Here is a 215,558-nt window from a genome sequence, read left to right on the forward strand (position 1 = left end):
ACTTAACTGACGGAGCCACCCAGGCGTCCCCTCTGCGTTTTCTTAAGTTGGGCATTTGGAGGCAAGCTCAGTAGCCAAATGCAAACACACCTGGAGTTTATAAGGATAACAGGGTGCTTCCAGTCCATTTTCAGGGACTTTTTTTCAAAAAGATTTGTTAATGTTTATTTTTGAGAGAAAGAGTGAGCAGGAGAGGGGCAGAGAGAAAGGGAGACAGAAGATCCAAAGTGGGCTGCACTGTCCGTGCAGGTCCCAGTGCAGGGCTTGAACTCATGAACCATGAGATCATGATCTGAGTCCAAACCAAGAGTCAGACACTTAACTGACTGAGTCACCCAGGTGCCCCTTCAGGGACCTTCTTGTTGAGACCCTGCAAGTTTCTGTGGGCAGGGACACTCAGAGAAAATGTGACCAGCAAATGCCCATAGAAATGTCCAGACTATCTCTCAGATCTGGCCTCAGCTCTTGAGCACTTTATTCAACACCTAACATTTTGGGTTTTTAAAAATCTCTAATAGCATGCTTTTTATTTGGCGATGGATGACTCCTTATTACCCACTAGCTCAGATCCATGAGCTTCCTTCCTTCCAGAAGGCTCTTCACTTCTCCAAGAATTTGCTATCATGGGGGATCCTGCCCCTAAAGCAGATACATAACATTCTTCTAGTCAATTGACTGTGGAAAGATCTATTTACCCAACACTTGAGTTCAAGCCCCATGTTGGGTGTAGAGATTACTTAAATAAATGAGAAAGAAGAAGAAGAAGAAGAAGAAGAAGAAGAAGAAGAAGAAGAAAGAGGAGAAGAGGGAGGAGGAGGAGGAGGAGGAGATGATAATTAAGAGGCATCACACCTCTTCCAGCCCAATGGTGACTCCATTTTTAAAAACTTTTGTGTAAAAGTGTGTTTAAGGCCTCAGAAGATGCCTTCGTAAGTTCCTCTTTGCCCTTTGTTCTGGTTACTATTGTTGTGTAAGAAATCACTCCAAAACTTCAGAGTTCCAATCACACATTTTATTTTGCTTATGATTTTTTTTTTCAGGAATTCAGGAAGGGCTTGGCCAGGCAGTTCTTACTTGGACTCTCTCATGTAGTTACATTTAGATGTTGGCCAGGGCTGCCACCTGAAGGCTCCATTGGGCTGGACACCCAAGATGGCACACTCACATGGCTAACAGTTGATGTTGGCTGTGGTCTGGAAGCTAGTCTATCTGTAGCTTCTCCAGCTAGGCAATCTCAGAGCTATATGGCCTTTTCCTGACCTAGCCTCTGGCCAGATTCAAAAGGAGAGGAAGTGTCAAACAATTTGTGGACATATTTTAACCATTGCCACTCCCACCATGGGATCCTCTCACAGCTTCTAGAACATTATTCCTCCAGTTCTTCCCTGGCCGGTTCTTGGCCACCCCAGCCCCATCAAATCTTTTAGGTTGAGGCTGGAAATGCCTTCTTCCCATTCCTCTAGGATTGATGACTCATCAGTTCCCACCTCCTTCAGTTTGCTGCTGCAGGGCTATCTGGGTTCTGGTCTGGACCCTGCTACTGTGTGACCTTGGGTAAGTAACTTCACTTCTCAGGGCCTCAGTTTCTTCTCTGTAAAGTAGGAATTAGAAACATCACTTCACAGGCTGTTAGGATTTTATTTTTTATAAGCTTTTTAAAAAGTTGAGAGAGAGAGAGAGAGAGAGCAGGGGAGGGGCAGAGAATGAGGGAGAGAGAATCCCAAGCAGGGCACGATCCCACCAGCCGTGAGATCATGACCTGAGCTGAAATCAAGAGTTGGATGCTCAACTGACTGAGCCACCCAGGTGCCCCCAGGCTGCTAGGATTCTAAAAGATAATGTAAATGGAAAACTTAGCACAACTGATGCTCTTAATTATGAAAGAAATAACTGTGGGCAAGGCATTTTCCCTCTTGGAGAATTTATTTCTGAAATGGGGATAATTCTCTCAACCCAATCTCCCATGCGGATGAGAGAGGGTCTTAAATGAACTGCAGGAAGGGTCAGCCCAGAGGTGGAGATTTCCTGACTCTAACCTGGCCAGGAAGCCCCCTGCGTCTATTCCCTTCTGGGGCCCCAAGCGATGTGCGTGCGTGCGAGGTGGCCGGGGTGTGGCTTGGGGTGGTGCAGCACACAGGGCGAGCCATTATCTGCCCCACCAGCCTTATCAGATCCGGGCTGGCCACAACTCAGCCCCATGGAACAAAGAGGCTTTGAGATCCAGGCTGGGGTGTGGGACATGGGGCCAAGCCCCAACAGGCACATTCCACTCAGGGGGCAGAGGGCACGGGGTAGGGGAGTCGCCGCCAACCCCTACCAGAGAGGTTTCCCCATGGAGGCAGGGCCCCCTCTGAGGTGGGGAGCAGGGGCCTCTACCCTCCACCATGAGCCACCATTCAGACTTCTTTGGGGCATTTCCTGCTCCAGCACTTTCCACCAGGCCCGCAGCTCCACCCCTTCCATGGGGCACAGTGTCCCCTACCCTCGCACCCCATCCCTTCACTCCCCACCCAGCTCCCGTTTCCCTTCCTGGCACCTTTAGTCCAAACCACACCGTCTCCCAGTTCCTGAGCATGCCCTGCACCTCTCCACGATCTGTTCCCAATAATCCGTCCATTTACCTTTGCCCCAGTCACTCGAGTCCAGAAGGCAGAAGCCCAAAACCACTTCCAGGAAGTCCCCGGTCATTGCCCTCATCTTGTCACTCATCCTGTCCCCACCCCCGTCTAGGCACTCTGCTCTGAGCTCCTGTGTGACACTGTAGGGAACTCCTCTCCAAACTTTAATCACTCTTGGAATCAGCTGAGCCTGGCAGAGGCTGTCGGAGTACATTACGTACAGGCTCTAGGCTGGGCAGGCAAGCCAGGGCTGAAATCCAGATGTGTTGGTACCCCAGTCTGCCCCCTGCACTAGGCTCTCTCTTAAATGGGCTTGCTGGCACCACACCAGAAGAGTTGCTGTTTCTAGTTGGATCTCTATGGGGGGCAGGGAGGGATTTGCTAAATTTTTTAATGGAGGGGCTCCTATTTCCAGTTCACACACACCGGCTGCAGAGGAACCAGTGCTAGCAACAGGCCTGGTTGCCTAAAGGATTGATGCGTTCAGCTCCAGCCTTCACAGCACAGCAATGCAGACTATCAGAAACCATCCCCAAGGCAGTGTCTTCAGGTGAGTGCAGTTCTGCGCTGCTTGGGAAGAGCCATGCCCAGGATGACTGGGTCTCTCCAAACAAGAGAGTGAAGGCTGCAGGGACAGCTAGGGAATGGGTGCCTGAGAGGGCACATCTGCACAGAGAAGTAGACCAGGGTGCAGTGGCTCTGTGTTGAGGGCAGTCTGTCCAGGCGGCTCTCTGGGCCTCCCAGCCAGGTTCCCCCACTTTGTCTCCTGTACCCCAACACTCCAGGTCTCCCTCTCTCCACGTCTCCCGGAGGACTTGTGGACTCAGGTGCCAGTGTTGCATTTGCTTAGACTGGGCTATAAGGGCTACTCTGAATCTCCTCCCTATGCACTCCTGATTGGGGGATGGGCAGGCAGAGACAGCAGGAGCCTGGAGGGTTCCTAGAACCTGGTTAGCCCAGCCTGGGGCATTGAGAAGAGAGGATATCTATATGGGATAGCCCTGGATATCTCCCTTACAGGTGCAGACACTGAGGCCAGAGAAGAGCCACGGTCAAGGGCTCTGGGCACGGGGGAAGCTAGATCTCATGTTTAAACACCTGAAGTTAACTTAAGCCCTTTCTTCAACCTCACGGCTCACCCAAACTGGCTTCAAGTCCTGGCCATTCTACTCCTAAAATCTACAATCCATCACCTTCTTTCTGACCCCCGAGCCACCTCTTCAACCCAGGTCACCAACTTCTCTCCCCAGTAAATGGACTCCCTGCTTCCACAGCTGCCTTCTCTGACCGTCCTCCACACTGCACCTGGGTGAGCTCTCTGAAACAATCTAGTTGTGAGCTTCCCCAGCTTCAAACCCTCAGGCCCTCCCCAAGCCCTCAGGATGAAGTCCAAATGTGTGACATACAAGGCTGTGTGTCATCTGATCCCCGCCTACCTCTCTACCTCAGTTTTGTCAAGCCCACATAGCTTTGTGAGGCTGACCTGGTGGCAGTTCCTCCAAGCCCCCAGGCTCACTCAAGCCCCCACGTTGTTGCATTTACTGTGTCCTCAGCTTGGATCCCTTCCTTTACTTGCCTGCCATGCAAACCCTCCTACCTACCTGCCCAGGAAATCTTCCTAGCCCTCAGCCTCTTCGTGGCATTCCCATAGCCCCTGTGAGAGGTCATCCAAAGCACTCAGCACACAGCATGGATATGTCTCCCCATGCTTCTTCCTCCCACCCAAGAATTCACTGATGGGGGGACTACTGCTTTCCCTCACTCTGGCACAGGACCTGACACAAGAATGTCTAGTAAACAATGACTGAACAGGTGAATGCAGGTCACAATTGTGGACACAGCAGCCTTGGGGATTGTACTTGACCCTGAGAAGAGAGGCAGGCATTGGGTCAGTAGATGCCTGGGCCTGGGAAGCACAGTTGACCCTCCTTTGGGCCTTGGCATTACAGACATCGGGGTGAGGTAGGCTCTGGTGGGAGGGATTGGGACTATGATACTGCAGTGCTGCAACATGACTTCCCTGGCTGTCTCCCCATGTCTCCCTGCTCACACAGTCTACTCAGATCTGGCCCCAGGGTTCCCAGAAAAGCCACTGGCCCCCCACTTCCACTCCAAGTTTGGTTTTTGAGGGTCTGAATTTGGATCAGTGTTGGGTTTTTTTCTGAGTCTTTGCAGCCTTCTCTATCTGAAGAATAAGTGTGTTTCCGAAGGAGGCCCATCTAGAACAGAAAGATTTGGGGACACCAAATGGTTCTGGGTCTGCAGGATGGAGAGTACTCAGGCTCAGTAGGAGAAGCAGCTGGACACCCATAGGGGAAAATCTCTCTCTCGTCTTCTCACTCACCAAATGTGTGGCATACAAGGGTCGGTGTCATCCTTCCCCTCCCTTCACCCCCTCCCCCACACCCATGAAGAATGTCATTAAGGGAGAGAATGTAAAAATGAATGGACAAAAGTATCTTGACCTTAATCTTCCATTTTTCTGTTTTTTACTGTAAAGGAGTTCACGGACATTCTGGTTCCTTCGAGCCTTGTCCATGAACCTCTGCCATGGGTCCATTCTAGATGTGCTGACAAAGCTGACTTCCAGGCCTGAAATGCTGAGAGTGCCTTCCAGGCCTGAAATGCTGAGAGGGCCCAAGTTCACCAAAGAAAAAGCCTTGTGGTCAAAACAGTGGGCCCAAAAGCCAGATGGAGGGGTGTGAATCCTGCCTCTTCACTAGCTGTGTAATCTCAGGCAAGTTACTTAACCTCCTCCAGCTTCTGTGTTCGTCTGGAACATGGCAATATGAAAACATACACCACATAGTGTTGTATGAGAATGAAATAATGCTCTAAATATAAAGCACTTAGAACAACATCTGGTGATAGTTGGTCTTCATTGAATGACAGCACTTGTCATTATAGCTTGTGGGGGCCTATTTCCTCCCAGATGACACAGTCTCCAGGGCAACTTCTCTGGAGTTTTCCTCCATGGAGGTGGGGGAAGGAGAAGGTAAGAGTCTGAGCAGTCATCCCTAACAGTAATCTCTGTAAGAGGACAGAAGCAGGGTAGTTGTATGTTTTAGCAACGGGCTGTTCACAGTCGGGAGAACTCTACTTTGTAGCATACACCAATTTTGACGGTGTGAATACTCCCACCATGCCCTGTATCAACTGGCTTATGAAATTTCTGAGAATTTAACAAGTATAACGCTGGACCTGGGACTCTCAGCTGATCTGTAGCAAGTACAGAAAAACCTGCCTTGGCATAGAGAGACCCAGAAAAAATGAAGAAGGGAGTCACCTTGTCTTGGCAATAAACTGGGCCTTTTCTAGACTAAGCAATGTTTCTCAAAGTGTGGTCCATGGACCATCCGCCATGTTCGGTATTTGTAAAAATTTCCTGGGCCTCGCTCTGGATCTATTAAAGCAGAATTGTTTGAATGGACCCAGGAATCACTTTTAAAGAAACTGCACAGGTGATTCTGAGGTTTGAGAACAGCTAGGTTAGGGACTCCTGAGTTCTCCAAGAAGTCAGAAGGGGCCACAAGGCAGATGTGAATTCTACAAAATCTTCTCGTACCATAGTCCGTTATTCACACTGAAGGATGAGAAACAGGCCCCGAGACAGACTTGAGTAAGCAGGAAAAGTGCCTCGACAGGCCCAGTGAGGTGGTTCTAGATGAGTGAAGTGACCATGGGCTAGTTACCTCCATTCTCTCTCTGGTCCAACAGTGTTTAGGGCAAACTTTGAGATCAGCATGGGAAGGCCTTGCCTGGCACAGAGCCCAGTTCTCTGTGGCAACTTTGCTGGGCTTCTGGGTGAAGAAGGGCCTGTAGTAAAGGTGGGAGCATGGGAGTTTCTGTTCTTGGAGGAAGGTGAGCACACCCCTGAACCGACCCACCCGTGGCTCCAGACTGTGTGTTGGCCCTGCTCAGCATCCTAGACTCTATGGCTCTAACAACTTAAATAATTTTTATTACAAAAGGAAGAAAAGACCAAAACATCCCCAAAATTCTCCCATGGGCTTCCCCCTCCGAGCCAATAAATAAGGTGGGGGAGACTGACCGGAGAGGGGGGTGAGGGTCATGGTTCAGCAGAACAGGGAGCGTAGCCTGGGCAGGGGCAGAAGGACATCCAGCCCGCTCCCCTGGTCCTGGGCACTATGATCACATTGGCTGGAACAAGGAACTCTGCTCACTGACAGCAACAGTCTCTGTCCCGAGGAGTGTGGCCAGGGAGGAAGGTCATGCCTCAGGATGGCCAGACTGGCTGCCCCACCCTGCGGCCTTCTCAGTTCTGGGCAGCAGGTGTTGAGTCCAGCCAGCTCCCTGCTGGCTCCCAGGGAATCTAGCAGCATCGACTGAGGTGCAAGCCCACGTACGAGGGGCCTCAGACAGATGGAATGGGCCCTCCCCATTGGGGGAGGCAGGTATGAAAAATCGAAGTGAGAGCTGGCCAGGTGGGGGAATCCACTGTGCCAGCCTCAAGAGGTCTCTAGAATAGAAAGATAGACCACTCCCTCCCAACCAGCTTAGCTTGTAGCTCTGTCCCTACATCGAGGTGGGGTGGTCAACACTGGCATTGCCCAGTCAAGTCTCCATGGTGTGTCTGGGAAAGAGGAGATGGTGGGAACCAGTGCCCCCCACTCGGGTCCCTTTCAGGGCCAGTGTCCTCTCGGCAGGAAGGCCTTTGGACCGCGTTAGGCAGCTGCAGGAGGGCAGTGAAGGGGTCTTCTCAGCTCCCCGGCCCAGCCATGCCCAGCGAGTGGAAGCTGCCCTCTTCCAACAAGAGCCGCCCCAGGCGGTAGAGCAGCTGGGGGTACCAGTGCACACCCTCCCCCGGGGTCCAGCTGCCCCACGCCAAGCTGGGAAACAGTCGCAGGGGCCAGAAGGCCAACTGAGCCAGACGGTGGTCAGCCACGGCCGCGAAGCAGGAGGCCACCACATCCTCCACCACCAGCGTCCCATGCCTTGTTAGTGGGGCATAGGCCCCCAGGGCCACGTGTGTGGAGACGGCTGCCACTCGGGCAGGTTGCAGGCCCGGCACCCCGGCCACCAGCACGTACTGGCCAGGTTGCACTTGGCTGGCAAATGTGGCCCGGAAGTGGGCCGCTGGTTCTGTGTGATTATTGGCGGTGAAGAGCAGGTGGGCAGGCGTGAGTGCCAGGCGGCGCGGGGGGTCCTGGGTCTCGATGACCCGGAAGGCCCTCAGCCTGTCTGGCTCGCGATCCAGGAAAATGAGCACGTCACTGAAGGTGGGGTTCCCATCCTCCCCCATGGCCAGCACCCGGTCTCCGGGTCTCACAGCTGACAAGGCCACACGTGCCCCGCTCTCTAGGCGCACCTGGGCTCCAGCAGGAAAGCAGCCACCTGTCTTGGCCGCAGCAGAGTGCTCTGTGGGAAGAAGGGACATGAAGGTGTTACTGCTGTGTCACAGCACCCCTCCCCAGAGCTCCTCTCGCTCCCAAAGAGCCCCCCCCCATCACCATATTCTGGCTCTACTCCCCCCTTCCCGTGCAGCCTTGAATACACCCCAACCCACGATGTGATCTGTCCTCCTCCCCCGTCTAATCCTTTGCCAGTGAGAGGAGCATATTGTGGCTCCAAGACCCATGAGTGAGAAAGAAAGGACCCTGCTGAAGCCCCGGCCAAGCCCCTGTCTGCTCGCTGTGAAGCAATGTTGTGGAGCAGTCAGAGAGGTCAGGGGTGAACTGAGCCAGGTGGTGGTCAGCTGTGACTTGAAACTCGAAAGCTACAGTCTCGTGGAGAAGGCACTTAGCTCCTCTGGGGTCTGGATGTCCTGTCATTTCTCACTCCTTGCTCAGACACTCCCCAAAAATTGCACTCTCAGGCTGACACCCCGAGTTCTGTCCCAGAGCTGGCCCTTGGAGTCCAGATAGAAGCGAGAGGAGGGCCAGCCGTGGGCAGCTATAGACTTCTGGGGAGCCTCAGAGTGAGTGGTCAGGCCAGGGCGTGACTCAGTGGCAAGGGTAAAGTCACCATCTTCAGTTCATGTGCTGGGTCCTTGTGCGGGGACAGGACACGGTGGCATTGGTGGGCGGGATGGTGAGCAGTGTTGTGGGTGGGAATAATGATGGAAGTGGCCACTCGGGGAGCTGGTGTCGGGCCAGTGTTCGCAGGTGAAGGGTGGACGTGACTTGAAGTAGATACAATTGGCAGGAAAGTGCTGGAGGGGAGGATGGGGGTGGGTCACCACAGTGTGCCCAGGTGGGTTCGGGAATAGTAAGCAGTGGGTCTGGTCTCATGTGTCAGGTCTTCGGGTGTGACTGCTACGTGGTGCCAGCATGGAGGGCTGTGCCCGAAGCCAGGTGGAGCCAGACTGGCAGTCACACGGGAACCATCTGAAGCATCCGTGATCAGGTTCAGTGTAGGTGACAGGGATGCTGACAAGATCTGAGGGAGGGGCAAGGCCCCAATGCCTGCCCATTCGGATCAACAAGGCGGCCAATCTGGGAAAATCCATTTTATTGAGTCCACTGTTTATTCTGCCCCTCGTGGCTGGCTTTGCCCCAAACTGTCCAGCTTCAGGGCCCTGAGGGAGAGGTTGGGGATGCCTGCACCCCCTGGAGGAGCATACAAAGTGCCCTAAAGGGCCTGACCTGCAGCAGGGTTGTGGGTTCTGAGTCTCTGGGCTCCCGGCTCCTGGTGAGGCATGCTGGTGTCTGGGCATAAGCTGGCCCTTGGCCCCTGGCCCCACCGCCCGCCTCCATTCTGAGTCATCTGAGCGGGAAAGCCATCTCTGTCCCAGCCTGGCTTCCTCCATCTCTCCAGCTTGCTCTGTCTTGCACCTCCTGCTGCAGGCTCTGGACTGTGGACCGCGAGGTCGGCCGCCAGCAGTGCTGGGACAGGGCCCTGTCTCCCTAGGCTCCTGCCATGACACTACCAGGCAGGGGGTGAGCAGGTGGTCACAAGCAGCAGTGGGGAGCGAGGCGGACGTCCTCTTCCCTGGGGTCCCCGCCTCCATCCCCTGGCGGGCCTCTTCACCTTCTGGGCAGCAGTGAGCCCTGTGCCTGCCCATGCCCTGCGGCCCCGGCCCCGGGCCCAGCCCCCAGGCAGCGGCTCACCGGACTTGACGGAGCAGTGCACGTGGGCCTTGGACTCATAATACACCCAGTCGAAGCCGGCCTCCACTGCCAAGCGCGCCAGCAGTCCATACTTATTGCGGTCGCGGTCCGAAGTGGTAATGTCCACCGCGCGGCCCTCATAGTGCAGCGACTCCTCAGAGTGGTGACCGTCCTCATCCCAGCCTTCAGTCACCCTCAGCTTCACGCCGGGCCACTGGTTCATCACGGAGATGGCCAGCGAGTTCAGGCGGTCCTTGCAGCGCTAGGAGGGGAAAGCCAGCAGAGTTAGGGGGAGATGCCGGCCTGCATGCGGGTGGAGGCGTGGCCCCGCCCCCGGCCTCTCCCAGAGCATCCGCTGGAGTTAGGAAACCAGGGAGGTTGTTCTGTCCCTCTCTTTTAGGAACAGAGAGCCCTAACTTGCTTCTTTCCCTTCTAGTGTCTGGCTGCTCCAGGGACCTGGACCGCACGGTGGCGCCACAAATCTGGAGGGCGCGTTGGGAGGTGCACCCTTGGGGCGACCTCCTCTGATAAGTGGTCCCTCCCTCCCACGCTCTTTCCCCTCAGATCGGGGTACCGATCCCTCCACAGACCCGGCTACACTTTTCCCGCGCCCAGTCCCTCTGTCCCACCAAGGCACCTGAAGGCCAGAAACCACCCTCTGCCCGCAGGGTTGGGGTGGTAGCGGAGCCGACTGCCTGCGGCTGGCCTGCTAGGCGTGCAAGGCCGGAGGTGCCCAGTAGGTGTCACCGTAGCCTCAGGGCTGAGGCCCCCGACTCGGTCTGGAGGCGCGGCAGGTGCAGAGCGCCCCAGCAACGTGGGGGCGTGTTGGGAGGGGAATCCCGGGCCGCCTGGATCTCTCCAGCGCCACAGAGTATTCCTGCTGGGACTTAAGATCCAAAAGTGACCCACACCCAATCCGAGGATGCAGAAGCCTGGAAACCAGAAGCCTGTGGAAATGCTAGCGCCCAGCCGGGCCAGATGGAGGGCGACCCGGAGCGTCCTCCGCAGCAAGGGGCGCACGCAAGGCTGATAATCCCAGGCAAGGTTCTCCCTCAGTCCAGAACCTTCAGCACCTCTGCGCCGCCCCTATCAGGGAAACGGCTGGAGAAACCGAGCCTCTGATCTCAGCGAGCCGGCTCCACGCTCTGTCTCACACGGGGTGGGAGTAGAGCCGCGCCTTGCGGGAAGGAGAGAGATCGACGGTCTGTGATGACTCCCCGCGTGCCTGCAGCCCAAAGGACCCTGCAGTTGGCTGGGGGGAGGGGACTGCGGGAGAGCCGACCCTTTCACAGTCCGTGACTCGGGTGCGAGGCGCCGCCAAATGTGGACAGCCCATGTCTCAACCTACCCCCATCCCGCACAAAGGGGGCCCCACAGACCCTTGGACTCCGTCTCCCAGGAGCCAACAGCGGCTACAGCCCAAGGCCTGGCCGTCCTCTGGGCGAGCAGCCTAGCTGGGGAGCACACTGCCCAGGAAGGGAGCTCGGTGTGCTCCTTGCCTCCAGGCTTCCAGCCGCCCCCCCCCCCCTCCAGCTAAGTCGGCCCCGTGGGCCCCTGCTCCCCGCCCCTCTCCCCCTCCCCCGGGTCCAGAGCTGGGGAGCGCTGTCAATGATTGCCCAGCCCGTGGCCCGGATCCTTATCTGCATTCCTCGGCGCCCGGCCCGGCCCGGCCACCAGCCAACCTTCGGCCCCGACACCGGCCGGCCAGCCCCGGCGCCAGGGCGCAGGCTGAGGGCTGTGGTGGAGCTGTTCTTCCCAAAGCACCTAGGGAGCAGGCTGCCTGCATGCGGGGGAAGCCCCGGGAGACCACCGAGGAAGGGGACGTAGGTTTCTGATCCCTTGGGACCCCAGATGCAGGGAAGAAAGTCTGCTCCCCAGTGCCTGGGTTGAGCGGGTCCTGTTCGGAGCTTGCAGAAACTAGCTAGCGTTAGTTCTGCTCCCTCCCTCTCCCGGCATCCTAGCTCTTCTCTTTCAACACTCCCCGTCCCTGCCACCAAGCCCAGGGGTCCCCCAAGTCCGGTCCCAGAGCCCGAAGTTCTCGGCACCCCACCCTTAACCGCAGCGGCGCGGCTCAGCTCTCCGGGACAGACACGTGGGCTCGCCGGGCAAGTTCCCTTTCCCACCTCCGCCTCCCGGCTCAGCTCTTCCCGGCTGTCCCTAACCCCAGACCCGGGAGGGGGGGTGGGGTGGGGTGGGGAACGCTGCTCCAGAGAGGGCAGCGCAGCGAACCAAGAGCGCGCGGGGAGGAACGGCCCTCTGCGCCCGCAGCTTCTTCGCCCTCAGGGGTGCCGAATGGAGAGGGGCGCAGCGGTGCGGAAGGTTAGGCCAGGAGGGACTGCGTGGGTCCCGAAGGCGCGGGAGGCGGCCGGGTCGAGGTACCTCCGGGTGCCGAGTCTGAGCTCAGCTGCCAGCGCTCTGGGGCAGTGGGGCTGCCGCCACCAGGCTCGGCCGTGGCGCTTGGCAGTGGGGCGCTCTTCTCCCACCTCCGGCGGGTCCGCGGGTGTCCGCACTGCCGCCGGGACCCCTGGCCGGCCCATCTTGGGCAGCAGGCGGCTGGGCTTGGCGAGAGGGGCAGGTGCCAGGGGGCGTGCCAGCCAGTCGAGAAAAGGTGCCAGGGGGGCGGGGAGGGCCGGGCAGGTGGCGGCGCTTCAGCGGCGGCGCCCTGCGAGGGCGGGTCGCGCTCACCTGGGTCATGAGGCGGTCGGCGCCCGTGTTCTCCTCGTCCTTGAAGATGATGTCGGGATTGTAGTTGGGGGTGAGCTCCTTGAAGCGCTCCGAGCTGCGCGCGATCTTGCCTTCATAGCGCCCGCTGGCGCCCAGCGTCTTCTCCGGCACGTTGGGGCTGAACTGCTTGTAGGCGAGCGGCACGAGCTTGCGCGGCGGCCGCCTCCGGCTGCCCACCACCCGGCCCGGCCCGCAGCCCCGCGCCGCCGGCACCAGCAGCAGCAGCAGGAGCAGGCAGAACCGCAGTCGGGGCCGGAGCCGGGCGGGAGACATGGCAGGGGAGCCCGGGCGAGGGGCGGGCGAGGGCGCCTGGTGGGCTGGTGGGTGGGCGAGTCGACGGGCGCGCTGCGGGGGCTCAGGCGTCCGGCTGGCTCCGGGGGGCTCCAGGTGGGGGCGCCATGGGCTGCGCGGCGCGGCGCAGGGCCGGCGGGACTCAGGTGCGGGGCGGGGGCCCGGGGCCCTGGCTGGTGGCGGCGCGCTGTCCCCCTCGGCGCCTCGACTCTGAGCTGCCCGGCTCGCCGGCCGCCAATAAATAGGCCGGCCCGTTTGTTTTGGCAACGCGGCGGCGGCGGGGGGCGGCGGGCGGCGGGGCTGCGGGCCGCCGGGCTGGGCTGGGCTGGCCGGGCCGGCGGGCTGGCGGGCCCCGCGGTTAGCACCCCGGCCCGGCGGTCAGGCGGCTCTGGCGGAGCGGGAGCTGCTGCCGTCTGCGGCGCAGCTCGGGGCCGAGTGAGAGGGGAAATGGAAGAGATCCGGGCTCGGGCCCCGCGCAGACCGCACCCTACCCATGTCCCTGCCTCCTGTGCGCTCGACAGCGAACCTGCAGCAAGGGCGGCACAGCCTCCTCCCCCTCGGGCGGGCGGCCCCGGCACCAGCCAGCCCTCGTCCCGCTCGCTCCTCCGCCGCGTCCGCCCGCCCGCTGCCCTCGGCGCCCCCTGCACTGCCTGAGTTCGCCCTCCCCGCCCGGACGCGCCCCACCCCGCCTGGGCCTCGCCTCTGGGCTCCCCGCGGCTCCGGGGTGCCCCGCCAGGCGCAAACCTCCCGGACAGGAGCTGCCACCCCCACAGAGACCGCAACCCACGGCGCGGCCGGACGCGAGGGGCGGGGGGCAGTGGCCGGACCGCACGGCCGCCTACGGTGTCCCCTGCGGGGAAGTAAAGCCAGAAGACGGGAGGCCGCCCCTAACCTGGTGCCCCACCCTGGCCCGGGAGACGCGCCCTCTCAGCGTGGTGGACTGAATTCTGTATCAACCCGGTGCACATCCCACGGCCACCGGGTGTGAAGCTGGGAGTGGGGCACCCAGCCTCATGAAGAGTCAAATCGGGCTTTTTGGTGGGTTTTGCTGTTTCTTTTGAGTTGGAAACACTATTAAAAAAGAGCAAAATGAAGTTACAAAGGGATGGGCCAAGGTGTGGAGAAGAGCAGCTAAATGATGACATCAGCTGGAGGAACTGACCACGTTAAAGACCCGGCAGCGCGGGTCTGGGGTTGGGGGGGGGGGGGGCAGGGGCTTGCTGAGAACCGCAACAACGACTCACAGCTGCTGGCGTGCAAGGGCTGCTACACAATTCCTCTGTTAATTCTGCTTTACAAATTCGAAACCAGAGAGAATACGTAGAGGCAGCTAGAGAAGTAAACACGGACGGTGTGTTTATTTTGATATGCCACTCAGGAAAGCTGAATGAATTAGGATTTATTCTGCTAAAACCAGAAAGGGCAAGGATGTTGAAAACAAATGCCGCCATCACAACAAATTATGTGATTTGGTCGCAGTATAGTCTACCAATTCAATAGAGATAGAAATAAAAGAATGAGAAATAGAACGATTTAAACATTTTTTTCATTCCAAGAATACTGACCCAGTTAAGTACCACTTTGTTGATTCTTACGTGCCTGGTACATGGGAGCTCTTCCATATGATTATACTAAGTATGCTACTTGCATTATCTAATTCAAACTCACAACCTCAGTTGAGCTCTTATTCCCGTTTTACAAATGGAGATTTTGAAGTTCAGAGAAGATAAACAACTAGCTTCGGGCTGGGGAGCAGAGAGAAAATTCAAATCCTCTACCCTCTACGGGGGTCTGACCCCAGAGCCCCAGCTCTCACCTATGCATCGGTTCCTTGGCCCTCTTTCCTGGGTTTTGAGCTGTGGTGGCTTTTCACAGATGTCCTCACGTTTTCTCTGGATGGATTTTGTGAACATAAGTTCGGAATTAGATGGGGACCTATGATAGTGCTTAATCCAAGCACTTCGTTTCCAGAAAAGGCAACTGAGGCCCACAGAAGGGAAGTTAGGATGATGCCACCAGGGGGAGAGTGTGGCATGTCACTTGGAAACACAGTGCACTGTTTCTTTTTTCCTCCCCGCCCCCCTACCATCCTGCCCCCCATGTTCTCCACTTTGGGTCTCTTCCTTCCTCAGTATTTGAATTCTATGTCTCCCAGTCACAGGTCTCTCCAACATTGTTTCTTTTCCTTGAGCTCTCAAAGAACTTCAAGGTACCTTTTCCAGGGTTCAAAAACTATTCCGGCACTATTCCCCACCGGCCTCCCTCTCTACTGCTCAGATTTCTGGAGCAGACCAGGTCAGTGCCTCTCCCAATCCAGACAAACGGGGGAGGGGAGGGCTCTTCTTAGGGAGCTCAAAAGAAGATAATCCCATAGGTTCCCAGGGTCATCTATTGCAGTGTGTTATAATAATCTTCTAGAGAAGTTTTGCCTTAATTTCAGTCTTTCTTCCTCCCTCTCTAATGCAAATTCGACTGCTTTCCTCTTCTTCTGGTCTTAGAAATTAGGGTAATTATCCTGCTTATTATCCCATGTGCACAGTCCTGAAGAGTTCTTTAAATTCACTTTCAATCTTCTTTTCTCCGAGTAAAAGACAATTTAAGATTATTTTAGGGGCTCTAACTTGTAACCATTTATTAACGTTGCCATTCTTTCATTTCTCTTCTTAAACTGTGACCCCGTTGAATGCAAATCTCTGGTAAAGATCTGATCCGTGTCAAATCAGCATTAGAGCAGCGCTAAGACCGCTTGGCATCAGGGGTGGTCCGACAGCAGTGTGACCTCGTTGGTTTAGATAGCGCTCCACCAAGTCTAGCCCCTCCTGGGCCTGGCTAACTTTGGAGCAGTGATCAGGGTGTGTTCTGGGAGAAGAACATAACACTTATGAAGTCTCTCCTCTATAACAGGTACTTTAAGCACTTAGTACAATCTTCACAATAACCCTCTGTACACAGCAATTACTATTCTCATTTTACAAATCTACAAATCCAAGGCTGTACGAGTACAGTAACTTGCCTGCGGTCCCCCAGTCAAGATTTGAACTCTGGAGCTTTTTCATTCCAAACGTATACTTTTTTCCCCCCCACTCAGGACACTTGGTGGTTCAAGATCTGAATCTCAAATTTAGATCTGCGTGAGTCCAGTCTCATTCAGTGCAGGAAGGGGGAGAAGAGGGCAGAACTGGAAGCATCATAATTTCCAGGGCAGTGACCCTGGAGCATTTTGAATCCAAATTGGGGCCTGAAACCTTGGGTCATTTCTTGCCTGCCTATATTCTTAGCTGTTCAGTAGCTATAGGGTAGATTTTGAGCTGGGCTAATCCATTAGAGCTATCAAACAAAGCCTAGTTCTTTTTCTAGTCACTTCCAGGCTCCTGCTGGCAGCAAACCTAGAGAACTGAGGTGTGCCACTCTGGGGGCACCAATGGCCTGGAGTTTGAGCAGCAGTGATAGAGTCTGATTGGTGGTGGTGGGGGGGGCACCTGACATCTGAGTCCTGGGCCTCTTGGTAAAATCACTTTTCTTCTCCCACCTCTAGACCCCTTCTACCCTCAATCATCTCTATTTTGAAGAGAACAAAGTAAGATCTATTTCTTTGGATAATATGATTCAGCTTTTGCACACTAGAGTAAACATTGGAAAAATAGGTGGAAAGGAAATGGGGGGAAGAAAATATACCATAGAACCTGATCATTAAATATCTGTTTATTAGACTACTATGTTAGTATATTTACTCAATCTTGATTTGAACACTACATAGTTCAAATAAAATGTACTTATAGTCATATGTGTGTGCATGTGTATACAGATATGTGTATATCTACAGACAAATACATGCATACATACTGTGCTGGTCCATACTTCTGTAATCAACTAATCTTTTTTCTCTTTATCCTGCCACTTGGCCAGATCAGTCCTGCTCTAAATCCATGGGTGCTGAGCCACAACCAGACAGGTTGTTGGAATGCAGTTAGCCAAATATCTTCCAATGACTCGGAGCACAGCAGCCTTGGCTCATAGAAAGAGCTCTAGGCCTGGAGTTGTCAGATCTATGCCTGAACATGGTCTTTGATACCTTCTACCTTTGTGGCCTTGGGCAAGTCACTTGACTTCTCTAAATTTTAGTTTTCTCATCTATAAGGCGAAAATATTATCACTTACCTCGTAGGGTTGTTGCGAGGGTTAAAAATATAAGCTGTGAAGTACAAAGCTTATGTGTAATTTGTTTTTTATCCTCCACTGGGCTCACTAGCAGCAGTGGTTCTATGATTCCTATCACCCGTCTCGGGGGAATAATATACAACAGGTTGCTCATGCATGTGTGCCCCAAGACAGTAGTGGGATTAGGAGGATCCTTTCTATTAGTGAGCATCTATCTTGTGAACAGTAGTGTGATAGGTGCGTAAGGATAGAGAATACAAACAGAAAGTAAAAAAACACAGTTGTTGTCCTCAAGAAATTCACTATTTAACCTTAAAAATAAATCATGAAAATAAAAGACAGTTGCGAAGCTGTGAATGCCATTTATGAGTGAGTACAGAATAATGCATGAATTCTGTAGATCATGTAGATAATTCTGTAGAATTCTGTAGAATCATGTAGATAAGATGAACTTGGCCTAGAAGGATATGGAATTAAGAAGAGATTAGCCTGGGATCTTTCTTCCCATTGAATTGTTCCCACTAGTTGTCCAAGTTACTTAACTGTTGAAATATTTTCCATCATCTTTAGATTTTTTTTAAGTTTATTGGTTTACCTTCAGAGGGAAAGGGGGAGGGGCAGAGAGAGAGGAAGAGAGAGAGAAAATCCCAAGTAGTCTCCGGACAGTCAGCGCAGAGCCCAACATGGGGCTCAAACTCATGAACCTGGAGATCTTGACCTGGGCCCAAATCAAGAGTTGGCTGACTAAGCCACCAAGATGCCCCCATCTTTAGGTCATTTTGACATCCGTTTCATATGTGCTTCAATTCCATCTGATGATGGGGTTAGACCTCTTGGAAGAAATCAGTTTTGAAGGAGGGAAAGGAATGCCTGAAAAGAATGAAGGGGATTCTCAGTGACGGGCAGTGGCCCAAGCAACGATGATGGCGCCAGTGATAATGAAAACCCAACCTGGATGATCTAGTAAAGGGGGAAACCCTGGTGTTATCTGATGTAACCTTCACAAAAGCCTTATGAAATTGACACCATTATTTTCACTTTATGGATGAGGAACTGAGGTTCAGAGCTTGTAAGTGAGGGAGTTGGAGTTGGAATCCAGGCCATTTTGACTCCATAATGACCCCATTTCTTTGTAAGTGATTCCTAGGGCAAGCATGCTGGGTTGTTGACCTCTGTTCAGGTCACTCATTTTCTCTCCAAATCTAGGGGACTCTTGTTACTTTCATCTTGGATTTTTAAGACCTCATACTCTTTAATTTACCATTTCCCCAGCTGATTGCAATCATTCTCACTTCTGTTGATTTTTGAGAGAGAGAGAGAGAGAGAGAGAGAGAGAGAGAGAGAGTCCCAAGCAGGCTCCACACTCAGCACAGAGCCTGACACAGGGCTCGATCCCATGAGATCATGACCTGAGCCAAAATCAAGAGTCGGATGCTCAACTGACTGAGCCACCTAGGTGCCTCTCTACTGTTGATTTTTTAATTCTTAATTTATTTTTTTAAAGTAGGCTCTGTGCTCAATGTGGGGGTTGAACTCACAATCCCAGGATCAAGAGTCTCACACTCCACCAGCTGAGCCAGCCAGATTTCCCTCTACTGTTGATTTTTTTAAGAGGTTAGCAACTCCACCAAATTTGGCCCATATTCAGAAATGGAAGCAGGCTGTCTTTCAAGCCTCAGATTAGTCCAGAACACATTTGGAGATCCAATTAGAGCCACTCAAATGCTTTGAAAGCTGGCTATTGATTAGAAATGGGAATGTCAAGTTACCTTTGCCCTAACAATAAGCTCATTACGAGGCACTTCAGAGAGATTCAGGCATTAAAGACCTTGTTTTGATGACTTTGAAAAGGTAGGAAAAAGTAGCCAGATTGTTACATAGAAGAGTTTTTGCCCTCAAATCAGAAACTAAAGATTGTGGGAAACTCTTATAGACAAAAAGACATATATACAAATATATTTTTTGTGTATGGTTAGTAACATGTTTACTAATACTAATGTGCTTTATTTCCACCCCAGCGTCTCTATTAGGAAAGAAATTAGTTGCTTAAAGAGAGTCTTGGAAAATATTAGTTCAATGAATGGTCAGTAAAGGGGAGGGTACTAATCTTTAATACTCAAGCCATGCTCCTCGGCTTTCTGTAACAGGGTCTGGATTGGTCCACCCACACCCTCTCACCAGTCTCTCTTGGTACGTAAAGCATCCTAAGGATGCTGTATAGCCAAAGAAAGCAAGAAGATATCCTGTCCCTTACTTTTAATAACTTGTATTCTTAGTTTCTGCAAAATGACATCATTCCATTATGGTTCTAGCTAACAAAATGGCATTTAACCACCACTCTTGCCTTACTACTGGTTGCTGTAAACAAAAAATATTACAGTAACTTGTGTCTACAAATTTCTAAAATCGCTTCAAGATACTGCCAGTGTGGAGGGTGTGTGTGTGTGTGTGTGTGTGTGTGTGTGTGTGATCCTCTTTCTTCATATATCCACTCACAAATATTTTTGAGCACCTATTAAGTGCCAAACACTGCACAAGATGCGTGGGATGTGACAGAACCCGAAAAACAAAAAAAAGATTCCTGCCCTGATGGAGCTTTAGTCTAGTGGGGAGGCATTAGGGAGACCAACAATTAAAGATAATGTAAAAATCAGGAAAATGCATAATGTGTTAGAAGGGGACCCGAAGCCCTATGAGCACAAAATGTGAAAAAGGGAAGGAAAGGATTGGGAGGGCAGCCACCTTGCGGGGAGGGTGTGAGGTTGGGAGGCAGGTTCTGGTAAGTGGGGTGGTGAGTGGAGATCTCATTGAGGTGTGACTTGAGCCAAGACCTGAAAGAGGTGAGGTCTTCAACCAAGAGGATATCTAGGGGAAGAACATTCTGGGAAGAGAAAAAGGCATAGAGCAAAGGCCTAATGTACTTGCATATTAAAGAAATAGCAAAGAGACGAGTGTGATGGAAGACGAAGCTGGGGAAAATGGAATAGGTTGGCTTTCTGCTTGCTGACCACGAGTATGATTTTCAAACTTTTTACAGAGCTCATAATGAAGATAATTTGCCCTTTAAAGAGATTTGTGTTTGACATGTAGATATGGACACAACATAGTCAAGTAAAAATAAAATCAGGGAACAAAACAGTATTTATACATAGGATTCTTTTAAACTTTTTAAAACAGACATAGGCATGGCTCTCGCTTTCTACTTTATACAGTTGGGAAAAAAATCTATCTTTTAACTATCATCTTGGGATTGCAGACTTCTTGAAAACAGAAGATATGTCTTCGTGGCCCTGTTGGTGGGGGTGCTGATGTGTAAGCTCTCAGTATGTACAGGATTTGAATTAATTCACGTTTAATTGTATTTGTTTCTTGTTGGATATGGGTTTTTCTGTTTCATTCCTGACACATTTCCTACAAACCTGTGCCTTTCTTTGAATTCCTTTGTGATGATCTGAAGCTTCCCTGTTGGACTTCCCCATTTATAGTTCAAGTCTATGTACAGCACAAGGTTTAACCCACCAACCTGGCTCCTTACATCCCCCTTCCTGGTCAGAATTTTCTGGAGCTTCCATTAGGGATCTTTCTTGCCATTGAATTCTTCCCGCACTGGTTGTCCAAGTTACTCAACTGTCGAAATGTTTCCCATCATCTTCAGATCATTTTGACATCCATTTCATAACCTGCTTCAACTCCGTTTGATGATGGCCGTTAAGGTGTTTTTAAGATTCTTGTCCAGAAGCATACGTATGTCTTAGATTCTCACTCCCAAGAACTATTTTCCAGATGTCTTTCTGGTGGTAAGGTCAGCTTCCATCAAGTGGTTTCTGCTTCAAAATGGTTTTGGTGAGGGGCGCCTGGGTGGCTCAGTCGGTTGAGCATCCAACTTCGGCTCAGGTCATGATCTTGCGGTCTGTGAGTTTGAGCCCCGCGTCGAGCTCTGTGCTGACAACTCAGAGCCTGGAACCTGCCTCAGATTCTGTGTCTCCCTCTCTCTGCCCCTCCCCCACTCATGCTCTGTCTCTCTCTCTCTCTCTCTCTGTCAAAAATAAACCTTAAAAAATAATAAAAATAAAAAAAACCAAAATGGTTTTGGTGACTAACCCACAGGAGCCATGGCCATCCCTGAATTATCACATGGCACCATCGGTGAGAAACAGCAAATGCTCTCTGGTATTGCTTCACCCTCACCCTACGTGAGTAGATTAAATATAGTTTCATTTGGCACGGTTCTGTTTTCATTCTTCAAATCCTAAAAATGCACATACACTTTGACCGTTCAATAGTCCAAGGTGCTGGAGCTGGGGCCTCCCTGTACTTCACCTCCCTGGTGACACCTCTGTAACCAGGGTGGCTGTGACTCGTGCCCAGTGCACCCTGGGTGCATGACGGCCAAGTACGAACTCGCAGTTGGCCGTTTCTCCAGCCAGGTGCTCTAGTGTCTGCAAGAGGAACGTCCTCTGCCTTTTGCTGAATGTATCACTCTGCTAGTTTTCCCTTTAGCCCAATCCAGACACTCCGTCTTCTTTTTGATTCCAAATGCCATTGTACGGGTTACCTGTTCCCTCTGTTCTACTCTTCTAATCGTGGAAATTATCCTGCCACACTGAACTGGTACTTATTAAAGACAGCAACGTGAAGGGCAACGTTTCTGAGTGGCAGAAAACCACTCAAGTTGGGGTATCAGTGTCACCTCCATACATCATCAGACTATTACTATTTACATTGCTGTTATATCAAGTTACTAGTGAAACAGACATACTTGTTACCGATTCCTCTTGCCCCACCCGGGGCCTCCCTGGTCCTTCCATACACGACAAGGACCCACTGGTTTTGCTCTGTGCTCTGGTAGTGCCAGGCAGCAGTCATAAATGAAACTGGCAGTCTTTCCTCCTCATGTGGCAGCCGTCTTTTTGTCTTGAATATGGGATCTCTTTACCCCCTCCCAGGACCCCCAACAGTACTGCTCTTGACCCCTGACCCCAGACCCAGACCCTGCAGGGCTCCCCCCCCACCCTAGCTCCAACTCTGCTCACCACCCTGCTCACCCTTCAAGGCCTGGGTGGGAGGGGAAGAACAGGATGGAGGGCTAGTCAGGAGGATTACCCTTCTCCTACTCCATTCTCTCTTCTCCTGTCACCGATTTCTGACTGGCTGTCGATCCTATCAGGGGTCCATAAAGCGAGGAGGACTCTGGCCTGGGAGAGGGGGGTAGGGGTTAGGCAAACAGGCCAGGGAGGCAGTTGGTTGAAGTTTAACCACAATATTCTTGGTCTCTATTGTTTTGAGTGAGGCCCAATATTTCCACAGCAGGATTATAGGATCTGATTAACCATGTTAGACAACAATGCCGAGCTGGGATGGGCTTCCCCTTCCAGCTGCCAATATGAAAAAGTAAATATAACACCCAGATTTCAGAAGGGACTCACAGAAGCCCCCAAGCCATACTCCCCAATTCTAACCCTGCTTCTGTTTTGGGCCCCCAAGTAAGGGGAGGAAGAGTGTGGTGCTGTATGCTCCTTTAACTCCTGGCCCTTGGCCCAGCAGGACAAGTAATCCTGGCACAATCTTCCCAGGTGAGTCAATGGCTGTGTGCTCCCCACACCCTGGAGTCCTTCCAGTGCCTCTTCCGGGTTCCCCTAAGCTGGCCCAGACTCTCAGGAACCCATGAGAGTTAGGTGCTGAGAGGCTCACAGCCATTCAAAGGTCCAGGAGTGTAGAAAGCACAGCAGAAGCTGCTGGGTTTCAGGATAGAGAAACTGAGGGCAGGTAGGAGTTAACAGCTTGGAAGAATGATCGAGCCTTTGCTGGAATGCTTTGGTGCCACCCGATGACTTCCCCTTGTGCCAGGGCAAAGTAACGTGACCGCAGAATTGAGGAGAAGCATAAGGGACCACCATAAAACAAAGTCTCAGGAGATGGAAAAGTATTCCTCCAAGGGTCTGGGATGAAAGACAGAGGATAGATGGGCTTCTAGGTCAAGTAGTGAAGGATTCCCAGGTCTCCTCACACACACACACACACACACACACACACACACACACACACACATACACACACACAAGCTACCTCATACTCTCCCTGTCTGGAGGTTTCCCCACAGGATGGGATCTTCTGAGGCCCTGTCCGACAGAACAGGGGGGAAAGATAGAGCAATAAGGAACACACAGCAAGAATAACTGGTAGCAGTTTCCAGAAGGTCATGGCAGTTAGGGAAAGCTCTCCCTTCAAAGTGGGGCTCCCTTCCCTTCTGGCATTCCTCTCTGTAACTGAGTGCCCAGCATAACCCATTGCAATTCGGTGAGCCCACGCATTTGCTGATGTTGGTAACAAGGACTAGGAACCCAGGGTCGTGGGCTCTGAGTCTGGAGGCCTCCCATAGTAAGGTCACCTCTCCTTTTGAACAGTTTCTGCATCAGGGAAACTAGAATAGAGAAAATACTTCAGGACAGAGCTTAGAAAAGCATACATCCTGGGGCTCCTGGCTGGTTCAGTCCATAGAGAATGCAACTCTTCATCTTGGAGTTGTGAGTTCGAGCTCCACATTGGGTGTAGAAGTTTACTTGAAAAAAGAAAAGAGGGGAGGGAAAGGAAGGGAAGGGAAGGGAAGGGAAGGGAAGGGAAGGCAAGGGAAGGGAAGGGAAGGCAAGGGAAGGCAAGGCAAGGCAAGGCAAGGCAAGGCAAGGCAAGGCAACGCAACGCAACGCAAGGCAAGGCAACGCAAGGCAACGCAAGGCAACGCAACGCAAGGCAAGGCAAGGCAAGGCAAGGAAACATCCTGATCCTATCAAAACCCAGTTAACATCAAGTTGCACCCTTTGGTAATATAATACCACCACGGTGATATTTTCTGAGTTAGGGTTAAAAACTGACCCTGTTCTCAAAGAGTATAATCTAATGAAAGGATGAGAAAACAAAAAGCACATAGGAAATGTGTATATAACACAGATAGTATTAATAGCACAAATAGTGAGGGAGTAGGCAGAACTGATAACATGACTTTATCACATCATGAGGAAGGGTTATCAAGAGGATCTTAGGTTTCCCCTATACTCTTTGGAGCAAATCTTCCTAGTTTTGTAAGTAGGAGAAAATGAAGGACAGAATGATTAGAGAGAAGGAGATGCCCCTAGTGACAATATCAAGAACAAGACTAAGTTGTTGCCTTTTCTGTTCTCCTTCCTCCTGCCATCTCAGTTGGGTACAGCTGGAAACCCATTCTCTGGAAACCCCAGAGAATGACACACGAGACTCCTGCTCATCTCCCAGCAGACCAGGGTGAGGGAAGGTAAGGGCCTGGGAAAATGGGAGTTTTCAATGAATAGGAAGGCAAGAAAAGGAGGCAAGAAATAGGAAGGCAAGAAATGTACCACCCGATAAGATTAAGAAGCAGTAGCACAGAGTATTCAGGAGAGTTGACCCTCATTCCTTCCCCCAAGTGTTCCCTGTAGGTGCACTGCATCAGACCTGTGGAAGGACCCTGGTCTGACGGGGACAGATTCTTTCCTGGGCCGGAGTGTAGGAACACAAGCCTCTCTCTTTGCTACCTTACACCCTAGGAATTCCAGGGCAAGTTCCTCGGGGTTCGGTAGGAACATGAAGACCAGAAGCTCCTTCCTTCCTTCCTTCTCAATCACTTTGCTAGCTTTTGGAAGCACTCCTTGATCTGGGAGACTGGCTGACCCATAGCAGAACAGAGAATGACCCCCATGGGATTTTTCTAGGAGGCGGCTGGGACTTTGCCTTAGAGGCTGCTGGGAAAGCCCTCAGTAAGGGCTAACTAAAGGAGATGCTGCCCAGCTGGAGTGCTGAGGGATGATTTCCCTTCTAGCAAAGAGCTTGCCTGTCCCAGCTGACTGTGGGGGGAGGGGAGCCAGCCAGCCCGGCCAAGTAGGTCTTGCAGCCTAGGTGGCGCTATTTCCCTATTTTTAGGTCAAGTTGCTGCAGGAACTTCCTCGAGGTCCCTAGTCCCGCTCCTGGTTTGCTGGCTTGCTCATGTAAACCACCTTATATTATTTTTTTTTCTAAAAATACTCCAAAGCAATTGAAAGAGTCCCTTCTCCCACCAGCCAGCCCTGGCCCCAGCCCCGGCCCCGGGGAGCGGGCGGGTAGGCGGGGAGGTGGGCCACTGCTTTATTAAACACAGGGAAAACTAATATTTACGGAATAAAATTTATGGAGCAGCCACGAGAATTCGACCCTTTTATGTGCATGTGGGGTGGGGGTTGGGCCGGGCTGGGGGCCTCGGGGAGGGGCCCAAGCCAGGGGGCAGGGCTGGAATACAGCCTGGCTAGGCCAATTTGTCCAGGCAGGGATTTCCCTGGTATTGCCCAGGGATTCTCAAACACCACCCCTCGTTCTGGGGGGCAAGAACTTCGGGGCAAGAATACCAGAAGCAGACCCTCTGGGAGCAATGTTTCTCTAAGGATATGTTCAGGCAATATCCCCATGGAGGCTGCCACCTTTGGGGTAGAGGGGGGCAGTGGCAGGGAGATCATTAGGCATACTCTTACTTAACCTTTTAAAAAAGTCATGCATTCTTTTGAGAACATGGAAAAGTTATGCTCTTAGAATTTTTCTTACAATTTTAGGGGGTTCACAAACCCCTGATTCCCCTCTGATTAAAAGTACATGCTCTTGAGACCATGGTCTTAGGGCAGAGGGATTATCCAGGGTGAAGAACCCTTATTTTCTCCCAGCTTGCTGGGGCAAATCTTCCCATTTTCCATGTGGTCTCATACCTTACAGATGCTGAAATATGGCTATCTAAATTATGCCAAAAAAATCCCTAAAGAACAAAGTGAGCCATCTGATAGATTGTTTTTACATAGTCCCCAATTTGCATCAGTGATAGTCACGACAGTGGGGCACTGTGATCTGGAGGTGAAGAGTTATCAACGGTGACTGGGAATGAGCCCCGGTGGAGCTCTCAGACTGGGCTAGTCAGTAAAAGCATGGGGGTCCTGAAGTCCTGAAAGGCTCCGGCTGTGAAGAGGTGATGGGAACTACAAGATCCTATTGAAAGGAAGCAGGGTCATAGGAGAAGGGCAGTTACAGTGGAAGATAGAAAAGGCCTAACACCCTTCCTGGAAAACGTTTTCTGTAATGTACATACGGATGCAGTGAAGAACTCAAAAGTCTGGGTTCAAATGCTGGCTGTTACTTATTAGCTGAATGACCTTTGATAAGTCACTTAATCACTTCAAGACTGTATTTCTTAATGGATTAACAGTATCTTCATCATACGATGCTATGAGGATTCAATGCCAGGTAGTTATTAGAGTACTTAGTATATATTAACTGCTCAGTAACTTTTAGCTGCCTATTATTATTGCTGTTCTTATTATAATTATTATTACTTTATCATTGCTTGGATTGTCCTCTTCCCCATGACTTGACATAAGGACAGAAACACCCATCCCAGACAGAGAAGACATGGGGATGAGGAGGCATTTGACCATCATAAGTAAATAAGCCCGAAAAGGCCCCCGTGGGTTCTGCCCCCATTCCTTCCTCTACCTAACAGCTCCCAGTAAACATCGGGGTTCTACTTTCCTTCCTGTCTCTCCTAAATAATGTTTCAGATGGTCTTACCCATAGAGGAAAACCTAGCAGAAAAGGCCATGGGACTTTGCCAATCCTGGTCTGCTAAATCTTTCCAGATCTGTCCAAAGAGTGGACTTTTTAACTAAGATTCTTCCTATCTCATACAAATTTTGCCTTTTTTCCTGCTAAGCACTATTCATTCCCTAGGCCAATTCAGTTGTCCCAGAGAACTCTGTGGCCATTCCTGTTCCCTGCTGTCCTATCTTCTCGAGTTCTTCTAGTTACCATGAAGTGGCATGAAGGACGGGAGAATAAAATTCCTTTCTCTCCCACTCCAGTGGGAAACTACCTCGGCCCTTGTGCTCGAAGCTCTTTATAATTTCAATCCCATATTGTGGTTTAGTCTGTTGTCTATGCCTTGGAAACAGACAAAAAAAAAAAAAAAAAACAAGGACAAAAAACAAAACAACACCCCATATGAAGTTGAGCAAAGGAGAACAGCAGCAATCTGTTCTGTCTGTGCCCACCACGGAAAGAGTTCTCAAGATCAAAGTTCCCAAATGGAGGCTTAGCGTAGGCCACATGAGAGAAGCATGAGAAGAATCTGAAGGAGCAGATTGAGGGCCTAAACTTCACCTAGAGACAACAATGGGTGGGGCCCAGTAAAGTGAAATAGGTTGGTCATGTTACATAGAATAAGCAATCTCGAAAGCAGGGGGGTGTGAGTGCTTTTTATTCCATGCTTAAGAGAGAAGTGGGTCTCTGAGGAGCACCTGGGACTGGCTAGAGACTCTTAAGAAAGGTAGATAGGCTTCCTGAGCATGTTGAGCTTTTTTGCTGGCTTGCCCTATGTATCTAAAGTCCACGGTAGGACCCTGGGTCTGGAGAACCTCTAACAAAAGAGAGGAAGGTATGGGATTCTCAGAAGCTGGCTTCCACTTGGATAGGGAAGGCCAATGGCCAACAGGCTAGAGCCAAGATTCCCTTGGTCAACAGTACCCATGCCTTTCAACATGGACTTCAGTTATCTTGCCCCTACAGTGGGGCCTCAGACTATATAACTCTGTGTCAGAGATACTCCTGCCATGGGAGTGCCTTTTAGGCTGACATTAGGGCACTATTCTCCAGGTCCATCCTCAGCAGTTGAGACAGTGACAGGTTAACTGAAGAGCCCCCTTAGCTTCTTCCTCTTGACCTTTGATAACTGAGGTCTCTTCACAGGGCCTGAAGGACCCTAGAAAGAAAAGGAATCCAAGTTAATAGAGGTTTCGAACAGTTCCACTTAGGTTAGGTTGCTCCCCCGACTCTGGGTGGGATGAGTGGCTGGCACAGGTGGTCTGAAGTCTGTGCTGGGCCATGAATGTGACACAAGACCCTATGCAATGTGTACATCCCTTCTCCTGCAGAGAACAACCTCATAGACTATCACTGGAAGTGGGGTAAGGGAGAGAAGGAGTCAAGGTCCCTCAGTCAGTACAGGAATTGCAGAGAGGAAATACCAAAGTAAGATGCACAAGACCATGATTCTCCATATAGAAATCCATAATCTAGAGGCCTGGTCACAAATACCCTCCAGTATTTGTTAAGGCAGCATCAACTAGGTGATAGCCGTGGGGTCTCTGGCTCAGGGGCTACAGGTGCATGACTCACTGTGGGGTCTTTCTCAGTCACTGGGAGGGATGGTGCTGAGGAGACCGGCTCTTCTGGCTGGCTCAGAAGTTGGTTTTCAGTTCCTTGTGGGGAGGTACTGCTTGAGGGCTGAGGATCTCCTGAAATCAGAAAGATCAAGAGAAGACAGTGATAAATGTCTTCTTCTTACCAGGAAGGCATTAGCATTTACCAAGCATTCTGATAAAGGCCAGGGTTTAGTACTAAGATATAAACAGACAGAAGTAGCCACAAATCCAACTTCCAGCTGACTTTTGGAAAGCTCTGTGTCTACTTTGAAGATTCCCCAGGCCCACTTTAACTAGGTAGGACAAGAGCTTCTTTGACTCAAAACAGCCAACTACTCTTCAATAGACATTTCCTACCATGTCTCAGGTAGAGAGATTAATCTTTCTCCTGGTCCTCTCACTAATTCTCCAAATACCTAGACCAGTTCCAATAGAAGTTTCTGCAGTGATGGAAATGTCTGCATCTTCACTGTCCGCCTTGGTAGCCGCTGGCCACATGTGGCCACACGTAGCTATTGAGCATTTGAAATGTGGCTACAGCAAAGGAGGACATGTATTTTTCATTTTATTTCATTTATTCATTTTTAATTTAAATTTAAATCATGACTACCATATTGGACAGCACAGACCTATACCTTAACTCTAACCCCAGGGAGACCAAGAACCTCCACAGCTACGGAGCTACTCACCAGTGCCTTGATGCTCCTGTCTCACTTGGATCTCTTGTCTGGTGACTGCCACATACAGATTCTGTAAATGCATGACAAAGGGTCTTCCGTCACCTACATGGCATGCCTCTGGTAGTTTCTAGAGGGGAGAGAAGATGTTGTCATTGGTTGTACTCTATTGCCAGAGAAAAGGAGTTTGATATTTCCACTGGCAGAAATGGCACCAAACCCAAAAGAATTTATGTAGGGAAGTTAGATCCAGTATAGGACATCCATATCCATATATTGTTGGGAACAATATAAGACCTCTTGTGAGCTCCTCTCCTCTGAAAGGCAACTCCAAATGTATATCTTTAATTCCCCCAATACTTAAAGTCTATTATGTTTTCCCATGAATACCCCTGGGGTACCCATGGGTCTCTGGGGTCTTTCTCCCAAAGGGATGACCTCTTAAAGGACTGTTTTAGGAAATCATCTTCCCTACATTGTCCCTGAGCTGTACAGATGACTGTTTTACTTAAATTCACTCCTACAATTCCACACTAGAGAGAGAAAAAAAAGATGAAATCCAGGGAAGGGGAGAAAGAGCAGAATGGGAATGACAGACTGAGAGATAAGACTATAAATTATGGAGCTGTGAAGTTCAGTTAGAGGAGATGGGAGAACTAAATTTTGCAAAGCTTTGGAGGCTTCCCTGCCATTTTACATTCCTTACTGCAATCCCATGGTGCTTTACTGTAATCCCTGAACCGACAAATGGGGTTCCCCCAGGAGAGGAGAAAAATTGATTCTTTAAAAAAATTTTTTTTAATGTTTATTTATTTTTGAGAGAGAGAGAGAAAGAAAGAGAGGCAGAGAAAGAGGGAGACACAGAATCCAAAGCAGGCTCCAGGCTCTGAGCTGTCAGCACAGAGCCCGACGCGGGCCTTGAACTCACGAAATGTGAGATCATGACCTGAGTGGAAGTCAGATGCTTAACCGACTGAGCCACCCAGGTGCCCTGAAAATTGATTCTTGAGGCATAAAAACATCTTACTCTTTTCAAGTATGAAAGATCAGGGCACCTAGGTGGCTCAGTTCATTACGTGTCCAACTCTCAATTTCAGCTCAGGTAGTGATCTCACTGTTCGTTGGGATCTAGCTTCACGTTGGGCTCTATGTTGACAGCATGGAGCCTGCTTGTGATTCTCTCTCTCTCTCTCTCTCTCTCTCTCTCTCTCTCTCTCTCTCTTTCTGCCCCTCCCGTGCTCATGTGTGTGCACACTCTTTCTCTCAAAATAAATAAGTAAACATTAAAAAAATTTTAAAGTATGAAAGATAACACATACCATATATAAACAGAATTTTGGTATGTCTGTGGATTAAAATTTCTTGAGAGGAAGTGATTAGAAAAAAGTGTCTTAAAAGGCTCCTTATGGGGTGCCTGGGTGGCTCAGTCAGTTGAGTGTCTAACTCTTGAATTCAGCTCAGGTCATGATCTAACGGTTCTTGGGATCGAGCCCCCCATGGGGCTCTGTGCTGAACTCGAGGAGCCTGCTTGGGATTCTTTCTCTCCCACTCTCCCTGCCCCTCCAGCCCTGTCCTCACCTTAAAAATAAATAAACAAACATTTAAAAAAGGTTCCTTAGCAAGGTGATAATGAGAAAAAAGTTGAGAAATACCACTATCATCACACTCTGTTTCCTTCCTTGTGAATGAACCATGGATTTACATCTACAGGAAAATGCTTTGCCTAGTTCAAGTTTCGTACACTTGGCTTAACTGAGTTGAAGTAATGGCTGAAGACGGAAGAAAGGCAATAAAAACGAGATGAAGGAGCATGGTATCCCGTGGTCCTAAGCCTGGCTGCACTCCGGAATCTTGGAAAGGACCCAGAGTAACTTCCCCTGTCCCTGTGCATGCAAACAGTCATGGTCCCAGCCAAGCTAGCAGGTCTCTGAGGGAAGCTGTGCCAGCAGCTCACATGGGCACCAATCCAAGCATCCTGGATCGACCCACATCTCGTGTCAAGGGCACTTGCTCTGTGCTATAAGGGCATTCGTTTCTGAAACCCACCATGGGAGAAGGCTGGAAGAAAGAAAGTGGGAGAAGCAGTGAAGTAGTTGCTGAACCACAGTCAGGATTATCTTTCCCTGAGTAGGGTGGTGGCTGGAAAACTTGTTGATGCCCAGGAAATGTAACACACATTTATACTCCAATCCCATTTCCCTAAGGACCACATCAGGCTTGGACTTCCACTGGAAACCACAGATAATGAATCAGGAGCCTTAAGTTGAAACTTTGCTTCTAGCCAATAATCACCCCAGGAGTAAAACAGCCCTGAGGAACAAACTGAAACAGGGAAGGCAAACTATCAGGCCACACACCTCTACCTCGCCTCACTCTCCTTCTTAGTGTCAGCTTCCCCAAGCCACCTCCTCCAGCAGAACGTCCTCTACTCTACAGCCAGAGAGCCCTGACAGTGGAGAGGTCAACAGCTGTTCTCCTTCCTTATGTCTCATGTTTCCAGACTGCTCAAGAAATGGGGGCTCTCAGGGCACCTGGGTGTCTCAGTCAGTTAAGCGTCTGACTCTTGATTTTGGCTCAGGTCATGATCTCAAGGTTCATGAGATCGAGCCCAGTGTCAGGGTCCCACGCTTGGAATTCTCTCTTTCCCTCTCTCTCTGTCCCTCACCCGCTCACATGTGTGCACGTGCTCTCTCTCTCTCTCTCTCTCAAAATAAATCTTTAAAAAAAGAAAAGAAAGATGGCCTCTCTTAAGGGTCCTCCACACACAGCTTGTTAGGCATGGTGCTGCCTGTACAAATGGGCTAGGCAGAATCTAGGCAGTCCCATGTCACCCCCTCCTGCCCTTTCTATGGAACTAAGCAGACTCATAAATTTTCTAGGGTGATTTTTAGCCAGCTCCTGCATTTAGTGTCAAAATGAAAGGCCACTAAAGCCAGTGCTGTCCTGGACCTAAGTTCAAATACAGAATCTGTATCTTAAACCTCTTCCATCCTTCCCTGTCTCAGGGACATCTGGTCTCGCAGCTGTTGTCAAAAGTCACCCCACCTGAGTATTCCCTGAAAAGTACTACAAAGAGAATATGGGTACATTTGCTGCATATTTACTATGTGCTAGATACTGTCAACGTATTAACCCATTTGCCTTGTTCACTGCTGTTTCCCTGGTACCTAGAACAACAATAACGACTTGTGAGTTGGGGCGCCTGAGCCGCGCAGTCAGTTAAGCTTCTGGCTCTTGATTTCAGCTCAGGGCATGATCTCACGGTTGTGGGATCAAGCCCCGTGTCGGGCTCTGCACTGACAGCATGGAGGCCGCTTCGGATTCTCTCTCTCTCCCCTTCTCTCTCTGCCTATCCCCATGCTGGCATTCTCTCTCTTTCAAAATAAATCAATAAACATTAAAAACAAAGTAACTATTTGTGAAGGAATGAACATGGCAGGCACTGGTAAGACCCCGTTTTCCCGAGGTGGTGCCTACTGGCAAGCAGTGGAGCAGGATTAGAACCCAGAGAGGTGGGCTTTAGTGCCCGTGCATACAATGACTACCCTGCTTACTTCCGGAAACAGAATTTTAGTCAAAAGGGCAACACAGCCTTTCCCAGGATCACAACGCTCTCTTGCTTCACATCACAGTTCACTTGCCTAAACTCCCATCCAGCTCAGGAACACACTCTCTCAGGGAACAAGGAAGGAATGAGCAGAGAAAATGGACGTTCTACCTGAAAAGCTGGCCCCACCTGGAACCCTCAGGGGGCTGAGGCCATCCCTCAATTCCATTCCAGCCATTCCCATCATCACTGACTCCGCAGGCATCATCCTCACAATATGCAAGGAGAAGGAGGTGGAGAGGCCCGGCTTGGGAAGGAGGAACATTAGCTCCATGCAGGACAATGGCAGGGGCGAGCTAGGGCAGGCGGCAGAGATCAAAGGGAGAACATTGGGGTCAGGACTAAGAAAAGCAAATAGCAGTGCCCCCTGCCATAAGTACAAAGGAGCCAGGAGCAAGGTGTACCAGCCACAAAGCAGGTCACTGCCCAGAGTGGGGAGGGGAAGAAGAGACAGGTCAGTCTACTGTATAATGTGTTCATCCGATTAACCCAGAATCAGTGCTACGCAGCAAAAAGCTATTAAGATTCTCCCACGTGCCAGGCACTGCAGGACTGGGGCGAGGGGGAAAGACGTATACCCTACCCTCCTCAGAACAGGACTGAGCTAGTCTAAGATTTAAAATAAGAGTCCCTGCCTCAAAGAGTATATTCAGGTGCAAGGAACGGGCAGTGTAGGGTTTTTTCAAAGTGTTGTGTTATCACAGAGTTATAAACAAAGAGTATTAAGAACCCAGAGAAGAAGAAAGAGGAGGAATTTGAGAGTCTCCCAAAAAGCCTGGGGTGGGGAGGGTGACACCTGGCTACCCATGCAAGGTTAGACTGTGAAGGTGGGGAGCTATGTGAGGCACAAAGGTGTGAAAAGACAAGACATGTTGATGTATCTCATGGGAAACAGGACCTGAAGGCGAAGTTCATACCCACCAGATTGCTAAGGGCTTCGTTTTTTGAATTAAGGGTATGCCCGTGGGAGTTTCCTTTTGTTTCACAAAGTGGCTTTCTCTACTACACCCGTGCTTGCCAAGGCTTGCTTGGCTCCAAACGAATACTGAATCAAGCGTGAGGGGTCAGAAGCATTCTCCAAGTTTGCCTCTGCAGGCTTTTGGCAACATTTAGCACCTCTTCACTAACCATTACACTGTGACTCTTCAGGAGTCCCACAGCGACACTTCTCTCCCATCTCCAGTTTGCTGGGACTTTGGCCCCTGCCATCTGGCCATATCAGAAGCTTTAGGAAAACCAAAGCTACAGATCCTCTAGGGCATTTTATTTCCCCTTCTTTTCCCTACTGCAGCTCATTTCAGTTCCCAGTGCCCAAACTCCCCTCTGTCGTGGAGCTGTGTCTGTAGCTCCCATCACTATGAGTCCTCAAACTCACTCCCAGGGGTCCAGAAATTCCAAGGCTCCCTCTTACTCTCTGACCCCAGCAGGATCTGCTGGAGAGATCCCAATTGTCTCTTTCCATTAGAAATAAGACGTTAGACAGGGGTGGGGTGCCTGGGTGGCTCAGTCGGTTGGGCGTCCAACTTCAGCTCAGGTCGTGATCTCAAGGTTAGTGAGTTCAAGCCCCAAATCAGGCTCTGTGCTAACAGCTCAGAGCCTGGAGCCTGCTTTGGATTCTGTGTCTCCCTCTCTTTGTACCCCTCCCCAGCTTTCTCTCTCTCTCTCTCTCTCTCTCTCTCTCTCTCTCTCTCTCTCAAAAATAAATAAAACATTAAAAAAAAAAAGAAATAAAAGGTCAGATTCCCAACCTCACTCTCCACCTCCCTACCCACCCTCACCCCGCCCCAACTCCATCCCTCCTTTCCTCTGAAGCTGTTTCAGAAAAGAAACTTTTAGAGTCCTGGGTAAAGAAAGGCTGGACCCTGACTGACAGTAGCTCACCCTACTCAATAGGGGCCCACAGCCGAGGAGACTGGGTGTAGGGGACAAAGGAGAAAAGGGAACAGACCAAGTGTCAGCCCTGAGCAGGTCTTTGGTGCCAGCACCAGGCCCAGAAGCCTGTGCAGCGCCCAGCCCCCAGGCCCCCACAGACTGTACTGTCACACACCAGGGCAGAGCCCCCAAAGCATGATTTCCTAAGGGTAGGAGTTCCTCTCCTCCCTCACACAACCTGGTAAACTCTGCTGGGATGTTCACAAACTTCCTCGCCTGGAGAAAGCAAGTCCCAGTTTAGGAAATCATGGTGATTTGCATCATTAGCTCCGTTTAGGGTTAAGGGCACATTGGAAAATTCTTCTAGGGTCCCACATTACCAAAGGGTTACCAAAATAGTGAAGAAGGAGAAAAACGGTTTAGGAAGATGACTAATTAGAAAGACTCTAACAAACAGAACTCCCCAGTGCTCCTCTCCACCTTCAATCCATTCACCCAACAAATATTTACTGACCATCTACGGTATTCGGGATGATTGAGATGCTGGGGATATAACAGATCGAACACAAGAGATAAGAAAAAAATCTCCTGCTCTCCTGAAGTCTACATGCTAGAGAGGGGGATCAACAACAAACATATAGCTAATTAAAACATACACTCTATCAGATGGTGACCACAGAGAAAAATAAATCAGCACAGGCGTTATGGGATTGGGGCAGGATTATGCTGCAATTTTTATCAGAGGCCAAAGAAGGCCTCACTGAGAGAGTTAATATTTTTTAACAACCCAAACAGAAGTGAGAGAATGATCCACATGGCTCTCTGGGTCAAGGGACTAGATTCCCAGTTTGCCTGGGTCCAGTCCCCGCTTATGCCTGTTGCCGTTCATTAATAGAGGTCCCTTTCTCCCTGATTCAGTCCTAGTTTGCACGATAAATTAGACAGTCACCCTGTACCAGAGGACGAGCATGGCAGCTATGTGCCTGTGTGTTTGTGTATTTTTTTGAAATCGGCAGTTAATGTAGTTTATTAGCTTTTGTTCTGGAGGATGGGAAGCCGTTAGAGTTTACAAAGGAGTGAAATGATCTGATTTACATTTTGAAAGCATCACTCTGAGTGTTGAAGGACCAGAGAAGAAGTAGGCAGATCTTGTAGAAGGCTGCTAGGATGACCAGGAGAGCCTGGGCCTGGGTGGTAGAGGGGAGGTGGCAACGAAGTGACCAGATTCTGGGTATGTCTGAGGGTATGGCCAACAGGATCTGCCGATGGAGTGGGTGTAGCATTCGTAAGGAGTCAAGGATCACCCCATTCCAGAACAGAAGGTGGATGTCACAGAGGGATGATCCAGAAACCGAAAATAAATCCCCAGACCAAAGGAAACCTGAAATGACCTCTAAGTCTGCAACACAGAGCCAGCTGTGGTAGCAAAAGGGTGAGACTAGAAGGAAAGGTGAATCCAATGCCCAGGGGAAGTATCACGGTATAAAAAGAGAAAGCCCAAAGCGGCTTCTCACTCAAAGAGGAAGCAGGAAGATTATCCAGGGATTAGAAAAATAAATTCTTAGAAGAAAAAAGAGAAGTAGAAGCAAGCTTTAAGGTCTGGCTTGAGAGTCCAAAGACTTGGATTTGTACCTTAGGTCTATTTGCTAGCAGGAACACTTAGGGCAAGTTATTATACTTAATCAATGTCTGATCTTGAGAGAGAGAGAGAAAGAGAGATGGAGGGATGGGTAGATGGGTGGGATGGGGGGGGTAACTAACAACAACTATGGTCATGGTTCATGGAAGGATTAAATGAGAGAGTAGAGTAAGAACCCAAGAAATGTCTGTCCCTTCCCTTTGCAAGGCACACCGAGACTTCTCTTGCCTGGAAAAGTCCAGTGCCAAGGAGGCTCAAGAAATGTCTTGATGCTCTAGTGCAGACAGAGAAACCAGGTCTGACTCAATTATTAACCCTTCCCCACTGCTCTTCCAACAGTTCAGTGAGAAGTCAAAGCCCAGAGCAGGGACACACTGTCATGGAAACCCTGGTTGGTAGCCCTCAGGGAGTTCACTGCCCACCATTGCCACACTAGCCCACTCCTCAGACTCTGGTCAGGACCAAGGCCAGATGGCTTCTGTACCAACAAGTCCTGGCTTTAAATCCTCACTTTGCCAGTCAGCATCTATGTTCCTAACCTCTTTTGGCTCTGTTCCCTCACCAGAAAAGCAAGGATACCTAGTGACACCTGTTCATATGAGACTGCTAGAAGGGTCACACGCAATAATGTAAAGGTTGCCAGCTCGGTATATATTATGTCTCCCAATCTACCCCAAACTGCTCTGTTGCTTCTCAAAGATCTTCTTTGATCTCCCAAGTTCAGGACCTACCCGAGAGGTCAAGATCTTGCTTTTCATCCTCCTCACCCTCTTTTTTTTCTGGTGGGGCAGGTGCGACCCTGGAGAGTAAAGCTACCCTCTCCAGAGGCACACAGAGCACAAGCAGCTTGCTCCCCAAAAAACTTCAGCAAAAGCATTCCAACCAGCCCAATTTGTCCAACGATGCTTCCGCCAGGAACCCTTTCCCACCACCCCTTCCTGCTCCCTAATGTGCCTGGTGCAAAAGGCTCTGCGACGCCATTTCCATTTTAAACCAACACATGCTCAATCAACAAAGGCTATTTGGAAAGTAGAAAAACATAAAACATGACCTGCAGATACATCATCCACAGTTGACAGACAAATGTATTTTGATGGGATTGATCTCTGTTTCTTCAGAGTCTGAGAGAAAAAAAAAAAACACGTTAATGGGACAGAAAAAAGAGACAGATGGCACTGACATCCAGGTTTTGCAAATACAACCGCTGGCTCTCCCTCCTCCGCACTTCAGTTACTCCACAGCAGCTCACTTGGATGAGCAGTTTTGGAGCTTCAAGCAAGATCCAGCCTCTGTCTTGTCCCTCACAGAGCACCCCTGTGAGTTCTCTCAGTTTGCTGATTGCAAATCTTGCTGATTTGGGAGAGAACACAGTACCCTGAGCACACAAGGCACGCTGCCCTTGAAGACGGCATGTGAAGTCCAGACGGCTGAGGCCGCTCCTGTGTTTGGTCTGGGTTAGCTTTGTTTGGGTCTGGGCCCCACCGGGCCTACCCTGACCACTCTGCCCGCCGCTGCTGACCTCACCGTGCTCTCCCGGCAGCCTCTAGCTCCTGAGCACCCGCCCACTCAGCGCTGGGCTCTGCTAAGGAGAGAGCACAGACAGGTCTGGACTTAATCTTGTGTTTGGGGGAAAAAAAAGTCTTGCACTGGGGACCCTGCAAATCAACTGCAGTCCATCTTGCCCCTCCCCACGTTAACGCGAGGTGGGAGAATGGCTGCGTGCATGCGTTCTTACATTCAGGCACGCAGGTATGCCGTCTAGTCAAATCAGTAAATCGCTTTGTGGCCTGCCCTTCTAATGGGATAATTTTGCTGCCTCTCTCTCACGGTGCTGGAAATGCAATGGAGATAAGATACGCGCATAGTTCAAAACAGTTCGAGATAAAGTCCAGTCCTACTTGTATCATTCAGATTTTTCTGGTTCCACTTGAGGCCTAGTGAGCTCCCTGAACTGCACAGCTAGAAGAGACGGGAGATGGGAAGAGAGACTATAAAAGAGATGTCCAAGTAGATGGCTTAAATAATATTAGTAAGATTAACATTTGGAGACACTTTTAATGTACTAGGCACTAGGCTAAGCATTTTAATGCATTATCTCAATTAATCTCCACAGTAACCCTATCAGCAAGGCACTAAAATCATTGTCATTTTATATATGAGAAAACAAGGGCCCAGAGAGGTTAAGTAACCTAACCAAGGCCACAGCTAGAAAGTGGTAGGGTGGGGAAGTAGAAGACCTGGGAAACCGGACTCCAGAACGTACCCCTGAACCACTATGCTCTAATACCTCTTAGAGACACCCCACGAGACACGCATGTCTCCCTTCTGCCCCCGCAACCCATTCCCCACAAGGAAGCTGGTCCCCATTCTGAGGTCCAGTACTAGAAGCTAGCCCTCACCTACTTCTTAACTCCCCAAATAGCCCAAGAGGCTGACAGAAGGAAAAGACAGAAGGCCCTCCAGAGAAGGAAAGCCTTACTCAAGCCCTGGCATGTCCTCCGATGGTACTAGAAAATCAGAAACAGGAGTCTCTGGTACAGGGAGGCTCTAGACTCTAAATCTCCTTTTAAAATAAGTACAGCCCCTCAAAGTCATAGCAGGAAGGCCCCTCAGCTCTGCCCCAAAAGAAAAATAATGGTAAAGGGAGTGGAAGTGAAGGGGGGGGGGCGGGGGCCGCCGCTCTCATAAGAGCCCTTTGTGGTGGCTGCCTCTGAAAGGAGGTTTTGCTAGACAAGGTGGAACTTCTCAAGGTGACAAGCAAATGGTACAGCCTAAGCTGTGACCCTTTGCTCGCTCCAGAGCCACCCCTCCCCTTTGCAGGGCCAAGCCTAAACTGTCCCAAAGCCCCACCCAGCCCCAGCACAAACCGCGGCTTTCTAGTCTGGGGAGCGCCTCACAAGCGGCAAAGGGGCTGGGGGACCAAAGTGGTTTCCTGGGGGGGAGGAATCCTCGGAGCCCCTCAGAAACTTCAGCAGCAGCTCCCACTCCTTCTCCAAGAACAAGCAGCTCCTGTCAGCTCTGGCTTAGGGAGGGGACTCCGGCCAGCCTGTGCTGGGGAGACAACCAGTCTGAATGACCATCAAGCACCTCTCTCAAGTTCAGCCGCCTCACCATCCTTTCCCCAAACGGAGATGAAACAATGTGGTAAAAATCAGAAAGAAAAAGCGTCATATTTAATAACAACAAAAATCACAGCTATAAGGCAGGCACCTGGCTTTGAAAGCTCTGGATCCCTGCCCTGTGCCACAAGCAACTGTTCAGAAGTGCAGATTTCATTTTCTTTCTTGTTCCAGTGGAGAAGAGAGGACAGTCAGCTGGGTCTACAAGACACAGAGGTGATTTAGAGGACCCGCTAGTATTCTCTGTAGGACCTCTACCACTAAAGGGATTCTCTTTCACTCCAGATTACACGCCTGACAGCTGGGAACACAGCCCATGGCGGCTGTCACCTCATGGGCTCCCTGCCCCCACCACCGCCGCGCCTTCTGCCTGCTCCCTGTAGGGTAACACAGTATCCTGTCTACCCTGCAGAATCTTACTCTAGAGGGTGATGCACCGCCTCCCCATATACACATAAGTACACACACACACACACACACACACACACACACACACTCATGAGAGGGGCCTGATCTTCATGACCTTAGGTAGGTAAAGATTTACTAGGACACAAATCACAAAGGAAAAGATTGATAAACTAGACTACACTAAAATTAGGAACTTCTGTTCACCAACAGATACCACCAAGAGCAAAACAGCAAGCTACAGAATGGGAGAAAATACCTGCAATACATACAAGCAATAACGGACTCATTTCTAGAATATATGAAGAATCTATGGAAAACTCTTAAAAATCAATATGAAAAAGACAAATCACTCAAGAGAAAATTGACAAAAGGCTTGGTCAAATCTAAATGACCAATAATTGCATGAAAATGTACAAAACCCCATTAGTTATTAGGGAAGTTAAAACCACAATAGGGTGCCGCTACATACTTACCGTAATGGCTAATAGGGAAAGGGCAGATGATATGTGTTGACAAGGATTTGGTACAACCAGAACTCTCAGACGCTGCTTGTGTGAGTACAAACTGAGAGTCACTTTGGAAGACTGGCAACATCTACTAAATCTAAACATATGTGTAACTATGAAGAGACCATTCCAATTCTATGTATGTATCCAGTGCAAATGGATAAATTGTGGAATGATCTTACAATGAAATATTATCCAGAAATGAAAATTAACAAAGCGCTGCTCTCCACAACACGGGTAAACTTCATAAACATTTTATTGGGTGAAAGAAGTCAGGTATAAAAGAGTATATATTATGTATATAGTTCCATGTATATGAAGTTCAAAACAGGCAAAAATAACCTATCGTATTAGAAGTCGGGACAGCGGCAACCCTTTAGAGATGGTATGTACTGAGCAGAACTGAAAGTTTCTGGTTCCTGATTTGGGTGCTGATTATATGGCCATGCTCACTTTGTAACGATTCTTCAAGCTATCTGCTTATCATATGGACACTTTTCTGTATATATCTTACACTTCAATTTAAAACGTTTATTAATAAAAGATAAACCACCATGGAAAGCAATCTGGCAGTTGCTCAAAGAGTTAAATGGAGAGTCACTATATGCCCCAGCAATTGTGCTCCTAGGTCTATACCAAGGAGAACTGAAAACTATGTTCATGCAAAAACTTTTACACGAATGTTCATAGCAGCATTATTCATAATAATCCCAAAGTGGAAACAACACGAGTGTCGACCAACTGATGAATGGATAAACAAAATGTGCCATACCCATATAATGGCAAATTATTCTGCCATAAAAAGGAACAAAGTACTGATACTTGCTTCAGAAGATGGATCTTGAAAACATCAAGTCAAGTGAAAGAAGCCAGATGCAAAATGCCCCATATTGTATAATTCCATTTGTGTAAAATATTCAGAATAGGCGAATCCACCTAGAGACAAAGTAGTTTAGCAATTTCCAGGAGCTGAGGGATGGGGGGGGGGGGGGAAATAAAGAGTGACTGCGGATCAGCACAGAGTTTCTTTTTTTAGGGTGATAAAAAGGTTCTGGAATCACAATAGCAGCTATGGCTGTACGACCCTGTGAGCATGCTAAAAACCACTGAATCGCACACTTCTGGTAAATGTTAAAGTATACAAATTGTAACTCAATTTTTAAAAGGATTTTTAAGAAAGATAAAGTCTCTGCTCTCCCCCCTCCTCTTGCCATTCTCCATTCTGTTTCCTCTTTTAGGAACAGACGCTTTGTGCTCGCTTCGGCAGCACCTATACTAAAATAGGAATAGACGCTTAGGCTCTCAACAGGCTTGGACAACTTTTAAAGGGCTTTAATATAGTCAGTGGAGCAGACTCCTGCCTAGTGACTGAGTGACCGGAGTTAGCACAGAACAGGGACAGAACACAGGATCCAGAGTCACACGCGCCCGACTCTGAAAATACGCCCCTCCCCATTTACATATCCATTTTATGATCTTAGCTAAGTGACTTAATCCCTTTGAGCCTCAATTTTCTCTCCATAAAATGAGAAAAATAATTCCTATCAATGAGGGTTGCCGAGAGGATTGTTAAATGAGATAATGTGTGAGACGTATTAATCACATTCCTTTGAGAGTTCCAAGCAATTTGTGTTCCTTGAAGGCAACCAGAAGAAGCACTTCAATCAGCTGAACAGTGTGGGCTTTGGAGTTGAAACGCTTACACTTGGATCCCCAATCCATCACTTTATCTTGCTAGTAGCCCTTTGTTTCTCCAACTGTAACCCCAGGAATAATAATACTACCTGCGTTACAGAGTTATCATGAGGATTAGATGAGATAATGCATGTGAAATGCTTGCTACGCTGCCTGGCACACAGAAAGCACTCAATAAATATTATATTAACTGTTATTAGCAATTCAATCATTCAACGAAATTGTTGAATATGCCACACAGTGTGCCATGTCCTAAGGATAAGATGGAGTTCACTGCCTTCAAGAAGCTCATATTTTGGTTGAGGAGTCAGACCCATAAACAAATAATTGTTCTTCGTGGCCAGCCACACACTAGAGCCTTTGATTCCCAGTCAATAACACCAGGTCTAAGGTATTATAAAACAAAGCTGGATATGTAAGGAACGGTGTGGGGTGGGGGCAGCGGCGAACACACTAACCATGAATCAACAGTAGACCCTCCTTTTTTTTTTCTATAAATAGCCTACAAGAATCTAGATAAATAGGCATGCAGACTTCCTCCTCGGCATTACTTCTAACTGGCTAGGGGTTTAACAGCATCTCTTATATATCTATCCCCTGCTGGCTTCAAAGCTGGTCCCTTCTCATCTTTTAGATGTCTGTTTAAATGTCACTTCTTCAGGCCCCTGGACCATATCATCTAAAGTATTTGTCCTTATAGAACTCTGTTCTTTTCCCTCCAAACAATTACAATAATTTTCAACTGTTCGTTTGTTTACTCATTTCCTGCCTCCCCAACCAGGCTGTGAGTTCCTAGAATTCAGGTTCATTCTGCAAATATTTACCAAGTGTCTACTATGTGCCAGGCTCTGAAGTATGTGCTGGGCGTTCAGTTTGGGGGTACAGACATGACTACTTCGCTCATGGAGCCTACAACCTATATTCACTGAGCTTTGGGATGGAAGTTTTTCCCAATCCTGGCTGAGGATCTTCTTTTGACTAGCTCAGTTAGATATGGGCCCTTGACTGCCAATCTCTCACTCAGTCCAAAAAACAAGAGGCTGGAACTCTGGGGACTTCTTAGTTCTTCCTTTTGCAGTCCTAGATTCCCATAACCCAGTAGAGTTTAAGTTAGGGCACACGGCACAACCTCAGAGCCATTTCTGCAAGTTCTTATTTAAAAAAGCTATTCAGGGGCGCCTGGGTGGCTCAGCCGGTTGAGTGTCCGACTTCGGCTCAGGTCATGATCTCACGGCTCGTGGGTCCAAGCCCTGCGTCGGGCTCTGTGCTGACAGCTCAGAGCCTGGAGCCTGGGTCCTGCTTTGGATTCTGTGTCTCCCTCTCTCTCTGCCCCTAACCCACTTGCATTCTGTCTCTGTCTCTTTCAAAAATAAATAAACATTAAAAAAAAAATTTAAAGCTATTCATATCAGTTTGCTAGGAGCAAAAACTGTTGGTATCAGCAAAGGATGTACTAATTGGGATAGGAGATGGGATGGGAGGTGGGGGAAGAGAGGCAAGGGTCTCCCTAAGTCCTGCGGAGAAGGAATAACTAGACCTAGAGGTTCTGAGCCCTTAGCACCTTTCAAATTCAATGCCCTGAGATTTTCTGATGGCAGCTTCCCACAGTCTGAGCTTCTCTATCACTGAGCCTGACTTCATCCCAAAGTCTGCTTCCTGCTAAAGCCAGTCTGAGGTCCAGGGATGCTGAATTAGACTCTAGTAAATATATTCTGCTGCAAGTTTTCTGGGAATAGGTAAAGGGAACACTGTTTTCCAGGTCTGGGGACTGGGAGATAATAAAATTCAAAGGGTTATTGAAAAAGCTGCTTTAAATTCTTTATTAAATAAACAAGGGTATACACGCATGTGCACGCACACGCACACATACACAGAATAAATCTTGCTTAATAGCAGGAGATAATTCCCGAAAGCAGGATCAAGGAAAAAAAATCTCAAGCTACAGAAACAAATAAATTTAGTCACTTACTTGGCACCTTCTGTGAGCCAGATTATGCTAGGTCCAAAGAAATAAATGAATGATTATGGGTTCAGCAAAGTATGTTCAGTTCTATGATACAGGTCTGTGCCCAGTCTGCCTTGAGAGAACAGCAGGAAGCAGGCAGGATTTTTCACCCTTGTCAGGGATTTCCAAACTCTGCCCCCAAACTCTCTGCTCTTAACCTACGCTGGAGACAAACGGAAGCAATGCCATGGGGTAGACCTGGAGGGTGGAGCTGGGGTAGATATATGTCCGTTAATTCAGAACAGCACACTGAATTGAAAATAGGGGGGAAATCTACAGGAACCAGCGAACTAATAGCCCCCAGCCCAAATCACTGTTGCCAGATTGATCAGAATTAGTGGCATGACTGAAGGAAGGCTAGCAAGGAAAAACAGTGTCATGTAGGGAATGAGATTTTGCAGCTACATCTGTGTGATATTGTCACAGGAAAATGAGATTCTCTGGAAATCTCTGCACTCAAATTCCTAACTCAGCCCCAGGTTAGAAGAATGCATGTCCTCAGCATTAGCCTCCCTTGCTCCTCTTTGAGCAGATAGTAAGTATCATGTTGTTTTCCTGGCATAAAGACTGCATATCCTAGATGAATACACTAAGCACATCTATGACAGATTAAACATGGAAGCTATAATTTGGAGAAAATGCATGTGGAAAGAATGGCTCTTCCAGGATCCATGATCCTGGCTGGGGGAAGAAGAGATTTTTTTTTTCACTCAGTATTAAAACTTTACTATTAATTCCAATTACAAACTGTGTTTTCTTGCCATACTAACATGATGCTACTACTTAGACGATCAGTAGATCTCTTTCTGGATTCATATTGATCTATCCACATTCTACTGGTTCCTTTGACAACCAACACTACATACTTTCTTTTCTTTTTTTTTTTTAAAGATTGTATTTTTAAGTAATCTCTACACCTAATGGGAGGCTCGAACTCACAATCTAGAGATTAAGAGTCGCATACTGCACCAATGGAGCCATTTTCCTAGATAGATGATACAATACAAGTAGGAAGAAAACTGTTCTCTATATCAAATACAAATGACTACAAAGTAAGTTAAGGTGGCCAGGTCACTTAAGCTCCCTTCTCTGGAGGTGTATTCTATTCACCCACATACCCCCATAAAAGGGCAAGATGAGGTGGTCAAATCTGTACTATGTGACCCAGATCTCCTGAACCCAGCTAATTAGACCAAGGGTGGACATCTGACCCAAGAGAACTCAATCCTTAGACCAATCAGATTCTCTCCATCCAATATGTGACCCAAAAGCCATAGAGCAGGCATTCTTTGCTTTTTTGTGTGTGCCATGGACTCCTATGAAGTCTGGTGAAGGCTGAGGACTCTTCCAAATATGTACAAAAAAACATACAAGAGGGGTGTCTGGATGGCTCAGTCGGTTAAGCATCCAACTCTTGATGTCAGCTCAGGTCATGATCTCCCAGTTTGTGAGTTCGAGCCCCACATCAGACTCTGTGCTGACAATGCAGAGCCTGCTTGGGATTCTTACTCTCTCCGCCCATCCCTTGTTCACAGTCTCTCTCTCTCTCTCTCTCTCAAAATAAATAAACATTTAAAAAAAATAAAAAATAAGACATATAAGACTACAAAGAAAACCGATGAATTAAAATGGTGTTTTTTAAAATATTTTTTAAAATGAGTAATACATTAATATGTATGCTTCTTTATTAATATATTAAACTACAAGATCTAGCCGTGGGCCTAATAACTTGTCATTTCAAACAGCAGTGAATATAAACTATATTTCTTGATAAAATTTCATATCTAAATTATTTCATATATAAAATGATATAAAAATATCTGTAATATCTATTGGTGACAAAAATTGTAGGTGCTGCTAATGCTGTAGTGGTTTCTGTTTATAAGAGAAAGAAATGACAAATTTCAATTACAGGTTAATGAAGATAAGGTTGCAATTTTCCCCTCCACCCGATTCACGAATCCCTGAATTCTAAGCATGGATTTTCAAGGGAACCATGGACCTTTGGGTAAAAAAAAAAACCCTGCTGTGGACTTTCACTGAACAACAGTGGATGCTTAGTTAGAACGGCCACGTAGAGTTAGTCCGAGTGAGCAACAAGTCAAACCAAAGCCCCGTGCCAGTCAGTAGTTTGTGGGAGCAGAAGCAAACTGGCCAGGGGGTGGGCATGAGGGATAAAAAGTGATTTGAGATCTCTGGGAAAGAAGCCACCTTTCCAGCCCCTGTGAGGCACAGTTAAGTGCCCTGAAATTAGGTACCAAGAGATCTCTCTGTGCCTTTTCAGTATATTCCCTTTTCACTTAAGCTAATTGATGAAATTTTCTTCCTGACAATTAATTGCTGAGATAATATTTAAACAAACAGGGGCACCTGGGTGGCTCAGTTGGTTAAGCATTTGACTCTTGATTTTGGCTCAGGTCATGATCTTGTGGCTTGTGAGTTTGAGCCCCGCATCAGGCTCTGAGCTGAGAGTGTGGAGCCTGCTTGGGATTCTCTCTCTCCTTCTCTCTCTGTCCCTCCCCTGCTTGTGCTCATGCTGTCTCTCTATAAATAAATAAACTTAAAAAGGAAAACAAATAAGCTTACTGAGAGTTGATAATACACTATGTATATTTGTGTATATTAATATTCCACTGGATTATGAATTCCTTAATAGTTGAAACTATGTATAATCTTAATTCTGTAAAACCTGTAGCTGCTGGTTTCTGTGAGCCTGCTGTAGAAGACACTAATAATGTCCAGTGGCTCGAGGGCTCAAAGGGAGGGGGAGAGCGGCCTGTCCTCTGTCTATGTGACCAACCCTGGCAGGCAAACCTGGGCAGTTTAGATATTTCACTTGTAGGAGCCAGACAAAATGAAGCAGGATGAAAAATCAATGAAGTCCTGGAACTATCTGGATCATTATAGATGTTTAGGTTTAGGGAGGGCAAGGGCAAGAGGGAGACATAAACAGCCAGAAGAAGAAACCAAAGCTGTCAGAGTTCTTCTTGGGAAATGCATCTTAAATAGATATTCCATTTTATTGGGGGCAGGGAGGGACTGAGAGGGATAAGCTGTGTCCTGATCAGCCTTCCTGTTAACGAAAATAACACTGATGGTCAATGTCTAAACTCCCATTAGACGAATGTAGGTCTGGGGCCACTTCTGTGGAGAAGGGAACAGAATGACCCTCAGGCTTCCCCAGCTGCTTTGCCCACTGTTTTCAACCCACTGAGGGTAAACAGGAAAGAGGGACAGGGGATGGAGGGGAATGGGGCTGAAAATTACCGTTAATTGCTTTAAAATGCAGTGACTGGTGGGTACACGGTATTTGCTTTATTATCCTTTATGCCTTATGTACATCATATATTTTCCTTTATATGTACCACTATTTTATAGTGAAAATACTTTATTATTATTTTTTTAATTTGAGAGAGTGCATGCACACAAGCAGGGATGAGGGAAAGAGGGAGAGAGAAGGAGAATCTCAAGCAGGCTCCACGCCCAGCATGGAGCTCAACGTGGGGCTCAATCTCATGACCCTGGGATCACGACCTGAGCCAAAATCAAGAGTTGGATGCTCAACTAATTATCTGAGCCACTCAGGTGCCCTATAGTGAAAATATTGTAAAAGACACAGTGAAAACCAGATCAAATCAAACATCAAAAACATGAAAAAGTGAAAATTATTTAACACAATATCTGCAGTAACTACCAAAGTCCAAGCATGGTGGTAAGTCCATTGAGGGACATGCTCTCCAGACCTGTGGCCAGTGCCTGGCCCCTCTGGTCTCTGAGTTTAAAGAAGGGCAAGGATTCCAAGGATTCTGAGATTCTAGAAATAAAAATTCTGGATACAAAGTCACTTTCCAGAAAGACAAGAAGACTGGCAGTTTGTGGGTTAGGAAGCTGAAGTGCTTGAAGGTCAACTGCTAGGCCCCAGTTACCTGCTACTAGTTTAACTCAAAATACTCATTCACAACAGGGCACCAGCTAACCCCCTGGCTGGGGTGGCAGTGGAGGGACGTGACCTAAATGTGTCCAATGATGCGCTAAAATCCAGTGCCTACCTAGGTTAGAGCAGGGCCTAACGAGGCATCAAAGAGATAGCAGAGGAGGATGGAGCAGAGACAGACGAAAGTGGGGGTTAAAAGATATGCTTCAAGTTAGACCTCAACTCAGAACAGGAGTGTGGTCGTGATGAGGGTGGGTGGTGGGAGAAGGGGGCTGGAGAAAGAGAGAAGCGTGAATCTGCACAGGAGTCAAGACAGGTCTGATGAGGAAATTTTCCTAAATGGATGTGATCAGTCCTGAGGCTAAAAGCTGCTTTCTGAGACTTCAGTCCCTCAGCCCAGGATTTCTACACTCCTTGTCCTCTCTCCTGGCTGCAGCCCAGGTACTCTAAGATCATTTCTAGGTATAGTACATCTCGTGCTCTCTTGGATCTAGGTTTCACTGAGGAGGAAGGATGCCCTGGTTACCTAATTTAGTGCTTCCTACTGATATACTCCTCACTTCCTTGCAGGAAGCCATAATCTTGTGGGTTTAAGATTCCCAGTGAGTTTGCTAAACCCCTAAACCCAGGCTCACTTAGGAGGCAAGAGCAGGCAGCCCTGACACCAGGCTGACCCTAGGGAACAGAAGAGCTACTTCAGGGTTCATCTCCAGGTGAGGGGATGAAAGAAGGACCAAACCTAGGCTCTGGTTACAGGGCATCTTGAACACCTGCTGACAATAAAACATTTTCTGTCAAGGCTTTGGCCCTCCAACCCACCAAAACAGAGGAAGAGGGTGGGAGAGGAATCTTATTCTCTCTGATTCCCACCCCAGGGAATAACAGCTCCCACCCCAATGTCACCCTAAAAGCCACTAGCCAGAGCACAAGGGCACCTAAGGGAGAATCTAAAGGAAGGACTGACCAAGGGTCAAGAGACCATATGGGTCCCTTCCTAATAAAGGGAAAGCAGATAGTAGACATGGGAGAAAGGCTAAGGAGACACTTGGCCAAGCCATCTTTCCTCCATTCCCATTTGTATTATCTCTAACAAGCAAGGTAGCTTTTGGAAGATCTGTTGGGAGAATAAAGCAGAGAAGGGAAAGGAAGTAAAAGCCAACCATGATAAAAAGAGACCATGTAGCGTGTAGACGTCTCCAGGTCTCCAGGTCTTGAGGAGCTTATCTTTCACCAACAGTCCTAAGTGTTAAAGGAGCTCACCACCAGTGCTTAGCACATGTTTTTATATCAGTAGAATGCTTTACACCTGGTGGTCACTTAACAACTGTCCCCTGCCCAGCTCTTTCCCCACATAATCAAAACCTTAGTTCATGCAGACCCTTAGCCTGTGCCCATTTCTTGTGCCCAGGACTGTCAGGAAGAGCCTTACCAGAGCAGCAAGAGCCAAGAGTGAATAGGAATGGCGCCATTGATAGCAGGAATTAGTTTCTCAATCAAATTCTTAATAACCTGGGATCTAGTTCAGGAAGAAGGGGCATGGGCACTATTATAAATGCAGCTGGAGAGGGAGCATCATCAGAAGAATGTTAAAAGAGCAAAGGGGCAGGTTTTAAGGCAGACAGGAAGTAAGAAACATTTTCACTGATGTCATAAGGGGCGCTGAAGACAAAAAACCAGAGGTATAGTCAGTTAGACTATATCTGGGTTGGGACCAAGAAGAGAAGCTTTGAGAAGCTGACAAAAAGTAAGAGGGTCAGTAAACCAAAACGTAGATTGGGGGAGAAAGGTGGAGACTCACTTACTGAGGGGCTCCTGATGCAAAGCATTTTGCCTCATCCAGAAACCCTTCCTAAAACTGGATCCCAAAGCCCAGAAATCAAAGAACCATATTGAGAGAGGGACACTTGGAGAAGAAGGAAACATGAAGTTCTAAGATTTCCTTCTTTCTAAATAATTCAGGGCAGGAGGAAAGTGAGAGGGCCAACTTCTTGCTATTTTGGTCTTTTTTTTTTTTTATGACTTTGAACTTTGTATTGCATAAAGTTGGTAGAATTTTGCAAGACTAGTCCCCCAGGAGGGGAACACCTGATGAGGGAGAAGAGTTGGTAATAAGCCAGGAAAGATTCTGTAAATATAAGGTGCTGCAGAGACACACAAAATTACTGCTCATTGGACTCAACTGGGCAGTCACCTGTGCTCTGTGATCATGCCTAAAACTAGATGGGCATTAATTCAACAGATATTTACTGGGACCCACTGTGTTCCAGGTACTGTTCTTGGTTAGTGAGACACAAAAATGAACAAAACATAAAACAATTCCAGCCCTTGTGGCACTTATATTTTAGTGGTAGAAGACCAGTAATATAAAATAGTAAGTATGTTGGCGGATGTTGCATTCTATAGGGAAAAAAAGAAAGAGTAGCGTAAGGAATTGAGAGTGTAGGGATGGAGGAGTGGATTGCTGTTTTATTTTATCTTATTTTATTTATTATTTTATTTTATTTATATGTGAGGGAGAGAGCGAGGGGGGGCAGAGGGAGAGAGGGAGAGAGACAGAGAAAGAGAGAGAGAGAGAGAGAGAGAGAGAGAGAGACCCAAGCAGGCTCCATGCTCAACGCAGATCCCAATGTGGGGCTCAATGTCATGACTCTGGGATCATGACCTGAGCCAAAATCAAGAGTTGGACACTCAACCAACTGAACCACCCAGGCACCCCAGATTGCTGTTTTAAAAAGGGTAGTCAGGGTGGGCTTTGAGGAGATGATATCTGAGCAAAAAACTTAAAGAACCTGAGAGATTTAGCTCATGGATATCTGAGGGACAAGTGTTGGAAACAGAGGGAACAGCTAGTGCAAAGGCCTAAGACGGGAGTGTGTACAGTGTATTGAAAGAATAATAAGATGGTCAATGTGTCTAGAGTGAAGTAAGGGAATAAGAGATTGTAGGAGAGGTCAGAGAGTAGTTATGGAGGTCAGATAATATAGGACCTTATCAGTCAAAGGACTGCTTTTAACTTGAAGTGAGATGGGTTTTGAGCAAAGAAGTGGCATCAACTGACTTAGAACGTTAAAGGATCCGTCCAGCTTCGAAGGTGAGAACAGACTATAGGAGAGCCAGGGTGGAAGCACAGAGTCCAGTTAGGAGGTTACTATAGTCATCTGAGCAAAAACTGAAGGTGGCTCAGATCAAGGTGGAAGAAGCAGTGGAAAGTTCTGTATCTATTTTGAAAGAGGAGCCAACAGAATCTCCTGATGGACTGGATGAGAGAAAAAAGGTAAGAGTTAAACATGATTCCAAGATTTTTAATTGAACAAGCAGAAGGACAGAGTTGCCATCAACTGAGAAGGAAAGGTTATAGGAGGCCCATGTTTGGCATATGCGTGCTGTGGAGACAGAGGGAAATCAGGGGTTCAATTTGAATGTGTTGAGTTTGAGCTGTCTAACAGACTTTCAATGGGAAATGTTGGACAAGCAGCTGGAAACACAAGTCTAGGGTCTGGGAAGATCTGGACTGGAGATACAGGAATAAAGATCGTATTTAAACCCATGAGATTGAATGTAATTACCAACAGAGTGAAATGTATGTAGAGATCAGAAGAGGACCAAGAACCAAGCCTTGGAGATAGTACAGGAAAAAAGAAATCATCAAAGGAGATTGTGAAGAAGTAACCAAGAAACAGAAAATAAGGCCAGGAGAGTGCACAGCTCTGGAAGTCAAGTGAAGAAAGTATATCAAGAAGGACTGGCTGACTAATTGTATGAAAGGCTGCTTGTACACCAAATAAGATGAGAACTAAGAACTAACTATTGGATTTTGCAATGAGAAAGTCAGCAGTGATCTTTTCAAGAACAACTTCAGTACAGTGATACGAGTCAAAACCCCAATGAAGTGGTTTTAAAAAGAGAGAACAGGAAGAGAGGGACTGAACACAATGTAAACAGACAGCTCTTGTAAAGAGTTTTGCAACAGAGTGGGCAAAGAAACAGACTAGTAACTGGTGGGCAAAGTAAGATATCAAGGGGAAGATTTTCCAGATGGGAAAAATAATAGCACATGTGTATGCTAATGTGATAAACCTAAAGAAAGCAATAGGTTAGAGAGAGGAGAATCGCTGGAACAATTTCCTTGATACGTGACATGGAATCTAATGCACAAATGGAGGAACCGCCTGTAGACGGGCAGATGGCAAACTTACCTATGCAAAAGGGTAGAAAGGCAGTGTATGAGAGCATATATGTTGGCAGTGAGTAGAAGTGGTGGTGGAAATCTGTTAAGTTCACTTCTGATGACTCTTCTTTTTTTTTCCCCCAGCAAAATAGGAAGCAGAGTGAAGGTGGCTTGGGGAAAGAGGAGGTGTAAAATGACGGGAGAGTGAATGGGTCAGGGAGACACAATATGACTGCCTGGCAGTATTAGGGTGCATTTGAAGTTCATGGCCAAGAATTTAAATTGAAACTAGTCAGCACAGATGTTATGTCTTGTTTTTGTTTTGTTTTTCTGACCATGTTTGGCTACATATGCAGGTATGGAAGAGGTCAAAAAGTCGGGTTTAACTGTACACAAGACAAGAGATGGGCAATAGAATCAAAACGTATGCAAGGAAGTGATTATAATGATTGACCACAGGAGCTGAGTAAAGAAGGGAAGCAGGACATCAAAGAAGCCAGGACAATAAAAAGGAGGGTAAGATCAATGGACTGCAAGTCCCTGCAGGATTAAAGGAAAGCTGAGTCAAGGTAGAGAAAGAGACCTGGAAGAGTAAAAGGAATGAGTGGCTAGAAAGTGAGATGTATAAAATTGAGATTATGGAGGGGCTGCATTTATTAGCCATGACAAGGTCTAGAGTAGGCTCTAGGGCAGAGTTTCTAAACAGCAGCACCATGGCCTGGACAGCTTCTTTGTTGTGGGGGGTGGGGGCATCCTGTGCACTATGGGTATTGAAGAGTCCTGGATACCACCCACTACTACCAGATGCCAGTAGTGCCTCTCAAGTTATGCAACCAAACATGTCTCCAGACACTGCCAAATGTTCCCTGTGGACAAAACCCCTCCTTGTTAAGAAGCACTGCTCTACAGTAGGACCACAGAAATCAGTGAATGAGATATAGCAGAGGTCAAAATAATTCAGGAAGACTGGAGAAAGTGGCAGTGAATCAGCAGCTCAAGTCCTCAAGAAACAGATAGGAATGAGTCAGAGTCACTGCACTATAGCAATAAAGAGTACTGGATGATAGAATCGTTTGTTTTGGTTTGGTTTGGGTTTTTTTTTTTGTTTGTTTGTTTGTTTGTTTGTTTGTTTAAGTAGGCTCCATGCCCAGTGTGAAGTCCAATGTGGGGCTCAAACTCACAACCCTGAGATCAGAACCAGAGCTGAGATCAAGAGTTGGACACTTAACTGACTCAGCCACCCAGGCGCCCCTGGATGATATAAACTGACAAGAGCGTGAAAACCGGGCTTTTTAGGGAAGGAAAAGGAGAATGGTCAGAGAGCAGCAATTAGAAGCATGAAGGATACACATCCCATCACCATACTCAGTGATAAGAGGACTGTAAGAAAAGAAATAGCCACCATGTGAGTGGGCTGCAGATAAAGAAGCATCCTCAGCAAAAGCCAGGTTTCTGAGCAAGGAGAAAGGAATGCTTAGAGAAGAGACTGAAGAGGAAGGACATTTTGCTGATGATGCACTATTGATTCCAGAAGGCATAGTGGAAGGGGTTCAGGAACCGGGGAAGGCTGGGAAAAGAGGACAGAGTGAAGAAGTGCAAGACACGCTCCTCCAACTGGAAGGTGGAATCCGGTGGGAGGTCCACTAAGGGCAGCGGTGGTTTGGCAGACACAGGTCTTCAAAACAAGAGAAGAAAAAAGCTTCCTGTTATTTTAGCAAGAAGGTGGACCTAAGGTAAGAATCTGCCGGGAACATGGCACGTGCCACTAGGAGTGACACTATAATTACCAACCCTAGGCTAGACCTGGTCTAGAATAAGAAGGTAATTTTCTAGGCTTCACTGAGGAGCAGCACCAGCTTTAATACACGGAGGCCAACCAGACAGACACACATCTATCGGGAGGTGAGAACAAGGGTTTCAAAAGTCTAGGAGCTGAGGAAATCTTCAAGAAGGGTAAAGCTTGAGTAAGATTAGTGCAGACAGGCCTAAAGCCCTAAGTGACATTCTTGGGGTCAGTTAGGGAAGTGCCTTCCTCACTAGGGGATTAGAAATTAGGGTGACCTAAGAGGGGCAAGTGGCTCTAAAGAAGCAATGGAATATGGCCAAGAACCCAGAGGACCTGACCTAGTGATTACACTGTGGAAGAGAAGCAGAATGTGAATTCCCAGATGAACCGAGAAGCCCCCTAAACCAGACAGGGTTGAGAAAAGGAACCTGGACTAGGGGGAAGCTAAATAAATCAAATTAAGAAATAGCAAAGAACGCTATCAGGATAAGGAACTGGTACTGGGTAAACTCATCCAGTACTTTCTCTTCCTCTAAGAAAAATTACAAAATGATATACTGACTTAACACTTAGATATACTTTTAACACTTCATTTTATTTAAAAAAAAATTTTTTTTTTACATTTATTTATTTTTGAGAAACAGAGTGAGACAAAGCATGAGCGGGGGAGGGGCAGAGAGAGAAGGAGACACAGAATCTGAAGCAGGCTCCAGGCTCTGAGCAAGCGGTCAGCACAGAGCCTGATGCGGGGCTTAAACCCACAAACTGTGAGATCATGACCTGAGCCGAAGTCGGACACTTAACCGACTGAGCCACCCAGGTGCCCCCATTTAACACTTCATTTTAAACACTACAGAAGTATAGAAGTAAAAGGCCCCCTCTCTTCATCCCCAACCCATTCTCAGAGGTAACCACTGAGAACAATTTGGTGTGTATCCTTAACCAGACTCTTTCCTATTCTTATATATAAACATACATACACAAAGGTGATTTCCCCCCACAAGCAGCCACATAGTATACATTCGTACGCATTTTGCTTTCTTCACTTACTAGTATAGGATGGCCATCTTTTCACGGTATATACAGGTCTACCTCATTCTTTTTAATGGCTTCATTGTATTTTGTTTTACGGATAAACCATAATTTTTTTCATATTTACATAACAGGCATCTAAACTGTTTCCAATTTTCCCCATTAGAAACAACGCTGCTTTGAACATACTCATGCACATGTGTTCACAAGTTAATAACCCTACAGATTACATTCCTACCTGCTGGATGAAAGGGTATATCTGGGTGGCTCAGTCAGTTGAGCGTCTGACTTCAGCTCAGGTCATGATCTCACAGTTCCGTGAGTTTGAAACCCACACCAGACTCGCTGCTGTCAGCACAGAGCCTGCTTTGGATCCTCTGTCCCCCCCCCTCTCTCTCTCTCTCTGCCCTTCCCCTGCTCACACTCTCTGTCTCTCAAAAATAAACACACATTAAAAAAGTTTTTAAAGGATATATCTGATACTGCCAAAAGACTGCCCTCCAAAAAGAATATATCAATCTATATTCCCACTAAAATTGCATGAAGAATGCCCAATTCCCCATAATCTTGCCAAAGATATAACAATCGATTTCAATTTTTGCCAACTGAAAGAAGAGGATCTCATTCTTGTTTTAACGTGAACTCTATTTTGTTCTGTTTGGTGGGGGACGATACATCAATTTGAGAACAATGAGGACTGTTTTCCGATTCGCTTATATACATCAACATTGAACCAAAAACAAAGTGTCTTTGTTAAATACACTGAATCCTAAATGGAAAGAAATAAGAGAATAACAATAATTAGACACATAACCAATACTTTTGATTGTTTATTATGTGCCACACCGTGAAATGCACTCAAATATGTATTATACTGAGCCCTCACAACTCCATGAGAACATGTATATGCCTATTTTCCACAAAAAGAAACTGGAGCCAGATAGGTTACGTAACTTTCTCAAAGTCACACATCTAGTAACTGAGTAGAACCAGGATTTGAACCCAGACCACCAGACTCTGGAGCCCCCATTTAGACAAGTTAAGAAACTTGCTCAGCAAAGTCCTGTAGCCAGTAGATGGTGCCATCAGGATTCAAAGCCAGGTCTGCCTAACTCCAGAGCACCCATATGCAAGGTGTTTGTTTGTTTAACAGAACTTACATCATCTATATGAATAATGTAATGATAGTGCAGGGAAAAATTTGTTCCTATCTAAGCTTTTTTTTTTTTCTTTTGGTTCTGGTTTTGGTATTTTTGGTTCTGTTTTGCCTAAGGTTAAAAAAAAAAGATACTGACATTGCCTTGGCTGGACTAAAGGCAGGGCCACTGCATCGCATGACTCAGAGGCATCCTACTTGACCTGAATGATGCTCACTGGAGCCGCTTGGTACCCAGCCTGCAGGGCTGAATGTGGTGGCCCTGGGCCAGATACAGACTGACTAAAGGAAATGGCAGATTTCCCCCCACAATTAGGCCAAAAGAGCTAAGGAAAACAGAGTGCCCCCTAGTGGCTGAGAACAGTGTGGCAACTGCAAACGTCTAGCTAGAGATCTCCAGAACTGACAGAATGAGGCTGGTTGCGGAAGTGAAATCAGGAGACATGAAAAACGAATCGCTACTGTATCCGGAGTGTGCAAGTGAATGCAAGATGTGTCAAGACTACTCTGGAGAGTCCATGGTTCCTCCAGGCAACAAAGGAGAACAGAAGAAAAGTATCACCCAGAACTCGGGCCTTGAGAATAAGATGCCCACACAGTAAATGAAGACAGGAAAGGGAAATTATTTTACTAAACCGGAGAAGGTGGGGATATACATAAATAGACTCAAGACTAGATAATCAGTCCTGGAAACTTCTGAGTAATCTTCCAAAAGGCACCTCCCCCACCCCCCCCAAAAAAGCACTAGAAAATTAGGAGAACCTTGAAAATGTTCTCAAGGGGGAAAATGATGCTAAAAGAAACCCAGATGTGGTGAATGGAAAATGAATGGAATTTTGGATTCATTCCTACTGTCAGCCTCTCTTAGAATTGAGGCAAAGGCAATTGCAGACTTGGGAAGAAAGGCTTAACTTGACCAAATTAAAATGGCTTAAAGCCATGAGGAGACCATGGGTAAAACAGAAACACACATCAGCTGGGCAGAAGATGGGCCCTGAGAATCAGCACAGTAAACGAAAGAGGCGGAGCAGATACAGCCAAGGTAAACATGATGAGAGCAAGTGCCAATCACTTGCTTGATGGGGAAGGAGATATTCTGGGTAAGCGCATTTTGTAGTTTCATGTTTACCATTTGTTACTTACATAGGTTATCAATCTTCAAAGAATTTACAAGTATGTTGTAAAATAAAAATAACACTAAAATACAAGACACCTCATCATCTTCCAGTGACGTTGGGTGTTTATCAAAAGTATCAATTTCACTACTGCCCAAGGTTGGTACAGAATCTGGTCTCAGTTACTGACCTGCCAAAAATCTGGCTAAGAGGAAAGAATCCAGAAAGATGGCACCAAATTAGGAGATGACAATATGCCCAGAGGGTTTAGTTCAAAGGACTTAGTACATTTAGAAGTATGGTGAACGATAATGGGGCACAGAAGAACAATGCCACGTTCACTCTGACAACTCACTTGACTGTATTTCTATGAGAGCAAAGACTTTGTTTCGGTAACTGCTCTATCCCTGCATCTAGAATAGTGACTGGCACATAGTAGGCACTCAAAAAATACTCAAAGGAAGAATAAGTGTTGTCCTGCTTAATGCCCTTTCCCATTCTCCACTCCCCCGCCCCGACAAAAAAAAAAAAGTATTTCTGGAAAGAAAGAATGAATGCTATTCACTCTAATATCCTTTTCCACATTCTCTACTTAGAGAAATTCTCATCGTTCAAGGTCCAGCTCAAATTTCTTTTCTTTCTTAAGGTCTTCCCCGAGATCCATTCCTGCTGCCCACCACCCAACCTTCTTCAAAAAGCCAGAATTAAACCTTTTTTATTCTTTGCTTCCAAAGCACATCACTTGGATCTATATTTGCTTTCATTTTGTTCTGCATCGTGTTGTAATTTAGTCTTCGCATGTCTGACCCTTCAGACATGGGTTATAAACTCCTTGAGGGCAAAGTTTTTGAGAGATTTGGTTATTCTGGAACCCCCACCTTCTAACATAATGCCTAACATAATGCCTAACGTAATTACTTAAATGGCTGCTAAGTTTAACAGAACAGAAGGACATCCTTGGTGTCTAATAGAAAGCCAGCATATAATAGGTGCTCAATAAATGTTTATTATATGAATGAACTGAAAGAAAGATACCAACAAAACTAAGTTCTGTGCCCCAAATCCCAACGCTGGAGGGCATACCTTGAAGATAGAGAAGAGGTCTCTTTCCCCTGGTTCTGAGAGACTTGCCTGGTTCACGTGCCCAGGATCAGGTGCTCCCGCAGCAGAGCTGCAGAGATAAGTCTCCGGGAGTGCCAGGAAGAGGACCATAACTGATGTGAAGTGGGGGGGGGGTGTGTGGAAGAATGAAAAAGGAGGGAGCGAGCGACAAGGGGTGCAAGGCAGATGGCCTAAGTGACGTCTGGGACTACATACGATAATCTTCTGCTAACACTGGGAGAGTGTAAACACCCAAGCAGGGAGGAATTGTTTAGCCTGGTCTGAAGAGCTAAAAGTAGGAGAAAGGATGAAACAAGGGATGGGTGATCAAAGCCCTGTGACAGGAAAGCCAACCAGGGGAGACACTGCTCTCCTTGGACTCGGAAAACAACGTGACATACACTTTCACGGATATCAACTAGCGTTATTATCCTCATCTTCAGGCATGAAGGAGGTCTACAAACAGACGGATTATTGAAATGGGAACAACTGAAACCTAAAACAAAGAGCCTATGCTTGCAACACGAAGTCCTTTTACCATTCTGCAAGATAGAGCCCCACACTCCAATGTTATTAGGCAGTGCCCAAAAGCACCACTAATTCAGACTGCACCGTTAAGAGAAAGCACCTTCAAGAGAAGAGGAAAGAAGGGAGAGAAAGGAATCAGTGCAGCAGTGGGACTGGCATCCCCCGGTTCCGTAAAACACATGAAATCTCCCTTCTGGGTCCTCGTTTGCTGCTTTCCATTTTAGTCTAACAAAGACACCTCTCAAAGTGGTGTTTGCTGAAAACATACTCATTTCTTCCTATTTCCCATTCCACTCCAAGCCGGGCTGCCCGCTCTCAGGAAGTTTTAGTGGGGGTCAATGGTGCCTACAACATTAATACTGAGTGCTGAGTGGTAGGAACAGAGAAGATAAGATTTCCCGCTTCAAAGAATTCGCAATCTACTTGAAGAGACAAAATATACATGTATGCGAATCGCAAGAAAATAATTGCAAAGAAACATGTGATATATGCAAGAAAAAATAGGATAAACTATACAACTGCAAATGGTCTGTGAAGTAAGAGGAAGATAAGACAGACCCAATAATTCAGGGAAGGCTTCCTGGCAGAGGTAAATTTTCTTCCTGATGAAGAAAAACTGAGGAGCACTTGGGGGGCTCAGTCAGTTAAGTGTCTGACTCTTGATTTTGGCTCAGGTCATGGTCTCACAGTTTGTGAGTTCCAGCCCTGCATCGGGTCCTGTGCTAACAGTGTGTAGCCTACTTGGGATTCTCATTCTCTCTCTCTCTCTCTCTCTCTCTCTCTCTCTCTCTCTCTCAAAATAAATAAATAAACTTAAAAAAAAAAGAAAAGAAAAACTGAAATGGACTGACTGAAATGACGTATGGGTTTATAAAAGCTAGAAGGAACGCTGGGGTGTATTCCATCAAAATTGCTCGTTGACAGATGAAGAAACAGAAGCCCAGGGAGCTTAAGTAATATGTCCAGTGACAAAGAGATAAGCAGAAGAAACGGAATGCAGATCAAAGTATTCTGTCTTCAAATCCAGGGCAGACAGGGGCACCTGGGTGGCTCAGTCGGTGAAGCATCCGACTTTGGCTCAGGTCATGATCTCACTGTTCGTGAGTTCGAGCCCCACATCAGGCTCCGTGCTGACGGTGCCGGGCCTGGAACCTGCTTCGAGTTCTGTCTCTCCCTCTCTCTCCCTTGCTCACACACACATTCTCTCTCTCAAAAAGAAATAAACGTTAAAAAAAAAAAAATCAAATCCAGGGCAGACAACAGGAGCTAGAGTTGGCAAATGCCTGTGAGGAAGAAGGTTCCCGCAGATGGGCTGGCTGTGACAGAGGGACTGTTTCATTGGGTCCTGAGAGGTAAGTCCCAGTCTACTGCCAAATGAGCTGAGTAGTTCCATGTGAGACTGCACTTTTGTCCCCTCCAGGAGCACCCATCACACCTTAGTGACAGGGGCCCTGCAGGACTTCTGCATTACCCATACCACGTGCCCTGCTCCTAGACTCAGCTCCTAGCAGCTACCATTTCTACTCCCAGATCCCATCTAGTCCTGAGGGCCCCCAAAGCTCCAAGATACAAACTAACCAAGAAGCTACTCCACATATGAACTTCTGGTTCTGCTCACAACCCCACCCTCCTCCTTTGCCCCCACCAACACGGAGGAAACCAGATGTACAAATGGTTAACAGAGAAAAAAGAAAAAATCCCACCCAGACCACTTGAAACGCGGCTAGTCTGGCTGGGCTTCGAGTCCGCTCAGCGACTGCTCCATGCCTGCTATTTATAGCCTCTGGGTGCCCAGCCCAGCTTCCAGGTCACTAATTGTGGCCCAGCCCCGAGCCAATCCCCCCATCTCCTCCCCCGCCTTGGCAACACAGGGAAAAAGAAGCAAATCCAGTTTTGTCTGGCCCAGGAAGAACAGCCAGGAGTGAGATCTGAATCCAAGACCCTATATTATATATCTTGTAGAACGTATCAAAACTGTCCAGAAAGGTCTGCCCTCACACTGTAAATCCTGGAGAGCTGCACTGTCCCTTCCTTCTATAGCAAGCATCCTTTCCTGAATTCTTCAAGTTCATCCAAACTTGAATCCTAATTTCAGGCTAACCCATTCAAATACTGGAGAGGGGAGGTATGGGTTTAGGCCACGAAGGACACCAGTAAACAGTCTAGTCAAGAGCGTATGTCTTTGAGTAAATGCTTAAGCACCCATAGATTGGTATCTTGCCCCTTCTTGGGGTCTATTTGCTAGATGACCTACCTGTTTATTTGTTTTACTACTCTACCACAAGAAAAGTACCCAGGGCGGAGCCTTGCTCAGTATTAAACCTCTCAGAATTCTTTTCTAGCACCCACCAAATACATTTGAAATCCCCCACATTCTTAGTTTCAGATAGAGGCCCTGAATATGATAGTTTTATTAGGGCACTACAAATAATTGCTTCTGATTCCAAGATGCTATTATTTGCATATTATTCTATAACATTGTTTTCCCCCTAAGTGTACAGACGACTCTGAGATGGGCAGTGACTTTTTTTTTTTTTTTAAACATATGAGACTTTGTGAAGTTATTCTGAGTAGAGAAAGGCTTTTTTTTTTCATAAAGGCATGGCGGGTGGGGGTGGGGGTGGGGAGCTTGGCAAAAAGACCCAGCGAAGCTTTCTCTGTCAGTTCTGTATCTATGCTACACCGGGGTGACCCCCAGCAGGCCATATACTTGACGATTAATTCTATATCTGAAGCCTTGTCTCCATCCTGGTGAAGCCCGCCCACTGTCAAGGATGTTCGTCTTCAGAGCAAAGGGCTGGGACCGGAGGTGTGGGGACAGTTACAGTTTACGGCAAAAGGGAGAAGTGCCCTTCCTTTCCCAGTGCGTAGCTAGGCTTACCTCTCTTTTCAGACAGTCCAACAAGCCCATAGGCCCCTACGTCCTTGACCACGACTGCCCAAGACTACGCATGCCAGTGTCAGTCTTCTCCTTCTTGTTTTGGGGTTCATCTGGGCCACTGGGTAACATGCCAAGGATTCTGGTTTACTGGAGCCAGAGCCAGAACGCTGCTGTGCTATCTCATCATCACCCACAAATACCAATTCCCAGCCCCAAATGGCCCCAAATCTTTCCTCCCAAGACCACAAGGGGAAAAAAAGTTTCCAAATTAAAAAACTAAAACTGGCAACAAAGGTGCCCCATGGCAGTAACCTTTAAAACTGGCCATTAAAGTTTATAAGTCAGACGGGCACCAACATGAACGATCAAGAAGAGAAAAACAGCCCCCTCCCTTGGGGACCCGGAGCCACAGCCTTCCCCCTAAAGCCACAGAGTTGATGTCACAAGAAGCGCTTACTGCCGTCAAGGGCTCTCTGTGTCCTGACTACAGCCATGCCGCCTCTGTGCGCAGGAGGTGGAGGTGGGTGGGTGTCTGGCTGAGAATGAAGGAAAGGGGAGGGGCAGGGAGGCATGGGCTGGGGGTATAGAGTAGGCAGGGGAAGGTGGGTAGGGAGTGAGAAAGAACAAATCTCCTCCTAGCCAGCACAGCTCTCTGCAAGTCACAAGCCAGGAGGGGACAGGCCTGTCGGGCTGCCGAGGACAGCGGTTCTCAACTTTTTTTTCCACCCAACACACATGAGGCATACCACATATTTTCATCAGTAACTATGGGTCATTATGCAGTGATTCTTAACCATCCTGGGGCAGAGGGAGTGCATATCAGAAATTTTTTGGTAAGGGTATGAATAGTCTGAAAAGACCTCCAAATCATTCTGACCACCTCCCCTAGGGGTTATGTACCCCCTGTGAAGAATCATCAGTTTAGGGAGCCTACTTCTCCTTCCCTCCCTTCCTTCCTTCCATGTATTCAACAAATACGTTTTGAGAGCTTACATGTGCCAGACATTGTTCTACGGGCACCGGGGAGACAGCAATGAACACACAGACAAAATTCCCTGCCCTCATTGAGAATCCATGCCTTCGCAGGGGAGAAAAACAACATAATAAAAAAGTAAGATCTGTGGCATGCTGGGTAATGATACGTGCTAAGGAGAAAAACAGAGTCCAGGGGGAAGGGACAGACAGTGCTGATGGGGGCGGGGAGGGAGGTGGGGATCAAATTTTAGATAGGGTAGCCAGGAAGTCCTCAACTTCCTGAAGGAAGAGAAAGAACGAGCCATGTGGATATCTGGGGAAAGAGCATTCTTAGCAAAGGGACGAGCAAGTGTGAAGGTCCTAGGGTGGGGTTCACATCTAATATGTTCATGGAAGAGCTGGGAGGTGGCCACCATAGCGGGAACTCACATACTCTCCTTCTGTTTCAGATCCCACGGCTCTGAGGAGTCAGGCGGATCATCTGCTGGGCTAAACTGTCCAAGCCAGGCACATGCTCACAAGCAGAAAAAGCATATATAGCTTGGTGCAAGGGGATACGGGTAGGTAAGATGAACTTAGTATTAAAGTACTTCTCTTTCTTTAAACAGCTCAGACTTCTTTTAAATAAAGTCTCTTCATTTGAGGATAAAAACGACTCGCTCAAGGACCAGTTTTTAACTGTTTTTAAAGCTAGAAGCTGGAATAGAATTTCCTCTTGACACGCAGTCCAATGCTTTATGCTTTTTCATAAAATCACAGGACAGTAAAACCTGGAGGAGGCACTAAAGAGATTATCTTATATACTCCCCTCGCCTTACTCGAGAAGCAGCTGGCGAAATTAGAGCCCAGGGTTCTTGGATAAGGGGCTAACACTCCTTAGAAAGCAAAGTAGGGGGATGGTGCAGATTATACAAGAGGGGACCATTTCTCTCCAATCCTGCATTCTAGAATCTCTCCTGTAAAGGCAGATATGGTGGTGATATTAGAATTCCCAAAGACCGAATAGTGTTCTCTGTCCCCTGACCCCAGGAAAAGGGCCATTTCCACATGCCAGGCCCACTGCCCTTTATCTAATACCCTTTAGCCCAAATGTCCTCCATGAGACAGAGGCTGGCCAAGCCAGTGGGCTGCAGGTTCGGAAGACCAGAACCAAGCCTCCAGTGTGAATCCAGATGCACACACACACACACACACACACACACAGACGCACACAGCCAGTGGGAAGGAGGGAAGGAAAGCACACACAACACAACACACCAGGGCAGCTGCAGAAAACAGCTGCTTGTTAAGTTAAAATTAAACTCTGCACAAATATTGACCTTTGGAGGGGACAGAAACCGGTCCCATATTTACCAGTTTTATAAATGGGACTGACCACAGCTGCCCCACGCGCTTGGCCAGCATGATGGCAGGATGGGGCGAGGCCATGCTTTGGGGGTGGGGGAATGAAGGAGAGGGGAAGGAGACATTTTAAACACTCTCTGAAATGCAGTTACTACAGGTAGGTCAAAGTTCCCAAAAGCCTTACAAGAGGAATTTCTAAGAAAGCAAATAAGGCAGTCTCTGAAAGGGGGGCGGGGGTTCAGGGAAGTAGGGAGAGAGAGGAAAAAGGAAGTGTCAGAAAGAAAAAGAATTGCTAAAAATAGTGAGAAATACGACAGAGATTAAAACAGAATGGAAGGAACACTGGGGAGCTTACCCTTTTGAACCCTGGCCCTTGGTCAAACCAAGAGTCATAAGGTAGAAGACCAGGTGACCAACTTAACCTAATGGAACAGTCTAAACTGACCTGGTTTGAGCCTTGGCTCTGCTGCCTACTTGCTGTGTAACCTTGGGAAACTCAGGACCCCAGTTTTCTCATTTATAAAATAGGGACAATGACACAAAAACACTGCTTGAATTCTCAAAGACAGAACCAAAAGGAGACAATGTAAGCAAAAGCGATTTGCCAACCATAAACGCCACACAGATACAGATCGTTATTTTTACTAATCCTATCCCAGCTAACTGTACACCTTTACACTCCAAACTGGCCAATAAACTTCAGTCTCTCTGAGAGCAAAGCCAGGGGTCAGAAGGGGAACTTGAGCTTCCCCCGAACTTGCTAAAAGCCTCCTGCAGGCATACAACTAAATCCTTCCCTGGCGGAAGGATAACAGGGAGGCCGATTTGCTGAAATAGGCCCCCAAAGCCATACCGCCAGCTTCAAAGGTCCAGATACCACGGGAGAGAAGGGACTCATCAATACTATTTCCCTGAAAGCTGATCTCTGGCAAACCACGTTTTTTCAGGAACAAACATCACAGGTGCTGGGCAACTCAGTTCTGTTCCAAACCTCTGATGCCTTCACTCTCTTTTTGCATTTTCCCTATACTGATGACTTCCACAATTAATAATAATAGACATAAAACAATCTGGATCCAGTCTCTATATAGAAGGGCACCTCTGTAGTTGTGCCACCAGGAATCATAATCTAAAAGTATTTCAAATAAAAACACTTCAAAAAAAATGTATGAAAAGATTTTGCCAAAATGATTCGCCCGGGTGCATGGAAAGCTCCTGTGCCTTTACATGATACATGGCTTACACTCTATACCTTAAAAGTACAGACCAGCGTCACTTACAGCTCAAGAAACAGGCAGTGATGAAGTTAAAGTCCTCTACCTCCTCACTGCTAACCAAACACACGTCGCTAGTGTCTTTTGACTCTGTTTCGCTTGTTCAATGTTTTACCTTAATATATTACAGTTTATATTGTTAAACGTGTGCCATAAAATATAAGCAACGTACAGCACAACCATGTCAGCAATTCAGGAAGAATTCCCAACGCTGCAGTCTCTGCGGTCACAAGGCAGGGAGATGTTTTGCATTTGGTGCACCAAATATGTGCTGAAGCATAGACTCCAAACAAATTGGGGAGGGGGAGACAGACAGGAAAGAAAAGGGGAAGAAAATGGGGAAATTATACTCCATGTGGGGAACCAGTTTCCTTGAATTCCGATCCAAGAATTTATTTTTAAAAAGTAATCACTGAATTTCTAGAACTCTCTTTCTATGACTTTGTGCTCGTACAGGGAAGTGCTGTGCCTCCAGGTTCTGCCACTCAGGGCTTCTGAGGGTTTTGTTTTTCTAACATGAATAACAGTCCGCTCCTCACTCCACCCCCATCTTCCCCAAGAGCAAGGGACTCCCCTCCCTAGGTCTTAGCTCCATCTTTTTTAAACAACAGAGAACCTGAGCTAGCTGACCTTCCCTGGATGAGCCTAAGATTCCCTGCCAAACCTGTTAAGTTGTAGCCAGAGCTGATAGTATTTTCAAGTATTCCATACTTCTAGAAAAAGGGAAATGAGAACTACCATAATTAAGACTGTCACCCATTTAATACTCCAAAAAAGTTCATTCTCTCCCTCTAAACACCCAAGCTCACAGGAGTAGCCCCGAATAGGACCAGTGAGTCAATCACTCCTCAAGATCTTTCTCCCATCATGTTCCTATCCAAATAAAATCAATGCCTCAGACAGGGAGGTTTCTAGGCTAGGAAAATAGCTCAGGAGCTGAAAACAAGCCCCTTCAAAAGCCAAACTTTCTTGGGGTGTCTGGCTGGTTCAGTTGGTAGAGCATACAACTCTTGGTCTTGGGGTTGTGAGTTTGGGCCTCACATTGGGTATAGAGATTACTTAAAAAGAAAATCTTTAAAAAAAAAAAAAGGCAAAATATTCTTAAGGAAAAACACACAGGGTTCAGTAGATCTCTGAAAAACAAAACAAAACAAAAAAAACAAAAACCAAACAATAAAGCCCACAGCAGGACAAGCAATTATCACCCAGCAATTAGAAGTCATGCTTCCAAGGATGCTTTGCCTATGAAGTCTCTCTTGACCCCCTACCTACAACTCTATCTATGAGACCCTGCTGATACCCTCCCAGACAAAATCCAAGCTGCCTAAGTTCAACAAAATGCAGTAAAATGCAGCCCCACATAGGATTTCTAGTTGAATACTGCTTGTTTCAGCAATCTCCTGCTGTCTTTTTGCCTAACTGGTAGATTGGTCTCTCAGAGAAGTCCCTAAGCAGATCATGTGACAGGGCTGATTTCTGTTTAGAATGCCTGGGCCCAAGCAAGTGACATGTCATTCCTGGGGGCTTCAAGACAGAAGGGCGCCTTAATATTTTGGACAACAGCAACGTAAGTGCTCCTAAGGCCTAAAAGAGGTAATGCTTATAAGGCCTGAGAAACAGTGAATGGAAGCCAGGGTCCCCAGAAATGCTCTGATGTCCCAACTAGGACAGCAAGGACAAGAAGGGGACTCTTCCACAGGGACTGGCTAAGGCAGGGAACAGAGTGCAGCAGAGAGACCTGGGGAACATCTCCACACACAAGTGCATGCCTATTTTATATCTGCAGCCCAGACACTGCAGAAGCTTTTGATGGTGTAGGAACTATGTCCATAATCCAGAAACAACTAAACTTCAAGCACACAAGGAAGCATCCCTCCACCGTAATCTTTAAAGCCCAGAGAGAAGCCAATAAGGAAACATTGCTACTGGGTACCAGTGACTGCTGCCGACTCACCAGCCCTAGGAAATGTCTGAACAGAGTCTTATTCAAGCCAAGGGAAAACGCTGTTAAAACACACAAAACTCCTTTGACTAATGTGAGAGGGGGAAAGAGCCTCTATAATTAACAGAAACTGTCACAGGCATTGGGGGCCTCCAACGTGTTCAACGCAAACCACTTGAAAAGACCTGGTCTTCTAGGAGAAGGCTGGGGTTTGTGAGTGGGGCTCCAACAGGCTGGGGACAGTTTTTCCAAAAGAATCCCACCATATTAAAAAAAAAAAAAAAAAAAGAAGAGGAAGGAGGAGGAGGAGGGGAGGAAGAGAAGAAGAAGAAGAAGAAGAAGAAGAAGAAGAAGAAGAGGAAGAGGAGGAGGAGGAGGAAGAAGAAGGAGGAGGAGAAGGAAGAAGGAGGAGGAGGAGGAGGAGAAAGAAAGGGGTTGGTGGGGGGAGAAAGGAAAAACCCAAAACTCAGCTGCATATTTTTCCACCACTGGAACTAAAAAGCAGAACAGAAGAAGAAAAGTCCAAATGCAACCAGTTTTCAATTAGGGCCTAATTAGAAAGGAAAGTGGCAGTGCTGTTATTACAGATCTGGGGAGGAAGAAATTCAGTCAATGACTTTAGTTTGGGCTGAGCCGTCCACTTGAAAGCTGTGATGATTAGGGGAACAATTTATGGTGAGAGATGCTGGAGGGGAGTAGGGAATAGGAGAAGAGGGCCTAGGGCTGGTTCAGCGTGCCTGTCACGAGCCAAAGCAGAGTCTGAAACATCTACTGATCCCCCACAATGTGCAAAGCATTACGTGAAGGGCTGAAAGGAGAAACAGAGATCCTAACAGACCCGAAGAGGCTTATAAACACTGTCCCTGCACTAAGTACCCACCTCTTAACACTCAGCTGCTATATACACATTGCACACATCTTCAGAGAGAATCTAACCTCGGCTTCTTTTTATACACAACGTCCAGTGTGACCACTCATGTGGCCTCTCTCTGCATTTCTCCCAGCTCCTTCCGCATCTCCATATGGGACACACAGAAGCCCTAGAGCAAAAGGAGCCATCATCAAGAATAATCCCCAAACGAAGCTATCTGGATTTGCCTCAGCCCTCAAAAGAAGCCAGTCAAGGTCTACCCCCTGGCGTGGATAGACTGAGACCCTACACCAAGATGGGGAATCTCAGAATAGTTGGAAGGGCCTTTTCTGCTTTCTTCATGATCCCAGAGGATTCCGGTCCATTTTCTAGGTAAAGGCCATACTCCCTGAGAACAAGCAGAAAGGCACTAAGGATGGGCACCCTTACACCTGGCTAGAGGAAGGAACGGGTCAGCTAGTTCCAGTCCCTATTTGCAATAAAACAAAGGAGTCTGATTGGTAGATACATGAAGGACTTTCTTCCCTTGCTCTGGGGTACCCTCTCCCTTGTTGATTTAGTTCAGGCAACTTGGAGGAGGGACAGGAAGGGCCAGGGCAAACATGTCACAGCCTGCAGTGAATAGGGCCAACAGAAAGGAGAGGCAAAGAAGAGAGCTGAGAGGAGAGGAAAAGAGAGGAGGCCTCCTTTCCCATCCCACAACCTGGGCTCCATCCAACACAAAGTTAATTCCTAACCTCGGCTCACCACCCTGCCCACTGCTTGCATGATTTATCCCCCTATCTGCCTGCATCGCCTTTACAAGCCTCCTAGCCCTGCATACCATTATAAAAGCTGTCTGTGCTGCTGGCTCGACCTGGCCTGGCCCGGGCTCCTGCCACAGTAACCCTTCCCCACCCCTGCATTTTACAAGCCTTCCGCCATCATGGAAATCTGAAATCCCACGAAAGAACAGTAAACATCGTAGGGAAAAGAAAATACCTAGCCAGGCCACTCTGGACAGCAGAGTCACAAACGGACTGAGGTCTCTGAGCCAGGGATGAAGGTGTCTAGGCAACAACAGGGAGCTGCCTTCTTGCCCGAGCTCCGCTGGGTAATAACAAAGAGACGCACGCTGCACAGATGTGCCAGTCCTTTATGGGGCACAGCCAAGCATCCGGTGCCCTGGGAATTCCCAGGCTCAAAGAAGCAGCCAAAACGTCAGGGAGACTCACAAGTAAACACAGGTGTCAGGTTTAGAGACCACGTGGAAATGTGAACGTTTTAAATAACGGAAAGAGACTAAACATTATTCAGACCACAAATTAAGTCAGAATCAGCTTTGTCACCTTCTTATGGGCTCTTTAGGGAGGTAGCACGGTGTCGTGGAAAGAGCAGGGGCTGTGGGTTTAGCTCAATGGCTTTGAAGCCTGGCTTCATCGTTTGCTGATTAGCTCCATGACTCTGGGCAACTTACATCCTCTGGATCTCAGGCTTGCTCTCCATCCCAGGGGAAAATACCAACTCCTAAAAATGTTGTGAACAATAAGAACAAGATTTACAGCCGGAGGGCCTGGGCTGGCACTCAATAGGTATTAAAAAATTATTGCTGCTATTGATTACTTGGGATATTAGACATCCCCAAATTGGTGGTGGGGGGGTGCTGTCTATTGCTTCCCTATGCAAATTTTAGCCCACTTAACAGGTTTCTCCTTTATTCTATGCAAACTTTCCCTTTCTAGACCAGATTTCACCTTTTTCTCTCCTGGCCAGAGAATGAGCCAAAAGGAGTCCCGGGGGCAGGGGGGCGACTATTCTTTCCTACCCACTGTCTTAGGTACACTTGTCCCCTCGCCACTTTCAACCATTCAATCCAGTTCTGCTCCTGACCCTCCTCATTAGGCCCCCATTGGCTCCTCCAGCCTCAGTTTATAAAGGCTCTTCTTTCTCTTCATTTGCCTCAAGAGAACCAGCCAGCACCCACTGGGTTCCATTCTTTTTGAGAAATGCCTGCATGCCCTCTGACAGCCAGAAGTCAGGGTTCATACCTTCCCCGCCTAGCTTAGTGGAGAAACGGACACTAAAGAATTCTCCACGAGTCTCTGGAGTTCCAAAATGCTCTGCCAACGAGGCTGAGTGCTCCCCAGAGCTCTGTTATTCACTTGGGGGTAGGTAGTGGGAGATGGAGGGGGAGGGACGGGGGAGGGCAGGAAGAGAAGAGAGCCTTGATTCAGGGGCCAGACTGAGTCCGCCACAGGCCAGGCTCCGCTGAGGTTTCTCGGGTGAAACACGCCTCTGTGATGGCTGTGCCTGTGAAGCGGATGGAAATGCCCATAAAGCCGTATCAAACCCTGTGCAGAGAAGGACAGGGATATATATAGAACCAGGAACCAAAGGGGCCACAGGGGATTCAGGCGGACAGCTCCGCCCAGCCCTTAAACCCGCCCTAGGGAAGGGGGGAGGCCCAAGGAACAAGCTCAAGGAATGAAGGTTGGAGACAGCCCGGCGGGTTTACGAAGGGAGTGGGGAAATTGGGGGCGTCAGGGACAATACTGGAAGAGAGCTAATGGCTCCGCGGTGGTGGGAATCAGTCAGGGTTGAGGGAGCTGTGCCTGCCCAGCGCGGCTGCAAAAGAGCCTCTGAGTTCTAGTCCATCCTGACGTGACTTTTAACACTGCTTCGGTGTCCTGCAGTCTGGACAGTGCTCTGCTTCCTTCTCAGAACCAGAGAGCCTCTAATGGACTGGCTTGCCCTGTCCTCCTCCGCTCTCCCGGCCAGCACCTCTAGTTTAAATTCATCTAGGGGCCAGTGTTCTCCATTCCCTACTCCCTGATCCCTACTTCCAGCACCACCCCCCACAGAGAAACTTGGGAAGGGGGGGACGTGAGAAAAAGAAATCTACCCATAAGGAGAGTGTCCTGAAACAAGAAAAGCATCTCAAGATAGACAACTGTCAAAATTTAGAAACAAATTCATAGAGAGGAAAAAGAGGCTGACAGTATGAGGCAAGAGCCTCAGAAACCATTGCACCTGGCAGAATCAGGCCCCAAAGGAGACACAGTGACAGAGACAGAAAGTGAATGGGCTCTTCTCCCACTCTGATCTGCTGGGACCTCTCCACCCCCACCCCAAACAATCTTCTTGCCAAAGAAGAACACTGTAGGTACAGATCCTGGATGATAAGGAACTGGCAGGCACCGAGCCCACAAAGATCTCTTACCTGAGCAACAGGGCCAAGATAGCCAGTCTCCCTCTCTGCCCCTAGTTCAAAAGAGAATCCTCTCCACCTGGAGTCTTTTCCCAAGCCAGCACAAGTATGACAATGTTTTGGCGCCACCTGCTGTCCTTTCCTGACAGTTGAGTAGAATAGATCCTAAAACCAGATGAACTTCAAATTTACCTTTAATTCATCATAAGCCTAAAAGGAATGGAACCCAAGAGAAGAGAAACCATAACTCCCACCAAAGGGACTATTCCAATGTAGCACAATGGACAGATCCAGTGTTCCACCCTTCCCAGGCTTCCTGGGACTGATGTCTTGAGAATCCAATTAGCCAAACCCCTGTCCCTGGTTTCTGGTTCCAGTCTTCACAGCCATTAGTCTGTGAAGTTCATTCTCCAAGCATCTTGCTGGCTTGAGAGCCATGAATATTTAAGAAAGCTTTTCTCTATTTAATAGATTCCCTATATTTCCCCCATATATTTTAAAATTATTTCTATATTGGGGTACCTGCATGGCTCAGTTGGTTGAGCGTCAGACTTTGGCTCAGGTCATGATCTCACAGCCCCGCGTCGGGCTCTGTGCTGACAGCTTGGAGCCTAGAGCCCGCTTTGGATTCCGTGTCTCCCTCTCACTCTGCCCCTTCCCTGTTATGGCTGTCTCTCTCTCTCTCTCAAAAATAAATATTAAAAACAAACAAACAAACTTAAAAAAATTATTTCTATACCACCCTGTTTTGGTTTTTCTTGGTTTTAGGTAGAAATTCTAATTTTGCACCAAAATGACATGATCCTTTGTCATTAAGCAGTAGAATGAAAACACTGTCACCCAACAGCAAGGGCTTAGACATTTTACACTGCTCTCCCATTCCTGTGGTCCTTAATATGGTCTGGGCAAACATTCTAATAAGCAAAACGCTCATTGAGAAGTCAGCTCATCTCACAAATATAAACATTTGTTCATCCATTTAACAAATATTTCTGTAGCACCTCCCATGAACCAGGAGCAAATTGGAGGTAGAGGGTGAATAAGACAAGGTTCCTATTCTCACACAGCCTCCACCCCAGCATCATCTGCCTGATTCGTGAAGGTAGTCTAGCAATTTCTCACCCATCTTAAAGAATACCTGTGTGAACAGCAATGATCAAGACAAAAAAACACGAACAGGCTTTGTAAAGAAACAGAAGGAAGAAATGTAAGAGGACAGAAGAGGAAAGATGTACAGAGGAAGTAACAACTGAGTGTGGAAAATAACAGGTTTTTTTAATTTAATTTTTTTTTTCATTTTATTTATTTGAGAGAGGGAGAGAGAGAGAGAGAGAGAGCAAGCATGGGGGAGGGGCAGAGAGAGAGATAGAGAGAGAATCCTAAGTGAGCTCCACACTGACAGCACAGAGCCCAATGTGGGGCTCGATATCACGACCCTGAGCCGAAACTAATAGTCAGATGCTCAACTGACCAAGCCACCCAGGGACCCTGAAAAAGAACTGTTAATATACTACACCTGTTGTGAGGGAAAGACGCAAAGAATTCTAGGAAAGGAGTTTCCAAGTTTCCCTGGTAACATTCAAGTAAAAAATATATATATATATTTTTTTCTCTCTCTCTACTTCAACTATATCCTTATCACTATAATTCAAGTTCATCCTTTCTTGCAGTATCTTAAATGAAATGTGGAAAAGTTCTTTACCATCGTACATGTACCAATATTCATATTTAAACGAATGAGCTACCAACCTACTTTCTGAATTAAATAATCCCATTTTCCTTGGATACTTTTTTGAAAATTCTGTTATACCCCTTTTGTTATTGTCCTGATTTTCCTATGGCACCAAGGCCCCATGTATCTTTCAAACATGACACAAAAATCCTAAGAAGCCAACTACCGCTAAATACAACGGGAGGGTGATGTGGCCTCTCATGCTCTTCTTTTAATTATACAATCTGGAATTATGTTCATCTTTTAAAATAGCCAAACTTGCCAAAGACTATATCACAGTTGGGAGCTCTTACTAGTTACATTTTTCAGAAGAAAAAAAAAAGAAAAAAGGTTAAAGTGTCCATCTAGGAAGTAGAAGGATACTTTATGGGAAAGAAGTTCTATTAAATAAGATATCAGAATAGCTAAAGCATCTGATAAAAGGATACAAAGGCAAGGTTGGTAAGCAGGAAGCCCCGGAGGGGCGTGTAAAGTAGCTTTATGCCTTACTGAAGGTTATGAAGAGTCACAGAAAATTCTCCTTTACTTCCCTTAGATTTGCCCTCTTTCAAGAGCTCCCTGGGAATCCTTCACTGCCTTCCCCACAGAGAAGGACTTCCTCATCCACCCCCACCTAAGTACCTGGTGTACATCTCTATTTAGCATGGCATTCTCACCTGGGATTAGAGGTATATACACACCTGTGTCCCCTTCTCTTCCATATGCTTCTTGGGGCAGGAATCATGTCAGGTATCACTGAAAACTTAGCAGTGCTAGCTTCCTACTCCCCACAGTGCCTCATACAAGAACCCAAACCCACTGGTATTCAATAAACACTGGATAAGGATGATAACATTAACAGCCATCCAGCCCAACTCCACTAAGTTGTCAGACCAGTTTAGGATATTGGCATGAAAACTCCTTTTTCTCTTGGCCCAGACATTTACTCTTAAGGTTTGTCTCCTCCTCAAGAGACTTCAGGAAATAGGGTTAGTTTTAAAGTTCTAGAAACTCTAATTATTCCTGTTTTCTCCGAGCTAAGGGCCTAAAGGAAGACTGTAGATACCTCATGAATATTAATGAGCCTCTGCGGTCACATGAATATTAACAACACCCTGTGGCTTTCGGGAACAGCAGCCCGGCTAGAAGGCCTAATATTAACCTTGGCTAGGCCCAAAATGTGGGAAGAGCATATACCCATAGGTCTCCATGGGGAGTAAAGAGTGCATGGCAGAGCCTAGTTTGGGGGTTGGCCCCTAGGCAAACACTGGGCACAGAGGCAGTGAAGAAAGGACTAAACATTGTGCCCCCTGTCCCTGGCACCGAGGGCTCTTGTAGCTGCTACCTGGGCAGAAATCCCCACTTCTCAAGCTTTGCAGAAGAAAGGATGCCGAAACTACATCCTACAGGGGGGTAAGGGAAGGTTCAAAATCAGTTCTCAGTGGACAAAAACCAGAATCAAATAATAAGACTCAATCAGACAATAAAATACACAGTTAACAGATCACATGTTGACAGTAATGAAAGAACTACAGAGTGTAGCATTTCCAGCCCCACACCTCCCATGAGGCTAGCAGACACAGAGACCAGTGACTCGGGTTTAAGAGGAGAGGTGTCCTAAGGTTGAAGCAGCAAGAGATGGGAGGGATCAGGTTCTTTTAGCACTTACATATTCTGGAACCAAGAGACATCAGAAAGAATGATGGGTGTTATGAAAAGTAAATATGGGGCGCCTGGGCGGCTCACTTGGTTAAGCGTCTGACTTCAGCTCACATCATGGGTGACATCATGGGTTCGAGCCCTGTATTGGGCTCTGTGCTGACAGCTCAGAGCCTGGAGCCTGCTTCAGATTCTGTGTCTCCCTCTCATGCTCTCTCAAAAATAAATAAATATTAAAAAAAAAAAAAGTAAATAAGGGCACCTGGGTGGCTCAGTCACTTAAGCATCCAACTCTTGGTTTCAGCTCAGGTCATGATCTCAGTTTATGGGTTGGAGCCCTGCGTCGGGCTCTGCAGCTGTCAGCTCAGAGCCAGCTTAGGATTCTCTCTCTCTCTCTCTCTCTCTCTCTCCCTGCCCCTCCCCCACTTGCATTGTCTCTCTCAAAATAATAAACTTAAAAAAAATGTAAATAAAAAAAAAGTACTGTGAACCAGAGCCGACCAAAGAAACTCATGCACCCTTGGCCCCGAGTCTCAGTTCAAAACCTACTTCTATGGATGAGCACATGACAACGCTATTAAAAGGAAAGGCAAGTTGAGGTGCCTGGGTGGCTCAGTCAGTTAAGTGTCCAGCTCTTGATCTCAGCTCAGGTCTTGATCTTAGGGTTGTGAGTTCAAACCCTACACTGGGCTCCATGCTGGGCATGGAGCCTATGTAATAAAAATTAAATTAAATTAAAAATAAAAGGATGGAGCGCCTGGGTGGCTCAGTCGGTTGAGCATCCGACTTCGGCTCAGGTCATGATCTCGTGGTTCATGAGTTCGAGCCCTGCGTCGGGCTCTGTGCTGACAGCTCGAAGCCTGGAGCCTGCTTCGGATTCCGTGTCTCCCTCTCTCTCTGCCCCTTGCCTGCTCATGCTCTGTCTCTATATCTCAAAAATAAACATTTAAAAAAAATTTTTAATAAAAAAATAATAATAAATAACTAAAAGGAAAGGCAGGCTGAGTGGCCTCGTGCGGCGACTGGAATCAATGCTAATAATAAGACCCCTGCTGAACTCATACACCAAGATACAGCTGAAAACTAGAAAAGCACCTCTTTACTCCTCTGGCCTAATCCTACCCAAAGGCCTTGACCCCTTACTTCTGTCTGAAAAGCTGTCCCCAGCCCCCTCTGCATACACTCAAGAGGAACAGAGAGGCCTGTGGGCCTAGCCCAAGCCGAGGCGGTGAGAGGCCACACCTAGGAAGAGGGTGGGGGCCGCTCACGGGAGCTGTGTTCTGTCACACAATTACCATATTATGTAGCTCTAATAAAAAGAAATACTTGAAGTTTTACTAGTGCCATATAATAAAGTATTTATAGAATCCGGGGGGTGGGGGTAGGCAGAGGTAGAGACCGGGAGGGAAAAGGAGGAATCAGAATTGTTAGCAGGAGCCCTGGCGAAGATAACTCCCGGGACTTATCACACAGGTAAACTTCAAAGCCGTCAGCCTGGGACATCAGGCTCGCGCTCACTAACCTAGATCAAGGTGGCTGACTGCTCACCCCCTCTCCGTAACAAACAGTCTGTCTCTGACTTCTTCCCGCTTGACAAAGAAAGAAATGAAGAGCTGGGGAGAAAAGAAGGCAGAACGAGGAAGGCAGAACTGTGTGGCGCCTAGGCCCGAAAAGGCTGGGGACCAGAGCAAAGGGGACACAGTTGAAAGAATGAATGGCACGTGAGCGCTAAAAGGTTCCATTCTGAGGCTAAACTTCTCCATCTCACCATCCTACATACCTGAGAGTTTTGAAAGTTGCCCAAATCGGGTTTTCCATCATTGCGCTAGCCCCTTCCGCACACCTTTCACCCCACTTCCAACCATGCTCTCCACTCGCCACCACCACGAGAGAAGTTCAGGCCACACCTACCGTGACCACACAGCGCGTACCCGCAGCTTCCCACACCTCCCCTCCGCACACATGGGCCCTGCAGCCACAGTGTCACACACACACACACACACAACACGCTCACCACAACACGCTCTTCCCCGAGGGCGCTCACTGGCTGCCTGGATTTCCTGGGGATCTTCCCAACCTCAGACACATCCTAGATAAAAACATTTTCTGAGTCTACAACCCTCTTTAACATTTCAAAATTTTCTATTACCCAGAAAATTCTCCCCAAAGAGAGAGAGCAATGAGGGCTGTGGCATTATTACAGAGGAGACTATAAACAGAACAAATATAGAGCTGCTTTATTACAAGGCAGTGTGGGGCTGGTGGCTGGCTGATTACAGGGACACTCCCCAGAGCTCTCTGCAGTCCCAGACCTCAATAAAGGCCAGACTAGAGCTGCGTTCAAACTGAGGGGGCAACTGGATCCAGGGGCCCCCTAGAATCTCTTCAGATTCCAGTCCAGGATATGATACCTGCCTCGAAGATAAGAAGAAAGCAGACACAATCTAAGAACAACCATGCTTGGCAAAGAGCCACCAGGCCATCTTCTCAAAGGCAAATACAATTAGAAGTACGGTTAGAGTTTCTTGAACTCAAAAGATTTCAAGCTTTAGATTAAAAAAAAAAAAACCAACTACAGAAATCTAGAACAAATTGATAGATTAAAATCCACGCACGTCAGGGATAGTGAAGATCGAGGAGGAAAAATGGGTTAGAAGACAGAAGGAGAAGCAGCGCGGCAGTCTGAGTGACTAAAGCAACTCGTATTACGCCTAAAATCATAGAAGGAAAGAGTGGGAAATCCACAAGTCCTCTCTTCTGGGCTCTGGGCACACGGCGTCCCTTCCTGGGTGACTCACTGCGGGATCACCTTCACCCCCTGCTTCATGTGGTAAGGGCCTCTTTATAAGGAGACACACGGCGAGCCTTCTCCTCCTCCATCCCTGCGAGCCAGGGGAGTTGCGTCACTGACCTCCACACACACTCACTCCCTCCTCTTTCCAGCCGGCCACCACACAAGGGATCTTGTCTTGTGGTCCCTGCGATCCTTTCATCTGGGCTCCAAACCCACTGTCACCTTGGCCCTGAATCACTCCCCAGGAGACACTGGGAAAACACTGACGGACAAAGAGCGTCTGGGTCCCGCGTGGCTTGATTTTACTGATCCCTGCTGGTGAGAGAAGCCAGGCCACGCTCTTCCCTGCCCGAAGGCCAGGGCTCAGGAGTAACTTTGAATCTGGCCTTGTGGCCAGCTCTGCCTACAGACTAGGTTTCCGTTGATCTGGGTGATACCAATTCCTTCCAGCTCCCAAGAGCTGAAGAATAAAAAGGGCTGAGAGGCAGCCTTAAACGCTCTAGCTCATCTACTTTACTTGTTCAGTGGCTGAGAAACTGGTGGCGATGGAAGAGGGCCAGCAAGTGTCCCCCCGAGCCCCTCAGTTCTGTCCTCATCCCACTTGGCTGTCCTGTTCTCAGGGCAGCCCCAAAGAAAACATGCTGGCAGCCGAAAATGTCAGTGTTTCTCAGATCCTTCTCCAAGATTGAGGATTCCCCTCCAACTGTGTGTGTCTCAGCTCATTTTCATGTCTCATGGTGTTGACATTTTTCCTCGACCTCCTATGTGATGATAATCTAATTTGGTGCTCAGCCATTTTTCGAGAATTTCAGACCTACGTTTCAATGGGAAGATTTAAGAAGAGTTACAGGAATGCTTTTTTTATTCTCTGGGTATCCTCCCTTCTCAAATATATTTCATTAGAACAGAGCCTCTGAGACAGGGTGAGAAACCAGGGGAGAAGGGGACAGGGGGTGGGAAGCTCTGTGCTAGAAAGTTGCAAGACGAGGTTCTGGTTTCGACTGCAATTACCTGTGGGACTCAGGGCCACATAATTTCTCCAAATGAAGCCATCGTATCTCCTCATCCTGAAGTGGCCCTTGTGGGGTTAAAAACATTTATGTGCATTTGTTTCTTCTTTTTATGTGAGTAGGTGATCAATAGATTTGTGTTGAATTTTATTCAGCAAAGCCTGCTCATTTCACCTGCTAGTTACAAGTGAATCAAATTAGGGGCACCTGGGTGGCTCAGTCAGTTGAGCCTCCAACTTTGGCTCAGGTCATGATCTCACGGTTTGTGAGTCCAGGCCTCGCACTGGGCTCTCTGCTGTCAGTGCAGAGCCTGCTTCAGATCCTCTATCCCTTGCTCTCTCTGCCCCTCCCACACTCACACTTTCTCTCTCAAAGATAAATAAAAACATGACTTAAAAAGAAAAGTAAGTGAATCAAATTAAATAACAAAGGCAAAATTTCTCTGAGTACCTACAATGGATCAGACAAGTTAAACAAGGCAGATCATACCCCTGCCCTTGGGGAACTTACCATCGGGGGCGGGGAGCCAGAAAAAAATAGCAATTACAATGCAGTGTGATAGGGCCTATGATACAGGCTTTCTAAAGAAAGGCAACTAAACTGAACTCAGAGGGCCAAGGAAAATTCCCTCAAGGAAGTGACATCTTCACTGAAATCCAAACAATGAACAGGAGTTATCCAGGTGAAAAGGTCTGTGGTGGCAGGGATTTTCCAGGGAGAACAACGCATGCCAAAGTCTAAGAGATAAGAGAGAAAATAATGGGCTCTGGGAGCTGACAGCAGGTCACTGTGCCTGAAGTGTAGATTTGGGATGGAAGGTAGAAGTGTGGGTGGGGAGCGTAAGTGTGGCCTAGCAGGAGAGTGGGAGAAGAAGCTGGGGAGGTAAACAGAGGCCAGATCATAAAGGGCCTTAATGGTTTTATTAAGGAGTTTGGACTTTATCCTAAGGTCAATAGGGAGCCACTGAGGAGTTTTAAGCAGGGACATGTGACCAGATTTAATCAGGAGCTTCCATCTGGTTTCTCTTCCTGATTGCAGATCCCTAGGGTTAGTGGGGTGTTAAAAAGAGAAAAGACACAGAGGTGAGTCTGGGCCGACTTCTCTCTTCCTTCTTCCCTTAACAAGGGTGGAACCCAGCAGGTTCCCACTCCCTCCCTCATGGAACTCTCCAGTCCTTTAAATTCCTGGCTTACTTTCCAGTCTTCTCTCTCAGTGCCCTATTCCTCTTTCTCTGGCAAAGACAAACCTTTCACTGTGTGGCCAGTCCCCTCTACCCAGCCGTCCTGCAGACCTGGGCTGTGAATCCCCACCCTCCAACTAGGGATGTTAAGTAACCCTGCCAGTAAGCCACAGTTCTAATCCAAGGCCCAGTTCTTATCTCTTACTTGAATTCCACCAACTCTGCCAATATTTACTTTTCTCCTCAATCCTAGATCTCTCAACCTCTGGAAACAATTTGGTGGCCTCCTAACAGAAGACAAAGATAATGCTGACCAAACACATGATCGATCTGTATAAGAAAGACCTCATATCTAGATGAAAATGACAGACTAGTAAATGAACCCTATGAAAAACATCCCCCTCCTTTTCTTTCTTTACCTTGGTAAGTCATCGAAAGCTACTCTTTTAAGATTCATCAAGACCATTAACTTTACCTCTTGGCCTTACCATTTAGCATTAGAATCACAGAACCTTGGCACCGGGAAAAGAAACCTTTAATCAGCTAAGTTCAAGCTTCCAGCTCAGTACCAGAGCTCTTTGGCATGACCTGGCAACTGAGATCAGATTGCTTCTTACTGCTGAAATTTCCTTAAGAATTTCTTTTTCTATCCATCCCCTACTGAACCCCTACTGAACATAAGGGTAGGACCTCTATGACCAATAGGAAATAGCTCAAACTCACTAGGTCTTACAGTTTTAGGACAATGCTATTCAAAGTGTGATCAGCAAACTGGTGCTGGCCCATGAACTCCTTGTAACTAGCCCATGATGGGGTAAGAATAGAAATCAAGTATAAGCATTTAAAAATTTTCATAGCCATCTGACATTGCCATGATATCCACACACTAGTTCAGAGGACTCATCTCAATGAACAGGGTATAAAATGGTTTGAGTACTGTTGAACTTATCATCACATGGGACACATGCTGCATATTAGCTACGCACAATAAGACCATGGGTCAGATCACTTTGAAAAGCACTGTTCTAGAAGGTTCCATGGGAAGAGAAGAGGATAGGTCTGGGGACAGGAGGGCTAACTCTTCCTTTTCTCAAACCCTTTCTGGGTACAATAGGGAGTGAATCTGCTGCCTGGGATGAGGAACAGGAAGCTGCTCCCACTAAGCCACTGGCTGCATGGGGTGAAGAGGAGGGCAGGAGTTGGTGGCCAGGTTATCAGGCAATAACAAACTCAGCATCCAAGCACGCGACTTCCAGCAATGCAAGGAGTTTCCTTTGTTTGGGGAAAACAAGAGCCGCAAGAAGCCTCTCCTTGACACGTTCTTGCCTGGCTTCGGGAGGAGCCCAACCACCCCTCACACACAAACAGGACAGTCCTGGCCAATGACAGACAAGCCAGTACCCTGACCACAACCCCTGTTTGCTTTTCCTTTTCCACCACTTCCTCAGTTGGAGGGCCACTGTGGGGCCATAGGTAGCTGCCAGCCTAGGTCACCATTCAAGAACTTCACCCCCAATGACCCAGTATCTACGCCATGCAAGTCTTCCGATGCTCTTTCCACAGCTTACTTTCTCTCCCCAGTATGGTGCTTTTGGTCTGAGACCACAGGCTCCTGGCCCCTTCCCTAGAGTTAACAGATAAAGCTAGGAAGAGCACTGTTCTCACACAGACCAGGGTGTGCTCTAATGAACTGTGCTGTCTTAACTCCAAAACTGAGAAGATCAGCATCAACTCAAGTGCCCCAAAAGAACAATATTTGAGGTTTGAACAGAATATTCTAAACACATTCTAAACAGAATATGTTACCTGAACAGAGTTGAGTTACGTTAGATCCTCAGCTTCAAGAACCCAGTTATCACCAAGACTAAGATATATATAAAACAATGTACCTCTTTGTGAGGCAGAATGTTGTCAAAAGTAAATGTCTAAGTAGCTAGCTAGGGAGCTTAGGACCAAAGACCAAAAAATCCAACAACACTTGGGAGCCAGCTCTTGGGGTTTTATAAACAGAGTAAGAGTGTCAACCTCTCAGATTCACACGAAAGTGCCTTCTAAGACTAAAGACTTCAGGGTATTTTCTCTGAGAGCTCTGAGAAGCAGGGCTAGTGAGTTCCACTTCTGACTTTACTGTGTTAAATCAAGAGCCTTCGCGACCAGAAACCTTCCTCCCTTTCCGATTAATCAAGAGAGCTTAGTCTTTACCCTAATGGCCCAAGAGCCCAGGTTTCTATGAAGACTCATTTGTCCAGAAAGGGGAGGGGTGTGGGGGCGGGACTCCCCCCACTCCAGGCCCCCTTCATGCCAGAGAAGGAGGAAACAGAATAAGCAAAATAAAATTCATAAAGCGAAGCAGTAATTATGGTGTGGTCAACAAGAGGCTGTCCTCAGGCCCATCATTATGTGGCTAAATTTAACGCCCTGCGCGGCCAGGGGAGCCGTGCGCCCCGGGCACCGTGTGTCCACACAGACGCCAGCTCTGCCACCTTCACCCGCTCGACAGCCGCCAGGGCTGCCAGAAAGCAGGTCACAATTTTTTTTTATAGTCTGTTTACCAAGATGCTGTTTTTACTGCCGAGGTTTCTCTCATTTTATCTCTTTTTCCCTTTTCCCCAAACAGACTGGCCTGTATTTTCTGTCCTGGTTTTTTTTTTTTTTTTTTCTTTCTCCCTCTCTGAGTACTATTTTCAGAACTCTAATTTTATATGGTATGTCCCTTTTTTTTTCTTTTCTTTTTTCTTTTTTTTTTTTTTTTTTTTGGTAAATATTTGCCATGACTAAGCCAGGCACATCCAGTTTAAAAGACTCCGTCCCACAAAACATCGGGTCTTTAATGATATGCATCTCATTAGCTTGCCCCATGAAAGGGGGTATAGAAAAAAAAAAAAAAGCAACTTAAAGACTCTCTCACTTTTTATATCTAGAGAGACCTATATTTATATACGAGGACAAGCGGCAAACTGACATTCTGAGCCCCGATACAAGATTGGTACAATGGTCACTTGATTCAGGCTTTGGAGGCCTGAGAAGCAGTTTCAGGTGAGACAGGTTACTGGTCTGAATATCACTGCTGGTTGATCCAAGAGGGTCTGACCAGTTCAGGGCCACTAGAACCAACCCTTGGACTGTGAAGAATTAGGACTCTCTAGACCCGGGGAACAAAACTCTGGGAAGTCCTCTGACACTAAATTTCCTCAAAACGGCTGTGAGAAAACAAAGAGAGCAAAAGGGCCAATCTTCCTCTGCACCACGGGCAGATGAAGTCAGAGAAAGTTTAAATTAGAGAGCTCTGAGAGAGTCCCCCTCCAAGGCAGAACTTCCACACTTTCACTCACCACCCAAAAGGGCTTCTCTAGCTGGGCAAAGCCCCAAAATGGATGGCACGTTTTCTGGAAGTACACGCTGAGTTTGATGAAAGGGGCGGCATGGCCGGGCCCACCTACTGCAATGACCAAGAGGGTCAGCGTCCAATAAGCACTACCTGAGGACTTAGCTGGGTGCTTTTAAACCCAGCGCGATCCTCTAAGATGGTTAGAGGAGCCCCAGGATTCAGCGTTTGCAGTAAGAAATGTTAGGGGAGGTAAACAGCCAGATACACAGATTGAGAGACCCTGAGAAGCTGTTGAAGCAGCATCTCATGGGAAGTCTATACTTTGTAGGGGTCACCAAAAGTCCAGAGTCCCCAACTTGGTTTTCATTAGTTCATTTAGGGATAATCAGATTCCAGAGGACTGACAAGTGCTAACTAAAATCATAGAACACTACTTTAGAAATTAAAATGCCAGTGTATTAGTTTATAAGGTGGGGGCTATACCATTCCAGTGACTGAACTATCTTCAGCTGATTTTTCCTGGGAAGCCAAATAAACACTGAGTGCTATTTGTCAAACACAGAAAAAAAGGCAGAAGACAGCAAATGACTTTATGGGAGACTTCGTATACACTGTGGAAAAAAACTAGACATTTGTCCCCATTCTATTTCACTGCTTTGGCACTGTGGTAGATAAATTAATAAATTGTTACTCCTTAGTTTCTCTTTTTTCAAATTCTATACAACTCTGCTCCTCTGCTAGAACATCTTCTCGGACCTCATGAATAAATTATATAAGTTTTTCTCTAATTGCTTACGAGAGCCCAGAGGTGTGCAAGACCAAGGGCTATAAGAAAGATGTGGAGGAAGAGAGGCGTACTCAGGCAGAGGACTCCAGCCACGGACCACTTTCCCATCTCTTACGTAAGCTAGGTCTCCATAATGCTCACAAATGGGTCTCAGTCCTGCCTACTGCCCACATAAAGTTCCAAGTGTCGCTGTGTAACACGTGGCAAGGCAATAGAATATGATGGAATAATACCGGACCTGAAGTTCAGAGCCATGGGTCCTGGTGCCAAAACCTACCCCTGCTGGTCTACAGGGGTAAAGTTGGTCTACAGGGGTAAAGATAAAGTTCTTTTATCTTTGCAGGCCCTAATTTCCCCAAAAGTAAAACAAAGAGATTTGATATATTCTTAGATCGATAAAGACCCTTCCAGCCCCCCAAATTCTATGGCTCTAATCTTCTCTGCACATACTGGAAACGCCATGATTTCCTTCATTAAGTTACTAGCCTACGTACGCCCTTGTTGAGACTTGTAACCTAGTCTCATAGGCAATATATTTACAAACAGTAGGGTAAATCATTTCTGTAGATAGCTAATCTCACCCATTTCATATCTCAAAGATCCTCCCCATTCCTAGCTTCACTCACACCAAATTGGAAGGGGTTCTGTGGAGTAAAAGATCCTAAGAGGACAGTGTACGGTTTCAGAGCTGCTCAAGCTTCAAGGATAAGAGTAACAGAAGCCAAAGTGTTTTTGAAGGATTCCCTCAAACCACCACACCTAGGGAGAGCCTCTCAGATTGTGTAACTGAATAAAATACCTAGTTGTGTCTTTCCTTCAGTAGCCATTCACCGCACGAAATCCCTACATTCTCTTAGCTCAAGATTTACCTCTCCGAAAGAGGTTAGAGTGGGAGAGAGCCAAAGCATAAGAGACTCTTAAAAACTGAGAACAAACTGAGGGTTGATGGGGGGTGGGAGGGAGGGGAGGGTGGGTGAGGGGCATTGAGGAGGGCACCTTTTGGGATGAGCACTGGGAGTTGTATGGAAACCAATTTGACAATAAATTTCATATATTGAAAAATAAATAAATAAAATATAAATAAATAAATAAATAAATAAATAAAAGATTTACCTCTCCGGAAATACCTCTTCCAAACTAGCTTGCTATGCAAATGAATCTGTTTCTTCTGTCTCTGAGGTGACATATATTTTAAGTATTTAGAATATCCTTTGTATATATGCAAATTCCAGTGGTCTGATCTCCCTCAAAAGTCCACCTTTCAAGGGCAGAAACCACGTTTTCACTTTTCCGCATGATTCCACAATGTTTAATATTTCCAATGGTGCTTAAAATGTACCATCTACATAGAGTTTAAACCTCTAAATATAAAAACAAATAAACTAGGGGCACCTGGGTCGCTCAGTTGGTTGAGTGTCTGACTCTTGATTTCAGCTCAGGTCATGATCCCGGGGTCATGGGATCGAACCCCTCATTGGGCTCTGCACTGAGTGTGGAGCCTACTTGAGGTTCTCTCTCTTTCCCTGTGCCCCACTCATACACACACACTCTCAAATAAAATTTTAAAAAATAGACTAAAGATTTCCCATACAAAATGAAAAAACTGTTTCTTGAGGTTTTTAACGGCAATCTCTCCCTTGACAATTCCTTTATGGGAGAAAGCAAAGATACCCATGAATCCTAACATCTTGCTCCCTACGCACTGGACTGCTCAACTGCTAACCTACAGGACTCAGTCTCTCACTTTTCAATGTGGCCCACCATCCAAAAGAAATATCACCCATGAGTAAAGGCTATAATAAGAGAACACTTTAGGCATAAGGCCAAAGGTAGGAAGCCGGGGTGCCTGGGTGGCTCAATCGGTTAAGCGTCCGACTTCGGCTCAGGTCATGATCTCATGGTTCGTGGGTTCAAGCAGCGTGTTGGGCTCTGTAGTGACAGCTCAGAGCCTGAAGCCTGCTTCGGATTCTGTGTCTCCCTCTCTCTCTGCCCCTCCCCTGCTCGTGTGCTATCTCTATCTCTTTCTCTCTCTCTCAGAAACAAAAAAACATTAAAAAAAAATTAAACTTAGGAAGCCAACACATCAGGAAAGTTTAAAGGTAAGTCATTTGATTCTTTTGTTTTTCCTCCACATTTCTATAACCGGAGACAACATTTACCCACGTGAGAGGATCTTCCAATGCCACGGCCTTTAAGCTATAACCACTCATCACTGTGTGCCTCCTATATACAAGGCACTACGGTGATGAGTGACACAGAAAAGACACAAAGTGACACAGGAGTTCAGAAGAGGGAAAGAATACAGCTGATACTTTCACTGCTGTCTGTTTCACTATTTTGGTCATTAACAGAAAAGTCATGGAACCATCTGATGCTAAAAGTCCTTGGGAAGGACTTTAAAATTCCTGAATGAACAGGCAACATCTCCCGGGGAAAGAGGATGGAAATAGGCCGAGATCAAGTCATCTGCTCAAAACATCACCTGCGCCTTCAGGCCATCCGCAAGTCTCAGAGGAAGGACTAATTCTCCCACTCTGCTCAACTCCACAGGTCCTTGCTTCCCTCTATCGTTTTCCCTTTATCAGCTTACGTTGTTGCTGTTCCAGTGGCTCCTCCTTTGCTTTCAAACACACGTGCATCTTCTCACCTTCAGAAGGGGTTCTGCTAAGCTACAGCTAACTCGGCAGCCAGCTCTCAATTCCTTTTCATTGTGAAATGAAATAATGAGAGTTCTATACCCATTGTGTCCATTGCCTTATCAACTGATCCTTCTTTAGCTGCCTGCAATCTGCTGATATTGCCCAAGATCACAAATTGCCTAATGGACTTTCCTCTGGCGGGCGGGCGGGCAGGCAGGCAGGCAGGCACTCGTTCAGTTTGGTCTCTCTCCCGCAGACGGCGCTCTGGATCACCCTCTGGGGTGATGGGAAGAGCACGGGATTTGAGTAAAGACAAATATGAGAAAATCAGGTGAGTTGACTTGAAACAAATTACTTAGCCCTTGAGCCTCTGCTTCTTTCTCTTTCAAATGAAAATAACCTCATAGGTTTGTTTAAGGATTGTAAGTTAGATAAACCACCTGGCACTGTGTTTGGCACATGTACGTATGTACTTGATAACTGTCTGTTCCCCTTTCTGGGTTAATTAACTACTGTGTTCAGATTCTCCTCCTATCTGCTCGCACTTCCTTCACTGGCTCCTACTACTCCTTCCAACTATGACTCTTCTCCAAATCTCAATCATTGGACTTTTGTTCTTTTCTTCATGCTCTTCCCAGCAAAACAGGCATCCACTCTCATGACTTCAGGTATCTCTCCTCTGCAGCAGACTCCCAGACCTATTTCTATAGATCTTTTCAACCTAAGCTTCAAACCCACTTTGTCAGTGCTTTCCTGAGCATTACCACTTATAGGTCCTACAATCAATTTAAATCCAACACGTATGTGAAAAAGACTTTCATCTTATATTTTTTCATTAACTCTGATCATATATAAGTCATCATTTTTTATAGACTAAAGCACTGTTTAATGGCCATAATGTAATGAATGGACTTTGATGAAACCTTTCCTCTACTGGGGAAAGAGGAGAGAGACTCAGCTGTGTGAATCATTGCCAAATGTCCCAGAGGTATGAGAAGCTTAGAGTTTAGGCCTAAGAAGGCTAGATGTTTGCCAGAAATAAGATATCCATCATCACTGCCTCACAACTCAATTCTCAACTAAGTGGATTTCGCAGACTGGAAATAAGAATGAAACCAAATTAAGAGGCTAATGGTGGATTCAGTGGAGCTAAACAAACAAACAAAAACAGTTTTCATTTTAGAAGAGTTGGTAACGTCCTCTGAATGAAGTACGATACACAATCCCCCAGAGCAGTGTCTGTTCAACTGTGCTAGCCTATCTGGGTCTAGACACAGGGGGCATGCGCAATTCAGTTTTCCACAGACCCCTACAAATCTCTGTTGTCTTCTCTCCAGCCTGATACGCGTATTTATGTTGCACGCCGGTCCCCTGTAGTCATCTGAGTTAGTAACACTTGATTATAAGGCTTTTGGATATGAGAATTTAGAGGCTGATGAAGTCGTTCACTATTAGGATTGCCACAATCAGAAACCTTCTCTTGGAAATGAGTGATTTTATTCCACTTGTATTTGTTATGTTGATTTCCTTTTTGCTTTCCCTCAGGTTTTTGATAAATTTTCTTTGGAAACTATCAACCCCTCTAAATGCTTTGTAAAAGGAAAATAAAGAAACAGGCCTTTTAATACATCCTTGGGCCCAAAAGAAAAGAGGTGGTGGCCGGTGGCAGCAGGGCTCAAGGGTGACTACGGGAACCACATTGGGAAAACCCCAGAGGAGGCAAAATTCCGAAGAAATGTAGCTGAGAAACGTATGCAGCCATTCCTTCCTCTCTGGAGATTTTCATTCCAGAGCTCAAATACTGGTGGATTTGTGTTTTAAATAAGGAAAACCATTCCTTTGTATGCCCAAGATTAGATTTAATTGAGCCCCACCCATGATTTTCCTAGTCTGTCAACAGTACCACTATTCTTGAGCTCACATAGGCATACCACGGACAGACTAATCTTCCCAGAGATCACTTTCCTATGTCAATTCTCCAGCCAAAACTTTCCACAGCTTCCCACTATCTACGACAGAAATGAGTAACTACAAGAAGGAAGTGCTCATCTCCTTCCTAGGAGATGTGCCGGTTTGAGAATCACTGCCTGTAATGATAGATGTTAATAACTGAACACAAACCGGCAAATAAATGGAATGCCGGCAGAAAAAAAAAAGCTGAAGCACATTTACCTTCAGAATGAAGTACCAATCTTCCAGAGCAGCATTTAAGGCCCCCCAACAACCTAGCCTGAAGTTATTATCTTGCTAACCTTTTTTTCTACTAATCCTCTCCCACTCATTATTATTTTACAGCCTTCACCCATGTGCTTCCCAGCTAAAATGTCTTCCACTGAGTTCCCTAGCAAAACCGAAACCGAAAACAAACATGGAAGTCCAGATCAAGTCCTGCCTTTTGCAGGAAGCTTCTTCCGATCACTCCACTACCGTGGCCCCTATCACCATTCATTAAGCACTTTGACGTGCAAAAGCTCTTTGACGATAATATTCTCATACCCTGCCCGCTCACAGAACCTGGCACGGTGCATATACATCACGGAGAATACTGGGAGAATGAATTAACCACAGGGTTCTCTCAATCAGAGAACTGACATGCATGCTGGTAGGGAGGACAGTCTCCTGCATCTAGACTTATCCTTCTTTACGATGCCCATGAAGGCATACCGGGTCCTGTGCCTTCCTCCACATACTGAATACCAGACATATGGTAGCAGGGCAGCCCTTCTAACTGCGGAGGGAGAGCCCAGAGAGAGGAAAATTTGAGGAAAGAGGAAACTTAAGAACTTACTTTTGGCTGTATGACTAATGTTCTTTCCAGGATTTTGGTAGGTTCTTATTCTTTTGGTTTTTGTGATATTTAATTTCTTAACTGGTCTAAAAAAGAGGTTCTGGGGTCACTCAGTAAGAAAAGATTCAAGGTTGATAGTTCATCCCAAAGTTGGGACTATCTCCCAATAAACAGGCAGGTGAGAGAATGGCAATCAGACAGCAATTCTTTCCTTAGGCTCCTCATCTATTTATAGTAGGGCTATCTAGATCTCGGGCTACCAACAGGTGATCATTTCACGGCCTATTCATAAGGTAGGGAAAATAAAGAGGAGTGGGAAGATAAGATTCATTCATCCATTCAACAAATATTTATCTCATGCCTACTGTGTGTAGAGGCACTGTTCTATGCACTTTGGATAAACCAGTGCACAAAACATATATACTTGTCTTTGCTGAGCTTACACATTCTAACAGGGGGAAGATACCATAAATGATGAATATAATGAAATAAGGAAATTTTATAATATGTTGAAAGTGAGTGCTATGGAAAAAATTAAAAGTAGAGCTTGGTAAAAATGAAATGGGAGTGCCATGTACAGAGGGGCAAGGATGTGGCTTACAATTTTAAATAGGATACTCAGGGTAAACTCCATTGTGAAGGTGACATTTGAACAAAACCATGTATTATATTTTTGAGACACCTCCCCTTAAGAGGTGGAACTTAATTACCCTCCCATTGAGTGTGGCCTGAACTTAGTGACTCACTTCTAATGAAGGGATTACAGTAAGATAGTGATGGGCTGTCACTTCTGAGATTAGGTTGTAAAAAGACTGCAGCTTCCATTTTGGTCTTAGTCTGTCTCTTGGATCACTTGCTCTGGAGGAAGCCAGGACCATGTAATGTGAGCAGCCCTATGGAGAGGCCATATGACAAGGCAATGGCACCTCCTGCCAACAGCCACATGAGAGAGCTTGGAAGTGAAATCTCCAGCCCCTTATGATAATGGCATTCCCAGCCAACACCTTGACTGCCACTTCATGGGAGACCCTGAGCCAGAAATCACCCAGCTTAAGCTGCTTCCAAATCCCTGACCCTCAACACTGTTTGTTGTTTTAAACTATGATATTTTGGAGTAATGTGTTATAAAGAAGTAGATCACTAAATTTTTTTTTTTTACATTTATTTATTTTTGAGAGACAGAGAGAGACAGAGTACAAGCGGAGGAGGGGCAGCGAGAAAGGGAGACACAGAATCGGAAGCAGGCTCCAGGCTCTGAGCCGTCAACACAGAGCTCAACGCAGGGCTCAAACCCATGAACCGTGAGATCATGACCTGAGCCGAAGTCGGTCGCCTAACCAACTGGGCCGCCCAGGCGCCCCAGTAGATAATTAATATAGACAAAAAGGAAGTGAGGGAGTTGGCCACACAAGTATCTGAAGAAAGAGCATTCCAGGCAGAGGAAACAGGCTGCAAAGAGGACTAAAAGCAGGTGGTAGTCAGAGAGAGTCAGAAAAACAGCACAAGGCCAGTGTGGATGCAGTGGAGTAAAAGAAGGAGAAAGTGGTAGGAGATGAGGTCAGAAAGGTAACAAGCAAAGTCCATGGGGTACCTGAGTGGCTCAGTCAGTTAAGCATCCAACTTCGGCTCAGGTCATGATCTTGTGGTTCGTGAGTCCGAGCCCCACATCGGGCTCTGTGCTGACAGCTCAGAGCCTGGAGCCTGCTTCCAATTCTGTGTCTCCTCTCTCTGCCCCTCCCTTGCTCATGCTCTGTCTCTCTCTCTCTCTCTCAAAAATAAACATTAAAAAAAAAAAAAGAAACGTAACAAGGTCCAGATCATGTAGGATTTTGCTCTATAAGTGTAATGTGAAGCCAATATGAAGGACTTTGAGCAGGGGAGTATCATGATGTGATCTGTGTTTTAATAAGATCGCTTTGTTGGTAATGGGCCAGAAGGAGGCATAGGTAGCAGCAGGGATACCAGTAAGGAGGTTACTGCAATAATGCAAGAAAGAGACAAACGTGGCTCAGACCAGAAGGGTAGCAGCAGAGGTGAAAGTATGCATGTGTTTTGAAGGAAGAGCCAACAGGAGATCCTGATGGACTAGAGGCAGGATGTGAGAGAAAGAAGTCAAGGATGACTCCAAAGTTTATGGCCCTAGCAAGTGAAAGAATGATGTTTCCATCAACTAAGATGTGAGGGGGCTGTTGGAAAAGCAAATTTGGGGGGTAAGATGAGGAGTTCAGTTTTGGACACATTGAGTTTGACACTCTGGGGGACTTCCGCGCGGATATGTTGAGCAGGCAGCCCAGAGTCTGGGGGGAAAGTCTAAGAATAAAAATTAAATTCGGGATTCATCAACAAGGTGGTCAAAGCCACGGACTACATGAGATCACTAAAGGAGTGAGTGAAAAAATATAAGAGCACCAAGGACTGAATGCTGGGCACTCCAACATGAAGAGGTAATAAGGGAGAAGAACCAGCAAGCGGTTTGGAGATGGAGCAACCAATGAAGTAGGATGAAGGACAGGACAGTATCATACTACGGAAGCCATGTGAAGAAAATCTTGAGAAGGAATTAACCAGCGTTATATTTAAACTTTTTTAATGTCTATTTAGTTTTGAGAGAGAGAGAGAGAGAGAGAAAATGCGTAATTGGGGGAGGGGCAGAGAGAGAGGGAGACGCAGAATCCGAAGGCTCCAGGCTCTGAGCTGTCAGCACAGAGCCTGACGTGGGGCTCATCCCCATGAACCACGAGATTATGACCTGAGCCAAAGTTGGACACGTAACCAACTGAGCCACCCAGGTGCCGCAGAATTAACAAGCATTATAAAGGAAAAGCCTAAATGAGAAAAGATCAGCGAACTCAATTTTCCCTGCCCCCCCATCCTTCTTTTTCATTTCCATATCCTCCCTTATGCCATATGCCATGGCAGAGATATGTACAAGAGGCTGTGGGAATAGCAGGATAGTGTCCCTGTGCCTGAAAGGAGAGCAGACTGTGGAAAGGAAAAACTGTCATGGAAAACACAAAAGAGATGATGTCTATGCAGAGTCAGGAAAGCTAAATAGGAATCTGCCACGAGGACGAGACGGAAAAGAATACCAGGCAAGTTGGTCAAGAGACGTATGGGCATTAAGACTTCAGTGTGGTAGGGGCCCCTGAGTGGCTTCGTCCGTTGAGTGTCTGACTTCGGCTTCGGCTCAGGTCATGATCTCACTGTTCGTAAGTTCAAGCCCCACATTGGGCTGGCTGCTGTCAGCTTGTCAGTGCAGAGCCCGCTTTGGATCCTGTCCCCCTTTCTCTGCCCCTCCCCTGCTTGCACTCTTCCAAAACTAAACAAATATTTTTAAAATTTTCTAAATAAAAAAAATAAAACAAAGACTTCAGTGTGGGAGAGTGACAGAGGATCAGACTGCAGAGGTCAAGAGGACCAAATCATATGCCATGACCTTGTGTGAATGACCTTGTGTGCCATGCAAGGAGTTTGAACTTTATCCTGTAGGCAACCGGGAACCCCTAAATGACTCTAAGCAATCTGGTTTTCCGTTTCCGTTTCAAAGAGATCACTCTGACAGAACGCAAATTCAACTGGAGGGGAATAAGGACTGACTGAGTGACAAGCTAGGACGCTACTGGAAGGTCAAACCAATAAAAGGGGGACGGGGGTGGGGGCGCTAATCTAAGGCAATGAACGCCGGAATAGAGTAGAGCAGATTCAAAAGAGAGTTGACAAGTTAGGCTTTGAAAGTAAGGACAAAGAGAAAAATGGGTAACTCTCAAGTTTCTAGCTTAGAAAGCTGAACGGATACTGGTACGATTCCCCAAGATAAGGAATATAGGAAGAGAAATGGGTTTAGGGGAGTAGATGGTTTCTTTTGGACAAGTTTAGGGCATTGCATGTGGGGCATCCAGGTGGACATGTCAAATGTGCAGAAAAAAATATGGGCTGCAGCATAGTAGAGACATAAGATTGGCACTCGCTGGTGTACTTGTGACAGTTGAAACTGGGGTCTGGATGAGATGCCCCAGAGAGGGAAGGGTGAGTGGATAAGGACGGGATCTTGAATAACACTAACATTTAAGGGGCAGGTAAAGAATGGAACGCTGGCCAAGGAAACCAAGCAGAGGCTATCTGTGAATGAACTCAACAGGACAGCAGATTCCAGGTTAAAAGATCATCTTCCCCAGGGATCACTGATATAACCTCTAGCTTTCTAAGAGCAGCAGTGAGTATCTTCACAACTTGAAGCATCTGCTCTAGCATCAGGCTGCAACCAGGCAGAGAATGAAGACAGTAGCTTAAAACTAGACAGGACACAAGGCTACATTTAGGACGCGGAGTCAAATCAATGCTACCTATAGGTACATAACTATAACCATATAATAGACATTGGTGAAGGCACTATACCGAACGGATTAATTTAAATCTTACAAGGCATGCAGCCTGCAGCAACGGGAATGACTGGCTATGCTGAATACTCTCCTCTGAAGATAGGGAAGGAGAGAATCCGTTAAGGCCCCCTCCCTAAGGAAGCCAACTTCACGCAACCGCTCAGGTTTTGGTGTTAAGGGCTGATTCCCCGCCAGGGGTTGCCAGCTGCAGAGGGCGGGGCTCTATTTTGGGCTGCCTGCTGTCCCTGAGCCTGGCCGCGTCTGGTTTGAGCAGCATGCAGCCCCAGTGACTCACACACCCATGCAAACCGCCTGTGGCTCAGTGGCACGGCCTCGGAATGCCAGCCTCAGGCCAGCTCCCTCCTCACCCCATTACACTGGGATAAATAAATAAAGAGCCCGCCAGCAGCCGCACAGCCTGATGGCAACCAGATGGAGAGAGCGAGGCATGGACAGGGCCAGGGGAAGGAACTCCCTCCAGTGGACTAGAGTGAGAGAGGGCCATGCCAGCCCCATCCTCCTAAACTTCTTTAACACAGTGCCTACTGCCATGTGGTAATAGTCCCCAGTTCCTGGACTCATCTTCCATTCCTGATGGTGCCTCCCAGCCCCCAGTCCTAGGAAATGCTCTTTATGGGGATCTTCCCTCTATGAAGATCATACCAGCAGCCACTCCATCCAGCCAACTTGAGGAACACTGCCAGTACTCCCCCTCCAATCAGGCCACCATCGATTGGCCCCCTGGGGCTCCCTGGAAATGCGAAATCGAAGGCTCTTGGCGGGAGAGGAAAAACAAAAGAACTAAATATGAAGATGTAACCCCTGTTCAACCCTTAAATATTTTTCCTGGCCTTAGTCTCCTAGAAACTTCCCTGCCCTACTGCCCTCTGTGCTCTATCTCTATGGCCTCTAGCCTAGAACTAGGAAAAACAGACCCTAGCCACTGACCGCATGGCCCTCTGACATCAGCCGTGGCCCCCCTCTACCTTCATCCCGAGCTCTCTGTCCCCGGTTTGTTTATCTTCCTATGTTGCTTATTTTGATGGCACATCCTTTCAGCTGTCTTGGGTGACCCCATGACCCTTCTGTGTCCTGTTTGTAGGACCCCAGGCAAGAAGAGTAACTGAAAAGGTACAGTGGCCCTAAGAAATTCTGCAGTCCCGTTAGGAAACGGGTTCTAGCGGCTATGCAGGACATTCAGTGATCCCAGAGGTCACAAGAATTCCACATTGTCCTAGCCCTTAACTCTCCTCTAATTGGTGTATACAGCCAGTTAGCGTGGCAAAACAAAATAGGGATGATCCCAGATAAGAAATGTAGGCGGTCCTAAACATACAGCTACAGCTACAGGACCTTAGGCAAGTCATTTAACCTCTCTGGGGCCCAATTTCTTAATCTATGAAATGGAAAGCTACAGCCACTTGTCTCTCAGCTCCTTTGCAGATATATAAAATTCCGTAAGTCTATGTGGTTTGGGTGTGATCCACCCAGTACTTAGAAGACCAGTATTCCTGAAGTAATTGGTTCCAAAACACCAATATTCTTCCTGGGTTGGCACCAGGACTCTCCAGGCTTTCTCATTCGATTCTGCAGGATTGCCCCCACCCCAAAGCATGGAAGAGAGGAGCTTCCAATTTTACAAATGAGTAAATGGAGGCTCTGAGTACTGATTTATCCGAAGCTGCAAAATAAACCAAGAGAATAACTGAATACCCCAAATATAGGTCTCACAAGCAGCACTGTATGCACAGGCCACACCGCCACACTTTTCATGAAATTCCCCTAGCACAGATTTTCCAACATCTTCATCCACAAACTTAGTGAGAACCTACGACTCCTAGGCACTCTGTTCAGTGCTGGGGATACAGAAAAGCATTCAACACAGTCCTTGTCCTCAAATTGTCCACAGATCAATGGAGGAGAAAGGCATAGTCTTGCAGACATATAAACGGTAATATCACAAAGCTGTAAGTGGTAAAACAGAGGTAGGAACCAAGGTACTATGGTGGCAGGAAGAAGGACTATCTTTACAAGGAGAGTCTGGAAAGGTCTCCCAAAGAAGCCAAAGCTGACACTTCAAAGATTAATAGAAGTTTACAAGGTAGATAAGGCCAGGGCGTTGGGCATTATAGATTAAGGGAACAATGTATGCCAAGACATAAAGGCTGAAGAAAGGCACTTTGGCAATTCAAAGTCATTGTCTGTCACTGAAGTATAAGGTTCATAAAGAAAAACGTTAAGAAATCAAGATGGATAAGTATGTGGGCACTAGATCAGGAAGGGACCTCTCTGCTGGGCTAAGACGAAGCTTTGTATTGTTTAACTAAGGGGCTGAAGCAGGGAATTAGCATGTCACCCCCGGCCTGTGTTAACCTCCTTAATACCTACACTTATGGACAGAGGAAGCTATCTGGCAGAAAAATGGCCTAGGAAATCTCTCTGTGGCAAGTGTAATGGTTTCTCTTTCCCCATAAAGACTTGAAATCTCCTCTGCTTCAGGACTCAACAGTACATGCTTTCCTTCTTCTCCAGAGTTAAATTGCTTCAGTCGGTGGACTGAGCACTCAACTCGCATTTTTTGCTCTTAGTGTTAAGACCCCAAGCATCATGGCGTCTTGGCTTGGCCAATGCACAGAGGCAGAACAGAAGGTTCCAAGTCAAGAACACCTGCTTTAGGCCTAGCCCTGTGAAAAACATTAATTTCATGTTCAAAAGAAATATGAGTCACCGTCCCTGTCCACAAAGAGTTTACAAATTAGCCTAGATGACAAGACAAAAATATGAATAATCTATACAGAACGCAATATTATAATAGCATTATTTGCTTACATAGTAAAGTACCAACTTGGGTAACACATATAATTAGAAAACAGGGCAATAATACTAAGGTACTCACTGTACAACTAACCAGTCCCAAAAGAGTTAGAGAAGGAGAAGATCAATATTGACTGTTATTATCAAAGGTCACTATTATTAATACTCCCCCTGTTTGGCATTTAATAGATGTTTCTTTTGGCCAAGCTCAATCCTTAGAAGGGAAACCTAGGCAGGAGCTTCTGACAGGCCACAATTATCTACTCCCCATTCATTCCTTTGCCAGTCCCCTTGTATAAACACTGTGATTTTCCACAGCCTACTGTGCCCACAAGACAGTTCCCAAATGGTAGCCCTGTGCTTTTCACCTTCCCCTGCTGCGGGATGTTGAAGGGGCCTGGACAAGTAATAATAACTAGCCCCCCACCCTATAATCCAGACCTGCGATCTGATCTCAACAAGCAAAAATTTATCAACTGGTCAACCAAACTTTCCAAGGTTAGAGAATTCCAAATGAAATCCCTACGTTAACAGAGATGTTTTACAAATGTTAACCAGCCCACTTTCCTTTTATATTCTTGCCCCCTATTTCACCCTATCTTCCCCAATGTGCGTCTCAAGTTTTATCAGATTTTCTCTAGGCACCTTTTTCAGAGAAAGGACTTCCCAACCATGCAAGCGAGCTAACACCCAAAACGCGTGAGAAAATAAAGCAAAGTTGCGCAAGGAAAAAGAAAGTTCTTATTGTTGCATACACTACCTCTACCATAAATTGTTCCAAGAAGGAATTTTCTTCAAATGGCTCTGTCTTCAGCCGATCTGTAATAAGAAGGGATACAGAAAAGAAATATTAGTCTTAGGATGAGCTTCTTGACTGTGAGAAGGAAAAGAAACAGAGCCCAAGATTTCTTGGGAACGAGCATAAACATGCAACACCCAGAGTCCAGCAGGAGAAGGGATGAGAGTGTGTGAGCAAACAGGAGGAGGAAAGGGTGATTAGCCACACAGGACATGTTCGGTGGCAGCATGTGCTCTTAGGAGTTTTTCCTGCCATGAAGACAAAGGTCAAACTGAGTTTTTATTCTGAAGCTGAAACTCTAGCACTTCCCAAGGTCCCAAGTCTGTGTTGCCCTCGTACAATTTTGTATAGAGCTGTTGGCCCTTTTCCAAAGTCCCCCCTTGCCATAACCTAGGCCATGGCTGGACTCAGTTACAGCTTCTATGGCTACTGGACACCAGCCAAGTCCTCAAGGCAGAGAGAAGTGTCACCCAGCATCTGGTCAGCATCTCCCCAGGGAAACCCATCTCTAATGCAAACGACTCTCCCCTTTTCTGAGGCCCTTTGACCATCTGAACCATTCCCCTCGCAACACCCCCAAAGAATACCCTCTCACCTCGGCTCAGCACAGCCCCACTCTCCTGGTAGTCCTGGATCTCCAGATCTTTCATTCGAAGCAAGGTTGCTAGCTCCCTCCCTTGGCACTGCAAGGCCAGGCTCATGCCCATGAGAGGACGAATCAAATGCTCGGAGACCTTTCATAGAAGAGACGTCCATCAGCCAACAGACACTTACAGAGTACTCCCTAACACTATATTAGGAACTAGAAAAAAATATTGAAAAATAAATGTTTTCACAGGGACTTATAGTTTCATAGGCAAGCAATCCATCTACACAAATACAGTAATAAAATAATTAAATAGGTATGTGAAAGAAGTTCAAGGGTTTTCTTCGCAGCACGGATAAAAGGATGGGAAGAATAGAGGAGAACACAGGGACAGATAACCTGGAGTGGCAATTTAAAGAGAAGGACGTGGGGTGCCTGGGTGGCTCAGTCAGTTAAGCATCATCTCTTGATTTCAGCTTAGCTCATAATCTCACGGTTTGTGAGTTCAAGCCCCACATTGGGCTCCATGCTTACAGCACTGAGCCTGCTTAGGATTCTCTTTCTCTCCTTATCTGTCCCTCCTCCACTCACGTTCTCTCTCTTTTTGTCTCTCTCTCTTTCTCTCAAAATAAATAAACTTAAAATTTGTTTAAAAAAGAAGAAAATAAAGAGAAGGATGTGACAGAGGAAGAGGTAGGTGTTGCCTCAATTCTCCTCAGAGACTGAGGGACAAAAGCTGAAACCCAAGTAACCTTCAGGAAAGTAGGTGTGGCTTAAACAGAGTGAGCTAGCTGGCATATAACAGAAGACAAAAACCAACAGAGAGTAGAGAGCCTTGGGTCAGTCTCAGATTAAACCCAGACACTGATTACGAGCCATTTCAGGGCTGCCAATAGCCCAGAATGAGCCCAGAGTTTCAATTTGCTCCCACAAAGGCACCAAAGTCTCAGGTCATAGTAACAGAAGCCAGCCAGTCACCAAGAGGCCAGCCTGGGAAGGAATAAACCGACTAGCACACCTTGCTCTTAACAAGAGATAAGAAGGATGTGAGCACAGCCACGCCACCGAGCAGCTAAGATGGTATTCTCACATGATAACATACAGCTATATAGAAAAATCATTTAATTCACCTACGCAAGGTATTCAGTAGCTTTAGAAAGGAGAAAGCCATAGCCAAAGAAAAAAGCTAAAATCAATCATCTCTCTGTGGCTGGTGCATGCTATCCGAGTTCCTCTCCCTACCCCCAAGCAGAGGAGCTAAAGCAGGCACTAAGAAGAAATGCCCTAGATCAGAGGTCAGCAACATTTTCTGTATGAGCCAGGTAGTCAGTATTTTCAGCTCTGTGGCTCATGCAGTCCCTGTCACAATAGTCAATTCTGCTATTGTAGCAGGAAAGCACCCACAGACAACGTGTAATACATCAGGGTGCTGGGGTTCCAGTGTAACTTCTGAAAAATAGGCAGCAAGCCAGAGGTGGCCCACTGGCCGTAGTACACCAACCCCCACCTTTCTCTAAGGACAAATTAGGAGAAGAGATGGGGGGCGGGGGGGAGGCATAGGTAACAAGGGATAGTGGCAGCAGCTTTTGTACCAGCACCAGGACCCAAGAAGTGCAGGGTACTGACACAGAGTGGAAGGCCAGAAATCAAGTCTAGCTGTAAATACCAGTCACTTCTTTCCATCACACAGTACATCCCAACCTGGTCCTGTTTCTCAGTTCAGGTCCTTCGGATAAACTTAAGCCTCCAGGAAGTACTGTTCAAAATGTGGCAGAAGTTCTGCCTCGGGAAAATTAATCTGCTCTAGACCCAACCCTCTTTCCTAAGAATTATTTTCTTAGGTTTGGTCCTGTTCAAGGTAGATTAGGAGGAAAAATAGGTGAATACTTGTATGAAAGTAAGTCAATGTTTGCAGGGGTTGAAGTGAAAGTAATTACAACTGGTAACCAAACGGTGTCACCATCCATCTGGTAACAGCCTTCAAATAACAGAAACTCCTGGGGTGCCTGGGTGGCTCAGTCAGTTAAGTATCTGACTTTGGCTCAGGTCATGATCTCATGGTTCGCGGGTTTGAGTCCCGTGTCGGGCTCTGTGCTGACAGCTCAGAGCCTGGAACCTGCTTCAGATTCTGTGTCTCCCTCTCTCTCTGCCCCTCCTCTACTCATGTTCTATCTCTGTTTCTCTCTCTCAAAAATAAATAAACATTAAAAAAATTAAATAAAAAAATTTTAATTAATTAATTAATTAAAAAATAAATAAATAACAGAAACTCCTAACGTAATAACCAGCCTCTCTCTGGGAATCCACCTTAATAGCAATTTCTTTGAGTGGTAGTAAATATAACAACATGAAACACAATGAGAAACTGTTTTTAGCCAATGCCATGTTCTAATTAAATATGGTAATACCATACCAAGCACCTGAAATGATCTATCAGACTCTAATGTCTACATAGCAAAAAAAAAAAAAAAAAAAAAAAAAAAAAAAAAAATTAAACTTTTTATCAGTAAATATTTCAATTTCTCCAACAATTTCCTAAGATTGGGTTACACCACTCTGGATTATCAGGGTATAACTCATTTCAAAGTTAGATGAACACTAATATAGATAAGTATGACAAGGCATGTGGCTGAAGTAACAGATTTCAGAGCAAATCCACAAATACTACAAGGAAAAATCTTGAAGTACTTCAGGAGGTCAGGAACACCCCACCTCTTCATTTACAGACAACAATATATGAAGAGAAGGAGTTCAATAAGTCAATTCAACAAATAACTACTGTGTGCCTCATACATACTCTGACCCTTTGAGGCTTCTGCCCTCAAAGAGCTCACAACAGTTAAGGAGGTCAGGAAGTGTGGTGGATATAGAGGCAGGAGCTGCCGATCTTTTCCAGAGGAAAAGCTACTTATAACTTCCCCCGATGTCTTCATATTTCCCATTGAAATATTTACAAGTCAGAGGCAGGAGAGCAGAATGGCAGTTATCAATCCCGAGATGAATTCTATCAGGTTTGGATATAGTGAAGAGTGCAACACACTGGGAATGACATCTAGATTCCAGCTCTGGTTCTGAGAGCACCTAGATGTGAAAATGGCTTAATCCCAAGCACCTTCAAGGTCCTTATCTTTTTCAAGGGAAAATTACGGAGTCAGAGTATTTGCTCTCACAGGTCCACTATAATGCTAAAAGTTCAGTAATACTACATATGTTCTCGATTTACTCTTCACAATTCCATAGTAAGGCTGTGACTGGCATCTCCCCTTTAGAGATGAAGAAACCAAGTCTCATAAAAATTCAATTATTGGGGCAACTGGGTGGCTCAGTCAATTAAGCGTCTGACTCTTGATTTCAGCTCAGGTCGCGATCTCAGGGTTCATGAGTTGGAGTGCAGGCTCCGTCAGGGCAGAGTCTGCTTGAGATATTCTCTCTCCCTCTCCCCCTCTCTCTCTTTGCCTTTCCCCTGCTTGCTCTCTCTGTCTCTCTCTCAAAATAAGTAAAAATAAAAATTAAAAAGTTACATTAGATACTAGGAAGAACGAAGGAAGAAGGGATAAAGGGAGTTGGCTGGAAGCAGAAAGGGGCTAGAAAGCGGTGACCCAAAGCTCTACATATTCCATGATATCCCGCAGAGACTTGAGAACTATTAAGTCATTAGTGTGAACATCCTGTGTTGTACCCTCCTGTTCTCCTGCATGACTAGTAGGAGTTAAGCTGCGTAATCTCTCTGGAAGACAATTTGGCATTATGTGAGCAAGAGTAAAATTACAAATATTCCTCGATTTAGCTATTCCACTGCTAGTTTACTCATACGTTTACACATAGGAAAAGTAAATACAAGGACAGTCACCAGGCATAACAACAAAAGAATGGAAACAACTTAAGAGTCTACTAGTAGCATATCAATTAAATACATGTTGATATATTCATTAAATAAAACTCTGTTACCATTAAAGAATATTAAGGCAGATCTTCTCAATATATTGCTATGAATGATTTCTAAATTCTAGAATTAAGTGATGGATTATGTGGATAGCACGCTGCCATTTGTGAAAATGCACACACACACACCCAGATACGTATTTGACTGAGTATGTACATACTTACATATATACAAACCTACGTATAGCTTTAAGAATTCACAAGATGGCATCCATAGTTGCTTTAAAGAAGGAAAAGGAGCGACTAGAAAAAGGAGTAGAAAGACCTATTTTTTCACACTAGACCTTTAAATGCTATTTGAAATGTTTGTCTTTTGCATGAATTACTCATTGAAAAAAAATGAAATAAAAACTATCACAACAATGAGTAACAAACAAAAATTATGACTGTGTGACCTCACAGACACACACACGAGCCTGAAATAGTATCCGCCTACACCCTTGACAGTGTCCACTGGCTCTAACTTTTTCCCTGTAAAGCCTCCTCAGGTTCAGGGGTTTCCCTGGGATGGCATGCTTCTTCTTTTTTTAATAATAAATATATCATTTTACCTTAAAGCACTATTGTTCACCAACTGATCCATAGTCACGTCTCCCTGTGGCCAGTCAGGACTGATTCCACTCCAAACACTAATGCTTCTTTCCTTATTGCAGCTGCCCAATTAGAGAAATTTGCCTACAACAGCTAGTTTTCCCTTTACATAGTATTTTCCATTCTAATATCATTATGTAAGTGCTCTTTATTCTTTCAGGGAGAAAAAACAAAAAACAAAAACATTTGAGCCCACCAGCCTCCTAGGAGACCTGCCTCCGAAATCTCACTATCCTGAATTTCTAGGGCTGTGTGATGCAAAATGAGACTAGCAATAGCTGGCGCTTCCCAAAGGCAGCCTTAATGTTTTGGTCCCGGAACAGGCATTATCAAGGGAACAGTGCCCCCTGGTGTTACTTAGAAAAAGTTAACAGGGTTTTGAACAAAAGAGCGACGTCTAAAGAAGGATGGAAATTTTCATCAAAAATTTCAATTAAAAACAACAGATATCAATGACTGCTACCTGCTAAGCACTGCTTATGGACCTTAGAAAGTCTGAGATGAGAGGCGCCTGAGTGGCTCAGTCGGTTAAGCGACTGACTTCAGATCAGGTCATGATCTCACAGTTCATGAGTTCGAGCCTGTCGTTGGGCTCTGGGCTGACAGCTCAGAGCCTGGAACCTGCTTCAGATTCTGTGTCTCCCCCTCTCTCTGCCCCTCCCCCAACTTGCACTCTGTCTCTCTCTCTCAAAAATAAATAAACATAAAAAAATTTTTAAGAAAGTCTGAGGTGAATGAGAAGTAGTTCTCCGCAGCACCCAAGCCCAGCTTTACTGGATTCTAGATCAATGGGGCGCCTGGGTGGCTCACACAGTTAAGCATCTGACTTCGGCTCACGTCATGATCTACTTGCGGTTTGTGAGTTGGAGCTCCGTCTTGGGCTCTGTGCTGTCAGCTCAGAGCCTGAAGCCTGCTTCGGATTCTGTGTCTCCATCTCTCTCCCCTCCCCTGATCACGTTCTATCTCTCTCTCTCTCTCTCTCAAAAATAAATAAACATTAAAAAAAATTTTTTTTAAACACATGAGAGAAGAGCTTCTCAAAAAGCACTTTGTCACATCCACTCTGTTGATACCAAAGCATCACATCATCTCTGGAAAACTAAAGAGGGGCTATAGAAAATGATGCCCACTTGTCTTCAGGTCCTTCTGCTGATAAGCCTACACCCTGAGACCTCCCTTAGAAGACGCAGGCCTCTAATGCTACTGACTGAAACAAGCCGTTTATATAAAAGGGTAGAAGGGACCAGTGGCAGTAATTCCTGCAAACAAGTTTAGTGTTTACTCTCAAGCTAATTCCTAATAAAAGCTCTTGGGGCCTAGAAAGCTACAAGTGAGCAAAGAACATTATCTTCCTAGTGGCTGAAAATGGGCTCTTGAATCAGACCTACCTGGGAGTAAAATTCCAGCTCATTCATTTATAAGCTGGATGACTCTGGACTGCCTTCGATCTCAGCTTCCTACTCTGAAAACAGGGATAAGAATACTTACCTTGCAGAGCAGCGGTGAGGATTAAGTGACAAGAAGGGTTCAGAAAGGTACATGACACTGTACATACTCTGCCCTGTTGCCAGGCTGATCTTGATAAATTACAAATTGGATCACGTTAAACCCCTGCTTAAAGTTTTTCAGTGTATCCCTGTTGCATTTAGGGTAAAATCCAAACTCATTAGAATCCTTCAAAATCTGGTCACTGCCCACCTCATTTCCCACAACTCCCGGCAGTCATGAAGTTCCCCCACTTGCCCACACTTCTATATCTCCCTGTTTCTCAAAATACACTCTGGCCTAGAATGACCTCCTGATCTTCTCCCAATTACTTCCTGCTCACCTTCAAAATCAGCTCAGAAACTATCTCTCCAAAAAAGGTTTTTCGGACCTTTGATCATCCTGAGCTTACCTCAGTCAGAGAATTTGCCATACTTTATCCCATTTTCTGTCTGTCTTCTCACTAGATTATGAACTCCAGGAATAGGCTATATTGTGTTAGATCTAGACACCCAACTATGGGCTCTTTAGCCCATAGTAAACACCTAATAAATGTTGAATAAATAAAGCAATGAATAAAGACACACAATAAAGCAGGTAAACCCAAACTCTGCAAGTAAAGGATACACCAGTCAAGAATTCATTTTGCCTTCTGTCTAGTCAAGGAAAGTTTTCCAACTGGAGAAGAATTTCAAATGGAGTCCACAAAAAAAATAAAAGCACCTAAAGATTCATTTCAAAGCAGCTGGCATTCCCCTTCCCCACCCCGTATCTGAATTGCACTCACCAGGGAAGGGTTAGCTAGGATGCAGTGGAAATTCCAATAAAAGGGGAGACCAGAGAGCTCACTCTGCACCCGTAGTATCATTGCCTCGTCCACACGATCACAGGAAAAGGTAGCTTTGCCAGGGCAAGCAGTGTCCTTCAACAATGGGCGAAGCAGATCATCCAAATGACAGAGAAAAGCTGCAGGGGGGGCAGTCAGGCGCTTGTTCAGCTCCTAAAAAGACAGCAGGGGTCGTACAGAGTGAGACTACTAAAAGGAAACTGACTCCCCACTCCGTAACAGCAAAGGAAAGCTCATTAACATGAAGACAGTGGGCATGAGAAGAAGGGAGGGAAAAAAGACACAGGAACAGGAAAGAAGAAAACAAAAAGAGAGAGCAACTGGCCTCCTTCACGATCGTGCGTGTACTGCATGCCGTGCAGAAACTAACACACGTACAACCAAATGGAAAAGATCCCAGGGCTTTGGGTAGAAGTGCAGGACACTCATTGGAACTGTCTCAACCTGACCCGACCTCCCTTGGCAACCTACAGGCCAGTACACTGGTTGGTGTGAATGTACCCTGACCTCCACTGAGACAGAAATCATACCCACGACCGCCCCACCGCAGGACTTCTTGTCACACTTACCTTGGCTCTCTGGCTGACCACACTAGCGTCCACCTGTTCGTGCCACACCTGTTGCAGATCTGAAACCAGCAAGGCATAGCCCTGCTTGGTGATATAAGCCTTGACCACGAGGGAGTTCTCGGCGAGTGGCAGCCACGCCCATGGCTGCATCAACAGACCTTGCTCCAGTTCTTCCATCTGCGGGAAAGTCTTAATTTAGGAAAGTGCCCGGGGGTACTGCAGGCCTGGGGGTGGGGGCACCACTCAAAAGCTCTACATCAAATAAGCCTTGTGAAAGACTCCTCCCTCATGAGACAGACGGCACGGACTTAAATCCTCCCCCTCCCCTCCCCACACACAACCCCCCACTCCCATCCCCTGCCCCACATGTAACCAGCTGGACAACCTTACTACCTCCTGGCCACTACAAATCTATTTAGAATTTTTTTTTAATTAAGTTCCTAAAGGGCATAAAATATCTTTCTTCCATAGTGTTCAAGCCTTGGCATATTGGTATGAGTATTTCTGCTTGCTAACAATATAACTTAATGTGGAAACCTGAACCATTCTTGTTACATCTTTTTTCTTTTTTTAATGTTTATTTATTTTTGAGAGAGACAGAGACAGAGCTTGAGCAGGGGAGGGGCAGAGAGGGAGAGAGACACAGAATCCGAAGCAGGTTCCAGGCTCCGAGCTGTCAGCACAGAGCCCGACGCGGGGCTTGAACTTACGGACCGCGAGATCGTGACCTGAGCCGAAGTCGGACGCCCAACCGACTGAGCCACCCGGGCGCCCCTCTTGTTGCATCTTTATCACATTCCTAATAAAAACATCAATGCTACCCTGTCCCAGAACTTCTAGAAGAGAAGTAGTTCTTGTCTTATAAAACATCATAAATCATAAGTGTCATGAGCAGGAAGTTCAAATTATTTGATCATTATCTAGAAATAAAACTCTAGAAACTCTCAGAATTTCAAATATATATTTATATTCTCTAAATACATATATACATACATATAAACATATACATATACATACATACACATTTATATACACATACAAACATTCCTCAACACAGGGATTCTTAATCTAGCGTCTGTGCTTGTGAATCCTCTGAAATTATATGCATAATCTATGCAAACATGCGTATAGCCATTTGGGAGGAAGAAGTCCACAGCTACGTGAAATTCTCAAAGGGATCAATGACACACATATACAGACCTAATAAACTCTTTTGTTTGTCCAGAAGCAAACAAAAAAGCCCCAAATCCCATTTCGAGAAGAATGTGGGTGACTAAGAAGTCATAAACACAAGGCACAGCATTTCGCAGAGGTAGAGACAATTCATTAACTTCCATTTCACTCATCCCCCCAGATCCCCAACCCAAGGCACTGTCATGCCCTGCTGTATATCCTGGAACTCCTGGAAACCAACTTTTCTAGTTCAACAACTAAATTTTAGTCTTAACTTAGTAGATGTTCTGTAACTATGGTTACTTTACAGGAAGTCTGGTCATTTTTCCTGTGGGTAAAAAAAAAAAAAAAAAAGTGACACAATTTCCTTCATTATTTCAGTCTATAAATACAAAGTGAAGTGAGGGAGTCGTCTTAGAATATAAAGGAAATAATGAAATTCCTTGGATTTCATTAACATGATTAACATGGCTCTATTCCTCCTGTCATTTCCATCACAGTCTAAGCCGTTATTCTTACAACCATAACCTTGCTTTTGAAGTGGGGTCTTGTAACAAAACTTAATTTGTACAGTCAATAGTTAGGTGAAAAGTAAATATATTTTGTGATTTTTATTTGCAGCAGCCTTGTGTTTGGAGGATGGGACTGCAGTCACTTCCCATCTGCCGCTCCCACAGGGAGGAGATCTTGGAATGATTAAGCTAGCCCTCACTAGACCAGAGTTCCACATTGCCAAAGGTCACAAAGTCAAGTGAACAAGTGAAGTCACCAAGCCCTTCAGTGCACCCTCTAAGAGTGCCAAAATAGGGTTGATTCTCCTCGCCTAACACTTCAGAAAGCCTGGAAGCTCAAAACCCTCAAACTGTATAGTTGTTTTCTGTCTTGTTTGGGGGTGGGAGAGGAGTCTAGAATGCGCTCAGGGTATGGGGCACACGGGTGGCTCAGTTGGTTAAAGCCACAGACTTCGCTCAGGTCAGGATCTCACAGTTCATAGGTTCCAGCCCCATACTGGGGTCTACGCTGAGAGCTCAGCTCAGAGCCTGAGCCTGCTTCGGATTTTCTGTCTCCCTCTCTCTCTGCCCCTCCCCTGCTCGCGCTCTGTCACTTTCTCCCTCTCTCTCAAAAATAAATAAACATTTTTTTTAATTAAAAAAAAAAAACGTGCTCAGGATCAAGAGGCCCCATAGGAAGGTCTGAGACATTCAGCACCAGACTTGGGATTGGCAATGCTCCCACCACGCGCGTCCTATTGAGTTCAAGGCCTCTGAATCTTATCTTTCCCCACCTCCCCAACCCCCCCTTCAAAGCCCTCTTTAACCTTCATGTTAACAAGATTCATCCATTTATTATTCTTGAATGACGCTTAGGAGCGCCGACAGTCAGGTGCGGTAGGTAGTCTGAGAACCCGGGTCCGCACCGAGTCCCGCCCCTCGGCCCAGCCTCTCTCTCGGCGCAGCTCCCCCGCCATCCTGCAGAGGGCAGCAAGGCCCCAGCCACCGTCCGGGTTGGGCCACGCCCCGTCCCTCCGTGAGGACCAACCCTGGCTCCCTTTACCACAGCCCCACCCCAGGAGTCGCCTGACGTAGTTTCCATCCGCCCTCGCCGCAAGGGACTTCGCCGTCTGCCTCTCCACTTTGACAGCTGTGGCTGCACCGAGGCGCGGCTCGGGACCCCTCGGGGGTAACAAAACCGACCACCGGCCGCTTTGCAGCTCCGAGGAGCCCGCCAACCAGTAGCCACACAAACCCGCCTCGCCACCGGAAGGCGGGCTGCGCACGCGCTGCGCACGCGCCCCGCCCACCCACGGAGGCCTGCCGCAGCACTCGGGCCGCGCGCGGCTCCCGGCACGCCGACGGAACCCCGGGGGGCCCCTCGCCGCCTGGCTCCGGCTGAGGCCTCGGTCCTGATTCGAACCCGACACCACCTACCGTGAGCGGCCGCGAGAGCTCCCACCGTCCTCTCTGCAGACCGCGCAAACCGAAAGGCCTAGAGTAGAGGCCTTTCGTGACCTAGGGGCGGGGCCGAGGCCCGATGTGGGCGGGGCATCTGGGTCCTCGCGGCAGAAGAAAGCGAGCTGGGGGGCCGCAGCTCGGGGAGAGCGGGAAAAGGGCCGCTGGACCCGCTGCTGGGAAAGTGGAGTAGTAGTGGCGCCCCTCGGAATCGCGCTGGCCGAGTAGGAAGAGTGGCAGATGAGGTGCGGGAGAGGGGTCCCAGGATTTGGACCCTTCAATAAACTCAGGTCACTTCCCTCCCCTACCTTTCCAGCCCCCCCCTTTTTTGTTTTAATAAAATGAGGAAATTGAACTTCACTAATTTCTCTGATCCTCACCAGCACTCAAGTTGTTTCAGAGATGATTCTTCCATGCATAAATCCCATGGTCTGACCTCATCCTTTACCTCTCCTGTCTCATTTCTCCTTCCATTTTTACCCCCATACTTCTGCTCCATCACCACGGAGAAACTTGAAATCCCTCAACTCATCTTGTACTTTGTACAGTTTACGGTTTTGCTTCAGCTGCATGCCTGAGCCTGACATATTCTCCCCATCCGCTTTCCACAACCAGAGTCTTCTCGTCAAGGCCAGCCTCAGTGCTGCATCTTCCATAAGGCCTTTGCCACGATCCACAATCAGAATTAACTGTTTCTTCTCTTTTGCTCCCATAGCATTGTTTTAATCTTTAATACAGACTGCCTTCTGGCTTGGATTTTAATTAATAATTACATAGGTCTTTTTTTTTTAATGTTTATTTATTTAGAGAGAGCACACAAGCAGGGGGAGAGGCAGAGAGAGAGAATCCCAAGCAGGCTCCACGCTCAGCACGGAGCCCTACACGGTGCCTGAGCCAAAGTCAAGAGTTGGACACTTATCCGACTGAGCCACCCAGGTGCCCCTACATAAGGCTTTTTAAATGGTAGGTACCTTAAGAAGGCAGGGACCCTGTGTTCTCCATATCTGTAGTTCCAAGACCTTGCACATGGGAGGCCCTCAATAAATATTTGTTAAGTGAATGCTGGGGTTCGACTATAGATAGTTCACATACAAAATCTCATTCATTCATTCATGGTCCACTAAACCATGGCCCCTGCCGGGAACAGTTAGGCCTAATTAAGAGAAGGAAAGGCAACACACCTATTGGGAAGTGAGACCTTTAGGCGGGTCCATTTCTCACACACACACACACACACACACACACACACACACACACACCTACACACCTTCTTCCTAGGAGAAATTAGAGCCTGTGAGCTGACTCTCACAGCAAGCTGGGAGATAGGGCTAAACTAACCAGGACAGGGGCAGGAGTCCTGGTAATCACTGGGACCTAAGTTCTCTGCTAGACTCAGGACACTGCTCCCCAAAGCCAAGCAACAAGTCTGCTGTCTCTCCTGGCTCACAGGCCCCTCCTTCCTCATTCCTAGGGTCTTCAGGCAGAGGGCAGAGGCAACGGAAGGGCTGGGGGATACAGGGAGACCAATTTTGGGTGGGGAAAGGAAGTTGGTACTCTTTAGCAGCCTTCTCCCTGGATTTCTGAGGCACCTGAGCCTCTTGGGTAGAGAAAGGAGATGGCAGCCCTTGACCTAGGCCTCGCTCAAGCCTTGTGCCTGCAAAAGAAAGGTTGGTCAGGCTATTGCCCCACCCAGGGAGTGATAACATCCGGGCTGCTCCCCAGTGCTGGGGCTTGGCCTCAGCTTACCAGGAATGGTGTTCTCTAAGAGGAAACCCAAGAGTCCTGCCAGGAAGATGGGCTCTGTGAGCAGCGAGCGCAGTAATACATCCAGGGGGCTCCAGCCTACAGAAAGTTGGGGCCAGGCAGGAGGGGAACTCTGATCCTATGCAAGGCCAATGGGTCATACTTCTAGACCTAAATCTAAGTCTTGGGCTAAGGACAGATCTTTTCCCATCTCCCCCACCTTTTACCCCTACTCTCTAGTTCCCCACCCAGGCCCTTCGCACAAGGTCCCTGCCTATCATCCTGTCTTCTGAGCATCCACATGCCCTCTGAATATGCTTTGGTAGTTCCAGGCTCTGGAAAGCTTGGTATTAAAAGTCCCAACCTTACTTCCCACTTCTTATATTCTATGCTGTACCCTGGTTGTCTCAACCTCAGTACTACTGACATTTTGGGCCAGATAATTCTTTGATGGAGGGGGGCTGTCCTGTGCATTGTAGGATATTTAGCATCATCCCTCTATCCACTAAATGCCAATAACAATCCCCTCTTCTGTTTGTAATGGCCAAAAATATCTCTGGATATTGTCAAATATTCCCTGTGGGGCAAAATCATCCTCAATTGAGTACCACTGCTAGTTGCTAAGCTCCACTAACTAATGTATTTGCTACTCCTCAGACATACCCTATGACCCTATTTCTATATCCTTGTTTATGACGGTTCCCCCGCCAGAAATGACCTTCCTCCCACTAAATATGTTCAAATCTTACCATCCTTTAGACCAGCTCAGTGTTAACTTTTTCTGTAAAACTTACTTGGATCATCTTAAGCAGAAACCATTTCTCACTGCCAAGCACCCCAGCCAGCTCCTTATCTAAGCCTTTCCCTGTTACGTTCCTACACATGTCATCTCTTTTGTTAGACCGTAACATCTGGAGGCCCCTTTTTATCCGAAGGGGCTAGCCTGGTGCTCAATAAATATTTGCTAAACGAATGGGTGAACTATTTACACCAAATCACAGAAAAGGGTGTGGGACCTGGAGTCTAGAGAGCCTCCAGCCTCCAGCCCTTGCTTTCCCAGTACTGTCCAACTCCTCTTCCCATCCCCACCCCCACCTGTGCTCAGCACAGGGGCTTCCTGAAGCCATCTCGGAAGCAGCAGGGCCATGAAGACGGAGAAGCCAACAATGAAGACGTTCCGCCCAGAGTCAATGTCAGCCAGGTGGAAGCTGGAGAATCCAGTAGACAGAACCACGGCCTGGGTCACCCCAAGCACCCCACCTGTCTCGTAGGGAAGTAATCAAAGGGGTTGGGAAGGGCTGGCAAGGAGAGAGTATTGCAGGGTGGGGCAGGTTGTGATGGAGAGAGACAACCAAAGGCTCATTTTCCCATTATGTCGGAAGCCCAGTCAAGAGGCCAAGATGTTGGGCTGAGAAAATGAGGGCAGCTGACCCACAGCTGACACCCCGTAGGTCAGGGGTGCTGTTCAGAAAGAGAGGGGGCCAGCCACAAGCAACCAGTTGGCCATCCTGGGGTGGGGGTGGGGGGTACTGGTTCAATGCCAGTCCTGCTGATACATCCACTCACCAAGTACAGGCAGCGGGATGGTGGTGAGGAGTTGGGCCAGCCTCGGGGAGAGCCCAAGCCCCACGCAGAGCAGTCCCACCAGATGGGCCACTCGCCGAGATCCAGCCTATGCGAAGCAGAGATGCTAGAAAACACAGCCACCTCCTTGATCGCCTCTTCAAGAGTTTTGCCTGGCTGGCCCCTTCTCATCATTTGGATCTCAACTCAAATGTGATCCTTCCGAGAAGCACTCTACTTAAAGGACACTCCTTTTCTCAACCACTATCCCCCTACTACCCTGCTTCATTTTCTTTTTCTTTTTTTTTTAAGAGTTTATTTTCAATTTTTACCTGCTTTGTTTCTTGATAGCACTTAACACTCTGTACCTATCTTACTTTTTTTTTTTTTTAATTGTCTGCCTCTCCCTCTCTGAAGTGCCCAAGAGAGCAAGGACTTTGTGTGACTTGATCTCGCCAGACGCCCCAGCAAGGGTACCGTGTCGGAGGTATGGGAGTTTAGTAGTGACTTAGTGTCTTCCTCACGGTCCTAGCCGTTACCACTTCTAGGCACCTCCCTAAATGAGATCATTGAGGTGGCGTGCCTGGCGGAATGCTGGACACAGATGGCAACCGGTCAGCGTGAGTTCCCTTCCCTCTCGTGTACTTCCACTCCCCTGCCCCCACCCCTGTCCACATACCTGGATAAGACTCACTGTGCCCACGTTGGGGAAGCTGGATGCAGTGCCCAGAGGGCTCCCCAACAGCCCGGCCAGCACACTGCCCAGACCCTCCAGGCTCAGCCCTCGATTGCAGGCATGTGGAGGTGGGGAAGGCAATTGCAGGAGCCGGCCACACAGGGCATAGCAGCCCAGGGAGCTGGTGGAGGCTGCCAAAGCCATGGAGATGCCTGCAGCCACAGCCCTGGGCGTCAGCAAGGGCCAGTCCCACTCACCTGGGGAGGGAGAAAAAGCCACCTTGGGGCCAGACTCAAGTCTGGAGCATCCCCCTGCTTCCAAAGGCCTGCGCCACAAGAATCCTCGAGACCCCATTGTCTTTGAAGACAATGTCTTCTGACAGAACCAACAAACTCAGGATAAGGACTCATCCCTTTATCATGGTCTACAAGGCTTCATCTTCCACCACACTCTGCCCTACTCTCTTTGCTCCAGATAACACTGGCCTTGTTTCAGGCCCTTGTCCTTGCTGTGTTGCTGGCTACCACAGGGCCTTTGCACATGCTGCTCTCCCCACCTAGAATGCTCTTCTCCCTTGCCTTCACCTTGTTAGCACCTCCTCACCTCTCACATCTCAGCTCAAAGATCACTTTCTCAAGAACAGTTTTCCTGATCTCTCTGGTAAAGTCAGATTCTCCGTTATAAGCTGTCATTACACAATGCATCTCCCCATTGTTACACTTACCACATGTAATTTTCAATTTACTTGGGTGACTGTTTAATTAGTATCTGCATTCCCTAGCAGATGTAACCTTCCTGAGTATAGGTACTGCGTCTGTCATATTTAACACCACGTCCCCTATCACATGCCCAGCACATAATCAGCACTCAACAGACCTCTATTAAGTTGACGAATGAACAACTTTTGTACACAATGCCTCAAAAGCAAACTTCATATGTAGGGCCACCAACTCCAATGCTTGTGAGGGTAGGTAGCATAAGTGTGTAAATCGGATGAGGATTATTAACAGGGAGTGATGGGCTTGCAGATGTCTCTTAACACTAAATAAAACTCCTGTGGTGAGGGGCTGGTATTGCCCTTCGGACTGGCAATTTCTCCTCCCTGGGTGTTTTGAGAAAGCACAGGATTTAACTCAGAAATGAAATTCGCTAAATCTTGAGTTCAAAGAAATAGACCTTTGATTTGAGTAAGAGGCTGAAGGATGAAGAGCAGACCTACCTGGGTGAGGCAGCCAAATCCATGGTGCCTTGGGGGAGGCAGACAGCTCCGGGGGGATGGCGCTCAGCCCCAGAAGGGCAGAGATGATCCACACACAGGCCACCGGTATCAGCACCTGAGGGGCGAGATTGAGACCGGAAAGAACCTCTCCCCCAGAACCTTCCGAGCCAGCCTTCGAGGGGTAGACAGAAACCAAAAAGGTAGCGGGCCAATCAAGCATTCCACGCCAGCCCTTCTCACCTCAACTCGCCCTGCCCAGACCCCAACATACCGAGAGGAGCCGGAAGACAGGAATGTGAGTGTGAGGCGAGGAGGCTGAAGCTGGCCTCCAGGGGCACCGAGGTAACTGGCAGGAGCCCAGGTGCTGAGAACAGATCACCATGACCAGGATAAGCCTAGGGGAGAGAAAGAGCTTTAGGAGCAAAAGGAAGCAGGCATCCCGAGGGGGGTAAGGGAGGTAGAGGAGGGGCAGAATTCCCTAACAGGGATCCCAGAGAAGAGAAGGAGGAGGACACCTTGGAGGGGCAGCAGGGCACGGTGTAAAAGCCAGGGAGACCACATGAACCCAGCAAAAGTCCTGGATTCCAAATCCACAAAGCATTGTCCCTGCTCAGATGGCTGCTGAATCGGGTAGGGCCAGCTGCTCTGCCCTCCCCCAGTCCCGCACAGCCCACTGGTCACCACCCCATGCCCCTCAGGACTTACGTACAGCAAGGCCAGTCCCCAGTGGGTAGAGCAGAAAAGGGACACCTCCCTGTGGGCAGAGAACCCTGCCACCACCAGGCTGGGGGCCAGCACCAGGGGCCCACAGTGGGAGAACAAATGGCCGGGACTCCCCAACAGCCCCAGCGTGCCCTGCAGCACCCCGGATACCACCACAGCCCCGGACACCTGGAGAAGCCGAGAAAAAGACAAAGAGGATGCATTCTGCTCCATCAAGTTGACCTCAGTCTGGACTTCTCAACTAATCCCAGGGGGTGGGTCTCTGTCCCAACTCCTTCCCCCAGATCATCTCAGGCCCCAGCAAATGGAAACAGGAAACTCCTCCATCCCGGCACCACCTTCAGCCCTCCTGCTCGCCATCCCCAGGCACTCACCTCTCGGAGAGAAGTGTTCCGGAGCGCCAGGCCATGGCAGCCAGGCCCCCCACACAGGCGCAGCACAAGGGAGGCTGGGGAAAGTTGGGGGCGTGGAGAGGAGAGAGGTAAGTGGGACAGAGCCCCATTGTTCTACAGTCCTTGCTGGTCCGGGGCACAGCTCCAAGACCCCATAGCCTAGCAGTTCCCACCACTGCCCACTCTCAATCCTGTGCCCGCCCAGGTCTGGAGGCTCAGACTGGCACTCCACTCCACCCTCACCCTGTGCCCTTGCTCTGTGCTCACAGTTTCCAGGTGTCCGGATGGCCAGAGGTAGCTTCTGGCTGGTCAGCACCAGAGCAGGGACGAGGAACTCTAAGGACGGAGCCTGGACAAGAGGCAGCCTGTAGGAATAGCAGCCCTGGCTACTAGAGACAAGTGGCAGCCAAAAGGACTCCTCAGGCCACTCCTACACACACACACACACACACACACACACACACACACACACACACACGCTTGCAGGAACCCGCCCCATTCTCTCCAGGGAGTTCCCCTCACCTGCTGCCTATCCAAATTTGCAGGGTGGTAGACACACCACACGAAAAGAGGCTGGAGGCCAGGAGTTGGGCAGGGGAATATGAGAGCTCTCCTTGGGGGAGATTTTGAAGCAGGAGCAAGTGGGAGACACAGAGCAGAGAAGCCAGCACCAAGATATGCTGCAGGAGAAGAAATGGGAAGGAGAGTCTTCAGAAACAGGTGGAAATGCCTGTTTCCTGAGGGTTTCTCATGCCACGCCTACTCTCCCCTCCCCCCCCTCCCCCCACCCCCCCCCCCCCCCGCCCCGCCATCACCCCTTCAGCTAGGACTAATTCCTACACCTCTGCCTCCTACCTGCAGAGCCAGAAGACAGCTGAGGCCCCAGGGAGGAGGCCCACCCTGAGAGGCCCAAGGGTGAGAGGAGGGATTTTGGACAGCAGGCTGCGGTGGGAGTGGTGGTGGCGGCAGTGTGGCCAGGGCATCCTGGGGGCCCATAGACTGGAGTTGGACGGGATGGGGGTGTGATCGGCTCATGCTGACTGCCTTTCTTCTTGTCTTGGCTGCCCTGGGCCAGAGTTAAGTAGAGAGAGTAAGAGGTCGGAGTTTGGAGGAAGTTAGCTGCCTGGAGTGGGGAGGGGGTGGAGGCATCAGTGAAGCGGAGCGAAGGGATGAGGGATTTGGGGCAGGACAGGCCCTTTCACCTTTGCCCAGCTCTTGTGCAAATTCCATCACCCATTAACTGGGGAGCCACGTTCTGGACCCCTCCCCCGCAAGAAACTCCCGTGCAGATCCCCTGTTTCATGCTTTGGAAAGTAGGATAGGAGAGGTGGGGAGGAGACTTAGAAAATATCCTGGGGAGGTTTTAGTGTTCCCTCCTCACCACCAGCATTTGAAACGATCATGGTTACACCAGTTCTCAACCCTTTCAGGGTCAAGCCCCCAGGACTACCTGGGAAGGAAATGCATGGGTAATGTCCCTACATAATGCATGGCAAAAGTGACCACAACTCTATATAATTTTCTCACTGTAACAGAAAGGAGAAATAAAGGTAGGTGATAATAAAAAGTATTTTGTGGGGCGCCTGGGTGGCTCAGTCGGCTGAGTGTCCGACTTCGGCTCAGGTCATGATCTCGTGGTTCGTGAGTTTGAGCCCCGCGTCGGGCTCTGGTGCTGAGAGCTCGGAACTTGGAGCCTGCTTCAGATTCTGTGTCCCCCTTTCTCTCTGTCCCACCCCTGCTTGTGCTCTGTCTCTATCTTTCAAAAATGAATAAACATAGGGGCGCCTGGGTGGCTCAGTCGGTTAAGCGTCCGACTTCGGCTCAGGTCATGATCTCACGGTCCGTGAGTTCGAGCTCCACGTCGGGCTCTGTGCTGACAGCTCAGAGCCTGGAGCCTATTTCCGATTCTGTGTCTCCCTCTCTCTCTGACCCTCCCCTGTTCATGCTCTGTCCCTCTCTGTCTCACAAATAAATAAACATTAAAAAAAAATTTTTTTTTAATGAATAAACATATAAATAAATAAATAAATAAATAAATAAAGTATTTCATATGTGAAACTTGGGCCCAACTAAAGGAGAAGACAATGTCATCCACTGCCTACCCCATATAGAGAATAACCATGGATGTGGTAACTACAACATCAACGGATACTAGTGCTTTCCTGGCGACTCATGTATCACAAGCAGTGTTGCCATTGGTGACCTGATGTTCCAAAGTAGTGAACAAGTTCTTGGCCAAGTGCAGAACAAAGCAAAGTCCAGTTTTAATTTACACGTAGGTACATTCCTGGCAAACTTTGAGTCTTTTCCAAAATGTAGAAAAACGATTTCGTGTTTACATGTTAAAAATAGTTCTATGCTCAGATAAACAGGCTTTTCGTATACATGATGTCCAGCAGGGCATTCGAAAGTTATCTTGGGAACTCTTCATAAGGGAGGGGTCTCAAGCATTCCAGGATGCCTAGCATCTGGACCACACCAGCTAAATGCCAGTATCATCCCTTCAATTTTTTGCTGCAATCAAAAAATGCCCCATAAGTTTCCAGACTGCCCCCTAGGGGACAGTACTACCTGTGTTGTGGATCCTCTTAAGAAGGAGTCCCACCCAAATACTCTCAGTCCAGGTGCCAGAACAGTTCACTTTCTTCCAGTGATAACCCAGCTTTAGACTTAACACCAACTACCACCATGTGTCAGACCAGACTGGAAGTCAGGACACTCGCCCTGGCTTCTCGGGATCCACAAGGATGGAGCTCACCCAGAACTTGTGACAGGGCCAACCTCAGGTATGATAGAGTCACCATCTGTGACCCAGAGCACCCAAGTCAAAGCAGTGCTACAGGCCCCTGAGTGCTGGGAGCAGGGGTGAGTGTAAGTTTGAGATGGAATCCTGTAACCATCAAACAACAGGGAAGTTCTAAAATGGGGCTCAGAGCAAATGAGTTGCAAGATGATGGGCTCAGGAAGTAGAAAAGCTTAGAATCTAGATATGGGGAGGAAATTCTTCAAGGGCTGCCACGGAAGAAAGAATCCCAGCCATGCAACTGAAACTGTTTATTGAAACCTCAGTTCTACAAAAGCGTGAAAAACCCAAATACAAAGCAGTGGCCAGAGAGGCCTGTGAAGAGAACACCCAGGAGAAGAACTGGAAGAGAGGGAAGCCCAGGAGCAGGCTACTAAGAAGAGGTTGGAAAGGGCAGGGCTGAAGGCGGCAGCAGTCCCTGGCTCCTTTAGGCTACACCCAAGGGATGGGGTGTGGAGAGGGTTTCCCACCTGACCCCGCCTTCCCTCGGCAGATCCCACCTTGGCCCTATCAGTCCCTCGCTCTCCTGCTTCAGGGACATCACTCAGGCCCCCAATCAACATTTCCTCCCTCCCTCACCCCATTTTTCCCCTTCCATCATAGGGAACTCGAAAGCAAAAGTCTAGAACCCAGGGAGGTGGAGAGACAGGGGCTTCTCCTCTGTCTGGCTGTGATGTGGCCCTGGTCACCAAGCTGGAGCTTTCCCTGGTACCATCGCTGCTCTGGCCAAGCAGCCAGCCACTGAGGTCTAGGAGAGTGAGTGACCTTCAGTCCTTCTACCCCACAACCCCTTAAGCTCCATTACCTAGGAGGACGGGGACCAGCCAAGGACCCAGAGAGGTAGAGAGGATCTAAATCAAGCTTTCCCCCTCTAGGTTCTCAGGGATTCCCAAATCCTCTTAATGCATTTGTTGAATGCCTGCCTAGCCCGGGAAAATGAAAGACTTGAGACGGGCTAGCTCCATGACACTGAAAAGGGAACACTGCTGGGGCGGGGGGAGCAGGGGGGGCATTGGACTCCAGAGCCAGGGTGGAGCCAGGCCACGGGAGTGGTACCCAGGGCTGGGAGACCCAGTGGAGACAGTATGGTTGGAGTGATGGCAGGCGTGGCAGCTTGGGGAGTCTCTCTGGAGCTTCTGGCAAAGGGGACAGTTATGGAAAAGAGTGGGAGGGGCAGGAGGGTCTGGGGGAGGCAATGGTGGAGGAGTCAGTGAAGCCAGAAGACTGCCCCAGAGTGAACGCAGCCCTGTGTCACCATCCAGGCAGCTGGAGACGTTAACAGGACATGGCAGGCACTGTGGCACGGGAGAAGGTATGCAGGGTTCCAAGAGGCACCTGGAGGCCAGTCCAAGGTCCGGGGGGCCGGGCGAGGGGCTGCAGGGCAGCCCCAAGGACTGGTGAATTACAGCCAGTGACGCCACAGCCAAGGCCACACTGCTCACATATGCCATAGCTAACAGGCAAGACAGCTGCGGGAGCGAAGATAAGAAAAGTCAGTGCCCAAATACCCTTCCCCCAAAACCTGCTTCTGACTGCCTTCAACACATCCATCCCTTGTCTGGAAACTTGTGCTCAAGTCAGAGCTCTCTGTCGCCATCTACTCTCAAACCCCATCTCCTGAGACTCTCAGCATTTGCTCACCCCACCTTACACACCAGCCCAGTTAAGGCCCCTATCTTTCCCAACCCTCCTCACCTTTGCCAGCCGCTGGCAGAGGGAGCCCAGGGCCAACTGCCAGGCCGGCTGCTCCAGCAGCACACACAGGTCTGTGTAGGTGTACCAGCCCCGCCGCCGTCCCTGCTGCTCAGCCACGCTGTTGGAAGGGGAGAGAGACAGAGGACACCTTCAACACTCCTGCTGCTGGCCCAGTGGCACCCTCACTCCCCTGGGGACCCACACTGGGGAACCTGTTATACACACAGGTTCCTAAACTACCTGTTGGTCCAGAAACGGAGAGCGAGCCCAAGATCTGTGTTTTAAATAAGGTTCTACCACCCTTCCAAAGAAGATTACAAAGAGGGCAGATAGGTTTAGGAACAATTACCTTGGGAGATTCGCCTTGTCGCCTCCTCCCTCCCCCCAGTTACACCCTAACCCTAACGGTTTAGATCTAAGCCCCCAAATTCCGTAAGCCCCTCTTCCCAACTCCTAGAACCTACCAGCTCTCCAGCCAGCTCAGCACCTCAAAGATCTCCCGAGGGTCAGTGTAAAGACGCCAATCCTATGGGTAAGAAGAGAAGGGCACCAGGCCAAATTCAGATAGGAGCCACAGCCATTTAATAACCAACCAAGACCACGGCAGCAGCTACAACCGCCACTACGGCAGACACTTTTCTTGGCACTTACTACGTGCCAGATACTGTCCCAGGAGCTTTTATATATTAACTCATTTGATACCACATTATCTGGTTTCACATTATACCCTCAGTTAAGGGCAAAGAAAGAAAATAATCCTAAGAACGGTCCACACTCATAGGGAGCTCACAGTCATGAGGCAGAGAAACTCTGGAAGCAAATAATCAGAACCCAGTGAGATAAGCTCTGACTCAGAGTGTAACATGTTGGGCTTGAAGGAATTAGGGAATGGTGTGGGGCGGGGGGGGGGGGTTCCATTTCTGGCCTCACCATGCCAGGAACCTCCAAAGGCTGTGGTTGGTCCAGAAAGGCTGGGAAGGGAAGACACTAATAAGGAAAGACACAAGGAGAAGAGGCAAAAAGAAACTACAGAACGCTGACTGAGAAAAGCAAAGGATGAAGGGAACATGACAAGCGGTCAAAGAAACAAAGTGAGCAATAGAACAGCTACTCACCATGGCATTCAGGAAGCCCCTCTCCAGGGCATTGAGAGTGGGCACGGCCACACCCCCTGCAGCTCCCCATTCATCATTGAAGACCTCCTCCTCCTCCCCTTCATCATAGAGGTACTTACTGGCCACCATCTGCAGGGAAGCCAGAGGTGGTATCAGAAGCGCTCACACCCGGCTCCTGGGTCACCAGGACCCAGAAGGGGAGGGGGCGTCTTACCATGGAGATCAGGAACAAGTCAGAGGACGACACGTGCTGTAGGTAGTCTGGGTTTCGATGGCGGAGCCGTTCAATGTACACCAGAGCGAGCATCATAGCACACGGGGAGATGCACGCCTCCCTGGGGGGCAGGAAGGATCAGTAATTAACCCCCAGGGTCTTTCAGCACTTATAACTCTTATGATGCTCATCCCTGTGTCTTTATACCTTCTCTTTAGAGACAACCATTTCCCCCTTTCTCTAGGGCCCAAATACTACCGCCCTGTCCCCCTCAATTCCAAGCTCACCGGGACACATGAGCTACGTATTTCTTCTGGAGCCGGCGAATAGGGCTGGGGGCTGCCTTCTGGAGCAGTTCCACAGCAATGTCTGCAGAAGGCAAAGGGAAGGCAGAGTAAGCAAACAACTCCTCCCTTGCCACCACCACCCCCAACTCCCCCATGCACCCCCATCCCCAGTGCTATCAGCAGAAGACCCAGATCTGTATTATCTGAAGCCTTGGGGACAGAACCACAGTCACAAAATGTATCAAATTCTCCCACGTTGAGACAAAAAAACCCATTCTACATTTGGATTTCAGCGCCTTTCAACAGGAAGGCTTATTTCCCTGTCACCCGAAATTATCTAGATTTGTCTTTCACCTTGCTCATTTGAGAAAATAAACGTGCCTTGTGAATTTGGGATACATATGATGTGTTTCTCGTATACAAATCAACAGTGGGGGCGCCTGGGTGGCTCAGTTAAGCATCCAGACTCTTGAGTTTAGCTCAGGCTCATGATCTTACAGTTAGTGAGGTGGAGCCCCCTGTCAGGTTCTGAGCTGACAGCGAGGAGCCTGCTTGGAATTCTCACTCTCTCTCTCTCTCTCTCTCTCTCTGTCACTGTCTTACCCCCCGGCCTACACACACGCACTCTAACACACCCTCTCAAAATAAATAACTTAAAAAAAAAAGAGTGGCACAGATCTGTAAGATAGCAATGTTTTTTTACTCACTCAGGCTACAAAAATGTGGAATGGAAACCCAGTCCTTACACCAGACGTCGATAAGTTAGCTATGAAAAGACGGTGTAGCTCATGGGGTACACCGAGTTATTTTGGTGACTGCTGACAACCCCATTTTCATGCTTCTTACTTGCCCAGGTACAAAACACTAACCTGCCACGGGGCTGGAGAGTTCCTCCAAGCTGCAGTCAGCTTCCCAGTCCCAGCCATAGTAGAGTCTCCTTCGGATCCGGGCGCTGAGCTTCTGGTGTCCAGGGAGGAACTGAAATGGCAGGTGGTGGAGGGTGAAAGGCAGGGAAGGCTACGATGGAGATCCTGGCTCCAGGCTGGGAGTGGGGTGCGGGGCGGCAGGTTCACCTCACTGCTGGTGGGACCCATGCCCCACCCAGCCCCGTTCTCTAGATTATTTGCCAATGGTAGTTTATCTACACTGAGCGTGGGGGTGGGGGTGGGGGTGGGGGTGGGGGGGGGAGGAGGAATCCTACACCACTGACTACTCCCCAGCAGAGGTTCTCGGAGAAGGTCCCGGGCGGCCACCCCTACCTCCAGTCCCCTACCCCGCGACTCTCCCTCAGGGCCCAAGGAGCCGGGGCCTCGAGTAGTCAAAGATCGAGTGGCTGCCGCCCGGCTTCCGCACCAAGCCGTCAGGCGAGTTCGCGGCGCCGCCCGGGCCGCGAGAGGAGCGCCGGGGATCCCGAGCTCAAGCACAGGAAGGCCAGGGAGGGGGCGGGCCGCGCTCTCACCGAGAAGTCCTGGAAGCCCGTGAGGGAGAAGGTGCCTTCTTCGTCCAGCAGGAGCCCGGCCAAGTCCATCGCGCCGCCACCTGCCGCCCTGAGAAAGTGGAAGGGAGCGAATGGTAAGGGAGCCGCGGAGCCCTCGCCTGAGCGCCGTCCTCCCCCGCGCGGACGGCCGCCTTCGCCAGCGCAGCCCCCTGTCCTCGCGCCGGCGGCAGCAGGCGGGGCCGGGTTGGCGGGCGCCTCTTCCTGTTCCGCCCCGGGCGGGGCTCGGGGCTCCGGGCTCCGGGCTCCGCGATCCGGGCTCCGGGTGTGGGCCTCGGAGGCCAGGGCGCTCACCTCACCCAGTGGAGAGGAGACCCGGCTGCGAAGCGCGTGTTGTGCCTCTGTCCCGCGTTTAGTAGCCGCAGGGGTGTCGCCGGCGAGTCAGCGCGCGGCACTTCCTGCCGCCCGAGGGGCCCAGCCGCCAGCCCCAACAGCCACGGAGGAGCCAAGCTCGCAATCCTGGTCGCCCTGAGCCCGGGCGAGTCCCAGAACTAAGCCCCAGCGTGCCCTTGTCTGGGTGGGTAATGGGGACAATTCCCCGGGGACCACGCCACACTGAAGATGAACGAGCCCGGCTGACCTTTTCGTATCAATGTGGATGTTAATATGAGTAGAACAAAGATGCAGGACGAGTCGCTCCCAAATATGTTTTTAAAAGATACGCACATAAAACAATATACATGTATAAAATGCGTCGGAAAAAACGCAGAAGAAACAACAGTGGGTACACTGTGGAAACGTGGCAGGGAAACTTACTTTTTGCTGTATACCTTACTTTCGGTAGCTTGAACTCTAAACCTAATTACGTATTTTGTAGGGTCACTGCAGAAATTAAATGGCCACAAAGAAATACAAAGCGCCTAGTACGCTGTAAGCCTCAGTAAATGGAATTAATCCCCCCCCCCAAGAGTCAACAGCTAAACAGGATTCTATTTTTAAACCCGCGACCCCAATCTCCCGTTTGAGCAAGGGAATGGAAAAAGCTCCGATACGTGCCGGCAGTAAAGTTTACGTTTGGGGAGGAAACACCTTTACTGAGTAAGTGAAGCTGTTTTCGAGTCAGTCGAGTCACGCGCTGGTGTTTGTTTATCCGCCGAGAGGAGGGAACTGGGAGGACCAGTAAGTCAAGGACTGACTAATGGGACAGCCGCCGCCCTTCCCGTGCTGAAGCAGATCCTACTCCGGACACTGGGCATTTGGCAGCCCACTTCCTGCCCCTTCGGCCCGCATCACACCGGGAAAACCGGGCCAGCACGGGTCTCCCTAGCCGCCCTGCCTACACAGGCAGAGGAAGACGGCTGGAGTGCGAAGACACGGATACACAGTCCTTCGGTCCCGTGGAGCCGGACAGCGCACAGTCACGACCCGAGATCACGACTCCAGCAACCACAATACGAACCTGCGCAGCATAGTAGCGCTGGCAGCCGCCTGTGCGCAGGCGCGGGCCGCCCTATCCCGGCGGTTGGGGTGCGTCACGTGACGGGCTCGTCTTTCCTCCGTCACGTGACGGCCCCTGGGCGGCCTCGGCTGCGCTCTCCGCGGCGTGCGCCCCCTTCCGCCTGACGCGCCCCCGGCGGCGGCCGCGCAGCCCTGGCTCCTCGCGGGCTCGGGCGGCGGCTGCGACGGGGCTATGGCGAGCGGCGGCGGCGGCGGTGGTAACACCGGCGCGGGTGGGGGCTCGGGGGCAGGCCTGAGCCTCGGCCTGGGCCTGGGTCTGAGCCTAGGCATGGGGGAGGCCACCGGCGAGGCGGAGGAGGAGGCGGCCACGGCCGAGGCGGTGGGACGCCTGGCCACGACGCTGTGGCTGCGGCTCCGCGGCTGGGAGGCAGTGCTGGCGGCAGCGCAGCGGCTGCTGGTGTGGGAGAAACCGCTGCACAGCCTGGTCACGGCGGCCGCACTCAACGGCCTCTTCTGGTAACGGCCACGGAGGAGGGGGCGGGGCCGGGCTGCGCGGGCGGGCGGGGGCGGGAGGGGCCGGGAGCACCTTTCCCGTTCCTGGGGTTGACACTTGCCTCGGGGGAGTGGCCCCCTTCCCCCGTCTGTTGTCGGTCGGGGTTGTCCCATACCTCTGTCTCGGGTCTCATGGTAGGCCTGGAGGTTCCGGTTCCCCCATCAGTGGGCGCTTTTCCGCCTTTCGCGATGGATGCGGGGGCCTCTCACCCACTCATCGCTGAGGTGCCTGTCTCTCCCTAAGGTTGCTCTCTTCGTCGTCCCTCCGGCCCTTCTTCCTACTCAGCGTCTCACTTTTGGCCTATTTTCTGCTGGATCTCTGGCAGCCTCGCTTCTTCCCTGACATCGCAGGTGAGTATTCATTCAGTAAGCCCCGTTGTGCACTTGCTTTGTGCCTGAGCCCGCTGGGTGGGTTGAATGGTGAGGGCAAATGTACAGCAGGCCCCCGGGTCCCAGGCACCACCTTAAAATTAGTGTTACTGTGAGCGTAGTAGTTAAGAGTGCAGACTCTACAGCCACATTGCCTGGGTTCCATTGCTTGCTCTGCCGTTTGCTGTGCGTGTGACCTTGTAAGAGCCACTCAATTTCTATTTCCCTCGGCTTTCTCTTCTATAAAACAAGAATGATAGAATTTAGTCGGTAAGCAACTGAAGACTAAATGAATTAATACCTGTTCTGTGCTCGTGGTAGAGGTTCAGATAGCACAGGAATCATGGGAATATTAGGTTCTGTTTTTGTTGTTGTTATGCCTGTATTTACTGAATGGGTATTTTGGAGCAATTAGATGTCACCTGTGTGTGAGCTACTTGGGATGTAAACACGAATAAGGTGTGTTTGAAAAGAGTGAAGTTTAGGGGCACCTGGGGGTCTCAGTCAGCTAAGTGTCTGACTCTTGATTTCTGCTTGGGTCATGATCCCGAGGGCAGTGAGATCAGGCCCCAAGTCAGGCTACCGTGAGACTTTCTCTCTCTCCCTCTCTTTTGCTGCCCCTCCCCCATGCACGCATCTTGTGTGCTCTCTCTCTCAAAATAAATAAATTAATTAAAAAAAAAATTAAAGTGTGGGGTACCTGGCTGGCTCAGAGCATTCTTGATATCGGGGTTGTAAGATCAAGCTTCAGGTTGAGTGTAGAGGTTACTTAGAAATAATAAAGAAATCTTTAAAAGAAAGTGATTAAAGAGGGAGACAGTTGTGTAAATAGAAACAATTATGACAATGTAACTTTTCCTACCTTGGTGTCTGAAGGTGCTCTGGGAATGCAGAGGAGGGGCAACTGTTTCTGCCCTGGGAAGTGTCTCCCAGAGCCCTACCACTCAATAACTTGTTCCCCACCTCTCTCTATAGCATCATCCCCAGAGGAGCCCCACTCTGACAGGTGAGTGCAGGCCAGCTCTTGAAGACAAATGCCCAAACCCTGTTTTGCTTTGGTGCCAGTGTCCCCACAGTGCAGGGCGACACTGCAGGGTCTGCAGAGACCCCAGCATAGCAAGTGGACTGGCAACAAGTTCGGTCCTGGGTTCCTATTTAGGTGTTTGGGTGCCTGATGCTTTGGGGGCAGAGGGTTGGGAACTCTGGGCTTTGCTTCCCAAGATGAGGACAGCCTCCTTTTGGGAGGTGGGGTTGTCCAGTTTTTTAGACTGAAGATCTCATTGGCATTCTCAGAGGGATTTGAGTGCCTAGGAAGCTGGTGTCTGAGGCCTCCAGGGGTCATGTCATGTCTCCCCAGTGAGGGTGCGGGGTCAGGCGCCCGGCCGCACCTGCTGAGTGTGCCCGAGTTGTGCAGATACCTGGCTGAGAGCTGGCTCACCTTCCAGATTCATCTGCAGGAGCTGCTGCAGTACAAGAGGCAGAATCCAGCTCAGGTAACCTCTTTCATGCCATATAACAGTTTCCCGCACTGTGGGGAAATAGAGGTAGGGGAATGGGGAGTAGTAACGTGAAATCCCTGGCTGGACACTGAAGGAAGAGGGTTGGGGGCCTTTTTGAGGCAACACATGCAGCGAGTAGCCTGGTACAGGAGTAGTCTCATTTCAGAGAGTAAGTTTGTGATGTTTTGACACTGTTTCCTGTTAAGGGATATCAGTCTGAGTTGTAGGCATTTGATGATGTCTATTGTAAGCTTACTGAATTGGTTGTCTTGGGCATTCTCTTGACTAGACTAGATCGCTGCATCCCCAGAAGGCATACCCCTCCTTCCACCAGCTGAACAGCAATTTCTTGCCCAGATGAGTGGGGCATATACCTCTCAGACCCTGTTCTCTTCTCTGCAGTTCTGTGCTCGAGTTTGTTCTGGCTGTGCTGTACTGGCTGTGCTGGGACACTACGTTCCGGGGATTATGATTTCTTACATTGTCTGTGAGTAGACTTTAACCCCTGCCTTTCCCAAAGCTGGTTCCTTCTCTTTCCTTGGACTGGGTCAAAGGGACTGGCTAGCCCTAAGGGAGGATGGTGCACTCTCTCTCTTTTTTTTTTTCTTTTTTTTTTTTTTGATGATCTGTTTATGGAGATCTCCAGGGGATGCTGGAGTGTTAGTGATGGTGGAAGAGTCATCTGGGCAGGAGAGTGGTAGATGTGGAGGGAGAAGGTTTGTCCAGCCTCCAGAAAGCCTTCAGCAATTTCTGTTTAGGGACCAGTTGCATGAGGGCCCTCAGGAAATAGGCATAGGAAGCCCTGAGTGGACTCTCTAACCTCCAGTGCTGAGCATCCTGTTGTGGCCCCTGGTGGTTTATCATGAACTGATCCAGAGGATGTATACTCGCCTCGAGCCCCTGCTCATGCAGCTGGACTACAGCATGAAGGCAGAAGCTGATGCCTTGCATCACAAACACGACAAGAAGAGTAAGGGGCTCCCATGCCCAGGAGGGGGGTGTGGGGGAAGGCATCGGTTTATGGCTCATGAAGTGCCCTGGAACTTAGATACTCTCTAGTCTCTTGACCACATTTGTCCCCCACCACCGTCTCTGCTTGGTCACTGCCCTGCTGTTATTTCTCTAGAGCGGCAGGGGAAGAATGCACCCCCTGGAGGTGATGAGCCACTGGCGGAGACAGAGAGTGAAAGCGAAGCAGAACTGGCTGGCTTCTCCCCGGTGGTGAGGTCCAAGGGAGATGGGATGCCAAGTAGAGGCTGGAGGAGAATCTGCTTCAGAGCAGCTACTTCTCAAGAGGGTGGGAGGCAGTGGGCGGGGGTGCTTTTGAAAAATTGGTTCTCTTATTTTCTCATCTGTTCTGTTATCTGGGTTCTCCTGCAGGTGGATGTGAAGAAAACCGCATTGGCCTTGGCCATAACAGACTCAGAGCTGTCAGACGAGGAGGCTTCTATCTTGGAGAGTGGTGGCTTCTCTGTATCCCGGGCCACAACTCCACAGCTAACTGATGTCTCAGAGGGTATGAGAAGCTCTTTGTCCTCCCAGTCTTCCTGTTCCCTGTTGTGGATGCTGGCCATGTTCTCTATCACCCCCAGAAATGTTTTTTCTGGGAACTGATCCTGTAATTCGACTTCAAGCTCTGAAAGACCTTAACGCCTAAGGCCTGGTCCAGTATTCCATGTCCTGAGTTCTCATCCTTGAATTGACTGCCTGTTGTGAGAGTTCAGAACAGCAGGCCCATCCGCCCATTCCTGACTCTTTGTTTTCTGCATAGATTTGGACCAGCAGAGCCTGCCAAGTGAGCCAGAGGAAGCCCTGAGCCGGGAGCTGGGGGAGGGAGAGGAGACGGAGCCAGTCCCTCCTGAAGACCTGCTGGGCCCTCCTCAGGCCCTCTCAAGGCAAGACCTGGACTCGGAAGAAGAGGAGGAAGATGTGGTAGCCAAGGAAACCTTGCTTCGGCTCTCGTCCCCTCTTCATTTTGTGAACACGCACTTCAACGGGGCAGGCTCTCCCACACATGGAGGGAAGCTCTCCCCTGGAGGACCAGCGGAGACACTGAGCCCGGAGGCAGTGAGTGGTGACCTCCCCACTCCACCGAACACCCTGTCACCCCTACTTTGCCTGGCCGAAAGTGACCCGGTCCCCTCCCCCTCAGTGCTCCCACCTCCTCCCCAGGACTTGCCCCAGCCCCTGTCTGTCCCTGAGGAAGAAGAGGCACTTACCACTGAGGACTTCGAATTGCTGGATCAGGGGGAGCTGGAGCAGCTGAATGCTGAGCTGGGGTTGGGGCCAGAGACACCCTCAGAGCTCCCTGATGCTCCACCCCCTCCATCCCTAGGGCCCGACACCCTCTCTCTGGTACAGTCAGACCAAGAGGCTCAGGCCGTGGCAGAGCCATGAGCCACAGGGGAAGGAGTTGCAGGCACAGTAGGGTTTCCTGGCCAGGGACGTCACCGTTTCCTCTTTTCCCTACTCTAGGGAGGGGTCGTACATGGGGGAGCTGGCTGTCAGATGGTAGCCAGTCCACCCTCTCCCTGCCTGCCTGCCTGCCTGCCTGCCTGCTGTCCCAGGCCTGGAACAGTGCCCGTGCCTGGGATTGGTTTTAAGTTTGTAAATAATTTTACACTTGGGTTAGTGGATGTGAACAGGGCTAGGGAAGTCCTTCCCACAGCCTGCACTTGCCTCCCTGCCTCATCTCTACTCTCATTCCACTATGCCTCCAGCCCTGGTGGTCGTTCCCTTTCTTTTTCCTCCTATCCTCAGGGACCTGTGCTGCTCTGTCCTCGTGTCCCACTAGTTGTTTAGTTTGGGCACTTGACCATTTGTCTTTCCTGTCCTGTGTTCCTCTCTGCTTTTTATATCCTGCCTGTGTCCTGTCCTTAGCAGCTCCATCCCCGCTCTTTGCCGGCTCCTTCCCAGCAGGTGGTGGCTAAGCTTTAGGGAGGCTCCTGTCTGGGTGGTACAGACTAAACCTGGGGTGGTGGGTCAGGCCGGTGGTTATGCACTTAACGTCACTATAGCCCACATAACCTGCACCGCGCCCTTGCCCTAGATCATCCCAGCCTTTCGTGATGAGGGAGGAGAGCGGGAATCCCACAGCATGTGCACCAGCACTGCATTAGTGAGCAGGAGCTCCGTCTTGTTGGGATGAAGGGTCCTCTTACTCTAGGAAGGAATAAAGCGACCGCTCTCTGGGCCGTGAATGGTCCTGGTGTGGTGGGACCCCTACTAGGGTCAGGAAGTGGACAGTAACATCTGTGCAGGTGTTGAGTGGAAAAATAAAGTGTTGATTGGCTAGAACTGCTGCCTGCCTGCCTGCCTCGCTGTGAGCTGCCTCCCACACTGCTCTGTTCCTTCCTCACCCCTCACCCTTGTGCCCTCAGACTTGTTCCTGGCTATTTATTTACCTTGGTGCAAAACAAGGCCAGAAGCAAGGATTACCCCAACAGCCCTAACTTGCCCTTAGCCATCTTCCCTGACAGAGTGATCTGTACAGTGAGATTTAGCATGTGTGAATAAAGTGTACGCAGGAGGAAACTGCCTCGTCTTCCTAGTCAGTACAAATCGAGGACCAGAACGATCGTTTTCTGCCATGTTGCCTACAACCTCAGTGTCCCCACAAGTCCTGTCCCGTGCGCATATTCACAACTAGCTCGCTCAACCGTGACTTGTTTATACTGGGGACCCAAACAAGACCTATACCCATATCAAAATTGCTTTGAGTCCAAGGAACACTGAAGAAATAGTACGAATCAAAAGCAGAATATGTGCGTGGCACTCTTCCAAGCGGTTTATTATATTTATTAACTCCGTTTCCCCTCCTAATCCTGAGACACATAGCAACTCCATTTTACAGGTGGGCTAACTTTCCTGAAGACCACAGTCCTAGTAAATGATGGAGTCTGGATCCAAACTTAAGCAGTTTGGCTCCAGCGAACGCCCTGGAACAGGAAGCCCCTGTTCATTAAAAGGGCGCAAATGGGGAGGTGTTGGAGGATGTAGGAACTATAGAGAACCAATCTAATAGCTTCGTAGAGTGGACTCCGGAATCCTTGCTCTTTAGGGGGAAGAACAACATTAGAGAAAGCCCTGAACTGAGCAGATGGCCTCTTTGAGGAGTTCACGTTCTCTGCCTTCAGCTGGAAGCATCCTGTACTGCAAGGCTGCCTGATTTTGGGGGGTTGACTCCCATGCCATGTCTCTCCTAAGCACGTGAGAATGTTTTCCTCCATTTATTTCATCTTTTCCTGAGAGACCATCCTTTAGGGTTGATTGAGGCCCTGTCCTCTGCCTCCAAAGGACCATGCACTTCTAATCATCTGGCGGTCTCAGAAGGGAAAAAATAGAGTTCTAATCAACAAACGGGAGATTCAAGAAAAATAGAATTAACTGATCAGAAAGACAATAGCTGCCATATGCGTCACCTTGAATCCATTTTTTTTAACTGAATTTTTTGTTTACTTATTTTGAGAGGAGGGAGGGGCAGAGAAAGGGAGAGAGAATCTCAAGCAGGCACCGTGTCCAGTGCTGAGCCGGATGCAGGGCTTGGTCCCATGACCCCGGGATCATGATCTGAGCTGAAATTAAGAGTCAGATGCTTAACTGACTGAGCCACCCAGACACCCCCATTTCCTTCTTACGCTTACAGTCTGAAGACAGAGCCAAAAGCCTTGGATCAAAACATTCGCCATAGATTTGAAGTTCATGAGGGTCAATTCTTGACATTCACCTTGGTCTGATGGTTGCTACATGTTTGTCTACAATTTTTTTCATTATCAGGTGTCCTGGCTATTTCCTGCCCATGATGAAAGAGACAAGAAGAAAGCTTTTCCTGAGTGAAAGAAAAATGGGCAGAGATGTGAAACCTACAATTTAGGCTAAACAAAAATCACCAGTAGTAGTAGAGGCTGGGGCCACAAGAGTCGATTACATTTATGTTGGAAGAAGGGCAGTGCGCTTTAGTCAACTATACATTCAAACAGCTGACAGTGTAAGGTGTCTGGTCATAAACTTAATTTTAGGCTGCATTGCTAGAAATAGAGTTTCCCAAGCAAGGAAGATAATACCTGTAGTGTGCTGTGCACAAGTTAGAATACTGACAGGGGATGGCTTCCTACGCTCATAGACAAGCTGACACAGTGCAGTGTGCCCAGTAGAGGGTCACCAGAGATGAAGGCTGAAAATCGTCATCTGGGGAACCGGTGAGGGAACAGAGAATGTTGTCCCAAGAAAAGAGAGAGCTGAGCTGAGTCACATTAGCTGCCTTCAAACTTTGAAGGGTTATCTGTAGGACTTCAGAGGGCAGAGATTAAATCTTTGACAAGAATTTGATTAATAATAGTGCTTGGCAGAATTTGTTTTTCTGGTCAAAGGATATTGCAAAATGGAGTAGATTTAAATGATCTTTAAAAGTACAGAGATCAAGGATTAACAGATCAAGAACCGTCCATTCCATCGTGGAAGGACAATAATATACCACCATGTTGCTTTGCTTTTAACGTCTGACTGAAGTTTCCTTGGACTCCTTCCTGCTCCCTTAAATGTTGGTGATCGTCAAGTCTGTCACTGGTTCATCTTTCTTCCCACTGCCAGGGCAATTTCACACGTTTACCCATTTAGTTTCTACTCACGTGCTGATGACTTCTGCATCTTAACGCGACTCCTTGCCCAGAACTTCCAACGAGGCATCTCCACCTGAACCTCTCTTAGGTACTTACTGCTCAGCATACTGAAAGCTCAACACACCCTCTTTCCGCTCTGCCCTCCACCCCCACCTCCCCTAAATAGATGGGCTTTTTCTCTATTTTCCATCCTGCTTGCTGCCATCACCAACCATGAAGCCCTACTATCCGCCTCATCCCACACCCAGTCACCAGTTGCTATTTTGATGTCCTAATTACTTCTTGATTCTGTCACTTTTATCACCGCCCTGATCCACATCTCTCTCATCACTCATCTGGCACACTGTGACAGTTTCCCTGCCCACACTCCTGTCCCCCACTGAAATTCGTGCCCCGAAATATGGCTAGATTATTTTAAAATGCAAATGTGGTAAGCCTTTCTGCCATTTAATATTGATCAAAGGCTCTCCTACAAACTTTCATTCAAGCTCCCTGGTATGGCTTAAAAGCCTCTGAGATCTGTCCCTGCCCTGCCTTGCCTTTTTTTTTTTTTTTTTTTCTTTGGTGGTGAAACTAGAAGGGAATTTATTTCAGTGGGCCAACACTGGGAGTGCCCTGTCTTGCTTTTTACACTACAGCACCAAACCCCACACAGCTTGTCCTCCCCCACACTTGCTTTGCACACAAACACACACCCCATCCTTCTGATTGGCAAACACTTCACTTGTCTTTGAACATGTACTTTAGGACACTCTCCATCTACAAAGACTCCCTTGATGTCTCACATCACTTGCCCCCCACATCAGACCTGCTCTCCTGGTGTTCCCTCAGTGTCCTTCTGTTTTTCCATGTATCACGTGGAATCTTCATTCTCTCTATACAAGCATGATATGGGGGGGGGGGGAGATATAGGTATATGTGTGTATGTATAACCTCCACTATACTGCTTATTCTGGAAGGCAGGGACTATGTTTTAATCATCTGAATATTCCAAGAGCCTAACACAGTGCCTGGCACATAGTAGATGTTCAGTAAACATATGTCAAACTATACTAAACCAGTGTTTGAACTTTTGAAGCAGCCAATGTAAATAGATTTTTGTGTGGTACGTACCTATTGATAGTAAATATCTTGCCTTTGTTTGCTATTGTTTTAGAGTGGATGGTAGCTAAGCTAACATAACCCGCACATAGACTTGTGAGCTCTTTGTTCCTCTGCTAGGCTAAAGGCAGTGAAAGTGATCTAGATTTGGAATTTCGTATTTGTTGGTTTTGGAGCTAAAGGCTTTTCTGAGTTTAGAGTAAGAGTGCCCAACCAGCTTGATCTTCCGTGATTGTATCAAAGTGTCATGTTTCCAAAACAGTTTTTTTTTTTTAATTTATTTATTTTTGGGACAGAGAGAGACAGAGCATGAACGGGGGAGGGTCAGAGAGAGAGGGAGACACAGAATCGGAAACAGGCTCCAGGCTCCGAGCCATCAGCCCAGAGCCTGACGCGGGGCTCGAACTCACAGACCGCGAGATCGTGACCTGGCTGAAGTCGGACGCTTAACCGACTGCGCCACCCAGGCGCCCCATCCAAAACAGTTTTGACCAAACTATTTAGACTCAGCTAAATATTTTCCTTTAAAATCTTTTAAAAATTTTTTAAATGTTTATTTATATTTGAGGGAGAGAGACACAGGGCAGGATAGGGGCAGAGAGAGAGGGGGACACAGAATCTGAAGCAGACTCCAGGCGCTGAGCTGTCAGCCCAGAGCCCAATGTGGGGCTTGAACCCACGAGCCATGAGATAATGACCTGAGCTGAAGTCAGACGCTCAACTGACTGAGCCACCCAGGCACCCCTCAGCTAAATATTTTCATCAAAAATCCAGTTATATGTATTAGTGAATGCTTGAAAAAAAAGTGACTCTGCAGAAATGGAATAAGGTTAAAAGAAATCTCATTTTCTTTTTAAGTATGAAAAGTGAGTGGACTCCCCTTCAAAATGTCTATTTCATAAAACATAATGAAAATCTGAGGAACTATTCAAGATTGAAAAGGAGACCAAAGTGGGGTGCCTGGGTGGCTCAGTCGTTTAAGTGTCTGACTCTTGATTTCGGCTCAGGTCATAATCTCAGAGTTTCGTGAGTTCAAGCCCTGCATCGGGCTCTGTGCTGGCTAGTGCAGAACCTACTTAGAATTCTCTCTCCCTCTCTCTCTACTCCTCCACTGCTCATGCTGTCTCTGTCTCTCTCAAACATAAATAAATAAACTTAAGAAAAAAATATTAAAAAAGAGAAGGAGACCAAAGAGAAATGACAGTAAATGCAAGGGATGATCTTGGATCTGGGTGGGAGAAAAAAAGTTCCTATAAAGGTCATTATTGGGACAACCGGTAAAATTTGAATATGGATTGTATACTACATAAAAGATTGTATCAAGATCAAACTTCCTGAATTTCACTTTGTTTCTATAAGAGGATATCCTTATTTTAGGATATACATCCTGAAGATTTCAGAGATGAAGGGTCATGTTCTCTGCAAAGTATATCAAATGATTTGGAAAAGTAAATAAATACATGAGTATGTGAATGTATGGTGTGTGTGTGTAGAGAGAGGGAGGAAGGGAGAGAGAGGGACAGATGGACATAATGATAAAGCAAACGTGGCACAATGTTGGGAAGAAATACGTATGATAAATACAACATATGGAAGTTTGTTATTCAGTGGATAAATGTTGTATATTTCAGACAACTAAATAGAATGAACAAAGTGTAAGAACAAAAATATGCATGAATCTCAAACAAAATATTGAATAAAAGAAACTAGACACAAAAAAATACATATGATTCCATTTATATAAAGTACATTTATATTGTTAGAAGTCAAGATAGTGGCTACCCTTGGGGTGGGGGAGCAGCATTTGGAGGAATCTTCTTAAGGGTGGTGATATCTCATTTCTTGATCTGGGTGCTGGTTATACAGAAGTGTTGAACTTCTGAAAATCCAATCACCTATATACATTTCTGTATGTATTAGTTATACATCAACAAGAAGTGTCAATACCAAGTGTATTGATTATCTATTTCTGCATAACAAATTACTCCAAAACTTAGCAACCTAAAACAACATTATCTCACACTATTTCTGAGGATCGGGATCTGGGAGCAGCTTAGTTGGGTGGTTCTGGTTCAAAGTCTCCCACAGGGCTGCAGTGAAGATGTCAGCTAGGGCCGGCTGCAGTCATCTGAAGGCTGGACTGGGGCCGACAGATCTGCTTCCACAATGGCACACTGAACACAGCTGTTGGCTAGAAGCCTCCGTTACTCACTGGCAAGAGGCCTCAGTTCCTTATCATGCTAACCTCTTCCTATGGCCATTCAAGTGTCTTCACATGACAGCTACCTTCCCCAGAGCAAGTGATCCAAGAGAGAGCAAGAAGGAAGCCGCAATGCTTTTTATGACCTAGTGTCAAAAGTCACACTCTATCACCTCCACCATATTCAATTTGTTAGAAACCAGTCACTGAGTCCAGCTCACACTTTTGAAGGGAGAAGAAGCAAAGAATTCAGGGACATATTTTAAAACAACCACACCAAGCTTACCTGGAAATTTCATTAAAAGATTTGGCTTATCTACATATTAAAAATAAATAAATAAAGACCACGTATTAACACGTGGGAAGTGGACAATACAGTAATAGCTAATTATATACGTTTGCTAAGTTATTTAGTACACATGATACTATGATACACATAGATCTAAGTGCTTTACATGTATCCTTTTATGTACTCCTCACCACTACATTTTGACGTAGGACTCCCTCACCTCCTACTTTACAGATGATGAAATTGAGGCCGAATGAGGTAAATGGCTTGCCCTAAGTTACACAGCTAGTTGTGGTTATAGCACTGTTTTTCAGTATTCTGGTTGTCCCATACATCCTCCTATTTTAAAGCACCAACATAGAATTATAGGTGAGGTAAAGTGATTCTTTCAACATTAGAAAAAGAAATCTGAATTCTGGGTCATTTATAAATGAGGTATAGCTGAATTAAAAATTTGAACACACAAAGTGTTACTTGTTTAAAAAGCACTATTGCACTCCACAGACTTCAGGAGGAGAAAAATATGTCAACAGACCAAATGAGCTTCTATTACAAAAATACTTTTACTAGTTCAAGGACACTTTAAACAACTAGAATTAATAACAGGACAATATGAAGATTAATATAGATTCTCTGCATCAGAATCTCAATCTCTAGTCAATGAAATTAAAGAAGATGGATACAAATCAGAAACTTTTCATTTGAAACAAACACTTGAGTTTGCCAGAGATCAAAAGGATCACATCTACCTCAAGAAACAAAACATTGGTTCAAAAAGATCTCCTTGTTACACTTAGGGTGAGCATACATAACATATAGACTTGTCAAATCGCTATGTTGTACACCACAAACTAATGAAACGTTGTGTGTCAACCATACTTTTATTTACTTATTTATTTATTTATTTATTTTAATGTTTATTTATTTTTGAGAAAGAGAGAGACAGTGCACGTGGGGGAGGAACAGAGAGAGAGGGAGACACAGAATACAAAGCGGGCTCCAGGCTCTGAGCTGTAGCACATAGCCCGACACGGGGCTCGAACTCACAAACTGTGAGATCATGACCTGAGCCGAAGTCCGATGCTTACTTAACCCATTGGGCCACCCAGGTGCCCTGAGAACTTTTTTAAAAAGTATAGTTGACACACACGGGGTGCCTGGGTGGCTTAGTCGGTTAAGCGTCCTGCCCAGGTCATGATCTCACCAATCATGAGTTCGAGCCCCACTTCAGGCTCTGTGCTGACGGCTCAGAGCCTGGAGCCTGCTTCCGATTCCGTCTCCCTCTTTCTCTGCCCCTCCCCCACTCGCGCGCTCTCTTTCAAAAATTAATTAATTAATTAAAAAAATAAGTTCGCGAACAAGAGATGAGATTATTTGAATAAGGAGGAATCAGAGAACTATATTTGAAGTTAGATTTACAACTTCATCTCCTCACATTCTCTTGAGTAGTAAAACACCAGAAAGCCTTTCCAGCAGCTAGGAAAATTTGCACAAAAAATACACTTAAAACTTAATGGTGAAATCTTTACATATTTTCTTTAAGAAATTATTACTTTAAAAAAAAGCAAATAATTTTATTTTCAATTGCTTATGATTATATTTTAATTTTTACTGGTGTTTAGTTTATGCTTTAAAATAATATTTGATTAATTTTATATTCTGGTAATCTATAGTAAAACAATATATATTTAACATTCATGCTTTTTAAAAATTTTTGTATTTAAATTCTAGTTAGTTACCATATTGGTTTCAGGAGTAGAATTTAGTGAGTCATCACTTACCCACAACACCCAGTGGTCATCACAAGTGCCCTCCTTTAATACCCATCTAGCCCATCCCCCTCCCTCCTCCTTCCATCAGGGGGAAGGAAGAAGGAGACAGCGAGACTCTTAAGCAGGCTCCACCCTCAGAGAGGAGCCCGATGCAGGATTCTAAGACCCTAGGATCTGGGATCTAAGGTCTAGGATCTAAGGATCTAAGGTCTAGAATCTAGCATCTAAGACCTGGATTCTAAGACCCTAGGATCATGACCTGAGTGGAAATCAAGGGTCTGCCGCTCAACTGACTGAGCCACCCAGACACCCCCAGAAACTACTTTTTTAAATGTTGAACATTTTGCTGTAAAAATAAATGATTCCTTTGTTTAAAATAAATACTCGAAACATCAGTGAAGTCATTTTAGTCTGATCTGTCAACCTCTAACGGCTAGTAATTATTGACACTGTGATTTGAACTGCTCAGAATAGCTCCAATTTTACATTTCATCTAAGTCAGGGGTTTTCCGGGCACCTGGGTGGCTCAGTTCGGTAAGCATCAGACTCTTGATTTCAGCTCAGGTAATGATCTCATGGTTCGTGAGTTCGAGCCCTATGTTGGGCTCTGTGCTGACAGCCTCCTTGGGATTCTCTGTCTCCCTCTCTCTCTGCCCATCCCCTGCTGGCTCTCTATCTCTCTCTCTCTGAACAAATAAATAAACAGTAAAAAAAAAAAAAAAAAAAAAAAAAAAATCAGGGCTTCTCAGCTGTTGACTAAAGGTACTATTGACCTTCTGAGCCAGATAATTCTTTATTGGTGGTGATAAGGATCATCCTGTTCATTGTAGAATGAAGAGCAGCATCCTTGGTCTCTGTCCATTGGATGCCAGTAGCACCCTCCCCAAATCCCCTCCACCCTCACAAATGTTCCCTCAGGGCAAAATTGCCCCCTGTTGAGAACTATTGATCTAAATTATACTGCTCTGGCTATATGGAAAGAATACTAAACTTGGAATCAAGGTGTGAATTTGAATGCTAGTTTTCCCAGCTATACATGTTTAGAAGCACACCTTTCAAAATAATACAAAAGTTACCTGGCTTTTCAGCTTCATGTCTGGGCGCCTGGGTGGCTCAGTCGGTTGGGGGTCCGATTTTGGCTCAGGTCATGATCTCTAGGTTCATGGGCTTGAGCCCCGCATCGGGCTCTGTGCTGACAGCTCAGAGCCTGGAGCCTGCTTCTGATTCTGTGTCTCCCTCTCTCTCTGCCCCTCCCCTGCTCGCTCCCTGTCTCTCAAAAATGAATAAACCTTTAAAAATTTTTTAGAAAAAAAGACTGAGATTTTCTTACCTTTGCTTTCCTATTTTTCCATTTTGTTTTCTTTTTTGTTCTTCTTTCTAAAATATCTTCCCAATTTTACATTGCAACCATTCTTCTGAATTGTTTATCCTGTGATTATATTTTTTATTTCGAAGAACTTTCTTTGTTTTCTGAATATCCCTTTTTAGAATTTCTTGCTCTTGTGCGTTAGATGAAAAATCTGTTCTTTGAGGGTAATTGCATTAATCATTATTAATATGTCATATAACTATATATATTATATAATCACACATAATAAAATATTATTATATATAATACCTAATAATAGTTCTATTAATTATATTTTTATGCTCCCTGCATTGTCACTGGTGCCCCCCACCCCCCACATTTTTTTCTTTATTTTGGCCTCTTTCATGATAGAGATTTCCCAAATCCTGGTTTGCTCCTTCATATTTGAGTAGAGGCTCCTAAAAGCCAAATGAATACTCTCCAGGCACAAGTAGGACCCAGTGCTTGGCATCTTTCCTGTAGGGTGATTTGGCAGAGACAACCATTTTGTTGGGAACCCCCCAATGCCAGTATCTGTGGATCTTTTTGCTTAGGTCGGTCAGTTCCCCTAGAGAAGAAGGCTGCACTTTCCAGCATGAGGAGTATAAACTTGACTGCCAGTGCTCTAGAAGCCAGCTGAAGTAAGGGTGTGGTTTCTCTTCTCCCCCATCAGCTGCATCTGATGGCCCTAAGCCCAGAGTCCCTCTGGTCTGTTCTCAGGAGGATATACCTCCTGCCTTCTGTTGAGGTAAGAGAAGCAATCATCTGGCCGCTCAGATCAGAGGAGGGAATCTGGGAATCTAACTGCTCCTTATGTGGATCTTCAACTCATCCTTCTGTTTTCAGCCCCAGTCTCCCATTTCACCTTCAGATATAACTGTTTCTTCCCATCCCAAGCCTTTCCAAGGCCCTGCAGCCCAAATTGATTTATGCCCCCAATCATCCCTCCTCTATTAGCTTTCCATTTTCCAAGATTTTTTAAAAATCATATCTAAATAATATCTAGTCATTTTTAAATCATGTGTTCTTTCTTCTGCTCTCTTTATTCTCTTATTTTAGGGGAGTTTGAGAAGGGAACAAACATAAAATGTGTGTGTTCAATCTACTTTATTTAACAGAAAGTTCCTTTTCCACTCTCCTAGCCTCTTGTGCACTCAATCTCCTCCATGCCCTACTTGTTAGGGTAATCTATAACATTTGCAGTGTTCTTCCCATGCCCTTCCTGGGGCTGGAATACCTCTGGCATCTTGTCTGCCTGGAGAATTCCCACTGTCCCTCCCCAGTCCCACTCCTGGGCATTACCGGCCCCCTTTTCTGTGTTCTATAGCTTATGTACATTCATTAGAGCACAGTTTTCCAACTACGAGTCATGGATTAGTGGGTCATGAAATCAACTTAGGGACCCTTAGATAGTATTTATGTTACATTTAAATATATTGGGATGAGACATAAAATATATTTCTTGGTGTGGGTCAAGGTTGAATAAGTTTGAAAGCCACTGTATTAGGGCATTTTTCACTTTGAATTGGTTGTTTATATGTCTTTACTACTAGACATTGAGCAACTAGGGGGTAGAGACCATGAGTTATTCACTTTCTCTATGCCCGGGGTATTATGAAATCCAACAAGGCTTGGTCAATATTTAGTAGGTTGAATCAAATATATAGGAGATCACTGTGTAACCCATAAAGTCATATGAACTTGAACTATATACCTAAACTAGGAGTCTAATTAGCTCACAGGACAGCTAGGGCACTTGAGAACAAGTGACAATAGTGTCACAAAGGTTGTGTATCACATACTTGAGGCAGCAAGGCAGACCTCAGTGAAGGTGGACCTATGCTGCTCTACTAATTCCTGGGATCTGAAGCCAGCTCCAAGAGCTTCCCCATCCTGGTTATCTCACTTAGATATTTAAACATCTTGCTCTGCTAGGGTGTTTGATTATTGATAACCCTTGAATAGATCTGGGATTCCCTACAAACACTCAGAAACCCGCCACTTAAGATTCCTTTTTTCAGTTGTTAAAAAGGTTATAAAGTAGATTTGGGGGAAGCAATGTTGTATAATGATTTCATCATACAAGCGACTTATGGCCATACAAAAATCTGGCTTCAGATGCTATCTCCTTGAGAAAGTAACTTATCTCTCAAATTCAGTTTTCTTTCTTTTTAAAAAAAAATTTTAATGTTTATTTATTTTTGAGAGGGAAGGAGAGTGTGAGCGGGGGAGGGGCAGAGAGAGAGGGAGCCGGAGAATCCCAAGCCGACTCTGCACTCAGCACAAAGCCGAGCTCGGGGCTCGAACTCATGAACCGCGAGATCATGACCCATGACCGGAGCCAAAATCGGACGCTCAACCCACTGAGCCACCCAGGCGCCCCTCAAATTCACTTTTCTCATCTGCAAAATGGGAATACATAATATCTACTTCGAAAGGTAACACGTGAATAAGACCAGGACTGGACAGTGAACAAAACAGCTTTCCTTTCCTTTTCTGTATGTGTTCTCTAAGAGTTGTTTGAAGAGGAGGAAAACCACTAAACGGATACCATCAGGCTAACATTTGAGTCAAACTGGGCACCTTGACTGGCATCCTCACTTTGACCTTGTCTGCTTTAAACCTGCTGGCCCCGAAACAAGAGGTGCCTGGCCATCACCCCACCTGCTAAGTTGTAGAGCCGATTTCTGCTGTTTCAGGGAGGAGGCTGAGGCTCAGTTACCCACAGCTGAAGCACAAAGCTGCTTCTCAGGTCTGCGTATGCTTTGTGGGTCTACAAAGAGACTTGCGCAGTATTCAACTGTTAACTGATAACTTCTGACACACCTTGTTCAAGGTAGAAATGTTACTGGATTTCTCTCCTTTATTCCTTTATTCAGGGAGCGAGGAACCTACATTCAATCTATGCATTAGGGGGTGGTGACTTGGGTTGGTTCACCACCCTTTTTAACTTGTGGAAAGCTCCTGGGCTACTGATCCGCACAAATAGCTATAACCCATCAGGTTAGGAGGAGTTTTGCCTGAGAAAAGAGAGACTGTCAGAGCTTCGCTCTCTCTTGTGGTCTCTGCGGTGTCTGAAGTAAGTCTTGTGGTGGTTAAAACATTCTGGCTCATGCTCAAGAGAGAGCTCCAAAGATTTTATTTTTAGGGTCCTCTAAGCCTTCGGTTATCTGAGCATCCATGGAGTGGGAGCAGAGAGAAAGACAGTGTTTATCTTTGTTTAGTCTGCTCCAAACAAGGTTCCAAAAACTGAAAGCCTACAATTCTAAAGCCACTGATGAATGTAGACAGGAAAAAAAAATCTTGAAACCAAATGACTATAGTTTAATATGAAGAGGATGATTCAAACTCTGGTAGTTGTATATTAAAACAAAATAAAAGCATTTATAAAGCCCTGGAAAATATTTATTATTTTTTTAAGTTTATTTATTTATTTTGAGAGAGAGCAAGCACGAGCAGGGGAGGGACAGAGAGAGGGAGGGAGAGAATCCCAAGCAGCCTCCACACTCAGCATGGAGCCTGATCCAGGGCTTGATCCTACAATGAGATCATGACCTGAGCCAACATCAAGAGTCAGGTGCTTAACTGACTGAGCCACCCAGGCACCCCTAAGCCTTGGAAATTATTTAAGATTAACAATAAGTAATCAGAGGGGTGTCTGGGTGGCTTGGTCGGTTAAGCGTCCGACTTTGGCTCAGGTCATGATCTCACAGTCCGTGAGTTTGAGCCCCACATAGGGCTCTGTGCTGACACCTTCCGATTCTGTGTGTGTGTGTGTCTCTCTCTGCCCCTCTCCTGTTCATACTCTATCTCTCTCTGTCTCTCAAGGATAAATGTATGTTAAATAAAATAAATAAAATAAAATAAAATAAAATAAAATAAAATAAAATAAAATAAAATAAAATACTAGTAAACAGAATATTAAAAAAAAAATTTAATGTTTATTTTGAAGGAGAGAGAGACAGCGCGTGAACAGGGGAGGGGCAGAGAGAGAGGGAGACAGAGAATAAGTGGGCTCCAGGCTCTGAGCTGTCAGTACAGAGCCCAACGTGGGGCTTGAACTCACGAGCCATGAGATCATGACTTGAGCTGGTCAGATGCTTAACCGACTGAGCCACCCAGGTGCCCCTAAACATAATATTAATGCACAGATTATAATATTAGTATATCAGGAATCTTGCCAGAGCTGTGAAGGGAGGGTCTGTAAGGTTGGTCGGGAGCTCAGAAATCATTCTACTGCTACCACCACACCCAACACCATGTGTAGACAATCCACCAGCAAAAAGTTCCAACTGAATGAATCACATGTTCATTTTTATTAATGTGAGTTGCCATAACAGGTATATCATAAAGGAAGTTTGGGTTGCAAAACACAGAAAACTTCATTAACAAAGACACTTATTCTGTCATATAACAAAAGGCCAGATGTGGTGCTCAGGGTAGGTTAATTTATCAACAACTCTGGATCTTTCCCATCTCTCTTCTCTGCCACCTTCAACATGTTGACTTGTCCTCTCTGCTTGGCTCCATTCATGGTCACAAAATGGGTGCCTGAAAGCTACCTGTCACAGGTAATGTTTAGAGCAGAAATAAATTCTCATCTAAGTAGACAGTAAGTGCATATAAAGGTTTTATTTAAATCATAAATGAAGGAACTGGTAAAGAATACAAAAAGTGGAGGTGCCTGGGTGGCTCAGTCGGTTGGGCGTCTGACTTCAGCTCGGGTCATGGTCTCATGGTTCATGGGTTTGAGCCCCGCTTCGGGCTCTGTGCTGACAGCTCAGAGCCTGGAGACTGCTTTGAATTCTGGGTCTCCCTCTCTCTCTGCCCCTTCCCCGTTCGTGCTCTGTCTCTGTCTCTCAAAAATAAATAAACATTAAAAAAAAATTTTTTTTAAAAGAATACAAAAAGTTGGGGCGCCTGGGTGGCTCAGTTGGTTAAGCGTTCAACTTCAGCTCAGGCATGATCTTGTGGTTCGTGGGTTCAAGCCCCAAATCTGCTGTCAGCACAGAGCCCACTTCAGATCCTCTGTCCCCCCATCTCTGTCCCTCCCCCACTCTCACAACCGCAAGCTCGCTCACTCTCTCTCTCTCTCAAAAATGAGTAAACATTTAAAAAAATGTTTTAAATACAAAAAGTTGGTTCCCTGCTTTCAAGGAAGAAATATGTATATCAATAAATGAACATAATTATTAGGTTAGGTACAAACCAATGAATGTTCCACAGGCAAAAAAATAACGCCTTTGTGGTTAGTGTTTCTTCAAGGCTATGTAAGAACAACACCGTATCAATTTCCACAGGTTAATGGTACAAAACTGTAAACTGTACTTTTATCAGCAGTGGATTGTTAGCCAAATATACTATAACAACAGCTATATTTCCAAGCGTGCCAGATGAAGGTCAAGCAGACTTATTAGAAAAACTCTATCATTATATTTTTAAAACAACAATCATCATTTTGTCTTTTTTAAGGTTTAGGACCAACTTTTCTTTCAGGTACAAATTGTATTATATGCCTTAACCAAGGTGAATGAGGGCAGTTTAATCGGCTTAGAGCAGGAGGGCTTTCTTTTCTTTTCTTTCCTTTTTTTTTTTTTTTTTTTTTTTTGCGGGGATTTTTTTAATTTGAACTAAAGTTTGCAACCCATTTATAGGATGGTGGGATGGAAATAATACAGTATGGCAACCAGCATTAAAAAAAAATGAAATAGAATATCAGAGTGCATCAAACATAAACATAATGACGTCAACTATCAGTTTTGGCCTCTGGGGTGTGTGTGTGTGTGTGTGTGTGTGTGTGTTGAGTATCAATGTAGTTATAAAATGGGTATAAAATGAGGGTGCCTGCGTGGCTCAATCGGTTAAGCATCTCACTCTTGATTTCGGCTCAGGTCATGATCTTGTAGTTCCTGAGTTTGAGCTCCACTTCAGGCTCTGCGCTGGCAGTGCAGAACCTGCTTGGGATTCTCTCTCTGTCTCTGTCTCTCTCTCTCTCTGTCCCTCCCCTGATTGCTCTCTTTCTCAAAATAAATGAACTTAAAAAAATTTTTTTAATGGGTATAACATATGAGTAGTGGTTAGAAAGTTTGAAAAACACTGACTTAGGCCTTTTAAGACTCATCCTGGTGGCTGCAAAGGGATCCATGTAAAACACGACTGCTTGGAAAAGGGTGATTAAAATCATGGTTTTGTCCTCAAGGAGGGAGCTGGGGAAAGGCTGTTGGGTAGACAATCAACAGAGTGGGCTACAGCAGAAGAGTGGCCAAGTACTGCTCAATCCCATTGTTCTCATCTTCAAACCCCATGAGCTAAGAAGCCTTCTACAATCTTGGCTGCTATGCTACATTAAGTGACCCAGCACCTTCTTTACTACTTCAAACTCAAGATGGTCCACATACCACAAAATTTATCCTTTATCTCCCCTTGTGACACTAGCTTTCTCCCAAGTATCTGTTTTCTTTCACTGACAAAATAATTGAAATTTTATCTGGGCACATGGCTATCCAGCTAAGGACTACATTTCCCAGCTAGCGAATGAGCATGACGGAGATCATGTGACTATGCGAAGTGCACAGAAGTGATGTATGCAAATTCAGGGTCATGCCCTTAAGTTGTAGGGGGCGCTCTCCTTTTCTTCCCCCCTCACTCTGCTGCCTGGAGCAAGGACTCATTTGGGACCGTATGACAAAGGCAACAGCTTAGGATGGTGGAGACACAAAATAGGAGGTGTCCAAGCCCTGGATTATTACACAAACGAGAAATTAAGCTTCTTTCTCATTTGTGCCACTGTTTTTGAGTCTCTGTTATGGCAGCTTTGCCTGAATCCTATCTAATACTTTCTTCCTATGTATTATTAGTAGCAAATGGCAGAAGCTTGAAGGGCAGAGGAAAATAGACATTGGACACATCTGTTTTTAAGGTGTGTGGACTTTAAACCATACTCTCAGACAGTAACTGTTTGCTTTCATGTCTGGGGTCAAAATCCCAGCAGGCTGAGGATTAGATAGAAGGTCAGAGAAACACAATTCTTGCCCATGATATATGCTGCTTAGATTAGATTAAATCATATGGAAACATTTTAAGTTAAAAAAAATAGTCAAATATTAGCAATTTCGTAAGTTTAAATCTAACGGAACTGATGGTGGATTTCACAGATACGGAGTTCTGGAGTTCACAAATGGCAGGTTCTTCAACAACTGTTCTTTCTTAGGGACCTACGTCAAAAGGTGGACCCCCATGGCAGAGGGCCCTCACATGCACACCTGCATCAAGAGCCTCCACAATGTCATCAGCCTGACATCAGGTTGTGATCAGAGATTCTGACAAAGCCTTGAGAAATACCCTGAATCTACTGGGATGACTCCTAACTATCTTAAAACAGACAAAATGAACTCAATGAAATAATAGCAGTTAGCCATAGTTTCATCGGGGTGTAGACTTTGGGAGGAGGCAAAAGACTTAGGTCATGATATGACTTAAGCCCAAATGTGTGAGCCACAAGATTAACCTCTTTTTATGGAGCTCACTGTGTCCCACTGCAGATAACAGAGGACTGCAGATAGCAATCTCCTCTCCCGTCCCCCAGTCAGTATGACAGTATGGTACTATGGCAGATGGCCATCCTATAGCTTATATATTATGAATACTGATTCTCTCGGCCTCAATTCCAAATTCTTGGGAAAGAATCTGATTGGCCGTATAGCCAAATACAGCAGATGCTCCTGGTGCCCCGGGCCACATTTGCTTGGTCCATCTATGACTTCAGCTACTGCTGGGGACAGTTCCTATAAGCCTTACTGGCTTCCCACCTCAAAACCCAGCCTCACCATTTCTGCCCCCGGGGCAAAGCCTCCATAGCTCAGTCAGCTCACACACAGGTGCAGATTGGCTGTACCAAGTGAGTGTGGGAGAGTTATCACCCCCAGCAACAATCCCCAACTTACGGCAGACAGGAGTCCGCCCAGCCTTCTGTCCTTTAGAAAGACAATTCTGAGGTGCATTCTATATCCCAGTGGAACTGAGCTCCTATTACCACAGTGGTAATCAGCTCGATAACATTCTTTTTCTTTTTAATGTTTATTTATTTTTGAGACAGAGACTGTGTGTGAGTAGGGGAGGGGCAGAGAGAGAGGAGAGAGAATCCAAAGCAGGCTCCGTACTGCCAGTGCAGAGTCTGACGTGGGTCTTCAACCCATGAACCGTGAGATCATGAGTCACTGAGCCACCCAGGCACCCCTCAGTAACATTCCTTTTTTTTTTCACATTTATTCATTTTTCAGAGACAGAGAGACAGAGAGTGGGGGAGGGGCAGAGAAAGAGAGGGAGACAGGACAGAATCTGAAGCAACCTCCAGGCTCTGAGCTGTCACCAGAGCCCAACACGGGGCTCGAACTCACAGACCGCCAGATCATGACCTGAGCCAAAGTTGGATGCTCAACCGACTGAGTCACCCAGGTGCCCCTCAATAACATTCTCTATTGGTTTTCTTTCCTTCCTTGTCTCCGTCTCCTACTTTGGCTGGGATTACCTCCCACATGAACCACCTGCACCCAGATCCTTATCTCAGGCTATGCTTTTGGGGCAACACAAGCCTAGATACCTAGTATGTGTCAGATGATTACCCCCAGACCAATCATCGCTGGGAGGGCAGAAACATGGTTGTCCTGAGCCACCCCAGGGTGTGAGGGTGGGTTGAGGGAAGCAGCAGCCAGAATTTCCCTGAAGGAATGGCCAAAGTGTACCCCATACACTAACCCCATTTGGCTGAGCTTTTGCATAGAGGTAAGTCAAGGTGTTTCCTGCAGATAAGGTTGGGATTTTTCTTAAAATGTTTTTTTCTAAGTACTTCATAATTGCTCTGGGAAAATAGAATTCCCCCCTTTCATTTTATCCTTTCAGTGATATATTGGAAAGTTACTTTTATTTTTTTTTTGAGAGAAAGAGAAAGACTGTGCACATGTGCGAGTAGGGGAGGAGCAAAGAGAAGGAAAGGGAGAGTATTCCACGCAGGCTCCACACTATAAGCACTGAGCCCAACGCGGGGCTCAAACCTATGAACCTTAAGCTCATGACCTGAGCCGAAGCTGGACACTTAACTAAGCCACCCATGCACCCCAGATAATTTACTTATTTTAAAATATCTATCTCATACCTAAACTCCTTACTGAACTCTAATTCTAAACACTGCCCCCACTCCAGTTCAAGCCATCATCATCTCTTGCTTGGATTGTAGCAGCTGGTATCCTATCTGGTCTCCCTTCTTCCGATCTCCTAGTTCCTCTGATCTGTTCTCCACTCTGAAGCCAGGGTGATCTTCCCCAAATACAAACCTGATCATGTTCCTCCCCTACTTAAAGCTATCTGTAGTCTCTTGTTATATTTATGCTGAAGTTCTCAATACTACTGTGGCCTCCACTATCTGAGCTAATGTGACCCCTGCTAGCTCTCCAGCTTCCCCTCTAGATTGCTTTTTATACCCTAAGATCCAGATGCCCCAAGCTTTTTTAAAGTTGATGTAAAGACCTCGTTCCCTCTCTTATCTCCGGGTCTTTGTCCCTGCTGATTCCTCTGCCTGGAATACCATCTCCTTCCACTCTACTCCTCTCTCCCTTAGCCTTCACTTAGCTATCATGCACTCATCCTTCAGGTTTTGACTTAAAAAGATACTTGTCCACCCCAGACTGGGGGTTCCTGAAATGTATATATTTGCCCTGTATGACATGTCTTTGCATATATCATCCAGTTGCTTCTTCATATGTTTTGATTAAGCTTTTTAAATTTATTTCATTTTTAAAAATATTTTTTAATGTTTATTTATTTCTGAAAGAGAGACAGACTACGAGCAGGGGAGGGGCAGGGAGAGAGAGGGAGACACAGAATCCGAAGCAGGCTCCAGGCTCAGAGCTGTCAGCACAGAGCCCAATGTGGGGCTCGAGCTCACAAACCGCGAGATCATGACCTGAGCTAAGTCGGACGCTTAACTGCCTGAGCCACCCAGGCGCCCCTATTAAGCTTTTTTTTTTTTTAAGTTTATTTTATTTTTATTTTCAGAGAGAGTGAGCTGGGTAGGAGCAGAGGGGAAGGGGGAGAGAGAGAGAGAAAGAGAGAAAGAGAATCCCAAGCAGACTCTGCACTGTCAGCACAGAGCTTGACTCGGGGCTTGATCTCACCAACCCGTGAGATCATGACCTGAGCCGAAATCAAGAGTCGGATGCTTAACCGACTGAGCCCCCCAGGCGCCCATATGTTTTTATTAATAAGCTCCCAGGGGCGCCTCAGCAGCTGAGGGGCTGAGTTCCTACCTGTGAGAACAGAGGAGACCATGACAGCCTGACACAACTTACTTCATTCTTACAGCAAAACGACTTTACTTCTAAAAACAATTTTTGAAATACTATCAAACCCACATAAACAAAACCACACAATTCTAGGCACTGCGCTGGGTGCTAGGGACCCAGAACTAGGGAGACGTGGTCCCTGATTTCCCAGTACATTTATGTGCGCCTGTGTGACCAGCTGATTACAATAAGGTGATGTGGGTGCTAGCACAGAACCAGGGAGATCACAGAGCAGGTACTGGGGAGGGTCAGGGAAGTCTTACGGAAAGGGCATCAGAGCTAAACCTGGGGGAAGGATCCACAGATCCGGAGAAAATTCTGCACTTCGAGGAAATATGGGAATCTTCAGCTCGTGGACAGGAAGTGCAGCCGTGGCAGCGGACGAAAGGGCGAGGGGGAAAGTGTGAGAGCGAGAAGCGGGCAAGGGACGCAACTGTAAAAGACCCCAAGCTACCCCAGCCCGCCTTCCCCAAGATATCTACCCTCGTCCTCGCCGGTCCTTTCGCTCTTCTGGGAGCAAAGCCGGCGCGCCGCGCGCGGCCACGCCCTCGCCTCACCCAGCAGAGAAGGGCGGGGCTCTCCTCTGCAAGGGCGCTCCTCCCCCCGCCCCGAGACTGCGCGGGACGTGCCCGCCCTGCGCGATGACGTCAGTGCGCCCGCGCGCGCCGAGGGAGGAGTGGGACCCCGCTGGTCGGGAAGGGCTCAGGCTCCGGTAACTCGGGCTGGGCTGGGGAGAGGAAAGGGCGGAGCTGGGAGCCCCCCAGAGTGCGGGGTCGTGGCCTGGACTCGGCGCGGGAGCCCTAGACACGATCAGCGCCGCTTCTTCGGCCAGCCGGCCCCGCCCGGTCCGGCGATGGAGTTTCCGGACCTCGGGGCTCACTGTTCCGAGCCGAGCTGTCAGCGCTTGGGTGAGGGGCGGAGCGCGCGGGGGGCGGGGCCGGGCCCGCGGGGCTTGGAGCTGAAGGTGGGGCGAAGGGTGGGCTCCGGGGCTGGAAGTGTCAGAGGAGGGCGGGGATCGAAGTTGGGGTGGGTGGCTAAGGGGGCGTGGCTAAGGAGATGGAGCCTAGGAACGGGTATAGTTTGCTGCAAACCCGGTGGCCGTTTTTCCTTACCGAGTGGAAGGCTTGAGTGAGTGGGAACGACGTCGAGGTCCCGCTGGGCCTGCAATCCGACCCACTTCTTGCAGATTTTCTGCCGCTGAAGTGCGACGCCTGCTCGGGCATCTTCTGCGCAGACCATGTGGCCTACGCCCAGCATCACTGTGGGTCTGCTTACCAAAAGGTGAGGGGGCGGTCTGAGGGTGAGAGGGGGCGGGTGGAGAAAGCATGCAGCATCTCCGGAATCCCTCTGCCTCTCTTTTCCTCTGCTTTATTGCTTTGAGGCTCAGCGGTGCAAACATTGTTTCCTTGTGCGTTATAGGGGGCATATCCAGGTTCTTTCAGGGAGGCTGTTTCAGGACCTGATATTTGGTTGGACTGGGAGCGGGCCACAGACTGAACCCTGCTCCTTAACTCTAGGATATCCAGGTACCTGTATGCCCACTCTGTAATGTGCCTGTACCTGTGGCCAGAGGGGAGCCCCCTGACCGTGCTGTGGGGGAGCATATTGACCGAGACTGTCGCTCAGATCCAGCACAGCAAAAACGTAAGGTAAGCATTGGAGGGGTTAGCCATGACCTAGCTGGGACCATGGATGCTTGGAAACTGGAACAGCTGTTATGATGGGGTTCGAGAAGTGGGGGTCAGAGTCTCAGCAGAGGCAAACCTTCCCACTCCACCTCAGATCTTCACCAATAAGTGTGAACGCTCTGGCTGCCGGCAGCGAGAAATGATGAAACTGACCTGTGAACGCTGTGGCCGAAACTTCTGCATCAAGCACCGTCACCCACTGGACCATGATTGCTCTGGGGAGGGTCACCCAACCAGCCGGGCAGGGTAATTGCAACCAAGTCCAGTACTTGTGCCTTTAGGATCTCCCCATCCTTTTGGAACTTACTCAGCCTCTTTCATTACAAGTTGGGGAGCTTCAAACCTGTTGCCTTTGGCTAGGGGAGTCTTTTAGCTTCATTTTCAAGTGCCTATTTTTCTAGACTGTTTGGAGGAACTCCCCTCCTGACTTCCTGGGTAAGGCCTGGGAGGAGCCTGCAAGCTATCCTTGGAAGCATGCCAAGAGTGTCTCTTCTCTACAGACTTGCTGCCATCTCCAGAGCACAAGCTTCTTCTACAAGCACCATCCCCAGCCCGAGTCGGACATTGCCTTCATCTACCTCTCCCAGCAGGTAGGCCTGCCTGTTTCTCCTCTCCCTTTTTCCCCTTTGCATCTCTGACCTCAGCCTCTTGAATGTCTGCCATAGAGCCACAACCCAGTCTCCATCCCGGACAGCCCCTCCGGTGATTGCTCTGCAGAATGGCTTGGTGAGTTGGGTGGAGGTTGGATGGACAGAAGGAAACCCACACGGAGAATAAAGTCCAAGGCAACTGGTCTTTCTCCTTTTTACAGAGTGAGGATGAGGCTCTGCAACGAGCCCTAGAACTGTCCCTGGCAGAGACCAAACCCCAGGTCCCAAGGTACCTACTCTGGTGAAAGACGATGGGATGCGGGCAAAAGCTCAGATTGGAGGGAGGTACGTGGGACCACTCCAACCCCATGTAGGATGATGGTTAGGCACTTGGGCTCAAAATGAAGCTTATTAACTATATGATCTCTGACAAGTTCTTTTAACCTATAAGGTTATAAGGTTCTTAGTTTCCTCTAAAATGGAACAGTACTAATACCTACCTACTTATAGGGTTGTGTGGAGATTGAGATAATACTCAGAAGTGCTTAGCACGGCGATGCCTAACAGATAAGACACTCATGTTTCAGATATTATTGTCATCTAGTTTAAGCTGTTCCTCCCTCTCAGTTCTCAGGAGGAAGAAGACTTAGCTTTAGCACAAGCACTATCAGCAAGTGAGGCAGAATACCAACGGCAGCAGGTATGAGGACTGGGTGGGGGGAGTTGAGGTCCTGCGTTGGGAGTTTGGGGGGCTTTTTTCAAGTGGTAGAGAGTGTGGAATGGTGGTTATCCTTTTGCTTTTGGTGTGACTCTAGCCCACGCTGGGCTCTGAAGTGAGGTCTGTCCCTCATTTCCTTGACGTCGCACCCTGTCTTCCTTCCCTTCCTTCCCCCTTCCTTGCTCCAGGCGCAAAGTCGCACCTTGAAGCCGTCCAACTGCAGCCTGTGCTAGGGCCTTGGGCTTGGGGAGGGAGGCTCGGCTGAGGAGGACTGTGGCCCTCACACCTCTAGGGTACAGAGGGAGAGGAGGCTGGGAGCAGCCTGGAAGACTGAGGAGAAGGAGAAGAAACGGAGGCCCCCTCCAGGGAGCGTCAGGAGGAACAGCTGTGGAGCCCAGCCCACAGAAGGCCCCGCTGGCCTCTCCAGCTGCATAGGAGAGAGCGGCTAGAACCATCCGGCGGCTGGGCCTCGGGGGATGCCGGCCAGGCCCCGTTCAGCTCCCTGCATCATGTAATCCCCCTTACACTGGGGCTGCCTCATGCCGAGGGGACAAGGAGGGGCCTGCAAAGAATAAAGGATCTTGGCAGTCAATAAGACCTCCAAGTGCTGTGTTTCTTTCTCCTCTACAACCGAAACCAGGGGGGTCCTGTCAAGAATGCTCCCCTGACTTAAGTGTAGAGGCCCACGGCAGTACCCCACATCAAAGTCACAAGGATCCTGGCATAGTCCACACTTTTATTTCCCCCAAAAAGTGCTTTTCTGAAAGGTTCTTTGCTCTCACTATAGCTAGCACCATACCCCAACCCCAGCATGAAATATACTGGGAAAAGGGATACATCTCATTCCCTTCTGAGTTTTCCTCTTGGAGGGAAGTGGCCACAACTCTTGTCACTGTGTCTCAGTCTGGGATTTGGTGTCTTCAGAGACTTCTTCCTGTCCCCGCTGCTGCAGCTGCCACATCTCCGCATACACCCCACCTCGGGACAACAGAGCCTCGTGCCTGGGGCAAAGTGGAAAGTGTAGGTCCCAGCTATCAGTTCAACCCCAAGAGTCCTCACCAGCAGCCCACAGAGATGAGTGCGATTGGCAAGGGAGATCCCTTTCAGAAACTCCTGGGATTTCACCTTTTCCTGGGGCCCCCAATTCAGAGGCCCTGCCTCATTCATCCTGCTGTGTTCCTTACCGTCCTCTCTCCACAATGCAGCCATCCTTGAAGACGAGGATCTGGTCGGCATCAACCACAGTTGAGAGCCTGAGAAATCAGAACTGGGTTATGCACCACACAACACGAGTGGGCCCCCCGCCGCCTGCTGCCCCGGTCCTGTACCTGTGTGCTACTACGATGGTGGTGCGGTTGGCACAGACTTTGGCCAGAGAAGCCTGGATGGCCCTCTCATTAGACGTATCCAGCGCCGATGTTGCCTACAGAGAGGATCTGTGTAAACCTGCCCCTGCCACCCCAAATCCCCATGGAAGGAGGATGCCAGCTGCTAGCTGAGGGAGGCCTCGGGAATCAAAAAGAATCTGTCTGCACTTGAGAACCGTAAGGTGTTTTTATGAAGCCAGGATTCATGATATCTATCCGTGAGGGAAAACTGCCCACCAGGAATGGCCTGGCCACAGGCAAAGGAGGAAGGAGGAGACTGGGCTGCCCAGGGTTCTCACCTCATCCAGCAGAATGATGTCTGGAGCCTTGAGAATGGTACGAGCAATGGCCACACGCTGCTTCTCCCCACCACTCAGCTTCAGTCCCCGCTCGCCCACCTGTGTCTCGTATCCTGTGAATATCGCCCACCTCCCTCTAGTCACACATAATAAACTTGGTTTCTGTGACCAGACGGGCAGGAAGGGATGGAACAGAGGTCGGGGGGGGGGTGGGGTGGGGACAGCAGGACTCAATCAGGCAGGGCACGGACTCTGCAGGGAAGTTCACCTTCAGGGAAAGCCAGGATGGTGTCATGGATGCCCGCGGCCTGAGCAGCAGCCACCACCTCCTCGTCCCCGGCTGTGATGCAGCCATAGCGGATATTGTTGGCGACGGTGTCATTGAAGAGGACGGTGTCCTGGGGCACGACTCCAATGTGAGACCGGAGGGAGATCTGGGTCACCTGGGGCCAAGAGACCATATGCCTCAGCCTGTGAGACTGCCCCAGGCCCGGGAGATAGGACGGACTGGAGGGAAGCACATGGGATGAGGTACAGGAACCCTGTCACCAGCCCCCCAAATAATTCTAGCTGTGGGGGCAAATCACTCGACCTTCCCGAGTCTGTTTCCCTGTCTACAAAGAGAAAATACGCTTTTTACGCTCATGACTACTTTACTTGGATAGGCCACGGAATGCCAAGAAGGCTGAGGTCTCTTGCTGCAGCTTTCTGCAGGGGTGACATCTCCTTCTCTCCCTGGAGAGTGGCCAGCACTTCACAGAACGCTATTCTTTCACACACAGGCCCCTAAGTCACAAACTCCTCCCGAGCAACCTTACCTGGGAAATGTCCTGCCCATCTATTCGGATGCAGCCAGAGCTGAGGTCATAGAAGCGGAACAGCAGGCGCAATACTGTGCTCTTCCCTGCTCCAGATGGGCCCACCTGTTGCATTGGAAACAGAAGGAAAATATTTTCAGGCCCACTGGCTTTTAAGGCTTGCTCTCCAAGAAGCCACCAATGTCCGTGGAGGCTGCTACATTCAATCCTGTGGCCCACTGTGACAGGATTCTGACTCCACAGCCTGGGTCACAAATTTCCATGAGCACCGCAATAGGGAAACTCAAGGAGTCTGGGCCAAGGGGCTGGGTCTCCTCTCACCAGGGCCAGTGTCTGTCCAGGCATGACAGTGAAGGACACATCCTGCAGGGTTTCTCGCCTGCAAGGAAGGGTGGGCATGGTCAGCAGGCCTGCTGTACTCCCAGTGCCCCCTTCCATCAGCAGAGCTGCTACCGGGCCCTGCCCCTCCCCTGCTCAGGCTCTCTTTCCAGGCAGTGGTGGGCTGAGAAGCAGGAATGGCGTGGGGGTGGGGATGGGGAGGGTGGGGAATGGGGGCAAGATTGCATATGGACAGTGGGAAAGGGGGCTGTGAGATGGCAAAAGGGGGGCTCACCCACTGGTATAGCTGAAGTGCACATTCTCAAATTCTATCTGGCCCTTCTGGAAACGCAGGGGCCCTGCTCCAGGAAGGTCCTTCACCTGGGAGAGTGGGACCCAGGCATGTTGCCATTACAGGTCTGGTACTCTCCAGACACTAGGAGCACCGTGTGGGCTCCCACTTCCCCCCCCCCAACCCCCCCCACTTCACTCACTTCTGTCTTCTCTTTCAGCAGGTCGAACATGTTCTCCATGTCGATGAAGTTTGTCTGGATCATCCTGCAAAAACAGTGCTGGCTGGGGCTCCTCTGAGGAGTTGGGGAAAGAACTGTGCATCCTCAACAGGTGAGGGTGGGAGATCAGTTACCTGTAGTAGGTGCCAAACCAGTTGAGGGGCATGTACAGCTGGATGATGTAGGTGCCAAACAGCACAAAGTCCCCAACCTTGTGAAGATCCACAGAGAAGTGCAGAGTCACAGAAGGCCTTCAGGCTGTCACCTTCCCGCTTCCCACCCAGGAACCTGGGGGCCCAGACATAGGCCCTCTGCCCTGTCCCCAGCACAATTCTCTGACCTGTAGCTTCTGCTCACTGACAAAGTATGCACAAAGCAGGGAGCCAGCAAGGAGCCCAAGTCCAATCACCAGATTCTGGGTCTGATTTAGTAAAACCAGTGAAGCATTTGACTTCCACTCCAAATCCTGGGGCAATAATACGGGGCAGGGGTTAGCGGGGTGGGGGAGGATGTCACATATACACTCTCACCAAATCCAAACCTGGGCCCAGGCATCTTCAACCTCAAATTTTCAGCCAGAACCGTACTCCTCTTGGCCCTGGCAATTCCGCGAGGCTAGGCCATTGCTCTCGGCAGGCCTCAAACTAGCATCCTCACCTGATAGTTGATAATGGCCTCTCGGTAGCGGTCCACTTCGTAACCTTCCGCGTTATAATACTTCACCTGATGAATTCAAACCACGGTTGTGAGACGTGGCTGCAGCATTTACACCTGGATTATTTCCTCCAGGTCCCCAATCCCCCCATCCTCATTTTAAACAGCACCCCCCCCCCCGCCCCCAGCTCCCTAGCAGCCCCGCCGGTCCCAGACACGCTGCTCCACCAGCCACTGTGCCTCACGCTACTGCCACCGAGGCCTTCATTACCGTCTCAAAGTTTAGTAAAGAGTCCACGGCTCGTGCCCGGGTGGCATTTTCCTGTAGGTTCATAGCACGTCGAAACTTTGTTCTCCACTCAGTGACCACAATGGTCAGGACTGCGAGGGACAGGAGGAGGAGGGAGAAGCGATCAAGACATCACCCCAAACCAGAGACCACAAGAGGATGTCTGCTATCTGCCACATACACGTGAACCCTGTACTACAGGCCAGGGACCCAGATTCCCAAAGGGAAAGAGCACTAAGCTCCCTGAGGGAAGGGGCTGTGACAGAGACACCTTTGCAGCCCGTGCAAAGCCTTGCGTGTGAAAATGCTTCGTTGGTGGCCAAGTGAAGCCAAGCTGCATCTGGTTACACAAATGAGGTTTCTCCTTGCCCTGTACCCACAGCAGGACCCTAATGTGACCAGGATGCCCTTCCCTGGCCCTCCATCCAGGCTGAGCTGAGGTTCCCCTGGCAGAGGAGGAGGCCAACCCATCATGTTGGGGAGCAGCAGGAGCTTATTCAAGTCCACTGATCTACAACCTCCCCGTGGTGGGCCACCTGAGTGGGGGCGGGACTCATGCCCAAGGGAGTCCCTGGCATAGTTCCGGGAGACGCCTTCACCAAGCAGCACTCACTGAGGTAAAGACTCATGCACAGGAACACAATGAGGCCAAACCAGGCGTTGAAGAACATGCTGAAGTAGATGATGCCAATGGTGATGTCAGCCAGGGTGGGGAGGACGTTGAATACCAGGTAGCTAGGAGGGCAAGTCAAGCGACAAAGAAAGGTTTAGGGGCTTAGAGCCAGCAACTCTGCCTCCAGGAATTTCAGCGTGGTGTTTTCTTTTTCTTTTAAACGTTTATTTATCTTCGAGACAGAGAGAGAGTGAGTGCACGCGCGCACATTTGTGCATGAGTCGGGATGGGGCAGAGGGAGAGGGAGACAGAGAATTCAAAGCAGGCTTTGCACTATCCGTGCAAAGCCTGACGTGGGGCTCAAACTCACGAACCGAGTTATCATGACCCGAGCAACGTCAGATGCTCAACCAACCGAGCCACCCAGGCACCCTGGTGTTTTGTTTTTCAATAGCAACAGACCAGAATCAAGCTAACTAACCCTCAAGAGGTGGGTGGCTAAGTAAACTGTACCTGCCCCAAGCACAGAATGCCGTGTCAATTAGAATGAATGAGAGGGAGCTTCATGCATAGTAAGAATGTATCTCCCTAATGTCTTATTAATAAAGCAACTCTAAGAATGACACCTATGTCATGATACTGCTTGTTTTATGAGAACCCTCCCCAATATCATATTAGTGCTGTGAGTCTCCACGTATACATGTGAACACGTAAAAAGCAGAACTCAACATACTAGATGGAGTGGGAACCTTTGGAGAAGTAAAATTTATAAGATATCACATAAGATATTTACTCCATTTTATTCGTCTTATTATGAGAGCAGGTGCGTGCTAATCTTGAAGTTAAAAAAAAAAAAGGATGGAGAGGCAGCTGAAGCTGGGTGCTTTCTCTGGACAGCCCCTTCATTCCTGTGTCTCCAGCCCCACCCTCCCACACTCCATTTCCACTGGCCTGGCACCTGAGCAGCCCTGTGACGCTGGACGTGCCCCGGTCTACAATCCGCAGCACTTCCCCCGTTCGGCGCCCCAGGTGCCAGCGCAGCGAGAGCTCATGCAGGTGGGAGAAGAGGTGCAGCTGCACCTGCCGCGATGTGAACTGCTGTACCCGGATCCACAGGAACGTGCGCAAGTTGCTCACAAAGCCTGGGGGGAGCCAGGGGAGGCCTCAGTAGAGCTTAGGGGCCAAATGACATCGGCCCAGTACCCAGACATGAAAAGTCTGAGAACCCCAAGGGGTCAGGGGAGGGATGCTTGGGGGAGGAAGGCAGGGAGGGACCAATACCAGCCAGGGGGATAGCAGAATCCCTCCCTCATACCTGTGCTGCCAGTGCCACCGCCCTGGAGGAACTTGAGGAAGACATAGGTGATAACAGTCCAGGCCAGGGAACTCCAAGGCGCCTTCTCAGTCAACAAGTTCACTATGGTGGAGAAAATAAGTCAGAGGCCACTTATGGCCCCCAGGACACTCTTCAGAAGAAACCGATCCGGGCACCAGCCACAGCCTCTTTCTGATTATCCAGCTCCTAACACTGTCCCACCTTCCTAGGTTTGGGCCCCCACCCCTCACCAGGCCGAATAAAGGACCAGAAAGAGCTGAGCTGGCACTCCTTCCCCCCTCACCTATGTTCCTGTAGAAGATGGGGACCAATACGTTCAGCCCCCGTTCCAATCCCATGAGTCCCAGGCAGATGAGCACAACAAGCTGCAGAGCTGGACTCCCTCGAGGCCACAGGTAGCCACTCAGTAGGCGGAGCTTCCTGCCAAGGTCTCGCCAGGTAGAGCCTGGTGCTTCCTCTGTTGACTGAACCTAGGAATGTAAAACCCATAGGGAAGGAGAGCTCAGAAATCAGAGAGAAGTGCCCTAGAGGCACCTGAGTGGCTCAGTCAGTTAAGTGACTAGATTCTTGATTTCGGCTCAGGTCATGATCTCACAGTTCATAAGATCAAACCCCACATTGGGCTCTGTACTCACAGCACAGAGCCTGGAGCCTGCTTAGGATTCTCTCTCTCTCTCTCTCTCTCTCTCTCTCTCTCTCTGCTCCTTCCCCATTCGCACACACACTCTCTCAAAATAAATAAGTCAACATTAATAAAAAAAAAAAAAAAAAAAAGGAAGTGCCCTAGCCAAACCCCTCTAGGGAAAATGTATGGGACTGCAGCTTCCAGTTATCTTAGACCCCAAATGATTCCTGATGAGGTCAGAAAGCCTCGTGTGGCATAAACTGAGATTTGAGAAAGAATTATTATGGTGGCAAAAAAGGATGACAGGCAATGAAATTAAGACAGGCTCTAAGGTTCAGAAATTCAGGTGTACCTGGGACCTCTCTACATCTTGATCTTCTTCATTAACCTTCAAGGCGTAGGACTGGGGACGAAGTCCAGGGGCCCAGAGTCCCAGGATAAAAAGCCCTCCAGAGACCACATACCGCAGCACCCATAGGCTAAATTGGACCTAGAATGAAACGCGTAGGGAGAGCATCAAGGAAGGCCAAAATGCCATTGTTACCACTTAGAACAGGGCTAGGGAATGGGGCAGGGCACACACCCAGCTCAGGGGCCCAGCATCAAACAGGCTTTAAAAAAATGTAGAGTGACTCAGCACAGACACACCCCACCAGCTGGCTATCAGCAACCTGCCAAGCAGGCCTCCTCCTTTTTCTCTTAGAGGCATCCCAAAGTGTGGAGCCAGTGTGACTAGACATTCTGTCTTTCTCCCCAGCCCTTGCCACTCATGATTCTCCATTCCCCACAAAGTCCCTTACCTTCTGGCTCAAGTCTGCCCTTGCCCACCACCACTGTGGGCTGTTCCAAGACACAAGGGCCAAGTTCTCAGCTGCAAACGCCACAGTCCAGAGGAGCAGGAGACCCAAGCTGTGCCTGAACTCGATCCAGATGCCCATTGCTAGCCTTTGCCAGGCCTGATTGCGTTCCACCACGAGCAGCCCCAGGCCACAGGCGCTGGCCAGAGTCCCAAATATGGAAGCCAGCAGTAGGTAGCCTGGCAGCGGGGCTCCCCCAGTAGTGCCCACCCGGCCAACCAGGGTAGCTAGGGGCAGCGCCACCTGGAGTGTAGCCAGAAGTAGCTGCAGCCCATAAGGAAGGACAAGGGGGCCGGCGCTCCAAGACAGCTCACGGGAGCCAGCTGGCCACTCCCGACGCTTGCAGGTAAGGGCTAGCACCAAGGCCAGAGCCCCCAGGGCCATCAGTATCGAGGGCACAACCGTGAAGAAGAAGCAGGGACTAAGGCCACCCTTCTCCCAGGCCGGACCCACGGGCCCTTCGGCCTCGCAGTAATTGCCCACAGTCACCATGGTAATGCGTGGCCGCCGGCCGAGGCTGCGGGGACTGCGGGAAGGGAGAACGGGACCGGCTGCTCAGGGCGGGACGCGAATGCCAGGGTGTCTCGGGTCATGGAGACAAGGGGCGCCAAGCCGCGAGCCTCTCGGGCAGGGACACACGTGGGTCCGGCCACACTACCCACTCTCTTCGCGCACGCGCCGCCGACACGCACTCACGCAGGGCACGTACGCCGTCTTCGGCAGTCCGTCCGCCCCTCGCTCGCAGCCCAGGCAGGACCCTCCTGCCAAGTCCGGGCCCAAAGGAATGTTGAGCATCTGACTGGAGCGGCTCTGGCGCAGCAGCCCTGCCCACCGGGGGGGCGGCCTCAGCCCCTACCTAGGGTCCCCATTGGCCAAGCTCCCTGAAGGGGCCGGGAGTTAAGGTGCACGCGGGAAAGGCAAAATACAGGGGCGGAGTCGGGCTGGTCACGTGCGCAGGGCGCGAAATCTGACCGCACGTACAGCGGGAGACCTTGACCTCCCCGGAACCGTGGCTAGGAGATGGACCTTTTGCTAGCACGCTGGCTCGGTTTAGCTGAGTGACGGCATAGGCCCACTTTCCTATAGGGCCCCAGCCACCTGGGGGATCAGACGCAACCCACTCGTTCTCAGAATCCTAGCCGCGCGAGAAAACAGGCCAAGACCTGGTCAAAGTCCCTTTTTTTTTTTTTTTATTAAGGGTTATCAAGCTGTACACAGTTCCTACTCCTTCCGCTGCGAGCTCAGGCAGCGCGGTTCACCACACCCGCAGCGGACCAGACCTGGGCGAGGCGCGGGGCGGAGAGTAGGAGCTGAATCCCAGCATGCAACGCGGCAGCTCAAAGCCTAGGGCGAAGGCCTCCTGTCGCGCCTCCATCCCCCTCTAGGGGTCAGCGGGAGACAGGCTAGAGCTCTCTTGCTGGGAGGTAGACAGCCAAGGGCACACTCCAGCCCAGTCCGTCCCAAGTGCAGGCGGTAAGGGGTACAATAAGCAGCAATGGGGGCCAGGATGGCCTCAGTCTCCCAGGGGCCCATCCTAAAAGTGGGAGAGGGCAGCAAATAATTTCTATCCTGCTCCTGCAATTTAGAAACCTTCCTTCTTAGTGTCAAAAGATAGCTGGGAGCTAGGGCCTCCACACCAGTGCAAAGCAAAAGCTGAACTGAACGGGAGCAAGCGAACAGAACGGGAGCAAGCGGCATACACGCCAGTAATGTGCGGGAAGCAGGAGAGAAGTGAGCAGGCTGCAGCACTGGGAGAGAAGTGGGAGTGAGGTAAGGGCCACAGCCTGAGCTGCTCATCTGTTCAGGGTGGAGGGAGGGAGGCTGCAGACGTTGAGGGTCCAGACCCAACCTCCCCACTCCACAGTTGGCACAGGTGCTCCCTGCTTGGCAGCTTCTGTGATGGGCAGTCCTCTGGAGACTTGCAGGGGCAGGTGCGAAGGTGGCAGTACTGGGGCTGGGCTGGGGACCAGTTTCTAGCACCACACTCTGAGCCAAGGGGGGGGGGGGGTCCTGGGAATGAGGCTAGAGTCCTGTGTGCCTTGGTTCCTAGGCCCCCAGTTTCTCTCCTGGGGCTGTGGCAAGCCCAGCGTTGGCACCTCCCTTGGCCGGGCACGGACACACAAACACCACACACGTGGAGCTGGGCGACACTCAGAGAAGCCCTCCGTGGCGGGAGGATGGGATGGAAGGGCAACAGTGGCCTCCATCCTGGGACATAGGGACCTTCCTCAGCCTTGCCTACACCTGTGGAGAGAAAAGGGTTAGTAGTGGATATAGTCTTTAGCTAGCTGCTGACCCAAATAAAGCCTGGAGATAAAGGAAAAGGAAAGCTTGATTCCTTCAGAAATTGATTTCAGAGTAGGTGAGGGAAGAAAACGGGAGTGTATGTTGGAGGGGAGAAGCAGCATCTCTGTACGAGAGGGCTGCCTTCTCTCACATGGGACTTGGACCTCAGCCTGGAAGTTACTACTTCTGGTAGTTGTTCTCGGGTCCTGGAGCCCTTACCTTGTGCACCTGTGGGGGAAGCTCGTCCTCCGAGCCCTCCTCGGGCACAGGCTCTGGGTGCCTTGATGCTGACTGTCCATCTTCAGCCCACCCTCCAAGGGGCAGCCGAGAGAAGTGAGAGGGAGCCCGGGGTACTGTGCCAGGATCTAGAGACAAAAGTAAACATACCCTTAGAATTAACCCAAACAGAAATGTGGAGAAACGTTCTATGCGGGGTGGAGATGAGGGTTAGTCTCTTTGGGCCTGATTGCTCTGACCTCTTTCCTCCCCAAGAGGCTTTGGAAAGAGCCACCCTTCCCCCAAGGCTCTGTGTCCTCCCTAACCGCCATTGGATACCTGTGATGCCCCCGTAACGCCTCTGGAAGCCCCCCTGCAGGGCGGTGGTCTCAGGTGCTCCAGGCCGGGGTGTAGCACAGGGATAGCTGGCAGAGCGGGGGATAGGCTGGGGGGCTCGGGAGCCCTCTCCCCCCTCTTCAGGGGCACTCTCCCCACTCTCATCGCTCTCCCGGCGATGCCACACGTGCCGCTCGGGTTCGGCCTGGGCCTGCTGCTTGTGGAGCTGAAAAGTGGGGGGGCTCATTATTGGGGACAGGATGTCTGAAACAGCTGCCCCCCACCATGGTATCCCCCAGTTCCCATTTTTACCACCTCACCCAGAATCACTAACCCAGAGTAACCATCATGTTAACACACATATGACATCTTACAGGTTAAATTCTCTGCAGGTCCCTGGAACAAATCTGTGTGTAATGTAAGAGCTGTAATGACCCTCGCTTTGTGTAGTCATGTAAGTCAAGAACAGATTGGTTGCGCATCTAAGTGCCAGGCACTTTTTTAGGTGCTGGGACTATAGCGGTGAACAAAATAGACAAAAATCCCAGCCCTGTATGGCTTATATACTGGGCGATGGGGTGGGGTTATAGACAATAAAATAAAGAGGGGGGAAAAATACAATATGTCAGATAGAAGCTATGGAGAAAAACAGAGCAGGAAGATTTAGGAGGGTGGCCAAGGGAGGCTTTTAGTCAGGGTGGCCAGAGATGGTCTCACAGAGGAGGTAAGAACAGATATGTGAATAAAGACAACGGGGGAGCCATACGCATATCTCAGGGAAGTGGATTCTTGGCAAGGGAAACAAACGGGTAAAGGCGCTGGATGAAAGTAAGCTTGGCTAAAAAGGATAGTAAAAGGGTATATGCGGGAATGGAGATTACAGAGTGGGTAAAAGGCAGAGAAGGGTTCTGAGCCCAGGTCTTGCTTTTCCACACCCCAAACCCTCTCTTTTTCAGCGGCCACCTGGATCCCGTGGCTCGGCCCCTTCCAGCCCACTCACCTGGTGCATATAGAGGGCATGCAGGCTCATCTCGGTGGACGCGTATTCTGACAGCACCAGGCTCTGCAGCTGTCCTTCCCACACGCTGCTCCCGGAGCTGGCTGTCCTGGCATCCACCCTGTCCCTCCCAGCACAGACAGACAGCAGCCGTCAACATTTCTGACCCACAGAAGTTGCTGGGGTCTATTCCCAAGTCCTCCCATCGCGGCCCACCTCTACTCACCCAGAGCCTGTCATGGTGCTGGCGGCTCGGCCCGTGGGGACCTGACCCGGGTGCAGAGGGGAGAAGGAGCGCAGGGCAGAGGCGACCTCAGCCCTGTGCCTGGAGCCTTGAAGGTCTCTGGGCAGTGGGGGGCCCCGGCAGGAGGAGCCGGCTACCACATTTGCAATAAGGCTCAGTGGCTGTGAAAGAAAACGGGTGGGTAGACTTCCCAGGGCAGGAGGGAGGCTGCGGGGTCCCCCAGTATCCTGGGTGTCAGGACTCAGTGGAATAGACGTAACAGACAGAAGGAAACCGATAGGGTAGGTAGGCCCTTCCACCCCACGTCCAGTCCTCAACTCCCAGCACCTGGAGCACACGCTGCCCGTCACCGCCCAGGCCCCAGGAACACACCTCAGACTCAGATTGTAAGGACTGGATGGACGTAAAGAGAGCATTTTCAGGGAGCAGACCCCCTTGGGCAAGGCCAGCCGCTGCTCCGTCCCGCTGAACCTGCTCTTTGAGGAAGCCGAGGAAGGCCGTGCTCTCACGTGGTGGCTGCCAGCCAGGGTTGGTGATGGCAAAGTGCATGAGGGACAACTCTGTCTTCCCATCCTCAGCTTGCTGGTACACTGAGGCCTCTGTCTGCCCACCGGACAGCCACTGCACAAGGGAGGCTACAGTGAGCAGGACTGTCCTCTGACGGGAACCCTTTTTGTACCTTTCCTGCTAGAGGGGAGGCTGTGCCCCTGGAGGACGGACCACAACGCGCTGCTGTAGCTTGTCCAGGGGCCCCGGTGCCCCACCCCAGGAGTAGTCGCGTGCTGGACTAGTTGCTCGGTTTGTGCCTTTCTCAAGGGAATGTGGCCAAAGGTGCAAGTTTAAGGCTAAAATCCAGCCCTAGCTCCGGTTTACCAAGCAGTGTGCGCCCTGGCACGTGGCTGCCCAGAGGCAGGGCTGCCTTTTTGTGGTGATTCGTTGGCTCAGTTTGCCCAAAGACAATGCCGGCATCGCCTCTGGCCACCTGCCCGTCCTCTCCCGGTACCTGGGGATGCCCATGCTGGCGAACATCCATCTGAGCAAAGGAGCAGGTATCTCCAACACCAACGACCTCTACGGTGAAATTGCGGAAGAAGTCTATAATCTCCAGGGCCCGTGGACGCAGGCAGAAGATGAGGATCAGGGGTGTGACAATGGGGCTCAGTAATTCCTCCAAGATGAACACCTAAAAGGGAGGGGACCCAGATCATAAGAGAGGAGGAGGGATCCCAGCCCTTACCACCGAGCTATTAGCCAGTCTCTAGCAGGCCCTAACTCCAACTCCACTCACTGCCTTGTACTGGAAGAGCTGGGCAAACTCGTCCCGGGTCTGCGAGCGGTGGGCATTACCCTGCCAGTGGTCAGGCATGTAGTGGATGTGAGCGAGGATCACGCGGAGCAGCTGCTCAGGGCAGAACACCATGTGCTGGTCCGGAATAAAGGACCTAGGGGGATCAGGGTCCCCGTGAGAGGCAAGCCTTTCCCAGGAACGCCAGCCTGCTTGCTCCCGCCTGCTGCCCCTGGCCCACCTGCACACGGTCACGGTGACCCCCAGGAGTGTGACGGTGGTGAGGACGTGTTCCACAGCCAGCACATCTTCGTCGTAGATGGTGAGGGCAATAAGCACGGCCAGGATGGAGCCAGCGAAGAAGGCGCCGTTCTTGGCCAGCAGCGTCAGCAGAGGTGACAAGAAGCAATTCATGTACTTGGAGGCGGGCTTGTAGCCTCGGTTGAGGCGGGACTGCAGCTCGTGCTCCAACTCGTTGAAGTGGCGGAGGTAGCAGCGGCCGTAGAGTGACCAGCAACGTGCTCCCAGGGCCCCGGGCTCCCGCTTCAGCACCTCGGCGTAGCTGAAGAAGGCGTACAGGATCTGCCAGATGAGGATAAGGGGGCACAGCAGGAAGTTGGCGATGCCGATCCACAGGATGCGGTTGCTGAGGCGCTGGGCCAGCTCTAGCCGTTGCCCCCCACGTTTGTACTCAGCCTTGAGGCTCCATTCATTGAGAAACAGAGAGCCGGGTCCCCAGAAGAGGATCAGCTCGAAGTTGTACTTGAGGCCACGGGTAAAGAAGACGGCCTCCCCCAGGCCGGGCAGGCGGAAGCGCAGAGGCAGGAGGGATTTGTTAACCAGCGCGACCATGTAGTTCTGGAAACGGAGGATGCGGTGGTAGATGTCCAGCTCGGTCAGCTCGCGCTTGTGGATGCAGATCTGGTGCTCTTTCTGGGTCTGCACGATTCGGGCCTGCACTTCCTGCCACGTGCAGTATGGAAGGGCAGACTGTAGGGTGGGAGAGAGACAAGGCAGGGAAGGTGGGCTTTTGCCCCGACTCCTTCCCCGCATTAGCTGTGAGGTCCTGTGCTTAGCCGCGCGGAGCCTTTAAGCAGACACTCCCTGACCTACCAGTGACGGATGAGGATGCCCGAGGCCCAGGAATACACCCCACGCTTCCCTAGCCACAGAAGGCATCTTGGGCTGTGGTGCTAACCGCTCAACTTCCCAGTCTCACCATGGGGATACGCAGAGCATGCAGGTAGAAGGAGTGGATCTCCCAGTAGCAGCAAATGTTATAGATGAACTTGATAAGCCGATGGATCCAGAATACAGCAGCGATGACCAGGATGGTGATAAGGGAGCCATTTTCCTGAATCCTAGTGGGGAGGAAAAAGGAAGGAAGGAGGGGTGGCCCTTGCGGAGTCTTGGGAGACACGATGCTATCCTGAAGGATGTGGCGAGGCCGAGTCTGTGTTCTAGGGGATGTGTGACTACCTCACATTCCATTCCATTCCCCACCTGTTAGCAGAACTCTGCAGCCCTTACCTTGCACTACAGACCTGGGCAGGCAAAAAGGCATCTGGCAGAGTGACCTTGACAGGCTCGGTAGGGTGAAGACTATGGTTCACCATCTTGTTGGCAAATAGGATGTCATAATCCACACAGCTAACCAGGAAGGTGGTGAAGGCAACCACAAAGAGGAACTGCCTGGGGAGTTGGGAAGAGGGGCCACAGTCCAGGAGTCAGAGAAGCACCAGTGAAACAGTGTGGGGAAAGAGAAGAGTCTGGAAGCAGCAGAAGGAGATTATAGACTACAGCCTCTAGGGACACGCAGGCGCTGGAGAACTCCCAGGGGGCTCTCCTTACTGCCCAGCCCCAGGGACCTTCTAAGACCCAAACCAGCTACTACTTTTTCCTTTTAGCCTCAGGGCATCACACAATCAGCCAGCTTTTCTCACCAGTAGTAATCTCTGCCACCACTTACTAGACTCTCAAAGATCTTCTGATTGTGGTTTCTTCTTCCCAATCCCTGATTTCCTTTTGAGATAGTATTTAGAAGCCCTTAGGGGGTTTACAGTCTTTTCTTATTGAAGGAAGGTTTCCCAATCCCATTCCCTTTGGCAAAACCATATGGCTCCTCCCTTTTAGAAAGCTCTTTGCCTTCTAAAGCTGTTAACCAAAGCAGAACAACACACTTTTCTTAAGTAAGTGGCAGGCATCTCTAAGACCTCCAGACTGAACTATGCCCATTCCATTGGAGCTCTAATGAAATGATCAAGTCTGAGTTCTCTTCATGGAAGAGATAGGACTTGGAAAGCATTCCTTATAGGGGAGATTAAAAAAAAAAAAATGAGATTGGAAATTTTGGTGCCACACCCAGTCCCTGAATTCTGAGAGTCTGCAGAGTTTTGAGCCTAGGACTGAACTGCCTTGGCAGGAATGGCCAGGGCTGAGCTCAAGGAAAGACTGACATGTAGTCCTTCACCACATCACCATCCCTTCTTAGACTTACATGAGCTCAAAGATCTCCCCGATGAGCATGCAAGTGAAGCCATTCTTCTGGTGTAGATTATAAACGTAGAATTGTCAAGAAAAATGTGGTTGATAGAGACAGCAGTTAAGAGCACAGACTTTGGTGTCACATACCTGAACTTAACTCCTGGCTCCATGACTTTCAAGCTGTGTGACTTTGGCCAAAATTACTTACCCTCTCTAAACTTTTGTCTGCAGTGGTACCTGTCCCATAGATAATAGCACCTGTCTTATAGCACCTGTCTCATAGAATTATTAGATATGAAACAATATGCATAAAGTATTTAACACAGAGCTGACACAGAATAAGTCAAAAGATATTATTATAGTTATTAGCGTCCCATCAAAAAGAAAGATCACCTTTAAAGAGGTTCCTTATAAACTGACACCACAAAGTGAAAGGCACGTAGTTCTTGGTAAACCTGGGGTATCATTATCTATAACAATCGTTATTTCCTCAGCCTCTTTCAGTGTTAAGAAAACTTCCACCTCCCTTCCAGAGACTAGAATCAGACCCACCCCAACTGCCCATGAGGGGCCTGGCTTAGGGAGGGGATAAAGTTCCCAGAGCTCCAACACAGAGACACAAAGGATATTCGAGAGAAGAAGAGGTCAAGGTTTTCGATGTGGTGCCAAGGTGCTGTGGGCATAGGAGCAGAGATGTCAGAGCCCCGAAGGAACATGAGCCCCTTGTTCCCTCCGTGTTCCTCCACCAACTCTCTCCCCATGCCCTGGCGCCCTTGTTGTGTCCAAGCACTCACATTTACTCCCCTCAGGGACGTGCACCAATAGGTCCTCCTCCCCAGGGGGTGAGTCACTGTAGGAGGCCTCAAGGCGCTGGTATTCAGTGTCAAACTGCGCCATCACCACCGCCCCCTGTCCACTTTGTCCACCTGCCGGTAATGAAAAGAGATCCAGGTTCAGACTTTGGTGCTGCTTGTCTTCTGTCCTGCCTAGTAGGCCAGAAAGAGTGAGAAAGAATCCTTGGGCTTGGTCTCCACTACCAGTCTTCTTGGCTCAAAGGCAGTGGAGTTGCTACCAAAGGAGAGCAGCAAGCTCAGGGCCTGGGAGGTCAGTCATTCCCAGAGCCTCTACTGAGTGTCTACTGAGGTCTTGCCGGTCTGAAGCCAGGCTCTGCCCCTTTGCTGGAGGGCAGGGGCTGTTTCATCTTCTATTCAGTGGAGATAAGGGGACTTCCCTCTGCCCTCCAGGAGAAACCCGGGTCTCCCAAGAGACTAGAAGTTTGGAAGCATTTTGTAAACAAAGGTTGAGATAAGCACATGGCCCTACCAGCTCCATGGACAGCATCTGCTCCACTCCAGCCCTTGATGCCCTGGCTCTGCAGCTGCTGGAGGAGAAGGTGTCAGGCCCCAGAGAGTGGGGATTGGGGACAGAAAGAAACCCAACCCCCCTGCCCACCCACCCTCAACTAAGAGGAGGCCAAGCATGGGGCAGGGAGGCTGCAGTGGGGAAGAGGCACTACGGCTATGTGCCCTTCCTCTGGTTGTACTATACAGGGCCACTCATCCAACTCATCCCAAGAAGTGGCTTGTTGAACCTGTAAAGACTGGATCAGTACAGACCTGAGGTCAGGCAGCCCCTCCGGACTGTTTTTCCATTGCCCCACCTCGGCCTCAGAATATTCTATAGGCCTCTCAGGGTCCTCAAAGCCCCAAATCCAAAACCCAAGAACAGGGTCTTTCTGAACAAGACCTTTCTGATCACCCCTTTCCCCTGGTTCCCTAGCAGCAAAGGTCCAGCAGACAGGCATAGTTCCTGGAGGGGAAATCCTGACTGGGTCACTGTAGACACAGATCCTGGGCAAAGTGTGGGTTCCCTAGGTCCCTGGAGCCAGGCATGTTTAGATGGCACTCACCCAGTCGGTGCAGACCCTGGGGCCCTGGAACACGGCCCAGCCTGGCCCCAGTGGGATTCCCTGGGTTAGTGAGAGCCCTAGGTCAGAAGGAGCTGACCAAGCCCTCAGGGAACTCACCACCGACCAGGTCAGTGTGGACCCAGGGTCATGGAGCCCCGGCTGGCCGGGCCTGGGCTCAGAGGTTCCTGCGGATGTTGGAAGAATCGAGCCAGTCCGACAGCAGATCGCCCCAGTGGGCTGGGTTGCCTCCCCACACCCAGCCGCCAAGACCCGAGCCCAGTGCGCCCCAGGGTCGCCCGGCGCCAGGCCAAGGGCTCGGCTCCCAACAGCGGACAACCTCGCGCGCGGCCCCGCCGCCCGCGCGCGCCCCCGTCCGCGCGCCCCCGCCATCAAAACATTCCGGCTGCGCGCCTCCGCCCCGCCCGCGGAGCCCCTTCCCCCCGTTACCCGCTATGAGCTCACTTAGGGCTCCGCAGGCACCCTCGGTCAGGCCCAACCCGGGCCCCGAGATTCCAGTAACCGATCTCGCGTTTCACTTCAGGAACCGTGACCCGAGTGATTCCAGGGGCTCGGTCGGCTCCGCTGGGCTCGTCCGGACCCAGAGCTCTAGGCCCGGCGCCTGTCACTCACTGTCACCCGCAGCCAATCTGACCAATGAGCGTGGGGGGCGGAGATATGACGGCCAATTCTCGGCTTCGCAGGCGGGACTAAAGGATCGAGGTGGGTCTTGGACAGTACAAGGACCAATAGTGCGCCCTATGTGGGGCGGGGCTGAGTTGCGGGCGACGCCATTTGTCCCCTTCGCTGCTCCGTAGTGACGAGATTGTTGTGATGTTGCAGAAATCCGGGCTTGGAATTGAAGACGAACATGCGGCTCGGTTCCCAGGACCTTTGGTGCAGCTGCTGAGGGCGGGGGCGAGTACACGCGGTTTAGTCACTGCTGGAGTTCATCGCACGGGTAACGAGGAGCGGTCGATTAGGGATTGTAGCTCTATTGGACTCGATTTGGGAGCTGCATGCTCCCCTTTCACTCTGTGTGGTCCGGGACTGGGGGTTTGAGAAAACGGGTTGGGGTCACGTATTAACCTGCAGAGCGGACTGCTGGTACCAGAGTGAGGCCCGAAGTGCCTTGCGGCGTTGGGGAGACCAAGTCAGGTAGGCAGGAGACGGGGCGGTAGGATCTCTCTCTCTCTGGGGAGCTCTGTTTCTGTTCCCCGCTTTCTGCTCCAAGAGCCGCTCCTAAATAATTTCTGCTCAGCTATGTCGCCAGTTTCAGCTGCAGCCCAGGTTCCTACGTTGGTCTCCCTGTTTGACCTCAACGCGGATGCTCCGGTCCTTCAGGGCCTGAACTTGGTGAGCCACCCTTCTGGGGAGGCTCTGGCCCAAGCTCTGCGGACTTCCTGTCCAGGTATCTGGGAAGGTTTGGGGAGGATCCATGAGGTACGTGACACGCTCTTTAGAGCTTATTGCTCCTCCAGGGAGCACGTTCTTATTGATATTCCCCAGTTTAAGAGCCCTTGTTGACGTCTTTCTATGGATAAAATTTATCTTAGATTCACTCAATCTCTGGGTTGTTTCCAACACAGACGCCTGGATTGTCTCCAAACCAACCTCTTGCCATTGTTTGTATCAGGTCACGTTTACAAGCACTGCCTGCAAAATCACTTCAGAATTCCTAGAGTTCAAATTTAACTGGATCCCAATTAAATTACTCGTTCTTGTTGAATATAGAACAAAAATTTTTTAAATGTTTATTTTTGAGAGAGAGAGTGAATGGGGGAAGGGCAGAGAGATTGGGAGACAAAGACCCCCAAGCAGAGGTGGGGCTGGAAGCATAGAGCCCAAGGCAGGGCTGGAACTCACCAACCATGAGATCATGACCTGAGCCAAAATCAGGAGTCAAATTTTAACTGACTGAGCCACCCAGGCGCCCCAATGTAAAACTTTTTTTTTTTTTTACAACATTAGTTTGTCTTTGGCTTTTTTTCTTGAGCATGTTTTTTAAAAACCGGACTGTAATTGGAAACGTTAATCTATTTAAAGGGCATCTGAGAAGTGGTTTTTGCAAACATGATTTTAATGTTGCCAAAAATTATTTTCTACAGGATTCCTCTAGGTAATCCCTTTAGTTAATTTAGTGTTTGATATATATTCACCTTACATACATTTTTTCAGAAACATATTGTATAAGGTGATTACTGTGCCATTTATTTCATTATTACTAGATTATAAATTCTTTGGAGGAAAAGATGTCATCCTTTTCTTTTGTATCCCCCTTTGTTTATTAGACAGTGAATGTGATTCCAGGTGCAGATCTGGGCTCCCTTTCCACCTCTAATTACCCTCCCCTTATTTAGGTTCAGGGGAGAGCGCAAGCCCAGAAAGAAAACTCCAGGGTCTGCTTGATATTTCAGAAAAGTTATTTTGTTCAACTTGTGACCAGACCTTCCACAACCACCAGGAACAGGTAAGGCCAGGTGCGGAGGTAAATGGTGGAAGCAAAAGTATAATGGTGGGTGAGGAGAGGTAGACGTAGGATTTATCTTTAATAAAGGTTCACGTTTTGAGTAAGGCTGTTGGTGTTATCCAACACACTTCCTGGAGTTCTGTTACTGGTGATGGGTACCATAAAGGGCCAGAGGGGGGCATATTTCCACATTCAGCCTCCCCCTTTGCTTCCTACCAGAGGGAACATTATAAGCTTGACTGGCATCGGTTTAACCTAAAGCAACGTCTCAAGGACAAGCCTCTCCTGTCTGCCCTGGACTTTGAAAAGCAGAGTTCCACAGGTGATGGCTGGTAGACCTGTGTTGAGTAGGACGTGGGGGTGGAGGAAGGCTCTAGTTTAGGAGCCTGTGGAAAGGTCAAAGATGGAACGCCAAACTTGTGCACCTCATGTTTTCAGGAGATCTTTCCAGCATCTCAGGATCAGAAGACTCAGACTCAGCCAGTGAAGAGGGCTTGCAGATTCTGGATGAGGAGAGGGCAGAATATGAGAAGCCCAGCAGAGCCCAAGGCTTCCGCCCCCATCGGGTTCTTTTCCAGAATGCCCGGGGCCAGTTCCTTGATGCCTACCGCTGTGTCCTGGGCCCTCGCCAGGCAAGTGGCAGCGCAGGTTGTGTGGTCAACTGCAGCCTTTTGGACACTCAGCCTAGATTTCCCCTGAAACCAGTCCATTTCTTACTTCTTTCTCTTTCTTCCTGTTGCATGTGGGGTCACAGTTGACAACACAGTCTTGGATTGAATTGGCCTGAATCTGGGGTCGGGTGTAATGGAGTTAAGTTTGGAAACAGACCAATCTAGGTTTGAATTGTCATTCTGCCACTTGATCTTGACTACCTCTACAAGCTTCAAATTTCCTGACTTGTAAAATGGAAACAAGCCTCAGGATGGTTATATGAAATGAGATAGTGCAGGTGAAACACTTAGCCCTGGCACTTAGTTTCTTACTCTCAGTGAATGCAACAGATAGGTTTGTGCTGTCCCTCTGTCATCCAGGTGTTCCCAGAAGAACCAGAACTGCTGCTACAGAACCTGCAAAACGGAGGTCCCAGATACTGTGTGGTGCTCATGGCTGCGGCTGGGCACTTTGCTGGTGCCATTTTTCAAGGGTGAGAGGGTGCTGTGTGGGTGTAAGGATGGAATGGACCCGGTTAGCCTGGGAGTACGGGCTAGTTTCCAGTACTGAGTCCGTGTTGTCTACAGAAGAGACGTGGTGACACACAAGACCTTTCACCGCTACACGGTGCGGGCCAAGCGGGGCACAGCCCAGGGAGTTCGGGATGCCCGGGGTGCGGCTTCTCGTTCTGCCGGAGCCAACCTGAGGCGCTATAATGAAGCCACGTTATATAAGGTGAGTTAGGCGTCCCAGATCTGGTGGTCCGCTAATCTACTGTTTACCCCTCTCAACTTGGCAGATACTCCAGTGGGGGTGGGACTCCCGTATCCTCCCAGTCTTCGTTATTTCTGAGTAGGCGAAGGTAGACTAGGGATGGATCCCCAAGAACCTCAGCCTTCTCATTCTTCCTTCCCCTATGTTACCTTCTATTTCCCATCCCTTACACGTCATCTGTGGGCCATTTTTTGGTTGGAGATTTGAAAACAGCAAGTGAAGATACACTGGCCTGACTTACTCTTTTTTCTAGGATGTTCGTGACCTGCTGGCAGGGCCGGGCTGGGCTAAAGCACTGGGGGAGGCTGGGACAATACTGCTACGTGCCCCCGCTCTGGCCGGTCCTTGTTCTTCGGAGGCCCTGGCGCACCCCTGCAACGGGGGGATCCCCGGCTTTGGGATATCCCCCTCGCTACCCGCAGACCCACCTTCCGGGAGCTACAGCGTGTGCTCCATAAGCTGACCACTTTGCATGTCCACGGTGAGCCTTTTTTCTAGATCCCCAGACTCCCTAGATCTTCCTGTACTTTCCAGCCCAAGCTTTGGTTCTTATTTGTACATCCAGACAGCATCTTCATTGAGAGAAACCTGGAATGGCTTCTCCTCAACTAAACTTGAGTAACATCTTTTGTTTTATGGCAGAAGAAGACCCCCGGGAGACAGTCAGGTTGGACTCACCTCGGACACACTGGAAGACCATGAGAGAGAAGAAGGCTATCGAGGCAGAAAGAAAGGTCTCCAGTGATGAAAATGAGGCACTTGGGCAGAACGAGGAGTCTCCCAAACAGGGTTTGAGCACCATCTGGCAACTGTCCAATCTCTATCTGGGTGTCTATCCTGGAAATGCAGTCAGATCTCCTACTGTCACTTCCTTCTTCTTTTTTTTTTTTTTTTAAGTAGGCTCCGTGCCCAGTACAGAGCCCGATGCAGGGCTTGAACTCACCACCCTGAGATCAAGACCTGAGCTGATATCAAGAGTCGGATGCTTAACCGACTGAGCCACCCAGGCGCCCCACTTCCTTCTTTATAGATGAGCCCTTACACAACACACACACACCGTTATACACACACATAAGTCTGTTATGATAAGGGGTATGTGGTAGCAGTTACAGAGACGTGTTTTGTGACCTTTCCAAATTTCCTGTTCTCTTTTGTTCATGGATGTATCCTCAGTACTTAGAAAACACGAAATAGTACATGAAATAGATGCTTGTGTTGCATAAACCTTACATAATTGACCTGTCTTACCGGATGGTGTGGTTTGGAGCTAAGGCCTGCTTTCCCGGCTGCAGACTCTTAGTCTGTGTGGCTGTCACTGCTCCCATGCTCTACTCTGTTATGTACCATCCTAAGGCTGCTCAAGGGGAGAGTCTAAGGACACTTGTTCCTGCATAGCTCCTGCTGGGTCTGTCCTTGTCTGAGCTGAGAGTTCCATTTCTGCATGTGATACTAACGGACTCCGCTTTTGATGTGCTACTTGGTCTTGGCTGACAAACTACAAATACTTAATTTAATTTCAAGATCATCTGAATTACCTTTTTATGTACACTTATAGCATCTGGGCCAGCCCACATACTGCCACCCTCTGTATATCTCTTTGGACGGACCTAACATGTCATATTTGTCCCCAGGTTCAGGGTCGGAGGGAGAGGACAGCTTCCAGGTGGAGTTGGAGCTAGTAGAGTTGGCAGTGGGGACCCTGGATCTTCGGGAGTTTGAGGTATTGCCAAAGCGGAGGAGGAGGAAAAGGAATAAGAAGGAGAGAAGCCGAGACCTGGAGGCTCTTCCCCAGCAAACTCAAGGAGATGAGGCCTTCTCACAGTCCACCCAGGGACGGGCAGCCCCTGTGGGGCCTTCTCTGGATGAGGCCAAGACCCCCGATCAGTCAGAGCTCTGGGACATGCTTCTAGCTGCTTGCCGAGCTGGAGACGTTGGGATGTTGAAACTCCAGCTAGCTGCCGGCCCCATAGACCCTGGAGTTCTGTCTCTGCTCAGTGCCCCCTTGGGCTCCAGCGGCTTCACGCTCCTGCATGCGGCAGCTGCAGCTGGGAGAGGCTCAGTGGTTCGCCTGCTGCTGGAGGCGGGTGCTGACCCTACTGTGCAGTAAGTAAGGGTCCCCAAGCCGAGCCCTTTAGGGTATAGAGAGGATCATCTGGAGGCTAATGGTGGCACTGGCTACTTCACAGTATCCCCTTCATCTGTCTGGGTGAGGTTGGGAGATGTAGGAAGCGAGCTGAACCCATTTTTTTTGTGGGGGCGGTTTGCACCTAGGGACTCGAGGGCCCGGCCGCCATATACAGTCGCAGCTGACAAGTCAACACGTAATGAGTTCCGAAGGTTCATGGAGAAGAATCCAGATGCTTATGATTACAGCAAGGCTCAGGTGAGCTGGAAAAGAAGCAGCAGCAGAGTAGGAAGCCATCACAGACCCTGGCTAGATCTTTTCCACGTTCTTCTAGTTTCCCCAAAGATAGCGTGTATGGGTCTTACCTTACCCCTCCCTGGAAATTCTCCAGGTGCCAGGGCCCCTGACGCCAGAAATGGAGGCACAGCAGGCTCTGCGGAAAAGGGAGCAGAAGGCTGCCCGGCGGCAACGGGAAAAACAGCAGCTGCAGCAGCGGGAGCAGGAGGCGCGGGAGCAAGAAGAGCGGCGGCGCTTTGCCGCCCTCAGCGATCGGGAGAAGGTGAGGCCGGTGGTTCTCTCTTCCACAGCTGAGACCTCCTGAGAGGTCCGACCCCTTCCCAGTGTGCCGCTGTCACTTCTGGAGCATCCCATCCACCACTGGGGCCTTGTCCTTAACCAGACTTCTCTTCCCCGCAGAGAGCCCTGGCTGCAGAGCGCAGGCTGGCTGCCCAGCTGGGAGCCCCCACCCCTCAGGCCCCAGGCTCTGCAGCCGTCAGTGCTCAGTAAGTGCTCAGCCTGCAGGGGCAGGCGTGATGGGTGGGCTGTGTTGGGGCACGCAGAATGAGTGCTTGCGGAGAACTCGGGCTGTTGAGGGGACTTGAGGTGTTCTGGGAACCCTCTGGAGCCAAACCAGAAATGGCAGGAGGGAATGGGGAGAGCTTGGATCGGAAAGTTTCTGGGGTACCTGTTGAGCCCTTTGTGTTCCTCTTGTCCAGACGCTGCTGGAGTTGTGGGACATCCCTCCAAGGCCTCATTCCCTTTCACTATCTCGACTTCTCTTTCTGCTCCACACGCTGCCTCCGGGATCATCGCCGCCAGGCTGGAAAGCCCTCTTCCTGATCTCTTAGGGCTGCGCCTGGGGCTGACTCTGGGCCTTGAGAGGGTGCATTCATGCTAGCCTTAGGCTTCTTCTTTCCCATGAAACCAGAGTGTTTGGAATAATAGGGAGGACACTCAGGAACCAGGGCAAAGACAGGGCCACAGAGGTGTGTGGAGCTGGTACCGTCTCTGGAACTTTAATCATAATAAAGTTTGGCAAGGAAACTGCACTCGTACTCGCATTCGGGCCTTGTGACCTTTGGTTCCACGTGGTCACCAGGGCCAGCACCAAGGGATCCTACCCACTCCGTGTCCCAGGCCCAAGGGTTACCTTTCTTTCAGTGCCCACTTAACTCCATTGGTTCAGAGGGACTTTGTGTATCAGCTGAGAGCGAATAGATGTATGTCTTATGCAAGGTGCTATTGAGGATAGGCCTATCCAGAAACTGGATTTGGGGCTCAGGAGGCACGTTTTCTAGCTCTAGCAATGTGATTTTGTTGAGGGCTCCCCTAGAAAACAGCAGGGGTCTTGGCACATAGAGGGTCTGTTGTGGCCCCTGCCTTGTCCAGTACCGGCCCAAGTTAAACCCATTGATCCAGACTTGGCCCTGGCAAAGAGAGAAGAAAATAAAGGGTCAGCTATCAAGGGCGTAGCATCATGCCCTTTGGGGTTTCTAATCAGAGGAATTTCTGCTGCCCCTTCTTCCATGATTTTCCTCTCATCACCTTGACCCCAACCCCACTGTCAGCAGTACCTTGGTCCATCCAGGTAGAAAGAGGAAAGTGTCCCCGCCTTCTCCTAAAATTGAAAATGTTGTGGAGTAGAAGATGGGGCCAGAGGGAGCTTGAGAGTGTGAACTTCTCAGCAACGGGAGGGGAAACCACCACTTTACAAGCTTATCAACTTTCAGAGGGAACATCAGCCACTGGGTAAGGGCTGTTTGTCCCAGAACTGGTGGCTCTAATAGGCCCTGTGAAGAAGACAAATGAAAATTCATCATTCGTTAAGCTCTTAAGGCCAAACCGTCCCTAATCAAGCCCTGGGATATAACTGTTGGCCATGTCTAGAGCCCCACAAGTGACTACTTTGCTGCCTAACTCCTAAGCACATGGCTCTTGTCTATCTTTCATTAGGCCCCTATCTTTCCAAGGGACTTTGGTCAGTAAGAGTATGGAGGAGAAGGGGGTGGGCAAAGCTAGCTCACCTTGAAGTCACTGCTGTTGGACCCAAAACTGAGCCTCCCCATGTTCTCCAGCAGGATGTCCAGTTTGGCCCCCATTTTCCCCATCAAAAATAGTTGGTGTTTCATGTTTCGTTCCAAGACACCCTGAAACACCTGTGGATAAAAAGATCTGTGAGCGGAAGGGCTCCACATCCAGCTCGTGGCCATGACACAGGAAGCTACGTTAGCACCTGTATCTGGGGAGCAAAGAGAATGTGGCCTGTCAGTTACCCATCCATTCTGGAACCTTAGCCTCAGCCAAATTCTTCCTCATCCCAGCTTATCCCTGGGCCCCCTGCAAATGTGGGCAGACGATGGGAAAAGGTAGATAAGGGGACCTTAAGGCTAAAGGTGCTGGGAAGGAGAGAGGAGATGGGCTCACAAGTTTCTTACCCCATCTACCATCACATAGGCACGGTCATGGACTCCATTGTTAGGCACCCACAATTGTGTTGGCTCAGAAACAGTATGGGTCAGATATGTCCGGTACAACATAAAGCCATGGTCCTGGGTGTGGAAGAGTTAAGTACTTAAGATGAACTGAGAGGTAAGAAAGGACACTGTGGGGAAAATGTGCAGCTCAGAGAACCTTTGGCTACAGCTGTTGAGGAAGGTTGCCATTCCTACTGGATGTGGGATTATGCCTTACCTGTTTGACAGCCTCAAAGGTCATTGGCAAGATGGAATGGATGGGCCCGTGGGGACACAGGATGTCCAGGAAAGACAGCAGATACCCATCCTATTAGAAAAAGGGAAAGGTATTAGAACAAAGGGGAAGTTTCAGAATAGAGGGCAGGATAGGCTAGGCCATTTATAGAGAATAAAGAGGTAGGATCAGAGAAAAGATGGGGAAGAGCTTACCAGGTGCAGGGTCAAAGGTCCGAGCATCATCTTAGGGCTGGGGGGAGGTAAAGGTCCCAAGGGAATTTCCTGGAACTGAGCCCAAATTCTCTCAGGAGCCATAGGAAAACCACACAACCCCTATTCCAAAACCCCGCACAGGGATCTTAACCTGGGGTCCAGGGAAGGGCTTCATGGGGTCATGAAGATCCTGTAATTTTGCACACACTTGTGTGTATCTTCCCAAATAGTCCCCATTTGGGTGGGTGGGAAATGCTTCTGTGAGGCTATGTGGCCCAGACAACAACCAGTGATTTATGGGATCCCATTACAAACAATTTAAGTACTCCCTTTCCCCAAATTAATAAAAGCCTTTGGCACTTAATGAAGTGGTAGGGCACCTTGCTGATGACATTTCGAAGAGCAAAAAGCTTAGGTGTAGGGTCCCCGGCTTCAGATATTGGTGCATCATAGTCATAGCTGGTAGTAATTGGAAGAAAGCGTCCCTTCTCATCAGCACCTGGGGTCAAATCAATTTCGTTAATTCAATATCTCTCAAATAATAGGCACTAAGCAACAAAATTCATGCCGAGAAGTTTGCCATCAGAGGGGACAGGGGTGGCCATATCCAGCTTCTAGACCTCATAATCTAATTCCTTGATACGTCCCTGCTTCTACCCCAGGGACCATCTGGACTCACCATTCCAGTATCCGAAGTTGGTACCTCCATGGAACATGTACCTGAAGAGGGGGGGAAGGTGGGGGAAAGGCAAAAGCTGACCCACTGAATCTTCATTTTCATCCCCAATACCCAGTTACAGCTTCATGTTGGCCCCCGTGTCTCCAGTTACATGTTCACGCTGGCTCCCAACTTCAGCATGGCCTCTAGGCCTTTGGTTACAGCTGAAATGGATCGTGTGGAGTGATTCTGGCCCCAGTAATCCAGCCAGCCAGTGTAGTATTCAGAGTTCACCTAGAAGGTGAAGTGGAAGATACCATAAATGAAATGGGAAACTGAGCTTGACCCATTCCAAACCCTGACTCTTGTTTTGACTGTCATCCCCTCCAGATCCTCACCAATGGCCCATGGGGTTCATATTTCCGAAGCAGGGCAAAGATTTCGGTCATGTTGTCAGCTGCAGAGAGGAGGCAAAAGGTGAACGATAAACATAGAAGAGGTGCCCCTTCCCCAGACTCCACTCCTAACCCTTGCTCAGGAGACCTGGGCCAAAATCTACGGTGGTATAGAGTCCCTGGAGGGAGCCACATTTGAGTCCTTCAGGCCCATCTGTGGTGAAGAGCAAGATCCTGTCTCCTAGTAGCGCACGGAAGAGCCCAGCCAAGTGTCTCATGTAGGTGAAGTCACAGGCTTTGTAGCTACCATATTCGTTCTCCACCTGCCAAGGAAAAGGAAAAGTGGAGCTTGGCCATGCGGTGGGGGTTAGGACCCCTGGCTCCTCCTTCCCCTTACCCAGTCAATTTGTACCCAGTCACTTGTACCTGAATGCTAATGATGTTGCCCCCATTGTGGTAGAGCCATGGATATAACTTGGGCAGCAAGACCTTGAACCAGGAGTCCACTGCGGCAAGAAAGTCTAAAGGAAGGAGCAGTGCTCTGCTCATTAGGACACCACCGCCTCCATAGCCCCCACCCTTAGTATCTATGCCAGCAACTTCAGTGATGCCTGAACCCTGGGCTGCAGTTGGCATCCCACTTGTCTGCAAATAAATCTGAGAAGCAGTGAGTCTGAAACCCTCTTATGTACTTGTATGGCAAGGACATCTGGGCATAGGAACCCCTGAAGCAGTGTTTCTTGTAAATTTAGTTTTTAAACGTAAGAAAAATGTTAAATGCATCATATGGAGCTATTATTATGTAATCAGTGTATACTTGCGAGGGCTGTGAAGTAGCATGGGAATTCACAGAAATGCAGACTCTCTGACCTGCACCCTAATGTAACTGACGATCCACGTGATTTGAGTCATTAATTGAAACATCGCTGTATTAGGTATCACGCCTTAGGTATCATCCTCAACTCCTGTTTGTGATTTTTGTTGATTCACCCTCAGGGTCTTCACTTCACTTCACTCTGCCTGACACTTTCTCCCCACCGTCCTTTATCCAGCCAACTCCAATGCAAGCTTAAGATCTTAACTTATTTCACTTCCTCAGGAAAACCTTGGCTATCCCAGATGAGGGCAGATGTCTGTTACACACTTTCACATCACCTCGTACTTCTTTTTCAAGCATGTAACAAATTATAATTAAGCATTTACTTCTATAATTGTTTCCCGACCGTCTCTCTCCCCCACCGTGAGCAGGAACCTAGTCTGTCAGGTTCATTTGCTGCATCCTATCGCTGGGGACAATGCCTAGCAGACAGCAGACTCTCAAAGGTGGAGTCAACAAAAGATGTGTTGGAGGATATTTTTGCATTAAGACACTGAACCCCTTTACATTTTGTTTCCTGTATAAAGGGTGCCCAGGTTTGACCGCCTCCTTTAATCCAAGCGCATATTAAATCTCATCCAACAAGTATTTACGGGTGCTTACTATACACCAAACAATGCTCTAGGTGTTAGAGATACAGAGGACAACAAAATAGACCAAAATCTCTGCCCTTGTCGAATTTCCTTTCCAGTGAGGAAGGCAGACAATAAATAGCTAAAATGTATCGTGTGTTAATGCCAACAACAAAAAAATATATATGGAAGAAGGATATATGTGGAAGAAGGAAGAAAAATATATATGGAAGAAGGAGAGCTTAAATTTTAGAGCGTAGCCCAGGGAAGGCATCACGGAGAAGGTGATTCTGCAGGAAGACTGAGGGAGCATCGAGTGCAAAGGCCTCAAGGCAGGAATGTGCCTGGTGAGTCTGAAAAACAGCCAGTGAAGCCAGTGTGAACAATGAGGGAAAGAGTAGATGTCAGGTAGGTGACTGGGCCAATTAGGTAGGACCTAATAGGCCATTTTAAGGAGTCCATGATTCATATTCTGAATGAGATGAGAACCTATTAGAGAGATTTAAGTAGAGAAATGACATGATCTGAGATATATGTTTAAACTTATATTTGCATTGAGAACAGACTATAAGGGGTGAGGGCAAAGAAGGGGAAGCAATAAGGAACCTATTCAAGTAGTCCAGGTGGGAGAGGCAGCTTGGACCAGTGGGGGTGATGAAAAGTAGTTGAAGTCAGTATATTCAATATATTTGCAGGACTTTCTGATAGGTTGAATATGAGAAAAAGGTGTAACAAATACCATAGTGTTTAGCCTGATCAGTTGGAAAATGGAGTTGCTATGAACTGAGGCGAGATGGTAGGAACAGCTCGTTGGAGAGGCCATACCAGAAGCTTAATTGTATCATTATGCCTTGGATCTCCAAACCTGCAACCAGATATATGTTTTCAGAGGCCAAGGGAGAGTCCTGGAACTGGAAATACATATTTCAGAGTCATTAACTATTAGATGGGATCAAAAACCATGAGAATGGATGAGATTGTCTAAGGAAACACATAGAAAAGAGAAGCATCCCAGGACTGAACCCTGAAACACCCCAGCATTTAGAGGAAACAGAAAGGGAGACGAACCAGCAAGAGACTAAGAAGGAAGGGTCAGCAAGGCTGGGATGTGGGGGAAAGGGGGGGGGGGACCAGATAAAGGTGGTATTTTGGAAGCTGAGAGAAGAATGCATTTCAAAGAACGGAGGCCTAGAGAGGGACTGTGGATTCAGCAGTGAAGAGGTTGCTAGCTTTCTTGAGAACAATGGACATTGCATGTTGGTGTCCCATCACTACTTTGCCATTTCAAATGCATTTCATAGTCAGCTGAAGTCAGAGGAAGTGCTAGAAGGGGCGTAAAGCTCTTCAGCACCCTATGAAGTGAAGTGCCTGGAAGGTCCCCAGCAGATACGAAGCAATTTTACCAGAGTGATCCTTTTTTTTTTTAATGTTTATTTTTGAGAGAGAGAGAGAGGGAGAGAGGGAGAGCATGAGCAGGGAAGGGGCAGAGAGAGAGGGAGACACAGAACCTGAAGAAGGCTCCAGGCTCTGAGCTGTTAGCACAGAGCCCGACACGGGGCTCAAACTCATGAACTCTGAGCCGAAGTCAGAAGCTTAACCAACTGAACCACTCGTGCTCCCAGAGTGATCTTTTTAAAAGATATAAATCAGATAAAATCACTCCCTTGCTCTGATGATGGAATTCCTATTTACACCTGATGTAAAATCCAAACTCCTTGAAATAGTGGGCATTTCAGAGTTGATCATGAGTTCTTATCTTGTCTCTCCCTATGCTCTTTCCCCAGGCAATGGCCCAGTATCTGTGGATCTAAGTGCCATCTTTAGACTGGTGAATCCTAAATTTATCTCTAGCTCAGACCTCCCCGTGAGCTCCACACTCACGCAGCCCGTGGCTTAACATCCTCACTTGAGTGTGATATGATAAAAATTTAACATGATCAGAAGAACTGCTTTTCCTCCAAAAAGGTGGTCCTTTGCCACCCCTAGTCTCTTCCACCTTTCCTATGTCAGTAATGGCACCGCCATCTTGACTAGCCAGAAAGCTGGATTCCTTTCTTTCTGGACCCTACCCCCTGCCCCTACTCTTCCCCTTCCCAACAAAATCTATCAATCAGTCCTGGTGATTTTGATCCCCAAACTGTATCTCAATTCTGCCCTCTTCCCATCTCCGCCACCGTCACCTGAGTCCAGGAGCCAACACCTGCCTCCTCAACTACAGCCAGAGTCTCCCAATTAGTTTTTCCACCTCTATCCTTGCCCCCCTCCCTCCATTCTCCACACTCAGGCTCAAGTAATCTGAAAACAAATCAATATGTCTCTTTAAGAAGCTCTTTCAATGGTTTATGTCTCGTTAAGCTCTTTCAGTGGCTTTCTACTCTGCTTAGGATAAAATGCAAACCCCTTACAATGGCCTACAAGGTCCTGTATTAACATTCCCTATCTATCTCCAATTTCACAGCACATTCCTCTCTCCCTATGCCCCAGCCAAGCTGGCCTCAACCATGCCACGTTCTTTCCCATCTCTGTGCATTTGAATATACTGTTTCTTCTACCTGGTCATTCTCACCTCACTCTTTATATGACCAGAGCTTTCCCTTCCCTGGAGTCAAGTGAAATGTCATCATTTCAGAAGAGCCTTCAGAACTTCAGACTTCCCTACCAAAAACAGGTGTTCCCGGTTTTTAATTTTTTTTTAATGTTTACTTTTGAGAGAGAGAAAGAAAGAGCATGAGCAGGGGAGGGGCAGAGAGAGAGAGGGAGACACAGAATCTGAAGCAGGTTCCAGGCTCTGAACTGTCAGCACAGAGCCTGACATGGGGCTTGAACTCACAAACTGTGAGATCATGACCTGAGCTGAAGTCGAAGTTTAACTGACTGAGCCCCCCAGGTGCCCCAACAGGCCTTCTCTGTTATTCACGATTGCAATTCCTTGTCTGTTTTCTTGTGTAGTATTTATACAGCTTGCAATAATCTTACAGGTTTTGGTTTTTTAACAATCTGTTTCTTTCACCATAAGCTCCATTGCACAGGGACTGGGTCTGTCTGGTTCCCCAGTTTCTAGCATCTTGTTGGGCATGAAGGAAACACTCAAATATCTGCATGAATGATCTCCAGTTTGGGGATGGTTTCTTCTGTTTTGGGCACCCAACGACCCGTTTTGTTGCTGTTGTTTGCTTTTTTTTGTGCTAAAAATCTTGTCTCAACTCACCTGGATCTGAGGTTCTCAGTTGGATTTCAGGCTTTTGAAGCAACCAGGCTGGGAGACCCCCCTGAGACAAACATAAAGACAACAGGTTTTGTTGTTTGGGAGTGAAGTAGCGGAGGTAAGAAGGGAGGATGTTGTGTATAGCGCTGCCGTGTGGGCAGATGGGAGGAGTCCAAGAAGAACACGAGTGGCCCTTCTCCTAACTCACCATCTCCCACTCTGCACAGATGTAAGGTCCTGGTCTGAGTATGACCAACAGGTCTGCTATAGATGCCTCATTCAGAAATGCAGTGAGGTCCCGGCTGCCATTAAAGTTATAGACCCCAGGCTCTGGCTCATGGTAGTTCCAGGGCACATAACTGAGAAAGAAAGAGGTTAACAGGGCCCGAGGCAGGGCGGTGCTGGAGAGTCCTAAGGGATCAGGCCTTGCAGGGAATCTCCTGGAAGCGGTTGGTAGGAGGTCCTGGCCCACCCTTTCCCACCCTAGGCCTGGAAGCCCTGGAGCTCTCATACCCAGCCAGTCTATCTGTCCCAACACCCTTCTTAAGTGGGTGGTAGGAGCCACCCTCCATGGCTCTCCTGAGCACTTCTTACAACTGTACAGCGTTGAGGCCACTCATTCGCATCTTCAAGAGCCGGTCTGCCCAAAGCACCCGTGGTACCCGAAAGTAGTGCAGGCTGCCGGACACGAAGCGGAATGGGGCCCCATCCAGGAGGAATCTGTCATTTTCCCGATCCACTATGAACGACCGAGTGTCTGCCTGCAAAGGGAGAGATTATGCTCAGCAGAGGTCGAGTTGGCAGGGGGATCGGTGTCTGCATTGGAGATGGAACTAGCCCTGCCCATTGTTGCGTTACTTTTCACTTTCTTTCTCTCCTGGGCTAGATCTGATCCCGTTTCACCGCACCCAGCCTGCTGATTCAATCCTGTCATTTTACCTGGGGCAGCAGCAGCGTCAGAAGTGGCAACAGCAGGGAAGGAAGGCAGGGCGGCTTCTTGGGAGCCATGGCGCTAACACGGCTCCTCTAGTCAGAGAGGGCGGTCCGACTGTCACGTGGCGGATTCCTGGGAGGGAACCTCAGCGAGCAAGGGGGCGGAGACCACCTCTAGTTGCCAGGCGATCAGCCTGGCCTTGTCCACCCGCTACTCTACTAGTTTGTAAAATCCTCTACATCTTGAATCAGCTTCATCAGCGTCACCTGGGAGCTTGTTAGAAATGCAGAGTCTCAGGTCCTACCTCAGACCTACAGAATCAGAATTTGTACTTTAACAAGATTCCCAGGCGATTCTAAAGACATCCAAGATTGAGAAGCACTGTTCTACTAAACTGAGCTCCCTGAGGGTGAAGAGTACCTTCTCCACCTTGAATCCTCAGCTTCTAGTACAAGGCCCGGCACATAGCAGGTTAAATCTAGATGAATGAATGTCAGAACCAGGGGGCAAAAATAGGTTCAGAACCAAGAGAAACCAGATCTTCCCAGTGGTGTGAAAGTGGGGAACAGATTATAAGAGGGATCTTTTTTCCTGGTGGCCCTGTTTCAGTAAGAGACCATCTCGGCCATCCCGTCTTCTTTGGATGTGCACTGCTCTCCAATTTATCCCTGCCTGCCTGTGCGAGAGATGCCAAGGACAACTTGGGGCCAAGACTTGGGGATTTGTGAATTTTCATGACTCCTGCCTTCACAGTCCCAAGCCTGGGATGTAAGGACCAGGATAAAATAAATAAAATAATGATGAAAATAATAGTAATTTCTGTTTACTGACACTAAGGGCTGTGTGTCAGATATTGTGCTCAGCACTTTACATCTCATTTAATCTTCAAAAAACTCCGCGCAGTAGATAATTCTCATTTCCATTTTACAGATGAAGAAATTGAGAGAAAATTTAAATAGCCTGTTTAAGGTCACATAACTAGTTTAGCAGAGATGGGATTTGAACTAGGCATTCTGGCCCCACAGTACGTGCACTTAACTTTGGGTACTATTATACCTTGTTACCATCTAGGGAAACCGAGGCTCTGAGAGGTTAAGTAAGTCGTCCGAGGACACACAGCTAGTAACTAAGCTGTTAAGACAAGATTTAGAACCTAGTCTGGTTCAAAAGCCTAAGCTCTTAACCACTGAAATTAGAGTGGTGGGATACAGGCCAGAGCCCCAAGGTTGTACTGATCAGAGACGTAGAGGTCCAGGCCGCCAGCACCCACCCCAGAACCGCCCCTCTCGGCTGGACTGTAGTCAGCCTCCTACCTCCGGCATTGGGAGATGGAAGTCCTGGGGGCCTCGGGCCGAGCCCGGCTTTGCTCCCCTTTGGCGTAAGTGCCTGCGTCTTGACCACTACTGAAGGCCAGGTGTGGAACCTTCACCTGGGTCCTGGGACCCGTCCTACCCCAGGCTTAGCCCGCCCCCGGCCTCTCTGCTTCTGGCCCCCACATCATCCATACGCCCAGCGGTTGCTAGGCTACCGCGGGCCGTTACGCCGGCGCGGAATGATGACGTACTCACTTCTTCCGGTCTCCCGCGTCTCTCTCCAGCCCGAGCCAGGTCAGTGGGGATCCGGGGCTGACTCTCCCCGGGCTCTGCGCGCCGAGGCCGGGGGTGGGCCCTTCTGGAGGTGGGCTGGGGCCTCGCACCCCCCGGAACTACCCTCTGCCCTGCCGTGGCGGCCCGATGGCCGTGGGAGCGGGGGCCTCTCCAAGGTGGGCTGGGGTTGGAAGAAGCGGCCTGGTAGTCGCTGTGTGGCCGGAGGCTTTAAGGCACCTGACTCCAACCTTCTTGGAGTTGGCGTCGCCAGGGCCCGTTTTCTCTACGTTCAGGGACCTGGGCCCCAGCTCTCCTGGTACTTCAGGGGTCGTCTGGATTGTCCCTGACCCACGACTCTACCGTTTTTTTCCTTCCAGCATGATCCGCTGGGCCCCCAGCGCATCCCCTGGAAGAGCCCACTCAACCTGGACGAAGCCTTCGGCAGCCTCAGACCGCCCTTGAGGAGGATGACTGAGACACTATGGGCCACGCGCTGTGTGTCTGCTCTCGGGGAACTGTCATCATTGACAATAAGCGCTACCTCTTCATCCAGAAACTGGGGGAGGGGTGAGTGTTTGGCAATCACTTAGCTAGTAGTCCCCAGCGTTATGGCGATTGAAGGACAGCAGTCTGCACAAGATAGGGGCATAGAAGTATCCTCTTAACATATCCTTTAGCTCACCTGTCAGAGCCTAGCGACACGGTAGTCAGAACAGTGGATTCTGGAGCCAGGCCTCCTGGATCCGCCTTGTGTGACCTTGAAAACCCATGGTTTCTTCATCTGCTGAATGGAGATGATTTTTTTTTTTTTTTTTTTTTTGTCACTGATGGAGTTGTAAGAATTAAATGAGATAATGCATATGAAACATCTCACCCAGTGACTGGTTCACAGCACTTGATAAATGTTGAGTGTTACTCATTTAATATTTATGGAGCGTTTGTCATGTGCAGAGCGCTGCCTTATGATCACAGCACCTCAGAGATTACTGTGTTCCTGCTCTTGAGCCCAAAGTGTAAAATCGTCACACTCCTCTTGAAGCCACATCTTGGGAGGGTTTTTGCCAACTGGGAAAGATACCCCCCCCCCACCTCTTCCCTCCAGGGAATCCCTAGCAGTATGGGAGATGACCGTGGTCCTTCACTGACCCCTTTGGCCCACAGTGGGTTCAGCTATGTGGACCTAGTGGAAGGGTTACATGATGGACACTTCTACGCCCTGAAGCGGATCCTGTGTCACGAGCAGCAGGATCGGGAGGAGGCCCAACGAGAAGCAGACATGCATCGCCTCTTCCATCACCCCAACATCCTTCGCCTTGTGGCTTATTGTCTGAGAGAGCGGGGCACCAAACATGAAGCCTGGCTGCTGCTACCCTTCTTCAAGGTCAGAAAGTCTCCTGGCAATGGAGGGGCTTGCAACAAAGCCATCTACCAAGGGCTGTGTGAGTAGTCAAGCATGTTAGGAAGCAGACGCCATGTCCTGGGTTTGACCGCTTCAGATTTGGGGTTTAGAGGAACCCAGGTGGGAATGTGAGGTGTATAGTGCGTGCAGTGAAAGAGTTGATAGGCTGTGACACAGGGAAGGGATCAGGGTCCGGGATCAGAGGCTCAGAAAACATCTCCAACTGTGGGAAAACTTGTGTTGCAGAGGGGTACGCTGTGGAATGAGATAGAAAGGCTGAAGGACAAAGGCAACTTCTTGACTGAAGATCAAATCCTTCAGCTGCTGCTCGGTATCTGCAGAGGCCTTGAGGCCATTCATGCCAGAGGTTATGCCCACAGGTCAGTGGGAGGGCCGTGCGTATTTACGGGGCAGAAAGGAAGAGCCTCACCAAGAGGATCAAGAGGTCTCTGCTCTCCTCCCAAGGAACAATCCCCATGATTCTTTTGCCCTCAGGGATTCCAGCCTCCCTGTCCAGGGATGCACATGGGCCATTTCTACTTCCCTACAGGGACCTGAAGCCTACCAATATCTTGCTTGGAGATGAGGGGCAACCGGTTTTAATGGACTTGGGCTCCATGAATCAAGCTTGCATCCATGTGGAGGGCTCCCGCCAGGCTCTGGCCCTGCAGGTAACAGAGCGACCGGCTCCTTTGCCCTCCTGTTCCCCATCCGCAACTTCTTCCGGTGTGTGCCCCAATTTGGTCACATGACTATGACCTGTGCCCCAGTTTTGAGTTGTGGGGCCACTGTTCCAGGACTGGGCAGCCCAGAGATGCACCATCTCCTACCGGGCCCCGGAGCTCTTCTCTGTGCAGAGCCACTGTGTCATCGATGAGCGGACCGATGTCTGGGTGAGGAACATGTGGGCGGGAGTATGGCGGGGAGAGGAATGCTACTCTGTACCTGCCGTGAAGTAGAGAGGCAGGTCTTTGTTTTCGAGTGCATGGGGCCCCAGGAACTGCATGTGTCCCCATCCCCCTCGACTTCCTTCCTGGGAGCTGTCACTGACAACGTACTCAGTTGCTCAGGAAGTGGTATAATCCCGCTCTTTGAACAGAGTGAGTACAGCTAAGTGTCAGGCCTGAAGGCAGTGGCTAAACGAGGGGTACAGAAGCCTCCAGCTACCTGGTGATTTCTCTGGACCCTGGTTTGGTGTCATGTGGCTGAGGTCAGCATAATCTTTTTAGCTTATGCAGTCACATTTCACTACAGAATTAAGAGGAGAGGTATCCCCCCCATTGGTCCCCTGTCAAAGAATAACCAAGTTGTGCTCAGTCCCTAGGCTGTGTGCTATATGCCATGATGTTTGGGGAGGGCCCATATGACATGGTGTTCCAGAAGGGTGACAGTGTGGCCCTTGCCGTGCAGAACCAACTAAGCATCCCGCACAGTCCCAGGTAAGCAATAAAAGGGCCACCAAACATTTCAGACTGCTCCCAGACATTAGTGGAGTTGGAACCTTCGCACAGGGAACGAGGACTGTCTGGTCACCCTGTCCGCCTCCTTCCACAGGCATTCTTCAGCACTGCGGCAGCTCTTGGCCTCCATGATGACTGTAGACCCCCAGCAGCGTCCTCCCATTCATCTCCTTCTCAGTCAGCTGGAGGCACTGCAACCCCCGGCTTTGGGCCAGCACACCACCCAAATCTGAACAAACCAGTGGCCATGTTGAGGTGGCCCCCGGGCCTTGGAAGGAGGATCCCATCCCCTTATTAGAATCTCCACGTGTTCTCTCCAGGACTGCTGTCTTGCAGTTGGGGGCAGGTGGGTGGGGACAGTCAACTCAGTCTCCTGTCTCTGCTTCTGCTCGCTTATCTCAAAGAGCAACAACTGAACAGGGGGACAGACTGAGTTGGGGTGGACAGGGTTGGGGAATGGGGAAAGGGAAACTGATAGAATCGAGACAGGTTCTGAGCAGGACTACTGAGCTTACATCATGGTCTGCCTCCACATCTGGAAGCAAGAGAATGTATAAATAGAAGAATAAAGTGAAAGCAGCTTGGTGTGGATCTTAGTCTCATTGTTCCTGGAGTGAGAAGAGGTGCCAGGGGCCCAAGGTCTGGTTGACGTTTCCAAGGGAACAGACTGGGAAGAGACACTGGTGTAGCGAAGGGTGGTGGGACTTCGTCATTCCATGTGAGGAGGCAGGTATCCTTACCTTACATCTGGCTAGCCAGGAGCGGGCAGTTCTCCTAGCTTCCCTTGGTCAAACACTTAAAGCTGTTCTGGATTGAGCTGGCCTCTGTGCTAAGAACTGGGACCAGGGCTCCCTAGAAGCACACTCAATTCTTTCCTTCATTCCCAGGAGTGGGTAGCTGAGTCAAAGCAGCCCAGCCGGTTTGCCAGGCAAGGGCTCCTGGGTGGAGACACCTGAGGAAGCTTTGGGACAACAACATAACAGGTCTCCCAGCCTCAGCCTGGGGGCAAGGGGAGTGGAGGTGACAGCCTTGTGGCCCACAGTTTCTCCCAGATGGTTCTAGCTCACACATGGTTAATGATTAATGAGGCCACTTGGTGTGGCAGTATCCAGCTGCCACTTCCTGTCTACTCTGCTGAGTAAACAGGGGCCCTGCCTTTGCTAGGCTGAACTGTTCCCTAGGGAAGGGCACTGCGTCCCTGAATCACCAGGGAGGGGAAGGCAAGGGCAGGGCTGGCATCTCCTGCTCCTGAGATTGAAGCTTCTTTTCTCCCTCCCCCCCCCCCCATGCTCACCCCCATGTGCTGACGTCGATGTGGGTCCTGGGGTGCCTATTAGCAATGCTGGAATTTTCTCCAGGGCCCTGGCAGGAGGCTCCCCCCAGCTAGCATAGAGGCTGAGGCCAGAAAGAGAGCACAAACAGAGAAGAGATGACCTGACTTTTAATGGCACAGCCCTAGGCCCCAGCAATGCAGCAAGAGAGACACTCAGCTGTGCAAAGCTGCTCGGAGGTGCAGTGACACAACTCAAGGAGATCGCCCTTGTCCCCTCCCATCCCCCAAGCTTATGACTAGGCTCCGTGCCCAGGAATTGTGGGCCAGCCCGGCCCCGCTCCCAAGCCCTCATCACGCACAGAGGTGCCTGGGCCAAGCTTCCAGAGTCAGTGAATGCAGAAGCAGCAGGAAGAATAGGGTAGCAGTCTAACTCAAATACAGAAACTGCTGGATTTAAACTTCTACTTGGAAAGGAAGTGAGAACTCGTATCTTTTCAACAGCTTGTGGCTGGACAGACAGGTCCGGGATTCAGTCCTCCTTTCCTCTCTACTCTCCTGGGCGCCCCTGGGATCTTACATCAAGGTCCCTGAGGTCACGTTTCCTGGGCCTGGCAAGGACCCCTTGGCAGATCTCACCTTCAGCCATGGAAGGGAAAGGGGTCATGGGCAGCAAAGAATGAGGGCGGCAGCAGAAGCAGTGAAGCAGTGGCAGCGGCAGCAGCACAGAGAGGAAGGCAGCAGAAGCTCAAGCACTCACAGAGGGGACAAGAAACCGTGCAAGGAGACTGTTTATTTCGAAAGGATTTTGCAATAAACATAGTGAATGGGCTCCAGGCAGCTGTTCTATTCTTCTCCCTCATCCTCGTCCTCATAGGAGTCGATGCCCACCTCCTCGTAATCCTTCTCCAGGGCAGCCATATCCTCCCGGGCCTCAGAGAACTCCCCCTCCTCCATGCCCTCGCCCACGTACCAGTGCACAAAGGCCCTCTTGGCATACATCAGGTCGAACTTGTGGTCCAGGCGGGCCCAGGCCTCCGCGATGGCGGTCGTGTTGCTCAGCATGCACACGGCGCGCTGCACCTTGGCCAGGTCACCCCCGGGCACCACGGTGGGTGGCTGGTAGTTGATACCAACCTTGAAGCCCGTGGGGCACCAGTCCACGAACTGAATGCTGCGCTTGGTCTTGATGGCGGCGATGGCGGCGTTGACGTCCTTGGGCACCACGTCTCCGCGGTACAGCAGGCAGCAGGCCATGTACTTGCCGTGACGGGGATCGCACTTCACCATCTGGTTGGCAGGCTCGAAGCAGGCATTGGTGATCTCTGCCACGGACAGCTGCTCGTGGTAGGCCTTCTCTGCAGAGATGACCGGCGCATAGGTGGCCAGGGGGAAGTGGATGCGAGGGTAGGGCACCAGGTTGGTCTGGAACTCCGTCAGGTCCACGTTGAGGGCCCCGTCGAAGCGCAGGGAAGCCGTGATGGACGAGACGATCTGGCTGATGAGCCGGTTGAGGTTGGTGTAGGTGGGGCGCTCGATGTCCAGGTTGCGGCGGCAGATGTCATAGATGGCCTCGTTGTCCACCATGAAGGCACAGTCCGAGTGCTCCAGGGTGGTGTGGGTGGTCAGGATGGAGTTGTAGGGCTCCACCACGGCCGTGGACACCTGGGGGGCGGGGTAGATGGAGAACTCCAGCTTGGATTTCTTGCCGTAGTCAACCGAGAGCCGCTCCATCAGGAGTGAGGTGAAGCCCGAGCCGGTGCCCCCTCCGAAGCTGTGGAACACCAGGAAGCCCTGAAGTCCTGTGCACTGGTCAGACTGAAAGGCAGGAAAGAGAAACAGCAATGTAGGTGGGCGAGGGGCCTGAGAAACTCTACCTTCTGGCTCCACAAAAGCCTAAAATCTCTCAGGAGTCAGGGCAGAGACCCAGAGTCTGGAACATGCTCTGGAACACATACAATTAGAGACGACCCCCTGAAATGGATCCTGAAAAAAGACGTTCCTGACCATTAGCATCGTCTGAAAGCTCCCTCCCTTCCATCCCAAATTCTCACCAGCTTGCGGATCCGGTCCAGTACGGGGTCAATGATCTCCTTGCCAATGGTATAGTGACCACGGGCATAGTTGTTGGCGGCATCCTCCTTCCCAGTGATGAGCTGCTCTGGGTGGAAGAGCTGCCGGTATGGGCCATTTCGGATCTCATCTGGAAGGGCACAAGCACATCGTTAGGGCACAAACCACAAGGCTGTGCTCAGCAGGGACCTCCCTCCCCCAGCGTGGTAGCTGCGGTCAGATGTATGGAAAAGCTCATCCTTCTGTAAGCCTGTGATACCAGCCTGTGAGAGAAACCCACACCCACCACCCAGCCTGGCCTGCAATCAGCCCGCCTTCTTCAGCTTCAAAGATGGCACAAAGAGTTTGCAGGGCCAGGAAAGCCAGGTCTAGATACCATCTCGCCAGAGAGAAGCTTAGAGTCCCTCTCTGCTCCCCTCAATTCCACCCCATCTTCCTCTCACCAATCACAGTGGGCTCCAGATCCACAAACACTGCCCGTGGCACATGCTTTCCAGCACCGGTTTCACAGAAGAAGGTGGTAAAGGAGTCGTCCCCTCCACCGATGGTCTTATCACTGGGCATCTGCCCATCAGGCTGAATCCCATGTTCCAGGCAGTAGAGCTCCCAACAGGCATTGCCCATCTGGACACCTGCTTGCCCCACATGAACTGAGATGCATTCACGCTGAAGTATAAAGAGAGGGAACACAGCATAAGCCCCACATCTACAGCCCTCACCTCATGAGCTTCTCTCCCACCCTATCACCTACCAGCCAGGATGCTTCGGTTGGCCAAAGTGGACGCCTGGGGCTGAGCAGAGGTGGGAAGAGGCTGGCAGCCTGCCCAGGCTGCCCCACATAGGACTTAACAACTGGGGGCACCCAGTAGGGCAAACCAATCCCTTCAGTCTACTTCCCTGTGAGGACCTTGTCAAGTAAGAGCTGTGACTCCACATGACCCCGCCACACTCAGAAGACCCTCAGGGAGGACAGAGAGGGTAAGTGCACATGAAAAGCAGGCAGATACTGCAATGACTCTGAGACAAGGACAAGCGACTTTTCAGCCATTTTCAGATGTATACTCCCAAAGCTACCTTTCTCAAGAACCTGAGAAAGGACAGGTTTTCCAGGGCCATGAGTTTATAGCTAGAAGCCCCCCAACTTGACTAATTCTTTGAGGATGAGCAGCTAGAATTTCATATAACCCTCTCCCCCTTTCTTTCCTGTGGGCTGCAGAGGTGTCTCAGACCTCGAGTCTGGCATCAACTGACCACACTGACCGTCAGGGTATCCTCTCCAACACCTTTAAATCCCATCTGGCTCTGGAGGTCAATCCCAGCTGGCTCCTCTCCCCACCTCCACCCCCACACTCTGGGTGTCTTCACCACCTTCATCCACCGCGCAGCCCTCACGGAAATAGCAGAGGGTGCAGATGGCAGGCGCGGGCAATAAGGGTTGTGGGCACTGGGGCACCGGCTGCCTTAGGCTCATCCCTGCCAGTCTGAAATTAACCCCTAAAGAGCCAAAGTGGTGCGGCGCAGGGCCCGCGCAGCCTCCCTTCCCAAAACTGAAATGGCGGGGTGACGGTTTCCAAACACCCAGAAAAGGAAGCGGAACCTGCGGTGAGGCCCCAGAGGTAACCCGCCTTGCCCTGCGCAGGGTGAGCGCCATCCTGCACCCCCGGTCCCGCAATCGCCCCCCTTCTAGATTCTTTCCAGTTACATCCCAGCCGAAAGCGAAGATTGGATTTCGGCCCCCGTTCCCGGACTATAAATACCACCCCCCTACACACACCTCTTTCCCCTCCCCCCAACCTGGCCTGGGCCCGCGCTCTCGCTCAGCGCCAGCTGTCTCTGCCCGTCCGTTCACTGGGCTCGGGCAGGAGAGGGGCCGACTCGCCTCATGAGGCCGAACCCCATTCCTGCCACCCCTCCTGGCTCAGAAGCGGGGTGCTGAGTCACGGGGGGGGGAGGGCTGTGGGTAGGAGGGATGCACACACAGTCGGAGGAAAAGGGGATGCTGAACCAAGTAATCTGACCCCCTACCACCTTCTTGTGCTAAGCACGTGTTCGCTCAGTTCCGGGGAGCGGGGGTCGCGGTGGGGGGAGGCCAGGGGCGGAGGGCAGCCCTGGGGGTCTCTCTCATCCGCGGAAAGGACAGGGAGCGGGACTGCGACTCCCCCCAGGAGGGTTAGGGCACAAATGCTTGGTGGAGCAGGAGGCGATTTCCAGAAGGGCTCCTCTCAGCCTCTCGGCTAGCGAAGAATCCCACTCCACTCCACCCCTCTTCCCCAGCCTCCAAAAGTGGACAGCACGACTCGGTCAAAGTCACCAAGACAGTGGGGGTGGGGGAATGCACAAACCCTCGCACCTCCTCGAGCCCCGGAACGCCGGATGGAGGGTCCGGAGCATCCCGGGAGGGGGAGCCCCCAAGGAGGAGAAGGGCAATAAGGGGACTGGCGCGATCCCGGCGGGGCCGCACTCACCATGGTGAGTCCGGGCGGTGGGTCTCACGTAGAGTCCGGGTGACGGGTCTCGGTGAGAACTGCGCTAGCTGCAGTGCCGCACCGCTCTTATAGGCGGGGGGCGGGGCCCGCGCACTGCGCTCACCCACTAGGGCTGTGCGGCCCGGAGGCCACGCCCCCGAAGGGTAGGCGGCCTCGAGGGGTGGGGCCAGGGAGGGTCCCCTCCCCCTTCCCCGTCTTGGTCTCACCTGTCTCGCCAGGGTTAGGAGTGGCGACCCGGGCTTTAACCCTTCGCTCGAGGTCTTGAGCCGACACTCTGGGCTCCGGATCTCCGCTGCAGGGACGCAGGGCATGGTGCCAGGGCGCATCTCGCCAGCACCTGAGTCATGCGGGCGCCCATCGCCCAGGTGTCCTGACTTAGGCCGGGTGCTGTACAGGCTGTCCTTGCGAGGTGGCTGCAGCCAGACTTCGCCCGTGCCCTCCCCGCCCCGCCTCCCCGGAGGCTCCGGCCAGTCCCGGGGGAACCCTTTGCAGCTGCACACGGCCTGCTGGTCCTCGGCCTGGACGGCTGGCCTTCGCCAACGCCCGTGGGCGGCCGAGGACCAAGAGCTGCACAGCCTGAGCCCCAGGGTGCGGATCCCTTAGAGTACCCCACGGAGCCAACCCCCGCAGCCTGCCTGCGAGGGCCGACCCCAGGAATCTGCCGCGGCTCGCCGGCTGGCCTCCGGTCTGTGGCCCCGTCATCAGCGCCGTCACTATTAGTGAGCCCTCTCCACCGCCACCTGCCCGCTTCCCTGCGGCCAGAACCGCCGGAGCTCTGGACTGAAGCCTTCAGGAGGTGGATCCCTGTCCTGACTGCCCTGTGTGACCTTGGGCAGGTGACCTCACCTCACCGAGTCCTTGGCGTATTCATTGGCGAAAAGGAGACGCTGATTCCGCGCTGACGGCGTTATTGTGAGGAATCAAAATGTTTGTTGACTCTGAAGAGGAAAAAAGAAAATGGAGATTTTGATATGGTGCCTGATTTCGACTTTCCCATCTTCTCCTGTTCCTAGGCCATGGCCAGGATCTGTGACCTGCGTCTTAACGCCTTTAACGCTCAGCCAGAGGCCTCCACGGAAGCTATTCCTTCTTCCCCCATTCCATCTCCATTTCTTGTGGGAATGGGCTTTTCGATCTACTTCTGCTTTCCCTTACATGCCATACATTCTCTAGCTGTCTCCCTTCACTGGGGAAATCATCAGGAAATGTCCCCTGTGCCCATTGGAATGTCCAGAAGGAACCTGCCTCTCAGGCTAGTCGTTTGGAAGAGATTGACCTGCCTCACCTACCACAGTGTTTCCTTAGGGCCAGAGCTGTCTGACGGGACAGCACAGTAGGATAAAAAACTAGCAATGGCAACTTCCTACCTACAAAATAGCTAATTGGCACCTTACTTAGGAAAAGCATGGAAGGGAACACAGTGAAGTATGACCAGGTCTCTTTTCCCGATAGACTTGCCACCAAGACTCATTCAGAAAAGTGAAAAGTGGCAAGGGGATATAGTGAGGCTGCTTTGAGAAACCGGCTCATTGTCTCTACGGAGACCCTTGGTGATTACAGAACGTATGGTCTCCTTCAGACCTTCCCTGACCCTCCTTTTCTCTTGCGCACCCCCACCCCAGCAGAGTGAGTATTGTGAAAGACCTGAGCTCTCTTAGGCAACACCCTAAACTTCTTTGACCTTCACGTTCAGGTTCTTCCTTTGTGAAACAGGGATAACAACTTCAGATCGTGAGGACCGACCAGATGAATTTAGGGATGTGTACATACACAGCAAAGTGCAGTGGAAACGGCTGTCTGGATTCTTAGAGCATCTTATTCATTTACTTTAGTGCGCATAGCATATCATGCTGCAGTTATTCGTGTACATGTCTGTCTTCCAGGTTGTAAACTCATTCCAGGTAAGGATTGTATCTTCTTTATTCATCTTTGTGTCCCTGGTTCCTAGGATGTCATGGGGGTAAGCATTTGTTAAATGTGTGTCAGAGGAGTTGCTTCACTTCAGAGATGGGAGTGAAACTAGGGTAGAATTCTTAAGAAGCCAGAAGTTTCAAACTGGCAGTCTGGAGGCCAAGTTCCCTCTCAGAATTGTTTTGTCTGGTCCTCACGGTGTTAATCCTCGTAGCATTTAGAATATGAGAAAAATCAGGAATTGTCTTTGTGTTGGAGCATCCCCAAGACCATCCCGTGTCAGGAGATTTACTAGAAGGACTCACAGGACTCAGGACATCAAGTTGTACTCCCAGCTAAGGTCAACCAACAACAGTGATGTAGGAAGGCTACACAGCTGGATTAGGAGGGGAAAAGACACAAGTGGAATCTGAAGGAACCTATACCCTCTCCCTCCCAGGAGGGCTCACGCAGCATGTTCTTTCTCCAAGATGAAAACGGAGCAACATTTTCCTGCAGTGTTTCTGCCCAAGGAAGCCTGTTAGAGACTCAGCAATCAAGGTTTATGGTGAGGGCTGGTCACAGAGACACCTCTGCTTTGCACGTACCAAAATTCCAGACTCCTAGAAGGAAAGCAGTTGTTCAGTATCAGCCATGTTCTTTACACACTGTCTAGGCTCAGCGAACCATCCTGATCAGACCATCATCGACTGGGAGCACTCTAAAGAGCCAAGTTCCCAGACACCAGCCAAAGCCAAGTTTACAAGTTACTTATTTGTTTATTACTTACTTACTTACTTCCTGGGGCAGGGAGTGTACAGAGAGAGAGAGGGAAAGCAAGAATCCCAAGCAGGCTCCTTGCTGACGCAGGGCTCAAACTCATGAACTGTGAAATCGTGACCTGATGACCTGAGCCAAAATTGAGAGTAGGAGGCTTAACCCACTGAGCCACTCAGATGCCCCACAAGCAGACCTTTCTAAGGAGCAGTCTCAACCTGCTGTGTTAACTCTTTCTGCACAGTCATATAAAAATCCAGATGTCTAGCTTATCTTGAAAAGAATTGGAAGATCTGGCTGTATCAGGCCTGCATTCCTATATAGCAACTGAGATAGGCAGAATAATAGTCCCCCAAAGATGTCCACATTGTAATACCTGGAACCTGTGACTATATTACCTTATGTAGCAAAGAACTGCAAATGTGATTCAGGTAAAGATCTTGAGATTATTCTAGATTTTCTGGGTGGGCCCAATATAATCACAAAGATCTTAAAAAAAATTTTTTTAATGTTTATTCATTTTTGAGAGACAGAGAGAGGCAGAGAATGAGTGGGGGAGGGGCAGAGAGAGAGGGAGAGATAGAATCAGAGGCAGGCTCCAGAACTGAGCTGTCAGCACAGAGCCCCGTGCAGGGCTTGAACTCACAGACTGTGACATCATGACCTGAGCTGAAGTCAGACACTTAACCAACTGAGCCACCCAGACGCCCTGTCACAAAGCTCTTTATAAGTGGAAGAAGGGGGTCAGAGTCAGGGAAGGAGAGGTCAGGATCAGAGGTCAAAGTGATGTGATTGTTGGCTTTCAAGATGGAAGGAAGCCATGAGTCAAGGAATATGGCAGCCTGTAGAACAAGGAAAAAGCAAGGAACAGATTCTCCTCTAGAATCTCTAGAAGGAGGGCAACTCTGCCAACACCTTTTTATACCTAAATAGGTTCTGGTATTAATTCCAGTGGGGGTGGGGATGGGGAGGGCTTCCCCATACAGCACCAAACAATTCTCAGACACCAGCAGGGTGCCTTAAGAATTCAACTCATTCTGGCACCATCTACCCAGAGATAGCATCAGATTCTACCTGTAGAGGGTTTGGTCCTACACGACTGCACCTCCAGCACCCTTGTTGTTAACTGGGCTTCTGACCCACTGGCTATAAATTAGAGGTTTCCATGAGCTCCTCTTGGGTTCAATTAATTTTCTAGAATGGCTCACAGAGCTCAGAGAGACATTTCACTTACTGTATCATTCGTCTGTTATAAAAGGATATAAATCAGGAATGGCCAAATGAAGGAGATGCATAAGGCAAGGTATGGGGAAAAGACCAGGAGTTTCCATGCCCTTTCCAGGCGTGCCACTCTCCCAGGACTTCCATGTGTTCACCAACCTGGAAGCTCTCCAAACCCCATCCCTTTGGATTTGTATGGAGGCTTCATTACATAAGCATGGTTGATGGAATCATTGACCATTAGTGTTTGCACTCAATCTCCAGCCCCTCTCCCCTCTGGGGAGGTGGAAAGGGGACTGAAAGTTCCAGCTCTTTAACAAGTGGTTGGATCCCTGGCAACCAGCCCCCAACCTTAGGTGCTTTCCCCAAAGTCATCTCATTACCATAACAAAAGACACCTTTATCCCTCTGAACACTTAAGAAATTCCAAGGGTTTTAGGAGCTGTGAGTCAGGAATCCTAGACAAAGACCAAACATATATGAGGAATATATTTTGGTCATCTGAATAACCAAATATATATTTTTATAAATCACAATATTACAATCCCCATAAGACCTATTTTGGACTTCTGATCTCCAGAACTGTAAGATAATACATTTGTATTATGTTAAGCTACTAAGTTTGTAGCAATTTGTTACAACAGCAGTAGGAAACAAGTAGGGCAACAAATGGAGCTGGGCGGTGGCCACCTTCTTAGGATGGACAGCAAGCTGCTTCAAATCACCCAGTCCACCGTTTACCATCATATGCTCAACTGTAACATATTTATGTTATCCTGGCTCTTGTAGCAAGGAGTTTACAACCCCTGAGTAGGCCTTCTGGCAGGGAAAATGGAGAAGACAAGGCTGCTGGGAGAAATGTCCAAGGCATGTTAGTGGAATATAGATTCTGCTTCTGACTCTGTGTGTGTGTGTGTGTGTGTGTGTGTGTGTGTGTAGACTTTCATGTACATGTGCACATGACTGTGAGTGTGTATGTATCTCCTGAATTAGGGCCATAATGTCTGGGTGGGTGTACAGGTAATAATCCGTATTACTAGATTGAAACCTTAGACATTCACATACATGTACAGAATCCAACAGATGATACCAGGCACTTCATTTTTCCAGTTGAATCACCGCTTTGTCCATCTACACTACAAAGGTGTCCAGCAGACCACTCTCTCTTTGGATCTCTCTTCCTCTTCCCCTGCCCATTGTTAGGTCCATCGTTTCTAATCCCTTCCCAGAGTCTCACCTCCATCTTGGAGCAGTGCAGCAAGGTCCTCAAAGTTTAAAATATCTCCGCCAATTCCATCTGGAAAAGATGGAACTGAGCCTTAGTGCACATCCTTCCATTTTCTTCACACTGGAGCATCTATTGGCTGCCCACAGCACAATCTTTCCAAAGGGGATATCTCCATGTCTTCTCTCCTTTTCACTGTCCACTGGTTCACGTGCTTTACTGGGATGTTCTTGCCAAAATCCCTAGTAACTTCCAACTGACCAAAGCCAAAGGTCATGTTTCTACATCTTTCTCAGCCTCTCACCAGCGTTCGAGACCGTCGATCCTTCCTTTCTCCTTGAAGCACTTTCTTCTTGGCTTCAGTGACATGCCCCTCTCCTGATTTTTCCCTGGCCTGTCCTTCTTGATGGCCTCTGATGGCTTACCCCTAACAGGTGTTTCCCACAGCTCAGTCCCAGGCTCTCTCTTTTCTTCATTTGTTTTTCTTCCTGAAGGAGCAATTATTGAAGGTAGATGATGAGAATATGGGCTTTTATTATATTATCTCAACTTTCAGGTGTATTTGAGTGTCCTTAATAAAAAGTAACTGTAACATTTTAAGGCTATTCAAAAAGGAATAGAACTAGAGTATATACATTCCCAAACCATAGAGAAAGAATAGAATAGAAAGAAATACCACCCATGAGCTGATAATTCTCAAATTTATACATTCATTTCAGACTCTGAATTTCAGACTCAGGTGCTTATTTATTTTATTTATTTATTTATTTATTTATTTATTTATTTATTTATTTTTTGCATTACCACTTGAAAGCCTGTTAGACATCTCCAACGTAACTTACGTTGAATTTCAGACTCAGGTGCTTATTTGTTTTATTTTATTTTATTTTTTTTACATTACCACTTGAAAGCCTGTTAGACATCTCCAACGGAACACATTCAAAGTAGAACTCTCGATGTCCTACCCTCACCCTGCTCCCTGCCAAACCTGCTTCTGTCCTAGGTTTTCAAGTCTTCTACCCACATGCTTAAGTTAAAAACCTAAATACTTGTTGAAGAAATTAAGATAGGGATTGCTTCTCATTTTATAACTCAGATACATTAGTATAATTAAAAATCTCAGTCTCTTCAGTCTGTTGTACCGAAGACCCTTTTCCCCGGCCTACCTTTAGGACAGTTTTCTTTCCAGAGTTGGTGACACTTATGTTGACTCTTGAGATGCCCGACTTTGAAAGCCAGTTGGGAAGTTGAAGTGTTCGACAAGAGAATTTGGGGCCCAGTGGGCCCTCTGGGCCCCAAATCCCTCCTTCTGGATAATAATTCCTGAGGTCTATGGCTTCATGGATCAACCCAGAGTAGGCAGAGCTTGCTTACATTTGCAGTGTTGGCTGGCTGCGTCTTCTTTCTGGGGATCTTGGCCTCTTAATTCCAGGTGGCAGAGAGAAGACTGCAGTCCACAGCCAAAACCAGAGTTAGCTATCTTGATATTGTGTCACTCCCTGGCATACGGTGGTGAGAAGGACGCTGAAAAAGCCCCCACCTCAAAATAACTCCCCCACCGTTTGCCACAGTGACTGAAATTTCACACTGGCAACTGCTTCGTGGATAAAGTTGCAAGATAAAATTCTTTAATTCGCGAAATCTGGCATTCCTATTCTTGGCCATGGTTGCTAATTGAAAGAATGAGTGCAGAGACACAGTGTGGTTTCCAGGCAGCATTAGAGTCCATTTGAGGTTAGTGGTCATACGTTTGAAGTCTGGTTCTGGGTTTTTCTGCAGCCGCTGTTTAGCTGGGTCAGTACAGGCACAGAGTTGGTGAAGAACCAGGGTTGTGGTTTAGTCCAACGAGGATGCTGAAGCTGGGGGAGGTAAGGGAGCGCTCCTGACTGGCTGTGGAACTTAAGATGGAAAGGAAGGCAATAAAGACACAGGAGGGGGATGAGGGACAGTGAAAACTCTGCCTTGTGGAAAGGGAAGAAGCACTGAGCCTGAGTCACAGATGAGTTTTAATTCCACCACTAATAACCCCCATGTGACCTTGGGCAAGAGGGAAGAGGCTTCCATTTCCTTTTCTTCATCAGGGGAATGGGGGCCCCACCTCCCTTACCTCATAGAGCTGTGGAGGGACTCAAAGGAGATAAGGGGTGAAGCTACCTTAAGAGAGCATACAAAGGTGAGAGATTAGCATGTGTATTTCGTAAGTTCTGCCTGAGGCCACAGGGAGACTCCAGCAGAGGGGGGGGGGGGGAATGAGGCCAGGCAAGGCCTGCAGCAACTTGTCTGGGATAGGGAGAGAGCCTGACAAGTAGCCCTGAGCCCCTGCTCCTTCCTCCTTTTGCTTTCCCTGGGGAGAACAACAGCATTTCTAGACTAAGCACTTAAGAAAGTTTGTCTTGTTTCATCCTTACAACACTACCTCTCCCCATTCTACAGATGGGAAAACTGAGGCGGAAGAAGATGTTAAATGCTAGAGATGGCCCTAAGACTGAGCTCTCCTTCCCTCTGTCCTAAAACATTCCAAGTTTCCACCAGAAGGCCCTGAGGCTTGATCTCTGGCCCTAGGACTCATTATTTCTGGTTCAGTGCACTCTTTTTAGCCCCACCCACATTCCACTTCCTGCCTTCACCCACCCCAGGGGTGGCAGTGCTGCTAGAGCTCAGGGGGGTTGATTTCTGAATCCTCTCCCACCTGTGCCAGCCAGCTGAGCCACCAGGAAATGGGACTGTGTGACTGAGCAGCAGACACTGTGTACCCGGGGGCCTGGGTACCTGTGTGGGGTGACCAGCTGAACCCCTCCTCTGCTCAACCCCTCACCTTGCTGCCCTGTTTGAGCCCATGCCCAGCGCTTGGTAACCAAGTCAACGGACCTGCCCTCCTGGGGCCGTTTGTAACATACCCCCTGAGAGCCGACCAGAGACCATAAAGAAGCTGGTGGGTCTGGCAGTGGATCTCTCACAGACCCACATCTGCTTCCCATCAAGCAGCAGACAGACAGACAACCCTAGCCAGCCCCCAGCCAGGCAGCATGGTGAGCAGGGGTAGGGGGCTGGGCATGCAAGTGAGGGTCCTAGTGGACCCAGGTGGGTGATGTGAGGTTCCCTTGGGAGTCTAAGTGTTTGCCTGGCCACAGTGTGGGGGCAGGTGAGGTGGAGAGAGGGAAAGAGACTTCCAGATGTGAGTGTGGTCCCCCAGGTGTGTCGGTATGTGAGAGCACATGAAGCGTGGAGGACATGTCTCTAAGCCTCTATTCAGGAGCTGGGCTGCTGCGGGGCTCCAAATTTAGGGGTAGGGAGTGTGGGGTAAGCAAGACTGGAGCAGAAAGTGTAGGCACTTTTCCAGAAACCTGAAGCATCACAGCAGATTCACTGTTGGCCTCTAATCCCACCTCGCAGCTCTTGGGACACATCCTCATGGCCCTGTTCATCTGATGCATCTGACCTGACCCCTCATTTCAGTAGAGAGAGTGAGGAGGAGGGGGGAAAGGGAGGGTGCTCCCACTTACGGAGAGCTGGCTGTACATGGGGCTTCTTTGATATCTTTTGCCAGGGTCCCCAGCAGGAAGGGTAGAAGAACAGTTAAGAGCATGGTTGGCACCAAACTGTCCCCACTCTGAATGTTAGGGGTTTTGCTCATGACCTAGAGCTAGTCGCTTAACCTCCCCGAGAGTCAGTTTCCTTATGCGCAAAATGGCATAAAGATAGTACCTACCTACAGCGGTTGTTGTGCAAATTAAATGAGATAGTGTATGTTGAGCGCTTAGCACAGTGCCTGGCACATAATTAATGCTTAGCGTAGGGGGACTAAATGACATAATGAAAAGGCTGCCGGGTAAGAGGTCGTACTATTTTTACATTCAAGGAAAGGGCTTAGAGCAGCTGAAGAGAAGTAACTTGTCTGAGCTCATAGAGGGAAGGGGGTTTGACACAAAGTCTATGGGATTCCAGGGATTGAGTTTTTTGTCCCAAACCTGTTGCCCCACAGTAAGGGGCGTCGTTCCCAGCATCTCAAGTAAAGGTCAGAGTTGCCTTGCGTGGGCCAGCAGTCAAGGGAGCCAAGACGGTGTCTGACTTTGTAGACAGAGCCTGGGCAGGCTCAAAGTTGCAGCAGCCGTTGCTGGCCTTGCCAGGGAATTGGTAAACCCTGTCAGCACCCCCTCCTGGATGTGCGGATTTCTGTGAGTCCTGTGTCCCTAAATCCCTACATCCCAGCTTAATTCATTACCTTCTCTTACTAGACAGCAGGGACTGGAGGGTGGGAGTTGGTAGGGGACCCAACATGTATGGTGCCCGCCCCCCCGTATGTGTCATGAAATGAGCCAGCAACTTGTATGCATTCTTTCATTTAATCCCCATAGTAATTCTAGGAGGGGGCTCTTATTACTCTCCCAATTCATGAGATAGGGGGACACCCACAGAGAGGTGAAGATTCTTGCTCAAGGCAAGTAGAGAAGTAATGATGATGTTTGGATTAATCCCAGTCATCTTAAAAATCATCAAAAGTTAAATCATATTTAAAAAGTCAGAGAACGGGCAGCTGGGTGGCTCAGTCGGTTAAATGTCCGACTTCGGCTCAGGTCATGATCTCATAGTTTGTGAATTCGAGCCCTGCATCAGGCTCTGTGCTGACAGCTCAGCGCCTGGAGTCTGCTTCAGATTCCGTGTCTCCCTCTCTCTCTGCCCCTCCCCTGCTCACGCTGTCTCTCTCTCTCAAAAATGAATTTTTTAAAAGTCAGAAAAGTATTAAATTTATGGATAAAGCATCCTCCTTAAAAATTATGAAATATTCCAGATACCCAGGAAGGCAGAAAAAATAATAAATACCTGTAACCCGGCCTAAGAAATAGAATCTCTCTCCAAACTGCGTTCACCTCCCTCTTCTAAGAGAGAGAACCATTATTCCAAATTTAGTGTTAATATTTCCTCTTGCTTTCTTTATTTTTGTAATACACACACACTACGAGAATATACAGCAAAGTGTACATTTATCTGTAAATGATGCACGGTATTGTTTTACGCATTAAAGGTTTTTATCAATAGTATCCGCTTGTATGATTCTTCCTTACCCTGCTTTTCTTTTCCGGTAAGAAATTTTTTGATACGATTCTTTCTGGTAGTTCATCCATTTTCACTTCTGAATCATTCTTTATCCATTTTCTGCTGTGGAAGGACATTTAATTGGCCTCCGTTGCTGTGGTGCCGTGATTGTTCTCGTACCTGTTTTTGTTAACCTGTGTGAGAATTTCTCTAGAGCAAGAGCATCATCCGCTTTCCTAGATATTGCCAAATTTTTCTCCAAAAGAGATGTGGCACGTTAGGCTTCTACCAACAGTTTAAGGGTTCCCATTTCTCCACATCCTCCACATGGTTCGGCCTTAAAGCTTCGGTGAATCTGATGGATGTGCTCATTTTGGTTTGTTTTTGTTTTTTTTTTTACAGAGAGAGACAGAGCATGAATGGAGGAGGGTCAGAGAGAGGGAGACACAGAATCTGAAACAGGCTCCAGGCTCCGAGCCGTCAGCACAGAGCCCGATGCGGGGCTCAAACTCACGGACCGCAAGATCATGACCTGAGCCAAAGTCGGCCGCCTAACCGACTGAGCCACCTAGGCGCCCCCTCATTTTGTTTTTAAGGCCTGTGGTAATTACTTCTCAAGCAGAGCATGAAGGCATACTCTGGTATCCCACCTGCCACACTGTTATATATCTGTTAGTGTATGAAACTCTCCCTTCCCTGGACAGTGGGCTACTGAGGGCCAGTGTATTAGATGCCATGCGTCTCCAGTGTCAGCCCAGCATCAGGAACATACTAGAGGCCCAAATGTTTGATGGAGTGAGAGGGTCAAACTTTCTTGATTCTCATGAGGCTCCCAGGAAGGGCAGTGACCTTTTGGATTTCCGGGACCAAGCACTTTATCCCAGTCCTGCTTTGGGGGCCAAGAGTTCTTTGACCACCAGCCTAGAGTCATGTGGGAAAGACCTTTTCCCCAGCCCCACTCCACTCCAGAACTGTGCACACCCAAGAGAGGAAAGGACAGCACACCCCCTTCCGTTTCAGGGCCACTTTTCCCTTCCTTGCTGGCCTTTCTAGCTGTAACACGATTCTAGACTTCTTCCTGCTTTCAACACCTCCCCCTGGCCTCTGATCCCTGAAACCTCTGATCTTGTGTCTCTCACCAAGGGTCCTTAATTTCTTTCCGAGCATGGGTGGATTGACTATCATGCTCTGCCAGACTCATCTGACCCCCCTCAACACTCCTCACGATGCTTAGTCACTGAGCAAGAAAGACTATATAATCTTGGAACTGCCCACGTCTGCTTCCTTTGTGGGTTTTGGCCCCCAGCCCCCTGAGCCACTGCCTGTTGATCCTCAAAGCCATCAGTAAAGGCTTAGACACGGGAGGTGGGGCAAGGAGAGCAGAGTCCAGGAACCTTTGTTCTCAGCCAGAGAACCACTCAAGAAAGGATTGCAGGTGGGAACTGTATCCAGGCATGGCAGGTTTCTCTCTGCTAAGAGTGTTCTCTGCCCTTTGCCCGTTCAGCGTGAGTGCATTTCAGTCCATGTGGGGGCAGGCTGGCGTGCAGATTGGCAATGCCTGCTGGGAGCTCTACTGCCTGGAGCATGGGATCCAACCAGATGGGCAGACGCCCAGTGACAAGACCATCGGTGGAAGGGCTGACTCCTTCAACGCCTTCTTTAGTGAAACTGGGGCTGGAAAGCACGTGCCCCAGGGAAGTGTTCGTGGATCTGGAGCCCAGTGTGATTGGTGAGTGAGGATCAGTCCCTGCCACATATGTCACCTTGTCCTGGGTACCACAGCGAGTCCTCCAAAACTGGAGCACTAGAATTTGTAGTTCCCAGCTGCAGCAGCCAATTAAACTACAGATCTGCTGCCACTCAGCTCCAGAGTCTCAAGGTCGCTCCACATCCCTCACATCCCTTTCCTTTTTATTTTTTTTTAAATTTTTTTTTTCAACGTTTTTTATTTATTTTTGGGACAGAGAGAGACAGAGCATGAACGGGGGAGGGGCAGAGAGAGAGGGAGACACAGAATCGGAAACAGGCTCCAGGCTCCGAGCCATCAGCCCAGAGCCTGACGCGGGGCTCGAACTCACGGAGCGCGAGATCGTGACCTGGCTGAAGTCGGACGCTTAACCGACTGCGCCACCCAGGCGCCCCCCCTTTCCTTTTTATTGAGGAATACTAAAAGTCAAGGGCAATAGCAGCAGCCTGAATGGGGCTCCTCTAGGGTAGGCCTTGGGGCCTAGTGACCCGGCCCCTTCGGGGAACTTTGGGGAGCCAGGCTGCAAGGGAAGGAGGGGTGTCTAAAACTCTGCCCATTACAGACGAGGTTCAGATGGGCACATACCGCCAGCTCTTCCATCCAGAGAAGCTCATCACCGGCACGGAAGACGCTGCCAATAGCTATGCCCGAGGTCACTAACACCACTGGAAAAGAGCTCATTGACCTGGTACCGGACCGAATTCGGAAGCCAGTGAGTGAAGGGCTTAGGGCTGGATTTCTGTAGTGAAGGGATCTGAACACCAGACAGGAAGAGGAGCTTCAGCCCTTGAGAGAGCTTCCTCCATGAGTTTTAAAGATGCAGGATCAGGACCAGTGAGGAGGGGCATTCCACTCTGATCAGGGGAAACAGGGTGTAGGCTCCAGACTAAAGCCAGATGTCCTCTTTACCTCCTATGGCAACTGGTCCAGGCTGGGCAAAGGCAAACATGTCCACGGGCTGCCTGGCCAAGCTATGGAGGTCCACGGGCATTCCCAGAATATCACCTTGTATGGCAGGGATGTGGGCAGAAGGCCCTGTGAAAAACAGGGATCCAAATAATCTTGGCCCAAGGCTCTGAGAATGACTTTGGCCTCCACAGAGGATGGGGATCGGGTTCCTAGATTATTGATCTCAGTCAGGAAGCCCTCCAGAAACATGTGAAATTAAGTCAGGGGTAAACAGGTATGAAGCTGGGCGGGGTTGGCAAGTTATGATCACAAAAGTGACTATGTCATGAGATTCAAGAGAGCTGTGTGCGGGCACCTTGGGAGGTTGTAGAAAGAAAGAACAAGAGAGAGAGGGGGCCTTCCCTATGAGGATCTATTTTGTGCATTTGGAAAAATCTTCCAAGGATTTAATGCATTTGGGGGGGGAATTTGAAACGGCAATGACTTGGCTCTTTCCTTTCCATCAGCTTCCTGGCCCACATTTCTCTTCCCCTTGCCCTTTCAGTCTGACCAGTGCACAGGACTTCAGGGCTTCCTGGTGTTCCACAGCTTCGGAGGGGGCACCGGCTCGGGCTTCACCTCACTCCTGATGGAGCGGCTCTCGGTTGACTACGGCAAGAAATCCAAGCTGGAGTTCTCCATCTACCCCGCCCCCCAGGTGTCCACGGCCGTGGTGGAGCCCTACAACTCCATCCTGACCACCCACACCACCCTGGAGCACTCGGACTGTGCCTTCATGGTGGACAACGAGGCCATCTATGACATCTGCCGCCGCAACCTGGACATCGAGCGCCCCACCTACACCAACCTCAACCGGCTCATCAGCCAGATCGTCTCGTCCATCACGGCTTCCCTGCGCTTCGACGGGGCCCTCAACGTGGACCTGACGGAGTTCCAGACCAACCTGGTGCCCTACCCTCGCATCCACTTCCCCCTGGCCACCTATGCGCCGGTCATCTCTGCAGAGAAGGCCTACCACGAGCAGCTGTCCGTGGCAGAGATCACCAATGCCTGCTTCGAGCCTGCCAACCAGATGGTGAAGTGCGATCCCCGTCACGGCAAGTACATGGCCTGCTGCCTGCTGTACCGCGGAGACGTGGTGCCCAAGGACGTCAACGCCGCCATCGCCGCCATCAAGACCAAGCGCAGCATTCAGTTCGTGGACTGGTGCCCCACGGGCTTCAAGGTTGGTATCAACTACCAGCCACCCACCGTGGTGCCCGGGGGTGACCTGGCCAAGGTGCAGCGCGCCGTGTGCATGCTGAGCAACACGACCGCCATCGCGGAGGCCTGGGCCCGCCTGGACCACAAGTTCGACCTGATGTATGCCAAGAGGGCCTTTGTGCACTGGTACGTGGGCGAGGGCATGGAGGAGGGGGAGTTCTCTGAGGCCCGGGAGGATATGGCTGCCCTGGAGAAGGATTACGAGGAGGTGGGCATGATAGTGTGGAAGGGGAGGGAGGGGAAGAGGAGGGGCGTGAATATTAGGGGATTCCTGTGTGTCTGCCGTAATTAAAGGACCGTGGGCTTACTGTCGCACGAGGGTCTTTTTTCTCTCGGGGAAAAAAGAGAGAGGTAAGAAGGCTGGGATCTCTGCCTGGGTTCCCCAGAAAGCAGACCTGGTTCCAGATTTTATTAAAGAGGCAATTCCAGGAAGCAGATTGGGGGCCAAGGAGAGTAAAGCAGAGAAGGAGGCAGAATTCATCCTAGAGAAGATGCAGCCGAATAAATGGCATCTCAGAATCATTCCTTGGGTGGGTGGGGGGGGCAGGAGAGGGGGTGTGGGTGGGGAAATTCATGCACCTGCTCCCTTCCTCCATTGGTCAAGCCTCCACCCCATCAGGCATGAACTCCCCTGCACTTGTGAGGTTGCACACACTTGGTCTGTAGCGTCACCAGGGAAACCCTGGTCAGGAGGTAATTGAAGTTGGTCCCAGGCACACAGGGCTGCAACCAGAGCCTGGTGAGACCAGGAGGGTCCGAAGTGGTGACTTGGAGGAGTCTGACACAGCTGGGGCTCACTAGGCCTCCCTGCAGATTGAAGGTTTGTCTCTTTCAGGCAGGAGGTTTGGGTCCAGAAGATCCAGAAGGTGGCATTAGGGACGAACAGTGGCATGGTGGCAGCAACAGTGGGGAAATGATTGTGTGTGTGTGTGTGTGTGTGTGTGTGTGTGTGTGTGTGTTGGCGGGGGGCGGGGGGGCTGACCTCCCTGTAATCTCCGTCAATACTCACCACTTTTTGATAATGACAAGTGACCTTTATTTCAATCCCATGCCTCGTGCTAGGCAAGCCCGCACTTCCAACCAGATGGCTGGCTGTAAAATCTTTATATATGGATTTTCTGTAGCCTCTGCTGGGCTAGAGGAATGATTGAACCATTGGAGGGATTGAAACTAGGGCAATCCCCACCCCCCATCCCCACCCCCACCCCCAAGAGATTCACTGCTTAGCGTTGGCCTCAGCTCTGTCCTTCCTGCAGCCTCCCTTTCCCAGGATTGGATGCTGGGAAGGCAACTGAAAGATCAGTAGCCCCAGGAAACTGCTAGCAATCCTAGGGCTGGAGGAGCCAAGGGATGAGATGATGGTGTCAGAGCCTTGGAGCTGGGATGCCAGGTGGGAGCTAGAGCCACGGCAGGGCTGCCCAGAGGTGGCAGGAGGGACCAAGGAGGGAGGGACATTTGGACCAGAGCCATGGAGGAGACACAACCACTGCCTGGGGTGCCCCCTGATTTAGAGAGAGGGGGAGAAATACCCTGGCTTTTCCTTCCTCCCGCCCTCAATTTCTGGCTAGAAATCTCCCCCTGTCTGAAACTAGACAGGAGCTAGTTGGCAAGGGGGCCTGGGTCCAAGGGGGTGCAGCCTGTGAGGTACAGAGGAGGGCCGGGAAGGTGGGGGAAGTGCGTTTTAGAGAAAACAGGCAAACCATGCCCATACCCACCCCAGGTCCAGCATTCAGGGCCTGTGGTGGATTAAAATGGAGTGACTCCTGGCACCCCTCACCTGTCCTTGTCACTCTTGTCCCGATGACTACTCTGTAGTGAGTGGAGGATGGAGTGAAAGCAACAGGGTGGGGAGGAGTTTAGAGAAGCCAAGGGGCATGCCCAGGGCAGCAGTGTTTTCCTTCCATTTTACGATGATTTGCCCAGGGAGAGCATGTATTCTCAATTCCTCTCTGAGGATTTAAGCATATAGGGGCAGCTCTGTCCTGGGAAGAAAGAGGCCTAAAGGTGTGTGTGTGTGTGTGTGTGTGTGTGTGTGTGTTAGTCGTGGTGGGAGTAATTTAATTCAGTGGGAGCATTTAGAAGCCCATTTTGGCTGAGTAGCTCAGCTATACCCTCAAATCCACTTTCTTTTTCTTTTTCTTTAAGTCCACTTTTTTCCCTCAAAGGGCTGACTTCAAATCTCTACCTGACTCCCGTGTCTTTCCTTCTCTCAGCTGGTTTCAAACCTGGGAAGAGAAGAGGGGTTATTTCGGGAGCCCTTCAAATCCCAAGAAATATTTGTCATTGATCGAGCACCTACCATGTACCAGGCCCCGTACCCATATCACCTTGTTTAATACTGAGGTAAATACAGTTATATACACTGGACTGGACGCTTCATGAGAACAAGGCTTGTTCTATTCTCAGCACCCAGAATATTTCTGGGTGGACATATTAGGTGACATATGTGTTGAATTGACTTGCTAAGTGAATGCCTGTCTTACAGATGTGGAGACTAAGGCTCAGAGAGGTTATGGGACCTGCCCGAGGGTACTCAGCTGTAAATGGAGGAGTTGGGATTCGAATCCAGGTCAGCCTGGACAGAAGCTTATGCTGCTGTCCTCTCCTTCCTCGGGTGCCCTCCCTGCTCCTCTCCACAGGAGTTCCAGGCACCTCCCCAGAAGCCACCTCTTCTGGGCCTGCCAGGCCTCTAATGCCCAGACAGTGACTCAGGCACCTCAAAGGCAAGGAGGGGGTGACGCTTGATACTCCCTTGCCCAGGCGCTGTGGTGGAGGGCATGGAGGGGGGTGGCAGAGACACAGCTTCTGGGGCTGAACAAGGGCAGAAGCAACTTCGGAGCCAGGTTTGGAGGCTGTCAATGCCATCTGGAAAGGGCTCCTGCTTCCAACATTTCGTAGGGTGTGAGGTGAGGGCTTGGGAGAGGCCAGAAGGATGTGAGGTGTTCACCAGCCAGGATTGCTGGGCATCCAGAGAAGGGGCCAGGCGCCCCTCTTGTCTGCTGTAGCAGCCTGCCCGCCCTGGGCAGCTGTGTGGCCGTCTCCTCTCAAACCCTGCAAGGCCTCCCAGCTAGTAACTCTGCTAGCAGGCACTGACAGGCCTAGGTTGGACTGGGCGTGGGTGCAGGGAGGTGGCAACCCAGACCTCCATGGGGCAGCTGGGAGCGCCACCCAGGCTCCTGGGGACTCCCTCAGTACAGGGAATGCTTTCATCCCTGATGCTTCTAAAGGCAGGGTGCAATTACCTCCTGCAGGCAGACACAAAGACAGATTCCCAACTTGAATTCCACCCAATGCATTTATTCCTTCATCTCTGGTGTGTCAGGAATATGCCTGCCTCCAAAGCTGCTTTCTCACCATCCCCTCCTTTTGGAACGCCACCACCTCCCCCTGCTTGTCTCTGTGTTGCCATTCCTTCCAGCTTAGGTCACGGTCACCCAGAACCAGCCAGCCCTGGGAAGCTCCCCCTTCTCCAGATTCTCCCAGCACCTACTGTCTGTCTCTATCACTCATCTGGCACTTGGCATGGACTGCCTTGTATGGTGGCACCCAGCTTCTTGCCAATATCCTACTTCTCCTAGATTAAAAAAAAAAATATGTGTATATTTGAACGGTTATTATGTGAACATGCTTCTAAATTGAAAAGGTTCAAAAAAGATTTACAAACAGCAACAATAGGGGCACCTGGGTGGCCCCTCCCCTGCTTGTGCTCTGTCTCTCTCTCTCTCTCTCCTTCAAGAATAAACATTTAAAAAATAATAATAAACCAAACAGCAAGAATAAGTCTCTAAGTGGAAATAAGTCCTCTTCTTTTGTTTCCCTCTTCACAGCCTCTGCTATTAACTTTTTTGTTAGTGTTTCCTTCCAGAGACATCTACATATATATATATATATATATATATATATATATATATATTGTTTTTCATGTTTATTTATTTTTGAGAGAGAGAGTCAGAGTGAGTGGGGGAGGGCAGAGAGAGAGGGAGACACAGAATCTGAAGCAGGCTCCAGGCTCCGAGCTGTCAGCACAGAGCCCTATGCAAGGCTTGAACCCAGGAACCATGAGGTCATGACTTAGCCAAAGTCGGACACTCAACGGATTGAGCCACCCAGTCACCCCTATTAATGTGTATATAGTAGCCCCCCTTTATCCATGGGGGACATGCTTAAGACCCCAACGGATGCCTGAAACCATGGATAGTACCAGACCCCATATATATTATGTCTTTTGCTCTAGATGCATCCTTATGATAAAGTTTAATTTAGAAATTAGGCACAGTAAGAGATTAAAAATAATAATAAAATAAAACACGTATAACAATATACTCTAATGAAAGTTATGTGAATATGGTCTCTTTCAAAATATCTTGTACTTAGCCTCCTTGTGATGATGTGAGATGATAAAATGCCTACAGGATGAGATAAAGTGAGGTGAATAGCGTAGGTATTATAATGTAGTGTTAGGCTAATTTTGACTTCTGATGATGTATCAGGAGGATCATCTGCTTCCAGACTGCAGTTGACCGTGGGTAACTGAAACCACAGAAAGTGAAACCGTGGACAAGGGGGACTAATGTACGCACACTTAGACACGCTTTGTTTTACCCTTGTTTTTTCATTTAACAAAAAACCTGGAAGATGGTCCATTTCAGTACATACAGATATGCCTCACTCTTTTTGGTAACAACATAGTATCCACTGTATAGTGTACCATTGTTTATTTTTATTATTATTATTTTTAATGTTTATTTATTTTTGAGACAGAGGGAGAGACAGAGTGCAAGCAAGGGGAGGGGCAGAGAGAGAGGGAGACACAGAATCCGAAGCAGGCTCCAGGCTCTGAGCTGTCAGCACAGAGCCCGACGCGGGGCTTGAACCCGTGAACCATGAGATCATAACCTGAGCCAAAGTCGGACACCTAACCGGCTGAGCCACCCAGGTGCCCCACCGTTGCTTATTTAACCAGTCTGCTATGAATGAGCATTTAGGTTGTTTCCAGTCCTTTGATTTGGAAACAAATGCTGGAACTCTTGTACATACTTCTTTGCACATATGTACAACCATAAGTTCTTAGAATCAGAATTGCTGGGTCAAAAGCTATTCACCTTTAACTCTGATATGTGCTATATTGCTCTCCCACTACCATTGTACTCGCATGCCTATGCCCACAGCCTTGCCCATACAATGTACAACTTTTTGACCTTTGTCAATCATCTGATAAGTGAAACAAAGTATTTTATTGCAGCTTTCCTTTATAATTCTCTTGTTATGAATGAGATTGAGCACCTTTTCATATGTTTAAAAGTCAATATTTTCTCTTCTGTGATCTGTCTTATCTGTGCCTTTTGCCCATTTAAAAAACTGCATTGTCTTTTCTCTGTGAACAAAGGAAATTAACCCTTTGTTTGCTAGATGTGTTCAACATAATTTCCCTCAGCTACCATTTGTCAATGTCCCAACTGGATTTTTATCTCGAGTATAAGGACTGCAGCTCAAACCCCTTTGTATTCCTAATTCTTAATATAATATCACATATGCAGTAGGTGCTAGACAAATGTCTGCTGAGATAAGAGAAGTAAGAAGAAAGATTTGGATGGAAGATTTTGGAGTGATTCCTTCCACCTATACTAACTAAGGTCAGTCAGGGCTCTCCTTGTAAACAGCAGAAATTAGCTCTGGCAAATTAAAAACAAGAAAAAAGACTCCTCCCTGCTTCCCTCCCACAAACATAAAATGGAGAGATGCTGGGTAGCACACAAAGTTAATACTAGGGCTACCAGATGAGACTCCACAAACAGGTAGGCACCAAGGGAAGCTGAGCAGCTAGCACCATAGTCAAGGTCATGGCACAGGACAGCCTGCCTAAAAGACCCCTGTTCCCTACAGAACAGGGGCTGCAGCGAGGCTCCCTCTCACCCAGGCACTGAGACTGACATTTCCTCCTCCAGACACTAGAGGCCGCTGCTGGCTCCGCTGTCACAATCACTACGGAAATGAATTCTCAACTGCCCCTGCCTCTCTGTGACTTGCTCCACATTCAAAGTCCCAGTTGGAGCTTTCAATTGGCAGGGCTTATGTCTTTTGCTTGTACCCTTGGAGCCGAGAAGTCTGGGAGAGCAAGTATCAGGGCTTTGTGACAGGTGGTGGCCTGCCTCCCATCCAGGCCTACAACAATGGGACTTTCCCAAATGCAGGCAGAAGGGTCAGACTGTGGGCAGCCAGGGAAAGTAGACAAATGCACACCACCTTCTCTCATGTCTGGCTCAAGCCTTTCTCTTCAGTGAAGCATTTCTAGGTCACCCAGCCGAAAACACTCTTCTGAACTCACATAAGCCTTACTGCTTGGGCCAATCATGATGCCAGAGAGGATATGTACTAAGACCTAGGGATACTATGCACCACACCTCATCTGACTAACAAACAGCCCTAGGCGTTACCTGTACTCAGGTAGGAAAATCTGAGTCCTCAGAGGTTTTGCCAAGCCACACAAAAGTGCCAGGTTGCAAACCCAGTTCTGTCTGTTTTTAAGACCTTGAGGTTTCCTGGTGGGCTTTATTGCTGGGCTGGTTATCTCATCATGTTGGAGCTCTGTGAAGCCAG

At 48.8% G+C, this 215,558-nt stretch overlaps 12 protein-coding genes, 1 long non-coding RNA gene and 1 pseudogene across 34 annotated transcripts; 5 read left to right on the forward strand and 9 right to left on the reverse strand.

Moving 5' to 3' along the window:
- Nucleotides 1–6,561: 6,561 nt before the first annotated feature.
- IHH (Indian hedgehog signaling molecule) lies at nt 6,562–12,898 on the reverse strand. The gene is made up of 3 exons (XM_042997613.1): nt 12,374–12,898; nt 9,689–9,950; nt 6,562–7,997 (listed from the first exon to the last, which is right to left on the reverse strand). Exons 1-3 carry the CDS (start codon nt 12,683–12,685, stop codon nt 7,339–7,341), a joined length of 1,233 nt encoding a protein of 410 aa, XP_042853547.1. The 5' UTR covers nt 12,686–12,898; the 3' UTR covers nt 6,562–7,338.
- Nucleotides 12,899–27,116: 14,218 nt separating this feature from the next.
- NHEJ1 (non-homologous end joining factor 1) lies at nt 27,117–107,990 on the reverse strand. 5 transcript variants are annotated; one of them, XR_006220939.1, is made up of 9 exons: nt 107,302–107,403; nt 104,811–104,987; nt 104,182–104,394; nt 97,386–97,524; nt 96,752–96,810; nt 36,927–36,996; nt 28,770–28,830; nt 28,055–28,173; nt 27,117–27,638 (listed from the first exon to the last, which is right to left on the reverse strand). XR_006220939.1 is itself a non-coding variant. In XM_042995357.1 (8 exons), the coding sequence occupies exons 2-8, from the start codon at nt 104,985–104,987 to the stop codon at nt 27,564–27,566; spliced, it is 900 nt and encodes a 299-aa protein (XP_042851291.1). In that variant the 5' UTR covers nt 107,912–107,990; the 3' UTR covers nt 27,117–27,563. The 5 variants fall into 5 exon arrangements, 4 of the variants coding, with proteins under 4 accessions (XP_042851291.1, XP_007086213.1, XP_007086214.3 ...); XM_042995357.1 differs by lacking the exons at nt 36,927–36,996; nt 107,302–107,403 and adding an exon at nt 107,912–107,990 and having other exon boundaries at nt 28,770–28,887; XM_007086151.2 differs by lacking the exons at nt 36,927–36,996; nt 107,302–107,403 and adding an exon at nt 107,549–107,899 and having other exon boundaries at nt 28,770–28,887.
- An 835-nt stretch (nt 107,991–108,825) lies between these two features.
- Nucleotides 108,826–115,511, reverse strand: SLC23A3 (solute carrier family 23 member 3). Of its 2 annotated transcripts, XM_015539258.2 has the most exons (12): nt 115,104–115,511; nt 114,771–114,928; nt 114,516–114,613; nt 114,231–114,304; nt 113,843–114,024; nt 113,405–113,528; nt 113,134–113,248; nt 111,918–112,171; nt 111,242–111,347; nt 110,771–110,935; nt 109,679–109,774; nt 108,826–109,586 (listed from the first exon to the last, which is right to left on the reverse strand). In XM_015539258.2, exons 1-12 carry the CDS (start codon nt 115,281–115,283, stop codon nt 109,297–109,299), a joined length of 1,842 nt encoding a protein of 613 aa, XP_015394744.1. In that variant the 5' UTR covers nt 115,284–115,511; the 3' UTR covers nt 108,826–109,296. The 2 variants fall into 2 exon arrangements, with proteins under 2 accessions (XP_015394744.1, XP_007086216.1); XM_007086154.3 differs by lacking the exon at nt 111,918–112,171 and having other exon boundaries at nt 113,134–113,179; nt 113,405–113,497.
- A 1,776-nt stretch (nt 115,512–117,287) lies between these two features.
- On the reverse strand, nt 117,288–123,314 carry CNPPD1 (cyclin Pas1/PHO80 domain containing 1). 3 transcript variants are annotated; one of them, XM_042995363.1, is made up of 9 exons: nt 122,887–123,314; nt 121,822–121,909; nt 121,232–121,340; nt 120,363–120,444; nt 120,076–120,196; nt 119,862–119,990; nt 119,211–119,272; nt 118,747–118,864; nt 117,288–118,520 (listed from the first exon to the last, which is right to left on the reverse strand). In XM_042995363.1, exons 2-9 carry the CDS (start codon nt 121,888–121,890, stop codon nt 117,975–117,977), a joined length of 1,236 nt encoding a protein of 411 aa, XP_042851297.1. In that variant the 5' UTR covers nt 121,891–121,909; nt 122,887–123,314; the 3' UTR covers nt 117,288–117,974. The 3 variants fall into 3 exon arrangements, with proteins under 3 accessions (XP_042851297.1, XP_042851295.1, XP_042851294.1); XM_042995361.1 differs by having other exon boundaries at nt 122,854–123,313; XM_042995360.1 differs by having other exon boundaries at nt 122,152–123,313.
- An 83-nt stretch (nt 123,315–123,397) lies between these two features.
- On the forward strand, nt 123,398–128,972 carry RETREG2 (reticulophagy regulator family member 2). Of its 2 annotated transcripts, none has more exons than XM_042995358.1 (9): nt 123,398–123,771; nt 124,052–124,158; nt 125,152–125,182; nt 125,534–125,669; nt 126,078–126,162; nt 126,502–126,645; nt 126,802–126,896; nt 127,056–127,191; nt 127,447–128,972. In XM_042995358.1, the coding sequence occupies exons 1-9, from the start codon at nt 123,488–123,490 to the stop codon at nt 128,070–128,072; spliced, it is 1,644 nt and encodes a 547-aa protein (XP_042851292.1). In that variant the 5' UTR covers nt 123,398–123,487; the 3' UTR covers nt 128,073–128,972. The 2 variants fall into 2 exon arrangements, with proteins under 2 accessions (XP_042851292.1, XP_042851293.1); XM_042995359.1 differs by having other exon boundaries at nt 126,802–126,893.
- Nucleotides 128,973–149,001: 20,029 nt separating this feature from the next.
- On the forward strand, nt 149,002–151,933 carry ZFAND2B (zinc finger AN1-type containing 2B). 2 transcript variants are annotated; one of them, XM_042995374.1, is made up of 9 exons: nt 149,002–149,248; nt 149,527–149,621; nt 149,858–149,989; nt 150,123–150,274; nt 150,529–150,618; nt 150,694–150,754; nt 150,840–150,907; nt 151,246–151,318; nt 151,525–151,933. In XM_042995374.1, exons 1-9 carry the CDS (start codon nt 149,194–149,196, stop codon nt 151,567–151,569), a joined length of 771 nt encoding a protein of 256 aa, XP_042851308.1. In that variant the 5' UTR covers nt 149,002–149,193; the 3' UTR covers nt 151,570–151,933. The 2 variants fall into 2 exon arrangements, with proteins under 2 accessions (XP_042851308.1, XP_042851309.1); XM_042995375.1 differs by having other exon boundaries at nt 151,629–151,933.
- A 119-nt stretch (nt 151,934–152,052) lies between these two features.
- Nucleotides 152,053–160,108, reverse strand: ABCB6 (ATP binding cassette subfamily B member 6 (Langereis blood group)). Its single transcript, XM_007086165.3, has 19 exons — nt 158,968–160,108; nt 158,520–158,657; nt 157,826–158,012; nt 157,522–157,623; nt 157,165–157,348; nt 156,207–156,328; nt 155,576–155,685; nt 155,308–155,373; nt 154,991–155,116; nt 154,785–154,861; nt 154,633–154,696; nt 154,434–154,519; nt 154,142–154,199; nt 153,821–153,925; nt 153,271–153,445; nt 153,003–153,115; nt 152,665–152,759; nt 152,521–152,589; nt 152,053–152,337 (listed from the first exon to the last, which is right to left on the reverse strand). The coding sequence occupies exons 1-19, from the start codon at nt 159,514–159,516 to the stop codon at nt 152,226–152,228; spliced, it is 2,538 nt and encodes an 845-aa protein (XP_007086227.1). The 5' UTR covers nt 159,517–160,108; the 3' UTR covers nt 152,053–152,225.
- Nucleotides 160,109–160,218: 110 nt separating this feature from the next.
- Nucleotides 160,219–169,381, reverse strand: ATG9A (autophagy related 9A). Of its 7 annotated transcripts, none has more exons than XM_042995366.1 (16): nt 169,244–169,381; nt 168,196–168,250; nt 167,667–167,798; nt 167,502–167,545; nt 166,886–166,950; nt 165,919–166,080; nt 165,608–165,749; nt 164,630–165,378; nt 164,392–164,545; nt 164,107–164,286; nt 163,476–163,724; nt 163,086–163,264; nt 162,863–162,980; nt 161,866–162,088; nt 161,530–161,675; nt 160,220–161,268 (listed from the first exon to the last, which is right to left on the reverse strand). In XM_042995366.1, the coding sequence occupies exons 3-16, from the start codon at nt 167,767–167,769 to the stop codon at nt 161,263–161,265; spliced, it is 2,520 nt and encodes an 839-aa protein (XP_042851300.1). In that variant the 5' UTR covers nt 167,770–167,798; nt 168,196–168,250; nt 169,244–169,381; the 3' UTR covers nt 160,220–161,262. The 7 variants fall into 7 exon arrangements, with proteins under 7 accessions (XP_042851301.1, XP_042851300.1, XP_042851299.1 ...); XM_042995365.1 differs by having other exon boundaries at nt 168,196–168,253; XM_042995364.1 differs by lacking the exon at nt 169,244–169,381 and adding an exon at nt 168,899–169,137.
- A 67-nt stretch (nt 169,382–169,448) lies between these two features.
- On the forward strand, nt 169,449–175,917 carry ANKZF1 (ankyrin repeat and zinc finger peptidyl tRNA hydrolase 1). Its single transcript, XM_042995369.1, is given in 15 exon segments — nt 169,449–169,501; nt 169,622–170,189; nt 171,139–171,248; nt 171,468–171,570; nt 171,687–171,880; nt 172,280–172,392; nt 172,487–172,634; nt 172,927–172,996; nt 172,999–173,154; nt 173,316–173,462; nt 174,305–174,776; nt 174,945–175,056; nt 175,190–175,357; nt 175,495–175,580; nt 175,794–175,917. Coding segments are annotated over 14 exon segments (2,151 nt in total). The 5' UTR covers nt 169,449–169,501; nt 169,622–170,041.
- On the reverse strand, nt 171,184–172,223 carry LOC122241025. Its single transcript, XR_006220940.1, has 2 exons — nt 171,857–172,223; nt 171,184–171,751 (listed from the first exon to the last, which is right to left on the reverse strand). It is a non-coding gene; the product is annotated as an uncharacterized LOC122241025 (long non-coding RNA).
- A 151-nt stretch (nt 175,918–176,068) lies between the features above and the next one.
- GLB1L (galactosidase beta 1 like) lies at nt 176,069–186,113 on the reverse strand. 3 transcript variants are annotated; one of them, XM_007086161.3, is made up of 17 exons: nt 185,935–186,113; nt 184,627–184,753; nt 184,282–184,448; nt 183,896–184,046; nt 183,691–183,751; nt 179,460–179,554; nt 179,182–179,356; nt 179,037–179,095; nt 178,811–178,932; nt 178,660–178,700; nt 178,361–178,479; nt 177,981–178,055; nt 177,769–177,858; nt 177,513–177,626; nt 177,102–177,233; nt 176,652–176,867; nt 176,069–176,504 (listed from the first exon to the last, which is right to left on the reverse strand). In XM_007086161.3, exons 2-17 carry the CDS (start codon nt 184,693–184,695, stop codon nt 176,235–176,237), a joined length of 1,956 nt encoding a protein of 651 aa, XP_007086223.1. In that variant the 5' UTR covers nt 184,696–184,753; nt 185,935–186,113; the 3' UTR covers nt 176,069–176,234. The 3 variants fall into 3 exon arrangements, with proteins under 3 accessions (XP_007086223.1, XP_042851304.1, XP_007086224.1); XM_042995370.1 differs by having other exon boundaries at nt 184,627–184,765; XM_007086162.3 differs by lacking the exon at nt 184,627–184,753.
- A 28-nt stretch (nt 186,114–186,141) lies between these two features.
- On the forward strand, nt 186,142–189,657 carry STK16 (serine/threonine kinase 16). Of its 4 annotated transcripts, none has more exons than XM_007086156.3 (8): nt 186,142–186,228; nt 186,585–186,774; nt 187,369–187,588; nt 187,853–187,986; nt 188,157–188,277; nt 188,404–188,499; nt 188,924–189,045; nt 189,161–189,657. In XM_007086156.3, exons 2-8 carry the CDS (start codon nt 186,689–186,691, stop codon nt 189,297–189,299), a joined length of 918 nt encoding a protein of 305 aa, XP_007086218.1. In that variant the 5' UTR covers nt 186,142–186,228; nt 186,585–186,688; the 3' UTR covers nt 189,300–189,657. The 4 variants fall into 4 exon arrangements, with proteins under 4 accessions (XP_007086218.1, XP_042851307.1, XP_007086220.1 ...); XM_007086158.3 differs by lacking the exon at nt 186,142–186,228 and adding an exon at nt 186,233–186,298; XM_007086157.2 differs by lacking the exon at nt 186,142–186,228 and adding an exon at nt 186,304–186,383.
- Nucleotides 189,658–191,109: 1,452 nt separating this feature from the next.
- Nucleotides 191,110–195,555, reverse strand: TUBA4A (tubulin alpha 4a). Of its 2 annotated transcripts, none has more exons than XM_042995371.1 (4): nt 195,102–195,555; nt 192,853–193,075; nt 192,391–192,539; nt 191,110–192,154 (listed from the first exon to the last, which is right to left on the reverse strand). In XM_042995371.1, exons 1-4 carry the CDS (start codon nt 195,219–195,221, stop codon nt 191,183–191,185), a joined length of 1,464 nt encoding a protein of 487 aa, XP_042851305.1. In that variant the 5' UTR covers nt 195,222–195,555; the 3' UTR covers nt 191,110–191,182. The 2 variants fall into 2 exon arrangements, with proteins under 2 accessions (XP_042851305.1, XP_007086217.1); XM_007086155.3 differs by lacking the exon at nt 195,102–195,555 and adding an exon at nt 194,875–194,972.
- A 10,932-nt stretch (nt 195,556–206,487) lies between these two features.
- On the forward strand, nt 206,488–209,240 carry LOC102965208 (annotated as a pseudogene).
- Nucleotides 209,241–215,558: the final 6,318 nt, after the last annotated feature.

Source organism: Panthera tigris, chromosome C1 (assembly GCF_018350195.1).
Source record: "Panthera tigris isolate Pti1 chromosome C1, P.tigris_Pti1_mat1.1, whole genome shotgun sequence".
Classification (NCBI taxonomy): Eukaryota; Metazoa; Chordata; class Mammalia; order Carnivora; family Felidae; genus Panthera; species Panthera tigris.

Coding starts and splice junctions, on each gene's coding strand:
- IHH (XM_042997613.1), bottom strand. CDS start 12,685: ATGTCTCCCGCCCGGCTCCGGCCCCGACTGCGGTTCTGCCTGCTCCTG. Junction 9,951..12,373: donor CCGACCGCCTCATGACCCAG/GTGAGCGCGACC, acceptor TTCCCCTCCTAG/CGCTGCAAGGACCGCCTGAA. Junction 7,998..9,688: donor GCACTGCTCCGTCAAGTCCG/GTGAGCCGCTGC, acceptor TTCTTCCCACAG/AGCACTCTGCTGCGGCCAAG.
- NHEJ1 (XM_042995356.1), bottom strand. CDS start 107,322: ATGAATCTTGTTAACATGAAG. Junction 104,395..104,810: donor TGGTCAGCCAGAGAGCCAAG/GTAAGTGTGACA, acceptor CTGTCTTTTTAG/GAGCTGAACAAGCGCCTGAC. Junction 96,811..97,385: donor TGGGGCTGTGCTGAGCCGAG/GTGAGAGGGTAT, acceptor TTCTTATTACAG/ATCGGCTGAAGACAGAGCCA.
- SLC23A3 (XM_015539258.2), bottom strand. CDS start 115,283: ATGAGCCGATCACACCCCCATCCCGTCCAACTCCAGTCTATGGGCCCC. Junction 113,249..113,404: donor CTGTCTTCCGGCTCCTCTCG/GTATGTTGGGGT, acceptor CTCGCCCCTCAG/GTGCTGATACCGGTGGCCTG. Junction 109,775..110,770: donor AGCCCCTGTGCTGAGCACAG/GTGGGGGTGGGG, acceptor AACTTTCTGTAG/GCTGGAGCCCCCTGGATGTA.
- CNPPD1 (XM_042995363.1), bottom strand. CDS start 121,890: ATGGACTTGGCCGGGCTCCTGCTGGACGAAGAAGGCACCTTCTCCCTC. Junction 119,273..119,861: donor GGGGCTTCCTGAATGCCATG/GTGAGTAGCTGT, acceptor TCTTACCCATAG/GATTGGCGTCTTTACACTGA. Junction 118,865..119,210: donor CTGAGCTGGCTGGAGAGCTG/GTAGGTTCTAGG, acceptor CCCTTCCAACAG/CGTGGCTGAGCAGCAGGGAC.
- RETREG2 (XM_042995358.1), top strand. CDS start 123,488: ATGGCGAGCGGCGGCGGCGGCGGTGGTAACACCGGCGCGGGTGGGGGC. Junction 125,183..125,533: donor GAGGAGCCCCACTCTGACAG/GTGAGTGCAGGC, acceptor ATGTCTCCCCAG/TGAGGGTGCGGGGTCAGGCG. Junction 125,670..126,077: donor AGAGGCAGAATCCAGCTCAG/GTAACCTCTTTC, acceptor TCTTCTCTGCAG/TTCTGTGCTCGAGTTTGTTC.
- ZFAND2B (XM_042995374.1), top strand. CDS start 149,194: ATGGAGTTTCCGGACCTCGGGGCTCACTGTTCCGAGCCGAGCTGTCAG. Junction 150,755..150,839: donor TTGCTCTGCAGAATGGCTTG/GTGAGTTGGGTG, acceptor TCCTTTTTACAG/AGTGAGGATGAGGCTCTGCA. Junction 150,908..151,245: donor ACCAAACCCCAGGTCCCAAG/GTACCTACTCTG, acceptor CCTCCCTCTCAG/TTCTCAGGAGGAAGAAGACT.
- ABCB6 (XM_007086165.3), bottom strand. CDS start 159,516: ATGGTGACTGTGGGCAATTACTGCGAGGCCGAAGGGCCCGTGGGTCCG. Junction 158,013..158,519: donor AAGATGTAGAGAGGTCCCAG/GTACACCTGAAT, acceptor TTACATTCCTAG/GTTCAGTCAACAGAGGAAGC. Junction 154,520..154,632: donor TGCTGAAAGAGAAGACAGAA/GTGAGTGAAGTG, acceptor CCACTCTCCCAG/GTGAAGGACCTTCCTGGAGC.
- ATG9A (XM_042995367.1), bottom strand. CDS start 167,769: ATGGCGCAGTTTGACACTGAATACCAGCGCCTTGAGGCCTCCTACAGT. Junction 167,546..167,666: donor CGTCCCTGAGGGGAGTAAAT/GTGAGTGCTTGG, acceptor CTATGCCCACAG/CACCTTGGCACCACATCGAA. Junction 163,265..163,475: donor CCTTACAATCTGAGTCTGAG/GTGTGTTCCTGG, acceptor TTTCTTTCACAG/CCACTGAGCCTTATTGCAAA.
- GLB1L (XM_007086161.3), bottom strand. CDS start 184,695: ATGGCTCCCAAGAAGCCGCCCTGCCTTCCTTCCCTGCTGTTGCCACTT. Junction 184,047..184,281: donor GGCCTCAACGCTGTACAGTT/GTAAGAAGTGCT, acceptor TTTCTTTCTCAG/TTATGTGCCCTGGAACTACC. Junction 183,752..183,895: donor TCTGTGCAGAGTGGGAGATG/GTGAGTTAGGAG, acceptor TGTTTGTCTCAG/GGGGGTCTCCCAGCCTGGTT.
- STK16 (XM_007086156.3), top strand. CDS start 186,689: ATGGGCCACGCGCTGTGTGTCTGCTCTCGGGGAACTGTCATCATTGAC. Junction 186,775..187,368: donor ATCCAGAAACTGGGGGAGGG/GTGAGTGTTTGG, acceptor TTTGGCCCACAG/TGGGTTCAGCTATGTGGACC. Junction 188,500..188,923: donor ATGAGCGGACCGATGTCTGG/GTGAGGAACATG, acceptor AGTTGTGCTCAG/TCCCTAGGCTGTGTGCTATA.
- TUBA4A (XM_042995371.1), bottom strand. CDS start 195,221: ATGCGCCCTGGCACCATGCCCTGCGTCCCTGCAGCGGAGATCCGGAGC. Junction 193,076..195,101: donor TCCTAACCCTGGCGAGACAG/GTGAGACCAAGA, acceptor TTTATACTTCAG/CGTGAATGCATCTCAGTTCA. Junction 192,540..192,852: donor TCTGGAGCCCACTGTGATTG/GTGAGAGGAAGA, acceptor GTGCCCTTCCAG/ATGAGATCCGAAATGGCCCA.